We start from the raw sequence: 277,391 nt of genomic DNA on the forward strand, positions 1-277,391 counted from the left end.
GAGTGACTTTGGTATTGGTGCCACATTCTGTTAGGGCCTTGAGGGCCTTGTGTCTCTTTTCCTTTATCCTCATGGTCCTGGTGCATCGCCTACAGTGTCTTGCACATAATAGGCACTCATTAATTCATCTGTGAATAAAATAAAATCTTAAGGCTCACCCCCCACCGGCTGACTGAATGCACCCCCTCTTGGCCAAAGGAATATCCTAAAACTAAATTGCCTGCCAGGAGGAGGGAGGGCAGACATGCCTCATCATGCTCCCCTCCCTTCTTGGAGACATCTTTTGTAACCCATTAACAGGCCTAAAGGTATACAAGACAAACCTGTAGGTGCTCAATTTACACAACAAATATATGTCCATGGCTTATCTCTTTATCTCTGAAAACATCTTATGTTAAAACGTTCCAAGCCTTTAGACAAAACTTTATGTCTTTAACCAATTACAAGTCAAAGAATGTTTAAACCCACCTATAACCTGGAAGCCCCTCCCCCTTCGAGATGGCCCACCTTTTCTGGTCAAACCAATGTATGCCTCCCACGTATCCATTTATGACTTTACCTGTAACCCTTGTCTCTCTGAAATGTATACCAAACTGTAACTCAGCCACAGCGAGTCCACTTGCTCAAGGCTTCTTGAGCCTGGCCCAGGGTCATGGTCCTTAAATTTGGCTCAGAGTAAATCTCTTTAAAATGATTTTATAGAGTTTGGCCTTTTTTTCCGTTAACACATCAAATATCACTGAACACCCCACTATGTGTCGGGTATAACTGTGGGCACTGGAGAAAATGCAATGAACAAAACTCACAAAATCGCTCAGGTGGGGGGGCAAACTTTTAAGTATACATTATGTCTGCTTACATGCCCTGGAGAAAAATAAAGCAAGAACGGGGTAAAATGAGTGTTGGGTGAGGGGCATGGTGTTGCATTTTCACCTGGGGGCAGGCAGACGCCAATGAGGAGCTAATATTTGAGAACAGACTCGAAGAAAGTGAGGGTCTAAGATTCATGGAAATCTGGGGGAAGAACCTGGCAGGCAGCCGGAACGGCAAATGCAAGGGCCCTGGGGTCAGAACTGCCTTGGGGTGGCCGGAATGGCAAGAGCTGGAAGGGGAGAGCAGTCCCAAAAGGAAGCAGGGGCTGGGTCCCGCAGGGCTAGAGACCACTGTCGCTCTGGAACGTGCTTGCAGGTTTTGAGCAGAATAGTGGCCTGCTGTGACTTACTTTTATCAGGACCCCTCTGGCTGCTGTGTGGATGAAGAGGGAAGGGTGACAGCAGGGAGACCTCTTAGGAGGCTGTTGCAGTAATCCAGGGGAGCCACGATGGTGGCATGGGCCAGGGTGGGAGCAGAGAAAGGGTGACAAGATTGGATTCTTCTAGAGATGCCGACAGGATCTGCTGATGCATCGGACTAGAGCATGGGGGAAGGAGGTCAAGGGTGTCTCCGAGGTTTTGGCTTTCTCTCTCATCTGCTAGATTAAATCTGTCAATAACACCTTTCGTATCTTCTTGGCACTGTCTTCAGGCCATCATGAGCTTGCCAGTCCCACTTCTGCCCTCCAGACCATCTGTAACGGGAATTCCAGGCCTTCCATCCTCTTCCCACAGCCTCTCTCCAGCCTTCTTTCCCCTTCCTCCCTCCATGGGGCCTGGTCTCATCTCCCACACGCCTTTTTTATAGTCCTACTATGTGCGATGCACTGTCTGGTCCAGGGGCTCTGGCAGTGAACAGGGCAGTCCGCAGAGGAAGCTTCTGCTCGCATGGATCTTGTCTTCTAGTGGGAGAGACCGATGATACTTAAACTCATCAGCTGTGTAACTTCAAGCAACTTGCTTAACCTCTCTGTTTCAGTTGCCTCCATTTTAAAATGGTGATAAAAAGTTTCAACATTAACCAGCTGTGGTGGTGGCACCTATAGTCCCAGCTACTCGGGAGGCTGAGGCAGGAGGATCGTCTGAGCCCAGGAGGAAGAGGTTGCAGCAAGTTGTGATCACACCAGTGCACTCTAGCCCAGGCGACAGGGCAAGACCCTGACTCAAAAAAAAAAAAAAGTTTTGACATGAGAGTAGTTGTGAGGTTTAAATGATTTGATATTTGTAAAGCACTTAGAACTCGTAAAGAACAGTGCCTGACTACAGAGCAAGCACCACATGCATGTGTTGAAAATCAATGGAGAAATGATGCTAAGTGTCGAGTGCTACCGAAACAGAAGGCACGGAGGGCGCGCCTGGAGGCAGGGAAGGAGGGCGTGCCTGGAGGTGAGTGGTCAGAGAAGGCCTCAGGGATGGGGCTCCAGACAGGCCAACAGGTCTGAGGCTGAGATGAATTTGGGATTTTCAAGAAACCTAAAGAAGACTTTTCTATGCTCCAAGTGTCCTCATCTGTATGATGAGGCTCCGGGGACTTCCCGAGGTTACTATGCAGATTGAACAATATCACCTATCCAGGGTGGACTCCGGACTTGGCAGATCCAAATCTTATACAAATATGAAAGGTTGCTTTCAGGAAAGAAACATACAAATAAAAAATGGGGCTGGGCGCGGTGGCTCACGCCTGTAATCCTAGCACTCTGGGAGGCCGAGGCGGGTGGATCGCTCGAGGTCAGGAGTTCAAGACCAGCCTTGAGCGAGACCCCGTCTCTACTAAAAAAAAAAAAAAAAAAGAAAGAAATTATCTGGACAACTAAAAATATATATAGAAAAAATTAGCCGGGCATGGTGGTGCATGCTTGTAGTCCCAGCTACTCGGGAGGCTGAGGCAGGAGGATCGCTTAAGTCCAGGAGTTTGAGGTTGCTGTGAGCTAGGCTGATGCCACGGCACTCACTCTAGCCTGGGCAACAGAGTGAGACTCTGTCTCAAAAAAAAAAAAAAAGAAAGAAATGTGGGGCTTTGGAAGGGGTGCCAGTGGGAGGCCCTGAAGCTTAAGCTCCTGTAGTGTCACGGTAAAGCCACTTCTGAATACTCAGAGGTGTTAGCTCTTAGCTTCTCCTGGCCCCAGGTCAGCCAGCGCCCTCCTCCCAGGTCCCTGGAGCAGAGGAGCACCACCACCGGAGGCATCCTGGCCCACACAGCACATCACATCACAGCCCCCAGGGCTTCATGCAAGGTGGCTGCTCTCAGGGGTGGGGACCGGCATGGCGAGGGCTGTGTGGAGGCAACTGCGAGAAGGAGCCTGAGGGGTGAGGGTGGCCGTATCTGCAGAGTAGATTCTAACTCCAAAGATCTCTCAGTGTGGGGAAGAATAACAGCTGGAGCTCGGCTTAGCGAGGCAGTGGGGGTGAGGGAAGGGGTGTGGTCAGAATTCTGGGATCTGCGGAACCTGGAGCTTTTGTTTTTGTAAGAACTTTCACCACTGGAGTGGGGATTTAAGACAACCTGAGTCTCCTTCTCCCAGTGAGAGCAAAATTTCACTCTGGGTTCCGAGATACTCCTAAAGAATATTTTAATTTCACACTTAACTAAGTGATCCTAACCTCTAGCTCTTCTGCTGAGAGGGACGGTGGATCCTGGTCAGTGGGAAAGTGTGGGGAAATAAAGGACCTCAGTTCTGCTCAGTTCAGTGAAATTGTTAGAGCCAGGCACTGTGCCAGATGCTTCGAGGAATAAAATGATGGTAATCATTATCTAATAATTATTAATCAGAGAGCCCCAGAGCCCAGTCTGGGACCTCACTACCTCACTGTCCACACCCGCTCCCTGGTGATCTCAGCCAGGCCCCTGGCTATAAATACCATCTTGGCTGACTGCGGTAATTCCATCCTCAGCTCAGCTGTCACGCCCAGGTTCCAGACTTGTCTGTCCTGCTCCCTCCGCTTGGATGGCTAATGAACTTCCTATGTGTTCCAATCAGAGCTCCCAAGATTCTCCCCCAGCCTGCTCCACCCCCAAAACAAAACAAAAACACCTGTTCCTCCCTTGACTTCCCTCTCGCCAACGGCATCACTATTCTTCCAGTGGTTCGGGTTGAAAACTTTGGAAGTGTCCTTGACTCTTCTCTGCCCCACCCCACGTTCAGTCCATCAGCAAACTCTGCCAGCTGGATGCAGCCCCCTCTGGACCCTCCCAGCCACCCCCTACCTCTGACTGGGGGCAGGAAAGAGTGCTGGCTCTGGGAGCTGGTAGGTGTCCAAAGTCAGAGGGGACAATGTTGTAAGACATCTTGCAAGGGCCCCCCAGCCTGGGTGCCCAGGCCGTAGCCTACATGAGGTGTGGGGGTGGAGGAAGGGAGGAGAGCCTCTGTATTTCAGGGGACCACCGAGGTGGGGCCAGTGAGGGCCTCGCAGCAGCCATGGAAAATGGCACATCAGAGCTCTCCCCAAAGGTTAGGGCACCACATGCTCTCCCAGTTGGGGACTACCTGGATGCGGAAGGGGCCCCAGTTTTCTGGGGTAAATTTTCCTGAGAGCTGGGTAAGTTGGAGGCTTAGGGTCAGAATAAGTTGATCCCAAGGCAATAGTCCTCAACCAGGATGTCCCCAGGTGTCATTTGGCAATGCCTGGAGGCACTTTTGGTTGTCCCAACTGAGGTGGTGTGTGAATGAGCCGTAGCACCCAGGGATGCTGCTGAACATCCTAAAATGCACAGAACAGCCCCCCCACAATCATTTGGCCCCAAATGTCAATGGAGCTGAGGCTGAGAAGTGTAAGAAGTGACATTTCTTGCCTGAGCTTAGGGCTTGAGAGGGAAACCTGCTACATGACGAAATGACTTAAATCGACCACAGCATATAACATGACACCCACTGCCAAGAGAATAATGTCAAGGGTCACTGCAGGAAATGAAAGATGGTGCAAATTCATGGACACCCCTCTCCCATTGCACAGTGGGAGGTCCATGTCCCCCCCCACCCTTAAATTCCACGCACCTTGGGGCTACTTTGACCAATAGAATACAAAGGAAGTAGCACCTTGCCAGTTTCCAAGCTTTATAAAACTGCTTCCTGTCTTTGGGGACACTCTGTCCTCTCTCTTAAATTCCTGTGCTACCACATAAGAAGTCTGATCGCCCTGAGGCCACCATGGGGTGAGGAAGCCCAAGCTAGCCACTTGGCAAGCGACTGTCTTGGGCCCTCCAGCCTAGTCCAGCCTCCAGTAAATCCCGCTGAGTGACGCTAGCGAAGCCACATAGAGCAGAAGAATACCTAGTTGAGCCCTGACCAAATTTCTAGCCCATAAAATCAAGAGATGGAATTAAATGGCCATTGTTTCCGCCACAAAAGCAAGGTAGCTTGTTACACAGCAATAGGTAACCAGGAAAGTCACCCCTAAGGGCTTGAGAGACCCAGTGTCATGCGTGTTCCATCTACTCTTCTGCCCTCGATGTGATGCACAAGGCCCCTGCCTTGTCCCAGGCGTGCTGTCTCTAGTGGGCTCCAGCCCGGCCCTCCCCTTCTAGTCTCGCCCATCAGAGGGGTCTCTGACCAATCAGATCGCACTCACTCCCTTACAAGCCTACGGCCACCCCAGGGTATTAGCTTCAAATCCAAACACCAGGAACTCCACAGGCCTCCCTCAGGGGTTTCCTGCTCTCTGAACTCATTATCTTGCCAGCTCTTAGCACTCTCTCAAATGCCTTGTGTCCACCTGGTACGTGAGGGCAGGGACTTGTTTCATTCACTGCCATGTGCTGGACCCCAGCGTGGGGCCTGGCACGTGGGCCGTGCTTAGTGTTTGTTGAATGAGCAAATGGAACCGGTCGCCCTCTGCTGCCCTGGCAGTGCCTCAGCCTCTCCCAGAAGGTCCCTCTGACCTTCTCTCTGGGCCTCCTCACTCCCTGTTCTGCTTTTTCTTTTCTGTGCCAAATTGTTGGATACCCTCAGATCCAAATATCCCAACCCCACTGGCTCCTTTCCAGCATGTTTCTTGAGAAACAGCAAGTGGTGGGGAGCGAGTGGAGCATGCGTCCTCTCCTCCGCTGTTGGGGGGAAACACGCTGAGTAACAGCTTCTGAAAACACCAAAAGTGTTTCCATTCTTAGGAATTTATTCTGCAGGTGACCCCACCCTGGTGGCTCGGAACGTACACTGCAGCACTGTCTGGGACAGCAAAAGGAACAGCAACAACCTGCGAATCCAACCACGGAGGATGCTGGAAAACATGAAGCTGCCTCCTAGGATGGAGTATTAGTGAGAGTGAAACACCCAACATTTGGGTATATATCGGCACGCCCATGGGTTGTGTAGGATGAAGAGAGTTAGTGGTTGCGATACTGTGAGTCAATGAGAAATGTGTATTTGGGCTTCACCTCGGGTTCCTGGCCCGGAGCTCCTAAACCCCCTGTAATTCCTGAGTGATGGGGTGACAGGAGCATCCTTGTTATTCGTAACAGGCCTCTTTCCACCACACCTGAGTTCATGCTAATGCAGTGACTCCTGGAGGATGGGGCTGGTAGCCAGAGGAACCAACCCCGTGATTAGAGGGTTGGAACTTTCTTCCCCCTCCACATCCGGGGAGGGGGGGTGGAGATTGAGCTAATCACCAGTGGCCAGTGATTTCATCAATCAAGCCTATGCAATGAAGCTGCCATAGAACCCCTAAATGACAGGGTTCAGAGAGTTGCCGCACAGGTGAGAGCATGCAGGTGCTGGGCGGAGGCGCCCCAGAGAGGGCAGCCACACCTTGCCCACCTGTTCCACCTGGCTGTCCCTGAGTGGTGTCCTTTATAATCAACTGGTAATAGCAAATAAATTGTCTTCCTGAGTTCTTCAAGCCATTCTAGCAAATTATGGAAGAGGGGGTCATGGGAACCCCAGATTTGTAGCCAGTTTGTCAGAAGTATGGGGGGGCCAGGACTTGCTACTGGCGTCTGAAGTGGGGGCACTCCTGTGGGACCGAGCCTTTAACTTGTGGGATCTAATGCTAACTCCAGACCGATAGTATCAGAATGGAATTGAATTGTAGGACACCCAGATGGTGTTGGAGAATTGGTCGATGTGAGGAAAAAAAACCTACACATTTGGTGTCAGAAGTGCTGTGAGTAAAAAACAGATCCTAGTAGTTGAGGAACAGTGCGTATGGCCAAACACAATTTTTGTAAAAATAAAACGTGTGTATATCTTCATATATCATTATACATGCATGGAGAAAGTCTCCACAACTGCCTCTGCGGCCTGGGAGTAGGAGTGAGGCTGTATCTGTTTGCTAGGGCTGCCGTGACAATACCGCAAGCTGGGGGGCTTGAGCAACAGAAGTGTGTTTTCTCACAGTGCTGGAGGCTGGAAGCCCAAGATCAAGGTGTCGGCAGGTCTGGTTTCTCCTGAGGCTTCTCTCCTTGGCTCGCACACGGCCGTGTGTCCTCACGCGGCCTTTCCTCTGTGCTTGTGCACGCATGGTGTCTCTTCGTGTGTCCAAATTTGCTCTTCTTATAAGGACACCAGATTGGATTAGGGCCCACCCTATGGCCTTGTTTTACCTTAATTGCCTTTTATAGGCCCTGTCTCCAAATAGTCACATTCTGAACTACTGGGGGGTTAGGGTATTAACTTACAAATCTGGGGGACACAATTCAGGCCATAACAGGGGCTTTCACTTTTTACTTTATTTCTATGTTGTTAAAATTTGTTACAAGAAACATTACTTTTAAAGGTTTTTGTGCACTTCAAGCCAAATGTGCCCTGAGCATCCACCTCCTTCCCCGGGCTTCTCTGAAGTCAGAGGAGGGACAGCTAAAGCCCTCACCCAGCCAGCTCCAGGGATGCCACCCTCTGCCCACGAGGCCCTTCCCCCGGGGGAAGGCAGTGTGGGATAAGAACATTCAGCATCTGCCCGGCCCTCTCTGGATCACTGAGGCCTTTCTGACACCTGACATGGTCCCCAAACCACACTGTGAGGAATCAGATGGAGGGGTGTCCTCTGTGGTCCAAGCTCAGGTTTATAGCTACAAGCTCTGGACATTTAATACCTCGTAATCCATCCTTCCCTTACACACCTCTCAACATAATGACTGTACAATATGGCCAATGAAACAGATAGTAAAAAGAAATGTAGGCAGGTACTAAAGTGAAATATGAAGAGCACATTACAACCTGGATGGGGGTGGAATGCAAAATTGTCATCACACAGGAGGAAGCTAGGAGGACCGGGGATGGGGAGGGATGGAAGCTCATCTACCCAAATGGGGCAATACAAAGTAGAAGCATGGTAGGGTAAAAGCAAGGAGAGCTGCCACTCGAAAGACTCTCAAGAAACAGTGACTCACTGGGCTTTAAAATCAAGAGGAATAGCTTGGGGCTCCTACGGATATGGTAGAATTCTCCTGGGTCCTGCTCTGGTCCTAAATCTCAGACCAGCAGCAGGAAACCCCCAAGGGTACTGTGGTCCTGAATGTCACTGCAACTTCAGCCCTGCTGAGATGGTGCATCTGCTCCTCTGGGTGGCTTTGCAACCCTGAAAAGCAAGAGACAACCACGTGGAGCAGGGGCCTCAGCTGACAGCCAGCACCAAATGCCACTCATGTGCGTGGGGCCATCTTGGACCCCCCAGCCCAGTTGGGTTGTCAGACGACTGCAGCTGCAGGTGCAGGAGTGACCCAGGGGAGACCAGTGGATGAACCGACCCGCTCAACCCAGCCCAAACTGTTGACTTAGAGTCGCTGTCGTTTTAAGCCAGTAAATTTTCAGTGGCTTATTATAAAGCAATAGGTAACTGCACAGTCTAAGGAGGCCTAAGTTCAGAAATGGCATTTGAATATTTAAGAGAACTGATTTACCACATTTATAAATTTAATCTATTAGTATACAAGAGTTGCTTAAGTGATTAGGAAAAAATATGCCTGTTAGGTAAGTCTTTTTCATTGGGAATTTGAAGTGTTTGAGAGGATCAGCTATTTCGGCTCTATAAAATGTAGCTTAAAATCTATTAGAGAATTTAATTACCTAAGTTTGTAATTGGCATTCATTTTTAGAAGAATTTAATCTGTTGAACTTATGAGTTAATTAAATATTAATCAAAGAATAAGTGAAAGTACTTGTTCTTATTTTTATAAGAAATTAGTAGATTTATAAATAGAAAACTAGATTTACAAGTTGCACTTGGATATTTAAGAAAAACTAGTTCTTTTTTAATTTATAAGTTTAATAAATTCAGTATTAATTTAAACACAAGCAGCAGTAGGTAGCTTTTCTCTGCACAAAAGCCCTTCTCCGAGACATTAGAAATCCTCAACTGGCAACTCCCTATGCTACAGCCCCACTGGAAGACTCCACAGACCTCAACGCCTTTGCTTCTGTGGGTCTCTCTGTCTGGAACGTCCCCGGCACATACACACCTTCCGTACCTGGCAAAATTTTCCTTTTCCCAAAAGGTCAAGCTCAAATTCTGCGAAGACATTCTCCCTCACCCAGTCATCCTGTGCTTCCCTGCCTAGGACCACCCGTGCATGTAACCCAGGCCTCCATTAGGCCAGACCATGGAGGGCTATTAGCTGGGAACTTTGCTTTCCTGACCACCATGTGAAAACAGGGCGGGATCCCAGCAGAAAGAGAAGGGCCGGTATGCAGTGGGCATCTAGGCTGGAGGAGATGCCAGGGCATCCAGGGTGCCTCTGCAGCTTGGCCGTCCAGAACTTGGATTTCAGGCTGCGTGCAAGGTACCCTCCTGGTTGGGCACCAAGACTTTCTCTGGCTGGGGTCCTGCCTCTCCCCCATCCTCCTCCCTAGACCTTGCCATGAAGGGTGTAGTGGGCAGAATAATGGCCCTCCAAAGATGTCCATATCCTACTCTGGGAGCCTGTAAATATTTTACATTACATGGCAAAGGGGAACTAAGGTTGCCAATCAACTGACCTTAAATAGGGAGATTATCATGGACTATCTAGGTGAGCCCAGTGTAATCACAAGGGTTCTTGAAAATCGAGAGGGAAATGCCACTATGGAAGAATGCACAGTGAGATGCAACGTTGCTGGGTCTGAAGACAGAGGATGGGGCCATGAGCCCAGGAATGTGGGAGGCCTCTGGAAGCTGGAAAAGGCAACAAAACAGATTCTCCCCTAGAGCTTCGAGAAAGGAACACAGTCCCGATGACACCCTGATTTTAGCCCAGTGACACCCACATCCAGCTTCTGTCCTACAGAACTTTATGATACCGAATTTGTGGTATTTAAGCCACTGAATGTGTGGCAATATTACAGCAACAAAAGTAAATGAAATACAGGGTCACCCACATGTTCATTCCATGAGTCAGTGACATCTGCCCAGCTGCTCTCCAGACCACATATGGGAACCAAGCAGGCCCGGACCAAAGTTGGGTATCCGGCCCTCATGTGCTGGGTCAACCTTGGGCCAGTTCCGGCTGCTCATCTGTCCCATGGGGTCGTGCTGCCTCAAGAGGCTGTTGGGAGCCGAGGACATAAGAGGTTAATGGAGGCTGAGGGTACCTGTGCCTTGCAGATGTTCGCTGTTCTGGTGGTGGTAGGCAAGTCCCTTCTTGCACAGCTGGGTTATTGGAGAAGCCACAACTGGTGAGGTGACTTTGGGCCTGACTGCTGCACCCTGAACTGTGTCTCACTGACTATCTCTAGAGAGGATGCAGGCCTTGCTGGTGGTCCTTCCTGGTCCCCGGCTTCTTATCTCCCCCTTGCCCTCGCGCCCAGGGCTCATCACTGCCCACCTCACTGCCAATCCTCTCTTGGGCTGATCCCACCGCCACCATCTCGCAGAGCTATATGCATCCACACAGCAGGTCAGTGACCCTCCCACAGTCCTCCAGGGTTACTGCCACACTCAGACCCACAGGCCCGGGGCACAGCGGCAGCTTTGGGACCAGGCATGTCTGAGTGCTGTCTTCTTCCTAGTTTACAGTTCAAGAAGCTGGAGTCTCCAGGGGCCAGCGTATCCCAGCACAGCAAAGCTACTACTGAACCTTCTCTGGAACCCCTGGCTCGTTAATCCCAAGTATTGCAATATATTTATTATTATATTTATCAAATGTTATGAATAGTATAGAAAAATATAAACATATTCAAAAATCTGTCTTCATGGTCTTTGTAAAAAAAATAGGGAAAATATGAAGAAAAAAAAATCACCCTATTTCTTCCACCCAAGAATGCCACTTGAAACCCAAGTATTCTGCCTCCAAATCCCACTATTTATTTCTACACTTGCCTTGCTGTCCTGGATTCGGTTCTAGACGCGCCTTGCCCCCGGGGCTGTTATGAAGCAGCGGCTCAGACACCTGGGAGAAGAGGCCAAACCGGACTTACCCGTTTGCGACACCTGTCACCTCCCTCGGCCGGCCGACCCGACGCTCCCGGGGACCGCGAGTGGGATGGGGTGCTGAGGCGGCCCCCAGCTGACCCGAGGGGAGACAAGCCCGGCTTCCCCCGGCTCCAGAGCACTCGGCCCCGCGGGAGCCGCGTCTGGCTCTCCCAGTTCGGCGCAGCGGAGGGGCAGAGGGGGGCCGGAGCCGCGTGCAGGGCCCGGGGCTCCAGCCGGTGCGGGGAGTCGCGGCATCGCGGGCCAGGAAGTCGGAGGCGGCCACGGAAGAAGGGGCGGGAGCCCGGGCGGGGCGCGTACGTGTGTATACGAGTGCTTGGGCCGATCCAGTGGCCGGGACTACAAGTTCCAGGGTGCCCAGCGGCGCGTCCGGGTTTTCTGGCTGCGCCGCCGGCCCGCTCTGAGCAGGTCGCCACGGACTGGCACTCGCCACCCAGTCCCGGAGTAAATAAGGGAGTGACTCTCCCGAGCACCGTAAATAGAGTCCAAGTGGGCGGGGAGCCGCCCCGCGCCGCCCGCTCATGTCTCTGCAGAGCCGAGTGTCCGGCCGCCTGGCACAGCTGCGCGCGGCGGGGCGGCTGCTCGTCGCCCCGAGCCCCTGGCCCGGCTACTCGGCGGGCGCCACGCGGACCCGCAGCAGTGCGTGCGGCCCCCCGGTGCCCCTGGGCGCGTACGGCCCCCGCGCGCGGACCTCAGCGGGAGTTGGGGCTTGGGGGGCGGCGGCGGTGGGGCGGAGAGCTGGGGTGCGCACCTGGGCCCCCCTGGCCATGGCGGCGAAGGTGGACCTGAGCACCTCCACCGACTGGAAGGAGGCAAAATGTAAGTGTAAGCACGAGGGGCGCGAGGGGCGAGGGGCCCCAAGTAGGTCTTCCAGGCTGGGCAGCACCCCACGAGCAGCCTCTTCTACCTGAGAGACCTGGGCAAGTTGAGGCCCCATCTGCCCTGGGACGGACCCCACCTCCCATTCACAGTACCCCTCAGCCCCGTGTGCTCAACCCCACAAAACAATTCACCCTCGACCAGCTCCAGGTTTCCAGTCAGGGGCAGTGTGAGGAAGGTGGCCTTATCCCGCTGGAATGGGCCACAGGGCACCCCAGAGATCATCTGGGACCTACCACCTTACTCCACTGTGGAGGAGGGAAACTGAGGCCCAGTGCTGGAGCTGATTTCCCCAAGGTCACTCAGGGAGTTTATGGCAGAGTCCAGGTTAGGATCCTGAACTCCCCATGCTTTGCATAGCATGGTTTTCAAGTGGCAGAGTTTGGGGCAGAGGGGCTGGGAACAGGCTGAGGGAACAGCTCTGGGGCTGGCGTCCCACCTGGTGGGGTCAGATAGCCCCACAGAGTGGCCTCCCTGGGCAGGCCTGTTCCGCCGCTACCCCACTCCAAGCCTTCCTGGGCACGTGGTCTGGTGCCCTTTTGCCCTCATCGCTGGCCTCCTGCCACTTGTGAGCAGTCTCTGCCCCATTCCTGGAGACAGAGCTTAGAGGAGCTGGGGAACAGGGCAGAGATGGGGTGTTGTACCCATGACAACAGATGACACCCCCCAAGAATCAAGCTGCTTCCTCCCCTTGCCAGATGGGGCATGAGTCCTGGTAGGGCGTGAGGGAGGGAACCTGACCTGCTGAGCCCCAAATAGCCTTGTGTGGGGCCCAGCTGCTCCTGCCCTTCAGGGCCTGCCTCCTGGGCCCTCAGAGGCTTCCCGGCTGGATCCCCTTTCGAAAGGGCAGGGAAGGAGGCTCATTGGCTGGGCCAGGGCAGAGTGGGTGCGGCCTCGGGCCGACTTGCCAGCCTGGGCAGCGGTGGGTGTCGGCGGTAAAGTGAAGATGGCTGTCTCTGGGCAGCAGTAGAAATCAAAATAATTTACTCCTGTCATGAATCGAGTTGCACCAGAATCTAGAAGTGCAGGCAGAGAGCACCCGACTTTGCCCTGTGAGCAGCAAGTGGAGAACCTGTCACACCCTGGGGGTGGGGAGTGGCTGGCAGAGACCCCTGGCAGGGGGAGCCCCTCTCTCTTACCCCGCCCCACTCCAGCATCCCAGGAGGGTGGGAAAGAGCATGCTAGGGAGACAAGTGCCCAGGCGCCTGTTCTAGGGCTCCCCTGTTCCCTTGGTGTCCCTGAGAACAGCTAGACCTCATGAAGCTAATGGGGCAGGGGATTCCCAGGCTGCTGTGATGTCACTCACTGGGGTCGCCCTCTCTGCCCATTCATTCAGCAGATTTTTACTGAGCACTTTCTGTGTGGCGGGTGCCGTTGCAGTGCTGAGGTTTCAGCCATGAGTCTGACAGGCCGAGTTTACGATGTAGTAGGAGGAAGCACTAAAGAACGTGCCCAAGCAACTGAGACACTGCCCAGCAATGCCAGTGCTATGAAGAAACTGTGGCAGCTGGGGCTGTCTGAGCTGAGGAGGTGGCCTGAACTGAGACCCAAGGAGAAGGATCTAGCTGGAGAAGGGCATTCCAGGCCCGTTACTGAGTGAGAGCTGGCCAGGCCCAGGCTGTGGGGCCGCTCTGTGGGCTCTGCCACCGTCTCCACCGAGGCAGGAGATGCTAGCCCTCGGGAGTGAGACACAGAGGGCTTTGTATGTTTTAGTTATCCATTGCTGCCTAACGGGATACCCCAAACCCTAGTGGCTTAAAACAGCAACTATGTCTTATCTCGCAGTCTCTGAGGGTCAGGCATCTGGGAGTAGCTTAGTTGGGTGGTTCTGGCTCAGGGTGACCCATGGCGTTGTCTAGGGCTTGGTCAGGGCGTGGGATGGGCTTTGCAACGGCTGTTGGCGAGAGGCCTCATTTCTTTGCCATGGTGGCCTCACCACAGGGCTGCTTGAGTGTCCTCATGACATGGCAGCTGGCTTCCCCCAGAGCATGTGATCCAAGGGAGGGAGAATGAGGAGACCAAGACAGAAGTCACAGTGCCTTTTTCGTGACCGTCTTCAAAGTCCCACACCACCTCTTCCACTTTATTTTGGGGCTTAGAATGGAGTCAGGGGGTTTGGCCCACCCTCCAGGGGAGGGAAATTAGGCTCCACCTTTTGAAAGGAAGAATCTCAGAATTTGCAGGTGTGTTTTTAAAATCATCACACTAGGGGAGATCTGCTTCGGCTGGACTCTGCCTCTGCCTGGGGTCTGAGCCGTGGTCCTTGAAGACCCCTGCACTTTTGTTCGTTGCATTCAGATAGCACTTTGAGCAGAGTTAGCCTGTGTGGGGAAGCGCCTCAGGTGTTCAGCTCTCGAGTGTGCAGCGTATGCAGCCGTGCAGCCGCCACTCGGACCAATAGCTAGAACACTGCCGTCACTCCGGGACAGTACTGCCTGGAGCTAATCACTCTTCTACCTGCTCATGTTGTCTCCTCTTGAACTTCATATAATCAGAAGCATACAGTGTGTCTGGCTCCTTTTACTCATTATCTCTGCAATTTGTCCATGTTATTGGGTGTGGCAACAGTTTACTTTTTAAAATTGCTTGTATTCTAGCATATGAATGTACCACAGTTTGTTACCCTTCTGGTGGGCATTTGGGTTTCTTGTGAATAAAGCTGCTCTGGACATTTTTATACATGTCTTTGATGGAGATGTGTTCTCATTTCTCTCAGGGATATACCTAGATAGGCCTCCAAAGGCTTGTCTGCCTGAGATGATCCTCTCTTGAAGCCTGGCACACAGTAACCAAACTCACAAGGGACTGATGTATAGGTCAGCAGGGTGATGTGTAGTTCATGGTGGAGAAATATAATGGCAGTAGGTCTGAAAACTCAAGCATACCTGGGCAGGGCCTTCTCTCCCTGTGAAAGACAAATTGTAGTTTTTGGGTTGCCCAGAGCCTGTGTTCTTATCTGGGGGCTAGTTGGATGATTTTGGAAGCTAATCCCACTGCCCTGGGCAGGATGGGCAAGCTTCCTTGCTTGGGAAGGAGTCAGCCCATCCAGTATTTGCTCAGTATTTCAGTCTCTGTGCAGTGTTGAGTGCCTGCTCTGGGCCCCAGACCGCAGCCCAGCTTGTCCTTGGGACAGATAGCCAAGGCCAGCCTCACCCTGGGCGCTCCTGTCCTCTCCCTCCATGCTGTCTGCCCATTTTTGGGGACCTGTTCTTCTTCCAGGTAAGTGAATGCAGTCAGGCCGGACTTTCCCAGCTAGGAGATGTTCAGTCTTTTGGGGAGACTTCTGTAGAATCTGGCTTCAGTGGCCAGGGGTTAACTTCTCTAATTTAATTCCCTCAGTCCTACGGCACTTTATTGTGCCCCGGGTGGTGCCCTTTCATCAGAAGATTGTGGACACAGCCAAACTGTAAAGGCAGTTGGGCCTGAGGGACTTAAGGCCAAGCCCTTGGGGACATCTGGGGCTGTGTCACCACAGGAGGTGCCTGGCCCTGCATCCTTGTTCCAGCCCACACTGGGGCAGAGCTGTGCTAAAAAGAGCAGGGACATTGGTGTCATCAGACACAGGCAAGCTCCAGTGCTACTGCTTCCACACTCTCTGAGCCCCAGTTTCCTCATCTGTAAAATGGGATCCAAGATACCTGTTTGGAGGTTGTGCTGGAATCACACTAGAAACCATTTTGGGCCAGGTGCTGTGGCTCACGCCTGTAATCCTAGCACTTTGGGAGGCTGAGGCAGGAGGATTGCTTGAGCCCAGGAGTTTGAGACCAGACTGGGTAACATAGTGAGACCACATCTCTGCAAAAAATTGAAAAATTAGCTGGGTGTGGTGGTGTGCGCCTGTAGTTTCAGCTCAGGAGGCTGAGGCAGGAGGATTGCTTGAGCCCAGGAGTTAGAGGTTGCAGTGAGCTATGATGACACCACTGCACTCTGGACCAGGGAACAGAACGAGACCCTGTCTTAAAAAAAAAAAAAGATGAAAAAAGAAAGAAAGAATCCATTTTATATGCTATGGCCCAAAGAGGGTCCCAGTGGCCTCCTTCCCTTGTCACCCTAAAGCCTATCTCCTTTCTCTGCTGCATGCTGCCTGCGATGACACTGGACTCTTGTAGACTTGTTGGAAATGCCAGAGCCCCACCCCTGCGCATCCTGAGCCACCTTTCCTCTCCCTGGTGGTCTAGGACAGAGCTCCTGCACTCCAGCCTCAAATGCATCTGGGTAGGGGCACGGACTAAGTTCAGCCCCTGTGGGATTTCATCCAGAGTGAGAGATTTGTCTGATTTGACTGCTGAACTGGCAAATTTTCCAGGCATACCTGGGAATGGGGCAAGGGGGGCTCCTACCTGACTTCTGGGGACCCAGCCTTGGCACATCCCAGCGTGGACGGAAGCGAAGCCTAGGAGAGAAGCTCTGAGGTGCCTTGTGCCCTGTTTGTTCTCCCCATTGTTCGAGCCATGGGTTTTGACAATACCTGCTCTTGGGGGACTGTGAGCGCAGGTGATTAATGCCCCTGCCACCGAGTCTAAGCACTGCCATGTTCTGGGAGGCCAGCCTTCATCAGCCCTGCCCACCTGGCATTCTCCAAAGGAGGAGCCCCGCCTCGGCGCCCAGCCTGCCCTCACCTCTCTGAACACCGTCTTGCAAAGTGCCATAAAGACACTTCTTAAAACACATCATTGAATTCCCGTTCGCCTGCTGCACTTTATGGTCCTGGCGGAGCCTGCGTCCTCCTGCCCAGCTTTTGTGCCTGGGAGCTGCTGGAAGCTTTGTCTGGGGTCAGGCCTCTCCATCAAAATTTACTGCGAACACCTTTTTACAACGCTGTCTCACTGAGCTGTGAAATACTCTCGCTTCTTCAAATATGAAAGAAAATGAAAATGCATGTTTTATATCGTTTATAAAAAAAATAAAATTCACTTGTGCTTTAAGTCTGCATCTGTCCTCGGAGAAGGAGGTGGGACATGTTACAAATGCATGGGGTACATACACCCAGCTTAAGGTCCCTGCTGCTGCTTCCAGGGGTGAGGAGGGGCTGGGGCGAGGACGCTCGCTGGCAGAGGAAGCCGAGGCCATGGACATGGTATCCGGGTCCTCGGGGCTGGTGGCAAATCACAGTTGGCTTTTTCTTCCCCCATAAATCAGGAACCAGTGCAGTGTGTCGCTCTTCAGGGATGAGCCAGGCCACAACCTTGTTCTGGAGGTGTGCTTTTGGGCACCGAGGACTGGAAGGGACAGGCTGACAGATGTCCCCAAGGTCGGCGCCCAGCTGGCTGGTGGCAGAGCCAGGATGCTGTCTCTGGGAAGCAGAGCTGTCTTTTGGGCTTAGCCAGAGAGGGGGGCTGTGAGGGCTGTGGGTGGCTCAGACCAGGCCATGTTACTCGGGGGACAGTGCAGGAGTGAGGCCGGGGTTGGGTCCCACTGCTGATCCCTTTCACTTGCGTGTGACCAGGGGCAGGTTGCTCTGCCTCCTCTCTAAAACGAGGTGGTGGCATCTGCCAGATGATGTCTGCTAGGGAGCTGAGGTGTCCCTGGGCGCCCAGACTAGTTCCGTGGGGTGCTCCAGGCCTGTCCCGCTGGACAAACTCCGCTGTGTGAGGCTCCCGGGCTCAGTCCGGGCCCCGAGTTGTCCGTCCTCGTCACGGAAGGTGCCTCGGCTTTCTGGCCTCAGGACCAGCTGGCTGGGAGTGCCCACACGCAGGCATGCCAAGGCCTCAGAGCCGGGATGTCTCTGGTCACGATGACAAATACTGGGGACCCAAAGAATTTAAAAAGCTTCTCTACCTGCTGTGCCCCCAAGTTGGGGAAAAGAAGTTTCTCCTCCCTAATGGTGTTGTGTTTGCTTTGTTCTCTTTGGACCTTATTTTGCTCCCGGGAAGGGGTATGTCTGTCTGGTGTGCGGGTGGCACTTTACAGCTGATGGCCCTCACAGCCAGCCTGGGTGCTAGGGAATGCTTGCTGCCTGTTCCTATGAGCAAGCTGAGGCTCAGGAAGGGTGACTTGCCCAGGAGCATGATCCCGGGAGGTCACGAGCCCAAACCTAGGGGACCTGGAGCAGAAGAGAAATGAAACCGCAGGCACAGCCGCAGCCGCCTGGGGCTGGGCCAGGCTCCACGCAGCATCTCTGCGTTCCTCGGGTGGGGGACAGGTCCAGAAGGCTGGCGCGTTGTCCCCTCTGCTCTCCAGCCTAGCTGCTCCGGCTTTCCCTCATTTCTCCACCCAAATGCTCTCTCGTACCTCAGGGCCTTGGCACACTCTGTGCCCTCTGCCCGGAAGACTCTGTTCTCTTAGTGAACTCGCCCCCAGCCGTCAGTCTCAGCTCATTTATTTCTCGAGTCATCCCACAGCCGCCCATGAGTGCCACAGAGGCCACGTGCTGTGCGGGGGAGGAACGCAGTGTGATGATAACCCCCCACTGTGGGTCCCTGTGTGGAGTTTACAGGTTGAGATGGCCAAGGTCGGGAGAGGAACAAATGTAAACAATGGCAACTACATGTGTCCCTGCAGGAAGCATGGCGGTGGGGAGGAGGCTACTCTGGGTGCAGAGGAGGAAAGAGTGGTGGGGGCTAAGCACGTACAAAGGCCCTGAGGCAGGAAGCAGCCTGGCTGTTTGGGGAACTGAAAGGTGAGTGGCCCAGCGGGCATGGAGGGGGTGCAGTGTGGAAGATAGTGCAGACAGAGGTTAGGGAGTTAGCCAGAGAGAGGCAGGCAGCTGTTACACGGTCAGATCTGTAGGCCCTAGTAAGGACTTGGAGTTTGAATTGAGTCTTAAACAGGAGGGACAGCGTGTGATTTACATTCCTGGGATGCTTGGGCTGTCACTGGAGGGGCAGATGGGGGTGAGGTGGACACGGGGAGTCAGCTGGGAGTTGGGAGCCTCCAGAGGGGCCCAGGAAGCCATGAGGGAAGCTTGGTTTCTGGGGTGTCATGGTAATAAATCCAACACTGGGGTGGGACATGGAGAGGAAGAGGAAGGTAAGGGAAGGAGCCCTGGGAAAAATGAGGGGTGAAAAAACCACGTCTGGGGGAAGGAGTGATGGGCAGGCTTTGAGGGAGGAGAGTAGGCAGGGCTGTGGGCGGAGGCTCAGCAGGGACAGGAGGGGCTGGGCCTAGGGGAGGTGTAGGTTGAAGGAAGAGGCCAGTCAGCAAGGGGACCTCTTGTCACAGAGAGGACAGGAGGGGCCATGCATCAGGTATGGTGGGTGTGGTGACCTTGGCCTTGATCTTGGTAAGGGCCAGGGGCCAGACTGGGTGGGCTGAGGGGGGCACAGGAGGGAGGCAGTGGAGACTGGAGTGTAGACAGCAAAGGAGGGGTCAAAGAAATGAGGGGCATGGAATGTGGGGTCGAGAGAGGGAATTAGGACGTGAGAGGTAGTTTGAAGGCAGACAGGACGGCCTGGGGCAGGGGACCTGCAGCAGCAAGCCCTCTGCAAGGTGGGCCGGGCAGTGGCCTTGGCCGCAGGAAAGACCTTCATGCCCAGGGACCTGAGGGGGCGGTGATGGCAGGTGGTAGTGGGGGTGCCCAACCTGGTGGGGGAGGAGGTGACACAGATGGCTGCAGTTCCTCTGTGCAGCTGGAATGGGGGAGGTTGGGGAGAGGGAAGAAGGGAGAGGCCACTTCCAGAGCAGCAGCTGGAGCGACTGTGCAGATGGGGCTCCCATGGGGGAGACCGCCTTCTGCTTGCTGTCGGGATTTCCTCCAGGGATTTGTAGCCCCCGGGACAGAACCGAGAAATTGGGGTCACGTCCTTCTCTCAGAAGCTTTCTTGGCCTCCCCTCTTCTTGGTCAGGCCCCAGGACCCAACCTTGCCTTTCCCCGCCACAAGCTTGGTGCCGGTAGGTGCTCAGTACATATTTATTAGCTGACTGATCCGCGTTCAAGCTGCCCATGAGAGGCAGAGCCTGGGTCCAGCCGGCTCCCTGCACAGCCTGTTCTCTGCCCCCCGTAGTGGTACCCTCTGCAGGCGGCTGAGCCCTTTGCCGCTGCGCTGAGCCCCGTCCACTTCCTGTTTAACGCAGGAGGTGGCTTGCACACGCTCCTTTTACAGAAGACGACAGCGAGGCTCAGAGGCGCCCGCCCCACACGAAGAAAGGAGCCTTTGAGTGGGGCCCTCGGCCTGCTCATCCCAGCACTGAATGCCGGACCAGTAAATGTTTGTGGAAGGGGTGGGAAGTGGCTACCAGACAATGTGGCTCTGGCTTGAGCCACAGTTGACGCCACCCGAGGGTGTTCCTAGCCTCTTATAATGGTCTCACCTTAGTGCTGAGCATGGACTCTGAACTGGGCCCTTCTGTGAGTTATGTCCTCGGGGTACGATCACCGGTGCCACGAGTGGGCAGATGAGGAGACTAAGGCTTGGACTAAGTGACTTTGGCAGGGAAAAGGGCACTGGGGGGATCTGTCTCTGGAGTACCTGCCCCTCAGCCGTTTCCGTGGAAGCTTCTCTCTCACCGCCTCCTCTCGTTGGTCTCCCACCTCTACGTATTTCTGGACACTTTTTGAGTTCCTAGGTTGTGGCCTTTGCTGCTTGTTCCCCGCCCGCAGCGGTCAGTGGGGCTGCTCCCTCTGGGGAGTGTGTGGTCCAGGGGACAAGACCAGCCCGAGACCTGGGTGCGCAGGTGGCCGCGGGCCGGCAGGGGGCGGCCACGAGCCTCAAGCCTGGGCTGCAGCTGCTGGGGTGGGAACCTCTGAGAGGGGGCTCCAGGCTTCTCTGCCTGGTGTGGCCCCAAAGCGGGGGCCGGACCCCAGGGGCAGGCCCAGCGTCTGTGGCAGGTGGGGTGCTGACTGCCCACTTCCCCACTGTGTGACCCCTGCAGCCTCCCAACCTCCCCGAGCCCATATTTCCCCATCTGTAAAATGGGGACAATTCCAGCCACTCCTGTGGTCCCCCTGGCCAGGTGTCTGTCTGTGGGAGCTCTCAGCCACTGCTGGGGGTGTTGAGGACAGGCACCAGATCCGCTTGGTTCTGCAGCACTTTGAGGGCAGTCACCCACTGCCCACAGATAATGGCAGTGATGGTGTGACCGATTCATAAGGTACCACACTGATGGGCGATTGACCGGGCGTGGCTGACCTGCCCGGCCTTAGCATGTGGGAGTAAGCTTGGAATTACTCTGCAAGGGGCGTCTTCATCTCATGCTATACCCGAAGAAGTGAGGGACCCAGAGAGATGTGGACACAGCTAGGAAGTGGCAGGGCCGAATTCTGAACCCAGGTCTGCAGTGCATGCGTGAGTCCCTCAGCCTCCCTGGGCCTCAGTTTCCCCTCCTGAACAAAGAGAGAGGCGAGGTGTTCTAGGGGCGTCTCAGGCTCTACACTGAGGACGCGTGCCCCAGCACACTCCCCCGGGTGCCGTGGAAGGATGGCGGCGGGCTGGTTTGCAGCCTTGGACGGGGCAAGAGGCCCATGAGGAGGGGATTCCTGGGGGCGGGAGGGCCCCACCTCTCCCATCGCTGCCGGGCCTGACTGTCCTTCCTGCCCGCCCCACCTGCCTCCGCAGCTTTTCTGAAGGGCCTGAGTGACAAGCAGCGGGAGGAACATTACTTCTGCAAGGACTTTGTCAGGCTGAAGAAGATCCCCACGTGGAAGGAGACGGCAAAAGGTAGGCCCTGCTGGGGAAGCCGCCTGGCTGCCTGGGGGCGGCCCCTTCAGACCTGGCGCCTGGGAGGAGAAGAATCCAGTGGCGTTATTGAGCGCCTGCTGTGTGCGGGCACTGCATGTGTCACCTCATTTAATTATTAACATAGCCCAAGGCAAGTTCGATTTTTATCCCTATTATACTGTGAGGAAATGAGCCCTAGGCCAGCGAAGCCACCTGCCCATGATCACTGGTGGTTAGGAGCTGGGGGTTGACGCTGTGGGGCGCTTGCTTACAGCGAAGCATGCCGGTGAGCTCCCCGGCCCTGCCGATGGCAGGCTGGTAACCTGCAGCCCTGGGCAAATCACTTACCTGCCTAGGCCTCAGTTTCCACATCTGTGAAATGGGGATGGATGACATTCGTACTATACCTGCTCATAGCATCGTCGGGAAGATTCAAGGATATGATGTGTGGTGTTGGCACACAGTAGGTGCTTACTCAGTGTGGGCTCTCCTTATTGGGATCAGCAGTTGTCATGCTGCAGGCTGCCTGTGGAGGTGGAGGGAGGTTGATGGGGAAGGGCCTGGCCCCTGGGCATTGGCTGGATCACTCTGCCGTGGGGAGCCTCTCTGTGACACCCTGGGTCCCTGCTTGTTCCAGGGGTGGCCGTGAAGGTCGAGGAGCCCAAGTACAAGAAGGACAAGCACCTCAACGAGAAGATCTCCCTGTTCCGTGGCGACATCACTAAGCTGGAGGTGGATGCCATTGTCAACGCTGGTGAGTGGCTGGCCTGAGCCAGAGACCTGGGTGGCTCTGGGCTGCTGTGCCAGGCCTGGGTGGACGCCACCTGGCTCCAGCAAGGCTCGGGTTGCCGGGCAAGGATAGCCTGCTGGCGCCACGGGAGCCTAGCGCGTCGGCCACTCAGGCTCCTCTTCCCTTGAAACCCTGACCCGCTGTGTCGGGGGCGCCTCTCTCCGCCTTGCAGCTCTGAGACCCATTAGCGGCTGGGGAAGGGGGAGAGCACAGCTGGAACTGTGCCGGGCTGCCCTGCCAGGAAGGCGGAAGCCAGAATGGGGTGGTCCCCCCTTGGGGGCTGCAGACACCCCTGGCCACTGCTGTCTTTCCTCTGCTTTCTGCCTACCCGGGCCCGGCTCCCCTTCAAACCTGAGCAGGTGAGGGAGATTGCTGAGGCGAGGGTGGGGCACAGAGGTCCCCTGCAGCCCCCGGCAGCTCTCCAGCGCCTGGAAATGGGAGCTGCTCAGCTTCCTGTGCGCGCCTCTTGCTGGCTTGGCAGTTTCTTGTGATGAGTATGGGAGTCAGTCGGCTGCTGCTTCGGGGGAGGCAGGAAGGGGGCTGCCTCTCCTCCTGTACAGTGGTTGTCTGGCGGAGGTCAGAAGACTCGGGAGAGGACTTTGAAGTGCTTGGGAGTCAGTGCCAAGGGCCAGTTAAGTCCCGCAGGTGGTTTATGGAATGAGGTCACTGCTGAGTCCCAGCCCTTGTCTGCCTATTTGATCGTTTGCTCCCCAGGCGTCTGCACCAACGATCAGAGGAAGGGGGGCCTTTTTCTTAGACCCCAAAAGCACAGGGGGTAGACCCTCTTGTTTTGGGCTCCGGCCCACAGGGAAAACCCCACCGTGCTAGCATCCCGCAAACGGTGCGGGCCCAGGGCACCCCCAGGAGCTTCTCGAGTCTCCTCCATCTCCCCTTTGGGCTTGCAGTGATTGTGTCTGACGCTGGCGCTGCAGTGACTCCGGGACGTGGCGGTGCCAATGCTGTCAGCGTTTCCGTTGATCCATTAAGTGACTGGGCTGTCAGGATCTGGAGAGAGGTGGCCGCTCAGCCTGTCCTGGGCCTGCTTGTTTGTGGCCTGAATTGTGTTTCCTGCAGCAACATTGCTGTATGCATCTCCCAGCAGTGTTTGCAAAACTGGACAGTCACACAGCGGTGTGCTTCCCCCGATGTTGCCTGTCTCAGGTGCACAGGTGACACGTTACACGCAGGCAGCAGTTCCCAATTGGAGGGGCTGGCTGAGGGGAGGCAGAGGGAGTTTGGGTCACCTTTGGGTTTCTGCGGGTGGTTCTGGTATGTTTCTCTTAGGCCACTAGGCTGGGTGGGTGGCAGTGAGGTCTGCAGGCCCATCTGGGGAGACACAGGGCTAAGACAAGCCGCGTCTGGGTTGGCAGACATCACAGTGGCCCAGGGGAGAAGAGTGTTCTGCCTGTGCCCAGGAGGAGCTGGCCTGGAGCGGAAGGACGGAGCCCTGGGGCCGTGGCTGAGGGAGCAGTCGTGCATGCCCGTGGGGCTGCCCTGCCTGGGTGCCCCGGCCCTGCCAGTCACTGGCAAACACCCAGGCGGCGCCCAGGTGGCATCTTCTTGCTGAGCCGCAGAGTGGCCAGAGGGAAGTGGGGCATCTTATGAGCAGCTTCCAGCCCGGCTTGGTGGCTGGCTGCAATATGGGCCAGGAGGGAGGTGCAGGGACCCAGGTGGGGTGTCGGCGGGATGCAGATGGAGAGGGGCGGGGGCTCTGGAAGCTGCACTCTGGGCTGCAGGCATGATTAATGGCTCTTCCTAAGTGCCCCTGTGACTTGCCAGACTTTGAATGCAGCGGCTCTGTGAGCTCCTCACACTCTGAGAAGCACTTTAGCGCTTGATTCGTTTGACCGCACCGGGGCTGGGCAGCGTTTGCCAAGTTTCTCTGGGGATGCCCTCCTTGTACTTGCCTGGGCCTCTGTTTCCTCCTCTGCACAGTGGGGATGATGAACACCCACTGGTCGGGTTGTTGGGGGCCTTAGAACCCAAGGCCCAGGAAGTGAGAGTGAAGCTCACTCTCAGCGCCTGGCATGAGCCAAAGCTCGGCACCTGCCGCTGGCGCTGGTGCTAGAACTGCTGCCATCAGCGTCATTGTGAGCATCAACCCTGTCCCACAGATGCCAAGAGACATGGCACTTCCTGCAGGTGATCAGCTTTCGCCTTTCCCTGCTTGCCTCAGTTTACCCAACACCTTTTCGAGTGTTTTCCTAGGATCTCCTTTTTTTTTCTAGAAAGAATCTCACAGCCAGGAGGACCCAGAACCAGCCTGGAACCGTAGGGAATGGTTGAGGCAGGCCCTGGACACGAGGTTCCCACACACAGCCTGTGTCCCCTCCAGGCCCCCAGGCCTTTGCCAGGCCCCAGTACTCAAGGTTGGCCGTTGCCGGGGTCAGGCCTGGGAGTCCTCAGCGGCCTTGGCTCCCACCCCGGCCCGGCCACCCACCAGGGGGCAGCAGAGATCGCAGTTCGGGGGAGCCCATAAATCAGCCTGTTTATTAGCGGAATAAAAGTCGTCGGCAACGCGGGGCTTTTCGGGGCTGCATAAATCTGCGTCTGTGCCTCGTGAAACCCATATGTGCTTAATTCATATGTAAAGTTTCAAGCAGGAAGAGAATACGTGTCCATTAAATTCTATTTGACTTGATTATAATCATTAGCCGTGAATAATTGCTTCTCAGCGCCGACCGTGGAGCCGCCACAATAGGCAAAAGGAGAGAGCAATTATCTCGGGGTGGGAGTTTTTAAATTTATATTTTTGAAGCCAGGGGCAGTTTTCACCTCACGGGTGTTGGTGGCCCGTGGAGAGCCTTGAGGTGGGACTGGGCTGGGGGCCCAAGGGCTGGCTGCGGAGCTTCTAGATTTTGTGGGGGGGTCTCTTTGTCCCTGCTGCCAGATGGGGAGGGGCCGTCGCCTCCTGGGTGCAGGTCCAGCTGCTGGGACCGGGGAGGGGAAGGAGGTGGGGGCCTGGGAAGGGCCTGAGAGGGAAAGGGGTCAGGCCCCCCGGCCTCCGTGCTCCTCCTGTGTGATGTGGGGGTTGTGTGTGATGCGTGTTGTGTGGCATGTAGCGGGAGTGAGGTGGGGGCAGCGCTTGAGGTCACAGGGGCAGGACAAACCCCCACAACCGCCCCAGGCACAGTGCTGGCCTCCCAGGCCCTCCTGGCTCCGTCCCCGCGGGCTGCTGGCTGAGGCCACTTGCTCGGGCAGCGCCCGGGAGAGTCTCGGGCTTCTGCCATCTGTGCCGGCCTCGCTCCTGCCCATAGGGCATGCCGCATCCATCTTAATTAAATCGGGCTGCCGTGCTGGCGGGGTAAGGCAGGGAGCCCCTGCAGGCCCCCGTACTGGGGTAGGAGGTTCTTAGGGGCAGTGCCTGCCTCTCCAGCTTGGCCTGTGACCCCCAGGCTGTGCCTGGGGAGAGCTCCGGTCCAGGGGTCTCTCCAGAGTGCTTGTGTCTTCTCTTGGCCACAGGGGTGTGACCTTGACTGGGCCACCTCCATGCCCTTGAGTTTTCTAGTTCACCAGGCCTGTGCCTCTGGGCCCCTTGTCCTAGGCAGGAAATGTCCGGGCACAAAGAAAGACCCCCATTCTTGGCCGGCCCAGGGGCCCGGCCGCCCAGCTTTGGCCTTCAGGGATGGAGCCAAGATGAATGGCATGCTTTGTGCAGAGACAGACGGAACCTTTCACTTCAAAGCAATCCCAGGGCAGCACGGGAGGACCCGGAGCGGGTGGGTGTCCCAGTGTCCCCGCTGGCTGTGCTGTGGGCTCCATTTAAATGGCATCACCGTCAGCCTCACCCCAGGGGTGGTGTGAGGACGACATGAGTTTAGGTTGGTCCAGGACCTGGCGAGTAAAGAGCCCCCAGTAAATTATTATTGGAAGTCAGGACGATAGCAACTAAGTAGAATATAATGTGACAAAGCACTGGGAGCGAGGTCTGAACAAAGTGCCATGCGACGCCGCAGGGACCAATTAATTCTGCAAGGAGGTGGCGGGAGGCAAGCGGGTCGGGGAGGCCTTTGAGGAGCCGGGCGTGGGGCGGGGAGCGGGTGGGACGCCATGTTTCACAGCGACAAGCTGGCCTCGCAGGGAGATTTTTAAGCCGCTTATTTATTTAAAATAAGGCATGAAGTGGTTGGCACTCTGTTTCCTTGAGTCTTGGGGCTTTGATTTGTGAAAATCTGCCCGTCGCTTATCACCGCCCTCCTTGCGAGCACCGGCAGCCCCTGCACGGTCCGTTCTGCTCCCTGGAGGGCCCCGCGGAGCCTGGCCTGGCTGGCAGTGGCTGGGCCCCAGGCGGCCACCTGAGCGGCCACCCGCCCCTGCGCCCAGCTGCTGTCCCCAGGCGTCCGCTCGGAGTCATTGATTTAGAGACCGCCTTGATGGACTACCAAGCAGGGGGGCCCGGAGGGACGCGGACTGCCTTGTGGGAAGTGATCTGACGCTAAACTGTCGCCGTAAATCGCTTTATCTGTCACTTCAGGTTTAAATGTGTTTGCTGAGGCTTGCCGGCCCCGGGCAGCAGAAACCTCTCTGCAGTGGGCAGGGGCGGCAGCCTGGTGCGGCTGGGCTGCGGGCGCAGGGCCGGCGGAGCAGCAGGACTTTTCGGACGGGACCTGTTAGCAGCAAGGACAGGGACCATCTTGTCCTCCCTCCTCAGGGGAAGCCTAGCGTGGGTGAGGACAGCCACTTCCTCCGTGTCACTCTCATGCATGATTGTCTCAGAATCCCCGAGAGGCAGGCAGGACTATCACCCCATTTTAAGTGGTCACATTGAGGCTCAGCAAAAGAGAGAGAACGTGACCTGCCTCTGCCAGGGACTGAGGCAGAATTCAAACTCACGGCCTTCTGTTCATTCGGCAGATATATGTGGTAGACCTACAGTGTACCAGGCATTGGGGTGGGCCTGGGCTACAAAAGACACAATCTCTAATTCCAAAAGAGGGATGAGACGAGTGAACAGAAAAGGAAACCAAGTGTATGAGGCATGAGAGCCCAGACTGCAGGGGTGGGAGGCAGTCAGGAAGGCTGCCTGGAGGGGGAGTGCTCGTGTTGGGGGCTCTGAATCAGAAGTTGGGCAAGGGTAGGGGGAGAGAGGGAGAGCTCTGGCAGGAAAGGGTGAGGGGGGTGGGACAGTGTGGGGAGGCTCTGAGGGGTTTAGAATGAGCACGCTGGTCCTGAATTGGGAGTCTTGGTCTCAGGCTCCTGGGTGGAGAATGGGTGGGGGCAGGAAGCGCAAGATGGTAGAAATAGGGATGCTCAGAACTCGGGGGTCCCTCCAGGCATAGGCTGTGTTCCTACGCCGTGCTGCCTCTCCTGTCACGGCCTCTCCTGTCTTATTATATCAGCCTCACCGTGCCAATGCGGAGCTGAAACTCAGCGACGTGAAGCAATTTGCTTAAGGTCACACAGCTGAATGGTCGTAGGGCTGGGATGGGAGGTTGCCGGACTGCAGAGCCCCCAGGCGAGTGTGTGTGTGTGTGTGTGTGAGGGTGAGTGGGAATACCTCCTCTCTGTTCCCTTTTTTCTGGGTTCCCAGAGTGGGTATGTTGTCATCTGTCGTGGGGTCCAGGCAGCCCCCTCCCCATGTCACAAAGCCCAGGACACCGAGACACTGCCAGGACCTAGTTTCCACCACTGCAAGAGGAGGCGGCTCATCTCCACAAGGTCGAGCAGTGGTTACATAAATTCATAAATGATGGATCCCTCCTGAATTATTGAGATTCCCTCGTGGGCTTGTAGGCCTGGTCCAGTGAACCGCACAGTGGCCGGTGGGCGTGACTCTGGAAGGACCCTGGAAGGTCCTTCCGCCCCAAGGTCTTCTGCCAAGTCTCCTGTTGATTAGCCAGAGCCTTCCCGTCATTTCCACAGGGAATGGGAGGGTAGACTGTGGACCCAATAACCCTTTGTCCTGGGTTTCAATAGATGTTTGTTGAATGAATGAGTGAGCACATGCCCTTGAGAGTTGGTCTGACAGTGGGAGGGACTGCGTGAACTAGTGACCCCCCCATCCCCTCTGCCTTCCCCAGCCCAGTCCCCTATCCCACTCTCTGGGCTGGGGGGCAGATTCATTTTACAGATGAGGACAGTGGTGACATTTATGGGGTCCTCATGAGGGTCCTGGCTCTTTTCCAGGCTCTGGTGAGCTCAGTGTGACCCAGTGCCTGCCCTCAAGGCATTTACAGCCCTGTGGAGAAAGACAGGAGAGTATTCTAAGGCCAGAGAGGGCTGTGACCTGCTCAGGGTCACACAGCAGGAAAGGGGCAAAGCAGGGCTTCACACTCAGGCCCCTTAACTCCTGGCTCCGGCCCTCGCTCCTTGGCCCTCTTCTCCCTGACACAACAGACCCATGCTTAGACAACCTCTATCAGGGGTCTGCTGCCCACCCGTGGAGTGGCCACCCTGCCTGCCAGCCTGTGCTGAGTGGCCCAAGCATGTCCTGTCCAGCTGCTCCTGTCCTTGAGACCTCAGCACCCGCACCTGTGTGCCTGCCCGTGTCCCCGATGTGCTGGCTACCCAAGCACTGAGCTGAGGAGGCCGGAGCCTGTGGGAATGTGTGTGCTTTGAAATTAATGGGGACCATTAAATTGGCCAAGCATGAAAAGGGCTGGATCTGCAGCCCTTGGCTTGCTCTCCTGGATGAGCCGCCAGTGCCTTGGCAGAGGGCTGCGAGCTGGCTTCAGGACTCCCCGGGAGGCCATGGCTTGCCTGCCCGTTTAATGGATGGGCACTCTGTGTCCCCAGGAGGAAAGGGATCTGGCCCCAGCAGCATGTGGCAGCCATGGCACCCCATCTCCAGGGACTGGGGTCCCCTTTCCCTCCTCTCAACACCCAGCTCTGTGCAGACGACGATGTCTGCGGTGTGTGAAATTGAGCCTTCTCTCCAGACCCCTGGGGTGGGTTAAACACACTGCAGACCCCCGCCCTTGGGCTTCTTGGGCAAGTCTTGGTCTGGCCTGATGCCAGCTGGGGGTGGCCTCTAGGACTGTGGTCCCCATCCTGGGCTGCAGACTGGTACCAGTCCGTGGCTTGTTAGGAACCGGGCTGCACAGCGGGAGGTGAGCGGCGGATGAGCGAGCAAAGCTTCATCTGTCTTTACAGCCGCTCCCCATCGCTCACCATCCCCCCGCCCCATTCCGTGGAAAAATTGTCTTCCGTGAAACTGGTCCCTGGTGCCAAAACCGTTAGGGACTGCTGCCGTAGGACACAGCATGACCTAACAGAGAATCAGAGGATCCAGACCCCGTCTCCTCACCTCCCCACAGCCCCATGTGCTCTGGAGTCTCCATGGCAGGACACCTTGCAGTTGGGAGTTGGAGTCCTGGGTATGAGTCCCAGCTCCACTGCGGACCAGCTGCGTGACCTTGGGCAAGTCACGTAACCTGTCTGAGCCTGTTTTCTTGCCTGTAAAACAGGGAGAAGAGTGCACTAGGACCCACCCCCTTGAGGTGGGACTTTGAAAGGAGATAATTTGTATAAGATGCTCAGCACAATGTCTCGCATACAGTAAACCCTCAGGAAATGCCCGAAATGCCAGCTCTTGCTCTTGCTGCTGTTTCTCCGGGAGGGCTGCTCAGACCTGCTGACCAGGACACCCGATTGGCACCCAGAGCTTGGTTGGGCCGGGGACAGGGGCGTGGTGCCTTTGTCCCCTGGGCAGGCTGAGGGCACCTCCTTCCTGGTTTCCCAGTGGAGAGCTGAGTCACCTGCTGGAGCCAGCGTGGCTGAGGGGATGGGCCCGTCCTGACCGCCAGAGTCTTTTGGATTGGGGTTTCCTGCCCATGAGGGTTTGGGGCAGGCGGGCCGGGCATCTCATGCCACTGCCGGCAGGGCTGACCACGTCTACGCAGCCCTCTGTCGGGGAGGGGGGATGTTCCAGGGAAGCTGGGTGACTGAAGTGTCCCCGGCAGGGCTTGGCCAGCCCGTTGTTCCTCCCTCTGCTCAGGGTCTTCTTGGTATCAGAAGCTCACCTTTTGAGCTCCTTTATTTATTTTGTAAATTATTTGTCCTGACGCTTCCTGAGGCCCCAGTGGCAGCTGAGGTTCACATAGTTGCCGTCATAGTCCCCACCTCCCCGTCTCGATTTACCTGTCGAAAGGGTGCAGCTGTCCTGGGGGTGGTGGCCAGGCCCAGGCTGGGGTGGGGGCCACCCAGGGCTGTGGCGTGACCAGGCTCAGAGGCCTCGGAGGCTGGGGCTGGGGCTGTGGCTGACCACGAGACGGACTGGCTAAAATCTGGTTTTGCCACTAAGGCAAGCCTTTGTCTCTCGGCCTCAGTTTCCACATATGTGCCTCATGGGGGATTAACAGGAAAAAAGAGAATTCCTGCCTGGGATGCCCTGCACACTGGAGGGGTTTATAAATGGCAACTATTGTTGGCGAAGGCTCTCCCTTCACCACCCTGCTAGACCCAGAGCCCCTCAGGGCAGGGGTGGGGACTGACTCACTCCATCCCTGGACAGGGCCTGTCCTTGGTGGGGGCAGCCCGAGAGTTGCCTGCACAGCAGCTCCCCAGGAAGGACGTGACTGTTCGTGGCTGAGGACCCACCCTGGCAGGCATGGCTGTGCAGGGGAGGGGACACAGCTATTTATATCCCCATGGGGGATTCAGGGGATGGCAGCTCATGAGGACTGGAGGACTGAGGGCTTGTGGGCTGCAGACCCACGGGCAGACAGGTAGAGACAGGGCTGAGAGGTCGCCAGCCAGCCTTGTTCCACCATGACACGGGATTTGGCACCTTTGGTTCATTAAAACCCCATCAGCAGCTCCCACCTCCCAGTGGCAACAAGTGGTCCCCGTACAGCCATACCCATCTCCTCTCTGCCGCTGCTTCCTCCCCCTTTGGACGTCGTAATTGCCATAAAAACGGAGCCGAGCTGCGCGTAGCATGTGGGAAGAGCGGCCGGCTGTCAGCCATTCCTCTGCCAGCGGGGCCCGCGTCTGTTTTATTGCTGCCGCCCGGCTGTATTTCACGTACGGTTTAAACATCATCAAACGCCACGTCCCTTTTGAAAAGCAAGAGCTACCTTGCTGAGGGTGTTGAGGAGAAACAGGAACATTGAAATCTACGAAGCAAATGGCCCAGAATTGACATTTGCAACGGGAGCTTTGCAGCGTTGACTGTCAAAGGAGCTAAATCCTATCTGGCAGCCACGGGGAACCTTCCCGGTGAGGGTCACGGAAGTAGGGGGAAGGTGGGGCAGGTTTGGCAGGGAGGGGACCAGGCAGGGCCAGGGGAGGGGATTCTGTGGATCACCTGACTGCCTCTCAGTGCCTCCCTGGCCTCGGCCTCCACCCAGCCTCCTCTTCCTCCTAATAGGGAGGCAGGAGCCCCCCAGTGCAGAGTAGGGTGCTGGGGTCTGGAGCTCTGGGGTGGGATGGGGGCATGTCAGGGCACAGGTGGGACAGGGCTGGGTTCAAGTCCTGCTGTGGCAACTTACAAGCTCTTGTGACTTTGACCAAGATACACCTCTCCTCTGAGCCTGGGTTTCCTCATCTGTAAACCCAGGAGAGTGGGTCCCCTCCAGAGGTGGGTAACGATGCATGCAGATGCCTGACAGGTCGTGGGAACTCGATCAGTGATGACTGCTGTCACTGAGGAAGTGGGCATGTGAGCTGGAATTGGCTTTTATTTTTATTTATTCATTTTGAGACAGAGTCTGGCTCTAGTGCCTGGGCTAGAGTGCCATGGCGTCATCCTAGCTCACAGCAACCTCAAACTCCTGGGCTCAAGCAATCCTCCTGCCTCAGCCTCCCGAGTAGCTGGGACTACAGGCATGCGCCACCATGCCCGGCTAATTTTTACTATATATTTTTAGCTGTCCAGATCATTTCTTTCTATTTTTAGTAGAGACGGGGGTCTTGCTCTTGCTTAGGCTGGTCTCGAACTCCTGACCTCAAGTGATCCTCCTGCCTCAGCCTCCCAGAGTGCTAGGATTATAGGCGTGAGCTTCCGCGCCCGGCCTGGAATTGGTTTTTAAAATAATGTTTATCCTACCTATTTCCCCTGAAAAATAGGAATAGTGAAAATGGAACCATAAAAACAGGAACAAAAGGAACCAAATCACAAAGGGGTGCTGGCTTGGGCATCTCTTAAGAACGTGCCGTGTGCTGTTGGCCACACCTGGAGCCCTTTGGCCTGGATGTCCTTGGCACATGCTTTCCAACCTACCAGTCTCTTGCCTTGTTCCTGGTCATGGCCCTCTCTCAGCCCTAGCACCTGCCACTTGATGCTGGCATCTGGCCTAATGAGGGACCGCGGTTCATGCCTGACCTTGTAGTTTGTGCTCTCAGTGGCTGCTTGGAGCAGCTTGGCTCCTGGTATCCTACCCTGACCCTGGCCCAGAAGAAACTTTAAAACTAAGCTGAGCAAGTGTATTGCAACTGAATAAGAGATTCAGCTTTGAGCTTCCTAGCAGCCATTGCGAAATAGGAAATAGGATTTCAGGTTTCATAACTCCAAACCTGGAAGTCAATTTAAATTTCACCTTGATGCCCACTTTTCTTTCTACTCTCGGCCTTTTCCCTTCATTCTCACTGTCCAGTACCCTCACCAACTGTGCTTTATTTCCCCCACAGATGGTTTGTCCCTTGCACCAGAGTCCCTTCCAGACTCACTCCCGATGTGCACCTCCCCGCACATGGCTTTGCTCCCAGCTCGGAAGGCCCCCTCCAACTCCCATCTCTGCTCCTGGCGGCCGCCTGGCCCCTGGATCTCTTGCCTGGCCCAAGCCCTCTGGGTCTGCCACTGCCGTGTGTCTCAGATGAGCCTGTGACTAATAAGGTTGCCCCCGGGGGGCTGGCAAAATCTTTCCCTCTTTAATATCAGAGTTTAAAAATGTGTCACCATCGATTTGAAGAAAAGCCTTGTTCCTGCTGAGAAAAGCGGCCTGGAGATTCGTCTCGCCTTAGGAATCACACAGGCGGCTGCATAAATTCCAGCGCCAAGGAAAGCTCTCCGTGCAAATGCCAGCCTCAAGAGCCCCTCAGAGCCCTCCCTGCTGCTCTGCAGGCTGGGCCCCACGTCCCTGGCCCTCCTGTCCCCACAGAGGCTCTGGGAGGCCCCTGTGCAGGGCGGGGGGACATCCCTGGTTGGAAGATCGCCTCTTCTCTCCACTCTCCACCTTTTTGCAGTTGACCCAGAGGCTGGGCCCATGGCTAATTCCATGTCATGATGTGTTTTAATCCCAGAAGAGAAGGAGGATGAGTGACTTCTGGGCATGGGGCTCCTAGAAGCCGTCTGTCTGTGGGGGTCCCTCTAACCCCGGCTGTGGATCTACTGATTGCACAATGGATCTGCCCTGAAGGCAGGATTTTTAGGCCCTGGAGCCTTGTCTCCTGGCCTTGCTTCATCCCTACCTGGAGGGGGCCCCATCCCCTGCCTCCAGGCAGGCCTCCTCCCCTCTGGCTGGCGAGACCTGCCCCTGTGTCTCACCCTCGCCCTTGCGCTTGCCCTCGTGCCTGGCCAGGCTTCCTGCCCTGCAGCTGCAGCTTAGGTCCTGCTCTCTTCTGGCGCCTCCCCTAGCTTCGAGTAATCCCTCCCTTAGCTTCGAGTAATCGGAACAGTGACCTGCCAGGTGGCAGCTATTATTCTTACCTTCCAGATTGGGAAGCGGTGGCGGTGGCGTAGGGACCATAAGTGTTGTCTGGATCCAGATCTTTCCACTGTGTGCCATTGAACGAATTGGTCTGGAACTGGTTTTTAAAATAATGTTTATCCTACCTATTTCCGCTGAAAAATAGGGATAGTAAAAATGGAACCATAAAAACAGGAACAAAAAGAACGAAGCCACAAAGGGGTGCTGGCCTGGGCGTCTTGTTCACTGAATGAATGAAGGAAGGAATGAGGAGGGCACACGGTAACCTCTCGAGGTGCTGCTCTGGTTAGCAGGCTTGGTGACGGCCCAGGATGGCTGGGGGTGTTTGGAGAGCTTAGGGGAGAGCTGGGCTTACAGGTCCCCATCGCCCTCTGCCAGCAAGAGGTCGTGGTGGCCTTGGTGGCGGTGTCATTCACACTCCCTGGAGGGCTCGTCCAAGCGTGGGGAGGAGCAGGATGGTGGGCTTCGCTGCACAGGACGTCCACTGGGCCGTCCTCAGGGTGGGCTGTCTCCTGCTCTGGCCACAGCAGGGGTGACGTTGGCCTGCAGCAGGGCAGCAGCCTGCATCTGGGCCTGCTGAGAGCTTAGTGGGGGGTGGGGTGAGGGGGTGGGCCTGGGTGCCAGGGAGCCTTCCCTGGTTCTCGGGGAACCACAGAGCTGTGGGCAGGGGAGTCGGGGAAGAGGTTAAGCAGGCAGTTTGCAGTCTCTCCGGCTTCTGTGGGCCCTGGGAACATGTGCTGAGCGGCCATTTACCACCTGGCGCAGGGAAGGCTGCAGGCTGGCCCCGCGCCACGCCACCCCCAGCTGCAGGAGGGGCCCCAGGAGGACTCCTGGCAGCCATTACTCTGGCAAAGGAGGGGCTTTATTTTTCCTGTCTCCCTAAATGTTATTGCCTTTATCGGCTTTGGAAATCAGTTTTATGCGTTGTTTGTCCGCTGAACTATGGGAAACGCTGGATGGAGAATGAGCCTCAGGGATGGTTCTGGCCCTGAAAGGTCAAGGGGCCGAGGGGAAGAGGGCAGGGCTCAGGGGGGTCCTACAGGTTGGGGTTACTGTTTAGGGACTGTTGTGGCTGGAAGGGGGGACAGGGAAGGTGTATACCAAGACTGGAGGGTGGCAAGAATTCTAGGGAAGGGTCAGCCTGAGACTTCAGGACATGTACCTTCATCAGATGGTCCCCACAGGACTGGCCTGGGGTGGGGAGAGTCAGTCTGTCTTTCCCATGCCCAGCTATGCCAGCTGGCTCCCCTTGGGTGCCATTCAGGGCACCCGGCCAGCCACTGGCAGTGTAGACTTCTCAGTGTAAGTAAAAAATAAGCCCCCTGGGTTTTGCCAGCCGGGATGCAGGCCTGGCGGGGGCTCCCACCTGCAGAAGGGGCTTCGTCTTCTGGCAGAGTGGGCCCGTTGAGAGCCAGGCAGGGGGCAGAGACTGCGCAGGAGTGCCCAGAAACCCACACAAATCCTCCTCCCTTTGCAGGGACCGAGGATCCTCAAGGGAGGTTCCGAGGGCCCCCCCTCCAGGAGGAGGCTGCCTCTTTACTCCTCTCTTAATATGCGAAGAGCGCTTGCAAATCAATAAGAAAAATGGGCAAAAGATGTGGACAGGCAATTCCCGGTAGGAGAAAAACAAATGGCCAGTAAACAAGCGAAAAGATGCAGAACTTCACTAGTAATCAAGAAAAAGCTAATTGAAATAAGAGACATCATTCTTCACCCACCAGAGGGGTGGGAGCTGAAAGTATTGATGTGCACAGGTGTGGTGCAGCCATGGGAGGCCGGGCCCTTCCTTGGGTGCCTCCCCCCAGCATCTCACACCAAACTGGCACATAGCAGGTGCTTGGAAACACTTGCTTTGCACCAGAAAACAAATAGAACTCCTCTCTGCTTGCAGTCAGTCTCAGCGGGGCTGCCGCTGCCCCTGCCCCGACACCTGCCTGAGTTACCACGGGGGGGGGGGTTAAGCTCCCAGACTCGCCCCCACCCCCAGCGCCATCACCCTTGGGGTCCACACGCCTCCTTGCTGTGGCTGGGGTCTTCTCAGGCCTGGCTCTCGTTGGAGGGTGCTGCTTCCCACTTCTGGGTTTCAACTCTCTCTGCAATGTCGCTGCTGGTGTCAGGGCGCACTGCACAATGCTCCCCTGCCCCCTTCCAGCTTCCAACACCCCTGGAATCCTCAGTTTAGGGAAAGTCTTGCCCTAGTAGTAACCTCAGCTCTCTGGGCATCCTCATGGCCACCCACACCCCAACCCCAGAACCTCACCTGCCTTTTCTCGTGCGTTCTCTCTCCTGCCGTCTCCATTGCAGCCTGGCTACGTGACTTTGGGTTTTATAACTGCATGTTGTCTCTCACCTCCCGGCCTTTGCACGGCACTGCCACTGCCAGGAGCACACTTTCTTCTATTCTTGCTTTGGCTGACTCTGCTCATCCTCCGGGTCCTAGCCGAGAAGCCATCCCCTCCAGGAACCTCCCCTGCCCCGTTAGCGGTCACCCCTGTGGGCTCTGCAGCACAGCCGTTCCTCCAGCTTCCTGTTCATTCACACAGCAGGTGCTGGGTGCTGGGGCTGCAGGGGGAGCAAGGAAGATGTGGCCTGTGCAGCTGGGACACCCTAAGGTGCTATACAGTCACCTGTAATGACCTGACCCTGGGGGCAGAACAGTCCAGAGGGTCAGGGACAGGGAACCCGGTAGAGCATCTCAGACAGGAGTTCTGAGGCAGCCTGCCCTGGGGGTAGCTCAGCTTGCTGCACCTGGAGCAGAGAGGCCAGAAGGGAGGCTGGGGCCGGTGGCAGGGCCACTCCTATGGGGCCCGGATGCCTTCCTCTGCCTGCCCATGCAGCAGGCCTTATCTGTAGAGCCCAGTGTGGCCAGACCACAGTGGAGCTGCCTTTGATGAGGAGCTCAAGAGGGAGAGAGCACATGTCACACTTCAAACAGCTGCAGTCCTGGGGACTCTGGCTCTCTGAGTTCTTGAATCGTCTCCTGACCCCCATCCTGCCTGTGTCTGCCTGCGCAGAGCCGGCCGGCAGGAGAGCTCCAGCCTGGGGAGATGCCAGCCTGTCCCTGTCCTCCTGCTCCCAAGGTATAGCCTGTCCTGTCCTGTGCCCTCAGCCTCCAGCCAGCCTGCTCTTTCCAGCTCCCCGGGCTGTGGTGGGCACAACCTTCCTTCCTTCATTCAAAGGGTATGGAATGATTAAGACTCAGTCCCTGCTTCCAAACAGTGCTCACCATATAGTGGGGCAACAGGGTCACAGCACAGGTGCTGAGTGCACCCATGGGGGAGTCCAAGGTGCCGCGGGCTGGTCAGGGGAGGCTTCCTGCAGGAGGTCTTCCTGGAGAGGCCGGGGCTTTCTGGCATGCTGTTCCCTCTGGCTCACAGACCCTCAGCCAGGCCTCTTCTTCTTTCTTTTTTTTTGAGAGACTGGGTCTTGCTCTGTTGTCCAGGCTGGAGTACAGTGGTGTCATCATAGTTCACTGCAGCCTCGAACTCCTGGGCTCAAGCCATCCTCCCACCTCAGCCTCCCAAGCAGCTGGGACTACAGACATGTCCACCATGCCTGGCTAATTTTTTTTTTTTTGTGTAGATGAGGTCTTGCTGTGTTGCCCCGGCTGGTCTTGAACGCCTGGCCTCAAATGATCCTCCCACCTTGGCCTCCCACGGTGCTAGGATTACAGGTGTGAGCCATGGCGCCTGGCCCAGGCCTTTTCCTAAGGCCTCATGCAGCAGCAGGAGGAACCTGGACAGACCTGGTTCCAAAGCTATCCTGTGTCACCGTGGCCTCGGGCAGGCTGCTTGGGTCCTGGCCTTGGTTTGCTCATTTTAAAATGGGAATAAGAAACCCTGCCGTGCCCTTGCTGAGAAGATGGAACACAGTGACAGATGCCTGGTGCCTGGCACCACCAGGCCTGTGCTGCCATGCCTCTCACAGATGGACACCCCTTTAGGAAATCCCCCCTAATTATGAAGTTACAGATCTGGACGGTCGCGTGGGGAAGAAGCACATTCATTAGGAGACCCAGGCGCACAGCCCGGACTGTGCCAAGCGTCTCCCGCGCCAGCTTCCTGAGGACCGTGGGCTCGGTAGAGCACATCTCTGCATCTTCCTGGTGGCAGGTTCCATCTGCCAGACCCCGAGGAGCTGCCGGCTGGGGAGGGCCTGCGTGGGGGCCCGCCTGTCCCTGGCAGCAGCCCCTCAGCCCTTCACCCTAGGCTTGTAATCTCTGCTTTAAAGAGGACTCCAACCCCTTTCCCCTGCCCCCACCACACCCCCAGCAACTAATCTGCTCGCCAGGGCCCTGATCCAAGAGAAAGCTAATTAAAGAATTGCTGCTCTTGGCTCAGCCTGGACTTTGAAGATTCCCCTTGGTCTTCCCAGAGTATCTGAAAACAGGTGGAGGAAGGGGGTGTCAGATAAGCCCCCGGAGCCTCTATAATAGGCTTAATCCCCCCAAAGCCTGCAGGCATCAAACAGACCTCCGCCCGGCACCACTGCTGAGAAAGGGCTTGAGAGAGCCCGGAGGATGCAGGGCTGTTCCCAGCCCCGTGGGCCCTGGAACGCCAGCTCCCTTGTCTCTTGCTCTCTGAGAGTGGCGGCACCTTCCGTGTAATTCTCCAGAGCAGGGGGAGGTGTGGGGACCGGGCCCCCAGAAGCTCTGGCACGGGGTGGGGATACCAGAGCTCCCAGGGCTGCTGCGAAGGCTGGCGTGTAGCAGATGCTCAGTAAAGTGCCTCCCGCCCTGCGCACCCCTTCCCCCCAGCGCAGCCAATGCCTGCCTGCAGCTTTCTTTTCATCAACCACCCATAAATATGCATTCAACACTTACTGGTAGAACATCAGGTCCATGGGGCAGTGGTCTTTGGGGTCCTGTTTGCTGCTGTGTCCCCCATCTCAGCAGGGCCTGACACACAGTAGGTGCTTAATAAAGACTTGATTGCGTGATTGGCCGCCAGCTCCTGAGACGGGTAGTTTCTCTTCTCAAGAAGCACATGTCTCTGCTGCCTTCAGAAAACATCTCGAGAGTCTTTGTGAGCTCACGGGGCCCCCAGGTGCGGGTGGGGTGGGTTTTAGAGCCCCCCACTCTGAGCCTTGGCCAAGCCTGTGTAACCCTGGGAGAGTCGGGCGTCTGCTGCCGCTCTGGGCCCCGCCCGTGCCCCCTTCGGGCCTCGGCGCCCCCCAACCATGCCTGGGGCGGGGGGTAGGGAGTATTTAGACCCGCAGTTCCCCCGCCCAACTCCGGGGACCTCCTGGGGCACTTGCCTGCATCACAGAAATAAAAATGATAAAAAGCTGCCACTGGATTCTGGGTGGCAGTAAATTACTTAACACCTGAAACAGGTTGAAATGTGGCCACTGTGGTTTTAATAAGCCATCCCTGATGCAGCGCTTCCTCGCGGAGCCGGCCGGGTCTCTTCTCGAGGCATAATTTCATCGCGTCCCCGGCTTGGCAGCATTGCAAATAAGATTTTACTTCCCCTGTAAATCTCTGAGGGGGAGCACGGATTTCATTTGTGCTGTCAGTTAGCGCTGAGAGAGCCTACTTACTCGGCCGCAGGAGGAGAGGGTCCTGGAGGTGCTGGACGCAGTGGGCGGAGGGGAGGTGTCAGGGTCAGCGCTGGAAGGTGACGGAGGAGGGCGGGAGGCAGCGGGTGCGGCCTGGGAACACACTTTATTTGGGGTACTTGGGAGTGGATGAGCCTCTTCCAGACCCACTGAGGCAGAATTTCATGGCTGGGCAGCCTCGGATTCTCCCAGGAGCCTCCTAAGCAGGGTGCTAAGAATTGGCCACAGGACTTAGGGGTGGGGGGCTTGCGGTGTTAGACCCCTCCTGGGTTTGGACGCCTCTTCTCCAGGATGCGTGGTGAGGCCAGAGGCCTCTCCTGGGAAGTGGGAGCAGGACAAAGGAAGCTTCTGGAACCCAGCAGTAGCGAGGTAAGAGCAGGGTCGAGGTGCAGTGTAGAGGTGAAGTGTCACTCACTCTCTCCCCCATTTGATCTGGAACTTTTAGTCCTGAGTTTGACAAAACGGGTAAAGTCAGATGCGTGCAACAGGGGCCCTGTGCCCTGGGTGTCACCTGGCCACAGGGCAGCCATTCAGGGCTCTTACCCCACACCTGCTGTTGACCTCGTGATATGCAAATCCCGAGATTTGGGGGGAAGGAGAGGGCCCAAAGCAGCTTGGCTGGAGGAGGGCATGGCAGGGGCTGCAGCAGGTATGGGGTCCCAGGTTTACGGAGGGATCACCCCATCTCCTGACACCCACCTGAAGACAAGATAGGGAGATGGTAGGGCTCTTTAGGGCCAGCAGGTCCCCTCCACTGCCCAGTCCTCACACCCCCTTGAGGGACCGGCCAGCTTGCTTTCCTGTGAGGACGGGGGACTCACTGCCTCTCAGACCACACTCTCCTTTTCGGAATGGGTCGGTTGTGTTTGGAGGTTCTTCTTTCTGTTGGCCTGAGATACAGGTCTTGGTGATTCCGCCCTGTGGGGCCCAACCCTGGCTGGGCCTGCAACTCCCCTGGGGCACTTAGTAAAACTTAAGTCCCCCCCCCATGCCTAAGGCTCCAGCCAGCCTGAGACCCTTTCTAGCAGGCCTTAAAGTGCAGGCCAGGGACCCTGGGTGTGGTGGAGCGGCTTGGGGACAGGCCCAAGTACGGACGTACAGATGCCTCTCTGTGCCCGACCCGGGGGCACCTTGCTGCCCTGCTCTGGGGGTCCTGCTGAGACCCTGGGCCTCCTGGCAAGAACTGCAGGGCACCTCAGCACGCGGCCTTGTCCCTGGGGGCCGGGAAGGCCGGATAAATCCCACAGGGGGGTGTGTGCATGGGGGGCTTACACTGCCCGCCAGGCCCTCCACGCCGTCTCACAGAGGCTGCTGCGCACGGGAGCAGGGTTGACGCTGTCACAGTGGGCTGTACCTGTGTGCCCCGCCTGCCCCTCCCAACGGCAGCGGGGGATGGAGCCGTTTCCACACACACAGTGAGGCGGAAACTGAGTCACGCAGGCAGTCAGTGGCAGAGCCCGTGAGTCTAACACAGTTCCAAGGGACTCCAAGGCCCTGTGCGAGGAGCCCTCCAGGAGAGCAGTGGTGTTGAGCTCGTGGTTCCCAAAGGCATGTGAGCGCGAACCCTTTCTGGGTAGAACCTCTGTTAGCTCTAGGGGCTGAGGAACACAGTTTGGGAACACAGCCCTTCTGCCTTGGCTTAGAGGGCTCCCCAGGTGCCCCCTGAATTGTGGCACTGCCCCCCATGCGTGGAGGGCACGATTGTTGGAATTACTGAGACGCTGGGATCGCCAAGGGCTTTCTCGCTTGGGAAGTTGTCCTCATACTGCACATTGATCGGGTGACTGGTTGATTGATTTACTGTGTTTATTGACTCACTCTTCCCTCCCTCCTGTGGGGCCTCCTGTGTGCCAGGCTTGGGAACCTGGAGGGGGGAGGGTGAGCCCTGCCAGCCAGGGCCCGGCTGAGCCAGGTGCTGGGGCTGGTCACCTGTGCAGGTGGGAAGCGCCAGCAGAGATGTGGGGCCCGGACGGAGTGGGGGTCTTTCCTGAGGTAACACATGAGTTGAAACTTTAGGAGCCTTTATGGGGGAGGGCAGGTGGGCTCCCCTGACAGGCTGGCTGACTGTATTCTAGAAAGATCCCTTTGCAACCCCAGAGAACGGTCTCAGGTAAGAGGGTGGGGCAGCGCTCCTGAGCATTCACCGTGTTCTGGCCCCAGGGAGAGTGGGAAAACAGCCTCAGTCCTTTCCCTGGTGGTCGCCCCATGTGCTCCTCTTTGGAATGGTCCCTCTTGGCCGGCTCCTGCCCAGCAGGACGGAAGGTGAGGACTGGGAGCCAGAGCGCCCCTGCCACCCAGCCAGGGCCACCCACCACCAAGGCACGGCGAGAAATAACTGCGTCCTTGCGATATAAGGAAAAACTTGTTAACCTGTATCCAGACACGACATCAGATCTCAGGCAGAAGTAATGAGTTCTTATTTTATGTTAAATTTAGCAGAAACTGCTACTGTTCTCATGGAAAAATCTTTTTCCTTCCCGTCCCCTCACTTTGTGGTGTGAGTTAGGCAGATACGGCCTGGAGAGCCGTGAGTGCAGTGGGCACATCTAGGGGACGAGGGGCGTCTGGGGGATGAACCCAGGTGGGTGTTCACTGGGGCAGCGGAATAAGCAGGTGTCCCCAGGTATCCGTACAGTGCCACCCTTATCTGGGTGCCCACATGGTTGCTGGAGCCTCTTATGGGATAATCCGCAGCTGTTAATATGTGCGTCTCCACGGGCAGCTCGGAGTCTGCGTTCAGCTGTCGCTCCTCCGGCGTGGCTGGCTTAAAACACCTCTGGTGTCCGCCAACCCCAGGGCCCATGCGGTGGGAGCAGAGGTCCCTTCTTCCAGGAGCAGAATCATCATTTTGGTTCTGCCAGCGCCCCAGGGAACTTAATAACCCCAGACCCTCCATCCTGCCCGGCCACCCCCACAGCAGAGCCGACCCTCAGGGGCGAGGCCTGGGGAGGGAGGGTGGGTGGCTCAGACCCCTGGCACGTCGGGCAGCCACGCCGAGAGTCAGCAGCCGAGATGACTGTAAAAGTTAAATCTTTCTATTTATTTCAAGAAAGGACAAGGCAAGTGGACTTGGACATTTTATATGAAAACAGACAAACAGAAAATAGGACCAAGTAGTTAACCACATTCATCTCAACATTGAAGTTTCAAGGCACCTACAAGAAGGAGGCCAAAGGGCGGTTCGCAGTGCACTTTGGTTTGTGTTGTCGTCCTGGCGGTGGGTGTGTGTGTGTCTCGGTTTTCCAAAAACTCCTGCCCAGCAGTAAGGTTGGGAGTGAGGCAGGCAGGCGAGAGGCCAGGCGAGAGGCCAGGCTTGGCGGGGTCCCGGGGGCTGGGCCGGCTTGGCCAGCTGGTCTCCCGCAGAGGGCAGCAGCGGGAGCGTCCAGGCCCATCACCCAGACCCCGAGATCGCTTGGCCCTTCAGAGAAAGAGGAAAAAGACAAGGCGTGTGCAGCCGAGCAGCCCCAAGGGGCTGGTTCTGCAGGTGAGGAAGGCCTGGGGGTTGGGGGTGCCAGTGTGGGGGCCCCTCGGACAGTAGAAGGGACCTCAGTCACAGGACTCAGGAGAGACCAGGCCCCCCGCCTTGTGCCACTTGCTGGCGGGGCATCCCCCCTCGTATAGCAGAAGGACCCACCCCGTTTACTGGGGTCTGGCCAAGGGCCCCTCCCTGGCTGCCTCCCCCCACCGCAGACGGCTGGGAAGGGGTTCGATTGCTGCTCCAGGATACTTTGCCATGCTGGGTTAGCATCAGAAAAGGGAATGACTGTGGGTGGCTCTTCAGACATTTCACTCTGCGGTGTTTGTGTGTGTGGGGGGGTGGGCTCCTTTAGTTCACTTTCTACTCACTGTGCGCACCAGCCTTGTGGCTCCAGCCCACAGAATCCCACACGTGCGCCTGTCCCTGGCCAGCCTGTGTTTACAGCCCCGTAGCCTCCCCGGCCTTCGGCGCCACCTCTCCCCCTTCTCTTCCTCTCGGATGAGAGGCCTCAGATGCTGGGCCGTGTGGCCTCCTCCCCGGCTCTCAGCCTCTCCCCATGAGCTGGAAGGTACTGGGCTTCTCAGTGCAAAGATCTCCCAGGTGGGCTTCTCACCCAAGGCCGGGGCCCCTCCGCAGGTGGCTGTCCTGAGTTGGGGGAAAGAATCTAAGGCTAGTCACAGGTTTTATGTGTGTGTCTTCCCCCTGCGTACCCAGAACCTTTAGAAAACGGGACTAGGCCGAGGTGGGGGGGTCTCAGAACACGCTTCAAGCATGTCTTCCAGCAGCGCAGGTGAGCGACCCCGGGGGCCGTCCAGCTCTGGGGAGATGAGTGGGCGGCAGCCCTGTGTCTGCTGTGGCTTTGATTGTTGGTTCATGTTGTTTGTTCTTCTGTCTTGAGGACGGAGCTTCATGAGCTCCTTCACGTGGGGACTCAGGGTGCCGGGACTCTTGGTGGGAGCGGCAGGCGAGGCGGCAGGTGTCGCCTGGGATCCCGGGTTTCCCGCAGTGCCCCTGGGGGTCCTCCTCCAGTTCTCTGCCCTCTTGTCACCCACTCAAGGCCAGACTTGGAGAGAAGAAGCTGCGTCACCCACTGAGGTGGAGCCAGCTCCTAGATCTGAGACCCTCTCGGGCTCCCAGCTGGCAATTGGCGGAGCCAAGGCAGAGTGCAGCGAGGTGCTTCCGGGAGGAAGAGCTGCCGAGGTGATACCCTCTCTGTGCCAGGCCGCTGGCGGGGCAGGGTGGGGCGGGGCAGGACAAGAGAAGGCCATTCCCTGCCAGCACCTGTGCCTGGGCTGTTCACATGGAGTGGGCAGATGGCAAGTGGGGAGGACATGCAAGGGAGAGGTGGAGGCGGCCTCGTCCAGTTGTTGGTGAAGGAAGGATCACGTGCCCCTGTGTGCCAGGCGCTGTGCTGGGCCTCAGTGACCCCTGGGCATGGCAAGGCCCCAACTACGCAAGCCCCATGAAGGAGCTCAGGGACCTGGCATCTTACCCAAGTGACCATCCACCTTGATGACCATAAAAGAGACTTAGGGCTGGTGGCAACAAAAACCTTCTGCAAGGACTCTCTGTGCTCAGGCTTTTGGGCTTCCAGGTATGGTGAGGACAGGGGCCAGGGTACTGTGGTTGTCCTGATGGCCGCAGTGCCTGCCTTGGGGGCTGGCTTTGTTGGGATGTGGGCTGATCAGCCCACCAACAGGGCACCCTCCTGACATGAGCCGGGCATTTCAGGGACGAGGAAGGGGCAGTGACAGTGATCTCAAAGAGCCAGGCCCCTGTCAGGCTGTCCAGCGGCATGAGAAGCAGGAGCTGCCCCGGGCTGAAGAGTTGCCTGGTTGTGGCATCTGCAGGGGAGAATCGGAGAGAGGCCCCTGCGGCTCTGGGGTCTCTGGGCACACCTGCAGTCCCATTTGTGCTGAGAAAGCAGGCCTGACCCCCTTTTGGAATTTCCAAAACCAGAGAAAAACTACATATTAAAAATGCCAAGGGAGCGGGGAAAAGCAAGGGGGGGGGATGGAGAGCAAAGGGAATCTTTTTGTGAATTTTAAAAAGAAGCAAATGTGGGTATTTTGGGCAACTACTTGGAACATTTCAAAAGAAACAGCAAATGCTTAAAACCGCAGAGTGAAAAGGGCCCCAGGCACTGTCACCTGGCTGTGATGGATGGATCGCACATGGAGTGGCCGTGTGAGAACTTCCCGGGGCTGGGGTGGCCTGGGGTTGGGGGCTGCAGGGCCGGGAGGTGGCTTGCTGTCAGCCTCTCCCCCCAGCCCCAGGGTGGTGGTCCCTGTCCTTGCTTACTGCTGAGTTCAGACTCTGTACTTCCTTTCTCTGTGCTTCTTGGACGCTGACGACGGGAATTCTGCAGCCCCTCTGGTGGCACAAGCGGCTTTTTTTTTTTTTAAACAGACAGGGTTTCCCTCTGTCACCCAGAGTGCAGTGGCGTGATCACAGTTTACTGCACCCTCAAAATCCTGAGCTCAAACCATCCTCCTGCCTCAGCCTCCAGAGTTGCTGGGACTATGGGCACATGCCACCACGTCTGGCTAATTTTAGAGATCGGCTCTCTCTGTGTTGCCCAAGCTGGTCTCAAACTCCTGGCCTCAAGCAATCCTCCTGCCTCAGCCTCCTGAGTAGGTGGGACTACAGGTGCGAGCCTCGGCACGTGGCACAAGTGGCTATTTGATGGGGCTGGATGGCATGGCTGCAGGACAGCTCTGACTTGGGATTTTCAGGGGACACTGGTAATTTTGGGCAACACAGTGCACATCTCTTGATATCTGTTTCCTTACAGGGTCCTCGGGGTGATAAAGCAAGGATGGGAAAAAGGATCTTCTAGTTACAGAAACAGACCTTGGCAGGAAAACATCTGCAGCATCCCCATCTAGTGCTTAAATGCTCCTAGTGACAGAGAGCTCACTGCCTGTTTCCTTTACTGGCCCAGTTTCTCTTCCCTGACCTTCAGTCTTCCCTTTACAGTTGGACCCACTCCCCTGTCACTGTCCACAGAGAGTGCACTGGACACAGACCTACCAAAAACAGAAAGGACGTGGAAAAGCCCACGGCTCCAGAGTCCTTCTCTCCAGAGGCCTGAGCATGAGGGCCTTGGCTGGAGCCAGACCTGCTCTTCCACAGGGGGCCAAGCAGGGGCAGGCACCCCCACCTCATTCCCCACCCAGTCAGGCCCAGAAAGTCCCTGCCGTGCGGATGGCCACTTGGGGCGGGTTCCTAAACCATGAAAAATCCCTCTTTCCCTCACCTCCAACGAGTTTAATCTCTCCTAATCAATTTAGCAGACTCGCTTGGTTGTAAACGATAATGATTTGCATTTTGGAGCCTTTTCATCCCTCCTTAGGAAAAAAAAATGCCCCTTCTCTGCATTCAGGAAGGCCCGTGCACACAGGCTGTGAATTGCTTGTGAGCGCGCGCCCTGGCACCCACCCAGGGGCAGGCGGTGCCATCGCCACCTGTGCCGATCAAGTGTGAGGACACAAGGGTGCATGGACGCCCACAGCGACTCTGGTGGCTGGCCCCTGGGGGCACAGGCCACCGCACCCCTTCCCGCTGGGACCGCCAGGACCGCCGGGCTCTGCCTGTTGCCTCCCCAGCCCCGCGTTCCCCGTCTGGGCATCCACTATTCCTTGTTGTATTTCGCATGAGCACAAGGCTCAGAAGCCCCGTCCTCCTCTCTGGCACGTGTGGCAGGAAGCAGATTTCTCGGGTGGGTTGGCTTTGGGGCTTGAGCTGCCGTTGGAGGGGGCTGTCCTGAATGTGCCTCCGACTTTTGCTCCTGCCCCTCCGTTCCTCGATCTGGCTTCTGGGCCAGCCCCTCAGCCCCTGCAGGGGTCTCTCGCCTGCCTTGGACCAACTAGAACCTTCCAGAATCAGCAGAAGGGAGAGGCCCACCTGGCCTCTGGAGCATACAGCTTTCCTGAGTGACTCTAGACCCTGCCCCAGAGCACTGCCACTTTACGGAAGGGGAAACAGAGGCCGGGCACTCACCAGACACACTTTCCCTGCACCTCTCTGGAAACACCTCCCGACCCCCTCCTCAGCCCTCTTCCCATCTGGGCGGGAGCCCAGGGGAAGGAGGACAGCCCAGTACCTGCACGAGGGATAGGGATGGAGAAGAGGCTTTGGGAGAGGAAGATGGGGCCCCTCCCCTGCCAGCATCACCCTGAGCAGGGAAGGAGCCAGCGGTGTCCCAGTTCCTGCCTCCAGCCCAGCCCTGGGTGGAGAGGCCCCTCCCTCGGGCACCGAGCTAGCGTGGAGGTGGTCCAGGAAACCTGAGCCCGTTTGGAGGAGATGAAGCTTCTGCAGGAGGCCGCGGGAAGGGGAAGGAGAAAGGGAAGAAAAGAAGCTTTTGATGCACATCATGTCTGCAGAATTGAGTATGACTAATTAATAGATTTTATTCTTAGTAATCTCTTAAGCATTCCATACGTTGGGCCCCATGCCTGAGCTGAGCTTACAAGAGGCCTCATTCGCAAAATGCAAATGACTCGCCGCCCTGCCATCTTCTCTCCTTCCTTGCCTTTTCCTTCCTGTTTTTTGTAAGGGGAAATTTAAAGGAAAATTGCCATGTAATAGAAAAGAGATTCCAATCACTACATCTAATTACCATGAAAGGTACACCACTTAACCAAAGAAGTGTCGTGGGCCTTTTTTTTTTTCAACTTTAAACCTGCCTTAAATGCCACAAAATACACCCATCAACACCGAGGCCACTGAGGTGGTTCTGGCTGGTTAGAGGCTGTGAGGGTCAGCTTAGCAGCGAACTTTCCCTTAGAAGTGTCAACCTCGCACAGGACGGAGATTTGAGACAGGCACCGCATGCCATCCTAGGCCCCGTGTCCTCACGCACATCTAAGGGGCGGGAGGCCGGGTGCCTTGGACCATCTTCCATCTTGTGCTGGGAGGAAGGAGCTGGACTGGGAGGGGACCTGGCTTTAGGCCCCCCTCCCTGGCTTGGGGGGCCGTGACACAGCAGACATTTGGGGGCTTACTCTCAGGAAGGCCTCTGGGAAAGCACTGGGATGCGAAGGGCTAGAAAGGTGAGAAAGCCGTTCTCAGACCTGGGCCCAGGGCCCTGGCTGGGTGGAGCATCCACCTTTGTGGGCATCTAGAGCTCCACGGAGCAGGGGATGGCCTGGGCTCTCCAGTGAGATGGCTGAGCCCCATCAGTGCCAGAACCGGGAGCAGGAGACTAACGTGGTCCTCAGGCCCAGCATGCCCCTCCGGGCGGCTGGCAGGGCCCGGCCTGCTCTGTGCGGTGGGGGAGGAACATTCATGACCCAGGCCTGGCCTTGGAGAGCATGGCTAGGCTCGGGCTGGCTCTCAGCTCTGCTCTGCCTTCCTGCACTAGGTCCTCGGTGCACCTGCCCCACCCACGCCACGCCTTCCCGGGCAGCTCTCATGGTCTGGGCCACCTGCTGTCCCCAAATGTCTTCTTAGTGACCAAGGGCATGATCTGACCTCCTGCCTGGGGTGGGGAAAGGAGAGAGGAGGCCCTGGGTGAGGCAGGGATGGAGCTTGCTGGCAGCGCTATGCAGCTTCGGCTGCCAGGGATTGGGGAGCTGGCTCTTCCCAGCCATCCCAGGAGGGCCCCTCTGTTCCTTCCTCAGCTGCTAAGAAGGGGCTGTGTCTGGGGGGCTGCGTCCCACAGCGAGGTCCTGAAATTAAGGCTTGGGAAATTTTCTCTCTTTGACCTCATTGTGTGAAAATGATTCAGGCAGAGAAAGGGAAAAAAAGGCTGGTTTAGAATGAAACGTGTCCACACCCCTTGGCGGCTCCGTGGTTCTGGAGAGCGGGGACCCCGTTTGGTGGGACAGGCCCTTGGGCTGTGCTGCAGCCTTGTCTCTTTCCACTTCCCTGCTGCAGCCGTCGTCCAGCCCCACCTCCTTGCTAATGGGGCCACTCGGACCCTTTCATGTCACCACTGCCCAGCCTCCTCTTCTGCCTCTGCTTTTGTCCGGGTGGCGGAGGCCTTTTGAAAACACCACTGCTGGGGACAGAGCCCTCTCATCCTCCTGCCCTCAGACCAGCGGCTCCTCTCTGACGGCGCTTTTCCCCGGCGCAGGGCACGCGGCGCGTTGACAGACAGTGACCCGAGCTCCCCAAGTAGTGGGACCCAGGCCCCGTCGGAACCCCAGGCTCTGCTCTTCCCTTTCCAGATTCGCGGCTGTTATTTCATCATCGTTTTAATCTCATGGCCCACGACACTGCACTGTCGGTTGATAAATGACAGCGACATTGATTCCAGAGGGAGGAAATGAAACCTTAACTCTCCAAGGGCCGGGTCAGTGCCCTTCCGGAGGCCGGCGTTTTAGAAGGAGATCTGGTCCCTTCCTATCAAATGCAGAGTCCCAGGGGTAGGCACGGGGAGGGGTTGCTGTCACCCAGGGCTTTTCTGATAATTTTTGTGTCTTTTGGGGGGCTTTGTCTGAGCAGCCATGGAAACCAATAGGTTTAATCAGCTGATGTTAAAGAAAAAAACCCATTTCTGCACTAATTACGTGTCCCAGGAGGAAGCACATAGAACACAGGGAGTGCTCAGACGGTAGCTGTTAAGGTGATTGTGTCTGTGGGGGCAGAGCGGGGAGAGAGACGGGGTGCTGGCAGTTGAAGAAAGCTTTTCTGGTCAAGCTGAGATAGGACGGAACTGAAGGTGCCCCTTGCCCTGCCCCTCCCTAAGCCAGCGGTCTGGGACCCACATGCCTCAGCCTTTAGGAGCGGCAATGTCCCCCGGAGACTGGGTCTCCGCCCTTCACCTCACTCCCATGCCCAGCACCTTGTCTACTTACGCAATGATTTCCAGGAGAAAGCAATGTTTTTGCAATTCTATTGTCTCAGGAAATGGAAAGAACTGACCCAAGAAGTATGGTAAGGACCGAGTGTCGGCTCTGTCCACCCGTCTGTACTTAGAGACGCCACGCAGAGAGAGACAGGCAGACAGGTGCAGCTCCAGGTGGCGGGAAGGCTACAGCTTCCATCGCGGCTCCTACGGAGTACCTGCCCGGAACCGAGGAGGGTTCAGCACAGGGAGGAAAAGAGCTTGGTTTTTTTTTAATTGACTACACGATTGTTCAAAGAATGCAGTGAAAGACGCCATATTTCTGCAAATCTGTAAGGGAAATGGTACGGAACAAACCAGGGAAGAGATTTCAGGACAATATCTCCATAGCAAAAGATCTTTTCTTCCCCTCTCCTTTGTGAGGAGCCTGAAAACCCTCCATCACGGAGCTGGCGAGCGGCGGCGGGGGGAGGGCTGTGCGGGGGGCTTCGCGTGTCGGCAGCTTCTCCCTGACGGTTCTTTTGTGACGGCCCTGAACAGAGCATGAGGTGTACTCAGACGTTGTACAGGTAGTATCTTTCCAGTTCAGGAAAAAAAAAAAAAACCTTCCTGCCATATTATTTTTAGTTCTTCCCTCCCCAGCTGGCATCACTGGGGACAAATTATGTCTTCAACAGCATTGAATCTCCCTCCTTCCTGCCTTCTATTCTTTAAAAAAATTTTTTTTTCCACTGTTGTGTTCTACAAAATTGTCAACCCTCCCCAAATTTCGCTTTCTGCCGGGAAGGTCATCGGTGGAATTTCTTTTCCTTGCTCTCTGGGGTTGCAGCAGGCTGGGCAAAGCCACGTGGCCGCACCAGGACGGCTGGGGGCTGGGGTGGGGGCTGGGGTGGGGCCCAGCGCCATCACGTGTAGGAGTAGTCTATGTCCGGGATGCCACCATCCCGGTAGCCCCGCGTGGTGCCGTAGCCGATGGTGTGCGTGCCCTTGCAGAGGCTGCTGCCGTTGGAGGGGAAGATGGTGTGGACTACGTACTCCTCTTTGGCGCGGTACGGGTTGATGGGCAGCATCTGCAGCCCCGGGCCGCGGATTTCCAGGATAGAGTTATCCTTCTTGGTCCCCGACTCCATATAGTCGTCCTTTTTCCTGCTGCCCCGGTTGTAGGCCCTCTCCCCGGTCAGCAGCTCACCAGTCTGATGCACGTACCAGCAGATGGCCCCCAGGGCCAGGAAGAGAAAGACGAGAGCCACGGCGCCACCAATGATGCCCGCCAGGGGCAGGCCCGCCATGGGGCCGGCGTTCTGCTCCTGGTTGAGCATGGTGGTGGGGCCGTAGCTGTCGGCCGTCTCTGCCTTGGCACACACGGGTGTCTCGTCAGCCACGTAGGTGTTGCCGGTCTCCATGGTGACCATGCAGATGACATAGGTGGACTTGGGCTCCAGGGCCGTCAGCAGGTACTCCGTCTTGTCCCCCTGCACCAGGGTCTCTGTGATGGAGCCCACGGCCGGGCTGTGGCCCAGGCGCAGCCAGCTGAGCCGGAAGGAGGAGGCGGGGAGCGAGGCTTTCCACGTGATGCGGATGGAGTCTGCCGTCAGGGGCTTCACGTGGATGACCAGGGTCTTTGCGCCGTCACCTGTGGCCATGGGGTAGTCGATGTTGGAGTCGGGGAGGCGCAGCCCCGGCCTCTTGGCTTTGAGGGTGAACAGCGAGCCCTGGGGCGTGGTGGCAGAGGCGTGGTTGCTGGCCGTGGTCTTGGCGGCTGCTGCATTGGCCGCGCCACCCTGAGACCCTGTCTCAAAGCACTCGTCCATCTCGCTGGTGATGTCCTTGATGGCCATGCCCCGGACCTTCTCGGGGCCCTGGCACATGAGGCCCCGCACGTTGACCACGGCCGCCCGCGCCTTCACCCAGTCCCGCAGCCACATGAGGTTGCAGCCACAGAACCAGGGGTTGTTCCTGAGCAGCAGCTGGGCCAGGTTCCCCAGGTCGTCGAACAGGCCGCGGGGCAGTGTGGTTAGGTTGTTGTTGGACAGGTCCAGCCGTTCCAGCTCGCGCATCTTGGCCAGCGTGTTGTAGGGGATGTGGCTGATGGCGTTGTCCTGCAGGTAGAGCTTCTGCAGGTGGGCGCTGGGCAGGTTGAGGGGTGGGGCGGCCAGCGAGTTGCGCACCAGGGACAGCTCCGTGAGGTTCTGCAGGCGGCTGAAGGTGTCATCCGCGATGCGCTGGTTGGCCAGCAGGTTGCCGTCCAGCACCAGGCGCCGCAGGCTGTTGAGGCCCTTGAAGGCGTGCAGCGGGATGGTGGAGATGCGGTTGTCGTCCAGCCGTAGCTCCTCCAGCGTGTGGGGCAGCCCCGAGGGGATGCTGCTCAGGTGGTTCCGGCTCAGGAAGAGCAGCTTGAGCTGCTTGCTGTCGGCGAAGGCGTCCTCCTCGATGCTGACGGTGGACACGGAGTTGTCATCCAGGTGCAGCTTCTCCAGCAGCGGGATGCGGGCCAGCGAGTCCCTGGCGATGGTGCGCACGTTGTTGTCCTGCAGGTGCAGCTCCCGCAGGGAACGGGGCAGGTTGATGGGGAACTCATCCAGGTCGTTCTCGTACAGGTAGATGACCTGCACGTTGACCTTGGTCTTGAGGTCCTGGGGGATGCCCGCATTGTTGATCTGGTTGTTCTGCAGGTAGAGGGTGGTGGCATCGTCGGGGATGTCGGCGGGGATGGAGGTGAGCCCCCGGTCGTTGCAGTAGATGAAGCCGTTGTCGCAGCGGCACACGGAGGGGCAGGTGGTGCTGTCGATGACCTCCGTCAGGAAGGCGATGAGCCCATAGCAGAGGAACAGCCAGTCCCGCAGGTCCATGGTGGCTGTGGTCATCACAACGGTGGCCGTGACGGTGGCAGTGGGCGTGGTGGTGGCAATGGCAGTGGGGTGTGCCACCACCATGGTGGATGACACGGGGAGCCCGGCCCCACCAGACCTGGAGCCTCAACACCTGCAGGGAGCACAAGACAGGTGCAGTGAGAGTGGGCAGCCACGGCGGCCCGAGGAGCGGGTTGTGCACCCCCGGGCTGCTGCCTGGGGGGTACCCGACCGCAGCTGGGTCCTGCGGGGCGGGGGTGAGCTGCGAGGCATGGCCCTTTTCCTGCCAAGTTTATGCCACAGGTGATCTCTCCAGCTTAGGGTCTGACTCTAACGATGTCTGGCTGTTAATGAGACGGATGCTGCCTCGGCCCTCCTGGAATGCGATGGGAGCCTCGGGGGGGGTTAAGTTAGTGAGAGCCACGCTGCAGTTTTGCTTTCTTCTCTCCAGATTTCACACTAAGCCGCTCTTTATGGCCAATGCTAACCGTGCGCTCAGTGTTGATGGGATGGGTTTAGGGCGTGTTTTATGGACTCAGAGCCACCGCGTCCCACTGGCACGGGGAGCGCGCCGCGCTGTCTGGCTCGGACCCAGGGTTCGAGGGGAAAGCTTGTTTCTGGGAGGGCTGCGAGCTCAGAATGGGGGCGTCACCAGAGCCAGCGAGAAAGAAGCTGCCAGCGCTGTCGCTGGCGAGCAGCGGAGAGCACCGCGCTTCATTGTCTGGTGTTAAAACAACACGTCCTGTATGTCACTCGTACATTTTACAGACAGAAGAGTAAGGTGTCAACAGAGTCGCTTTCCCGTGTATTTACTGAAACCTCTTTTTATCAGAGGAGCCTCCCGAACTCTGTGTTCTGTAGGAAATTGTCCCACACCTTGCCCCCTTCTGAAATCATAAACTTTCAGCTATCGTAGGAAAAGAAAAGCTATCTGTTTTCTTGCATCTAAAAAAATGAGACAAATAAAAGGCGGGAGGTGTTCACGCTCTGAGGGAATTGTCTGCAAGGTGTAATTTCGTTTTTCACAAATGGAAAAATTGCAGCATGGATTTTTTCTTATATTATTTTCTCTTCATAGTGGTAAAAAATCAATTAAAGAGAAATTATCTTTCAACCTCAGTGGGAAAGGTGTCTTCATGCGGCTGGCAGACGTCTGGTGTAAACTCTGGATTCATGACAGCTTCTCAATGGTGGGACACAGTGGCCTCTCGGAGCCTGAGCCCCGGCCTGAGAGGGCAGCCCTGGTGTGTGGAGCAGAGCCGGCACCTGCTCAGTGGGTTGGGGACCTCACTCCTGCGCCCCAGGGACCCAGCCAGGCCAAACCTCTCTCTTCTCCATCCCTCTGACCCCAGGCTGCTCCTCTCAGGGAGCAAGATGGTCCTCACCCTTCAGGACTCAGCTCCGATGTCATCCCCCTGCACGTCCTCCTTATGCCCCCGATAGAGCTTCCCTCTGCTCTGCCCGTCCTCCCAGCCATGCGTCCATCCATCCGTCCGTCCACCCATCCAGCAGATCTTTACTGAGCATCTACTATGTGCGCCTGGCCATCACAGGCCAGAATCTCGGTCACCCCTAGGCTTGGGCTGCCTGGTGGCTAAACCACGTGGGCCGGGCCTGTGTGGGCCCGTGCGGCTTGGCATCAGAGACCGCGCAAGGACAGGACAGCCCCACCTCAGTGAGTGCCTCTGCTGTCACCCCTGCATGCTCACATTCCTTTGCACTTAGGGGCCTTCCCTCAGTCGGCCCAGCGGCCCCAGGGCCTTCCAGAGCTCCCACGTTGCCCACCCCACTCAGGGGCTGCAGGCAGCATGGAGCTCTGTCACGAGGTGGATCCAGGGCAGGTCAGGGGCCGGCCAAGGACACCCCAGCTGGATGCACGTGAGACTGGGGGGGAAGGTGCACAGGGCCTGCCCACAGAGCAGGAGGGAGGAAAGCGGGGACAGGGGAGCCCCGGCACTAAAGTAGGGAGCCAGCTTGAGCCCCTCACCGCAGCCCTGACTGGCCTGGGGACCCCTGCGTGCGTATTCCTCATTGCTTCCAGAGCTCAGCCCTGCCCAGGCTAGTGGTCGTGACACCACAGACCCTCAGCCCTCAGCCCCTCGGGATGGGACGTGGGGTTGGCCTTCACTCCCAGCTCTCTCCTTCGGCTGTGTCTTCATTTCCTTGGTGACTCCTACCTGAGGCTCTGCCCCACCCACCTCTGCACCCTGCTCTCCAGCCTCTCCCCTCGCAGTTCGCTGGCGAAATCCTCATGTCAGTCCCCCACCCACAGCCCTCCACTGACCACAGCAGCCAGGTATACCCCGCCCAGGCACCCCCAGGCCATTGCTATGTGCCGATCCCTCTGTCCCCAACACTCACCCTCAAAAGCACCTGCTTGCCCCTCCCCTCCTCCAGGTGAGGCCTTCCCTGGCCACCCCGTCAGAAATTAGAACCCTCAGAAAATGCCTCCCACCACTCTCTGCTAACCTGTAGTATCTACCACCAACTAACGGACCATATATTTTACTTTCTTGGTTCTCGTTGTCTGTGTCCCCACTAGAAGCTCTACAATGGCGGGGGGTTGTGTGTCTTACTCATTGGTGTGTCCCTCGGGGCCTAGCCCAGTGGTTGATACGTAGCAGATGTTTGATAACTATTTCAAAGGAGAAACTGTTATGGACCCATTCTGTGGATGAGGAAACTGAGGCACAGAGAGGTTCCCCTGGCAGGAGGTGGTGGAGTCTGGATTTGCCCCACGGCTATCCAGCTGCAGGACCTCAGTGCTTGACCACTGTGAGTCCCCAGCCCACCTGGGCCTGACCTGGGGCCGGGGCTGAGGGTTCTCAGACTTCACTGAGGTGCCCAGTGTCCCACAGGCCTCCTGCCTGCCTTGCCCAGGGCTGTTGGCAGAGTGGATGCCTTCGGAGAGCGGGATAAACCCAAGCGTTGGCCACACACACAGGTCCTCGGCCCCCACTTCGCAGCTGAACCCTGAGGCTCAGAGAGGTGAGGGGCTCGTCCAGGGTCACAGCCAGCCCAGCTTTCCAGCTGCTCATCTGTCCCTTCTGCACAGAACCAAGACCATGAAGTGGTGGCGCCTGGAGGTCCCGTCTCACGCTGCTCATAAGCAGAAAGGCAGGGCAGGTGCTGGTGACAGGGAGGCACAGGCCTGTCCAAAGACCACCTTGCCTCAGTCTCCAGGGTCCAGTCTGAGCCCAGGAGCACCCCTGCCCAGGCCCCCTGCATCTGGCCAGAGGACACATGCCCTCCCTGGTCTGCCAGCTTCTCAGACCTGGCACAAGGGACACGGGTGGCCTCTGCGCTCAGCCGTTCCGGGGCAGTGCCCTGAGCAGGGGGCAGACTTGTTAAGGCCAAAGCCAAGGCCAGCCACCACATTCTCTGGCGTGGACATCTGTTCCCAGCATCCGCTCAGCTCACGGCCACAGTCTTTAGCCTCCAGAGGCCCCTAGCATCATAATAGAGTCTAAATTGCACCTTTCAGAGATGCTTGATGGATAACCAAGAAGCGTCTGGGAGGCAGGGACCCAAGGCCTTTCCTGCGGGCCTCATCCATCTTGGCCAGAGGGCCTGGCAGCCCCTTCCCCAAGGCCACCCAAGGAACGCCGGCGGGACCGAGGTCGGGGGGAGGACAGAATGCCTCGCTGGAGGGGCCTTTAATTGCCTGGGTGCCTGGCTGCCATCTTATTCCCTTGTTGTGTGTTCGGTAGGTTATGTGGCCATCAAATTAAGCCTGGTAAATCGCCCATCTTTTACGGGATCACTTGTCGTCATCGCATGGATCCCTCAGACTCCAGCATGGTGTGATTTACGACCTACTGGCTCTGTGACTGACAGCAGGATCCTAGGCTGGCCACTGGGGGTGAGGGAGGGGAGCGGTGTGATGGCTCAGGCTGGAGGTATCCAGGATCCCCCTTAGTCGAGGGGGCCTAGGGCATTATTCTTGGCATTCACTCCATCAGTGGTTGACTTCTGCCACCTTCCAGGACGGAGGAGCCTGGGTTCAAGTCCTGCCTCTGCCACTTCCATGCTGTGTGATTTTGAGCAAGTTGCTTGCCCTCTCTGAGCTTCAGTTTCCTCATCATAATAGTAGCCCTTACGTGGGAACTTGGACCCCTCCTGAGTGCGTCTAGTTTAAAAGCTGCTAATGCTCTGACTGCCCCAGGCACAGAGACTAGCTTCAGTCTGCTCTCCTGGCCCCTTCCTCACTCCTCTGCTCCTGCCGTGCTCCTGGGTAGACTGACTTGCTATTAGCCTGTGATGCTTAGATGTCCCCCACCCCCACAGATTGTGCAGGCCAGCCCCCCTCCCCATAAGCTATGACAGTAGCACAGTCTCTACCCCTGGGCCATCAACACCAGCCCCCTCGCACCCGCCTTGTGGCCCCAGGGAGGGGAGAGGTGTGGGGAGGGGCCCACAGCCACCTATCACCTTGCCCCCCTGGAACCCTACATGCCACCGGTTCCTGAAGCCACTGCACCACCTGAGCTGCCTCTGGGGACAGCACACCCCCCACTCCTGCCTCACCAGGCCGGCTACTCCTCCTCCCTCAGGCCTCGGTATACTGAGGCTGTCGGCTCCGCTCCCAGACCTCCCGACTAGAAGCAGGAGGTGCTGAGGAACATCTGCAAACACCTGCCAGCTGGGTGGGCGTCTCCCTGTTGGGGACCCCTGGCCCCGGCGCTCTGCCCTGCTGTGTCCCCGAAATCCCACCAAGTTGGGGCTGGCTGAGGTCCAGGGCCCTCTGAGGGGTCCTCCCTGGGGAGTTGGAGTGAGGATGACATGCAGAGGACAGCTGTGGGACCCCAGGCCTGTCACAGGCCCTGGCACGCTGTGTGTGGGGGGTGGCATCCACTGTGCCGGGGGCACAGTTAAACATGAGCATGTTGGGCTGGGCAGGGGCGGGGGCACATTTCTGAAGGAAGCCAGGCTGGGCAGGAGCTGGGGGTTGCAGGCAGGAGAGGGAAGGCTGGGTGGGCCTCCCTGCCTCCTAGCCCCAGCTCTCCTCGTGTGCCAAGTGAAGTCAGCTCACGTGGGGACACCCTTATGCTGGGTGCCCCGGGGGCCAGGCAGTCTCAGCCCCTCACAAGAGTGAGGTGTGCGGGGCAGATTGTGACAGCAGCAGTTTGTCAGCCCCAGAAGGAGACCGCAGCCCCACAGGGAGTAGAAGCTGGTGGCTGGACCTGCCCCACCAGACAGGGAGTGCCACCAAGGCAGGGCAAACCTTTATTTAAATTAATGACAGACCCCACATTTCTGAGGGCTCAGCTACAAACAAGACAGAGAGAGGAGGGCCAAGAGGTGGGCCTCAACCTCCTGATGTTCAGGGAGGCCTGTGGAGACCTCCCCCTTCTCTCTCCTCCCTCCAGGAAGCCCCTCTCCTGCCTGGGCTCAGTCCAGCTGCTCAGCCTGCTGTGGGGTAGTCTCAGGTCTTCATCTGTAAAATGGGGCCATAAATGATCTGCTTCCCTGGTCTCTTCTGGTGATAAAATAAGGTTACTTTCAATGCTTAGCGGAATGGTATTCAGAGGGAAGCATTACTGCTATTAGCAATGGGCAGCAACTCCCTGAGGCCCAGCTGTGAACTGCAGGTGCAGAAGGGGAACTTGAGTCTTGGGTGTGGGTGTGGTTTTTCCAAACCCTAGTTCAGGCAGATGCCCCGGGGGCTGCAAGCCCACCACAGGCACCTCCTTTAGGCAGGGGCTGGATTCCATGACCCTCAAGGACCTTCCAACCCCAGCTTTGGTGGAGTGTGTGGGAGGGGGGTGTTGCCAGCCAGCCACACCCATCACCCAACCAACTTTGCTCCTGGATCTTGTCCACTGGTGTCATTTAGAACCTGTAATGCACAGAGGATGGGGGTGGGGATTCTTTTAAAACCTAAAGTTAATTATTTTTCTAATTTCATGCTGCATGCATTATGCATCAGCTGTTATCACTGGCAGTAATTGCAGACAGGTATGCAAATCCACTATAAATGCACCGTGAGTTCACCTAACTGCGTAGGCCGTCTGGGCGGTGCCGGTGCCAGGCGGCGGGATGTCCTGAACTTGAGAGAATATAAATCGCTTTAAAAAACAAGACTTTAAAATTGTGTCTTAGGAGGTTAATTATATTGATAACAGTGTTCGATATTAAACTGTTCAGGGCCAGGAGGGGGATGAAAGGAGACACGTGTAATTTTGTGCCTCTCTCTAGGTATTATTTAATAAGACGCTCCTGCACCTGGTATTTCTGTCTGTGTCCATTTTTAGTAAAGCTGCCTAGACTGAGAATTTAATTCCTTTTGGGAAGGAAAAAAGAAAGCGCAGTGAAATTCCAGAAGGAAGGAGACGGGCCTAAGGGCCTTTACTTTAGGGTGCTGGGGAAAAGAGAGAGAGTGACAGTCCCCAGAACAGGGCCCGGCTGTGGGGTCTGCACTGCTGGGCTCCTCAGTAGCCAGCGGGATCCACTGCAAGGGGCCGAGAGAGGAGCAGGTGGCCGGGAAAGGCTGGTGGTGGCGATCAATGCTCACTGATCGTACATCAAAGGCCTGGCGCTGGGCCTGGCAGGGGTGGCCCTTCAGGGCCGTGAGCGTCCCTGACAATCAGGGAGGCAGACCCTGCTGCCCGCGGGACCCCCATTTACCCATCACCAGCTTAGGGATTGCCTGACTTCTCCTGCTGGAATGTAAGCGCCTACGGTCGGGATATGGGTGGTCCTGTGCCTGGCACACAGGTGCTTAGTAAACACCTGTCAAACGTGTGAATGAATGAATGAGTGAATGAAGGTGCTACGAGGGAGGCCCCAGGATCTGAACCCAGGACTGAGCAGTGGGAGAGAAGAGGGTGGCTGGCCCTCCTTCAGCCCCACCCCAGGAGTCATAACGACCCAGGTGTCCGCACCACCACAGCCCAAAGCAGCAGAGGGACTGGTCTGGTTGTGCAGCAGCGGGTGGAGAAGCCAGATGCAACTCAGGCCTCAGACTCGCCGTCCGGTGCTCTTCCCCTGCCAGGTCTCTCACTGCCCCTCTCAGCTTCTCAGTGGGGCCTCCCCAGCCCCAGAGGGAGACTCATGGCTGTCCCGGCTTGTGCCCTGACACGGGGTGGCCGGCCTGGCACTGCCCAACTACAGGTCTGTCTTGCCCCTCCCCTCTCACCCCACAGATGCACACACGGGTGGAACCCGCCCCTCTGGGCCCTGGAATGGGGAGGTCAACGACCTCAGATTGTCTGCTTTTTACAGATGAGGGAAAACTGAGGTCCAGAGACTGGAAGAGACAGGTCCAGGCCAAAGACAGCCCTTGGCAGCCGAAGACCACCCTTCAGTGCCCACCTCCTGGGGCCTTGCCACCAAGCTCTCAAACACTTCCCAGGGGCTTGGCGTGGCAAAGATGATGGTGGACAGTGTCCCAAGTCAAGCAGGGTCTCAGGGGGGCTGCTGTCCCCCACCAGTAGGTCTGCAGCCCCGCTAGCCCTGTGGGGTCACGCCCGTGGGTGTCAGCACTAGCTGGCAGGGCCCAGGTCTGCTGTGTGCTGGGCCCTTCACAGAATCCTCCCTTTCCAGGGCCCACAGCCCTACGGTGGCGGCAACAGGGCCTGCGTCCCCAGTGCACACAGTGGAGGCACACTGGGCGGGGGGGAGGGATCTGTCAAGTCACAGGCTCACACCTGAGGGCCCGAGCCCAACCCAGACTGTCTGGCCCCACAGCTGTTTTTCCTTTTTGCAGGGAGCCTGCGCAGAGCCCGCCCGGCAGATTCTCCATAAGTACCTGGCGCAGCAGCTGTTCCCCTTCAGCTTGACTTGAGCCCAGAAATCACCCCCTAAGCCCTCCTAGGGCCTGGGAGGACAGTAGGGACAAGTGCTGGCAGAGGGGAAGGGCTGCTGGGGCCCAACTCGGGCTCAGGCGCGCTCGTGGTGCCTCCCGGCCCCGCTGCCGGGCTGGCTCGCCTTTATAATAAATAACGGCAAATAGCCCATCCGCAGGGCATCTTTCACGCCGGTGGCTAATAACACGGCTATTAATGCCCCCGCTGACGGCGTGCGTGCCGCGCCGCGCTGACGAATGTCCCGGGCCCTGGCGCAATCATAAATCAGCCCCTCTCCTGAGGAAGAGCGCGGGGAAGTGTCATTTTCCATCTTGGTAATGAATTGGGGCTTCCCTGCCCTGCCCGGGTGCCTGTTCCAGGTTGCAGGGATTCGTGTTCCTGGAGGCGGAGGCGGGGTGGAGGTGGGGCCTCCGGGAGGAGTAGGCCCCGCCCCCAACCTGGAGGGAGGCTTGGGGCCTGCTGTGTGACCTTGGGGCACTCACTGCCTGTTTCTGGGCTGCAGCTCATCCCTCTAACCAACAAAGGGGCTGAACTGGAAGCCGGAGCAGATGACGGCCAAGGGCCACCAGGTGCAGGACCTTGGGTGGTGGCTTTGGATCAACCCCTCCCTGGGTCCCCCTGGCAGAGCAGGGCAGGCCCGGATGGAAAGGACTGTGGACTCCCTCCAGTTTAAGGGCAGCAGGTGCCATGGCAAGTGGCCCAGGTCACCAAAGCTCCCACCCGCCCGCACCCCACCAGCCCCTTCCCCAGGCTCAGGCCTCACTGCTGCCCACCTTGGGTGGAACTCATAGCCCTGCAGTCCTGGCAGGGAGGGGCTCAAAACCAGGGGCCACTGCCTATGTGGGATCGGGCCCAGCAGCACCGGGCCACCAGCAGATGATCCTTATCCTGGCAAGCAGAAGCCACCAGTTGCATGAATTGTCTGTGTCGTGGGTGGGCTGGAGATGCAGACCAAGGGAGCTCCAAAATGCCCCAGCGCGTCCCAGCCTGGGAAGGGGATCTTTCTTTGGAGGTCAGGACCCAGCTGTCTCGTGTGCGATGCTCTCTCTGGGTGCAAGGAGCCCTGGCTGCCTTCCTGGCCACCCCAGAGCCCTTCCAAACCCGAGACCCTCAGCCTTACCTCCGCCGCTGCAGCCCTGGAGCCCGCTGGGTCTGACTGGGGTTGCCGCTCCAGAGGCCCCTGCCGAAGTTGCCCCTCAGGACGAGATGTGCCCAGGCTGCACTCACATTTCTGGCCTGAGGCCCTAGCAGGCCGCACACCACTCGGAGCACAGACCCCAGATGAGGGGTGGTGGGTGGTGCCGGGGCGCCGTGGGGCGCAGGGAGGAGATCCTGTGCTTTGGTCTCCTGGTTCAGACAAGGCTGCGAGTCCCAAGCAGCATCTTGGGCGCCTTGGGCCGCAGGTGCTGCTGGCGTCTTCCCCCAGAGTAAGGGGCGTGTGCGCCAGGTGCACAGGGGTGCCCCCTGCAGCCCTGGGACTTCTGAGGGCGGCCTGAGGGTGTTCCGACCCCCTGCTCCCTGGGCATGCCCTCCGGCCTGGTGCCCAGCCCAGGGAGGGTGGCCTCTGCTGCTTCTGCTTCTACGGCCCTCTTTCAACTCTTGCCCTTTTGTCTGTAGGCAGCCACCTCTTCTGAAAGGCCTCTGCCTGGCTTTTACCCCCTTTTTGTTTACCAAGGTTTTTTTTTTTTTTAATCCCTTTAAGTCACTTGGCAGAATGGGCTCGGTGCAGGGAGCGTTCTTGCGTGACAGAGCTGAGAAGGAGTCACTCTCCAAAGAATTGGTATTCCTGCCACTCAGGCTGTGTCTCCGGAGGGGAGGAGGGGTCCATTTCCCGCCGAGGAGTTCAGATGTTCACCATGGGGCTGGAGCCGCTGACATGTGCTGCTACACCGTCAGGCCCCACACGCTCCCCTTTGGGAAGATGCTTGAGGGGCCGGGGGCTCAGTCCTGCTTCGCTGCTCCTGTTTGTAGAGAAGCTTTTCTGGCTGTGGAGCTGGGGAGGATGGGCTGCTCCTGCTTCACTCCCTGGTCTTGTCTGTCCAAAAAGGAGCCGTTCTGCGTGCCCACTCCCTGCTGCTCACCTGCCGAAAACAATACGAGTGATTAAGCCCAAGGAAATTAGGAGCCACTCAGGGACCAGCATCCGTCAAGGCTGAAGCCCTTTCCTCCCATCCCTCTGGGTCCTGTTTTCTTGAATGCCACCTTCCCAGGAGCCACAGAGGGGGCTGGGACTATTCTCCCCCATCTCCTGCCTCTTTTCAAACCCAGACGCCAAACAGCCGGCCACACAGAGCGCTGCTCCTTGCAGCTACCTGGTTTCCTGGGGATGGGAGGGCTGGGAAGAGAAGGATGAAGTTTCCCAAGCTCCTGGCCATGCAGGGCCACCCGCCCAGCCCAGAGCTGGCTCTGTTTCCCCAGCACCTGCTCCTCTTGCTAAATGTCATTCAGAGGCTCCAACTGGGCCACCGTGGCCTGGGCTTCCAGAACAAGCACTGCTTTTCCCCGCCGTGGGAAGCAGGATCATCAGGGAACCAGGGAAGTTGGGCCTTCGTGTCCCTGGCCTCCTTCCTGCACCCACCCTGAGTCCTAGGCTGGGCTCATCCTCCACACCCCAGCCGCCCTCCCCTTCCTTAGAGACTTAGGGGGCAGGGCAGGCTGTTCCCAGAATCCAAAACAAACCCCGAGCCCTCCGCATCAGCTCTCATTAGCGTGGCGTGTGGAAGGCCCATGGTGCCCTGGTGTCCGTATTCCCCCTGCAGGAGCCCCTCTTTGGAAAAGCGCTTTCATTACACATCTGAGAGTGCCAGCTCTGGTTTGAAATCGGATCCAGATGGGCTCAGCTGCAACTGGGCACTTTCCTTTGTAGGGCTGAAGGTGGCTGATTTGAGAAGTGCTTGTTGTCTGGGGCCGTTACAAATAAAAACAAGGATATCTAAGGTGCATGTTTTAATAAGCCCAGCACCCAAACCGGGGGTGGCTGCCCGGGGGCTCCCGGCCTGGCAGGGAATGCACGAGGGAGGGGTGTGTGCTGGCCAGGATGGGGTTGACAGGGCAAAGCAGGGAAGAAGGTTGGAGAGCCAGGAAGCCCTACAGGACATCAGTTCTGACCGGCCAGGGCCTGGCCAATGCTCCTTGAAGGGGTGGGGCCGAACAGGAGGGAAGACGAGGACAGAGTCTCTGCGTGAGGGGTGACAGTGTGGGCTCCAGCACAGCCCTTATTGCTATTACCACCCCGCGTGATTTCATCCAATTATAAATTGTAATTTCTCTATGAAAGCGAGAGATGGAAAAAGTCCAATGAGGTCATCTGCCTCCCTGGCCAGGGCGAGGAAATCATTTTTCTACCACTGGGCGCAGGGGTGGGGGCGGCGGCGGCTGGGCCTCAGCATTTAGAGAGGATGGCGGCCGTGTCCCCGGAGCCCGGCAGCTCCAGCCAGCCATGGCCGCTGCCTCCTCACGGCAGAGAGAAACCACCCGAGTTCTGCCTTTGAAATTAAGAACCCGGGAAGAGGGCAGGTTCCTCCCACCCGCATGTCTGTCTCTGACCTTTCCCACAGCTCTCAGGATAAAGCCGATGTTCACCAGCGTGGTCTCCAAGGCCCCGTAAGGCCTGGCCCATGCCTGCCCCTACAGCCGTGTCTCCCACCGCTGCTCATTAAGGTCCTGAGCTGGCTCCAGCCTTCCCTGCGCTGTCCCCTCCTGTAAGAATCTGCTCACAGTCACCCCTCTCTTCCTGCAGCGGATGCCTCTCAGAGTGCGTGGTCCCACAGACCATGACGGCAATGACATAATATCAGGAAAGGAATTTTCTGGCTTTAAGAGAGGATCCGAGGCTGGATCCCCCAGTGCCCAGCTCAGTGCCTTGCACAGTCGGTGCTTAATAAATGCATCCTGTGAACCCCTCTCTCTGCTTCCTCATTTAGAAAACCAAGGGTCTGAGCAAGGTGCCATTAGCTTTGTACATCCTCGGTCTGCCTTCCCTGCTGTACCCCCTCCCCCTTCCCTGGGTCCTGCACAGCCTCCTGGGAACCCCGGTGCTGGGACAAGGGGCTCCTGGGCAGGCGTCCCTGCCGTGGGTGAGCAGTGCCTCTCGGGCGTCTGGGGTGTGGACTGGTTTTCCAAGTGAGCCTGGCTGGCAGTACTTGGGAGGTGTGAGCTCCCAGGCAGCGCTGTGGCTCTTCCCACGTGTGGGTGCATAATGATGATCATTAGTAGCCACCTGCATTCACTGAACCAAAAGAGGCCCGGGAATAAATATGTAAATGAGGCTGTCTGGCAAACTCCTCCCGCCAGAGCCACAGCGCCCCCAGTGGTCACGCTACTGGCTCGCGTGAGTGGAGACCACCCAGTGCAAAGTTAGTGGTTGCACTCAGACTTTGTAGACGTCAGTCAAGTTAACCAAGGACGAAAGGAATCTGGGGGGTCCCAGGGGATCAGTAACCAAGGGCCCCTCTTTAGGCCCTGGTGAGTCCCGGGCTCCGGGGACCCCATCAGAGGACAGCCTCTACTCACTCCTTGCCTCGGCCTTCCCTGTTCCCTCCCGTAGGCTTGGGGTCTGGTCTCTGTGTTCAGAACCAAAGAACCGTTTTGGGGTCAACATAATGAAAGCTTCCATTTGTAAGTACTTTGAGATGCTTATACAATTTTACTTTTGTTATAAACGACACCACAGCTGAATTAAATTTGAAAGGGGGAAAAGAAAGCCAAGGGCTCAATCCCACATCTCTGCACCTCCCTTTGCATTTGGGCTGGATCTGCCATACACACGTGCCGTTTACCGTGCACCTTATCCTTTTCCAGTAATTTCTGCTTTGCCATCTCCCCTGAGCCTGGGGCAACCAGCACGGCTGGCAGGGCAGGGAGGACCACCTCCATTGTGCAGACTGAGAAGAGCAAGAGGGACTTGTCCAAGGTCACAGATACAACCCGCAGAAGAGCCAGGGCCCCAAACGCCAGGCCGGTTTGCTTCTCCCTGCGCCACGCCAAGACTCAGTGCAGCAGAAACGCATGGTCCACGAAACACTGCACCAAGAGGCCCCTGGGTTCTACTGAGTTTCTCTCGTGTCCCCTTCCCTCCCTCCCTCCATCCACCCATCCTTCCCTCCCACCATTTCTCCATTCACCCATCCATCCCTCTCTCATCCCTCCTTCCATCCATCCATCCATCCCTTCATCCCTTCAACCTGCCAGCAAACATATCCTGAGCCCACTCATGCTCTGGGCACTGTTCAGGATATCGGGGATCCAAAGAGGAGCCCCCGTCCCCCAGGAGCTCGGAGGCCAGCGGGGAGGGCATGGGCATGCAGAGGCCACTGCGTGAGACGCAGGCAGGGCAGCAGGGGAGCCAGAGCCCCACCTTGCCCAGCCTGGGGGAGGGGGCAGATCACGGGCTTCCTGGGGAAGATGACACTGTGCTGTGTTTCTGGGGTCCTCCCATGTTGTGACAGTCACATGTGAGTTCAGTGGCAATCCAGAGTGGGGCAGGTACAGCGAGATTTCTCCCTTGACCACCCTCTGTCTTCCAGAGCCGCTGCCCACCTTGGGCCCCTCAGGGCTTCCACCCAAAGCGGGAGCGGCTCAGCTTTATAGCTCGCGGCTGCCTTGAACGTCGGTGCTCGCTGATATTAATTCCTATAGTAGCAATTAGCCCTCCTGTTTCATTTCAACCAATGGCTCTCAGGGACGGATTTTTATGTGTGTCTCATTAATCAGGTGCCTGGTGTGTGCTGCTGGAAACCCAGGTGGGCCTTATGGCTGGTGACTTAGCCAAGTGGCGTTTTAAATGAACACGCCCACCCCTCCCTGGGCAGAGCTGCCCTGTGGCAAAGAGGGCAGAGTTTAGATCCCTGTAAGGAGGTCAGAGCTGATACGAGCGAGGAGACCCGGGGTTTTCTTTCATTTTGGACTTCCAGGCTGAGGTCAGCATCTGAATCTCACCTTTTTAGATGAAAAGGCTCTTTGTGACTCAAACCTGGAGTCTGCTGCATGGCTGCTGACTTCCGCCCACCAGGACGGCCATCCGTAGGGCCTGTCCCTTTCTTTCTTATCGCAGGGAGTGGGTCACTCCTCGCTCGTGCCAGCACGGGCCTGGGGGCTGCCACAGCCACGTTCATTTCTCCTGCGGGCAGAGGGCTGGGGGCCGGGGCCACAGGGCAGGGAGAGCATTGCCGTGTGGGGGCCGGGACTGCTCCTGTAACAGGGTCAGCACAGTAGGGAGTGGGGCAGGAAGAACATTCCGGGTGCAGGGAACAGCATATGCAAAGGCCTGCAGGTGGGAGAGGCACGTACAGTGGGAAGAGCGGTGTCCCAAGCGCGGAGTTAGTGGCGGCAGTGATCTGAGCTGGAGCAGGGGCAGGAGCCTGACCTTGGGGGAGCTCTGAATGCCGTGCCGAGGGGCCTGGTTGAGGGCAGTGGGGACACAGGGTGCTCCGGCAAGGAGAAGCATGACCAGACTTACAATTTAGAAAGTGTACCTGGCCGCAGCATGGAGACCTGGAGGGTGCCAGGGTGCACAGGAGGGAACCAGTGAGAGGCTGGGATGGTGTCCTCCAAACAGGGGCAGGGCCTGGGCTGGGACAGTGAGCAGGGGGGTTGAGGGGAGGGGGCCGACTTGGGAGGCCACCCAGGCTCTACTCCCTGAAGACAGGCCCGGGGGCTAAGTGGGTCCATGCAGCCTTCTCCTCACTGGAGGGCAGCGGAGTGCTCCTGGGAGCACTACCTGGGCGCACAATGAAGGGCTGGCCTGCTGTGGGCTCCTGAGCCTGGCCCCAAGCTCTGGCCCGCAGCCCCCAGGCCTGCTGGAGCAGGGGCAGCAGGGAGGCCTCTGGAGGGGCGTCTCTGGAGGCTCCAGCTCCTCCCTCCTGCTCGTGAGACGGGCCCCACCCGCCCCCTTCTCACTCACTCCGGGGCCCCCAGGCTTGGCACCAGGCATGGCACCGTAGTGGGGTGAGAAGGGGCGGAGGCGAGAGAGCCTGCTTATGTGGTGCGAACCCTCTGAGCCTCCACTCTGCTAATTAAACCATTTCCTGACAAAACCCAGACTTTCAGCAATGGGTGTGCAAGCAAGTGTGCCAGCCAGTCCGTGGGTAGCTTCAGGAGCCCACGCCACCCAGCCAGCGGGTCTGGACCGCTGCCGGTGCCCAGCCTCGAAGACAGACCACTGGGGAAACAGTCCGGCAGCACCCAGAGCAGGGAAGCCTGGGGGCCCAAGGGGCCACTCCTCTGGGACGGTGTTCTGCGGGGAAACAACTCAGACTTCTACCATGGGACGTCTCTCCTTCCTTCATTCTTCCCTTCCTGCCTTCCTTCCCTCCCTTCTCGTGTGGGCAGCTCTGGGCAGACGTGGCTGGGAGTGGACTCCCGTGCCCTGGTGCTGAGCCAGGAGAGTGGCCCAGCAGGCCAGTCAGGCACAGACCACAGCCGCCGGCCCCCACTGGCCCCCGCCTGTCCCACCAGGCCCACAGACCCTCCCTGTGCTGTCTGGGGACTCTGGAGGCCGGATTCTGCTGGGTTCAGGGTGCTAGAGAGGTAGAGGGCTCCCAAGTCTGAAGGTGCTGCCCCCACAATGCAGCTGATCGACAGGGGGTACCTAGAAACAGCTGCCAGGTGGGCTATTGTCCCTGGGCAGGGGGCAGACGAGTGGGTAGGCGCCTGGAGAGGCCTCATCTGCCTGGAGTGCTCTTGTGCCTTTGAAATCTCCTCCGTGCAAGGGCAGGCGGGGACTCCCATGCCGAGGCACTGCGTGAGCGGTGACAGGGAGGGCCAGTGAGGACAGCTTGCCGAGGGACAGACAGCTGCTCCCAGCCTCTGGGGCTGCAGGTGGCAGTGTGCTTAGGAGGGGGTGGGGACTCTGCCCCCCTCCACAGGCCTGCCCTCTTGCCCTCAGGAGGGCACAGTGGCTGGAGCCTGCCCGTTCGCAGTGACTCTAGGCACAAAAGAGGGGACAGGAGTGGCCCCCTGCCTGCCGGCTCTTGGCTCTCAGGAAGGAGGCTGCCCTGCTGGCTGGCCCTACCCAGCAGGCCTTGCTGTAGCGGCCCCCTCGCCCTTGAGCGTCTGCGTCCAGCCCGGAGAAAGTCAGGGCGTGATGAGTCTGGTGCCACCAGCAAAGGCCGTAACATGGAAACCGACTTGTTTTTGCCGGCAGAACAGCAGCTGCTCAGTGCCCCCCACGGCCGCCATGCATCCCTCGGCTGGCCCCTCAGCCAGGGCATGTGGTGGGCCTGAGGCAGCCCTGGTCCCCTCCTGGCCGCCCTGGCTTGGGTGCTGTCACACGGGTCCCCGGGCAGCCGGGCTGTGGAATGGGCCCCCTGCTGTCTCCCCGCCGCAGCTCGAGTGGATGTGTGAGCAGCACTTTGCAGGCTGCAGAGCGATGTGGCTCACAGGCTCCTGGGGTCATGGGGGAGGGTGGCGGTCACAACTGGAGGGAGAAGGCCAAAGAGCTGTCAGGAACCCAGGCTCTGCCCAAGGGTGTCACTCCCGTCCCAGCTGCCCCCTCCCTGGACCCCTCCCCAGCCTCAGTGTCCTCCATCCAGGTCCCAACTCCTGACTTGGAGCCCTTCCTGTCCTACTTCAGGAGCCCCACGCTGGTGCTGGGGGGCCCGTGTGCACCCCTGGGGACCACCAGCACCTCCTCCAGTGGCTGCGTCCAGAAAGCCGGTCCTCCTTCTCAGACCTCCACCACTGACCGTGCTCAAAGCCACGAGCGGGGATTCCAGGCTGCGCGCCTGCCATGGTCCAAGTTACTCAGTGCCCCTAGAGGAAGCTGCCTTTCCTTCTAGAAGCGTCCACCGACAGCTTCAGGTCTCTCCTTCCCTCCTGCCAGCTGTGCCAGCCGCAAGCCCCAGGGACAGGCACCCTCTCACCGGGCCCCCCGGCCCCCCTGCTCTCCGGTTTCCCCGCACCAGCAGAAGCCTGTGCCAAGGGATTTTCGCGTCTGTGTTGGAAATCTCCCACCCTGCCCTGCTTCCCGTAAACACGGTCTCTGGCCGAGAGCAACGCTGTGCGCTCGGCCCGGGCGGCCAGACTTTGTTAATATTTACAGCGAGTGGCTCAGGAAGCTATTAGCTTCCTTTTCTTGTTGTTAATTGAAAGAGGAGAAAATGGTTGTAACACTTCAAAAGAACTTAAAGCACAGCCTGAGAGACCAGCTGAATTGGGAGGAAGGGGGGAAGAGAGAGAGAGAGAGACTATTTTAAATAAATAAAGCGAGCAAGCCACACCTCACACGAGGGTAGGATGTCGTTCCCATCTTTACAGACGCCTGGCTTTCCTCCGAGGTTTCCTTACTGCCTCTCATTGCGTATTTCCCCTTTCATTTGCGAGCCGCCTTAAGGAAAGCAGGGAGGAGAAAAAGGATTCGCAGCACACTTTTGTTAATAATGAGGCTCTTTGAAGCTGGGGGAAACGAGGCCCCTGGTACCTCTGCCCTTGGAGCACACAGGGCCCAGTCCGCCTGGCAGCGGCAGCCGCAGATTTCCCGACCCGTGGCCACCTCCCCTCCCAGGATGCAGGCCCGACAAGGGCATTCGGCTCAAGCCACTCCTGGGCGCCTGCCCTGGGTGTGACCCCTGGGAAATGCTTGGGCCTCAGTCCCCCTGAGGACCCCAGGGACGGCCAAGGATTCCGTGGTTGTATGTAGTAGGGGGTTGTGGGTAGGTACCAGGTCTGAATCCTGGTAGACAAGGCCCAGCATCGAGCAGCCTCTGGCCTCTGTGGGCTGTGAGCTGTTAAGGGCAAGGACTGTGCCAGCAGAAGTATAGCCAGGCACACGGAGCTAAGTGGTTCATGCAGACAATAATAATAATACTAACAACACAGCAGCCTCTGTGTACTGTGTCTGAAGCACGCACTATTCATCCATCACCTCACTGGCCCCCTGGGCTCTGTTATTACCACTTCAGTTTTCACCCGAGGAAACAGATTTTCAGGAGCCTACCCAAGGTCACACAGTGGGTCCACTGCGAGCCTGGGTGCCAGCTCACTCCTGTCTCCACTCTGTGTCCTCAAGGCCACACTGGCCTTTCCTATGTGGCTAGGGACTAAAGGTCTGTGCTCAGACGGCAGGAGGCTGCAGGCTGGAGCTCCCTCTGCAGGTTCACAGGCCACATCAGCATATTAAAGGCTCTGAGAAGTCCTGCAGCAGATACTAATTTGTTATAACAACAGTGCACTCCAGCGGTTACTCTGCCTTTGTTTTGGGTGACACCTGTTAACCCCCCGGGATTTGAGTCTTCTTCAAATCATTTTCCCAGTCTTTGGGAAGTGGCCGCTGTGTGCAGGTGACATGCAGTGGTGAGCACAGGCCTGTCCCTGCCCTCTGCCCCCCTGGCACCCAGCTCCTGCCCAGCACACAGTGGCACACAGATGAGGGCAGAATGAGAGCAAGAGTGGACAGGGCTGAGGATCAGGGCTGGGCCCACGTGTCCTGGGCAGATGTAGTCCAGGGTCTGAGCCAGCCCCTCCCTGCCTCCCCGCATCCTGGGTGCAGTGCTGGGGCCTCTGGCCACACCCAGCCTCAACCTCCCTGATGGCCTCTGGGCCCCTCAGAGGCCCCACCATGCTTCCCTTGGTAGGGTCAGAGACTTCTGCCCCACCCCAGGACCCCCACCAGGCCCGGCACCTCTTCCCTTCCCTGTGGCTCTGTGACTCTGCCCTTGACATTCTGAGCACATCTCCCCAGCCTGCCCGGAATACTAATTCTCCCTGGATGAAACCATCCGTGTTTAATTTTTTTAAGAGACAGTCAGAAGGACAAGACAAGAAAAGGGAGGCCTTAGTGGGTGGGAGTGGGAGCCCTCCGTGAGGCCCCGAGAATGTGCGGTGACACCAGCCACCCCTGGATGCAACAGTGACCCTAACATAGGCCACGGTCGGGGCCCAGGAAGGATGCTGGTGAATACACCAGGGCGTGCCACAGGTCCTGGCTTGGGAGGGTTGTTTTGGGGGCCCCGGCAGGGCACCTATTAAGAGTGGGCAGTCAGGCTACCTCTCCCCTACCCAGTGGTTGAAAATCAGGTTCTGCCCAGCTCCTGCCTGAAACGGAGCCTCAGGCCTCCCCTGAGGGAGGTGGGGTCACGTGGGGAGAGAAAAGGCAGCCCCACTGTCCCCGTGCAACCTGAGAGCCCAGAATGGGCTTGGTGTGGCCCCACTGCCCCGCAGAGAGGCCTTGGGGCACAGGGAGGGGCGGCCACAGGGTGATGGTGACACTGCGGCCACTCTGGGCCTCAGCTGCCTCTGCAGGGCGCTGGGGTCGTGGCCTGTCAGGAGGCTGTCACAGCAAGAGCAGGTGAGCCTCACCGGGAGGCAGCAGGAGGGTGGCCGACAGCCTGGCGTCGGTGGGGGCTGGGTCCCCGGTGCAACTTCAGTGGCTGCGTCACTTACTTGGGGCAAGTGTCGCTATGTCTCTGAACATCAGTCTCCTCATCTGTGAGATGGGGCTGATGGCAGGAGCGACATCCCAGGCCTGCAGGGAGGATTCGTGAGGTGCTGTGTGACGCCCCGAGGACCAGGCCTGGCTCAGCCTCCAGAGAGGTTAAGTGCCCTGCCCCGGGTCACACAGGGCAGAGCTGGGTCTGGACCCCAGCACCACCATCTCCTCATTCTTTCCATGGGGCAGGACCACCTACAACTGAGCACAGGGTCCCCCCCCTCCTGTCAGCCCTGTGCCCCGGCAGGGCTGGCAGCCTCCTTGGTGGCACTGGTCTCAGGGCCCAAGCATCCTCCCTTGCAGGCCCCTACTTTTGTGCCAGGCCCTGAGCCACCTTCTCTCAAGATGCCATCTCGCTCCCAGGAGCGGGGCTGGCCGGCGTGGCAGAGTTCCTCGCTCGGGGAACCTTCTCAGGTCAGAGGGCAGGCGGAGAGCCAGGTGGGCGTGGAGAGCGGCCGTGTGCCCTGCCTGTCAGGTGACCCTCTCCATGGCTTCAGCTGCTCTCTCTGGGTCTGTTCACCATGGCCCCAGCTCCACCCCCTCCCCGGCTGGTTTCCCTAAGCCCACCCATGACTCCGTGACGTCCCTTCCGCACACTCCGATGCCAAGTGATAGCCGAGCGGCTGGTCCACCGCCGAGAGCTGCCGCGAGCCGGGCGCTGTTCAAAGCCTCCTACGTCTGCACGGGCTCGTCTCATGCTCCTAGTGACCTGCTGGGGACTACTGTCCCCATTTCACAGCCCTGCAGGTGAGAGCAGTCACCCTTCTGCTGTCCTGGCCAGCAGGGAAGCTGAGGCAGGTGGCGACTGAGGGCCCGTCATGCGCTAGGCTGTGGCCTCCTCTGCGGGGTGCACCCCCCTCACATGCTGTCCCATAGGGGTGGTCATGCCTCCCTCTCACAGGCGAGGACCCCAAGGCTCCCAGACAGTCCTGCCCAAGGTCTCTCTGCCCCGAGGTCTGCACCGCGGCCGCCCTGGGCCCTGCCTGGCCGCTGAGCCTCCTGACGCAAGGCCCCATCTCCTGGCTACGGCTCCCCAGGGCGCCCGCCTGGTCCCTCCCCCGGGGAGGCAGCAACTTTTGCCAACACACTTGGAGGAGTCAGGCTGCTGTGAGTCCCCAGGTGACTCAACCTTATTTTTGCCGAGCACTTTCTGAGTACGGAGTCCCCGGGGCCCTGGGTGGAGGCAGGAGACGCACATGGGGTGAGTGACTATGGGAAAAGCCGGAGGAGGCCGGGAGGGGCAGATGGTGACGGGCCGCCTGTCTGGCCAGCTGCTCCCCTGCCCTCGCCCACTCGGGGCCCCACCACTGGGGTGTTCCACACCACAGCCCCTCTCAGGGCCAGCCCGGGCGGGTGACCTCAGGCCAGCCCTGCAGGGCCCCTCAAACAGCTGAGGAGGCCTGGACTCCCCTCCTGACACAGCCCGAGCCGCTCCTGCCTCTCCCTTGCCCAGAAATGAGGGGCTAAGCCCTTGCCCACCCTCCCTCCTTCATCTTCCAAAACAGCCCCTAGGCAAGTGGTCAGTGGACACCATAGTGCAGAGAAAGTAGCCTTGGGCCAGCTGCCCAGCCTCCAGCCTGTCCTGGGTGGATGGGGCAGGGGACCCTGCAGAGGGCCAGGCCGAGCATGTGGCTTCATGGGGCACAGACATCAAACAGATAATCACATGTGGACACCGGACCCGTGGCCGCATGCCTTGCAGGGGCGGCTGGGTGGGCCGGTGGGCCGGGCCGACCTTGCAGATGAGGCTGTGAGGAGTGGGCTACGGGACGCTGCACCAGCTGCGGCCATTTCCTGCCAGTCCCTGCCTCCTGCGCCAGAGCTCTAGGGAGCGCCGGAGACTGGGGGCTATGGCTAACCCTGCTTCCTTGGGGGAGGCAGATGCACTCTGGGGTCCCCTCCTTTGGCCCAGGCCCTGTTTGTCCTGGCCAGGAGCCCTTGGGAGAACGAGGGGCTCGGGTTGGGGGCTGGCCTGTGGCCAGGGCTGGGCGGGACCCACAGCCCAGGCTGTGGAGCAGGGGTCGGGAGTAGAGGGAGGTCTGGGTGGCCCTGCCCGGGCAGCAGGCAGCGGCACCCCTGTCCCAGGCTTATTTCCCTCCTCACCTCCTGGGCCCCCAGGGGAGCAGGAGGGCAGGACCCGCACAGGTGTGCTTCTGCCAGACCCGCAAATCATTTATTTTAATGCCTTTGTGGCTCACATTTGGGTGTGGATAAAATACAGCCCTGCATCGTTCACTGGTGGGGATGTTAACTGTGTGCCATGGGGGGAGGATAAACACCCATTTTGGGGGTATAGAGCACTGTGGCCGCCCGAGGCTGCTGACAGCCGCAAAAGACCACCGGCCCCCACCCGACGGCAGGGCTGAGGGTCGTGGAGGGCGCAGAGCAGGTGTGGGGCAGCCAGGCGCCCCGAGTGAGATATGGGAGAGTGGGGTGCTGTCACCCTGCAGCCTGAGGGGGAGGGGGCACGGCAAAGGCTTCTCTGGTTTTCTTCTTTGCGCCCTAATCCCCAAGAGGAGTGGACAGTGAGGGGGAGGAGCCGGGGGCTCCCTTCTGCCTCCAGCCCAGGGTGGGTGGGGGCTGCGGAAAGGGCTCCGTCCTGCTCCACCACGGCTGTGGGGTGATCCGGGCATGGTGTGTCCTCTGTCCTGCAGGCATGGTGCTCTTCCCTCCTCAGTCCCTTCCTCCCTCCCTCCCTTCTCTTCCTCCCTTTCTTCCCTAAACGTGCATTAAACACAAACAGCATGGGTAGGAGCTGGGGGGGGGGGTGAGGCTGCAGGGAAAGGAAAAAGTACCCCCCAGCAGCAGGTGCAAAGGCCCTGGGGCAGGAGGAGAGCGGCGGGAAGGGTCTGCACTTTATCCTGAGGGCAGGGGCAGGGGGGGGCGCCCACTGGGAGAGCAGGGAAGGAGGGACAGGTTTGGAGGTAGGGAGGGGAGGTCGCCGTAGGGAATGTTCTATCCTCAGAGCTGGGGGGTGCTCACAAGGGCACAATACTCGGATGTAAAATTCCCGCGGCTGTACACTTCAGGTTGTGTGGCTGGCTGTGTGCACCTCACAACTCCATAAAACGGCAAATAAACAAACAAACAAAGGCAGCCTCCCCCTGGCCGGGCAGGGTGGGGCTCTCGCCTGAGCCCCTCCTTCGCCACTCAGTCCTGGCCTCCCTCGGAGTGGCTGTGTGTGTGCCTGGCCCCGTGCAGCCGCCCGCAGACTCAGCTCGTCCCCACAGCGCACACCCTGTGTGCCCCAGAGCTCCAGAGCAGCCGCTCCCCCCACCCTCCCTCCCCTGCTCCTCCCCACGTGGCTGCAAGGCCACCCACTCTCTGCTGGGGGCAGAGGCTGTGGGCAGGGAGAGGCACCAGAGCCACCTCTTCTGTTAAGCCCCCTCTGCACAGCTGAGAAACTGAGGCCCGGAGAAGTTAAGAAGCTGGCCTAAGCCGGCTTCACCGGGAGGAGGCAGAGCTGTGATTTGAACCCAGAACTTTCCAACAGCAGAGCCCACTAGGGCCCCACTGAGACCCTGCCCAGGCCTTCAGGGACCCCAACTGACAACACTGAGCTTTTGCCTGGGACATCCAGGCTGGGCCCTTTGCCAGCCCTACTGGTGGGCAGGCTATGGGCCCCTCCTTGCCTGGGCCTGTCTATGGGTGACTGTCCCCAGACCCCAAGGCAGGCAGTCCCGGCCACTCTGCAGCCACATGGGGCAGAGGGACAAGGCTGTCCCTGTGCCGGCCCATGCTGTGGCTTGTGGTAGACCCAGCAGCCAGCAGGGGATGGACTTAGTGGAAGATTTATGAGCTGGGTTAAAATTTAATTTCGGTGGAAAATCCCGTCCAGCCGTGCCGGCTGCCCTAGACAAATGGCCTGGTCCCGGCAGCCCGGGTTGGGCCTGGCCCGAGTGCCAGCCTACCCGCCTACCCCTCCGCCCCGCGCCCCCACCGGAAGGCAGGCCGCCACCGCAGCAGAGAAATCACAGCATGAATCCGATTTGGGCGGGAGCAGCGGCCCTGAGCCTTGTTTGCACTTCAGCGCAAAATTGAACAGGACAGCCGGCTTTGGGCAGCTGCCGCCGTGGTGCCCAGGGACAGCGCTGCTCTCCAGAGGAGCCCCGCTAAGCTCACCAGCCCCCCTCACTGGGGACAGGCACCCCACCTGTCACTCAGACATGCCCCTCCCGGCTGCCCTCTGCCCTCAGGCCCCATATTCTGCCCAGCATCCCCAATCCTCCCTGGGGCCCCACTGCCTGGGCACGAATCCCACTGACATGTTGGCGGATCTTGTGTGAAAGACTAAACCCCTCTAAGCCTCAGTTTCCTCATCTGTAAAATGGAAACAATAATAAGACCCATTGTTATTAGATGACATAATGATGCAAAGAAGTAGAACTGTGCCTGCACGTGGCCCCCCAGACGGACGCAAACCCCTCACTGTCAGACAGCAGCACGAGGCCAAGGGCGGGCTCTCTGACCCACACGCATCCAGGGACTCCCCAATAGTCCTATGGTCTTGCTGCCCACCTGGGCCAGGGCATCGCCTCTTGGACCTTGGGGGAATGGCTCTCGGTTCCCTAGTCTGGGGCTGGTGAGGAGGCACAGTGGTGGGGTGCCCGAGGCATGGGTGTGGGGGCCCGGGCCGAGCTGTGGCAGCACAGGTACGTGGACAGAGCCACCCGGTGCTCAACCTGCTCCCTCCCGGCAGGTCCCCACCTGAATTGCCCCATCACTCTTCTCACCCTGCTGCCCATCGCTGGGTCCCTTCTAGGTGCTTTCCCAAGCAGGACTGTCCACCCACTTTACAGGTAAGGAAAGTGAGGCTCAGAGAGGTGAAGAAACTACCAAGGCCTGAACAGCATGACCCTGTCCAGCCCCCTTGGCCCCAGAGCCCAGAGCCCTCCTACCACCCTGTGCCTTCTCTGCCGGGTCTGAGGAGGGGCGGGAAGTGCACGTGGGCGGAGCCCGTGCCTGGGGGCCCCTCGAGGCTGGGGGCTTCCACACGTGCACACACACACTCTCCTGCTGCAGCTGGCAGGGAACCAGGCCCAGAAATAGCCGTGTCACCTTCGGAGGCTGAGTCCCTGTCGCTGCCCTAGGCCTGGGAGGAGGCTGAGAGGAGAGGAGGCAGCACAACTCCCGGACTGTAGAAGGCACATGTGCCCACGCACACGCACAGGTACACCCGCACACACACCTGTGCACACGCACACGCACACGCACAGGCCCGTATGCAGGTAGGGGAGGACACGATGTCTTGGCCTCACCACCGGCTCCACGTTCTGAGGGACCAGTGAAAGCTGGGCCTGGCCCTGGCACCTGTTCCCATTGTGTAAATGAGACTCTCCAGACCAGCTGCAGCAGGGCCAGGGCTGGCCTGCACTGAAGGGTGGGCGGTCACCAGCTCCGGCCAGCACTGGACCTCAGCGGGGTCCGCGCGCCCACACGGCTGCTCACGCTCACCCAGTGCTCTCCCCTCCCGTGTCCATTGCTCTACCCAGGTGAACCCCTGCTGGCTCACCCTTGACCTTGGGAGTCGGGGCTGGGGCACCCCAGGACCCCCCCCCACACACACACAGCAGGCCTAGAACCAGTCCTGTCCTTGCGGCGTCCCATTCCTGCCCTGAGACTGGTCCAGCTCTGACCCCGTGTCACACCCGCTGCAGCCTCTCCTGGCTCACTCACACACTTATCTATTCCCAGCTCGTGCTCCAAAGGATTTGTGCGGCTTACGGAAACACAACATAATCCCGGAGGATCAAGAGGAGGGAGCAGGGCGGGGAAACCCAGGTGTCCTAAGCAGACGAGCTGGGGTTCCGTCACTCACTTGCTCATTCATTCATTCATCTTCTGCCTGCGGAGTGCCTTCACCTTGCTGAGCCTCAGTTTCCTCACCTGTAAAATGGGCACGGTGATACCCACCTTGTGGGTTGTTAATGTGACAAAATGAGAAAATGCCAGGAAAGACAGAGCCGGTGCTTGGCAGGCAGCAGGTGGAGACAGCACATGGTGGCTTGTGATGGGGACAGGAGACAGGGAAAGAAGTCCGTGGCCAGGGCAGGGATGCACAAGGGTGGAAGAGAGGGGTGGCACGAGGTGGACCCGGCACAGCGCTGCCTACCTCTGCCTCCTGGAGCCTTCCAGGTCATGGCAAAATCTGAGCTGAGGGAAACGGGTCTGGGGGCAGGTGAGCTTCAGGGGTCTCAACCGTCTCAAATGCCAAGGTCCAGATATGCCCCCAGATTCTGCTCAGAGGGGACCCCATGGGTGACACCCCAACACTCCACCTTCCCCGTGTGGGGCCCAGGAGCCTGCAGGGCAGAGAAGGGCAGAGGTCTGGAGTCCCAGGCTGGGGAGCCCCACCCTCCCACCTGATGCCTACACACAGAGTGGGGTCTCAGCCCCCCTGAGCCTCAGGCCCCTGAGCCTTACCTTGTATCTGAACCCCACTTCTGCCTGGAGCTCTGCCTGCTGTGGCCACCACTGTTCAGCCTCCAGCCTTGCTTCACCCCCCAGGCCCAGCTCCTGGCCCTCAGTCGCTGGAGCCAGCCCCCAGCTGCCCCCAAGCCCCCCACCTGCCTGCCCTGAGCCCACATGGCCTGGCTGCTGGGGATCCCTCCCCGCCTTCCCCTGCTGGCTTCCTCCCAGCCACCAGTGGCTCCAGCCAGGCTCCTGACCCCCCCAACCCTGCCTTCCGTGGCCCCCCGGAATCATCCTCCACCCAGTGTCCCCCTGGCTGCCAGAAGGACCAGGGAGCTGAGCAGAGCCCCACCTGTTCTTGCCCACGGCCCCTCTGCCCCCGCCGGACACTGTGGCTCACACATTTTTCAATCCTGCCGTGCGAGCCTGGTGCCCACCCTGTAAACAGCCAGTTTATTGACACAGGTGCGGGACTGCAGGTGCATTTAGAGCACCCCAGGTGGAACGGGACTCAGGAGAGCCAGGGGAGTCCAGGGGGTGCAGAATACAGCCAACCCCCCGGCTCCACAACCCTGTGGCCCCCGGAACCGTGGCCTCAGTCTTCGTGGCTGTGAACTGGGGAGAATGGACCTGTCCCCCTCCCTGGCTGCTCAGGGTGAGGGACGGGTCGGGGAGGCACAGCCCTGTCTGGGACCTTGAGGTTGGGGTACTGTGTGTGTGGCCAAGCCCTCAGTAGAGACAGGCTTTGGCCACACCCTCAGCTGCTCGGTTCCAGTAGAGAAGCATTTGTGGGGCGCTGACTGAACACTAGACACGGTCTACACCCTGCATGGTTCCTGCCACCACACACTCTCCCTCCTTGGCCTGTGCCCGCAGTCACTAGCCTGATGACATCCATGTCATGTGCGGTTTGGGGGTTATGCCAATGCTCACACGTACCAGGCAAAGCCCCTCGGAGGCCAGGGCCTGTCCTGGGCCGTTGCTGACACTGTGCCAGCCCCTATTCGAGGGTCCTGGCTGGGACAGGCTCTCGGATCACAGTGCTGATGTCCCTGACTGTGGACACTCTGGACACCTCAGGATACACTAATTCATGGTAACTGATTTAAAAATAATTAAGATGTGTAATCCTTTGAGGGGAAGATGGCAGAGGGTCCCCTCATTAAATAGATTTAAATAATATCACATTATTCTGACCCTGTGGGGACTTCAGGAGAGTTGGGATCCCCTCAAGCTCTCCCCGTAGCCTGAGTCCTCGGTGCCAGAAGCAGCACCTGCGGGCTGCCTGGTGTGGCCGCCTGGACGGTCACTCGAGGCACCTTCTCCTGTCACTCTAACCCCGGCGACACTGCAGGTCCTCTGAGCACCCGGGGATCCCCTGGAGGCTGCCCGCCCACTGCACTTCTCTGCTTCCTATTGCCCAGTCCCAGCTCTGAGGGGTCCTCAGTTGTCTGGGTCCGTGCAGTGGACATGCGGAGGAGGGCAGCCCCCCAGGGACCACGGGGGACGGGATGTGGGAAGGGGCAGCATTTCTGCATCATCCATGGAACCCTCCTGTGTGGGACGCCTACTAGGCACGCGGCGCTGCCCAGGGTGTCTTCTTTTCAACCTCACGTCCTCGCTTTGACTCACGTGCTTATTTTTGTCCCCATTTTGCAGATGACAAGCCTGAGGTTCCTTTTTGAGGTGGGGCAAATGTTCTGGAATTAGACAGGAGCCATGGTTGCACAACCTTATGAACACACACGAAAACACTGACTTCTACACTTTGAGGGGGTGAACTTTATGGTATGTGAATTATATCTGTTTTTAAAAATGAATTTGAAGTAAGGAAAAAACTCCCAAGCTCAAAGAAGGGAAGGAACTCACTCGAGGTCCCAAGTGAGCAAGTAACACAGTTGAGACTTCAAGCCAAGTCACTTTAACGCTTCCTGTGATACAACCCTGCACCCCTCATTGATGACAGAAGACAAGCTTCCACCCCGGTCCTGCCCCGCCTTCACTGGCTTCTGACTGCACCGTCATTGGGCCCACGGGGTCCTCAGGCCTGGCCAGGGGACCCTCCTCACCTCCACTTCACGTTCCCCTAAGGGCACATTACGCCCCTGCACCCACTGCCTGTCCCAGCCCCACCCACTGCACCTGGCCCTTTCCTCCAGGGCTCTCGGCTCCGGACGCTTTGAGTCAGGTCCGCCAGGGCCTCTGGGCCGAGACTCTGCCAGCCCATCTCCCACCCTCGGCCCCTCCATCTCTCTGTACCAGCCTTGCTGGACTGTCCTCTGTTCCTATGACAGCCGCAATCTCTCTTGTCACCTCCCAGCCTTTGCACTTGCTGGTCCCTCTGCTTGGGACGTGGTTCTCATGCCTACCCCACCGCCCAGCCTGGCTGGATCTAGCTCGTTCCTCAGATCTCCTCTCCTAGCTAGCCCCTTCCCTCCTGTGACCTCTTGCTCCAAACCTGCCTCCCCTTCAACCGCAGCCTCCCGGAGGGCAGACCCCATCAGCCAGAGGCACCCCCAGCTCCAGCACACAGCAAAGGTGGGGGAGCCCGGGGTCCCTCGAGGGCCTCCTGCTGAGCTGGAGCAGGTGCCCTGGACCCCTCCTCCCTCACCCCACACACAGCCGTCACCAAGCCCACCTTTCAGAATCAAGGAATCCATCTGCCGCCGCCCCTACCTATGCGAAGCGCTCTTGCTTGGGGACAGCAACGCCTGCCTCCCCACCGCCCCTGGTCTGTCCACACCACGACGGCCCAGCAAGCCTCTGGGAGCCTAAATCCCATCACAGCTCCCCCCAGGGACAAAGTCCACAGGCCCCTGCCCGCTGCCACACCACCCTCCAACACACTGGCTTCCTTCCCTTCATGTTCTGGAACCTGCCAAATGCCCACTCTGAACTCTGGCTGCTTTCTCTGCCGGGACCACCTCCACGGCCAGCCCCTTGTCTCGCAGGGGCCTCGGCTCCAATGCCACCTCCTCAGAGAGGCCTTCCTCCCTGCAGTCACCTCCACCTGGAATGGCCTTTCAGATTTCCCCGTGGCCCGTCTCCCCAGCTTGGGGCACCTCCCTGTGGGCAGAGCTGCTCCCCCCCACAGCTGGGACAGCTCAAAGCTCGGTGCTGGGCGCGTATGTGTAGGGTGAACCACGAGGATGGCTTCCCTGCCAGCAGCAGCCATGGTCACCTCAGGAGGGACCACTCAGGAGTGGCCCCTGCTGTGGGACCCCATGGGGCACAGGGCACGCTCCTGCTGCTGCCCACCCAGACAGCTCCCCTCCAGGGCATCCCTCCGAGGCTGCAAGGGGACACCGGGGCGGAATAACCAGATTAGCCTAAGCGGCTCCTCTTGTTTCCTGGCGTAATTGGATTGAGGCCATGTTTCGGTGCAGCTGCATTTAATATTGTAATTCTGCAGCCGCCCGGCCCCCTGAGAGCGCGAGGAAGGAAAGCAGCCGGGCTGGGCGGAGAGCTAGGCCTCAGCGGGCTCCAGGCTGGAGAAGAGGCCGGAGCAGGATCTCCCGCCTCAGACCCCTGCCCAGAGCAAACCTGCCCACCCTGCTTCTGGAGGGCAGCGTCCTTCTGGGTGTGGGCACAGCCTGTTCTTTCTGCATCTCTGGGCTGGGCGCAAAGAGGGTTGAGGGTAGGGGAGGGAAGGGAGCGCCGTCTCTAGCACGCGCTTGGCAGGCCCAGCCGGCAGGTGTGCAGAGAGGGGGGCAGGCTGTTCACAGAGCCGCACCTCCCAGCACCCTGATGCCCTGGCCTGGGGCCTGAGCAGAGCCCCTGGACACCAGCTGAGGAAGGAGCCAGGGAAAGGAGGCCCATCCAGGCTCGGCCGGCTTCAGGCCACAGTCCCCAGAGGGTCTAAACATATATGCAGTTGCCTCCATTCTGAGGGCCCCGGGCTCCTGAAGCCCACCCATCGCTGCAGGCGGCCTCCTCAGGCTCCTGGGCACCCAGGGGCGCAGCCGCAGGCAGGGACTCCCCCTCGGCAATGTGGTGACGGGTGGTGACACCCACCTGTGCTTGAAAGTGAGCGCCTCCAGAGACCAAGCGGGAAAGGTGGGTGGGCTTCGGGAATTCACAGGGGCCTGTGGGTGTCTGTGTGCAGGGGTGAGGGAGCCCCACCCCTCTGCCCAGCCGTGTCTCCACAAATGCCCATCGGCACCTGGATCCAGGGGCCAGGCTGATGGGTCTTTACAATCCAAGAAGCTGGGGGGTGGGTAAAAATCCAAGAATGGGGGCACAGCTGGGGAGGGACAGAGGACAGGGCAGCTCTGTGACAGGGGTCTCTGATTCCCAGACATCCCTCCCCGAGGCATGGCCCCTGAGAGATGGAGCCGCCCTCCTTGACCCGCCGGATGCAAACATTTCCCACTGCCCGGCGGGGCACCTGTTGGGCAGATGCATCACTCGGCTGTGTGGCTGGTGCCTGCCCAGGCAGCTCCTCCTGGAGGCTCAGACCAGCTCTGAAGCCCTCAGGTGCAGAGCAGCTCTCCCCCCATCCCTGAGACGGGGTTCAGGCCTACCCGGGTCTGGGGGGTCACCCCGGCATCTAGAGCACTGGGCTGGGGTCTGTGGATCCCCACCCACCCTATCCCCCTCCCTCACTCCCACCCGCTTGCTTGCGTGGCTCCAGGGCCTGCGACAGCTCCCATCCATCACTCAGCCCTATTTTTAGGAGGTGGTAACCCAGCTGTGAAAATTCACTCCAAAGCGATCCCTTCCACATGAAGCAGTCTTAGCCCCAAGCCCATGAGCGAGGAGGGAGCCTGGGAAGGTGGGGGATGGGGGAGTGTCACCAGGCCTGGTCCCCGGCAGCTCTCTGAGTAGGAGGGGTGGGAGTCCAGAGCCCGTGTCCTGCCTTAGCTCTGCCAGTAACAAGCCCCTGCCTGCCCTGGGCCTCAGTTTCCCCAGCTGTAAAGGAGGCTGCCATCTCATGTCACAACCTCGTTCTCATCTGGGGGGGGCCTTTCCACCTCCTTCTTGTAGGGTTGCCAGATAAAATACAGGAACCCACCTAAATATGTATTTCAGACAAACAACAAAAATGTTTAGTATAAGTATGTCCCAAATATTGCATGAGACATATTTATATTACAAAAACTATTGGTTATTTATGTGAAATTCAAATTTAATTGGGCACCGGTATTTTTATTTGCTAAATCTGGCAACTCTACTTCCTGGAAGCAAATCTCTCTCAGCCACCCTCCCTCAATGGGTCCAGCAGCTGGAGGGGGTGTGGCCAGCAAGTATTTGCTCCATCCTGGCCACACTGCCCCACCCCCACCCCCAGGGCAGCTGTCACTCTGTGCTGTGGTGCCACAGACCACCCACAGTCATCCCAGTGTTTGCCTGGGTCAGACCTCCAGCTCCTGAAGACAGGGAGGGCCAGCCTCTTCCTGGACCGTGTGACCTTAGGCATTTCACCTCCCCATCTGTGCCTCAGCTTCCCCCTCCGGAAAATGGGCATAATAATAGTGCCACCAGATAAGGCTGTTGTGAGGATTCCATGAGCTGATACTGGCTGAGAGCTTAGAGAGGTCAGCAGCCTCCAGACCCCAGTGCTAGCACAGGGCCCAATACAGATGAGACTCCATTCATTCATTCATTCATTCAGCTGGTACATATGCCAAGTACTGCTCTGGGCACCTGAGGGCCTCCAGACCTGAAGTCAGGTGCAGTGAGCAGAATCTTTTGACCCAGGAGGTGGAGGGTCCTGGGAGCACCTGGCAAGGGTCAGAGGGTCTTGCTGAGGAAGGAGGACCCTGCAGGATGAGATGAAGGGGGCAGGGAGCACAGGTGTGGCTCACTCAAGGAGCAAGGAACTGGGGAGGAGGGACGGGAGCTGGGAAGGCTGAAGGTCAGGGCAGGGGCAGGTGACTGGCAGGGTCAGACAGTTTTGGGGAGATGTCTCTGGCTGCAGGCTGGACCAGCCAGGAGGCCGAGTGTGGGAAGGAGGGAGGGATGGAGAGGGCAACATAGGGTGGGGCTCTGGGCTGGTCCCTCCAGCTTCCCTCCACCCCAGCCTGTGGCATCCCAGGAACTCAGGGCCAAATTTGGGGTCTTCTTTCTCCCTCCTCAGAGCTGTGTGGGTTGTCACTCCGTATCAGGATGGAATGGGACAAGAATCCAGCCACCAAGGGGAGCAGATCAGCAGGCCAGATACTCCATCTACCTCCACTTGTACGCTCAGTTTGAGCCTGTCTAGGACTCTGCCCACCGACTAGCTGGGTGGCTTTGGACAAATTACTTAGCCTTCCTGAGCTTCAGTTTCCCCCACCTGTAAAATGGGAATACTCACGAATCATGATGAGGATCAAAAGGAATGAAGGGATGTAAAGTGTCAAGCTCGGGGTGGTGCCCAGGGAACGGTTTGGACCTGGGAGGGCCAGTTCTGTCTCAATTGGGTGATGAGGGGTCACCTGGAGGGAGGGCCCAAGAGCCAGCCAGGAAGGTCTAGACATGGCCCGGGATTCCTGAGAGGGTGGGGCCAGCGTGTGTCCATCGGGCTGGTCCGGGCTATTGGCCTCAAAGCCTCACAAGCTGCCTGTGGGGTCAGCCTCACCTCCTACTTTCCTCGGGTGGAAGAAAGAGGCCCAGAGAGGAAAAGGTGCTTCCTGGGGCCACAGTGGAGCACAGGCCGGCTCCTGTCCCCACACCCTCCCTCTGTCCCACAGGAGGTTAGCGTGGGGTCTTGGACCCCTGGACCTCCCTTTACAGCCCTGGGGAGAGGGATGCAGTGGTCAGGAGCCTGACTGACATGGTGGGAAGTGACCCTGTGGCCCCTGGGTGGCATCTCCCTGGCCGTGCAGGAGGCTCCCTGATGGAAAGGGAGGCGTTCAGGATCCCAGAGTGAGGCCAGAGGTCACCAGGGAGGCCACAGCCTTCCCCACCCCAAGCCCAGGAGCGTGGGAGTAACACCATTCAATGACCTGCTTGTTGCAAGAGAAGCACGGAGCCTGGGCACCCCCGGGCCTCTGGGGCAGCAGCTCAGGGGCCCATGGGTAGTCTGATGACGTCTGGCTCCTGAGAGAAAGGGGGGGCACAACTACATGGACACTCTGGAAGAGCACAGTCCCTCCCCCCGCCCCCGCCACTGAAGAGACCCCAGTTCAACAATGGGAAAAGGGCTTCAAGGGAGGGTCTGTGGAGAGGGAAGCTGTGGGCACAGAGGTGCCGTCAGTATTGCTTCTCCACCCTTTATTTGCTGTGTGACCTTGGGCAAAAACTCAACCTCTCTGAACTCCTTTCCTCATCTATAACTGAGGGTCACGTGGGGTCCTGCCAGGGGACCGCCTTGCTGGGGCTCAGCACAGGAAGCTGCTGTTATGAACCTCAGAGAGGAGAGGGCAGGGCTCAGCATTCTCCCAGAGCTGGGGCCTTGAAGGATGCATAGGAGTTCAGCAGGTGGAAAAGGTGAGAGAACCTTCCTCATAAGCCTCACATCCTGGCAGAGATCGGAGAGAACTCCATGAATGAAATTCTGGGGCCTTGAGGAAACCCTTCCTTTGTCTGTGCCTCAGTTTCCCTTTTCCCCATCATAAAAGAACCATTGCCCTGAGCCAGCTTCATGTCTAGTTGTGACATTCTAAGCGACTCTTCCTTTGTGGGAGAGGAAGGGCCAGATTGGAGAGGGGGTGGGTATTCTCCCACCCACATCCCTCTGGCTGGCCGGCTGCCCTGGGCAGACATGCCGGGAGCTCCGAAGGCTGCTCAGACGCCCCTCCCTGGGCCTCCAAGGCCTCCCCGGGTGGTCAGAGCCCGGCTTCCCTCCAAGGTGGCCAGGCCAGACCCAGGTCCCCAGCTGTGGCTCTGGCCCTGCAAGGATCCGGGGGCTGCGGGCCTCCCCTCCCCAGCACAGGGTTGGACTCGGCTGCTGGGTTTCTCCTCGGGAAGCTGCAGTGTTTACCCTGCCGAGGCCCAGCTTTTACTCCCTGAGAAGTGTGTTTAGGAGGCGAGAACCCACGCACGCACACGCTCTCGCACACCATCTGATGCGCCAGACCGCACAGGCTTCCGGCCCAGCCGTAGATGTGTATCCCTGTCGCCCGCTCTGGCCCGCACCTCCTCTACCTGGGCCAGGGCCCGGTGGCCTCAGCACGGCAGGCGACTGGCATTAATGCTGAATTATCAAGTTAATTAATAAGTGCCACATAGGACCTCCGTTAATCCTTCCGAAAACCTCCCAGTTCCATTCTGTCCCTCTAAAGGATGCCCAAACTGAGCCTCTGGGGGTTTCAGTAATCCAGCCTGAGCAGAAGCCAGAACGTAGCAGGACCGCTGGGACCCCAAGTGTGGCCTGGGCTGCCTCAGAGAGGAGAGGAGATGGGTGTGGGACAGTGGGGATCCGCAGAGACCACAGGACAATGGCTGGGTGGCAGCCAATGGATTACAGCTAGATCCATCAGCACATAGCAGGTGCTCAAGAAGTGTCTGGGAATACTCAGATGGCGGGATGGGGGTAAACCGGGGCAGGAGCAGGCAGTCCTGGAGGTCTGTGCCTGGTGGCCTGTGGCCCCTTCCCCAGGCTCCCTGCATGTGGCTGGGCACCCTGGAGCAGGCAAAAGTGGCTCTGAGAAGGCCAGGCGTGGTGGTGGCTCACGCCTGTAATCCTAGCACTCTGGGAGGCCAAGGCGGGAGGATCACTCGAGGTCAGGAGTTCGAGACCAACCTGAGCAAGAGCGAGACCCCCGACTCTACTAAAAATAGAAAGAAATGATCTGGACAGCTAAAAATATATATAGAAAAAAATTAGCCGGGCATGGTGGCGCATGCCTGTAGTCCCAGCTACTTGGGAGGCTGAGGCAGGAGGATCGCTTGAGCCCAGGAGTTTGAGGTTGCTGTGAGCTAGGCTGACGCCACGGGACTCTAGCCTGGGCAACAGAGCGAGGCTCTGTCTCAAAAAAAAAAAACAAAAAAAAGTGGCTCTGAGCCATCAGGAGTGGGGCCCACAGCTCTGCATCTGGCCGACTGTGGGCAGGTCTCAACCCCTCTCGGGGCCACGGGACCCTTCATAAAATGGGGCAGTCAGAGCAGATTGGAAGTCTCCACTCTGGAGAAGGTCAGCTTGAGGATCTAACGTTTGTTCGAGAAAGCAATGCCCCCACACCAACACAGTTTGCCTGGGAGTCTTGGGGTTCACGGGCCCTCAGAAGCTCAGATTAGGGACCGCCGAGCCTCACACAGGGTGAAGCTGCAACACAAAGCAAGGAAGACATGAACCCCCAATTTTAAGAGCAGTTACTTCTCAGTGTGCTGCTGGTGCTTTACAGATCTCACCTGATCCTCAGAGCAGCCCTATCAGCAGGGCCTGGGGGTGAGGGAGCTGTGCTGTCCCCACTTTGTAGTGTGGAGACCAAGGCTGGCAGGTGAAGTGCATGCCCAGGGCCACACAGCACGGTTGCATCTCAGCTGGTATTTTAACCTGACTGTAACCAGGGGGCTTAATTTGCATGGCCGGTTCATGGGTGTTTGGTTTATATGCCTCATATAGAGCTTACAGAATGCCTCATATGGTTTTTCCCATCTATCTAATGTTACGTAATTATTTTAATTTTTTTTTTAAACGAGCTGGATCAGCTGACCTTCTAATTTTGGCTTCTGGGATTCCTGTACTGGCTTCCACAGCCTCCACCGGAGGCAGCCCCCAGAGGGCCCGCGCCGATGCACCCACAGGCTGCTATTCCTTGGCCTGACTCCCAGGGGCCGCACCCCCACAGCGACCTGGGAGCAGGTGCAGGTGGGTGAGGAGGAAGCAGCCCCTGCACCCCTGGCCCCATTTGCCCCCAGGCCCAGCCGCAGCCCCTGCTCTCTCCCCGCCTGGCTGCCAGCCGGGGCAGGGCCAAGCGGTTATGAGTTCAGCAGGCGATTCGATTCGGGCTCACATCATCTTGTCTGCCGGGAGGATTTAGTGCACGCGGCGGTCAATAGTGCGTTTGTTTTGCTATCGACCTGCTGGAGCAGCTCAGGAGCCCACGTCCCCCTCGGCAGCTCTGACCTCTTCTGGCTGCGGAGCCTGGACCTGGAAACGCCACTGGGAAGACTGTGGGGCTCTCTGAGTCCCCTCCCAGGCCTCTTGCCTCCACCAGCCCCTGTCCACAGCCTGGCCTGGGTGAGTTTCAATGCAGGGCCCCCTAAAGATACGTGCCTCCCCCCAGGGTCTTTAGGTAGAATGGGGCAGGCCAGCCTCCTGCCGTACCTGACTCTGGGCCTCCTGCTTGATAAAGGGCCCTGGTCTCATGGAGACCCCATAGCCACCTGGCTGGGGGCTCTGTGCTCCCACACACAACACAACCGTGGCCAAGAGCAGGCCCCGGTCTGGGGTGGGCCCCAGGTTTTCCCTGGCCCGGTCAGGAACGGGGACTCTCCCCTTTGCCTCAGCCCAGCCCCAGCACTGGGCACAGCAGGTTAAGGGGGAAGGTAGACACGGCCCATCCATGATTCTCATTCACGCTTTCGACGGACATTGCCAGAGAGCTGCTCTGTGCAGGGCCCTAGAGATGAGACCGCGGGACTAGGGTGCCAGCTGGAATCCGGGAGCAGCCCAGCACCCCACGTGGCCTGCACTGTAGGAAAAGGTAAGGGTTCCCTGAGAAAGGGGGATCTATGGAACAGGCCACTGAGGGGCTAGGAGGGCTACTTCCAGCTGGGGGCACCAGGGGAGCCTTGGAGGAGGTCTTTTTTGAGGGGCTCTGAGGAGTGAGTAGAATTTTGACAAGGAAGGCAAAAAGGCACCCCAGGTGGAGGGACTGCAGGGGCAAAGGCCTGGTGTCCCAAATGGGCACAGGGGACAATAAAGAGATGAGTGTGGCTGGTCTGGGAACCGAGACAGTCTGAGAACCGTATGGACTGTCCCTCTGGAGCCTGGAGTGAAGACAGTCCCTTCTCGATCTGCTTAACCAACCCCTGGGGGATGGGGACCCATGGGCACCCCATTCCCCACCTGTCCTGGGGAACCCCCACCTCACTCCTCCTTCCTTTCTCCCCCCTCCCCAAAATGAGAAAGAGAAAAAAAAAAACTATTATTGTTCACGCCTCATCTCCCACCAAAGTTATTAAATTTCATTCCACGAACAAATAAATCCATTTTTATTGCGGCGGGAGGAGCGGGCAGCGGTTTTGCTGTTTTACCTTTTTTATTTTTCAAAGTCCTGTTAAATCTGCCCCGATCGGCGGGGAGGCCCCCACGGCCCCAGCAGCCTGCGTTAGTTATGGCGTTTTCTCCTCCTCGGTGGCGGAGGCCCCGGGGGAGCCAGGCAGGCTCTCGGATCTCCAGCTTGCCTGCAAGGTTTGCTTGGCATTTTATAGTTTTCCAAACACTTTCCGCACATCCCCTTCCTGAGGCCAGCCGTGTGGCCCCGCTGGGGAGGTGCTGCCGGGCTCCATTATGGGAGAGGAAACTCAACCTCAGAAAGGCCAGGAGGATCCGGATTTAGTCACAGCTCTGTGGGCCGAGGGAACCCGAGGAGGGGCCTCCAATTCCTTCCCCGAGGCTGGACGTGGCCTGGCCTCCAAGGACTGGGGAGACGGGTAGGGCTCCGATCAGCGATCTCAGACGCTTCACTGGGTGCAGCAGGGATTCGACTCCCATCTTTGTCACCCAATCAGCTGTGTGATCCTGAGCACGCGACCTGGCTTCCCGGGGCCTCAGTTTCTGAATCTGTGTAAGGGATATTATAGTAATAGCAATAGCATCTCCTGCAGGCTGCCATGAGGACTGGAAGCTGCGGGGAGTGCTTAGCACAGAGCCTGGTACTTGCTGAAGCCCTGAGTGCCCCCGCTTCCTGGCCCCTCCTCTGGTACCCTGCAGACAGACATTGAACCCCCTGGGGAAGGGTTTCGGGGTCAGAGTAACATTTGCCTTCACAGCTGAGGTCTGGGATGGGCGCCCAAGATAAATCCTCCTCAGTTATTTTTTCTCACTAAACCATTTGCTAAAGACTTAATGACTGTCAGTAAGAAGCCTGTTGCGTCCACAGCCGGCAGCTTGCGGAGGTTTCCCGGCGAAGCATTTAAGTGATGCAGCTGCCCAGACCAGGCCTGGGGGTGTCGCCACAGCCCCCCATGAAAGCACAGCTCTGTGTGTGGCCCTGCAGGGAGGCTGCAGAGGGGACTGCCTCCCCCACGCTCAGGGTGGGTCAGGCCATTTCAGGGCGTAGCAAGCAGCCCAGCCCCCTTCACAAATGGCCCCACATCTGGGGAAACAGCTTGGGCAGGGAAAGCCCCACCCCACCGAGGCTTCCTGTGGCCCTGCTCACCCCTCCCTCACCCAGGGCCACGGCCTAAAGCGGGAAGAGAAGGGCCAGGAACTTCTTATCAGAGAGTGGGCTCAAAGACCCCCAGGTGTCTGAGGCCAGATTGTGGGAGGGGTCTGGCTCCTCGGGCTTTGGACCAGAGAGAGACCCGATTCCCTCCTCAGGAGGCCCAGTTCCCCCCAGGTGCCGACAGCTGACAGCCTGCGTCTCAGCCAGGCCTGGCAGCACCTTCCCCGGCAGGTTCAGAGCTGTCTCCGGTGTCAGATGGGATTGTGGTTCCAGGTGAAGACGTCCACCGCCGCCCCCCCAACCCCTGCGCAGCCGCCTTCCTGCTCGGCCTTCCTCCCCAGCCCCTCGGCCCTTGGGGTGGTCAGTCTCCTGCCCTCATGCTTCCTCACCCCTCCCAGCCTCGGCTCCCTGGGGACTCCCTCTTCTTTCCTCTCCCCGGCTGATTAGTGAGTGGCACTATCTGCAAAGGCAGCTCTAGATAATGTTCCCAGCGGCTGTCTGTTGGCACCTGAGGCCACTCCAGTGGCAGGGGGTGGGAAGGTCACAGGGGTGTTCATCTCCCGCCAAGCCCTTACCCTTCTGAGAACCTCCCAGGAAGCCGAGGCTGACCCTGGCCAAGGTGGGAGGGCTGCTGGGGGCCAGGCCCGTTTGGATTCAGAGTCCTTTATCTGGGCACCCAGGCTGGCAGCCAGCCCAGCCTCAGTTTCCCTGCCCTCAGCTGGGAGAGACACAGAGAAGTGAGATCAGCACCCCTGCCACAGGCTGGAGGAGGTGGAGGTGCATGGAGCCGACCCCTTCTGCTGGTGCCTCCCTGGGCTCAGTTTACTTGTCAATCGAATGGGAATGTGCAGACAGATGCCGTAAGATCCATTCTGCAGTAAATGTATGCAATTAACCATCATTGTCCTAGGAACTCATGCTGTGCCAGCCCTTAACCTGCCCAATGTCCTTTATTTTTTGATGCCAGCCGGTGAGGCAAACGCAGTGGGCCCCCAATTTTACAACTACCAGGGCATGCTGGTAGCTGGCCCCAGGCAGGGAACTAGCCAGGCACGGCCGGTAGGTGTGAGTGTCCCCAGAGGTGGAAGGATGGGACCGGCAGATGCAGGGTGGGGTTGGGGTAGCCTCACCACCAGCTCCCCGATGCCTGGGACTGAAGGGGTTTCTGGCACTGCCTGGAGGTGCCACGTCACCTGAACAGAAGGCAGAGCCATTGCCAACACTCCCCAAGCGTGACTTCTGCCAATTCCAACGCTGTATCTCAACGCCATTAATTTACATTTTGATTCAACTTTCTTAATTTTACTTCAACTTCACATGACTCCAGTTCGAGAATCATTTTAATGTATTTATCTGTGAGGCAATTTGTTAAATAACCCCCAAGACTCGGTGGTTTTCCGTTCTGAGCTTTTATTGCAAGGCTGTTTTAAATTAAATTAGTTGTCAGGGTCCCTGAGTGCATTGTAACGGGGATGAGTTCACCGCCAGCCCACTCGTAAAAGCGAGCGAACCGCTGGCTAAATGGACGGGAGCAGGAAGTGGGCCGATCAGCTCCTCCCCGACACCCTGGGTGGTTTGGGGAGTGTGGGGGTGGCACAGCCACCCGGGATTCAGGGAAAACAGATCTGGGGCCACCCCCAGTTTGAAGACTGGGGTGGGGATCTGCACTGCCTCCTGAGGGGCAAGTCTGAGGCCCTCCAGGTAGCTGCCGCTCTGAGGGCCCCAGGTGTCCTGTGTGCACAGGAGGGGCCAAGGACATGTTTGTCACTCACCTAGGGACAACAGGGAAGAAAGCCTGGGTCCTGGACTCTGCTCTGGGTCCCTGAGCCCCAGGAAGAATCACTGAGGAGTTGGGGAGGTGAGGTCTGTCCCCCTGTCCCCTCCAGTCTGTTATCTGAGCCGGGAATCTGTGTTGGCTGTCACCTGGGCCGGGGGCATGATTTGTGAGCCGAAAGGCGCAGGTATTGAATCCATATTTCATTTTCACGTCAGCAGCTGCTATTTTGCCCGATAATGGATCCTCCCCACCAACATCCTCCGGGAGAGACCGAGCAGTGGGGAGGAGGCTGTGTCCTGTTAAAATGACACCTCCTCCCACCTGTGCAGTGCGGGCAGAATGGATGCCACCGGGCAAGGCCCCTCCCCACCACACCTGACCGCCATCTCCTTGGAGATGCAGTTCCTACAGGTGGGTGTGCTGGCCTCCCACCCCGCCAGCCCTACTGCTTGGCCCCCACTGCAGGGAACTGCGAACGCTTCCATTCTGCCAGGCCTCGATTTAGCTGCGCTTCAAGCTTCCTGCTCCCTGGGAAGCTGCCAGCCCCTGGCAAATGGACCAGAGCACTAGACATTGGGAGTCACTGGACACCCCGTGCGATCTCCCTCTCCCCAGTGTGAGGAGGGAGCTCTGGATGTCGCGGGCCCTAGAGGGACCTCTTCAGTGCATTGTAGGGATACAGGCTCCGGAGTTACATCCTGGGCCCAAATCCTGGCTCTGCCACTTTCTAGCTGTGTGACCTTGGGATATGCTTTACAGTCTGTGCCTCAAGTTGCCCCTCTGTAAAATGGGCTTCTCACTGGGTCCTTGTTAGGATTAAGTGGGCCAGGGTGCTCAGAAGTGCCTGGAAGGGAGAAAGTAAGCCTCATGCTGGGGGCTCCCGTCGAGTTCCCACCTTGGATGTGAACATCTCATAAGGACAGTGATGTTTTAAATACCTCTTTAAGGCCACTTGGCAAGCTCCTATTCATCCATCAAGACCCGCTGAACGGTCACTTCCCCTGAAAGCCTTCCTGTGGTGGGATCAGTTGTGCTTTTCTCTGAGTCCCCAGCCCCCTTTGCGCTGGGGTGGGGGGTTGCTGTGTCCTTCTCCCACCTGGCTGGCTGTGCGTCCAGGGACGGTGGACTCTCTCTCTCTTTTTCATCTTCTAAGCCTCTGTAACTCAGGGCAAGCACACACCCTGCCTTGCCCACTGGGGCCTCAGTAAATGTTCACTTTTGGAGGGGAAGAAGGGAGGGAGGGAACTCTTCGGAAATGGCAAATCTGACCATGTCAGGACCTGGCTTTTACCCTCCCCGCCAAGGCCCCGGCTGCCCTCAGAACAAAGCCCAGCCCACACCCTGCCCAGACCTGCCCGCCGGCCCACCTCACCCTCCTGTCACTCAACACCACTCCTTTCCGGGCCTGCCTGGCCCCAGGCCCATTTCCTGAAACACTGTCCTGCACTCATTTCCGTGGCCACTTCCACCTGACCTCCAGGCCCATGTGCATCCTGTTCCCCTGCGGGAACGCTTCCCAAGGCCCCAAGTGTGGTTCAGGTGCCTGTCCTGGGCCCCAGCCCTGCCTGGCTCCTTCACACAGCCCCCGACCCCAGCGCAGGCACTGCCCATGTCTGGCTCATCCCCCCACTAGCCTGTGCTCTGGAGGGGAGGGGCAGAACCTGCGTCTGTCTTGGTCACTGTCGTGGCCGTCCTGCCTGTCCCCCTGACTGGCAAGTCATAGATGAGCTCCGGAAGCACTCAGCCAATGAATGAACAAATGAATGATCAAGGTCCCTGTGAAATTCTAGGTTTTTGGCCACCGAGCACTCAAAGTGTTGGCTGGCAGCCCCCCTTCTGCCAGCCTTTGCCGGGTGGTGGTCTAGCCCTGGCTGCCAGGGGGGAGGGGAGGGGAGAACTCAAAGAAGGTGCCCCTCCCTCAGGCTTGGTACCATTTAACGTCTTGCCAGAGGCCCCGCACTCTGCATCCTGCTCTAATGTTGTCAGAACATGCTCTGGGTTTTAATAGGGCCAGAGAGGCAAAGCCAGCTCCACGTCAGCAGGCAGGGCTCAGGCGAGGGCCATGCCACGCACATTCGCACCGCACTCTGCACGCCCAGCCACGGCAGCGCCGGAGGGACCCCAGCACTGAGCCTGCCCTGTTATCTGGGCCTCACAGGGCTTCCCTCTGCCGAGACACTACCCCCGCCCCCGCCCCTCCCCCTGGAGCCTCACCCCATCCTCAGCATCAGCGGGCTGCACACAGAGACTGTGATGTGTCCCCAGCTCCAGGCTGTGCAGTTTGGGATTTTTTCCCCCTTCACTGATGTTTTATTCATGTAAAACCCAGCCTACATCTGTCCTCAGACAGAGAGAAGATGCAGAGAGAGAGGGAGAGACAGAGGGGCTTGGAGAGAGAGGGGGACTCAGAGAAAGAGACCTCGGGTTTGTGTGGGTGTCGCTGTTCAAAGCCACATACCCTAGAAAGATACAGCGAAGATGCGCTCTTCTCCCCGCCACTGCCTGACAACAAGAGGAGCCGTCATTCGGATGCGATTCATTGTCACCTCTTAGTCTATCACTGGTTCCTTTCAAACCTCTCCACAGCTCACTGGGGAGGGCCTGGATCATCCCCACTCCGCCACCCTCTCTGGGGCCGGGGAGGAAGCGGGAGGCATTGTCTGTGCTAATTGCATTGTTAGACCGAAGGTGCTCGTGTTCGGCTGTCTAATTTAGGGCCTTTATTAAACATGATTGCTGGCTGACAGCCAGGCAAGGACCAGCGAGGCTGCTCATGTGGGGGGGGGGGGGGACAGGTTTCAGCACACCCTGAGGGGTGTCCCCTGCCACCAACCCTGCCCCCCACCTCTGGCCCCTCCAGCACACACAGCCATGCACCCACACCCCGCTCTCGCAGAGGCAATTCCATTCCCACACAAGCTGGCAGGGGGGCCAGGCAAGAAGCTGCAGTGACAGTTGCTGGGCTGTAGCGGAGGCTTCTGGGGCACCTGGGACTTGGCCTAGACGCCCTCCCCCACCCCTTGACGAACTCCTATTCATCCCTCAAGAAAAGCACAATGTCATCTCCCCTGGGAGTCTTCCTCTTCTTCCTCCTTCACCCTCTGGGCTCCCCTGGCATCTGGCATAGGTCTCTGCACCTCCCTGAATCTGGAAATCCCCAGGGTGCTTTACAACTATTAACTCATTTAGCCAATATTAACCCTAGCAGGACCACACTGGTATTACTCTCCATATTGTTCAGATGAGGAAACCAAGGCACAGAGAGGTTAAGCGATCAGCCCCAGGGCACACAGAGCTATAGTTCACTGGCTCCTGCATCTGTGCCTTTGACCACTCCATGGTGGCCTCTCCACTACCCACGTTCCTCCCATTCGTATGGAGACTGAATTAGAGTGATGGAGCCCTCACATCAAACTGTCACTGGGCAAGGTGCTTTCCTGAAAGTTCTTGCTCTTAATCCCTCACAGCTGGGAGATTGGCCAAGCACCCTGTGCCCCAGCAGCTGTGTCCCAGTCCTAGGCCAGGCCACAGCACAGGAGTGGCTTGGGCTATTGTAGGGAACCAAGGATCAGGCAGAGCACAGAGCTGGGAAGGGTGGGCCTGGAAGGCGGCCCTGGGAGGTGGAGGTGCCCCTGCTGCGCTCTGGCCCAGGCCTACTGCTTGGGGCCACCATCACCCCAAAACCAGACACACCAGCCCTCCCTGGCCTGGTTTTAGGGTGGCCATCCGGGCCTCAGCCTAGGTCAGGGACTGGCACACTGAGAGCCTTTAGCACTCTGGCTTCCCTGAGAAGCCTCACTGCAGGGGGGGATGCGGAGCCCAGCCTGTCTCCTTGGTGCCGGTTCCCAGCTCCTGGAGCAGAGCCTGCACGCAGTGGGGTTCGGGGAATGCTGACCGAGCTTGTAACAAGAATCTCACACTCACCCCAACTTGGGTGCCAGAGTGTAGGAGGAAGCTGGGCTGAACTAGCTGAAATCTGTGACGTTTCACAGCCCTGTGTGAGTGAACTTGCCCCGCTGGTCCCAAGATGTGGACGGGGGGGCTTGGCAGACATAAGACCTCCGGTTTGGGAGGACCTCTGGGTGCGCCAGAACTGCTGACTCCCTCTGGGAGGCAAGCAAGACTTACCACTTGTGCGTTGATTCATGGCCCTCACGTTTATTAAGCACTTACAGTGTGCAGGGCACAGGGGCTGCTCAAAGAAGCAAAGGGGAGGTACAGCTCTCATAGTGTGGCCAGATCAGACCCCATGTAAGAAGACAACTGTGGTGCCCAGCCAGGGGAATCCAGGGGGTCCAGGAAGGCATCATGGAGGAGAGAGGACATCCTCCAGGTAGATAAGGGGCAAAGGCATTCCAGGCCAGGCTTGGACAAAGTCTCAGGGCAGCATCTGTTCAGAAAAGTAGGCAACGGAAGCAAGCGGAAGTGTGTGGGGGTACAGGGGTGGGAGTCTGGCCAACTTCGAGAGTGTCTCATTTACTCCTCTAAAACTTAAAGTTGGAACTTGATGCTCCCAAAAGTGCCCTGGCTGCCTAACTTGGGGCCAGAGAGAGGTGTTTTAAAATGCAGATTCTGCACTCCAATTACACCCAGCAAGTGGGGGATGGTGTCCATGACCCTGCTCTATAACCCAATCCAGTAAGTCGCTGTGGTGCCCAGGACCCTGCACTGTGAACAAGGCCCGGGTGATCACAGTGTGGAGCTGCTCAGGGGCTGCCTTGGGGCACTGCTGGGTCAGAGGCAGGTGACATGGAAAGCCCATGCCGTCGAGCACAGGAGCGACCACCAAAGCCCCGGAAGGCTGGACGGGGGTCCGAGCGGGCCAGGCCCACTCCTGTCCCCTAGCAGAGGGCCCTCGCCTCCAGGCTGGGGGCCGGGGGCGGAGGCGCAGCGTGAAGGAAGGGCAGACGGCGGCAAAGTCAGCGCGCGGAGCATCCATCTGCCCTGACAGCCAGCAATTACACCGCGTGATCGCCAGATTACTCCAAATGCATTTATTACAGGGGTTAGAAGCGGGGGACTTATTTACTGGCAAATCCATACTCATTACAAGACTCAGCCTAGCCTAGACTGAAAACAGCTCAACTGAAACAAATAATTACCAAAGTCCTTACAGCGCGAGGCTCTCAGGTGGTTGGGGGTGGGGAGGAGAGACGCCAAGCCCTTCCCATGGAGGAAAGGGAAGAGGCGGCCGCGGCGGAGGATGCCGGTCGGGGAGGGCAGACGCCGCCAGCCCGCCCAGGCCGCGGTGCGCATGCCCGCCCAGCTCATGAATATGCAAACGAGACGCGCGGGGCGGGGCCCATACGTCGGGACCCGGGAGGGAGGCAAGGGGAAGGGACGACCTGGCACGACTGGGGCACCCTCATTTTTCGGGGAAAACACACTGGTCTCGGCACAGAGCACAGCCCTCAGTTTGCTGAATGAATGAATGAACGAATGAATTAAGTACAGTGAGGCCCAGACAGGCCTTGCCCCAGGTCACGCAGCCTGAGGGAGAGAACCCGGTTTCCCCAGTTCCCCTCCGAGGACTGGGGCATGGAAGGCGGCTGCCCAGCGTCTCCGGAGCCGGGGTCTTCCCCAGGCGCCGCTCGCAGTACACAAAGCTCTGACCTTGGAGCCACAGAGCCGCGGGTGTCTGTGAGGATGTGGACTTGGGGGAGGCGGGCAGCACCGACGGCGTCAAATGCGTCCGCATTTGTTTGGTTCCAGAAACAAATCAACTCGAGGCCTCTCTAGCACTGGCAAAAACCTTGGAGTTCTCCTGGACTTTGGCCCACCCCCCATTTTACAGACGAAGAAACTGAGGCCCAGACAGGGACAGGGCCGGCCTGGGTCGGCCTGCAGGCGCATGGGGAGCCCCCACACTGCTCCCGCCACTCTGGGGCCCCCGGGCAGCGATCGATGCCCGCGTGGGAAGCTGTCAGGCCGATTGAAATGTGGGCCCGGCCTCTCTGCCCGCTGGGCAGATGCTGGCACCGCCGCCCGCGCCTTAAATATTCATTTACTTGACAGAACACTAATTAAACAAAGTAAGGTGCATTATTACTTGATTAAATTTTTTATTGGCAGCTTAATTGGTCTGTTAGTTGCCCCTTCGGGAGTTGTTCGCCCGTTCCCCCCTGCCGAGTGGGAGGGGGCCCCTTGCAGTCCGCTTGCCCTTCCCGCCTTTCCCGCCCCGCCTTTCTCGCCCCCGCCGCTGCCCCCACCCCCAGCGCCCAAGGGCTGCCCTGGAGGCCCCGGTCACCAGCACACTTTGCCCTTGGGGACTTCCCACTGCCTCCCCTGCTGGATCAGTAGCACCCACTCAGCGCCTAGGGGCGGGCCTCTCGGGGTCACACCGCCCCCCCCAACTCTTCAAAGTGAGTATCTGAGACACTGAAGAGGGAATAGACCCAGACTTGGAGGGCGAGGCCTGGGTTTGACTCTGCTGAGAGTGGTTGAGTGATCTGCCCCTCCTGGGCCAGGTCCTTGAATTCTCTGTTTGCACCACTGCAAGGTTGGGGCCCTTCTCGCCCATGGTCCATCCCAGATTCCAGGCCCCCTTTGACCCCTAGGGAGGCACAGACACTTCCCTGCCCACAGACTCTGTGTTAATGGTTCCCTGAATAAGGATGGAAGTTCCTTGCAGGCAGGGATGGCTGCAGGAACCGCCGAACACATAGGCGCCCAGGATGGCCCCTCAGAATGGGTGAGCCCACCCTTCACTATCCAGCCTCTTTCCTGGGGGCCACCTCCTACCATCCACCCTATAGGTAGCAGGACAGCCTGCTCAGCCGCCCGCCTCTTGGGATGGACATGCAACACCGTCCAGGTCGGTGGCTGGACACATCCACCCTCTGTGGAGCTGGAACCTGCAAGACCCCTGTTCATGGGGCGGCACCTCTTACCTGCTTCTTCCATGTAACCTTCGTGCAAGAGGAGCCTGGAGCCAGCCTGCCCCTTTCAGGCAGGCCATTCCTCCCCCTCTCCCCCAAGTCTGTCCTCTGGGGGAGTCGCAGAAAAGGAGAAGGGCCAGGGGCCATTCCCTCCTTTCAACACTGGTTAAACCCCTGTGAGCCTCAGTTTTCCCCAGTGCAAAATGGGTGCCCGTTCTCATTCTGTCCAAGAAGTGGAATTTGAGTGTCAGGCGCTAGAGCAGGAGTGTGTCCTCTGCACTGGACTATCCCAGTGGTCAGACGTCTCATCCCGCCAGTCCTGACACCCACAGTGTGAGGTCCTGCCTCCATCACCCGTTTACAGATGAGGCAGCAAGTCCCAAGGGCTCAGGCCTGCTGGTGGCAAAGCTCTGCCAGGGGAGGGGCACACGGAGGAGGGCAGCAGGAGGCAGGCAAGGCCGGGAAAGCCACGGTAAGACCCAGAGTGGGCATCAGCTGGTTCTGTTCATAGCCCACTCGCCAGCTCAGCCCATTAGCACACAGTGAACCTGTCTGTGGGGTGGAGGTGGGGAGGAAAATGGGGCCTTCCCAGGGTGGCCTGGGTCTATGTGTCACTCAACCCCCACCTCGGGCTGTGCCCAGTGTGGCCCAGGCCAGAGGATGGGACCTCCCCCCCCACCCACCCCCGCCGTCATCGCTGGTCCTACCCCTGCCCCCACCCAGCTGCCTTCTCCACGCCCTCCCGTCCTCCAGAGAGGATCCAGGCCCCGGCCGATGACAGAGAAATTGTCTAGCCACCCCAGAAGCCGCCTCTGGCGAGCAGGAGGCGAGGTAATTGGCATCGCCGGCCAAGGAGCAGGAAATGAGCAGCCGCAGCCGGCGTGGAGCGGGAAGCTGTTCAGTGTCATGGGCCTTATCTGGGAACAGGCTGCCCAATTACAGGGCTGGGCCCGCTGCACCCGGCAGCTGCCTGCCCCTCTGCACCCCTCCCCAGTGTCCTCACAGCATCTCCAGGCCTGGCCTCATACCCACTGGGTCCACCCAGGTGTGCAGTGCAGGTGCCCCCTTGTCAGGGTTGGCGTACAGAGGAGCCCTCCTCACCTGCAGGTGGCTGTCCAGGCCCGAGCCTTACTTGGGCTGCCTCTTCTCCTACCCTAACCCTAACCCTAACCCTTCAGGCAGTGAGGCACACACAGTAGAGCCCACAATGGTCCCCAACTGCCCCCTCTCAAGGGTCCCTGGGGGCAGGAGCAGGTTACCCTGCTCAGAGGCCCCAACCCTCTCTACCAGCAGCAGAAAGAAAGGATTAACTATTTCGTGGGTGGACAACACTCCCTTGTCTGTCTCAGACATGCAGTCACCGGGGGCTGCGATAATGGGTTTGCAATTGTACACAACGCAGCCCAGTGTCGCAAGATTGCACTGTGCGTTATTAGGTGGCCCACAGATGGAGGGACAGCTGTCCCAGGAGGCTGAGCTGAGGATGGGGCTGGGCTACCCTTCCAGACAGGAGGCGGGAGGCAACAGGAAGCACTGCCGTGGGAGCCACAGCCCAGGGGTGTTGTGGCATGGTGGAAGGAGAACTGGCTTTGGAGTTGGACCCACCTGAGTTCAGATCCTCTGACTTTACCAGTTCACACCGTTTCCACATCTGTACGGTGGGGGGGCCACTGCCGGCTTACAGGGCTGTGGTGAGAATTAACTGGGCTCATGAACGTGCACAGCACTGAGCACAGAGTAAGTGCTCAACAAATGACCGTCCCTCTCCTCCTCCTGGGCCTCATCAGGTACCCCTGCGTGGGAACGTCTCCCTCAGGTCTGCGGACTGACAGAGAGGAAGAGCAGAGTCCTGGGGACCCTGCAGCCCCTTCTCCTGACCTTGACCTCCATGGGGTCACCAGCAGCTGGCCTGGGGATGTCTCATCTGTAAAAAGGGCCGTGATGGCCTGTTGGGCCTGAGAGCACTGGGGCCTCCATGCCAGGCCCCTCGCTGGCTGGGCTTCCCCAGGGCAAGGACTGGGTCTGGCTCCTCTCTGTCCTTGGAACTGGCATGAGCCTGGCACCGTGTGGGTCGCTAAAGCCACAAGACTTTAACTGTGGCTCAGTAGGTGAAACTGCCCACCAAGTGGGAGCTGAGCATGCACAGGGCAGACAAGGGGTCTCCCCATGCCTCTAGCCTGAGCAGAGGGACCCCCACCTCCTCTCATTCTGCAAGGGGGAACTGGCAGTGGGCCGCCACCCCCCAAGTTCAGCCCACAGCCAAACTTGCCCCAGAGACCTCACCTTGGCCTTTTCTCCTGGCCTTATAAGCTAGGGGCTGGCTGCGCCCCTGAGTGGTACAGGGGCCGCCCAGGGCCACCAAGCGCTAAGGGAGCCAGGTGAGCTCACAAGAAGCCGTATGTAGTGATAACTGGTGCGGTGCACACTGGCCTGCAGGGAGGCCCAGCGGCCTGGGTGGCCAGGGCAGGCTTCTTGGGGAGCGGGTGTGACACTGGAACAGAAGCTAAAAGGACAGGTTTGGGCTGGGCAGGGATGCTGGGGGGAAAGTGGGGGCTGTCCTGGGGCCTTGAGTCTGGGGGTATAAACAAGATTTATAAGATAAGATGGGGGTCTTGCCAGGGGGAGGGACAGGCCCTCCTAGTGGGGGGCCCTTTACTTCAGCTCAGGGTTCATACTACCCCACCCCACCCCACGGAGACCCCAGGATTGGCCTCACACCCCCGCTGGTTCTCAGCTGTCCCGTGAGTAGCCCCTCTCACCCGTGACCGTTTGGCCCTGTGTCTCCATCACAGCCAGCCCTGGCTGCGGCCACCCGGACTCAGGACTTGCCACCCTGGCCCCAGGCTTCTCGGGTGTGAGGTTTGTGCTGGGGCGGGGGGCTTGCTGCCCACCTGGCCCCCGGCTGTTGCCTGCAGATGGAGACCTGGGCTCCGTCTCTCCGTCCGTCTGTCTGCTCTCTAGTAGAGCCTCCTGTTCCCGCAGCTGCTCCCCCTCCTCCCCACCAGCAGCTTGGTTTGGGCTGTGGGTGTGAATTTCCACAAGCAGGGGGGACCTGTTCCTTCTGGCACTGAAGCAGAGCCTGGGGTGCGGGGAGCAGGAGGCGGCGGGGCGAGGGCTGCGGCGGGGACCCTGGAGCCGGGCTGAGGTCCAGCTCCCTCAGCTCCTCCTGGGAAGCCAAACAGGGAAAGCATCCAGCACATTTGCCTGGACGGCCCAGAAAACTAGGAGCAAGTGGACTGGGGTCCCAACTGCCTTGGCTCCACATTGCTGGGGGGCATAGACTCCTGAGCTTCCTTTCCTCGTCCTCCTGTCTTAATACATTCCCCTGCCAACCCTGGCCCACCTCGAGGACACACTGTGTTCCCCTTCTATGGATGGGAGGCCCAAGGCCTGACAGTGTGTCCCCACAGGAGCTCCCCGAGTGCTCACTCAGCTGCCGACAGGAGCCAGAGTGGCCTCTGTCCCCACCCTGCTGTGCTCCGTCTGCTCCAGTAGCCCTGGAGGGACAGTACCACACCCGAGAGCCATGGGCCTGGCCTGTGCGGAGAACTACACCGAGAAGGAGGCTGAGCCTCACCGGTGTCCTCTGTGCGAAGGGGGAAACTGAGGCAGTGCAGAGGAGTGGGGAATCCACCTGGCAGTCCATCCCACAGTGCATCATCCGTCTACCTGTCCATCCATCCCTCCATCCGTCGATATTTACTGTCTAACATGCAGGCCCGGGGACCCTGCCCCTGCAGAGCTCAGTGTCTCATGGAGGGACAGACCGGGGACAGATAATGTCATGTTGTGCCCAGTGCTCAGAAAGGACACTGGTGAGAGGTTCCCCAGCTCCCCTTTGGCCCTAGTGGGAGCCACACAGGATGGGGACAGGCAAAACCCTGAGCCCTGGAGCTGCCCACACCCCAGCCACCGGCTCTTCCTGTGCAAAGCACCCGTCCCCTGTGGTTCCTGCGAATGAAGGGCAAATCCACCCACCCAGAAACAGGGCTGCTTCCAGCTGGTATTTAAAGATGCGTCTCTGAGTACAACGATGGCGATGGCATTTGTTCCTGCCTCCCGCCCACCCCACAGCATCTCTCTCTAGGTAAATCAGAGGCAAAGCTACCGGCTGCCCCTCACCCCTGCTCCCGCCCCCAAGCAGCACCTCATCCAGGTGGGCTCCATGCCAGACCTTGTGCTGGGCATGGCAGATTTGGGGACAACGAAGGCCCAGGGCCGCTCCCAGGACATATAGGTTGGCAGCGATGAGGGTCAACTTCTGGACCAGGCTGGGGGAAACAGGGAAGATTCCTGGAAGAAGGGCTGTCAGCATGAGAACAAAAGGAAAAGGCCAGTGGAAGCCAGTCCACAGTGGGCTGGGGCAGGGCAAGTGGGAGAGTCGGGAACCAGTCTGAGAAATTCCGCAGTGAAGGCAAAATGGACAGAGAGGTTGGGGGTATTTTTAATGGGAGACACTAGAATGCCCTTAAAAGCTGGCTGGAAAGTACCACCCCAGGAGGGGTGGCCACCCAGGGAGACAGGATGAGTGACAAGGGAGGCCCCATGGAGGCAGGAAGGGGCTGGCCAGGTAGGTACAGGCAGGAGCAAGAAAGCCTGTCAGTTTGGCAGCAAAACAGGGGAATTCCATCTTCTCTGAGAGGTGAGGTTCTCTCTCTCTCCAGGAAGCACTTCACCCTGTAAAAGATGAGGAAACTGAGGCCTGGGAACCACGGCTTGCCCCGGCACGCGGGCCAGCCCGGAGCCTGCTGGCTGGCTGCCAGCCTGCACCTTCACAGGCGCCTCCGGGCACAGGAGATGAAAGGGGTGAGGACTGCCGAGGGCATCTTCCAGGGAGCCTAGCGCCCACTTTGTTGATATTTACTGGAAACACCACCCTGGATTATGGAGCAGTGCGTTTTCCGAAGAGCTCGAAGCGGATCAGGCCTGCTGCCGAGAGCACTCAGTCTCCTGGGGAAGGAGCCCCGTCCTTCCTTTGCAAACTTGTTAATAACCCCGTTGTCAGGTGGTTCCTCCTCTGTCTAACCTAAATCTCCCATTGTGGCTTGAGCCAACTGTCTCTGCTGTGGCTGAGCCGGTCCTGGAGCAGCTGTGATGGGGGGCAGGGGAGCGCCTCCTTCTGCCCTGGCTCTCCCTCCCTGCCCTAGTGCTGCAGGGCACCCTGCTCCTGCTTGGTGGGAGGACCCAGGGGCTCCTCGTCCCCATCCGCAGGCCTCCTGCCCCCAGGGCCAGGGCCTCCCTTTCTGAACCAGGCTGGAGACAGGAGTCAGCAGTATCTCAGGATCCCAGGGTGGGCGCAGCCCGGTGCCCGGTGGATAGGAGCCGCTCCACACACAGGGATGTGATGGGGACGCCGACTCCGGGCCAGCAGAGGTGGTGGGCGGGAGGGCATGGAAGGAACACTGGGAACATGGCCTTGCATCTCAGCCCTGCCGCTAGCTCCTGGGTGACCTTGAGCAGACCCTTCCCCATCTGCAGGCAGGCGAGGGGCTCTGGATGCTCTCCACAGGGCTCTGCCCCTGCTGGGCCAGAAGGAGCCAGGGCCCTTCCAGCAGCCCCAGAGAGGAGGGCAAGAGGAGAAAGCAGGGGCTCCAGCTCCCCACACCCCTTCCCCCAGGCAGTTGCACCTGCTGAGGATCCCACAGAGCCAACTGTCCCTTGGTGCCTGGGGTGGGGTCCAGCATCCCTCCTACTTCCTACTCCAGTTCTGGCCTGGCTATGCTGAGGCGTCTGAGTCCAGGGTTATCCCAGTAGCCTGAGACCAGCCTCGCCTCCCTCACCCAGGCCTGGGTTCCTGGCCACACTCCCGTGAGGGACAGACATCCCTGGCCCAGCCTGACTCCGTGCCTCAGCACCGCTGGAGGGAGGCCCCTAAATCCAGACCTGCGGGAAAGTGTGGGCTGCGACAGCCCCCGTTTACAGAGCCTGGCCTGGTTAATCTGCTTCATTAAAGGCACTAATTAATTAGCTTAATTAAAAGGGTAACCTCGAAGCCAGCAGAACTACCTCCTAACGAGGCACAAGGTGTACTGAGGCAGCCCACGAGCCAAAGAGGGGGCATCTCTCCCACCCCTGCTCCTCAGTACGCCCGCCCCAGGGCCCCAGCCCAGCCTCAGCCCTCGGCGTCTGCCTCGGGCCACATCAGTCTCGTGACCGCCGACCCTCTGCTGGCCCCACACACCCCTGGGCAGGCCTAGCATGCTGGTGGGAGTCAGAAGCCCACATGCACCAGCTGCAGCGTGCCGCTCGGCTGCAGCTAAGAGCCTGGAATGGATGCGGCCATAATTAGGCCTGAGCACAGGCAGGTTGCAGCCAATCAAGGCTAACAGGCCAGGAGGGAGGGATGGCCGCCATGGGAGGCTGAGCCTGTCCGGCAGGGAGCTGGGTGGAGCAGTGGTGGGCTCTAGCACAGAGGGGGCCTCTAGCACAGACACTGCTGGCATGGTGGCAGGACCCTACCTGGATAAGGGGCCCCCTGGACCACCAGCTTCCATCACCATGAGACTCTGGGGCCCGGAGAACTGGGCTCATATCCCAACTCCAGCCCTCACTGCTGGGAGGTTGTGTCAGGTTACTTTGCCTCTCTAAGTCCCAGGTCCTCAGTTGCAAAACACCTGCCAGGAGCGCCTGGCAGGGTCCCCTTCCAGGGAGGCCCTCCCAGGCTCAGCAGGAGACCATGCTGGGGTTGATTAGCCATGTCTGCCATGGACAGTGTGTGAGGAGTGGTGGCTCATGTGCCACTCTGATCCTGGCCATCTTGCCAACCCTCCGAAGAGGCTAAGTCTGCGTGAGAACAGTGAAAACCTTCCCGCAGTCACGGAGATAATTCTCACAGCTCGCATCTGTACAAGGCCTCACTGCTCAAAAAGGATTTTTTCCAGACAACGCTCATATGAGTTTCCCACTACCCTTCAAGATTTCTAATAGAACTGAGGCTCTGAGGCGGCTTGTCTGGAGCCATCTTCTGGCCCCGAGGCCACTCTTTCTCACTGGAGGGAAGAGGGCAGGGGCTTCCTCCAAGGGATTCGCTCTGGTGCAAGGACCCTGCCCTCCTCCTCCTCCACAGGCCGCTGCAGATACCAGCCAAGTTCACGAGCAGCCCCACTTCTGACCAGGACCCCCTCTCGTCTGAGCAGGAATGGCATGAACGTGTAACACAGTGCCCAGGGACCAAGTGGCCTTGGAATAGTCACCACCTCTCTTGCAGTCCCCCAGAGAGGAAAGACAGGACCTCAGGATGGGTTGGGAACAGCCCCCAATATCCAGAGGAGGCCATTTAGGCCCTGACGTCCCTGAGGGGTGGACAGGCAATGAGGCCAGTGGCCGTGGGCACTCTGTCCATGGCTGCAGAGTGCAGAAGTCTCCTGAGAGTGGCAGGGACCAGGCCTTGGGGCAGTCTGAGGCCCACTGTGGGGGGAGGAGCTTGGGGGCCAGGAGCCAAGTGTGCACACGGCCTCCTGCTCACCACCCTCTCCCTCGCTGAAGTCGCCGAGTCAGACCTAGACAGATTCAGTCTCTGCGCAAACAGCTGTTAGCCTGCTTGGCCGACAGCTCTGCTGCCACCCAGGAGCCAGGAGCGAGGCTGCGACGAGGGTGCCCCTGCCCTGTAATGATAAGCACCAGCCCTGGGGAGTGTGGGGCTGCCATGTGGCTGTCACCACCGAGCATCAGGCCAAGCCACCAGAGTCCCCACTGCCTCTCCAGCTCTTGGACACATGGGCCCACCCTGCCATGTCAGCATCCATAGGGCTGCCATTGCTGGGGTCTGCCCAGAGCTGCTTCCCCAGAGGGACCAACCTCTCCCCTCCCCTGACTGGGCACCTACACAGGTGAGGCTCCTGCCCACATCATCATGGCATCCATGGCCCCATGTTACAGATGAGGAAACTGAGGCCTAGAGAGTTAGCTAGGCAAGTGGTCAGGGGGACTTGCAGCCAGAGCTCTGGGGGTTGCACCCACAGGACAGCATCCCCTCCCCCAGGTGAGCAGAGCACGGTACTTGGTCCCAACCCTCAGGATGCTGACTGTCCCCTGGGCAAGGCTGGGCGAGGAGGATTTAGGAGTGGGGGCTCCGGGGACAGGCTCAGCCACCTACAATGAGGTGGCCTTGGAGGTTCAAGGAAGGCAAGGCTGTGGGTGCAGGAGGCCCCACCCAGACCACAGGGCCTGGTTCTCAGGGCCCTCAGGGTCCCGTGTGAGTCAGAACCTGCCTGGACCCCCCACTCTGCAGACTAAGCTTCAGCCCCACCTCGCTCCTTGCCCGCATAGACGTGTGTGGTGTACCCTGCGCCACGTGAGCCTGCCTGTCTCTCCCCCATTAGAATCCTCCAGACAGGGCAGGGCCTGAACCAGCTGGAACCCAGCACAGCGCAGGCACAGAAAGTGCTCAGAAAACGCCCGCTGGCTGGGTGACGTTCACTGCCGTGCAGCCCTCACCGTGTGCCAGGCTTGTCCACAGCCCTGTGAGGGAGGACTGCCTCACCAGGTGACCCATGGGGACTGCAGCACAGAGAGGGTACGAATGCAGAGGTGCCCATGGCCACATGGCCAAGCAGGAGCAGAGCCGGGACCAGAACCTGGCATCTGGCTCATTGCCACTGTCACACCGAGGGCTGGATAAGGGACTGACCATAGGACAGCAAACACACCCAGGTGTCCAGCTGCCCCCAGGCGGCCTGTGCACTTCCAGAGGGGCCGGTGGGAAGAGCACTAGACTCGGAGTCAACCTCTGGGCCCAAACCCTGGCTGTATGTCTCTGGGTCTGAGGTCCCTCCCATGGGACTGGGTCATCAGCCCTTCCCGCCTCTCCAGGCTGGTGTCCAGGGTCAGAGTTGTCGGGGTTGAGGAAGGGGCTGGAGTTTGCACCTGGCTTCCCTGTGGGGCGTAAGGGCCAAGGCCTGGTTTCCCAGCCTCTGGAGAGAGCCAAGGGAAGAGCAGGCTACCGCCCTCATCATCATTTTGCCAGGCCACTTATTATTAATAATATCAATAGCATTAATTATTTACAATCCAGCATCCAGGCCGGGGCTGGCTGTGAACGATCCCCAGGCTCTGACAGAGGCGTGGCCTCCTCCCCAGGGTCTCAGGTCTCGGGTCTCGGGTCTCGGTCTGGGACAGAACCTTTCAAGGACAGAGCTGGGGGTGGGGAGGGGGCGTAGCTCAGCCAGGCCCGGCCAGGCAGTGAGGGAGTCTGCAGAAGGCTCCACCTGGGCCCCACACAGGCTCGGCGCCCACCACACAGATGGAAACCGAGCCGTCTGCCCCGCAGGTCACTGAACCGTGTGTCTGCAGCCCAGCCCCGTCCCGCCTGCAGCAGGCACCTCCGACTCTGGCTCAACAGGCCGTGTGGACCAGAGGCCAGCAGGTCCTGCAGTGGGCGGGGCAGTGACAGAACAGCTGAGCTGGGACAAGACTGCTCAGGCCGTCTGACCCTGGCGGTGTGGCCTGGGGGATGGTGCCTCAGTTTCCTCATCCCTCCCCCATAAGGCTGCTGTGAGGACGAAATGAGTTATGCGGGTAAATGCTCAGGACAGGGCCTGGGCGCGGTCAGTGCTCGGAGGGCCTGCTGTCCTCTCCCCCCACCTCTGCTGCTGGGACAGCCGTGTGGCGTCGCTGTGAACCACACAGCCTCTAGGGAACGGCAGGCCATGGTCAGTCCCCAGGCTATGGGGATCCTGGGCCAGTCCCTTTCCACCCCTCTCTGTGCCTCAGTTTCCCTGACTACACAGTGGGGTGTAACAAACACAAGGGCTCTGAGGGGCCTTCCAAGAGCAGGACTATCCGGTGGGGTGGCTCAGCCCTGAAACCCCCCAGTCTCTTCTTGGGCCCCATCACTTTTCCTCCACCACCCCCACCCCAGCCGCACCCACAAAGTGCAGGCAACAGCCCACCCACCCTGCAGCGTAGCTCGGTCTGCCCATCACCCACACTCGGGGCAGGAGGCACGAGCACCTGGTCCATCTCTCTGAGCGTCAGTTTCCTTGGCTCTAAGATGGGGTGATGGGGACTCCCTCACATGGGACCTCAGTGAGGGTCAAGTGAGCTGGTGGGGAGCCCTGTGGGGACAGGGCCGGGGGGGGGGCTCTGTTCCGCACACAGGGTGGCCCTGGTGCCTGGCAGGGATAGAGTAGCTGGGGCTTAGAACGGGCTGACCCCGCTCTGCCCTTACAGTTATGTGAATTCCCTAACCTCCCAGAGCCTCAGTTTCCTCATCTCTAAAATGGGGCAAATAACTACACAACTTGTAGCGCTGCTTTGAGGAATCGATGAGATGACATGTGATATGCCTGTCAGCAGACAAGCAGCAAGAATTCCACAAACAGCTGCTGCTGTTGTTACCATTATTACTATTATTACTAACCCTCCAGCATGGCTCTGCACCCCCTCAGCCTGAGTCGGGCTGGGGCCAGCCCCCCGCCCCCGCATGGCCAGATCTGGGAGCCGGAGGGGTTCCTGGGTCCCTGGCAACCAGAGCCCACAACACAGCCCACACCCGTCTCAGGCCAACAGGGGGTCCAGGGCAGCCCCTCCCTGGGAGGCCCCCAGCCTCCTGCAGACAAGGGCCTCTGTCCTGCTGACCCCAGGTCAGGGCAGGGGCAGTGCACTGGCACAAAGGCCGGGCTCTGTCTGTGCCTCCCGTGGGGGCAGCTGTCCACGGCGGGTCCTCCTGCCACAATGAGGTCTTTGAGCAGCTGCCGGCGGGAGCTGAGCTCTCCTTGAAGGCCCCCGGCTTGCACAAACCCTGTCTGTCTGTGAGGCCACGGGGCCGGGAAGGCAGCTGTCATGGGGGCAGGGCCCACACCTCCCAGCCGCCTCTCACCCGAGGAAGCCCCCAGCCAGGGCAGGCGGCAAGCCTGAGAGCCAGGCTGGGCCCTGAGCGGGCAGGGCCTGCCAGCGTCCCCAGTGAGAAGTGGCAGCTCCAGGCCAGCACACAGGGCACCGGGAAAGCCCCCATCCCCCCTCTTGGGGTCTCTGGAAGTTGCTGGGGTTGGGGCTCTGCCTCCCTGCTTCCCTCCCCCTTGGCCTCAGTTTCCTCATCTGTGAAAGGCAGCCTCTAGGTACATCTAGACCACTGGAAAGAGGAAGTGAGACCCACATTTAACATCCTACGTGACACCAGGCAGGTGGTGAGGGCTCCGTGGATGCCAGGCTGGGCACGACCAGCTCCACGACTCCTGGGAATGAAATGGAAGGGGACAGGGTCCCCATGGCAGGGATCCAGCTTCATCCCCTTCAGCCTCTGATTGCTGGGTGACCTTGGCCCAGGGACTGACCTTCCCTGAATGTCAGAGATCCCCTTCATAAAGTGGGCTGACGCCGCCCAATCCTGGGTCGTGTACAAAGAAGCCATTTATCGGCGCTGCGGGCTCGGAAACCTCAGTCAGAGGAACTGAGCAATCTCAGACTCCACAGTTAGGCAGCTCCTCACGGGGCCTGGGAGGGAAGGGGCAGCCACACAGGTGGGTGGAGATGGCGCACGTGTCAGCTGCAGCCGCCTGCTCTTCGTACGTGAGGGAGCATTTGGCCAGTGTCAGGGAGTGAGGGCGGCCTTCCAGGCACAGGGAACAGCACAGTCGAAGGCTTGGAGGCGTGAGCTGTGTCCCCCGCGTGCCTGAGGCAGGAGGGGTTGGAGCTGAGGCTGGTGCGCCAGCCGGGGCCAAGCTGGGAAGCTCTGAAACGCCAGGCCAAGGGCTTTGGACTCGATTTTTCAGGAATTCGGGAGCCGCTGATGGTCTCAGAGTTAGTGAGTGACTTGATTATATTCAAATGCTTTACAAGTGGCAGGGAGGGAGGCATCTGGGCTGGAGGCCGGGGACAGGCAGGTCGGGGACAGGCAGGTCGGGGAAGGCACCGCGTTACATCCATGTCTTTTGCCGCTGCAGTGAAAGACCGCAGCAGTTGGGACTGTGTGTGAAGGGGACTAGGGCCAGAGCAGAGCCCGGGGTCCCAGTCCCAGGGCCGGCACTGTCTGGGGCTGCCCTGGCATTTGGGGTGTCGGGGGGGGTGCGCCCAGGGGTAGGGGTGAGGCCCAGCTCCTTCCCACCCCAGCTTCACCCTAGCACGGGGGATAGTTCAGGAACCCATAGCCAGCCTGGCTGCACCCACCTTTGTGCAAATGAGGCCACCTCTCTGAGCCTCTGGTTCCTCATCTGTAAACGGGTAACGATGCCTGTGCCCCCGGGCGCCGCTGTGACAACTAAATCTGATACTAGAAGGCTCCGCAGGAGGTGACTCCTGTTCTTCTTCCCGGGCTTCCTCAATTGGGAAGAGAGGGGCTGGCGCCAAGGGGCAGCCGGGCTGCTCCAGGGCACCCGGGCTCAAGAGGGCCAGGTCTCTGTGGGAGCCCACCAGAGTAGCCAAGCCAAGAGAAGCTGGGGTTCACATCCGTCTCTTGCTGCTTAGAGTCTGCGTGACCTTGAGGCCTGTGCCTCAGTTTCCTCGCATGTAAAAAGGGAATAATCACAGTCTCGCTGCATACTTGTGTGGCTCAGATGAGCTGCAGTACTGTAGGCGGCACGCCTAGCACACGGCAGGCCCACGGAGAGCGCTCAGCAATGTTAGCTGGTGTCACTGCTGTTGCTACTATCGCTGTGGTTCTGAATCCCTTCCCAGCCCCCAGACAGCTGAGGCCTCTTCCGGTTTTTTGGCATCCAAGGTGCAGTGACTTGTGCAGCCACACAGCTGGCCAGCTGCAGGGATGTGGGCCCCTCCCGGACACCCCAGGAGCAATCTCTCAGGTCTGCACTTCCCCCACACCCAGGCAGGCTGGGGCTGCCACGGCAGAGCCAGAACCGGGGCGGCAGCTCCCGCCCACCCAGTCTGAGCCTCCAGGCAGGGCTGAGTGGCGCTCCTGGGAGTCCCCCACGCCCAGAGCTGAGGGGCCTCTGACCCCCAGAGCCTCCGATCTCCCCTGGCCACGGCCACCCCTGCTGCACCCTGAGCAGAGCCTTGCTACCCCCACCTCCTGAATGGGGTCCCAAAAGTGGCCTAGAGGCTGGGGTGGGGGTGGCACACCCCTGATTCACGCTGCCCCCCGGCAGGGCCTGTGCTGCAGAAAACCGGCTGAGTAAATAATGACATTTCTCCCTCTCTCCTGCGCTCTTCGCCCCTTTCCCTTCCACAAATAAATTATCAACATGCCCAGGTCCCGGTGGAGCGGAGCATATCGTGGGGAACAATGAAAAAGCTTTTAATAGGATTCCAGGAGCTGCAGCCACTGCTCGCGGGCCCTAATGGAGATTGCTCCGTGACCGCAGGCCGCCAGCGCCCTCCCGGGCCCCTCGCCTGCCACCCGCCCAGCTCCTCCAGAGGGCACCGCAAGCAGCGAGGCCCAGCTGGGCCACCTGCTGACGTCATGGGGCCAGTGTCTGGGCTGGAGAGAAGCGCTCGGCAGAGGGAGAGGCACATGCCACCCACTGCACAGACCAGCCCCCCCCCCACAGGCCAGACCCAGCACACCGCATGCCTCCACTGAGGCTGTTCCCCTCCAGGCGCGATGTCCTTCTGCTGGCTCCCCTGGACCAAAAGGCTCAAATGGCACCTCTTCTGGGAGGCCTTCCCTGATTCCTCCCCCATACTCCTGTTAAATGACATCACCTGCTGTCAATGCCAGCACCGCACCCAGCACGCAGTGGGGCCTCAGGAAATGAGGGCAGAATCTGGGGGCAGGGAGGAGGCACGAGGCTCTCAGACCAGGAGAGACAGGTCCCCAGCTCGGGGAGGGGTGTGGCCAAGGGGGAAGCAGGACAGAGGCCAAAGCTCAAGCGCTGGTGACCCCAGGCTATTACCTGCTGTCTCTGTGCCTCGGTTTCCCATCTGCTTCTGTAAAGGACCCAAATGGCCTGGGACTGAGTACACCTCAATGAACGTGGCTTCCCTTCCTCCGTGTGACCTTGGGCAAGTCACTTCACCACTCGGTGCCTCAGCTTATCCCAGGATATTATTATCCTGGGGTAGGATGGGATAATAATAGTGCCTACCGCAGACCTGCCAACCAGCAGGCACGCGGTAAGTACAACGTAAGTAGCAGCTGCTGCCGCGTTCATGACCGTCAGGCGTTGGTGGGTGGATGTTAAGGGCATGTGCTTTAAGATGCCATGTCCTGGCTCTGTGACCTTGGTCCAGTCACTTTGTCTGAGCCTCAGTTTTCTCTTCTGTAAAATGGGGCTGTTGTGAAGCCTTAACTGAGATTCTGCATAGTCCTTAACATGAAACAAGCAGGGTATACAATAAGCACTCAACAATGGCAGCTGCAGTGGCCTCTCTGCCGCCCTCAGGAGCTGCGACCCTGTGACGGAAGGAATCGAGTCACGCATCCCCGTGCCCTGCTTCTATCCTGAGGCTTGGTGCACTGGAGGTATCCAATAGACTCCCAGTAGGGTCCCACCTGACCCCATCCCAGGGAACCCATCCTGGGCAGAGGTGACATTCGACACTCTCCTTTAACCCAATTTGGCCCCTAATCCTCTCTCTCACCTGCCACCCCCTAACCCTTGCTTCTTTCTGGAACTCTCAGGGGCTCAGTGCTCCCCCCATCGCACCCAGAGTTACCCACAGCCCAACTTGCCCCTTCAGTGCAACTGAGCAACAAGAGCCCCCACCCCATCCGTTCCACCTGCGACCTGCGCGGGCCCCAGACCTCAAGGGCTCAGCAAATACCCCAGGAGCCTGCCTGCCAAGGAGGGCGGGCTTCTGAGGGAGGGAGGCCCCAGGCAGGCCTCGGTGGAGCCCCAGGGCTGGGTCAGGACCCCAGCCCGTGTCTGGAGGAGTCTGCTTATCTGAGTGCAGTAACTACTGGTCCCTACAAAGCCCTTCCACAACTGCCGCCGCAGTCTCAGTCCGTGTGCATTGCTGTAAGGGAAACACCTGAGGCTGGGTAATTAACAAAGAAAAGTATGTGTGCTAGTCCGGGCTGCCCCTGCCCGCACGGCTCTCGAGAAGCAGCTCTGCGGCGTCCCATCTCACAGGTGTAGCTCAGAAGCCCCCGGAAGCAGGGGTGTGGCACTTCCCAGCCCCTCTTGCTACCCCAAACGTGGGGGCTCCCAGAGCTATGGTGCTGCTGGGCCCTTAGGGGCCTGTCGTCCAACCCCTTGTCTGGTACTAGTGGGGAAACTGAGGCACAGAGAGGCCCTCTGTGACTGGTGGGTAGGGGAGTGTTTATAGTCTGTCTCCCTGGGACAGGTGGGCGGTCTGTGGGGGGTGCAGCCTCAGTGAGGAGGGGAAGGGCTTCCAAGACCCCCCACACCTGCCATCCCAGGGGCCCTCTCTTTCCTGTGGACCACCTGGGTCTCTCTGTTTGACCCAGGACCCAGGGTGCTGTGTCCCTCAGGGAGCACCTCAGATAATCGGACAATCTGATGGCCAAGCAGGTGGCCCCACCCAGTACCCACCTGGCTCCCTCCCTGGGGTCAGAGGTTGGGCTGCAGGGCTGACAATCATAGGGCCCCCTCAGAAGGAGCGGGGCCTGGGGAAGGGACTATTGCTCCCACTTCTCATTCCTTTGCACCCAAGCCCTCCCCAGAGAGGGGCCCAGGGACAGCACCTGTGTGGGGGCAGGACAGGCAGGGGGCAGCCACTCAAGCCCCTTCTTAGCTGCAGCTTCTGGTGTTGGGTTGGGGCGTGGGCTTCATTCAGCTCGGAGCCTGGCTGTGGCTGGCTCGGGGAGGGCAGGGTAGGAGGCGGGTTAGGTGCGAGCCGCTGTGTGCAGGAGTGTGTATGTGAAGGCATGTGCGAGCATGCAAGAGATGTGAGCACCATGCACCTCTGTCTCCCCTCCTGACCTGGCCCTGCTGGGATGGGGCTGCCACTGACTCATCTGTGGCCAGCTCCATGCCTGGCCCACGGTGGGCTGCTGCCCAGAGAGAATGAGTGAGCAAGGGAGCCCCCTAGTCCCCTTGCTGAACCCAGGGTCCCCACCCAGGGCAGGGGTCCAGTGGCCCTAGGCTGACCAAATCCCACCCTGTGCTTTAACTGGACTGGGCACCCTCAGGCTCGTGGCTAAACTCCATGACCCTCTGTGACTTGCTGCACCCCCAGGCAGGACCCTCGCCCACCAGCAGCCCCTCTAGTCTGACCACAGAGAGTGGATTTTAAATTAGGGTCATTCCAGAAAACCTAGTAGGCAGCTTCTGGGCAGTGCCCATGGAAAACCTGGCTCTCTGTGTTTGACCCAGGACCCAGGGGGCTGTGTCCCACGAGGGGCAGCTCAGTCTAGTGGATTTCATTCCCAGGAGTTGCGATAGCAGGTTGGACCCTCCACAGCCACCCACACCGGCTCCTGAGGTGGCCGTTCAGTCACCATTCACTCATCTGTGCAGTCAGTCACTTGCCGTACACTGAACTCTGCCGAGTGCCAGGCCCTGGGCTGCAACACTGAGGCCTGGCACGGGGCAGGGGCCACAGACACATCTCTGCCCTCAGCCACCCAACCTCACTCTGGGCCTCCGACCCCCTCGTCCCCAGCCCTGCCACCACTCAGGACCAGCCAGGCGTCCCTCCGCGGACTCCCAGAGCAGCCCTGGGTGCCCTCCACAACCCACTGAGCTCTCCTTGCCCTGCAGCCCTTGGCAGACCGTCCCCGGAAAAGCCCATCCTGATGCCGGCACCCGGTGGCATTTTGAGGACGTTTTCCCGAGCAGCATTTCCCAGGCGTCGCGGCGGGTGGGGGGTTAGAGGGTTAGGGGGGCACTGGGGGATGGTGCGGCAGGAGCAATTTGCTGCCGCAGATAAATGCCGGCTCCTCTCGGAAGGCTACCCCCTTTCTTTTCTCTCTTCCTCTCTTGCTCGCTCGCGTTTTTTTTTGTTTTTTTTTTTTTTTACAGTTTGCTAAATCTGTTGTAATCTGGTGCCAACGATTAATTCAGGCAGAAGGAGGGAAAGGGGAGTGAAAAAATACTGCCAGAGAGCTGCTTCTCAAGAGCTGTGCGGGCAGGAGTCGCCAGGGCTAGTGCCTCGACACCCAGTTCTAATCCCACTTTTAATTAAGCACAAGCCATCCCAAAAGAGCCCGGCCGCTGCCTCCCCGCCAGCGAGGCGGAGAGCCCTGGCACCCAGGGGACACCCCTCCCAGCATGCCTGCACACCTGGGGCCTGGCCGGGCCACCGGATGCCTGGGTTCTGCGCTCTGCCAGGGAGGCAGTGTCCCCTAGTGGTTAGCTGAGCCCCATACAGCTGGTCCTCCTGCCTCCAGGAGACCCGCCTTGCTCCCTCCTCCCTCTGCCTGCAGCCCAGCCCCCCATGCCCACCCCTGCCGGAAAACATTCGGGGCTGCAGGAGGGGCTCTGAGGAATCCCCTCTTCACTAGCAGCCCTGTCCATACCAGGGCCACTGGGGCCCATAAACAAGCCCAAACATGTCCCTCACAGCCCATCAGACACTGGGGCAACCAGTCCACACAGGTGAACACACAGCTCTCAGGACCAGGGGACCTGGTACCCTGGGCCTGGGAAGGCCACACTTCCAGGGGCCCACCCAGAAGGACGGGCAGACAGTCCTCAAAGCAGGCCCGGGAGTGGGACAGCCGGGAGTCCTGAGAGAGATGGAAATGGACAGTCCCACACGGACCCAGGGAGCGGAGCCCACCAGCTCCAAACAGGCCCCTGTCCGGGAGCTGCAGGTGTCTCCTGCCCAGGGGTCTGCATGAAGCCCCGGCTGTCCATCCTGTCCCTCCCCCTTGCTGGCTCTGGCCCCCCCTTCACATCTTGGCTCAAGCACTCTCTTACTTGTGAAACCCCCCACCCTGGACCCCCGGCCCCCAGCAGGCTCCTCTGTCACCCAACCTTACCTGGTGGACTTCCGGCCTTCAGAGCCAAGGCTTCATGGTGGGAGGGGTGGATCTGATTAATGTCTGACCCCACACCTGACTGCACGCTCCCTGGGGGCAGGATGTCGGTACTTGTATTCCCTGCTCTGTCCCAGAGCCCAGCCCCGGTACTTGTATTCCCTGCTCTGTCCCAGAGCCCAGCCCCGTGCCTGGCAATTACCGATGCCCAAAACTATCTTGTGAATGAATGAATGAGCAAGAAAGGAGGGAAGAAGTAAGGGAGGGGAAGACAGAAGAGACAAGGAGCCAGGTGTGCAGGCAGGTGCCTTGTGGGCGCCCCCCAGTATCTATGGCTTCAGCCCCAGCCCCCATCCATCTTCCCCGGGCCCCCTCGTCCACCCTTACTGCCCACCGGCTCTTTGGGGTGGGGAGGCAGCACACACAAGCCCACCCCATGTTGGGAGTTTAAAGCCCAGGGCTGCCTCAAACCCAGAAAACAACTTCCACAAATTGCGTTGAAACCCCAAAATCCTGACATCATCTGCAGAGCCACTGACCCCGGGGAGCGGCTGGGCTCTGGGGACCTTGGGCAGGCAGCAAACAGGCATCCACCGCTGCACAGGCAAACACAGGCCTGCACAGACACGGCCTCTCTGTGGAATCCTCCCAGCTCCAGCTGCTGCCGGGGAACGGGACGCCAGGCAGACTGTGGGGGAGGGGGCAAGGCAGGGGTGCTGTCCCTTCTCCTGTCTCCTCCTAGCCATCTAGTCTGCCCCCACCCCAGCCCTGGTCTTCTAGGGTGACTGCCCCATGACAGAGGACAGAATGCAGCTGCCTTGTGGTCTGGCCAGAGTCAGAGCAGGCCTGCTGAAACTTTGTCGTGGGGAGAACACATAGGCTCTGGGGAGGGGACTCCCCACTGCAAACTCACTCAGAGGCTGTGCACCAGGGCCTGAGCCTCCACAGCCATGGCACTCTCCCCTTCAGCCTCACCCCTGCTGCTCTTGGGCATTCCCGGGTCACTGGGGGCCAGGTGCTGGCACTGATGCCCGCCCACCGCGAGCAGGGGAATGAGATCTCACCAGGGAAAGAGCTTTGGCGGCTGGGGGTGGGGGGCCTAGTCCTTCCTGCTACTGCAAGGCCTGAAGAGGCTGAAAGCCCTTGGCCCAGAGTGAACCAGGGGTGGGGACCAAGAGGGGGCCTACATTGCTAGGAGTGAACTCTGTGCTAGAAACTTCTTCTGCCTCATCCCATAGTGGGTACCCCCAAGGTGGGTACTATTACCCCACCTTACAAATGAGGAAACTGAGGCCCAACGAGCTTGGGTCCCTGCTGAAGGTCTGCAGGCCGGGCAGAGAAATCCTCCCCAGGAACCACAAGTCCTTAGGACCCTGGGGTGGCATCCCAGTGTCCCAGGAACACAATCAACACGGATAAGGAGGTGGTTGACGTCATTTCCAGACCCTGGAGCAGAAGGGCAGCCCAGCCAGACCCCCACACAGCCCCACACAGCCCCATCTCTGAGAGGAAACAGGCCGTTTCCAGCCCTGACTCTGGGGCAGCCTAGTTGGCTGGTCCCTGACTCTCAAGTGACATGCAGCTGGCCATCCACACTGCAGGGCCGGGCCTTCACCTGCTCACCACCTACCCCACGAGGCCAGGGCCTGCCAAGCACCCCCCGCCCAGCGCATGCTCCCTGCCTCTGCCCCACCTGACCGAGCAGAGGGGGCTGTGCCCAGCTGGCCCCAGGGGTCTCATCCATCCCTGCACCAGAGCAGCCTCTCCTTGACAACTGCCACCGCACGGGCCTCCCCAGGCAGTCAGCTGGCTCCACACCTGCCTCATGGTCCCTCAACACCCGCAGTGTCAGGGCCGCCTGGAGCTCCGTCCGTCTCTCAGCTAACTTTGCAGTGAGTGCAGACTCCACCTGCCCGTCTTTTTTGTCCACCACCCTTCCCTGCTCACCCACACTCAGAGCACCCACCCATCCTCACAGGGCAGGACATCCGCTGTATCCCCTGTGCAAGCAAGGAAAAGCAGGTCCCCAGGGGGAGGCCACAAGCCCAGGGTCACGCAGCGGTCTACACAGAGCTGCGTCTCGTGGGCCAACGCCCTCTCTGTACAGCCCTGGCAGCAGGCGACACGTGGGATGGCAGCACCCCCTCCCCAGCACCTCCTTAGAAACGAGCTGGGTGGGTCTCCCAGGGGCTTCCATGGGAGGCCTCAGAGGTGGGGGAGGCGGTGCTGAGGGCCGAGCAAGGATGAAGTCCAGCGACAGCACGCTGGCTGGGGCGGATCTGACCCCCACCCTCCAGAGTCTCCTCGAGTACCCTCAGCCCTTGAGGGCCCCTTCAGCCTAGGAGCAGGACCACCCATGATGGCATCAAATAGGTCTTAGAAAGCAGTCCCTCCCCCAGCTCAGGCTCGGAGGTGGGCACAATCAACCCCATTTTACCAACAAGAGAAACTGAGGCACAGAGAGGTGGACAGACTTGCAACCAGTAAGTGGCAGAGCGTGGACACACAGAGACCCAGGTTGAGGTGAAGTCGCAGCAGGCCACGGCTGCCTCGGGCGAGGGGGCTGCAGAGCCTGGCCTGCCTGGCGTGAACTCCATGCTGGTGGGCTTCTTACTGGAGGGTGTCCTGTCGCTGTGGTTGCATGAGAACGTGGGGCGAGGGCACACACGTAGCACCCCCGCACACACGCACACAAACACGCACCCCCAACCACCCTGTCTCCTGCTCTCACATCTGCCCATGGCTGACCCTTTGGCCAGATGCGGCAGCCCCTCAGCTCTTCCTGCCCCTCAAACCTACCAGGGCCCCCTCGCTGCTGGCCCATCTGGGCAGTGTCCCCTCCCAGGCACTGGCCCTGGCGGCTCAGGCCATTTCCATTTTAAACCTTCTGAGGAAGCCCTGAACAGTCGCCCACGGAGTCGGCACCAGCTGACAGGTGATGTCTGCGCCTCTCCTGGGGCTGGCAGCAAGAGCTGCGGTAGCTTTCAACTCCACAAACGCGAGCGGCACCTCCCCCATGGCCACCGGCGGTGAGGGGGTGCCCCGACCCACAGCCCTCCATAGTGGCATCCTGGGTGCTGCAGAGCTGTGTCCCCCACACTGACAGCCTCTTTCCAACTCCTGAGCCACCTGGGAAGGGGGATATGGAGGGTCTGGTCTGCTGGTCTCCATCCAAACCAGGAGGGCAGGGGACACAGTGGGGCAGGGCTGGGCCCAGTCGCCCCCTCACCTGGGTCCCCAGCCTTCGCTTTATTTATTCACATCAGAGCTCTGATTTGGGCCTCAAGGGCCTGGCACACCCCAGCTGGGCTGTATTCTTTCAAAACCACACACCCCAGAGAGCCTCGAAGCCCTCCCGGGGCCACCGGGAAGCCTGGGGGAGCTCCCTGATGTCACTGCTCCACAACTTTCTCCTCCTCGGAGAGCTCTGATCAGCCGCGGCTCCCTGCAGCTGGGCAACAACACTCCCCAGCCTTCCGCCCCTGGGCCTCCCGTCCCCGCAAGGAGGGGCGTGCGCGCCTGGTCTTGAAGGCTTGGGGGGCCCCCGCTGGCCCCCGCCCTGGGCCCAGTGGTCCCACCGGTCTAGCCACCAGGTGCACGGCCCCAGCCCCCCGCCCGGCACAGGACTGACAGTCCACGGCGCGCTCAGGGAGGGAAGTTGGAAGCTGCTTATGCCCCCCTTGAAGTCGTTTTAAAAATAAAACCTCGCTCCAACCGTGACTCACGCGGCTGATGGGGACGGGAGCGCGGCGCCGAGGCCGGCCGGCTGCCCCTGGCCGCGCGCCCCTAGCTCGCCCGTTTCCGGGTGCGGGTTGGTAGCTGGGACCGACCTACCCACCCTGGCGCCCCCCGCGGGCCCGGCCACCTCCCTGGGGGCGCCGCAAGGGCTTGGGGCTCCAGCCCGAGCCCCCGCCCTTTCCAGCCTCTGCTCGGGAGAGCAGAGCCGCTGGCCGCGCACCCCGCGCCTCCCCGCGGCGGGGCCAGCGCCACTGGCGCTCCGCTCTTGACTCGGGGGCCCCCACCCCAAATCCCAAAGGCTGCGCGTCCAGTCCCGAGCGAGCCGGGCAAAGCCAGGCAGCCCGATCCCGCTGCGCCTCGGTGCCACCGCGGCCCCACGGCCCCCGCCCCGCCGGCTCCGGCACCCCGTCCCGGACGCGCGGACCCCGACCCCCGCCCCGTGCAGCCTGCCTTACCTGCGCAGCGGCCGAGGAGGCGGGTCTCCTCGGGAAACTTTGCGGCGACGGCTGAAGCCTCAGGGGTTATTCCAAGGAGCGGGCGGGAACCCGAGCCGGAGGGCGCCCAGGGGGGGCCGGGAGAGGAGCCCCTGGCGCGCGGCGGAGCACAGTGGCGGGCCCGGGGCGGGGGGCGCGCGGCGGCGCATCTGCCCGGCCGAACCGCGGGAGGAGTGCGCGGGGTGCGCCCGGCGGCGGGGTGCGTGTGCCCGGGTGGGTGCGCTCGGCGAGGCGAGGGCCAGCAGCAGTGGCCGCGCGAGCGGCGGCGGAGAGCGGGCGCGGGGAACCAGGCTGTGCGGCCGCCTCTCCCCTCGCGCGGCGGCGGCGGCGGCGGCGGGGGCCGTGCGTGCAGGCGCGGAGCGGAGAGGGAGGGGAGGAGAAGGGGGAGGCAGCGGGCGGGGACGAGGCGGTGCGGGCGGGGGCGCCGCGCTGCGCACTGGCCGGCGGGACCCGGCGCGGGAGGCTGCGCCGCCGCGCGGGGACTATGGCCCAGCCCCGGAGGAGCGGCCTCCGCGTCCCCCTCCCCCGCCCTCGGCTAAAATGGCTGGGGGGAGGGCGGGTTGGGGAGCCGGCCCCCCTGGGGAGATTGGGGGAGGGAGGCTCCCAAAGCCAGCCTCCGGTGCGGGGGCGGAGGAGAGAGAGAGGGGTTCTCGCTCACGCGCCTCCCCCTACCCCCTCCTCTTTGCACCCACTCATTCATCCATCCTTCCAACCACCCATTCATTCATTCATCGGTCCACTACCTCATGCATTCATTCACAAACAGGTACCCACCGCCTACTCCACGTGCCAAGGTAACCCCTTCCTCCCTGCCTGGCGCCCGTTCCCCACGTAGACCCCCTGTAAACACCTGGGCTGTCCCGGAGCAGTGCCCCACCCAGCTGCCTAAGTGGGTCTGATCCCAGCCCTTCCTCTGCCCTTAGCTGACTGTGACCTTGGGCAAATTATTACACTTGACCTCTCCAAGCCTCGGTGTCCTCGACTGTGAAACAGGAGCATTAACAACCTAGCTCCAAGGGTTATTACGAGGGTGCAAGGAGGCCTTGAATGGGAGGGTAGCTAGGCGAGTGCCTGGCTCGCATTAAAGACTGGGAGAACGTCTGCACCTGTTGTGTGGGGTCTGGGTGGGGACCCGGGTTAGATCAGACAGCCTCCTCTTAGCCCAGAAGTCCTCTTGCTCTTGGCATCTCTGGGACACTAAGGACCTCGCACATCTGCCCAGTCTCACCTGACCTGGTCAGACCTTGTCACCTTGTCAATGGCTCTGAGTTCCTCTGCCTAGAACCCCCATCAGGGCCCCACTGCTCCCAGGTTTGCCCCCAGACTCCCCACAACCTGGCTGGGCCCCCTCTCCACAGCCCCATCTTGATGCCTCTCATCCCTGGTCTCAACTCCAGGCCTGTGTCTAAGCCCTTCCAAGGGGCCCAGCACATCCTGCCTTTTGCTGTCCTTCGAGGCCTGGCCAGGCCACCTTCCCTCGGGGATGCCCTCCTCACAGACCCCCTGAGGGAGGGTCAGCCCCAGGGACTGCAGCCCCTCCTCACCTCCTGCCTGTCTGCTGTGAGCACTCTTCTCCCTGCCCCTCCCGCCCCTCCCTCCTCACCTCTCCCTCTGATCCCTACTTAACTTCCTTCCTTCTCCCAGTTTCTACACCATTCACCAAACAGCTATTTTTTCCTCCCAATTTTTATTTATTGCCTAAACAGTATACCAACAATAAAAGAAAGAAACATCACCCACAATGCCACAGCCCTGTGGCGTCAACAGCTTCCGTTCCTCTGCTCCCTTCCAGGCTTGGCCGTGCAGAGACGGCTGTAATTTTTACAGAGCTTTGGTTTCCATTCTGCCGCCCCAGACCCAGCAGATGGACATGGGGGCCCTGGGGGCTCCAGCATTCCTCCATCACGGCACTTCTCCTGTGGCTCAGGAATTATGTAGGTGTCTTCTTCCTCTTCTGAACTGAACCCCTTAAAGACAGACCTCTTTCCATCCCTGCCACCTCCACGCCAAGGACGGGGCTGACACAGAGTGGGCACTCAGCGCCTCGTAGTGGAGTGGATGGTACGGATATAGCTCTATTTGACGTGTTTCACTGAAATATCAACATATCATCTTCATGCCAGATACAGTGGCTCACACCTGTAATCCCAGCACTTTGGGAAGCTGAGGTGGGAGGATCACTGGAGCCCAGGAATTTGAGACCAACCTGGGCAACATGGCAAGACCCCATCTCCACACAAAAAAATTTTTTAAATTAGCCAGGCATAGTGGTACACACCTGTAGTCCCAGCTACTCAGGAGGCTGTGGTGAGAGGATCACTTGAGTCCAGGAGTTCAAAGTTGCAGTGAGCTATGATCACACCACTGTACTCCAGCCTAAGTGACAAAGCAAGATGCTGTCTCTTAAAAAAAATCATCTTCATAATTGTGGTTTTCACGGCTGCGTGATATTCCATGGAGCTGATGGTGTAACTCACTCAGCCATGCCTGGTGGCTGCACACAGTTCAGGGACGACTGATGGAAGTCCACTGTGTGCCACATGCTATTCGGGGCACCAGGGACCAGGAGTGAATCAGGGCCTGCTGAACTTCGCCCTGGCAAAGCTGGAAATCGGGCAGGGGGCTGGGCACCTAGTCAGTTATGGCTTAGCAGGATCTTGCTGAGACAGGCATTGCCACATGACCCCGAGACGCAGGGGCCAAGTCTTGCGACATCCAGGATGCTTCCACAGGGAAGTGGCTCTTGAGCTGGGACTTGGAGGGTCGGGAGGAATGTTCTGGGCAGACCGCAGGAAAAGGTCATTCTGTTCATGGATGCTGCGATGTGAAGGAGCCTGGGCTTTAGTGATGAGGAATTCTTGGTCAGAGTCAGGGGCCACAGTGGAAGATGAGGGGGCTGATGTGTCAGCTAGGCCAGGTGTGCAGGGTCTTGGACTCCCCACCTGGGGAGTCTGGACTTGACCTTGGGAGGAGTAGGGCACTAGCAAGGGAGTATAATTCCAGGAAGGGGACAGTCTGCTATGAGATTCAGAAAGTTCTCTTGTTCAGTCAACAAACTCTCACTGAGTCCCTGGGTGCTGTGGGCTCCGTGAGGACACAGTGGTGAAGGTGGTGGGGCCCTGGCCCAGAAGGTCTGAGCCAGTCTTGCGAGCTGGGCACTCGTGGTGGATGCTCTCAGCAATGAGGTCAGCACAAGTCACCCAGCAACGATTTGTGGCTTCAACCTTGAGCTCGCCAAGCCCCAGTTCCCCAGCTCCCCGGGCAGTAGTAACACACGCAAGCGTCCAGCAGCCCAGTGCGGCAGGCCCCACTACTGGGCAGCCAAGGTCACCCTGGCCCTGCCCACAGCATCCTTCCTCCCCCGCCACCACCTACCCTCTCTGGAATCCCTAGATGGGCAGCCTTGCCACTTACCAGCTGGCGACCCTGGGCACTATCCCAGCCTGCTGCACCTCAGTTTTCTTAATGGGGCCATCACAGACCTCCTAGGGATAGTGTGACCCTCTGATGAGGTCCCAAGAGGAAAATGCTTTACATACTGTGAAGTGCTCTGACAATGCAAGTCACCGTTATTAGACTGTGGTCAACCAAGGTTATGCCACCCTTGGTCTCACATGAGACTGTTCTAGGCTGGGGGCGGGGGGAGGAGGTGACCTGACTCAAAGGAGGGACAGGGTCTTCCCCACTAGATGGTCAGTGGGCATCACCAGGGACCCCTTAGCCCCAGGCGCTGTGCTGGGCATCCAGGCAGGAAGCCATCCTGGGGCAGTGCTTGGGGGTCAGCACCCAGGCAAGGACAGACAGCAAATGCTCAAGGACACGACCTTGAGCCCAGCCTTCTGCACAGGCCCCACCTAGAGCCAGAGGGCCTCCTAACGGACTTCTCGTGCCCGCCTCTGGGCCCTCAGTCTTGAAGGTCACTGCCCTCCAAGATCCCCTGGGTCCCAGAGAGTCAGGGTCACTGAATACCTGGCCCATCCAGTTCCCAGGTAATGCCCCGATGCTCTCTCTCTGGGGTGTTCACGGGAACTCATGGACATGTGGCCTGTGGGTAGGCTGGCTGGCACTCCAGCCCTCGCCAGAAAGTTCCAGCAGCTTCTCTCATCTGAGCCCTAACTCCACGGTGCTGCTCCTCCCACTCCATGCGCTGAACTTTCCTGCCAACACCGCACAGGGGTTTGAGGCTTCTCCCCTGTGAGCGCAAGGTCGGGGTGTAGGAGTGGCCAGGTGGACCACAGCACAGCCAGAGTTTCAGGCAGGGCCGGAGAGCAGGGCCCCCAGGCCGGGAGCAAGGTCCCAGAGAGGGTGCTCCAAGGACAGGGCGCAGCAGGGACAAAGCCAGGTAGGATGAAGTCAGCAACTCCTGAGGGTGGGCGCTGGGAGCAGACTGGGGCCCAAGGATGGGTCAGGGCAGGTGGCTGGCCCCCACAAGGTGAGCCGCCCTGAAACAAGGGTCTTGCTTCTGCCCACCTGCTCACGCGGGCCAGGGCTTGGCCGTGCTGTCCTCAGGGAAGCCTCCCTCCCCCACCTTTCCAGTCAGGTCACCTGTGGCTCTCTCAGCTCCCTCAGCTTCTCTTTGGTAGCACTTAGCTCCATTTGCGATTACCTATATTTATGTGACCGTTTGTCATCTGCTGGACAACAGGTCAACATCTCTGAGATGAGGGTGTGGCCGGTAACTGCAGGCGGAGTGTCTTCTTCCTTGGTAGGACATAAAACAGCGGCGTGACTTAGAGGCAGTGGAGTCTGCTCGCAGCGATGTGTGTTTTGTTAGCATCCATCTCTTCGCCAGACTGTGAGCACCTCGAGGGCACAGCCAGAGCCTGATTTGGTTCCTGTGTCAGCGTCTGCTACTGCGTCCCCAGCACCTGTAGCGCGTGGGGAGGGCACAGTCAGGCGCTGATGAATGAAGGAGCCAGCATCAGGCTGAAAGAGCCCTTCAAGGCAAAAATGACAGAGCTGTCCCAAGGCCAACCATGATTCATACAATTGGGAACTGCCCTGAGATGATGCTCCAGGGGCTCAGGGGGCCAGACACACCTCAGCTACTGGGGAGTGGGCAGGGTGGAGTCTGGGGAGGTGTGCGTATGGGGCAGGGGGTGATGGGGACGCAAGGAGGGAGATCAGGATGAAGCGGCTGCCCCTGGGTGGGTGGGGAGACTGAGGCAGGACCGCACCACCCCTGAGGGGCAGCGGTTCCACCTGTCAGCCAGTCACCCCCCAGCCCGAGTAGGACCGACCAAGGCTGCTGGTGCCCAGGCTTCTCTGATGGCCCCTCCTTCCCCTTGGGAGCCTCCTCTTCTCCCTGACAATGACATCACCTCCCCTGCCCCCCATCTCTTGCAGACACCCAGGGCCGCCGCCTCTCCCTCCCTCCTCACCCCTGCCCAGCTGTTATTCCCAGCAGAGGGCATGCTTTTCACGGTGATTTAAGCATTCCAACTCCAGCCATCATTCACCTGTTACACACACCCCAAGTTCAGGCAGGAGATGTGAGTTGTGTCCTGAGGGACAGTCCCCGTGGAGGGACCAGCCCATGCCAAGGCACACAGGGCTGGGTGGTGGGCACGGGGCTGCGGAGACAGGAGCAGAGGTGAGGCGAGAAGTGCAGGCCTGCGGGGGAAGGGCCTTCAGAGGGCAGCGGCAGGTGCAAGGGCTGGAGCCTGGAACAGTGAGGAAGGGGCTGCCCTTGGGACTGGGAGGTGGGGCCTGACCCAAAGAGAGGGCGCAGCCCCCAGAAGGTGGGGGCCAGAGTGGGGAAAGGGCGGGTGAGGCCAGGGTGCCTGGGATACAGAGTTTTGCCCTATGTTGGGACTGGCTTCCAGTGACCCGCCCCCCCTCACTGTGCCTCTTCTGACCCCAACAGACCCCTTTTCGGCGGTTCAGACCTCTGCAGCCCTCCTCACCCCCTCCTCCTGCGCTCTGCCCGGTCTGAGCTGGTTCACTGCCTCGGCCCCCCCAGGACCCAGGGGCTCTTTAGGCCAGATGCCTGCACTCCCGCGCTTAGCTCGGCCAGCCAGAGCAGGTCCCAGCCTTGCCAGGGACCAGGTGCCTCCTGGGCCTTGCCCTCGGGTACTTTCTGTCCCCTAGCAGACTCTAACACCTTTGGGCAGCTGAAGCCATGAAGATGGTGCCCTGGGTTGGGGGTGTGGGGATATGGGAGCTTGAGGAGGGGGTGTCCTGAGCCCAGGGTCTCCTTCCCGGAGTCTTGGGGTTGCACAGCTGGGCGGACGAAACAGATGGCATCTCCTGGGACCCTTCACCTGCCCTCACCTGCCCAGCCTAGGTGCTCCAGGGCACAGGGAGTAAGCAGAAAGGGTGCCCTAAGCCCAGGTCCCCCTCCCTGATTCCTTGGGGGCAGAACTGGGGTCCACGGCTGGGGTTGGGTGGGGCCCCTCAAAGCCCCTCACCTGCCTACCTGCGGGGCCCAGCTGCCCCTGGCAGCCAGGCCTGGTAGGGTCGAAGCTAAGAACGCAGCTGAGGCTGGGCACTGCAGGGGAGGAGGGGGAGGGGAAGAGGGTGAGCGCCAGCAGGGGGGTGGGGCAAGATGGGGTTGCCCAGCAACCACCACGCTGCCAGCCTAGGAGGGATTCTTAAAGAGCCAAGCAGAAAGGCTGGTTCTCAGAGGGGCTGAGGCAGGGCCTTGCATACCAATGGCTACCACGCCTCCTCCTTCTCCTCCTCATCCTCCCCCTCCTCCCCCCTCCTCCCACTTCCCTCCTCCCCCCTCCTCCCACTTCCCTCCTCCCTCCTCCTTCCTCTCCCCTCCTCCTATTTCAGAGGAGTGGCACCCAGGCTGGTAGGGCAGGAGAACAGAGAAGCGGGCACCCAGGCCAGGGGGGACTCTGAGGTAGGCAGGGAAAGGACCAGGTTGGGGTCCTCTCATGTCCCCTCAGGACTAGGCCTGGGAGGGGTAGCACGGCCGCCCTGAGGCCTGCAGGGCAGGGGCACCCTCGGTCGGGTCCACACCCTCAGTGCAGGCCCCAGAGCCTGGGACAGGAGGGAACTGGGATGCCTCATCCGCACCCCGCCCAGCCCACCCCACATGCCTCCCGGGCACCCCCGCTGAGGGAGCACCAGGCTTAGAGTCTGACACAACTGCCTCTTCCTGGTTGAGCCACCTTGAACGCGCCATCTCCCCAGCCTCATGTCCTGGGGGTCCTGGACCGCCTTCGAGCGCCCAGCCACTGGCTGCACAGAGGAGGCAGGCACCTGACAGGTAGAGGAAGTTCTTCTTGGTGTCTAACTTAAATTCCCTGTGCAGCAAGTGGTTGCCGCCTTTCTTCTGTCCTTACTGAGAAGGGAACGTCTTTGATCGCCATGCAGCACCTCATATTCCAAAAGCAACAATGGGTGAGAATTTAGCTGTGCCATCTTCTTCCGGTTTCTTTCCTTCTAGGGCCTCAGTTTCCCATATTGGGGGCATGTAGCTGGATCAAGGGTGCCTTGCCGGGGGTCCAGAGAGGATCCCCTGGGTGTCCGGCCTCCCACTGAAACTGTGGGCAGTGTTCTGTGCATATGGACGGTGTCTGGGGAAGTGGTCAATGCTGTCAGGGGGCACAGGGCGGCTGTCCCCCTCGAGGTTAAGACCTGGGGTTTCAGCATGGGCTGGACACAGGGGAGCCCCTCCCAGCTTCCTGCAGAGGGTGGTGGAAGGTAGTGGGGGGCCAGAGACCCACCGTTCCCCCATATACGCTGACTGGATTGAGCCACTTTTAGAAGCCAGTCCCATCCCAGATCCTATCCTATCTCCCATGGTCCTCTGACGGCCCGTGAGCTCAGCAATGCCTCTTCTCCCAGCACCCCCAAGCTATCCTCAGCCACCACCGTCCCCCAGCCCTGCCTCCAGGCCCACCCCTTCAATCCGCCCTGCCTGGGTTCTGCAGAGGGTCTTTCTGAAGTGAGGCGCAAGCCCAGCCCCGCTGCTCCCAGCTCCAGCACCTGCCATGACTCCCCATGGCCATGGGAGAGGGATCAGGGAGGGCACATGGGCCTGGCTAGCCTATTTACCCTCAGCTCAGCCACACTCCTGTCTGTGGAGCCCGTTCCTCATAGCCCACCCTCCCTGACGCACGAGCTCATCCTCACCTCCTCTCTGGCCCCTCCGGACACCCAGACTTCTGTTGAATGAATGGGTGGAGCTAAGAGCAGCCCTTGGCCCCGCTGGCCTTTAGGATCCAGGAATGAACAAAGCAGATGAGGCTGCCCTGCTGGTGACAAGGCAGCAAACAAATGAGAGGGCGAGATCAATATGGGGCCACGGTGTGGGCTGCAAAAGACATAAACAGGGTGACAAGAGGAACGGGGCAGAAGGCACTTTAACTGGGTGGTCAGGGGGGGCCCCTTGGAGGAGGGCACACTTACATTGAGGCCTGAAGGAGAAGAAGGAGCCAGCTTGGAAAGGGCTGGAGGAAGAGGGCACCAGGCAGGGGAGCCCCAGATGCAAAGGCCCTGGGGCACAAAAGAGCCAGACTTGTTGGAGGAAGAGGAGGGAGACCAGGAAACTGGGGGGAGGGGCGTGTGGAATAAGGCCTTGTGCTCATGGAGGGGACATGGATCTTATTCTAAGTATAATAGGAAGCTATTTGAGAGTTTCAAGCAGGGAAGTGACATGATCTAATTTATATTTTAAAACGATCATCTGAACAACCACTTTGGAGAGCAATTTGGCAGTAACTAGTAAAGTTAAAGATATGCATGTACCACAGCCCGGCAGTCCTGCTCCCTGAGTGTGGACCCAAGAGAAATTCTGGCACATGTGCACACGGAGTGTGTGAAGATGCGACTGCCGCCGTGTCTGCGAGAGACCCAACCGGGCACACTTGACTGCTGGTCAGCGGGAGGCCGGGTGGCCGGGCGTGGGGCAGCCTCTCTAACCAAATCTCTCTAGCATCGCAGTGAGTGTAACCGCAAATCCCAGGAGCTCCAGTTTGTACAAAACTCAAACCTAAGGATTATCTTTTTGAGGAGCAAACATAGTAAAACTCTAAAGAAAATACATGCCAAGCTCAGGGTAGTGGGCACCTCTGCAGGGGAGGGGCATATGCATGTCTGAAATAAAGAGAAAAGGGTCACCAGGTGCTGGGAGAGGATGGCGCAGTGGGTGGGGAGCAGCTGGGGAGCGGCCAGGTTGGAGGTGACAGCAGCAGCCTGGCCAGTGAGGATTCAGAGAGTCAGGGATGGAGCCCGGGCCTCTCACTGCCGAGCCGGCGCTTGCTCTCCTTGCTCCTGCAAACCCTTGGCGTGTTTTCTACTCAAATAGTTCCGGGTTTTCTCCTTTCAGAAGAAAGCTGAAGTGCAGAGAGGCAGGGGCTGCCGGGGGTCACCCAGCAAGCTGGGGGCAGACTAACCCGTGGCCCTCCCTTGGGGGCGGTCAGGCCTGGCCAGTTGGGGCTAAGCAGAGGGGTCAAGGCTGCCTTGGGGACCCACTCACCACTCACCACCGACTGAGGGGTCCACAGCCACCCGCAGTGTCTCCCCATCTTCCCTGGTGCCCTCCGCTTGCCCACTCACCAGCGCTCCCTAGAGCCCTGCCCCTCGCTTGTGCACAGAGGGACACTAGCATGGGCTGGCTGGGGCCCAAGCCATATCCTGGTAATTGAGTTTCGGGGATGCTCATGGTTATGCTAATGGCGGGACGCTGAGTGCCTGCCCCAAGGCGGGTAGGCGCCCAGGGGGAGGGGAGGCCCGGCAGCAGCGGGGGTCCCACCGCGTGGCGGCACTCTGGATTCTCTTGGAGGTCAGACTGCTTCATTCAACCCCAGCTCCCCCTGCGGTGTGACCTTGGGCAAGTCACTTGACCTCTCTGAACCTCTATTTCCTCATCAGTAAGGTGGGAAAAATAATAGGGAGTGAAATGAGCTCTTGCAGGGGGAGTGAAATGAAAGAATCCACTGGAAACTTGGCCTAGCGCCTGACACAGAGAATTCGCTTGATAAATATGTTATTAACTACTTTTTGTCTTCGTTTAAAGTCTGAAAAGTCCTGCAGGGAAATGTGAACGGGGCTAGCTGAACCTGCTCGATGAACTAGCGGCTGACTCACTTTTTTCTTGCTTTTAGTATATGCATATTATTCAATTTGGGGGAATGAACATGAATTTCTTGCTGAACAAAATACTGTTAACTAAAAAAAGAAAAATTAATGAAGTTTATACTTTGGAAAAAGGAGAGCTTTATTTCTCATAAAGCCTGTTGGACAGCCACTCCAAAGCAGGGCCCGGCCAGAAGCCAAGCACGCGCTCCAAAAGGACAGACAAAAGGAATAAGATTTGCTACTGTGCAGGGTGGTCATATACATATTCAACAAGCTATAGGAGGAGTCATGAATATTTATGAAAAGGGAAAGCATGAGCGTTTGCAGTTGTGCCATATCTCTCCATCCCGTCGCGGCTGGGAATCAGTTTTAAGGTGTTTCTGGGCTTCCTTGGCCGAGAGGGATCCGTTCAGTTAGCAGAGAACTTAGGATTTCATTTTTAGTTTGCAGTACAGATGAGTGGAAGGTGCCTGTGGACATGACTTGGAGAGTGGGCGTTGAGGGGACCTCCATGTGGCCAGGGGCTTGGGGTCCAGCTTGGGGGCAGCTGGCTAGGAGGCTGGGTCTCCAGGGGCCCCAGGCAGCCCAGCAGGGGCAGAGCCCAAGGAACCAAGGCAGGACGAGGAAGGCAAGGAAGAGGATGAGGCCCGCCGCAGAGGGGTGGATGTGGAGGAATGGGCAAGGGGCGCTGGTGGGGAGGAGGAGACAGGCAACCCCCAGCCGGGTGCAACTCGCAGCAGATAAGGGCCATCCCCATCCCCGATTCCCGGCTGGTTACAGAGCAGATGTGGTGAGGGGCTCAGCCCTGGAGGCAAACAAGCCCAGTCTGGCAGAGCATAGGCTTAGTGGGTTCCTGGCTCTAAAGTCAGACCTCTCTCCACCACCCTAACCATGTGGCCCGTCCCAGCGAGGTTCCCTGCGGCTCTCCCTAGGAGGCTGGTGAAGGAGCCTCCATCTGCAGAAGCTGCTGCTGCTGTTACAGTTGTTATTAAGCCAACCTGCCTCGCTGTCCACCTTCTCCCCGACTGACCAGGGAGCGCTGCGACCCTCTGCGCCAGGCACCCCCAGCTCCCAACCATGGCCACAGTGAAGCCCTAGAGGCCGTAGCAGTTTATGGGCATTTTTAACCTTGTCATCTATGCCTCACAAGGGCCTCAGCTAAATGACCTCCCGCCTCACAGGGACAAGGTCCCGGGAGGGGGAGCAACCGGTCCAAGATCACAGACGGGGTTTCCCGACCAGGGCTGGCAAAGAGTAAGGATGTTGGCTCCACCTGCTAAGGCCTGTGGCCTTGGGCAAGTCACTTCTCCTCTCCGGGCCTCAGTTTCCCCATCTGTAAATGGGGCAGGGCAGGGTGTACGTGTACGTGTTAAGATGATAGCCTAAGGTCCCAGGAGGAGGCTTGCTGGGGACACACTTGGTGCCAGTACATGTAAGCCCCATCCCCCGTGAGGCCCCTGCTGCCCCCCAAGCTGGAAGCCTCACTTCCCACCAGGGCTGCCCCAGCTCGGAGGACAGTGACCTTGGCCTGCGGGGGACAGAGCTTATCAAACACAGCAACTGCTCCCGCAGCGTGAGATACCTTTGAAGTCTCTTGTTTTATCTCTGAAATTCAGCACATCTCACATTTATTCCGTCTGTGGAGCGTTTCTCATCTAAAACGTGTTTTAAACGACTGGCCCTCAAGTAACATGGACACCTACCGCCAGCCGCGGGAAATGGGGGGGCCACTGTGTTGCTTTTCCAAGAACAAAACCTGCTCCCTTAAGCCCTCCGGTGGGGTGGGGCTGCCAGTAGGGCAGTCGGCAGTCACAGAGCCCCAGTCACAGAGCCCCTGTGCGGGCGGGCTCTGGGCTGATGAGGGGCCTAGCGCTGAGCTAGGGGAGGAGGGACAGGAGGGAAGGGGGCCGCCACAGTCTGGTAAGGGCAGGGCGGAGGGAGGACCCCAGAGGCAGGGACCACCCGGGCAGCACAGGAGCTGGCAGGCCCCGCCCGCTCAGCCTCAGCCACCCAGCTGCCTCAGGGCCCTGGCACGGCCACCCAGGACCACTCTCTTCCCTTTCCTTCCTTACAACCTCTGGCGATAGCAGGAGTTCTAGTTCAAGCTTATTCTTGTTCTGTTGTTCCTGAGTGTTCCCAGCGCCTGGCACACTGTGGGGCTGGAGGCATGTTTGCCACACGGGAGAAAGCTGAGCTCTGGTGTCACGAGGGGGCAGAGGGGACAGCAGACCAGGCCCAGCGGTGGGGGACTGAGGGCAGCGGCCCCCAGCTCCCCGAGGCCCGGCGTGAGGCCAGGGAGGGGTGTGTGGAGCAGCGGGCAGGGGGCTGTGGGGGCCGTAGCTCTGGGAACACACAGACCGGCTGTGCCTCCCTCAAAGTCACCGCTGTGCCCGCCTGCCCGGCCTCTCCCTGGCCCAGGAACCTGCTCAGCGCTTTCCTCGGGTCGCCGCGTCTCCTCTGGCAGCCCAGCTCCCGCACAGCGCCCCTCACCTCCCTCCGCCTCGGGTGGAGGATTTAGTGCCTGCCAGGGAAAAGCAGAGGCAGCCCCTACTCCTGGGGGGGTGCATGGCTTGGGCCTCCTGCCCTGCACAGCGCCCCCCTCAGGTCCTGCCTCCCCAGGGACCCCAGCCCTGGCCCTGCGGGTGGGCTCCTCTGCAGGGCCCGGTGGTAGCGAGCCGGCCATGGCAGCCAGGCAGACCCGGCCCCGGGTGGCCTAGCTGAGTGACTCCGGCACGGTCCGTAATCCGGTAATCCTCTGGGTTCCTTCAGCAAATCTTTGGGGGGCACCTGCTGTGCACCAGGCTCTGTGCTGGGAGCCGGGGAAGAAGCGTGGGTGACTCACGGAGACAGGTGTGTGTGTGTGGACAGGGGCATCAGGTAGGCACTTACCTGGGGGGGAAGACTCTGGAGGCAGTGTGATTCATGGCCCCCCAGGGGCCAGCGCTAGACTGAGTAGGTCTCTTCCAGGCGGAGGCACCAGTCCGACCGTGCAAAGGCCCTGGGGTGGAGGGCGGTGGGGCAGGTTTGCTAGGGCCTGGGGCATGCTGGGGCGGGCTCTTCATCGGGGAGCAGAGGGGAGCTCTCGTTCCTTATTAAGGCTCACAAGGTGCCCCCCAGCCAGGCTCCCCACTGGGAGGGTTTGAACAGGGTAGAATGGGAGAGGCTCAGTTTGCGCTGTGGGAAGATCCTCTGGGACACGCCCTCTGGGAAACGGGTTTGTGGCAGTGTCTCCCCACTGACCTGCCGGCCTGGGCCCAGGCGTCCTGCCCTTCCTCCGTCAAAAACATCAAAATTTGTATTTTATGACTGTGTCAGCATTAAGACAAATATATTTCTATTATATATTGAAACATGTTCTTCAACCTAAAAGTTCGTTTTTTTCCTTCTGATTTTAAAAGATATCACATTTTTGTGGGCCCCACAAACTGTCACAGGCCTGGGGCACGCGCCTACTATGCCCCGAGGGTCGTGGGCCCTGCCTGGGCCATCAGAGGTGGGGGCTGAGGTGTCGCCTGGTGGGGGAATGGTAGGGGCACAGCCAGAAGAGGACAAGGGGGGGGCGTCCCCAGCCTCTCCACTTGCCGTTCTCCCTCCTCCCTGGGGCAGACTCGGGCAGGGACAGCCCCAGGGGCTCCCGTCCGTCCCGTGCCCAGGCTGTGTCCTCCCTGAGCGCCTTTCCTTCTTATCCCTCCAGCCTGGGCTCACCCGCTGCCTCCTCCGTGAAGCCTCCCAGTCTCCTATCACCAGTCACCAGGCCCTGGGTTTCCTCCTGCCACGCACTGCCCATGCTCCCTTGCCACCCTCCCACCCCTGCCGGCCCTGGAAGCGCCCAAGGCCCTGCCCAGGCCCCTGTGTTGTTTCCCCCCGCCCAGCGCAGCCCCAGCACCCAGTTGGCGCTCAATTAAAACCTTCTGTGTAGCGTGGGGGGGGGTGGGTGCCACCTTTGCCCAGGGCCTCCTCTGACCTATAGTAGCAGTTTCTGGGCAGTGGCCACTTGCCAGCCCCTAACTAGGCCGGCAGTGGGGGCACAAACTGGGGAGCAACTCCGCCTGGCCCACGGGGATGGCAATGGCTGGGCAGAGGTGGCCCGGGCAGGGTGTGCTGTGCTGGAGACGGCCCCTGGGCCCCATGGCTGCTGTCAGGGGATAGAGGACTTGGCAGCGGCTGGCACTGAGGGGTGCCACCTCAAGGTCACAGGCGCAGCACTGGGCTCGGAGCCAGTTAATCGACTCCAGCAGAGCATGGCACAGGCACGCCCACGGGCAGGGGGTCGCAGCAGGCTGGGCCACCTCAACCTGCTGACAAGGGACTCTGAGAGCAGGCTGTGGACAGGCACCCCCTCAGCCCCCAAGGTGTGCAGGCCTGGAACCTGCACCCCCACCCAGGGCCACAGCAAGCCTTGGCCCCTGCCCCAAGCCCCAAGCCAGGCCTGGACCCCTCACTCAGCAGCCCATGGAGTTCAAAGACCCCTGTCTGCTGGGGGCAGGTCTGGGTCCCTTGAGTGGGCCCAGGTCACGAGTCCAAGTCCAGTGCTTGTCCCCCACTTCGGCCGCTCCCCTATCACCACGCCCTCAGCAAGAAAGCAGGAACCTTTTGAGACAGGGTCGTGTGGAGTCAACAAAAGGGGCTCTGCCGACCACCCTCCTGGGATCAGGCTCCATTCCAGTCTCCCAGACACTTCATGAACCTCAGTTTCCTCATCTGGAAAATGGGCCGATGACCACTTGTGTCATGACCAGAGCCTCAAACAAACTCAGGGGAGCATGGTGGGGTGGTAGGAGGAGGGGCTGGAGGCTCAGGCCGAGTGTGAGGGGTGGGGGAGGTGGGAAGAGCCAGTCACGGCCTTGAAGTGGGGGTGCAGGGCCCTGGCCTGAGGAGTGCAAGCTGGAGCTGCCCTGCTTGTGGCTGTGCCCCCAGGGACTGCCTGTGGATGCCTGTTGGCACTGCTGCCCCTCGGTTGTTTTTCCAGGCCATTCCCCTTGGACAGCCTGGCCCAGCTGTGGGGACCTCAGAGGCAGCTTCGTGGAGGCACCGTGTGGCCAGGCCCGTGGGGCGAGGGCTGGACAGGGGCCCAGGGAAGGGAGGAGCTGAGGACCTGGGTCCAGGCCGGCTGCCCTCCCCTGGAGCCCCCACCCATGGGACTGCCAGGCACGGTGGGCTGGGTGGGGAGGACACAGCAGATGACCTCCCAGGACACCCGCTGAGGGTGGGGATAGGCGTGACCAGGTCCTCTTGCAGCCCAGGTCAGCCCCAGCGCTGGGCCTCACCTGCCCTTCCCACCTGTGGCAGATCACGCCACCGGGCCGGGCCTCCCCAGCTCCACCCACTGAGCTCCTCCCTGTGCCCGGGGCCCCCTCCCTCCCCGTGTGGACTTTGGGCCAGTTCACCCACACACCTCGCCCGGGCAGGGCCACACACGGGGGGATTTTGGGTGCCAGGCGGGTGGGGGTTCATATGACCTTCTGGCTGGGGCCTGCAGAAAGGCAGGTCAGCGTCCCCTCCCCGCTTGCCCCTTCAAGGCTCACTGCCAACCTGTTTGGCACTGTGCCCTCTTTGGGCAGGAGCCAGCTCATTTTTGGCCAGTGTTAATTAAGAGAGAGAGGTGATGCGGAGAGGTGGGGAGGGCCATGGAGGGCAGCTTTCGACAGCGACAGCCGCCAGGACTGCCCGGGGGCCCGAGGTGGCCTGGAGCCAGACCCACCGACCTGAGATGCCCCCTCCTCTCCTGCGGGCTCCTGGCAGGGCTGTCCCAGCGCTTCACCTCTGCAGCCACACCTGCCTGGGCAGGGACCAGGGTCCAGGCTGCGTCTGAGAGGGCCTACTGTGTGCTCTGCCCTCACTGGAGGAGGCAGGCCCCAGCCCTGGCCAAGGGAGGAGCCTCCTCTGACAGTCCCTCTGGCAGTCCACCTTGAGGTCTGCCTGCTTTGTGGCTTGGCTTTGGAGTCAAATGGACCCAGTTCCAATCCTCCCACCACCACTATGTGACTCAACCTCCCTGAGCCTCAGTTTCCTCCTCTGTAAAATGGGAACAAGAGCACCTCCCCTGTGGCCTGGTTATGGTAATGAGTGGGATTGTTTCTGCGAGCCGCTGGCCTGTGCCTGGGACGCGGTCCCGAGTCAGTGGAAATGTGTGTTCCTGGGGCAGAGGCCTCGTCTGGAGTTGTGGGTGCCGGGCCCTCGGTGCCTGCCTGGGCGCCCACCGGGGTGCAGCTCCCCCCAACTCCCACAGCCTCGCCCACTGCTCACCGCCTCCCCTGCCGCGCTCCCCGCGGCCCCCACCCCTGCTCTGGGAGCCCCGGCCGCTCCTCGGCGCTCCATCTTAATTAGCTGCTTGTATTAATCTTGCAAGTAACGTGGCAACTTGCAGCCCTGGGTTTTCAGGCTGTGGAATTAATTATTCCCCAGGCGAAGAGCTGTCAGCTCTGGGAGACCAGCTACTCGGAGCCCGACACCACTTAGCAGCGTCCACCGCGTCCGCGCAGCACTGGGCCCTGCGGCCTGGCCACCCTGACACGGCCCCCACTGCTGGCCGGAGCTCTGCCCGGGCCCCCCGGCCCTGTGCAGAAAGGGCTGCAACGTGCTCTGGAAGGTGGGGCAGGGGGCGAGCTGTGGCAGGAGCCCTGGGGCTGGGCATGCTGCCCCCGCTTGCCCGGGCAGCGCCGGCCCGGGAGTACACCTGCCCGACTCGCCCAGCGCATTCCCTGATGAGCAGGGCAGTGGTCGCAGACACAGCCTGTGTGGCCAGAAGCAGGAGCCGGTGCTGGGGGTGGCGCTGACCTGCACAGCCCTGGCCTTCCCGCAGAGCGGGGCTGCCAGCCTCACTGTGGCCCCACGTCAGCGCCTGGGGAGGCAGGAGGGGGCAGCCAGCCAGGCAGAGCGACAGGGACGGGGCTGCTCAGGAGAGTGGCCGCCACAGTGGCTGTCCCTCCAGCTCTGCCTGGTGGTGCCACCTCCAATCCAGGCAGGGGGTGGGGACCTGGGCCCTTCCCGTGGCCAGGCCTAGAGCTGAGGGTCCCTCTCCCTTGACCTTCACGCCAACCCCGTGAGGTGGGGCTATTACCCCATTGATACATGGGGAAACTGAGGCATGGGGCCAAGTGGCCCAGTCACCCCTCTGCTGAACTGGCTTTGGTTCTGTCACATGGCACACCTTGCCACTCTGGTGCCCCCCCACCCCCAGCTGGGTTCGGGCTCTCCAGCCTCCTGCTCCGTCCCTGAGCAGCACTGACAGCGGGTGCAGTGGTACAGTTTGCTTCCTGGTGGCTTCAAGTCTGTGTCCCCGAGGACAGGGACCAGGCTGCGCTGTCCCCACCGAGGGGCCTTAGGAGATGCCCTGGGGTGAAACGAATGAAGGGACATGTGGCACAGGCCATCCTCCATCCCGAATCCCATGCAGCTTTCCTGCGACCCTCCCCTGCCACCCTCCAGATGGGGGGAGCCTCGGTGGGAGAGGACTTGCGGACCCTCCTCCACCACTGGCATCATCCACCCCCCGGGGCTGGGGAGACCCCACTGCCAGCCCACCCATATCCCACCTCTCCCTCCACGCAGCGCCCGCCCACTGACCTGCCCGTCTCTCTCTCTCTTGCAGCCAACAGTTCCCTGCTCGGAGGCGGCGGGGGTGAGTGGACCTTCCTGTCTGGCTGAGGGGTGGGGTGGGTGGTGACGTCTCTCCGCTCGTCTCTCATGCCCCGCGGCCCTTCTTTCCTGCCGCCCTTGGCGCCCTTGGCCCGGTCCGCCCTCACCGTAGCCACAGCCACCGTAGCCAGGGCTGCAGACCCAGAGGCAGGCCCGCTCCTCCCTGGGTGACCCGGGCAAGCCCCCCACCTCTCTGGATGCGCCTCCTGGTCTGTAATTGGGGCGGGGGGCAAGGGAGGTGGGAAGAGCCCAGCCTTGCCCTGACACCCGAGTGACCTTGGGAAGCCCTGTCCCCCTTGGCCTGGGCTTCCCCACCCGAGCTGGTAAAAATGTCTTCTCTGCCCGGCCCTGGCTCCTCGCAGGGTGTGTCAGAAAGGCCGGGAGAGCTGCCCGCCGCTGGCCCCGGGAACGTTCTGTGCTCACTGTTGACAGCCACCAGGAAGCGGGGGTCCGTGGGCCAGGCGGGCAGGAGGTCAGAGGTCAGGGTGGGCTGCCAGGGTGCGGGCCCGTGTCAGCAGGTGGAGGGGGCGTCCCTGTGTCCCCAGCGCCTGCCCAGCCCCCGGCCCACAGGGGCGGCCGCTGCTGTCTGCGCGGGCGGCAGGATGATTGGTGAGCCGGGGGCCAGGGGTTAATGCGCTGTAGGATAAATCCCGGACCGTGTTTACGGCAGCGGTGGCGGGGCCCAGGCCAGGTTTTAAAAGGGGGAAAAATAAAAGGGGCGTGAAGGTCAGGAATAAATAAGAGCCGCGTTAAGAGCTGTCGGTGACCAGCCAGGATGCAGGGTGGGGGGTCTGTTTGTGCCTGGAGATATTTCCCTCCTACCCGTTCTCCTCTAGCTGTCCCCGTGGAGGTCACAGCTGCCCGGAGGCCTCGTGGCATGAGGGGCTGCACGAGGGACTGTGGGCCCCAGACAGGCCACCTAGGACCCTCTGCCAAAGCCCATCCTTTTGGAGGACGTGGGCCTGAGCGATCTGACTGCTGCCCTGCTCCACCCACAGCACCCGCCTCCACTCATCTGTCACCCAGCAGAGCTGGTGCTGGGACAGACACTGCTGGGCTCAGACCGGCCTGTCCCCTGAGCTCACGGAGCCAATGAGAGCGCCCACCACGACCGGTTCGGCTGTGCTGTGCGGGTGGGGGTGGGCTGGGGCACAGGCACCGTGGGCGCTTAGGCAGCAGGAAGGCTTTTGGAAGGAGGTGGCACCTCCGCTGGGACCCAGGGATGGGCAGGAGTGAGCCCGGTGAAGAGTGTGGGAAGGGTGTCCCAGGCACAGGGAACAGCATAGGCAGAAGCCTGGAAGTGCAGGAAAGGGCGTTCGGGAGGCTCCGAAGATGAGAACGGAAGACACGGCGGCCTCGGAGACCATGCGGGGAGCTGGATCTTTAGCCATTCAGTTCAGGAAGGTACAGGATCAACAAAAAATAAAGAAAAAGAAAAAAGGGAAGATACAGGATCAAGGATGTGTGGGGATGCCGGGTGCCGTGGTGCACACCTGTAGTCCAAACAACTAGGGAGGCTGAGGCAGGAGGATCCATTGCAAAGCCCAGGAGTTCGAGGCTGCAGCGAGCTATGATCCTGCCACTGCACTCCAGCCTGAGTGACAGGATGAGACCAAGATCCTGTCTCTTTTAAAAAAAAGGTGTAGGCCTTTCATCCTAAATCAACTTGTGGGGCCTGTTCTGCTCAAAACCCTGCCAGGGCTCTCATCTCACCCAGAGCCAAGGCCACGGTCCTGACCATGGCCCACAGGGTCCCAAACCACCACTCAGGCTCACCTTCACACTGCCACCCTCCCCACTCCACTGCAGTCACCCCAGCCTCCCCGAACAGGCCAAGCCCGCTCCTGCCCCAGGGCCTTTGCACTGGCTGCTCCTCCAGATGTCCACGTGGGCACTCCCTTCACCTCTTACAAGCCTTACCAAATGCCCTCTCTGGGCAGGGCCCACCTTGAGCCCTAATTGAAATGGCAGCTGCCTACCTTGCCCTACCTGGCACCCCCTGGACCCTCCCCCTGCTCTGGTTTCTATTTTTCTTAGAGCACATGTGTCCCCCTAACACGCTGCATAATTCACTTTTTTATTATGTTCCATGACTTCTCCCCCCTGAAAATGAAAGACTGTATCTTGAGCACCCAGAACTGGGTCTGGCACATATAGTAGGTGCTCGATAAACGTTTGTTGAATGAATGAATGAACTGCAGGTAAAGGTAAAGACAGCCCTACACATTAAGCGAAGGACTTACCCCAAAGACAACAGGCAAAAACCGTGGACAATTAAGGCAGATCAAGGAGTGGCTAATAGATGGCCTAGTGACCTCACTCAGGGAAGTCAAGGGGCACTTGCCCTGGCCAGACTTGGGGGACAAGACTTTGTGGGGCACAGTGGGGGAGGTCCCTCTAGGCTTTGGGGATGAGGGGAGGCTGGAACAGGCCTCTCGCACAGCCTGACTGACGCAGAGATGGATGGGGCGGCGCGACCCCAGAGGAAGTGAGCCCGGAGTCCAGCCTTTTAACGCCGGCCGAGATTTATGGAGCCGCTGCAAGGGCTCGCTGGGGCTGTCATTCTGCTAATGTGATTGGAACAAGGTGGAGGTGGCAGGGAGGGGACCATGGTAGGGACCAGCACCCGCCTGGGGCTGGGATGGAGCTGGCCCAGGCCCTGGATGTCCTCTGTCCTCCACCATCCCCGTCCACCCAGCCCCAACCCCCACCCTGCAGAAGGCGGGGTCCCCACTAACTCTGCATAGATGGACCCTGTCCTCCCATGGGCTCCTCCCCTGCAGGAGTTTTGGCCTCTAGCCCTCACTCTCCCATCCACCCCCCCACCTACCCTCCTGCCCACTCACCCATCACCCCCATCCACGCACTGAACGCCCCATGCTGTCCTGCCACCCAGCTGCGCTGGTTAAAGGGCCGCAGCACCCGCCTGGCACCCCTGGCTCCCTTGCTCAACTCTTTCCCACAGCCTTTTATGCCACTTGCATTTATGTTTCTTCTTCATTGCCTGTCCCCGCCCTCAGAATGTGTGCTGGGGGACAGGGCTCTGGGGGACTCAAGCCCCTACCTAGGACAGCCCCACTCTGTGGTGGAGAGCTTAGTCACGCCCTTGGCAGGCCAGGCCCTGCCTGGGAGCAGGGATGCAGCACCTGGGCTCCCTACTCCCACCCCCCAGCTGCCTGTCTCACCGGGGAGCTGTGGGTGGTGCCCGTGAGCTCCCGAAGAGGGTCCTGGGCCCAGCCTGTGGGGCTTTGGTGCCATCAGTGAGGTGATTCAGGGCAGGAGAGGGCTGCGGCCCCTGGGGGCAGGGAAGGGAGTCTGCAAGGCACCTCCAACCTCAGTGGGAGGCCCCAGGAGCTGCTGGGGGCTAAAGGGACTTAGCCTGGAAGGTACAGGACTTCCGGGCCTGCCTCACTCTGGGGCTGCACCCCCCGCCAGGCCCTGAGGCCAAGCTGGGTGGCGCTGGCAACACAGTGAGTCTTGGGGAAGCCCCTCTGCCCTCCTGCTCCCCATTCCTTCCTGGGGCTCCCTCTGAGTTGGGGGTGCTGTGCCAAATGCTGGGACTCAGGACTTGGCTCTGCCCTCAAGGAGACATGGTTTGGTCTGCAAGGTCCCAGCAGAGGGAGCATTTGACTTGGGCTCTGAAGGCTGAATAGGAGTTCAACAGGTACAGCAGGATAGAGAGACCCCCCCCTAAGGAAAGGGTCCTGTCTGCTGTGGGAGGTTTGATGGGCCTGGGGCCTGGGAGAGCCACCAGCCTCCCCACCAGACCCACTCCTCTCTCCCACCCCCCTCCTGGAAAGCTTTTACTGGCTCAATAAAAAAAAATTTTAAAACACTCTCCTATTGTATGGTAAGAAGGGAGGCAGGTCCTAAATCAGGAAGGAATCGACAGTGCCCTGACGCGCGTCTCTCCTGTTTATTAGGACTGAAATGTTTACTCGGCGATAAGGAGCCAGCTTTCTCGGGGAGATTTGTGCGCTCTTTTTCAATTACCCCTCGTCTTTCTCTGCCACTTTTGCACTAAAGGGATAATAAATGTATCGGAGCGTTTCAATTATTCATCTAAATCATGACTGCGCCTGCCACGGCCAAGCTTTAGTGACAGATTAATTCAGGGCCGCCTTCCTCTGCCTGCGTGGCCGCCATCTCTGCTGTGGCCTGGCCAGTGCCCGGAGGGCCAGCTCCAGGGCTCCAGGGGTGGGTGGGATGGGGTCAGGCAGTTACCCAGCAGGTGGGCAGGGCAGGATGGAACCTTCTCCCTCCCCACCCCGCCTGGGGCCTTCTGGAGCTCAGCACACCCCACCCAAACCTGCAGGAGCCAGCGCGTGCCTGGGAGGGTGCAGCCACCCTGCACTCCCGCCATTCAGCTCTGCACCGTGCTGCACCCTACGGCAGCACACCCGGTCACAGGCGCCTCACACCCAAGAGAAGCCGGGGCTTTTTCCTGGCACTGGGCCTTTGCACATGCTGCCCTGTGCCTGAGAGCTCCTCCGCCCTCCTGCCACACCTTCCCACATCAGGGCAGCCTCCCTGACACTCCCCGCCAGGTGCCCGGCACTGTCCTGACTCTGGGATATGGCAGCCCCCGCCCGCCCTGGGCTGGCATCGCGCCACTCTTGGGAATCAGAGTCCTGTGTGTGCGGTTGTTCAAGCACTGCCAGTCTCCCTGTCACACTCCCCCAGGGCCGTGCGCAGGCAGACAGGAGGTGTCCGTGGATGGCTGTGCCCAGGCGCGGCCCCAGGGGCCTGTGCGTGGTGTGGGTGCAGCTCCTCTCCCAGGCGCACAGGGGGCCTCTCTCCACGGGTGGGGGGGAACCTGCCACCCTGGGGTCCACCCTGTCCCCTCCTCACACTCCAGCCGCGACCCTCTCCTCTGTGTCCCTCCTTCCTTCTCCCTCGGGTCTTTCTCTTGCCGGCTCCCTCTCCCTTTCTGTCCACGCTCTCCCTCCATTTCTCATTCTTTCCTCTTTATCTTCTTCTCGCCGCCGTCCCCCTCTCTGTCTCTCCCGCGGGCCCCTCTGCTTACGGGCAGGCGGCCTGGAGGATCAGCCGGGCCTCTCGGCATTCAGACCTCGCCTTCCGCTGCCATGGCCCCGCTCAGCCGTCTCCCATCGCCCTGCTGAGCCGCGACTGCCTCGGCGGCCGCTGGGGAAAGGCTCGGCGGGGCTGCTCGGGTTAGCGCGGCCCGCGTGGCCCTGGCTGGGCTGGGCTCAGCCCACGCCCCGCTCGGGCGCCGGCTCCGGGCTGGTCGTGCGGGACGCTCTGACCTAGAGTTGCCTGGCACAGCGTAGGGGTGGGGGCCACGCTTCCGCGTGGAAGGGAAGCCATGCCAGGAAGAGGGGACAGCAAAGGGCCCCAGAGGCCACCCCCTTATGTCCCTCCCCAGCTCAGAACTTCCCACTGGGCTGGAATCAATCCCAGCTTCCTCCCTGCCTCCCACCGGTCCTGCCGCCCTCCCTCCCCCCACCTCCAGACTCACCTGGCTGCCGCCTCACCTGGCGGGTCCTGCTCCTGCCCCGGCCTCTGCCCTGGCTGAGCCCTCTGGCCTGCACCTCTCCTCCAACATCTTCTTCCCAAAGCCAGTTCTTTCCCATCACTCAGGGCTCTGCTCAAATGCTACCTCCTCAGAGGGGCCTCTCAACTGCTAAGTGGTGCCCCCCCCCAGTCAAGCTCCATTTTCTCCTCCCATTTCTCCACTGCTGTGATGTTAGAGCCCCGTGTCCCCCACTGGAAATCCAGGCCCTCCCATGGGGCTGGCAGGTGGCACCCCCATTTGTTGAATGGCACGCGGTTTGTGCCAGGCGGGAGGGCGCAGGAGGCCGGAGGGAGCCCAGAGGTCCCCTGCATCCTGTGTTGCATTGAGGAGTTTATTCCATGGGAGGTTCTGTGAGCAGGGCGTGACGTGCCCTTCCCCAAGGAAAGGCCACTGGGCCTTCCTGACACTTCTGCCTGGCCCCAGTTGGTGATGAGGATGGTGTTAATGGCAGCCAGATGTGTTCTGAGGGTCACTCTGTGGCTGGCTGGCTGCACCTCCCCCTAAGGGATCTCCGTGCCCTCACCTCAGCACGTGGGACCCGCCTTCAGCACCTCCATTGTGCAAATGAAGAAACTGAGGCACCAAGCCCCCAGAGCTGAACCTTGCTCCCCCCCTACCCTGGGTAAGAGCAATGGTGGGACTCAGCCCCCAGGTGCGGACTGCCCCATGGCCCCAGTGAAGGCTGGGCCGGCCTGTGGGGCTAATGCTCCACCCCCAGTAGGCAAGATGCCACCTAGCCCCTGCATGCAGCTGCCACAAGGATTTTTAATAACGGGAGTGATTTTTGCATGATGAATGAGGCACTGCCGTTGTGTACATAATGAAGCCCTAATGTTTTCAAATCCCCATTTAAGGAGCTGATCTCACCCTGTAATGAATTTCAGATCACATCTTGGAGCTGTCGTCCATCCATCTTCTCCTTGGGGCACCCACCCGCCTTGGCACTGATAGGGTGGGGCCTGGTGAGGGTGGGCTCTGCATCTCCCCGGGGCTGAGCCCAAGCCTAGCACAGAGCCACGGCTGGCTTGGGTTTGTTGATTGAATGAGTGACCAGAGGCACAGGCGGTTCTGACAATGGGGGGTACCGCTCAGGGTCTTGGCCTAGGAGGTGAATGGAGGCCAGAGGTAGAGGGCGTGGGGTGGGCCAGGGTACAAGGGTACAAGGGCCTTGGGTGGGCCAGTTACCCAGGCTTCATGGCTGCACCTGCCCTCTGCAGGGGTGGGGGCCTGGGGTGCAGCAGCTCGGGCATCTGCCCCTGGTGCAGCTGATACCCTCTCAGGGGCTCAGTTTTCCCATCTGCGCGGGGGGCCTGGCCCTGCTCAGGCCAGGCATTGGGCGTTTCTGTAGCCCTCCTTCCGAGAGGGAAACCAGGACAGGACCTGAGGTGCCTGAGGTCTGGGTGGCAGCTGCTGGCTGCACCAGGTGTGGCTGCTGTGAGCTCTCCCAGGAGGTCCCTGCCCCTGTCCAGGTGCAGAGTGGCCCCCAGGCTCTGACCCCTGCGCCTTCCTGGGCTGAGAGCCACACCCCTCCCCAGCCCCCAGCTCTGGCCTCTGCCTTCCCCAGGCCCTCACCAGCCCCTCCTGCCCTCTTTCTCAGGGAGACCCCCGGCGTGGGCCCCAGTCCCAGGGAACAGAGGCCCTGAAAGCATGACAGGGCACAGGAGTCTTGCCTGTGGCCTTGGTGACTGAGCCTCAGTCCCCCATCTGTAAAGAGGGGGTGACAATGTGATAGAGTGCAAGGTGCAAGGCGCTTTGGTGCATCTCTTACTGAATGCCCACGCCCAGCAAGGAGGGAGGCGCTTTTACAGATGAGGAAACTGAGGCAGAGCCAGGTGAAGGTGACCCAGCAAGTGGGTGGAAGAGCTGGGGGCAGAGACGTGGGTCTGAGTAGCTCCTGGGCCAGGGCAGGGGCTGCGTGACTGGAAGTCCTGCCCCTGCACAGCTCCAGGGGCTCACTTCAGAGGCCTGGGGTTGAGCAGGGAGGCAGGAGGCCCGGCCCCTGGGAGGCAGGCCGGAGACCAGCCCAGCCCCTCACCACCTGGCCCGGCCCGGCCCCCTTCTCGTTCACTGGTCTGCCGCAGGGCTCACGGGGCCAGGAATGTTGGGGCAGGGGGGAGGGCTGCCCAGGTAAGGCCTCGCAGCCCCTACTTTGCTGTGTGACTCTGAGGAAGTGGCTTTGCCTCCTGAGCCCTAGTCACTACTTGTATAAAATGGGGGTTAGTAATGTGGGTCTTAGTTTCTGCCTCCTCTACCTGAGAGACCTTGGACAAGTTGCTTAATCCCCAGCCTTCAGTCTGCCCCCACTGCCCGCCCCGCCACCTCCCGGCATCTCTCAGTGCTCCCTGCAACTCTCTTGAGGCTCAGAGAGATCAAGTGACTTGCCCAAAGCCACCAGCAATCTTGTGGCCAGGAATTCTGGGAAGAGAAACCCCAGAAGGCCATGCACAGGGGCTGGCCCCACAGGATGGTGGAGGCGGAGGGGGGTAGTGGAAAGAGGGGAGAGGCCCCTGTCCTCTGGCAGGGGCACAGAGGCCCCCCTGGTCCCCCAGGCCACAGGCCTCCTCGTGTTCCTGTAAATAATTAATTGGCCCCGGCTTGCTTGTTTGTTTAGCATGAGGAATGCTCCCCCACTGAGACGCATTTATTGCTGAATAAATTTAAATATCTAATCTTCCCTTCATGAATATTACAGCACCCTAAATAGCGGCCAAGGCATCCTAAGTGCCTTGGTGGATGGCTTCCACCTCTGCCAGCTCCGGCCCCTGCCCGCCCCCTCCCCAGCCTCCCCCGCCCCGATGGGCTCGCGTGCCCAGGCCGCCTGCGGTCTTCCTGTCCTGGAAAGAGCTGCAGGGCAGCGTGCACACAGCCACCACGGCAGGGTCTCCCAAGTGGGTGGTGCCTGGGACCGGGGCAGAGGGCCAGGGGCTGGTCAGAGGCCAGGGCTGAGGCAGAGAGAGGTCTCCAAGGGCTCCGGGCAAGGGCAGACAGGGCCCCCGACCGAAGGCAGCAGCATCCGAGGAGTGGCCTGGGGACACGGCTCATGGAGGAGGAAGAGCTCAGGGAGGCTGGAGAAGGGGGGTTTCTCTGTGGGGGCCAGAGGAGTTGCTAGTCAGCCACGTGGGGGCAGCTGAACAGTCCAGAAAGACAGGTGGCCTCCGACCACTCAGCAAGGAGAGGTCCCCAAAGCAGTCCTTCTGTTGGGAGGGGCACGTGTTGATGTGGGAGGGGGCAGCAGGTTCAGACAAGCCTTCCCAAAGGGCTAAGATGAGGAGGGCTGAACACCAGCCAGACAGCTGAGGGTGGGTAGAGGGACAGAGAGGCCCTTTTAAGGTCCCAGAGGGAGTACAGCCACTGAGCCCGGGAACCCAACCTTCCAGCTCTGTGACTTGGGCAATTTCCCTCTCTATGTTCCAGTTTCTTCTTCTACAAGCCAAGAAAAATGACAGCACTTCCAGGGTGGCTCATTCAGGTGGGAATGGATAGGAGGGACATTTCCCTGGGATGGGACCCCAGGAATCTGCCTCATCCTCCAAATGTCCAGGACTCAGGTTGGCCCAAGGTCTGAGCCAAGGGGGCTGTGTGTGGCAGAGGGGCCCTTGGGGCCTATGGCTGAGGACAGCAGGGTGAGGGTTCCGCTCTGCACTGGGGCCGGGGAGGGGGAGAGCAAGAAGTTTGGTGTATGGACAGGGAAGGGGGTGGGCAAGAAGGGCCAGGCTGGGCTTTGGCTCATTGCAGGGGAGGGCGGGGCAGGGGGTGCCCAGGGCCTGTCCCTCATCTGTGCTTTGAGGGAACATCTCCCCTGGGCACCTGCAGAGCAGTCAGATGGCCCTGGCCCTGTTCTGGAAACTGCTGGGGAGGGGGGTGTCCAGCCCAAGGCCTCTGCCAGCAATTCCAACCCCTTCCGCCTCCCTCATGCCCCCAGGTCAGCCCCAAAGGCCTGGCTGCGGGCCTGTCCACTTCCGCAGGAAACATTAAACCCCTGAAGCACAGACCTCGCTGAGCTCCACTTCCGCACGGCTCCCGCCGCAGCCAAGGTCGCCTACAGGGCGTTAGCACCCAGAGAGGGCAGGCAGCCGGGGGCCCAGTGGCTGGGGGCGCTGGGGCAGGGCGGGAGGCTCCCAGGAGAGCTGTCCTGTGCTCACCCCCATACACTATGAACACCCTTTACACACTGACCTCCCGGCACAGGTGTACACATCCCCCAAACGTGCCTGTCACACCGTCATTAATAATGGTAACACACACCTCCACTTATGCCAAGTACTGGTTTAAGCATATTATAAGGATTAACTCGATTAATCCTTCCAACAGCTCTTACAAGGTGACTACGACTATTATCCCATTCTACAGATGGGCAACTGAGGCCCAGAGAGGTTAAGTGATAGGCCCTGGATCACATGTGTGTGGGCAGAGCTGGGGTTTGAACTCAGGCGGCCCAGCTCCTCAGTCCCTGCCGTTGCACACTGCGCTGGGTGCTTCCACGGCACCCGCACCCAGAAGAGACGCTGCGCCGTGAGCCCCAGGTCGAACACCACCTGGGCGCCCTGCCTTCATGCCACTCTCAGCCTCCTCTCTGTGGCTGCAGCTGCCTTTATCCCTGCACAGGAGAGGAGGGGCAGGAAGGACCCAGCCCTGGGCCACTCTCAGGACTCCCCCAACCCCTCTGCCCACCCACCCCACCCCACCCCCAGGACGCCCTGGGAAATTGCCTGCTGCCAGCTCCAAGTGAAGTTGAAAAATTAGGTTTAATTGGGCCCCACAGGGCATAAGAAAAAAAGCAGAATAAAGATGGGGAGTGGTCCAACTGGTGTCCCTGAACCTGTGTCAAGACATTGGAGGGAGGAGAAGGAGAAAGGGCCTTGGTTTGTGCATCTGTAAAATGGGGAAATGACGGTCCTTTCCTCATGCCGGGCATTGTGATGCCAGGAAGCTTTCCAGATAAGACAGTGGACGCTAAGAGAGGGGAAAGGACAAAGTTCCGCAGCCAATGAGGGATGAGCCAGCACCTGGCTGTGGGCGAGGTCAGGCTGCGGGAGCCCAAGATGTTTATCTGGGCCGGGGTCCCCAGGGTCCCTCCCAAGGCCCTGGAGCTGCCCTCAGATAAACAAGCCCGGGCTCAGCTGCAATTAAGCCGGATGCGCTAACGAGGCGGCTCATTAACTTTGCGCCCTGAGACACCGAAAGGCCGGGTCCAGCTCGCGCTGTGGGGCCCGGAAGGGGCTGGAAGACTCGGTTCCGCCCCGGATCGAAGCTGCCATCTGTATCTAGGTGGCCTCTACTTGCTCCTCTGTGAAGTGGGCCCTAGAGTTTGCGGCGGCCCCGTGGGGCGGGCCTAGGGCGCGGACGGACGCTGAGGCCCAGGCGGAGGCGGCGACTGCCCGCGGGCCCGATGGCGCGTAGGGGACCTAGCTGGAGGCGGGGGCGGGGTGCGGGCTTCGCGGTCGCCCGGGCCGGGGCCGCGGTTCCTGCCCTGGCGGACGGACCCCGCCTCCCGGGGCCCGGAGCAGCAGGGCGGGCTGGGCGCGCCCCCTGCCGGCCGTCCCGCTTCCCGCCAGGGTAGGGCCCGGCTGCGACCCTCCTCTGCGCCTCAGTTTCCCCAGATAGGAAACAAACTCCGGGCGGGGGTGATGGGAGCGGCCACAGGCCGCGGGGGGAAAGGCGCGGTGGCTGGTCCTAGCACAGCCAAGGGGGCTTCTTGAGATTGGGAGTGCTCAGCCATGGGCCTCAGCCTGTTCTGTAAGGCGGGATCAGTCGGGCCTGACCCCTCAGGGACGCAGGGAGCCCCACGGCTCACCCCCGTCCCCCGCAGTGGACGGCTGCATTCACCGGGCCGCCGGACCCCTGCTCACCGACGAGTGCCGGACCCTGCAGAGCTGCGAGACCGGCAAGGCCAAGATCACCGGCGGCTATAAGCTGCCAGCCAAATGTGAGTCCCCGACACCCCCGCAGCCGTGGGGCGCATTCAGGACACCTCTAGTTGGGGCATTGGGGGTGCGGCCCCCACAGAGTTGCTTGAAGCCTCCTCAGGGGGCATTTCTTAACCTTAAGTGCCAGGACCTGGAGCCCCCTCGCACACACCCAAAGCGGATGGGGGCGGGCCGCCGAGGCTGGGGAGGGCCCTACGCGAGGCGAGGAGCCCAGGGAGCGCCCCCGCTCCCAGCCTGCGGGGAGGGGCGCCGAACGCAGCCTGCGTGCAGCCAGCTGTGGGCATGCGGGCCGGTGTGCGCGGGTGGAGGTCACACCTGGTGCCCACATGGGTGGGTCCTTCCTCGGGGGAACCTCAGAACTTGGGGGGAGAAGGCGGTTTCCTGCTCTTCCAGCCCAGACCGGCCCGGAGAGACCGCGTAGAGACCCAAGCCGGTCTGACCCCGTTGCCACCCCGCAGACGTCATTCACACGGTGGGGCCCATCGCCCATGGAGAGCCCAGCGCCAGCCAGGCTGCTGAGCTCCGCAGCTGCTACCAGAGCAGCCTCGACCTGCTGCTGGAGCACCGGCTCCGCTCGGCGGTGAGGGGCGCCGGGGGAGGTGGGGGACGGCCCCTGGGAGGAGGCGGGTGGGAGGCGGGGCGCAGTGACGATGTCCCAAATTCCCTTCACCCCCCACCCCTGCCCTAGGCGTTCCCCTGCATCTCCACCGGCGTGTTTGGTGAGTAGGGGTATAGAAGAGGACCAAGAGCCAGGGGCGGGCAGTGGGGTACCAGGCCGAGAGGGGCCAAAGCCCGGGACTCCATCGCTCACTCCCGCCCCGCCCCCAGGCTACCCCAGTGAGGCGGCGGCCGAGGTTGTACTGGCCACGCTGCGCGAGTGGCTGGAGCAGCACAAGGACAAGGTGGGGCCTGGGCCCGGTCAAGGTTGGGGTCCGAATCCTGGTTTGGCTGCCCGGCTGCTCAGCCATGCCCGGGGAGCAAGGGTGCGGAGCGTAGGCCCCTCCTTCCCTGCTTCTGCGCAAGGGCGCTGAGCGGTGGGGAGAAGCGAGTGAGGGGACACAGGGGGAGACAGGTGCGAACCTGCAGGGGCGGGGTGTGGAGGCTGCGGCCCAGGCTGAGCAGTCCCCTGCGCAGGTGGATCGGCTGATCATCTGCGTGTTCCTCGAGAAGGACGAGAACATCTACCGTCACCTGCTCCCCCACTACTTCCCCGTGGGTACGTGACGGCGCTCCCCCACAGGCACGCCCCTCCGCCAGCCCCTGCCCCAGCCCCCCTCCTCCCTGGGCCAGGCTCTCACTGTCCTCTGCCTTCCAGCCTGAGGCTCCCGCAGCCCACCCTGACCAGGACTGGTAAGCAGGGCCTGGCCCGTGGAGTGGCTGCGCTAGACTAACCCCCACTAACACACCCGCTCACCCCCACGCAGGGCAAGGGAAGCCAGGGAGGCAGCCTGGGAGGGTTGGGGGACCCCACAGCAACCTCTGATCTCCACTCTCTGCCCTCAGACCCGCCTGCGGGACCTCGCTCCCAGCTCTGAGAGGTTGCCAAAGCCTGCAGCTCGGCCTGGGTCTGGCCAATCCTGGCCACTCCGTCCTTTCCCACAGCGCCCTGCCCCCCAGGAGCCTAATAAAGATCACTTTGCGGCAGCTCCTACTGTCTGAGCTCTGACTGGCTTGGGCCTGGGCTGAGGGAGGCAGCTCAGAGGTGTGTTGGTTGGAGCCCTGGACAGGTGCTCTGGCTGAAAGGGGCTGGCAAGAGCTCTTGGTGAGCAGGCGGGTGGAGGCACGGGCCAGACGGCAGAGGCAGCAGCGGCACTTCCATTTATTGAGGGCTGCCCCAAGGAGCTCACAGCCTGGGGGCTGAGACCCTGCATATGCTGGGGGGAAGAAAAGAGGTGAAGGCAGAAAGGCAGGCAATGCAGAGACACCATAGCCCAAGCAAAGGGGGTGCAAAGCAGGCACAGGCAGGGGGCTAGGGGTGGGCAAGACTGGGGACCTGCAAGCCCTGCCTGGATAGGCCTGAGGACGACCACAGGTTTGAAGGCTACCCCACCAGGTTGGCACCACCTGGGGGTGCATGGTGGGTGCCCCAGCTCCTCTACCTGCCCTGAGCCAGGCCCTAGCATCATATGGACTCCATGCAGACCCCTGGGTGGAGGGCAAGAAGCTGGGGTCTGGGGTCCTGGCCAGGACAGCACAGAAGGCAGGCCTATAAGGGAACAGCTGGAAGGGTGGGTAGCCCTGGGACCCTAGGCAAGTCCCCAAGCAACTTCCACGATCCCATGGAATCCCCTGGGCCAGCTAAAGAGGGAAGGGGGAGGCCTTAAAGAAAGAAAGCACAACTCCAAGGAACCAGGAGGGGTCCCCAAGAGGCCTGGACCCCTCAAAACTCCTGGTGGGGAAGCTTGGGGACGGACAGGTGAAAGGCTGGGGGACCCACCTGGGGGCAGGGGAACAGCCAGACACAGAGCAGCCAGGCGGGCAGGTAGCAGCAGAGCAGGGACACGCACACACGCGGCTCACCACCAGCATCCCCTTTAATAAAACACGGGAGGTCGTGTGACAGGAGGAAGGGGGTGAAATATAACCATTTACAACCACAAAAAACCTCTGTACATGTCTAGCGCCTGGCAGAGGGGAGGGCAGGCAGGGCAGCGGCAGGCCGGGCCGGCCCTACTTGTAGAGGATGTCGTAGTGTCCAGGCCGGTAGAGAAGGTAGACCTTGGGCTCCGAGCCCTCGGGGAAGACGTGCGGGTTGGTGGTGCCGCCCTCACCACGGTCCATGTACTCCACCTGGATGGACACGCTGAGGGCCTGGGCCAGCGCGATGATGTGGATGTGGTCGCTCTCCTTGCACATGGGCTCCACCTCCTGCGGCACAGGCGCAGGTCAGGCTGGGCCTCAGTGCCCCTCCCAGGCCGCACTGAGCCCCGCTGCACCCCCAGCCCCAGAGCTCACCACCCTGAGGCAAGAGGAAAAAAAGGGAGCACCCAAGGCAGAGACGCGGGGAGGGGTGGCACCTGCTGGCAGAACTCCTTGACAGTCCGTCCACCCTCGATGAAGTGCTCAAAGAACTTGCTCTCCCGCTGCAGGTAGCCTGAGGTGAGCAGCCGCAGGTAGACCACAAGGTAGTCTGAGGTGCTCTGGTCGTTGAAGGAGGCCAGCAGGTCGGCTACTGAGGTCTGCTTCTCCACCTGCTCGATCAGGTCCATGAACTGCGCCCGAGGAGGGACAGGGGCGAGATGAGAGAGGAGAAGGGTCAACCCCACCACAGCCAGGCGAACCACCCTCCACCCCGGCTGAGCCGACAGGGGCGTTAGGGCTCACCGTGTTATGGAAATCCTCAATTGTGAACTCAGTGAAGCCCTGGGACACCAGATCCTCTTTGCTCTTGGCAGACACAGCCTTGAACCTGTGGGGGACAGGGCAGGAGAGGCCCAGCATGGGCTCCTGGGCAGCGGAGCAGGGGCCCAGAGAGGCCAGCCCAGGGGCAAGGACGCAGCCACCACGGCCCACCTCAGACAAGGCCAGCTCCCTCCTCAGCTCAGACGGAAGCCCCAAGCAGGAGCGCAGCCTGTCTGGCCTGAGGTGGAACTGTGCCTCCTCTCCTCCCAGAGAGGAGGGTGCCCTCGCCCATGTCCCGAGGTGCCCGCCAGCCTGCCCTCCTCACCGCTGTAACTCCTTGCTGTCATCCAGCAGCGCCTCCAAGTGGGAGAACCCAAAAGCTCGATAGAAGCAGTTGCCGTCGGGCCTGGTCTTGCGGATGTACGAGTACTTTTTGTGGAGGTCCTGCAGAGGGGCGGCACCGGCCCGCCCGTCAACACGCGCCCAGCCAGGGCTGGCATGTGCCCCCACAACGGTCACCCCACAGCAGGTAGCAGCTGAGCTCCGAGCTCCTGCCCCCCTGGCTCCTAACTCCAGGCTGCTGAATGCGGCACCGAGTCACTCAGTGCCCACTGCCTGAAGTGCCCCAGAAAACCTCAGGAAGCTGTGCACTTAGTGCAAACTGTCTGCAGGGGTCCCCAGAGTGCTGCTGGGCCTACAGGGCTGTTTGTTTATAAAACAGGTGAGTGAATCCGTCCTTGACCAAGGCAGCTTTTCCAGTCTTTCAACCCAAGAGAACTTCAAGGCAAGCGAGCAAGTTGGGGCAGGGCTGCGGTGCCGGCTCCACACCTCAGCCAGGCGTCTGGGGCCCCCACTGCACAGCCCAGCCCAGCCCCGACCAAGAAGAGTTCTCCCATTCCAGGCCTTTGCCTGCAGCTCTCCCTCCTCCCCTACACCCCGCCCTGCCCACTCACAGGTACATCTCCATGCAATCTTTTCTGGTTTCCCCCAACACAAAGTGGAGTGTCTTCAGTCTACTGCACCTCCCACACAAGCATGCCTCCTTCCCCTGGCCTGGGCTCCCACCCTCCCCCAGCCAGTGACCTTGTGTCCTCTTCCACTGAGACTTCCTCAACCCCCACCAGCACATCCACCCTCGGCCTTGTCTCCAAATCCTCAGAGGATCTGTCCCAGCTGCCACCCAAGCTGCCCCTCCACTCTGCACTGGTCCAGCCTGTCCCTTCCCTCGGGCTCAAGGACACGGGTCCAGTAAACACGCCCCTCTTCTCGCATCCATTCTCTCCCTCCTGCTTTGGACCCATTGCCACACACACATACAGCGGGTTCTTGCTCTAAAACTAAAAAGTCACTGACTTCACATTGCTTTCTGGCTACACCTCCCCCAGTTTCTTTGCTCTCCTTTATAGCAAAACTCCTCAAAGTTGTCTGCCCTCACTGTGTCCACTTCTCCTCTCCCACAGGAGGCTTGTGCTCTAGCCAAGGTCACAAATGCCCTCCTCGATTGCAGGGACAAAGCCCTCAGCGGCAGGTTCACCACTGGCCATGCCGCCACCCCTTGTCTTCACCCTACCTCCGGGGCTGCCACCAAACCATACAGTCCCCTTTCTCACGATCCTGTGTGTCACCTGCCAGAGGACAGTCATGACCCACAACCATGCACAGTGCCTGCCATGTGCCGTGCTCAGGCCTGGGACAGCTTCCACTTTTAAACTGTACTTGCTCTCTCGCGGACACCAGTCTTGAGGATTTAAACAGCCCCAGATGGAAATCTCAGCCCACAACTGATTTCAATCCTCACGTCCCCCTCCCCCACACCTCTGAGCGGTCCCACAGGCACCTCGGCCTAGCACTGCTGACCTGCCAGCCCCTGCTCCTCCCCCAGGCTCCCTTTCCACCTCAGTCACCCACAGCACCGGCCCTTCTGCCCTTCATGCCCAGAGCCTTCTGGCCGCTGCCGACTTCTATCCCTCACCACGTCCTGGCCAACTGAGGGTCCTTTCAGCTCTACCTTCCACACACCCAGTATGACGCTTCCCACCCCACCCCTCCACCACCAGGTGCCAGTCACTCCCACCCTCGCGGGTTTTACTACAAACACCTCCTGGCACGTCTCCCTGCTCCCTTGCCTCTTCCAGTCCATGAGACTCAGGTGCCACCTTCTCAGTGGGCTCTGCCAACCACCCAGTTTACAATGGCAAGCCCTCCTGCTCCCAATCTCCTTTTCCTTATTTTTCTCCACAGCACCTACCACCTCTGACACACCACACATCCTAGCACCCTCGTTGCTGGGTCTGTCTGTCTACCCTGACCTGACAGCTTCATGGGGGCTGGAGTTTAGTGGTTTTAGTCATCACTCCATCTTCAGTACCGAAAACAACACCTAGAGCACAGTACGTGCTCAATACATGTTAAGCCAATAGGACACCACGAGTACGAAGAGCCCGAACCATGCTGCTACTAGAACAGCCACTCTGAGCACTACTCTGTGCCAGGCACTATGCTAAGGAGCCCAGCTGACAGAAGAGCAAAGTCTGCACCCAGGTCTGCCTGGGCTTTGCTGTCACAGCCCTGTCCCTGCCCAGGGAGAAAAGGTGGGCTTGGACACAGCACACAGAATGGGGGTGTCGGGGCACAAGGGCAGATCCCTGCAGACAGCATGCTCTAGACCTTCGCACATCCACCGGCTGAATGATTCAAGGAGAACCTGAGGCCCCACTCTTTCAGTTTTACCCGGGTGGTCTAACATGACAGGTAGGCCTTGAAATGAGGGCCCCACTCCACCAACCCGCCACATGGGGAGAGCAGAACCTACTGCTTACTAAGCCCAGCACCTGCCCTGTGAGGTAAAAGACATCTCTACCCAGAGATGAGAAAACAAAGGTGGCTCCAAGAAGTTCAGGGCATTGCCGAAGATCACAAAGCTGGAAGTGAAGCCAGGACTTGAACCCAGGTCTGTCGGACTGCAGAGCCAGTGCCTTCATCTCTCCACAGGCCTCTTGAGATCACAAACATCCCGGCAAGGGCTTTGAGTGGATCACAGATCACACACAGCTGGATCTGGCCTGCAGGTGTGTTGTTTGGCCGACACATCTTAAATTTGCATTAGCTGCCAACTGTTATAGGTCAGGAGATCTGGTTACTTCTGGCTTCTCTTGGAAAAACACATCTGGCAACAATGGAGTGACAGGTATGGACGCTCCCGTTTGCCCCAGGGGCCTTCACTCCCTACTACTGTCTGCCTGACACTGAGCTATGGTGTCCTCCTCATTCACCACCTGGCCACCTTCAATCGCCTGGGTTACCTGCCTGGCTACTCAATGGCCCCTCCTCCAGGTGTAAGGTTCTAAGCCTCTCTGTACTTTGGAGAGGAGGGTGGGAAAAGTAACATTTACTAAACCCCCACACTGTGCACTGGATAATGTTTATCTGCACCTATTGTCACATTTCAAAGTCCCCAGCTCATAGTCTTAGAAAGCGGGTGGTGAAGCACTTGTCTCAATTCATGTGAGGCAGCAGGGCCCTGCACAGAGGTCAGTGGCCCTTATCCCACGCTGCCTGCCTCTCCACAGAGATGCAGGAGGCAGGCTGCGGGACACGCCCTTGCAGCAACCCTCCTGCCCCACCCAGCACCAGCCTGGTCAGCCCACGTGAGCACTGAAGTCATCAGCTCCTGCCCAACCTACACCTGGCCTCACACAAGTATCACCTCCCTCAGTCTCCCAACTGCCCCATGGGCAGATGCTTTCATTATCCCTGTTTCACAGATAAAGACACTCATGGCTCAGAGACACTGAGGGACCTTCCAAGGATACAGCTACTCAGTGGCAGAGTCTAGATTTGAATTGAGGTCCGAGTCCAGAGCCTGTACACTTCAACCAGCAACGAGGTGTCCCCCAACACCTATCCTCTCAGAGGACAGGCCCAGCAAGCAGCAGGTCTGAAGCAGGCACCCTCCTGCCCCCACCTCCTAGATTCTTCCTGGCCCCTCAGGCCAGGCTCCTACCTTGATCTTCTGTTGGTAGATGTTATCATCCTCAGCATACTCCTTGTACAGGACAGAGAGCTCCAGCCGCTCTGACACCAGCGGGTTTTGCACAGCAATCTGCAGGAGGCAGAAGCCCATCATGCTCTGGCAGGGAGATGGAGCAACCCACACCTAACAGCCAGAACACCTACAAAATGGGTGCTGGCCTGATCACTCTGGCACAGTGACCTCCATAAAGGCATCCAATACCTAGCACAGCCTGGGGAGAAGTGGCCTTCCAAAGCAGAGATAGAGTATAGGCCTCAGGCCCAGCCTAGGAATCTCCAACTGCCTCCCCTACCCTCTCCAGCCTCTCACCTCTTGCTGAATTCGGTCTTGCTGAGCCATGATGGCTTCATCATAAGCCAGACAGTTGACACCTGAGAAAAGGAAAAAAAGCCAAGCATTACAGTGCATCTCGGCCATCTCCACTGCAGGCAGCTGGGCCAGGACAAGAGCAGCCCAGGAGCAGGAGGGCAGGCTTAAAATCTGGAAGCACTTTTCTTACATCCTGCTTCCTTCCAACTGTGTAATTGTGGCAAAGTCCCTTCCCCTTCTTAGCTTTTATTTCTTTATCCTTAAAATGAGGGGTAGAGGGAATCACCCCCAAATGCACTCACTCTTCCAGCTCTGACACTCCATTCTCTTCCTTCCTACTTTCCAACATCACTTCCCAGCAGCCTGGGAATGCTCTAGGGCCAGGCAGGTCTCTTGGGGAAAGTAAGATGAGGCAGCAGAGTTCTGGGCTTGAGGGAAGCTCTCTGGGAGTCTGCACTTTACTTGATCACCCCCTTCATCCTCCTGCTGTCCTAGGTATTGTTAGGGTTGCCCATTTTACAACTAACAAAACAAGTGCAGAGGTGAAGTCATCTGCCCAAGGTCACAACTAGTAAAGACCTGTGGCCAGATCCAGGTTTGTCTAATTCCACTCTGAACTCTTCACCACAATACCTATCCTCTGCTACCTCACTGAGGAGACCTTTACTCAACTGTGAAATGGCGTTAATACCACTACTTTCCTTAGAGGTATACCATTAAATGCTCTAGAATCATCAGTGAGCCTGGCAGGTCCATTCTGCGGTCCCCACTAAGAGCAGCCATTGGTGAGGAGCCAGAAGACCTGAATTCTAGTCCAGGCTCTTTCTTACATGATCTTGAACAAGTCTCTTCTTGGGGCCTGGGTTTCCCAGTTCTCATTACTTCAAGTGTGCAGTGAGAATGGGGTCTGTGTGTGGAATGACTTTTAACGTCAACCCTTTTGGGCTTGGCCATTCTGGATTCTCAGCTGGGTGTTGAGCCATCCCCTACGCTGCTCTGAGTGGGGGCGTCCCTCCCACTCAGGTGACCTACTCTGTCCCCAGGGCCCAACTCAGAAATGGGAAAGGAGAGGGTGGGACCATTTTTGAAAGACCCATCTCAGAGGACTAAGAAAACAATGCCTAGGCGGGCGGAAAGGGGCTGCAAAGCCAGAAGAGGGGGCTCTATCAGAAAAGAAGGCCGCAGCCGTCAGGGGCAGACACCGGCAGCCCCTTACAACCCAGGGCTGCCGCGACATCCCGAACAGCCTATGCGGTCCTTTGTGCTATGCAAGCTGGTGTAACTCGACGCGGTCCGGGCACGGGCTGCTCTGGACAACGCAGACGGTTTGGCCCCGGTTTAGGCCTCCGCCTGACTGCAAAGACCCGGCCGGGAGGGCTCGGTCCCCGGCAGCCGGGTGCTGACGGGCTGGGCGGAGGGCGGGGCGGCCCAGGCCCCGCCTCAGGCGCGCGCGAGGGGGAAGGGCCGTAGGCCAAGGTGGACCTCCGCCCTCCCGCCGGGCCGGGGGTCGAGGCTGCGGCCGCTACTTCCATTGTGAGGGGGAGGGGAGGCGGCGGAGGTGGGGGAAGGGGCCGTCCACGCGTTTCGCCCCGGCCGCCACGCCTCCCCGACCTCCTTGGGAACAGCTGGCCCAGCATCGCCCCCGCTAGCCAGGCCGGGCGTAATTCCCTCCGTCTGTACCTTCGGAGTCGCTGCCTAGCGGCTCCTGCTTCTGCTGCTGGGGTTCCTCAGCCGCCATCTTTAAACAGCGCCGCACTGCCAACCGCTTCCGGGTTACCAGTTGCCCTCCTCCCGGAAGTGAGCCACTCCTCGTGGCCCCCCCTCGGCAACACCCCTGGCAACGGGATCCCCTCAGGCGTTGTCAACTAGTGGGCTTTTAGGCCTACGGCGGCCGCAGGCCTCTGCCCGCACCTCTACCCCGCACTCTGGCTCGGCTCCGTCTTCCCGGTCTCCCAGAGTTCCCGGTGGTGACTGAAAAGCCTCGTGGAGCCCATTTCGTTTTCTCATCACTGGAGTTTGAAACGCGCATTGCGTTATTGAAATAAGCAGGAAGACGAAATTAAAATCGCCTAAGGCAACATTCCTAATGCGGGCTCCAGCACGTAGCAGGCGATTGTAGCTGCAGTGCTGAGCAGCTTCTCGTGGAGGAGACGGGACGTCATGCCAACGTCGCGATGCCCCCGCAGACCCCGACAGCACCGCCCCTTCCCACTGAGCCTGGCCTTCCGGGTCTGGTGACCAGCTTCCAGCAGAGAACACGGCCTTCAGTGTCAAGGCCAAAGCCTTGGAACCTAACTTTGGGCTCCGTGTCCTTCTACTGGCTGTGACAAAGCAGAGTCTTTATAAAAGCTAGGACTTAATAGAAAAGGAAAACATAAGTGGTTGCCAGGGGTTGAGGGGGGCTGGAGGGAAGTGGGTGTGGCCATAAAAAGGAAAGGGAAGGATCCTTGTGGAAATACAAATGTTCCACATCTTGACTGTGTCAATATCAGTATCCTGGTGTGTGCTTTGCTATAGGTTTGCAAGGAAACTGAGTAAAGGAGACACGGAGGCCGTCCGTGGTGGCTGACACCTGTAATCCCAGCACTTTGGGAGGCCAAGGCGGGAGGATCGCTTGAGGCCAGGAGTATGAGGTTGCAGTGAGCTATGATGATGCCACTGCACTCTATCCCCAAAGACAGAGCAAGACCCTGCCTCAAAAAAAACGAAAAAAAAATACGCAAGCTCGCTCTTTTCTTTAAATTGCCAGTGAATTACCTAAGAGTAAAAAGTTTTAAAAAGTGGCAAGTTTATTCATCTATAAGATGGGGAAAAATAAAAATAAACATAAAAAATGGCAAGGCTATAGATGCTGAAGATGCTGCCATTTAAGAGAAGTTATAGTCTGGAGCTCTGGTTCCCAACTTCTCACTATCAAGGGCCCTTTTTATGACAGTTCTTTTGCACTCAAGGAGGCTGTGCCTCAGTCCCAGTCAGATTCCTTGGTTTGTGAAAGGACAGCAGTGGAATATGACTGAATGTTTTCATTAGTTCACACCAGCCCTAGAGCAGGTGTCACTGGTGCCTGGGCTCCCCACACACAGCCCACCTTGGCCTTCTCATAGCAAGCCTACGAATGCCACACCTGCATCCCAGCAACATTACAAACTACTATTTATTGAGTCATTGGACCTTTGGAGTGGCTTCCAAACTCAGAAAACAAAAGGCCCACCCTATCTGGACCCTATGCCTATCAAACTGTTCATTCCTTTTCCCAATTTTAACCATGAAAGCCCTAACTGCCAATCAGGTCTGCAATCAACAGGAGAGAACTCGCCTTAGCAAACAAAGAGCAAAGATGGTTGATGACAAAAAGCTGCTCTGGAGAGTGAAAAAGGTTCATTGCTGGATTGCACCAGACTGCCAACACCAAGTAAATGCCTCCCTCCCACCCAAGGGTCTGGGGCTTGAAGAACAGACCTGAACCCTCAATGTACAAGGGGCCTGTAGATGAGGGTGCTCTCTCCTATCTACTGCCCAGCTTTGTCACAACCAGAAGGACATGGAGCTTCTTGTCAGACAGAATGGGAATGGCCAGAAGGAAGCTTTGCTCTTAATTTAGCCCCAGGATGGCCAACTTTTGCCCAGTTCTTTTCAGTGACAATTTGGTTGTTAATAACTGTTCTCTTATCCCCATTCCATCTGTCCTGTTACTTTTATCGTTTTAGGATTTTGATTCTCTAGCCTGAAGCATCTAAAACCCACCTGCAGCTTGCCAGGAGTCCCTGGCTGCTGAGGGCCTGTAATGAAAGAGGCAGCACGGGTGCTTGGGTTCAGGCTGCTGCATGTTGGGACAGTCACAAAGGTGACAGGCAGCAGCCATAGTACCAACATGGCATAGATGCCTCCTCACACACTGCCCTGCCAGACTGGAGCATGTCCATGGATTCTGGCAGGTGGAGGAAGAGGAGGAGACCCCATACTGGGACCCAGGGACTGTGAAACCTCAGCCACAGAGGAAGAATTTACATAACAGCCCAGAGACCCTAAGGGGCCACATGGCTGCCGGGGCCACATGGCTTCCAGGCCCACCCAACCTCTTCTGCCTCTCGGGGAAGGGGGCCAGGCTGGGTGGACCAAGACAACAGAGACATGGCATAGGCCCTGGGACAGCCAAAATCCTCACAGGAAGGCATGGGCAGCTGAAAGCCTCAAATGGTGGGCCAAAGATGGGAACTAGGTGACCATTCCTGGGGCAGGCTTGGGAGTCACGCAGCTGCCCAGATGGCAGTAAGGGCATGCCCGGCCACAGAATGAACCTCCGGCGCTGCCACTGCACTGCACCCATGATGGTCCACAGGCAGCAGCCCTGAAATCATGGTCTAGGGAGGCTTTGACAGCTGCAGAGGCTGGGCTCATGACGCTGAGCAGGATCTGGACTTCAGGGCTGTCAGCTGGGTTGAATCACCTACAGGGGTCAGGCCACCTAAGGCAGAAAGCAAGCAGAGGAGGAAAGGCAGAGGCGAAAAAGGGAGAGCCCCCCCCCCCCCAACAAAGTCACACCACCTACACTCCTTGCTGGGGTACTCACCATCCTGTAAATGCCTTATTTTCGGTCCACTTTATGTCTGCGGAGGGTCCGACCAACTGGTGCCAGCCCCTCCCGGGAGAGCCTCTCAGCACCAGGAAGAAGCATTGCTTCCCTTACCACTGCCATAACAAATCACAAACCCAGTGGCTTAAAACAACACAAATTTATTATCTTACAGTTCAGGAGGTCAGAGTCTGGGTGTCACCAGACTAAAATCAAGGCTTCAGCAGGCTGCATTCCTTTCCGAAGGGTCTAAGGGAGAATCTGCTTCCTCCTCAGCTAGGTTGACAGAATTCAGTTCCTTGCAGCTGTAGGATTGCAGTTCCTTCTTGCTGGCTGTTAACTGAGCGCTGTCCCCAGTTCCTAGATGCCACTGCATTCCTTGGCTCATGGCCCATGTCCTACATCCTCAAAGCCCGCAGCGGCAAGCCAAGTCTTTCTCAGGTTGGGACGGGTGATTACACTGGGCCCACTCAGATAATCCAGGATAATTTCCCATTTCAAAGTCCTTAACCTTAATTTTATCTGCAAAGTCCGCTTTACCATGTAAGATATACACATTCCAGGGAGTAGGGCACAGACATCTTTGGGGGGCCATTATTCTGCCTGCCACATCATCTTCATTTCACAGCCCTGAAAACTGAGGCTCAGCGAGACTAGATGACTTGCCAAAGGCCATACAGTAAATGGCTGAGCCAGGCCTCAAGCCCAAGCGTCCCAACCCCCAGTCCACTGTTCCAGACATAGCATCTGCCGTGAGTGCAGCCTTCCCCTCCTGGCATGCCTGCCAGGCACAGACCCCATAGACATGGGCACAGGAAATGCATTCAGAGTCCAAAGAGCCTTGCTTTCTCCATGGGGAATTGCTCCAGTGCCCCTGACTTGGTTGGGGTGAGGGAAGGCCAGTGAAAGGTGATCAGATTTCAGGCCTAGTGGCCATACTGAGAACCAAAGAATTTGGGGTTCAAACACAACATGTCACTCGAACTCTAAACTCTCCTGCCCACCCCCAAGTACATCTACCCCCTACAACCCCCACATATGCTGCAGGACCTGGCAGGCTGTGGGACAAAAGGGGCTGGAGGAGCTGTTGGGCTTGCTAAGGGCTTTGTCAGACCAGGGCCCTAAATGACTTGACTGTAGCCACTGGCTTCCCACTGGTGGGAGCAGTGGCCCAAGACACAGAACTCTGGGCTGGAGCAGACTCCCTGGGGTGGGGGACCATTACCCACCCCTTTGAGCTCCAGGGGCTCAAAAATGGGAGATGCCCAATCAAATGCTTGGCAAGCAGTGGGGCTGCCATAGAAACTTAAGACAACTTTCCTTGTCTGATGACTTTTTTGTCCTCACTGTGTGGCAACCCCATGGCTATGAGGCCAATGCCTCATCTGTGCCCTCAGCCCAAGGAAAGCAGAACTTAGCCAACCAAGGGCCAAGCAGCTTGGTCAGAGTGGCCCAGGTACCCACTCCACTCCGCTCACTGCAGGCTGTGCACCTTCCCCCAGGGAAGGCCAGGACACAGGCCTGGGAGGAAGGGCAGTAGGCAGTCAAGCCACCACTACCCCCAGGGCCAATGTGAACAGGAAAGTGTCCCAGAGTGAGGCATGGAACAAGGGGTGACCCTGTTGTGTGGGAGGAGATGGCCAGGAGGCCCCTCCACCCAGACAAGGAGCTTCTTAGGTACCTGTAGGTGGCAGGTGGATTCCCCTAGCTCAGCAACCTAGCTTGGTTCAGGCCAGCCCTTCACATCCAACATGGGCTCTCCCCTTCCCCAGCTGACATTCTAACCTGTGCACACCTCACAGCATCCTAGACCCCACTCTGGGCAACAGGCTAAGGCAGCTTCTTTCTTCCCAGCCCTCCAACAAGGCTCCGTCCTTTTAGCCTCAGACACAACGGCCAGTTTGTGTGGAAGGAAATGAGCCATCTAGGAGACAGAAAACCACTTCCTACTTGCTCCTCAGGGAAGCAGCAGCCACGGCAGGAGTTGAACTTGCTAGGGTGTCCAGGCGCTGGGTCCCTGGGCATCACTGGACACCACACTAAAGGGCCAGGAAAGACTAGACGAAGGCAGGAGAGCAGGAGCTACATTCAGCTCTGTCAACAGAAACCAGAAAAAAAGAGCCAGCAGAAAAGGATCTGAGAAGACATGGGTTCCGACACCCAGGGCCTAAGGCCAACCACCCCCGGCAGCTCTCACCTCACATCTTGGCCCACCGCTCTGGCCCCAGGCATCCTGGCAGCCTCACGCCATAGGGGACACTGAACCTGCATCTATTCAGAAATCAACCAAGTCACAAAGATGCAAAGGAGATGCAGAGGAGAGGCAAAGCCATGTCTTCCTCCAGGGATGGGGCCCTGCAGAGCTGAGTGTTCCTTCCGGACATCGGCAGTCAGGATTCCAGCTTGGCGTGCAGTGTTTCACAAGACACCTCCAGCCCCTCAGACACCACCGGAATCACCGAGGAAGGGCCCGTGCAGGGAGAGTAGTGGCAGATTCCCCATGTCAAGAGGAGGGAAAAGGGAAGCAGAGAGAATAAGGAGGACCTGTTAGTCTGCAAGCATGTATAGAGAGAGCACAGCAAGGAAAGGGGCCCTGGAGTTGACATTAAAAAAAGCAACAAAGGCCAGGTGTGGTGGCTCACACCTGTAATCCCAGCACTTTGGGAGGCCCTAGGTGGGAGGATCTTTTAAGGCCAGGAGAGGCAGTCCTGTAGTCTCAGCTACGCAGAAGGATCACTTGAGTTCAGGAGTTTGAGGTTGCAACAAGCTATGATCACAACAGCCAGGGTGACAGAGACCCTGTCTCTCAAGAAAAAAAAAGCAAGATACTACAAAGCGTCCCACCCTCAACTAAGAAGGGCACCTGGAGCTAAGAAATGGCTGGAGCCCATGGAGGAGGAGGAGGAACAGGGAAGGCTGGACCCAACAAGACAAACGCACACAGGCACACAGCCATTGAACTTGGCCCAAAAAAGGGAGCTGGGGTGGGGGATGAGCAAGAAAGCCTGCTCAGTGACAACAGGATTTGTTTTCCCAAGAAGCCAGACGCCATTTAAATGCAGAAAAGCACACACAACCCACCACAGGGCAGCCAGCCAGGCACTCCTCTCCACACCCCACCCAGCACCAACTCAGCTCAAGTGTGGAGGCAGGAGCCAGGCAAGAGTGAAGGCACCACTTCTGAAGTAAGGTTTAAATAGACTTTATTGTTACAAGGGGACCCCACTGAGCAGGGCCAATATCTGTGGTCCCAGGACGTCACATGGAGATATCAAGAGGTCATTATTGCAGAAGAGGTAAGTGGAATTGAACAATATGATCCAGGGGAAGCTGGCCAGGAATGCAGGAGGCATGATCAGGATGGGCCGGCGGGGGTGGTCAGTCACAGTGAGGGAGAGGACAGCCCCCTTCACTCCCCCTTCTTGTAGGTCTCCAAGTGTGACAGGACCCAGCCCGACGGCAGGAGGAAACACACGAAGCAGGAGGTGAGCCCAATGGCGACATCCTACACAGAGCACAAGAAAGAAGGAATTCCCATAGTAAGGATTCCCCTAGGCTCTCCAATGTCCTAGCAGTTCCCAGGCGGCTGAAAGCCCTCCTCAGGGAGCCAAGACTCAGAGGCAGGTGGAAGGTGCAACATCTCCACGTTTAAGAAAACCAAGCCATGGGGAGGGGAAGTAGCAGAGCCAAGGCCCTTTACCCTTAAGGCAGAGTCAGTTATGAGGAGGGGGCTCTGTGGGGGGAAGGAGGTGCAGGCTGGGTTAGGACCCAGGGAGAAGTCCACCAGGTGATTAAGTCAAGGGACAGGAATGAGTATTTAAACCTGTTTTAAAGCTGGTCTGTCGAGACCCAGGAAATCTGCATAGGCCAATACTCTAAAACTATACTTTTCCTTCCTTGCCTTAAAACCCTCTCCCTTCCCACCTCCTCTCCAGGACTGTTATTCGACCTTTGAGGGATAGACTCTTACAGCCACTACCAGCTTCCTGATAGTAGTTAAGATCATAGAACAGCTTGGAGTCAGTCTTGAGTTCAAATTCCTTTGTCACTTAAGGTGTGACTTTGACAAGTCAACACGTTGCTCCTAAGTTTCAGTACCCTCAACCTCGAAATGGAGATAATTGTCCTTTCTTCTTAGGGACACTGGGAGGACTGCATGTGCGGCACAACAGTCTTAGCTCAGTGCCTGGCACACAGAAGGCACTCGGCGGACGCCCTAGAGTCGCAATTATCACCATTATTTCCTCAGTTTCAGGGCTCTCCTGGCTTTGCTCCTAACTCAAGGCCCACCAACCTGGATTCCGAAGACTTGCATTCACGGCCCACTGCCGCTACAGAGGCAGATGTATAAAAGCTCTAAACAGGTGAAGGCTGTCTTAAATAGCTAAACATCCCCACACTGCCAGGAAATCCAGGGACCTGCTAAGGTCCTCTTGCCTCCCTTCCTAATAGTAATTAATAATAAATAGCGGTGACAACCATTATCGTTGCTGACAGTCGTCAAGCACCCCCCCCCCAACAAACCGATGAATAAACGGGCTCAGAGAGGGCTAAGGAAGGCTGCACAGCGCGTAAGCGACAGGACTGGGACTGACAGGGTCTGACCCGAGATTCTGGGGCTCTGTGGAAAGACCTAACGCTGACTGAGCGCCGACTGCTGCCCGGGCACTGTGCCCTCCAGACACGCCCAAACCAGCACTGCTGCTCCCCACTGCGCCGCGGGCCGCGAGGTGCAGGCCACCCTGGGCCGCATTAGTGTGCGCGCCCGACGAGGCCGGCACGAACCCGCCGTGGGACGCAGGGTCCGGCCTCCGGCACCGCCTGTGCTCTTCCCGGCCCGCTCCTCACCATGGTCCCAAGCTTCTCCCGCGGTGGCTTCGAATGGACCTGGGCGCGCAGCACCGGGAGCCGCCGGGCCGAGCCCGTCAGGCCCCGCAGCAGCAGCGGCGTCAGGACGGACATAACTGCGCCAAGCAGACCACAGACGGCGTCCAGCAGGAGCCCAAGGTCAGGAAGTCAAAATGGCTGCGCCGGCGGGAAGTTCCGGAGCCGGGGAAGCCGGGAAACGGCGCCCCGGAAGCCCCCCGGAAATGATGCAAGGATCCGCCTCCCGCCCGCCCTGCGCAGCTTTCGGCGCGTTCCTTGAAGCAGCCAATCGACGCCGTCCTTCCGCGATGGGCGGAGCACGAGGGGGCGTTCCCGTCGGCTGTGTCCCGCTTCCAGGGCGGCCTTAGTGAGTGACATCTACGGGCACCCAGTCACGTAAAAGAGAAGCCTAAACTGCGTTCTTGACTCCTCCCTCCATTCATACTCTTAAATCTCTCTCTATGCAGCAGTTCCCTGCTCTCCGCCAGGCGTCCGTCGTTTCTGCCCCCAGACTCCCCTCGCTTACTATTACCCTTTTCAATTTCAGTCTCCTCGCCGGCGTGGCCAACTTCCCTCTCTCCCTCCCTCATTCCTTCATCTCCGTCTCTACCTCCCTCCCTTCTTTTGTTAAATGTAAATCTGGTGACCAAGTCATACACTTTCAGTGGCTCCCCATTGCTTTCTTTCTTTCTTTTTTGAAACCCCTGCACGATTAACCCCATTGCTTTCTAGACGAAATCCCTGTTCCTGGATGTCACTCACTTCTCCATATTCCACACCCTGGTCCTTGTGTCTGGTCCCTACCCCCAAGCCTATTGCCTCTTTGCATTTTAGGTTCTAAGTAGAACACTTTTTCAATTCCTCCTTAGCCTTCCTTTTTCACCATGCCAACTCCTGCTTCCTGGCCTCCACTTAATGATACATCCTACTTGATTCAACAAATATTTATTAGCCCCTACTGTGTGTCAGGAACTGTTCTAGACACCAGTACAAACAAGGCAAAGTCTCTCTTGTCACAGAACTGACATTCCTGAGGGAAGAGACAGACAATAAACAACCACTTAATGAGAAGCTATCGTAAGTGCCATGGTGAAAATAAAACCTTGATGTGCTAGGAAGTGACTTGGGGTGGCACTACCTCAGGAAGCCTTCGCTGTCTACCCCTGCCTGGGCCTCCTCTGTGCCAGCAACACCTGTGATCCTGAGGCTGGGGACCACCTGAGGGCACAGCCGGTGTTGGTTTACCACTGTCTTACATCAGTAAACTCAGAATGTTTATGAACTGCAAGAGGATGAACAGTATTCAAGAGGTAGAAGGTAAACCAGGAAAGGGGGTGCAGGGCCAAGCCACTGAGCCAGGCCTTAATTGTACAATCTCATTCCATCTTCATAACGTCATGAAGGAGGTGCTATTATTATTTCAAATTTTTTACAAATGAGGAAATAGGCCTGGAGAGCTAGGTGACCTGCTCAAGATCACCAGCTACAAGCCTGCCTAGCCAGGATTCCAGGGCAGGTCCGTCTGCTCCAAAACCCATGCTTTTAACTGCCATACAAGCTGCTGCAGAGAGGGAGAGTTTCTAGAAGTTCCTGTTTTGACACTGAGGTCAATAGTATCAAGGGCTGTGGCAGAGGGTGAGGAGTCCCACAAAAGATGAGATTCAAAGGGTCATATAGCATCCTGAGCTACAGAAAGGAATAGGGGCTTAGGGATTCTGGGGAGTTATGGTAGGGTGAAGGGAGGAAATGCATGATGAATAAAGGTTGTCTTGTTACACAGATAAAAAGTCTCGGGTAATAAAAGTGGTCTGGAGCAGCCCTCTTCCTGATACAGATACTTTTACTAATGTAGATTTCCTTTATAAATGTAAATTACAAAACGACAGCTTTTCAGAGCTACCCATGTCTGCAGTTTCTCAGAATAACCAGCTCAAAATATGCCAGAGAAATATATTTTGAAGTGTAGGTTCTGGGCTCCTACTGTCATATTTTGGGGTGGTGTTTCCTGAGCCCCAACACAGGCAAGAGGCCTGGAAATATTTAGGAAGGGACAGGCTTTTCTGGCATTACCCAGCTTACTTGGGGAACCAAACTTTCAGAAAAGGAGCAGAAGTGTGTGCTCTGTTCCAGGGCTTTCTTCAAGCCCCTGTGACGTGGTTTCTCTCAGAACTCCCAGCAGAGAGGAAAGAGAGGCTGGCAGGCAGGTTCGGTGACACAGCTGAGTCCGCTAAGTGCCAGGGAGGGCGTACACCTAGGTCTGTCTGTTGGATCAATACCAATGTCTCAGCAGGGCGCGGTGGCTCACGCCTGTAATCCTAGCACTCTGGGAGGCCGAGGCGGGTGGATCGCTCGAGGTCAGGAGTTCGAGACCAACCTGAGCAAGAGCTAGACCTCGTCTCTACTAAAAATAGCATGAAAATTATATGGACAACTAAAAATATATACAGAAAAAATTAGCTGGGCATGGTGACTCATGCCTGTAGTCCCAGCTACTTGGGAGGCTGAGGCAGGAGGATCACTTAAGCCCAGGAGTTTGAGGTTGCTGTGAGCTAGGTTGACGCCACGGCACTCACTCTAGCCTGGGCAACAGGGCGAGACTCTGTCTCAAAAAAAATAAAATAAAATAAATAATACCAATGTCTCTGCTCTTTCCCCTTCCCCCCAGCTGCTCACCCCTCCCCCAAAACCAGGGTCAGCCCTTCAATAAGAAAGCAGTGAAACCATGTGGTGCATTTATACAATGGAGCAATGAAAATGAACAAACTATAGCTACAGCATGGATGGATCCTACAAACACAATCTTGAGAGGAAGAGGCCAGACATAAAAGAGCACAGGCTGTGTGGTCTTAGTATATGAAGAACAGCAGCAAGCAGGTCTAAGCCATGGGGTGGTAGTCAGGTGGGGGAAGAAAGGAGAGGCGTGATGGGCATCTGGCTGCTGGTCACCCAGTGTTCACCGTGCAATGAGTCCACTGACAGTAGTTATTTGTGTACTATTCTGTATGTCTGTTACATTCCAATTAAAAAACTGTTTTTAAAGTAGACAAGAGCCAGGCATGGTAGTGTGAGACTGTAGTCCCAATTACCAGGGAAGCTGAGGCAGAAGGAGGATCACTTGAGCCCAGAAGCTCTAGGCTGCAGTGAGCTATAATGGCGCCACTGCACTGAAGCCTGGCAGAGTAAGAACCTGTCTCTGAAAAAAAAAAAAAAAAAAAAAGACAAGAAGCCCCAGGGAAAACATAATGTGCAATATGATCTTGTTTTACTAAAACAAAGAAAAAATGGAGACATAGATATGCATATAAAAGTCTGGAAGGACACACACAAATTGTGGAAAATGCTCCTCTATTTTTTTTTTTTTAACCCTCTAAATGTTCTCCAGGATGGTGTTGTCTAGACAGTGGTGGGAAAACAGGTGATTTTTGGTGTTTTACTGCTGCATTTGTCCACATTGGACATGTCTTATGGCATTAAAATAAGCAAGAAGGGAGGCTCATTGGTCCAATGAGGGAGGTTTGCCCATGTGGTGACAGACTTTCTGTGAGACAGAGACCTTGGACTAGGGTCCCCTCTAAGTCCCTGGGCAATTGCTGTGCTGCCTGCAAGGATGGTGAGCTCAGTCCCTCACCCTGGCACTGCCCACCATGCTCAGATTGCTGAGTCTCTCCCTGCCAATGGGTGAGGCTTAAAGGTTCCAGCCTGGGTCCTCTTTCTGATCCAAGGGCCTGCACTGTTCCCTCCAGAATGGGGCAGATTCCAAGCCTTGGGGATCCCTTCCTCTGACACTAGCTTCACAAACCAGGTCCCCAGTCCCTGAAGGCCATATTAGGTGCCCCATCTCCAGACTCTACTGGGCTATACATGGGCTGGACAAACACTGAGTGTCTTCAGCCCCAGGCCTGGCACCTCTCTGGGAAAGGCTCTGGCCCAACAGCTACTCTGGCCCATGTCCCAATATGGAGCTTGTGAGGCCTAGGGAGGGAGCTGCATCCTGGTCCTTGGTGGGGGGCCACCAGATATAAATCCTTCAGCTGTCCTCCACTGCCCACTTTCTGGAGTTTGCCACCTCCCAAAGCACCTGACGCGGAGCTGGTAAGAACCTGAGCTTCAGGTGCCCAACTTCCCACTTGGCCTGATCTCTCCTCCTGGCCTGTTGAATGGGTGTTGGGCAAGTAAGGAACTAGGCTGGTCTCCACGGCTTTCCCTGAGGGCGGCTGGGGCCTCTCCATACGCCTGTGGGAGAATGACTCCCTGGGCTGGGGGTAGCAGCAGGAGACCTTGGCAGAGTCTCAGGAAGTGCCCAGTGCCCAGAGGAGGAGGTGCAGGTCTAACACTGATTTGCTGGGTAACCTCGAGAATGTCCCTCTCCCTACCAGAGCTTTAGCTTCCCCATGTGCAAAATGGGGGCATTAATGAAAAGTCCACCAGAAGAAAAAGGGAGGGCCAGCCTCACAGGAAGAAAAGGGCTGGTTTGGGAAACCTAAGCAGGCCAGGGTCAGGGCAGAAAGGGGGCGGGGACAGAGACGCAGGGCCCTGGAGGGGTGTTTCCTCTTCCTGGGGCACAGCTGTTCAGGGGGCAGGCTCAGTCACAGCTGTCAGGGGTGGAGCGACATGAGGGGGGCTGTTGGTGCAGGGGGCGGGGCAGGTACAGCTGTCCTGGCCCAGGCGTCCCTGAGAACTGGCAGTTGCGGGAAGGAATGGTGGGGGCTGAGGCTGGGGACACCCACTGGGAGCCAGGTGGTGGTTAACCCCTTCCGGAATGCAGCCCACAGCCAGTGGCCATGTGTGATGAGGACATAACCACACTTCTGTGGGACAGGGGCTCCAGCTTGGTGAAGGTTGGCTTTGCCAGCAACCACACACCAAGGCCGTCTTTCCCTCCGTCGTGGGCCAGCCCCTAGCCTCACCCTGCCAGCCTGTGATCTCATATCCAGATTCCTCTGCCTTCTGAGCCCCCAGCTTGGACACACAGCTGTAATCCCTGGGGACCTCTCTCCACCTCTGGACTACTGACCAGCCTAGGATGGGTCCCTCCTCCTTTTCATTGTTTCCTGACACCCCTTCTACTGCCAGGAGGGCCCTAACACCCTGCAACCAAGCACCCTATCCCTGGGCCCCTACGCCCTTCCAGCCTCATACCCCACCTTTCCCAACTCCTTGGATCCAACACTCAGGACGTAAGGCAACCACACGAGCACTCCCCCACAACTCCCAAGTCCAAAGCCCCTGTGTAGCCCATCTGCCAGGCATCATGCTAGTCACGAGGGACAGCAACACTCACAACATGCCCAAGTGCAAGGGCTATGTGCTGCCCCATGCCATCCAGGCCTGGACCAGGCAGGTTGAGACCTCACTACCTCATGAAGACCTTCACTGCACATGGCTACGCCTTTGTCACCACTAGTGACGGGGTGGGGGAGGCCAGAGAGGGCCCCTAGTGTATAAGTCACCTCCTTGGCCCCACTCTTTGCAACAACACACTCCTGTGCCAGAGCAGGACCCCACAGAGGTACAGGGCCTAGTGCTGTGACCCTGTTAGTCCACAGCCAGGAGAGCTGGACCCAACCCCCAGGGCACCTGCAGCCAGCACCAACTCTGCTCCTGACTCCTGCACCCTTCCCCAAATTAAATAGCCCCCACCCCTTTGAGGGTCCTGGTCCTTCTTCACCCAGTCCCATTCCTCAGTGCCTCTTCCTCCACTGAGTTGGCCTGCATGAAGCACCAGGGCCACGTGGTGTGACCGCAGCCCCAGCAGGGACAGCCCTTCCCCTGCCATTCTGTAGCAAATGCTCATCTTTATGTAATTAAGACCCCACTGCAGATATTCCTAAAGCCCCAATACAACTTTACAGTTCACCTTGTTCACTTCAGCATGGGCAGAATTCAGAAATGTAGTTGGACTTCACAGAAACCAACATCCTGTCCAGGCACCATCTCTCACCCTGGCATTGCAGATTGGATATCATTGCCCTGGCCCCGGCCCTGTGAAAAGCAAGGGGGTAGCGGGGTGGGGCCCCTGGGGCAGGTGGCTCTTCCTCAGGAAGGAGAAATCAGGCTTCACAGCCTCTGTGGAGGAGGGCAGCCTGGGAGGGCAGGGACTTTGGAGTTTTTTCACTCTGGGACTCTCAATTTCTTTTTTTTTAAGAGATGGGGTTTTGCTCTGTTGCCCAGGCTGGAACACAGTGGCATGATCACTACTCACTGCAGCCTCAAACTCCTGGGCTCAAGCGATCCTCCCACCTCAGCCTCCCAAAAATTAATAGATGGGACTACAGGTGTGTGCGCAACCACACCTGGCTCAATTTCAGCTTAGAGTAATGCCACTGCCCATGGAACAGGGTTGTTGTAAGGATTAAATGAGAGAATATGAGTAAAACGCTCCACAGTACGCAGCACAGCAAGCACTAAGTATGAGCTCACCAAATGTTTCCCTCCCCCTCGGATCCCAGCAACACTGCGACTGCAGCAGCTGTAGTCTGCCAGGCTCCTCAGCTCCACCTCTCCCTCTGCCCCAGCCTGCACTCAGAGGCACAGGACAGACTCTGTTGCACTTGGGGAAGGAGTGTTCTAGCAAGAACCAAGAAAACCTGCCCCTAATTTGAACTACCTTCAAAGCCTGGCAGCAGAAACTGCCTGGTGACCAGTGTCCCTCCCACTGGGGAAATCCAGTCCTTCTCAAACCAGCTCCGGCCCTAAAAGACCACTCACCCTGCGGCTGCGCCTCGGGCTCCATCTGCTCGACAAAGGTGTGCCAGGTCAGCAAGTACCACCTGAGCAAGGTAGCTTGCATGCAGCTGGAGGCAGGGGTAGAGGCAGCCCCCTGGAGTCACTGCAGACAGCCACTGCAGAGGACCCCGAGGGTCCCTGGCCACTCAGGAAGGTGGCAGAGGTGGGTGCAGACTTCAGCCCTCCTGGCACTCAGCCAGCAGTGATGCAGGCAGGGCCCCACACCCTGCCACTGTGGCCATTCCAAGAAATTTCTGCCTAGGGTAAAACGCAGCCTTCAAGGAACAAAGAACTTGAGGGGCAAATTTTTGTCACATGAGAAATTCACGGTGTGATTATCCCAGCAAATTGCTCTCTTCCTTCCCAAGGGTTGTGATACCTTTCTTTGGGCCTCAAAAGTAACACCTGCCCACCAGGCACAGGCCACAACCTGCTATAGCTGGGACCCACCCCTCCTTCTCCAGATCATTGCTCTGCCTGAACACAAACACTCCGTGTGGACCAGGGGCTCCCTCTCCACCTTCTAGCAGATGTGGATCACCAAGCAGAAGTGTGGCAAGGGTGGCCCCTCCACTGTCCACAGGAAGTGCGTCTGAGCTCCAGCCCCCTGGCCCACTTCCTGTCTTTCCTCCCAGCTCCCTGTGGGCTGGGGACTGGCAGGAGCCCTGCCTGGGGAACAGGCTGCATAGCTCCATCTGTCACACTAGGAGTCAGAGCCTCCCCCAGCTCTTAACTTTCCTGCCCTGTCAGGCCTGATGTGAGTTACCCTTCCTTGGAGCCTTTGTCTTCTCTTTTGTGAGTGGAGGGAAGATGGGGGGAGTCTTTTTAAGAAACAAAAGAATATTCCGAGTAACTCAACAAAGTGAAAGAGAGGAAAGAAACTCTCATCTTTTCAACTCCCACACACAAGCACTGGAATTTGTTTGGCCACAGATGTCAAATGTCACAATGCCCAGCTTGGGACTCTCTCCAGGATGTGAAGCAGGCACCCCTCAGAACACCTCTGACCTCCACCCAGAACTTCTGTGAAATGGCAAAAACATATACATTTGGTCACTGTTCCCACCTCTGGCTGCTTGCCCTGGACACACTGAGGTTTTCTCAGACCCGAGGCCTCTTCCCTGGACAAGGCATGGGGCCATCACAGCTATGTGCCTCCCAGGGTTTACACCCAACACTGGCACCGTCTCAGGGTCCGGGGATTCCTGAGCCCACGCTGCCCATTGCACCCCAGCGTTAGGAAGCCAACCCAGGCTGAACAAAGTGTCTTTTATTTGTGACATACAAATCCAACCAATGCAAAAAGAGATCACTTTTTCCCTTTGATTCCAGTGATAACAAATTGCTAAAGAAAAAAATACATATATCAAGAAGGAGTTTATATTTGAAATTCCCTCTAAAAAGACCAGAAAAGGTTAAAAAGAACCATACACATGTGTCCTATACACATTTGACGCCAACCGAAATAACCTGAAATAGGATGAATACAACTAAAACTTTTAAAATCTTACAAAATATCTTAACATGTCCCAAACAAAAAACAACAGACAAAAAGGCCTGCTATGCTTCTCAAAACCAAGACCTAGGACAAGTGGAGAAAGACTGATGTTTTAGAGATTAACGGGCTCGACACCAACAACAGAGTGATCTGCTGGTCTCAGACACCTCTCCTGCCCCAGCCCAGACCTCCTGAGCAGCTCTTGGGGGTGTGGCCTGCGGAGGCTGGGGTGAGCAGGGCATGCACCGAGTGCCTGTCTACCAATAGGCTTGGTGCCAGGTGTCCAATCACCGGAAAGAGAAAACATACACTGAACTCACCTTACATGGGATTTACACTGGGGCCTCCTCTTGGTCCCCTTAAGTGGGAGGTATCAGAAATCCATGATCTAAGACAATAAATATTTATCATTCTGCGTCCTTTGAGAGACAGGGATCAGAGGAAAACCTCTTCCTAAACATGCTTCTGTCATTTCATGATTCTTAGGAGAGTCTACCAATCCCCTCCCAGCAAGTTCAACTCTCACCTGGGGTGAAACCCCCTGGGAGCCAGCAGAGTAGGGCAAAGGTAGACATTCCAGTGTAAAGCTGCGAGGCCCTATCCAAGGAGCACCCAGTCCCACTGCTGGTGAGGTCAAAAGCAGGGCAGAGTGCTCAGCAAAGGGCCAGGCTGGGCAGGGGAGGCCCAGCACGCACAGGCCCCTGCACAAGCAGGAATCCAGGTGAGAAGCAAGGACCACTCTGGGGAGATCGGCCAGGACAGACTGCATGAGCTGGGCAGAGGGCAGGATGTGAGCAGACACTAAGGTCAGAGGGACTGATAGACTTCCATGAGAGCAACTTCACAAAGACTAGAACCTTCATGACACTCCCTAAAGCAGAGCTCAGGGATGCCCAAGGGGAGGTGTTAGGTGCTTTTTCCTTGATAAGGATTTGGTTTGTCTTCCCTGGAACAGGAACAGGGCCTAGAGATGAGGATGACTATAGGTTCTAAGCCTGCATCCTATCCCTTAAGAGAGGAGGAAGGCCTTCTCCTCCCCCTGCTCCCACAGGGTGACACCAGAGACAGAAAAGCAGCTGTTTTGGCCACTGAGAGGCATTCCTGTTGTAGCCTGAGCTATGGCTCGCCTGGGCCAGGCAGTGGCACTAGTGCCTCACTGAGGCAGCGAGGGGCGAGGCTGGGGAGTGCAGGCAGAGAGGCCTGCTGCTGGCTGGGGGCTCTCTGAAGAGGGAGGGTGGCGGTGGGGAGGGATGCCCCACCTTCAGAGAACTATCAGCACCAAGAGATGGGAGGAAACGGCATTAACTACACCAGGAATGAGGGGTCCTTCTGGGGGAAGATGAGGGGCTCCCTGATGTTACTCCCCCCTTGAGACTAAGAACAGAGGTATCTAGGGTAGAGGCGAGAGACAGGGGAAAAAGAGTGGTGAGGGGCAAGAGAGAGGAACAAGCAAAACCCCTGGCTTTCTTCTATGGATGAAAAGCTCAAGTCACTGCCGTGAGATTAAGAGCTTAAGCTTAGAATGCAGCAAAATCCAGGAGCCCAGAGAAGCCATCATGCCCACAGCAGTCCCAACACAGCACCTTGTTCCTGGTCCTCTCAGCCTCTCTCTCACTGACACTGATAGAGAGAGAGGCCGCCTTCCTCCCAGCGTCGGCTGGTCCCAAGACAACTTCACTCCATGGATCCATTAAAACAGCTAGGAAGAGCTTTCCTTGCTTCCTTGTATCTTGGCTCAAAAGATCTTCCCACAGTCTCCATCAGAGCGTTCCATCCACGAAAGCATGAGCCTCTCTGAAGCCTCTCTCTATGTCCAGATCCTACACTGGGTCCATTCCTCTTTGTGGACAAGCAGACCCAGGACTCCAGGACTTTCATAAAGGTGGGCATGAGCATTCCATTTGTCCAGGTGTATTGTGGGGGGAGCTGTCGAGAATCCAGCTGCAGAGAAGTGGGGGAACCAAACAAAGAGGAAGCCACTGTGTGCGGATGAGTGTTATGGCTGGGCCTCCGCCAGCTCTTCCCTCTCCACTCCCTCCTGGCACTCTGGTCTTCTAGGAGAGAGGAGGAGGGGTAGTTTGGACCTCCACCCCACGGTTCTGTGCTCTCAGGGTACAGCCTGGCATGTGCCGGGCTGAGGAGGCACCAGCTCTGAGGGCACCTGGCAAGCGGCATGAGACCAGGGAAGAGGATAGGCCTTAGGAGACATCATTGTGACTTGCAAGTGGCTCTGGGAGTTCAGTGGCAGCAGCCACCACAGTGTCCGCCTGCATGGGAGTGCTGGCTGTCCCCAAACTTGGTCCTCCGGCTCAGGATCTCATAGGAGCAATCCTCTCCACAGCAACCAGACATGCTAGGGGAAGAGTCGTCAATTTCAAATCTGCAAGGCAGGCAGGAGAAAAGGGTTGGTTGTAGACAGCTGAATGCCTTCCTCCCTGACCTGAGAACTTTTCCACCAGCCACACTAATGAGGCTCCTCGGATGAGGGCACAGGAGAGGGGCAGGGGACCAAGCCAGACAGCACTGCCACACCATCTCACCAATCTTGAGCCCCCACAGACCAATGGGCTGGCAGCACAGCATCAGGATGAGTGGGGGCCAGGACCTGGACAATGGCACTGGGCAGGCACCTCCTACCACCCAGAAGGACCACACCAAGGCCGAGCTCCTTACTGCAGCGCTTCTCTGAAGAACTGGTAGGCGCCATGATTGTGTTTAAATACCGTTAACATAACCTTCTTCATCTGTGTGCTAGAAGAAAGTAGAGCAAGCACCTTTTAGAAAGAGAAACAGAGATTAAAGCCATGCTTCCTCTCTCTCCTGTCTCTGCCTGCTATTTCCTTTCACCCTAAGAAGTGATCCTAGGCCGGGCGCAGTGGTTCGTGCCTGTAATCCCAGCACTCTGGGAGGCCGAGGCGGGTGGATCGCTCGAGGTCAGGAGTTCGAGACCAGCAAGAGCGAGACCCTGTCTCTACTAAAAATAGAAAGAAATTATCTGGCCAACTAAAATATATATAGAAAAAAAATTAGCCGGGCATGGTGGCACATGCCTGTAGTCCCAGCTACTCGGGAGGCTGAGGCAGTAGGATCGCTTATGCCTAGGAGTTTGAGGTTGCTGTGAGCTAGGCTGACGCCACGGCACTCACCCTAGCTCGGGCAACAAAGCGAGACTCTGTCTCAAAAAAAAAAAAAAAGAAAAAAGAAGTGATCCTAGATGGGCATGGTGGCTCACACCTGTAATCCCAGCACTTTGGGAGGCCAAGACAAGAGGATCGCTTGAGGCTAGGAGTTCAAGACCAGCCTGGGCAAGAGTAAGACCCCATCTCTACTAAAAATTAAATAAAGAAAAAAAGAAAAGAAATTAGCCAGGTGTGGTGGCATGCACTTGTAGTCCCAGCTACTCAGGAGGCTGAGGGAGGAGGATCACTTGAGCCCAGAAGTTCAAGGCTTCAGTGAGCTATGATCACACCACTGCCCTCCAGCCTGATGACAGAGCAAGACCCTGTCTCTAAAAAAAAAGAAAAAGAAGTCTTCCTGAGTCCCACCTCTAGCCTCCAGAGGTCTGGGGCCCCCACCTGACTGGCTTCTTCCAGAGCGGGGATCTTTCTCACTTCCTCTCTGTAGTCCCATTCCTTAGGTACAGAACTTGGCACACATCAGGCACTCAAAAGATGCTTGCTGCGCTGAGCTGACTGTATAAACACAGTCACAGCAAGGCAGGGAGCATCTCCTGACAGCATCTTACTCCCAAAACATTCCTGAGCCTTATCCTCCAAGGAGGCTTGAAGAATAGTGGATGCCTCAGTGACAGCTCCTTCTAAATGAAGGACTCGCAGGGCCTTTACCTATTGGCCATGAGCTGCAGGATCTGTATGAGGAACTTCCCCAGGCCTTTCCGCCGCACCTTGCTTTCCAGCTGAACTTCGTAGCTGGGTGAGAAAAGCAGAGAGGTGAGCGTGCAGGATGGGACATGAAGAGATTACAAGGTCTGTTGGAGGAGCTTGCAGCCCCTGGCAGCTCACAGACCGACAGGCCCAGTGGGCTTTGCCACCTGGATGGAGTGCCCAGAGGATCACCAGGGTCTCCCGACCGCACCACCCCACCCAAGCCGGGGCTCCTACCAGTACAGGACTTCATCCCCGCACTCCACATCAAACCGGAAGTGAGAAAAGGCAACGGGGACAGAACTATTTTCCCAAGCAATGAGGTACCAGGCTCGGTCATCTGTCATTTCCTCTCGTTTCTCTCGGTCCTTCCAGCCCCACTCACTCTGCTCATACCTGGGGAATTTGGGGGCAGTCAGGACAGGGAAGTGTGGAAGAGAAAAGCCAACTGGGGAATGTCGGCCATGCTTACATGGTTTGCATATTTGTTTTGGTCAGGTCGAAGGCCCAATCCACAGTGGCTGGCTCTAGTCCAGACACTCGCTTACATTCAATGGAGACATTCAACCTGAGAAGAGGACAAAGGAGTTGTTAGGAGCTGGTTGTAGGTTCAGAGCTCCTGCCAGGGCACTGCTGTTCCTCCCTGAAATTGTAGCAGGGAGGCACGCCTAGTCTCAGTCACTTTCTGGCAAAAAGCCAACCCTGCCCCTTCCCCAACATGACTGGGAAAGGTGGCTATGCAGGAACCGAACCTTTCAGGCTGAGATTAACCCCGTCACCACCCAGCCCATCACCCTAACCACAAGACCCGTTTCCTGCCTCCCTGCACCATCCTTACCAGCCAAAGCACTTCGTAAATTTCTTGTCCCTCTCTGCTACCTCTTTGCTCTTTTCCTAACCTCTTGGTCTCTTCTGTACTTTGTTATAAACATTGTTTTTCTGCTTAGTTCCTGCTTTTAGGCATTTTTCCTGTTGCTTTGTGAACTGACATCTCACTGGGCTTCCACCTGACCTCTCCTTTCTGCCTTCAGAACTGCTGGGGGACCTCAGGCCCTTCAAGAAGACTATGGCTCAGCCAGCCAGGTGGCTCACGCTGTAATCCTAGCACTCTGAGAGGCTAAGGAGGGAGGGTTGCTTGAGGTTAGGAGTTCAAGACCAGCCTGAGCAAGAGTGATACCCTGTCTCTATTAAAAATAGGAAAAATTAGCCGGTCAACTAAAAATAGAAACAAAAAATTAGCCAAGCATGGTGGCGAGCGCCTGTAGTCCCAGCTACTTGGGAGGCTGAGGCAGGAGGATTGCTTGAGCCCAGGAGTTTAAGGTTGCTGTGAGCTAGGCTGATGCTGCGGCACTCTACCCAGGGTGACTGAGGGAGACTCTGTCTCAAAAAAAAAAAAAAAAAAAAAAAAAGACAGTGGCTCTACACACTGACACTGATAATCAGTGTAAAAAGAAAAAAAAGAAGACGACTATGGCTCAACAACCCCCTGCCAGGAGTCCCGCCTGCCTCTGCCTCTGCCTCTGCCTCTGTAGCAGGTATTCTTGGCTGATCAGACAGGGTAGAGCAGGAGCCAACCCAACGCTGTTTTCCTAGACTAACGAATGCTGTAGGCATGAAGGTATCCATTTCTAAATGAAACTTAAGCAAAATACAGTCAAACTCCTTGGCCAGTGAAATGACATTCTCTAAGTAGTACCACATCCTGAAAGGACAGAAACAAGCAAACTCTAAGCCTTTAAGGAGCTCCCACATCAGTATCTTTCAGTGGCTTTTGACACAACCCTTAGAGGGTGTTCCCACTGGAATCCACCATCACCTCTGCTGACTGGCACATCACATGAGCAGCATACATGCCCAGTCTCGTAAATTCAGAACTTCCTGCCCTTAACCCCAAAGTCTTCCTGTCTTCTCAAGTACCAACAAGGTAGCAGACCCAAACACAGCACTGCATCTGTCTTAACTACAAAATGTCCAAAGTCTGTCTGCAGGTATAAATTCTACATTCACCTTTAATTTAAGTATGTGAAAGTAGGATCGCAGCCACAAGGATCACACAAAATTCAAGGCACAAAAGGAGCCCAGAGTTGGCTGGCAATGCCTGCTTCAGAGCTATTCCTTATTTCTGGAAGTCAGCAGGAATGTGGACTGTGGAAACGCTAAGAGATATCACAGTAAAGGATCTGTAAACTACCTTGAAGGACTTCCCAGAAGTTGAATGACAAAGCTGCCAGAGGAACTGTAATGCATCTGATCAAACAGGAAGAATCAATAAGTGTGATGCTACAAAATTCAAATGCATCTATGAAAGGCAAATGGAGAGTTACCTGCTTCATAATTCAAGTATCTGTATTTGTCTATTTTGTTCATTAAAATACTCATACCAGCTGCCACTTACTGAGCTAGATATATTCTCTTTCCTCCTTAAAAAAACGTTGCAAGTTTGGCAGCATCATCCTCCTTGACAGGTAAGAAAATCAGGCTTGAGGAGTATGAGTGACTTGTCCAGCTAAAGTTAATAAGAGGCCCAGCTACAATTCAACCCACACCTCTTAGACACCATAACCCCTGTTTTTCCGAAAGCCAAGGTGTTACATTATAGAAGCATGACTCGTGAACAGCATCTCAGGTAAGACAGATTATGCTTATTTTATAAACCAAAAGGACAAACAACGGGGAGGAGTCCTGTAATCCTGATCCTACAGTAAACTGGATCAGTGTAATAACAGCTAACACCTAGCTTTTAGTACACTCCAGGAACTAACACTCTATATCTAATCCTTCTGAAAACTCCATGAGGAAAGTACTATTAGACTCATTTCTTTTTTCTTTTTCTTTCTTTATTTATTTTTTTTGAGACAGAGTCTCACTCTGTTGCCCAGGCTAGAGTGCCACGGCATCAGCCTAGCTCATAGGAACCTCACACTCTTGGGCTCAAGCGATCCTCCTGCCTCAGCCTCCCGAGTAGCTGGGACTACAGGCATGCACCACCATGCCCAGCTAATTTTTTCTATATATATATTTTTAGTTGTCCATATAATTTCTTTCTATTTTTAGTAGAGATGGGGTCTCACTCTTGCTCACGCTGGTCTTGAACTCCTGAGCTCAAACAATCCATCTACCTTGGCCTCCCAGAGTGCTAGGATTACAGGCATGAGCCACCACGCCTGGCCTATTAGACCCATTTCTGATTAGAAAATTGAGGGACAGAGAGGTTAAATAATTTGTCCAGGGTCAAACAGCCAATAAGTGACTTTTAGCAATTATACTATATACTCAGGGCAAGAGCACTGGATTGGAATTAAAAGTCCCCTCAGCTGTCAGGGGTAAACTCTGTAAACACAGAAACCTTCTTTGACTTCTCTGAGCCTCAGTTTCCCACGTATAAAATGAAGATGTTAGCCTAGACAATTTTCCAAATTTATTTCAGCTCAATGATTCTTTGCACAGAGAGAGCAAGTCCTAAAGAGACATGTGAGATTCAGTGAAATCTTTGCTCATTTACAGATTCCTCTGTCATCCTAACAGTGGGATTTTATATCAATAGAGGGCACTAGCCAGTTTCTGCTTTTTCATAATAATGAAGAAGAATGGGAAAGTTTGGGTCTGAGGAAGCCTTCTCTGGAGAGGTGACGTCCTGAAGACATTCAAGAAGACAACAGCTAGGAACACTAAACACAACTCACCCATTTCGATCATATTTCTTGAACACTGGGAAAGCCTCTAGAGGGTCTCCAAGCTGTGGAGGGAAAGAAAAGAGAATAGCACAGACACGTGTGGTGGAGGTGCAGGCCCTGCCCAGAGCCCTGTTTTCTGGGAGTGTGACACTGTGAGGACCCACATTAGGAGGTCAGCTCTGGCCCTAGGAGCAGCCTCACAGAGCCCACCATCAGCCTCAGCTCTGAAGTCACTATGTAGGAGGATGGCTTTGGTAAGAAAGTCAAGAGATTTAAGTTCAGTGTCATTTGACAAGGTATGAGGACACTTTACTGGCCTATGGGCATAATACCTGCTCACAGCACAGCCAACACAAAGGAGAGGCCGTGTGATCTGCTCTCCCACCTCTGAGAAGCAGGCCCCAACTGACCTCACCTGGCCAAAACCCCAAATGGAAAATCATATCCCTGAGCCACATCCCTATAAATGTGGAGTGTTGACTATGAGTGGGCTAAAAGAATGACCAAAAAATGGGATATGAAATGGGGGCAGGAAGGATGATCAGAATTCCCACTTCAGTTGGAAAGCCACAAACTACCAGGCTGTTCCTGGCCTGGTCCATCTGGTGTTCAGATCCACAGCTACTCCTGCCCTGACTGCGGCCCCTGGAAGACCAGGCCACTGCATCCCCTCAGCCCCCCACAGCCTTCAGTGCCTCATGTGCAGTTAAGAAATGTTTGAAGAAATCAATGAGAAAAGAGTATACTACATTTCATCAAGAAGTTTCTTCCCTAGAATGCAAACTCCTAACAAAAATTTCTCCAGACCCTCTTCCCCACACACAGAGAAGCAGCCACTTCCACTGGGATCCACATTTCCCTGAACACCTGGGCCAAGTGCTGACACCTCCTCCCAACTCTCACAGCCCAGTCAGAGGTGCCGGGGCTCATTCCCAGGCCCTGCAAGGAGGCAGAGGCTGCGTGCGCAGGTATATCACAATGACACCACAGGGTGGCGCCAAGAGAAGCCAATCTAAAAACCAAGCTGCAATCCCAAGATTTCAGGGACTGGGAAGGAGAGGAGAGTCACCCTGTTGGCGGCATCCACTTTGGCACAAACGGCATCCATGGCTGCTCGCTCCTCCAACCGCTTCTGCTTCTTCTCCTTGGCTTTGCTCGACTTTCTCTGCAACAGGGAAAAGCAACGTAGGCTGAAGGGCTGTAGCCAACCAAAGACTTCACTTTGCCTTTGAGGAACAAAAAGGTCCCTGCATCCACAGGCCACACACTTGTAGGTAACATCGCTTCATAGTGGTGAGTCCCTAGGAGCGTCACTAGACTTCTCAGCTTCCTTTCAGGAAGAGTACTGACCCTCCTGAGCACGGGTCACTATGGGGACCCAGTGAGAAAGCTGATAACACCTGCAGCAGAGCTGGCCCTCAGCAGGCACCCAGTAAATATTCACTCATCTGTTCCCTCCTAAGGAGGGAACACCCAATTTTAGGCACATTTAGGACAGCTTTCAGAGAGGAGATAGCATATGAGGTTGCTGCTGATGGCTGATTCTAAGTTTATTTAATAAAGTTTTTTCAGGGTCTCCCAGCTTCGGGAAATAAAAATCTGGTCAGAGGCAGTTCCTATGGGAGCTGGGTCCCATTTCAGGCTGGGGCCATGGTGCTCTGGCTTAAGGATACAGAGCCATTCACCAGAAGCTCGGCTCAGTCAAGGCCAATGAGTGGCAGGCACACCATGAACCTAGCAACAAGGGCAGAGTGCAGAGCCCCAAGGGGTTCACCTCGGGACAGAGTTGTCCCTGACACATGGCCAGCAAGACCAAGTTGCAAGCACACAGGCAAGGGGAGGAGCAAACGGAGGCTTCTCCTTGCACAGAGGGGCAAATGGCACATCGCCCACGGCTGCACCTAGATAAGATCCTGTTTTGAGGCAGATGTGGGGTTCTCTCAGGCCTAATGGGACCTCTCTCTCTCCCTCTAACACAGGGAATAGCCAGGCTCTAGAGTCTGACCGACCTCGTCCAAAGCCTCTCCTGCTCTCCACTCCCTGCAGTCCTAGGACAGGATACAGCCTTTTCTCTGAGCCTCCTCCCCTGGTCTGCTGAGTGAGGCTCTTAAAACCTCCCTGAAGGTATCAAACCCATGAGGGTTAATCTGGCATGTGCTCTATAAATGATAGCTCTCATTCTTACTCCCAAGGAGGACCAGAGAGCACAGGCATGTAGAGGTGCACCCACACACCCGGAGTTCCTGGAAGGCACCCCAAAGGCCCTGGTTAGCTGGCTCTGCTTCTTACCAACAGCACAGCCTCTTCTGACCCCTACCCTCCCTTTCCCTGAGCTCTCTGGAAAGAGGTTTGACAACCCCTAATTATATCCTAGCCCTGACACTGGCTGGCTCCAGGAAAGGGCACTCAGAGAGATTAACATTCTATGTGAGTTGAAAAACCAGCTACTGGGAAAGTTTCTCTGGATAAATTCTGCCCTTGATTTTCCAAGGAATACCACTGCTCACCTACTTCAAGCAACCAGGAGGCATAAGAGTTCAGATACCAGGAACTCACAGGGATTGCTGATAGGTACAAATCCTACCAACACCAGCTATTAACTATCTTCTGACTAAGCACTGTGCAGGGAGCCAGGCTAGATCACACCTCTTACCTCCTAGAGGAAGAAACAGAAAGAGAATAAATAGGCAGTCCGTATAAGGCTGGAATCTCGGGACAGAACTACCAGCTCTCTACCATGGAGAAGTTTTAGCATCTCCATCTTTTTCTCCAGGAATTTGGGTTTCAAGACAACATTGAGATACTCCAAGCTTGCAAAGTACTTTCACAAACATTATGCATGTCAATTCCCAGGACAGAAACCATCACCTCCCTCTATATCTGAGGAAACTGAGGCTCGAAGGGATGATGTGACTCGTTCAGAGTTCCCCAGAGAGTAAGCGACAGAGGGAAGACTCAATCCCAGGGGTTAGGCCACACAGATCCAGTGTTTGTTCCACCAGCCCTGCTGTCTCCCACTGGGAGAGCTACTTTCAGCGTAGTGGACTTCCACTCAGTCATCAACAAAGACCTTCTCATGCCTGCCAACATAAGGCCTAAGACCTCAGAAACCCTCAGGCAGTCACTTAGCAACTCATTTCTCATTGTCCATCTTTCTTGGTAACAGTTTGCCAACTGTGCCACCCCAGGCCCTACCTATCCCTGCCCCAAGGCAGAGGTGAGGAAAAGAGAAACCTCACATGGAAGGTCTCCAGGGCTGCACAGTGAGGCAGAAAGATCATGAGCTTTAGCATTAACTGGACTGGGCCAATGCTCCTCCTGCCAGCATGACTTGCGAAAGCAACTCCATCTCCAGGACCATGGGGACACAAACGCTGGCCTTACGGAAGACCTGTAAGGACAGTCAGAAGCTAGCACACCTCCACAGCAGATGTACGGCCCCTTCCTCCATCCTGCATGCTCGCTCTCTTACCACAACACAGAGCTGAAGGATCAGAGGCTCTGTAAGGCAAGTGTAATGCCCAGGACTCAGAAAGCAATGAAACCTGGATTCCCTCCATAGACTCTCATTTCTAAGCAAGAGAAGTAATTCCAAAGCACAAGCAGCAGGAAGGCCGGCCTGGGCCTCCAGGAGATCTATGAGCTCATTCATGCAGAACTGGCAAACCAGGCAATCCTCTGAGTGGGGCCTGGAGCTGTCATGGCCTGAGACTGAGATAAGGAAAGAGCCCCTTTAAGCGCTTCCCTGCCTACCCACAGGGCATGAGGGAGGCTGCTGCAGCAGACTGGGCCAAACAGGCAGAGGCTCGCCCCTGAACTAGGAAAAGTGGTCTCCCCCTGTTCCAATTAGCTTTGCTCCTGCCTTGTCAGGGTAAGGCTGTCCTACAGGGACATAAGAAAATACTCCTAATTAAAATGGGAAATATGCACAGTGAATGGTAAGCTCATTGTTGTTAAGTGTCTTTCCTTAGATAGATAGATAGATAGATAGATAGATGCATGCATGGGATTTCAAGTCAAGAGACCTGGATTTGATATTTGATTCTTAGCTTTTCCTTTTAATAGCTGTGTGACTTTAAACTTTAGGCAAGTTACTTAATCTCTTTTCAGCAAATTGCTCAATTTCTCTGAACCTCAGTTTCCTTATCCATAAAATGGGGCTAACAATGCCCACATCAACATCATAGTATTATGAGAACAAAATGACAGTGTCCTGGATATAAAAATTCTTTACAGTAACAACTTCTGTTTACAAAGATTCTGCTTGTGCTTTAGCAAAGATGATCTATTTTAATCTTTACAATTCAGCAAGGTACAAGTGCCTACTTCTTTGATGAGAAATCTGAGGCACAGAGAGTTTCACTTTTAGGGTCACAGAGCCAGGGAGTAGGGTTCACACTCTCTCTCCATTCCTACCAGACCATGAGGCACAGTTTATATTTGCTTTATTTGCCAATGTATATCCAGTACTCAAACAGCAGGTACTCAGTTCATATTTGTTAAATGAATCATCCAAGATTCAAATCCAGGTTTGAACCCTAAAGTCCATGCTCCTACTACATGGCAATTACATCTATAATGGCACTTTTTGTTATAAAGTGCTATACAGATGTTTTCATATGCAGCTATGAAAATCCTCTCCTCATCATTCCCATCAAAGTAGTAACTCCACATGCAGTTCCATGACTGCTAGGGGTCCCAAAGAAAAGTGAAAAAAACATGTGGGGTGGGGTGGGGAGGAGACACCTTCTAGAAAAGGAATTTGGTATCTCTTAGATTTTCAGTGTCAGTACCTCCAACCCACATGGTAGCCAGGATCTGAAAAGACCTTCTGTTTTTGGTGAAGAGAACGAGAGATCTAAATTCTAATTCCTGAAAGTCTACACATGTGTGGCAGCTAGGGTGAAAGAACTTTGAAGATAAGGTGCTCCGTCTGAGGCCATGCTGTCAAATGGAGCACGGAGACAGAGAGTGACCACTAGGAATGATGACTTCCTGACACCAAGGTGGGGCATCCCCAGCTCCCACTGATGAGCAATGAGGGTGATGAGAGGGCTCCAGCTGTTTCAGGGAGGAGAATTTAAGTGTCTCTGTTGCTATTTTATGCCAGAATAGACTTAGTAGGGACTGTTCTGAGAAGCATATCTGTGAAGTATGAGTAATAAGATTGGGGCCTTAAAGGAAGCAAGGATCATAGCATCTCTGGGGCCTGCTACTTTAACTCACTCAACGAGGAAGTGCGGAACCAGAATGGCATGTTATGCTTCTTGTTTTCTGTTCAGTCTGTACTGGCTGATTCTGGTAGACAGTTACTAAGCCATACAGGTTTCATTTAGTTTCAGCAACAGCAGGGTCTGGGACCGTTTCACCAAAATCTGGGTTAAATATGCCTAAGGTCTCTATACTTCATTTTCTATATATGAAGTACACACTACCCAGAATTCTTTATTAAAATAATGGCTATTCAACCCCCCACTGCTAAATTTGACTGGCTAAAAAATAAATAAATAAAAATAAAATGATGACTGTTTGTTTTGACACAGATTAGACAACTATTTTTGTCTTCTAACTTGATTTGTTCAGTCAATAAACATTTGAGTGAGAGAAAAAAATCTAGGTTAATAACAGTAGTGACAAACCCAATGGGTTAAAAATAGCACAAATCTATTTTAGATCACTAAAGTGAAGGCTGAGAATACAGGCAAAAATAACAGCCACTACTTATGAGGCAGCTCCTTGGCTATTTACATCCATTATCTCATTTAATCTTCACTGCTACCCTAAGGGGTAGGTATTAGCATCCCCACGGTGAGGAAATTCAAAGACACAAAGGCGAAATCACGGGAACAATATTATGCTGTTAGCCCGCAAAGATGGGGCCGGCACCGAGGTATCTCTGGCTCCAAAGTCAGGGTTCCCTAAAGGTGGTGGAAATTCCATGTAAATAGTAATATAGCCAGTAAACGGAGGGCCAGTTACCTTTTTAGGAGGATAACTGATACTGTTCTAATTGGGACTTAGCAAGGTGAACTCACAGAAACACGCAAATAACTTCTGCCCAAGCCGGTATGCCAGGAAAGGGCACTAAAACGCGCCTCCAGGCTGCCGGCAAAGCACAGGTGGTCAATATCCATCCGCAGCTGCGGCCATCACCAGTGGTTCCCCCATCTGCCGGGCTCACCTGCGCAGCTCTGCGCTTGCAAGGCCACCTGCACTACTAAGTCTACTGACCACCCACGTCGTATAACCACTTCATCGCAACCGGGAGGCCGTGAAGGCAGGTCTCGGTGGGAAGGGAGGAGTGTTCATCAGGAGCAGGAGGAACCGGGGAAGAGGTTTCCAAAGAGTGTTGGGGGAACCCGCTCTGCTGCAACTCGAGTAGCGGGAAGCGCAGCGGACTGGGATCCGGGAGACCGGAGTGGGGTCTGGAGCCCCAGTCAGGCCAGTGTGACCTTGGCTGGGCGCCTTCTTTCCTCTGGCCCTCCGTTCCCTCCAAGCCAGGGTGGGCTTCGGTTGTGGAAAGCCGCGGAGCTGGTGACAGCCGGGTGATGGGTGGCGCAGGGGGCGGGGGACTAACCTCAGGGGCCGCGCGGGGGGTGGTTGGGGGGGCCAGTAACCGGTCAGCCAGGCAGGAAGAGGCGGGCGCGACGCGAGCGGCGGGGGGCACCGAGGGGGTGCAGCCCCAGAGAAGGGTGCTCCCCATTCCCTGGCTAGGCCGACCAGGGGGACCCCGAGATGGGGGAGTCAGGTCATGTGGGGGCTGGGGGTCACGTGAGGCCGGAGGGGTCGGGGTCACGTGAAAAGGGGTTTAAGGAACAATGGGGGCGAAGGGGGCGACGGTAGCGAGGAGCACCCCTGGACCTCCCGTCTCCTCTCCCTGCCTCACTCACCCCCATGGCGGCAGCGGCGGCGGCGACTCGCAGCTCCTCCTTCACACACTTGCCGACAGGGAGGCGGCAACAGCAGCCGCTGCAGCGACGGCAGAGGCAAAGCGGCGGGCCCAGCACCGCGCATGCGCCTCGCGGGCACCGCGCCGGCGCAGAACGGGGGGCTGGCGAGCGGCAGAAGGCGCGCAGGTGGAGCGCGGCGAGGCGGGCCGAGGGTCTCGCACCAGAAAGAGGCGGGAGGCGCGGAGGAGCGTCGCGCTGGGAGTGACGTCTCCGCGCCGGGCCCGCCCCCTCGCCGGGCTGTGTCTGTAGCTATGGCAACAGCCACGCGGGACCTGGATGCGCGCCCCACCAAGCCCCGCGCGCCGCTGGGCAGCCGGGTGGGTGGCAGGGCGGTCCCCGCGCTCCGCGGCTCCCCCGCCGGCAGGGACAGCCACCTGCACAGAGGACCGATTGCGTCACGACCTTGGAACACCAGCCCCTCCCGAGCCTGCGGGCACAGCGGAAGTCTTTGGAAACGTTCCCACCCTGTAGATCCTGACTCTTGAAATTCCTTTTCAACTAGAGTCCTGTTATTCATTCATCCATCTTCTAACCATTCATTCACCCTCCATTCATTCGCTTTCTCAGTAAACACCTACGCCGTGCTGAGCCCAGGGTTGGGGAGGGCACGGGGCGGAGGAAGATGCCAGTTCACGGTTTAGAGGGTGGGCAGGCATGTAACCACTGCTAAAGAGTGAATGGTGCTGTTAAGATGAGACATCAGGCACCCAGACAGTATTAATTTCAGTCTGTCCCAACAGGCCAGAGTGTAACCCCACATAACCCACACCGCAATCCCCTGGCGAGTTTGTGCGCTGTGCAGACCCCCAGACCTCCCCCAGAATCTCCAGCGGTGGAGCTAGAGTCTTCACTCCGAAGTGCTCCCCACAAAAATTAGAGAACTGATGCCCCAGACGTAAGCTTTGTAGACTTATTCAGGTTTTGCTCATTATTCCATCTGTAGTGCTCAGTACAGTGGTGGCCCCAGCAACATTTACTGAGTGCCGTATGCTAGGCACTGTTCCAAGCAGCAAAGAAAACAATAACAAACAGAAAAGGCACTGTTCTTGTATCCTAGAAGGAGGAGGCAGAAAATAAACTAAGTGAATAAGTAGTATACATAGTATGTTAGTGATATATGTTCTGTGAAGGAAAACAAAGTGGGGAAAGATGATAGGAGAGGTCAGGATTTGTAGTTTTAACTAGGATGCTCAGGGCAGGCAAACGGAGTGATACTTGAGTCAAGATCTGAAGAAGGCCAGGCTCAGTGGCTCATGCCTGTAATCCTAGCACTCAGGGAGGCCGAGGCGGGTGGATCGTTTGAACTCAGGAGTTCGAGACCAGCCTGAGCAAGAGCGGGGAGTCCCCGTCTCTACTAAAAAAATAGAAAGCAATTAGCTGGATAACTAAAAATATATAGAAAAATTAGCTGGGCATGGTGGCACATGCCTGTAGTCCCAGCTACCCAGGCTGAGGCAGAAGGATTGCTTGAGCCCAGGAATTTGAGGTTGCTGTGAGCTAGGCTGCCGCCACGGCACTCTAGCCTGGGCAACAGAGTGAGATTCTGTGTCAAAAAATAAACAAACAAAAAAAGATCTGAAGGAGCAAGTCATGAGGATGTTGGTGAAGGGCATTCTGGGCAGGTGCAAGCGAGGTACAGCAAGGGCAAAACCCCCACACAGGAGCGTGACTGGACTGTTTGAGGAATTGCAAGAAGTGCAGTGTGGCTGGAGTAGAGTGGACCAGGAGGAGAATAGTAGGAAGTGAAATCAGACAGGTAAGAGGAGGATCATTTAGGTCTTGTGGGTTTTGAAAGACTTTGGGACTGAGAGCAAGTTGGACACCACTGCAGAGTTTGAGTGGAGGAACAGTAGGGCTGGCTTCTAGGTTGAGATGACTGTAGGGGCAAGGTCAAAGGAAGGGCCATACAGAGGCCACTGCTATAGGCGAAGCAAGGGATGAATCCTCCACCGCTGGATAGCGGTGGAGGTGGGAGCAGGTGCCAGGATCCGATGCATATAGAAGGTAGAGCCAACGGCACTTGCTGGTGGACCGGATACAGAGTGTGAGGGAAAGAGGAGAAGAGTCAACATGTCTTCAAGGTTTTTAGCTTGAGCTACTGGAAAAATGGAATGACTTCAATTGAGATGTGGATTGTGACTCTGGAAGGAGAAGGTTGGGACGTGGGGATGGGGAAGATTGGGAATTCTGTCTTGGCCATGTCAAGTTCTTGTGGAAATGTGGAGTAGTCGAAGTCTGGAGTTTCGGAAAGAGGTCCGGGCTGGAGATACAAACTTCAGCAGTCAGCGTGGGGATGGTATTACATTTAAAGCTATGAGACTAGATGAGACCATGGAGGGAATGTAGGTAGATGAGAATCAATGAATCCCCAGCCTGCACGTCCTATTCTGCAGTCAGAAAATCTGTTTTGGTTGCTGGCACTCCGGGGACCAGGAGATAAGGGCAAGAGGTGGGTATCCAAGGTAAGAGGAGGGGACTTCTGAGCTTGCTTTTGAAGGAGGAGGAAGAGGCAAGATTTCAACAGGCAGAACAGTATTTGCAGAGCCAGGGAAGTGTGACAGAGTGGGGTAAGGGGGGGAATGAGACTCAACCCCTACCCCAGGGCAGTCCCCTTGCTGTTCTGGCTTTTCTTGTCTCCTTACCCACATTGAACTTCACAGTCAGCTGTTTCAGTGCACAGATGACTGCCACCATAATCCCCTGGTGCCCTGCCCCTTCTGCCACTCCCCACTCTTGGGTTCACCCTCCCCCAGGCTGCTGGAATTTGCTGGACACCAGACAAGGCCTGGGAGGTGAGCCCAGTAGTCCCTTGGAAAGGTGACATCATCCATGCCTCCCAAGAGGCCTTTGAAGGCCAATGCCCTTATTCCTGCCCCGAAGCAGCATTCTACTCCCTGGGGGCTGCCCCAGTTATGGGCTTCCTTGGTCTTGTGGGGTGGTAGACAGAACCTGCTTTGGAGTCAGACCAGTCTGGGCTTAAACCTCCTCTCTGCTACTTACTGACTTTGTGGCTTTAGGCAAAGTGCCTAACATCTCTAAGAGTCATTTTCCTTATTTGTAAAGCGAGACCACCAATAGCAATCATCTTCATCAGAAGCGTCTTCTTCCAAGGGTAGCTGTGAGGATTAAATGAGATGGGATCTGAGACACCTGGCAAGGCTTGGGGTAGGAAAGAAACCCCCTCCCCCGGTACAAAAATATATCTCCCCTCTCTTCCACCCCTCCCTCCCTTCCTGCCAAACGTCTGCCCACACTGAGCAGGCTTTCTGCACTGCCTCATGTCTACTCCCTTCAGCCCCAACACAGGGGGCTGAGATCCCCTTCTCCATCCTCCTCTCTGACCTCTCTGGACAGTCTGGACAGGGACAGTCTCCCCTGTCCCCCAGGCCCTTGAGTTCCCGGGGCTTCTCCTCCCTCCTCCTCCCTGGCCTCCTCTTCCTGCCCTGTCCTCTGACATAGCTACTCCCCCAACCACTGTGCTTTGCACTCTTCTCACTCTACAGCCCTCAAGTGCTCCCAAATGTTCATTGCTTCCCTCACTTGGCCAAGGCATGGGTGGCTGCCATGTGCCATGTGCTCCGTGTTGTCTTCTGTGCGGAGGAACAGGCTGGGGAGACAACTCCTGCCTGGGAGGGAGGGCACAGTTGGGGAGGCAGCCAGCACACTGTGATCAGTGGGCAGATGAGAGCCCCTGGCTTCCCCCAAAGAATCTGACATTAGCAGACCCTCCTCCCTGGCCATCCAGGGCCAGGCTCACCCCTTGGGGTTCCTCCCAGTCATGATCTCTCCTCCCCTAGCCTTGCCTCAACTCTGCTTCTCACCAGCTCCTGCCCGCCCTCAGACCTCCCTTCCAAACTCAAAAGCTTTTGGAAAAGCCACCCACCCTGTCTCTAGCTCCTGGCTTCCGTTCCTGCCCCACCTACACCTCCCTCCCTGAGCCTCCAGCAGTTTTGATAACTCTTGACTATGCTTCTCTGTGTCAATCCTCATCTTTCTGGAACTCCCAGCAGTATCTGGCCCTCTATTCACTCCTTCCTTGAAACGGTGTTCTTTCCTTGGCTCCTGTGACACCACACACCTGTTTTTCTAAAATGCATATCTGCTTGGTCCGTGGTTAGAAATTCCCTAAGGGGCAGCATGTTCGGCCCTTGCTGGCCTGGCCAGGGCATCTGGCTCCACATGCCACCTTCTGCTCCTGAACCCTTGCCCTTCTCCTCCGAGGCCAGGCTCTCGCTGGACTCTGGCCCACGCTGCCCCACTGCCTGCAGCCCTGTTTCTGCTCCGTGGCCTCCTCACCCTTCAGGTCCCACTTTCTGGGGTCTCCCAATGCCCTTGCCATCACCCCAATGAGACTGTAGGCTCCCTGCAGTTGGAGACTGTGTCTCTCTCTTCCGCTATGTTAGGGTTGCATCTAACCTATAAATGATTTGAAACCCGCCCCCCCCCGCCCCCCGCTTGCCTTCTATTCCAGGTTATCTGTCCCTGCAGACTTGCCACCGAGCCCAGTGTGCTGCTTTCATCAGGGGCTGATACCTTCACTGTGGTTCTCGTCTTAGGCCAGGTGGGCACCCAGGGGCCATGACCTCAGGTCCCGAGCCCAGTTCTGCCAGTGAAGAAACTCCGCACACCCTTCTGTTGTTGTTCAGCCAACAGGTATTTCTGAATGCCCTGCTGCATGAAGGGTGCAGTGTCAGGGAAAAGGCATGGCAGTGAGGGGCAGGGTTGCCTTTCTACCCAACGGCCATGCGTCCCACTTCCTTGCTGACGTCTATGGTTTGAATGTGTCCCCTCCAAAATTCAGGTGCCGCCAATGTGATAGTATTAAGAGGCAGGGCCTTTAAGAGGTGCTTAGGCCATGAGGGCTCCTCCCTTGTGAGTGGGACTCGGTGTCCTAATAAAGGGGTTTGACGGAGGGAGTCCACCCTCTCTTGCTTTTCTGCCTGCTGCCATGGTATGACACAGCAGGGAGGCCCACACCACATGCCGGTGCCTTGACCTTGGACTTCCCAGCTTCCAGAACTGTGATATAGTAAATTTCTATTCTTTGTAAATTAGGTAGTCTCAGGTGTTCTGTTATGGCAGCACAGATATGCTAAGACATTGGCAGAACCCCACCCATGCTCAGGTGACAGGCGGAAGTCACAGCACGTGTGCTGGAGCACAGACTTTGTCAGTCCAATCCAAGCAGGGAAGTCCTATTGCCCTTGGCCAGAGATTAGTTCAAGGGGCATGGGCCTGCTCAGGGATTCCTGGGAAAGGTTGTTCTCCCTGATAAAAAGAGAGATGCCAAGGAGAAAGCCTCTGCCCCTTGCCTCTCCCCTCCCACTCTGGAAATTGTCCTCTAAGGATGGGATGCTCAGAGCAGCTGCAGCCATCTAGTGACCATGAGGGCAAATCCTCCATGTGGAAGGGGCAATGCTGAGAGAGGGGAAGCGCCTAAGACCTCGACAGCCACTGAGCCTCTGTCAGTGGTGACACTGACCTCCACATTTCTTAGGCAAGTTCGTTAAATTCCTGCTTTGCACAAACCATCGTGGAGTGGCTGTTCCTCTACTTGTGGCCACATACATCTTACATGAAAAAGAGTGAACACAAGGATACGAAAAATAGGGCTCTGGCATCAGCCAGCTTGGGAACGGCTTCCAGCTCTACCACCTTCGAGCCGTGGGATCTTGGGCGGGTACCTTCTGAAGCCTCAGCTTCTCACCTGTAAAATGGGGCTACTGTGGGGGGAAAATGAGATAGCTCAGGGAAGACATTTTTCATACCGTGGTTGGTATTTATAAGCATTCAGTTCATTTGTTTTATTCACCCACTAATTTATTCAACAATAGTAATTGAGCACCTACTATATACTCATACTAATCAGGGTCTGGGAATGTAGCTGTGAACAACGAATAAGCACTCGAAGTTGGCTCTTTTTTCTATTATTATCGTAAGTCTTTGTCTTCAAGGAGCTCCTGATATGTTGGTAAAATTAAGGACAGGTTTGGCAGAAGTGATCTCAGACCTAGCAGTGTAGGTATCTGGAGTGAGAGGGGCCGGGGGCGGTTAAGGAGCGGAGGGGCAGTTAGGAAGGGCTTCCCTGGGGAGGTGGTGCTTGGGAGATCTGAGACTCATCCTCTCAGCAGGCATTTGGTGACACCTCCTATGTGCCAGCTGCTGTGGAACTGTGAAGGGAGCTGGGGTAATACATGTCCCACCCTCCCTGAGCGGACAGCCTCCCCGAGGGTACAGCCAGGTAAAGATGTAGGTGGTTCCACTAGTTTGTGATCAGTGTTGAGATAGGGAAGGGGCAGATGTCCTGGACAAGGTGATATCTGAGCTCCATTTTGAAAGGTAAATAAGAATTAGCCTGCACTAAAGGGAGCTGCGTTCCAGGTACTGCACGTGTAGAGACTTGGAGACAAGAGAGGACTCAGAGTCCTGGAGACTGCGGGTTGCTGAGTATGGCTAAAGCATGCCTTCAAGTGGGTGGTGTTGAGAGAAGTACTGTTTCTGAGGCTGTAGTTGCAAGTGACAGAAAATGGAAACCAGCCAGGCTCAAACAATAAGGAAATGTATTGACTTATGTGACTAAAAAGTTCCGGGTTTCAGTGGCTTAAGGTGAGGTTGGTCCAGTGGCTCGGTGGTGTCACCGAGAAACCAGGTTTCCACCATCTCCCGGTGGTGCCCTCAGGGTGCTGGCTTTTCCCGAAGAGCAAAGATGACAGCCAGCTCTCCTGGGCTTGGCTTCCTGGAATTTGTCCCATATTTGTCACAGGCTGATTGGACCAGCTTAGGTCTCAAGTCCACGTCTCAACAGTCATGGTATCCTGGGCCTTGGGAAAGGCTGGCATTGGGGTGGGATCAACCCCACAGCACCACATGGATCCCCAAACAAAAAAGGGGAAAGGGATGTCAGGGGACCAGAGTTTGAAGGAGATAAGTCATGCTAAGGAGTTTGAACTTAATCCAAGGATAATGAGAAGCAGAGGATTGATTGGCTTGATCAGATTGGGTTTTAGAAAGATCACCCTGGCTGTTGAGTAAAGATCAGATTAGGGACTGGGCAAGGGGGTGCATGCCTGTGGTCCCAGCTACTCGGGAGGCTGAGGTGGGAGAATTGCTTGAGCCCAGGAGTGTGAGGTTGCAGCAAGCTGTGATGACACCACTGCACTCTCCCTGGGCAACAGAGAGAGACCCAGTCTCAAAAAAAAAAAAAAAGAGAGAGAGAGAAAAAGAAAAGAACAGATTAGAGGAGGGTAAGAGAGGAGTTGGGAGACTCTTTCAGTAATGGGATGAGGTCCAGGGAGGGCTAGTCACAGAAATTGGATACTGGCTGGGCGTGGTGGCTCACGCCTGTAATCCTAGCACTCTGGGAGGCCGAGGCAGGTGGATTGTTTGAGCTCAGGAGTTCGAGACCAGCCTGAGCAAGAGCGAGACCCCGTCTCTACTAAAAATAGAAAGAAATGATCTGGACAGCTAAAAATATATATAGAAAAAATTAGCCGGGCATGGTGGTACATGCCTGTAGTCCCAGCTACTCGGGAGGCTGAGGCAGGAGGATCGCTTGAGCCCAGGAGTTTGAGGTTGCTATGAGCTAGGCTGACGCCACAGCACTCTGGCCTGGGCGACAGAGTAAGACTGTCTCAAAAAAAAAAAAGAAAAGAAAAGAAAAAGAAATTAGATACTGATGGGTCTGCAAGTAAAGTGGAGGGAGGAGTGGAGAGCAACTACAGTTCCATCTTTGGGTTCTGCTGGGAAGGGAAATAGGCAGACCGGGCACGTGGTGTGAAGTTTCTGAGCTCAGTTTGGACAAGCCTGAGCCAGCAAGTGAAGCTGAGACCAGAAGGCAGTTGGTTGGATATGGGGGTCCGGAGCCAGGGGCCAGGGTCTGGGCTGGGGATGGAGGTGGAGTGTCCGCAGCCCAGGGTTTGATATCAGAGCTTGGGGAGCTGAGGGACTGATCAGAGTCGGAAGGACCAACATGAAGGACTTGAAGGCCAGCCAGGAGGGGCACCGGGGGCAGCTACCTCCAGGGCAGGAGGTGCCCCTCTCTGTCTAGCCCTGCCCACAGGTGGAGTGAGACCATACCTGCCAGAGGCCCTTTGTGTTCAGAGATGACAAAGTCACTGGTGTTCTTGGAGGAACAGTTTCTGTGGCCTGACGGAGGCAGGGGGTTGGGAGGGAGTGGGAGGTGAGGACGAGCCTAGAGGGGTGTGAATAACTCCTTTAAGAAGCACAGTTAAAATAAAAGGCGGAAGGAGCTTTAGCTGAAAGGGGTAACTAAGGTGAACATGGGGCAGAGGGAGGAGGGGGGTGTATTTGGGGTGGGATGAGGGCACCTGTTTTGGGATGCATGGACTTAGCAGGTTTGTGTGATGAGGGAAAGACACAACCATGAGGAAGGAGAGGAAGATGAAAACCAAGGCACTGGGGGAGGATGTGGAGCCTGGGAGTGAGCTTGGCCTCGAAGGGGGAAGGGACAGCTACACTGGAGGGACAGAGAAGGAGGAGGGGCCAGCCACAGAGGGTGTTCCTCCCAGATGGCCCCCCGATTCTCTCTGCAGGTGGGAGGCAAGGTCATGTGCTAAGAGGCATGTGTGGGATGGGTGTGGAGGAAGACTATGGAGGTGGCAGGTGGGGAGAGCAGTGAGCGGAGGGAGCCCTGGATGTGCCCTGGCAGAGCAGAGCTCACTTGCAGAGCCCAGCAGCCCTGAGGGAGGGCTGGATGTGGAATATGCATAAGGGTGGGCCAGGCCAGGGTTTGTAGGGTGGGTGGGGCACTCTGGGGGACCAGGTGGGGCTCAGCGGAAGGGTGAGCAGACCTGTTTGGCTGGATCAGACACAGGCCAGAAGGCCCTTGAGTACTTGGCAATAGGGAACTGTGGAAAGTTATTGAGCAGGAAGGGGACATGATCAAAGCAATATTTAAGAATTTGTATCCAGGCTGGGTGTGGTGGCTCATGCCTGTGATCCCAGCACTTTGGGAGGCTGAGGTGGGAGGATGGCTTGAAGCCAGGAGTTTGAGACCAGTCTGGGCAATATAGCAAGACCCATCTCTACAAAAAAATTATCTGTGGCATGAGGACGGCTTGAGCCCAGGAGTTTGAGGTTGCGGTGAGCTATGATGATGCCACTGCAGTCTAGCCTGGGTAGCAACAGAGCATGACCCTGCCTCAGGAAAAAAAAATGTATCCAGCTATGTGTGCACAGTGGACTAGAGGGGTCAGACTGAAGGCAAGACTCTGGAGCCATTGACAAACCTAGTCCATTTTGTGTTGCTGTAACAGAATGCCTGAAACTGGGTAGCTTATACACAATAGAAGTTTACTTGGCTCACAGTTCTAGAGGCTGGAAAGTCCAAGAGCATGGTGCTGGCATCAGGTGAGGGCCTTATTTCTGGGTCCTTCTGGCCAGAAGGCAAAAGGGCAAGAGAAAGTGCACTTGGGAACAAGAAGGAGAGAAATGGGAAGGGGGCCAAATTCATTGTTTATCTGGAACCCACTTTTGAGATAATGGCATTAGTGTATTCCTGAGGGCAGAGGCTCATAACCTAATCACCTCTTAGAGTTCCCACCTCTCAACACTATTGCATTGGGCATTAAGTTTCCAACACATGAACTTTGGGGGACACATTCCAATTATAAAAGGGAGGATGTCAAGTGTCTGATGTCATGGAGGAGAAACTTCTTGCTCCAGAGGTCAGACCCAGGAGCCCAAGGTGGACATGGCCTTTAGCTTGTCCATGGGCATGAGCTGTCTCATAGAGCAGTGAACCATGGGCCAAGAGGGCCCTTCTGGGGTGCTCAGGAGGGGACCCCTGCTTCAGAAGGAAACCAGCGTTGATTGCTGTTCTTACTACATTCCATCCAAGATGTGCTTGGATCCTCCTCACAAATGATAAGGTCAGGATTGTCACTCCCTTTTAGAGATAGTGGGACTGAGGGTCACCGAAGGCCACACAGCATGCAAGAAGCAGAGCCAGCCTCACCCTAGTCTGAGATCCTGCGGCTTCCCTCGGGGCCTCTGCTCCCCTGACTGCTCTGGGAGGTTGCTGGTGGCTGTGGGGAAGGACTCGGGGATAGATCTAAGGCTCAGTGACTGCAATGGCTCTGGGGGGACTGTGATCCAGGCACTTGCCCCAGGAGCATGGGCTCCTCAGAGTGCCAGGCTCAACCTCCGGGGAGGACGTTTGTGCCAGACTGAGGTGGGGCCCCCTTGGTCCATGCTGTCACCGCCAGAGGGCGCAGCTGTTGCCCAGGTGAGGGCAAGGGGAGGCCCCTTCCCAGCTTCCGGAGAAACCCGGCAGCTCCTGGTCTGGAAGCTGCCCCCTTCTGGAGTCGGGGAGCCCCGCCAGTCGCATTCCTGTCTTTCTCAACTGAGGTCTTGTTGACCCTTCCTCCCAGGTTCCTGCTCTGCTCAGGGAGTCAAATTTCCTTGGTGTGGGTGTCAGGAAGCCTGGGATCTCCTTACTGACCTCACCCTGGTCCTGCTCTGTCCTGCCCCCAAGCCACTCCCAGATGTGCCTGCCTTGCCCCCATTAGCCCTCCTCACAGGACCTCGGTGGGAGGTGGTCCATGGGTGCTTGGATTGCCACCTTTGTCTCCTTCTCTCAGCCTCCGCACAACCCTGGGGGGACGGCTGGGGAGGGGCGTGTAAGCCAGCCCAGGGGATCACAACAGGGCCCAGAGTTGGGGAGGGCAGCACCCTGGGTCACACAGCCTGCAGGGTTAGGACAGTGGGCATGTGGGGAGGAGGGACCAAGTTCCTGTCTGGGCAGGACGGAGAGGGTGGGGACCCAGGAAGCAGCTCCCATGCTCCTGGCACTCTGTAACCCACCTCCCCCTAGGCTCCCAGTCCACGAAAGCACCTCCTCCAAGAGCCCCCAGTTGCTCAGCCAGGTTTCTGCTCAGATCCTGCCACCGGCCCTCCCCCACCCCAGGGCCCGCCCTCCTGCCTGCCTCCCTCCCCAAGTTTAGCCCCTTGGCCGTGGCCACTGAGGGCCTGGCCAGGGTCCCAGGCACCACACCACAGCAGCCGGCCTTGCAGGGCCAGAGCTTGGGACAGTCCCAGTCTGTCTGGCAGGGCTGGCAGGCTTGGATTGGCTGGAGCCGCCCCCGCCTTTGGGAGGAGGGAGCCGAGAGGGGAGGCCGGTGGCTTACCCAAGGTCACCCTTCTCTTCTTTCCCAGCATCCCTGTTCAAACTTTGTCCCCTCCGCCTCACCTTGAGGAGGGAGGAGGCCAGATGCCCAGTAGGGGAGCACAAAGGAGCCTGGGGAGGAGAAGGGCTCTCTGGGCTCTCAACATTTATTCATTCAACACTTTCTGAGTGCCTAGTGTATGCAGGGCCCTGAGAACACAGCAGTGAACACAATCCCTGCCCTTATGGGGCTCACAGCCCAGCAGGGAGACAGGCAAGAAAAATAGCCACACAGATCACGTAAACTTTTGTCCCTAAGCTGCGTGGCAAAGGCACCAAGTGGGATTTGGCTTGTCCAGAGTGGGCTTCCCTGGGGATGTCAGGGATGAGGAGACTTTTCTGGCCTTGGCAAGCGAGGCCGGCTTCAGGCAGAACCCTGTGTGGGGGCCAAGAAAGCCTCAGTTTCCTCATCTGGAAAAAGGCAGGAAGCGATTGTGCCGTGATCACGGCTTGCTGCAAACGGCCTGCAGCCCTCTGAGAACACGCTGTCGTCCTCCCTGTGGAAGGATGAGTAGGCGCTCCTCTGCGCAAATGGTGGGGAGGGCATTCCCGGAGCTCAGCAGCTCTCGCCAAGCTCTGAGGTGGCCTCAAGCAGGTGAGGGACCCCAGTTCTGGGGCCGCCCTGTGTGCTGAGAGCTTCCAGGGCCCTTGGGCTGCCTCAGGCTGGAGGCAAGGAGGGGCTGGTCCCTGGGCTGTCTTTCCTCTCTCCCTCCCACAGCCCCTGTTCCTGGCCACGTGGCACCTCTGCACCCCAGGCCTGGGGGAGGATGATTCCTGACCTGGGAGCTTGGGCAGCCCAGGAAAGGTGGGTGGGATTTTGCATATGGCTGAGCCCGGTCCTGTGGTGCAGCCCTGCCCCGCAGCCCCAGGGCGGCAGGGAGGGGGTGCTGTCTCTTTAAGAGCCTTCAGGCTGCTGGGAGCAGATGGCCAGGCCGGCCCGGGCCCCTTGTCCTTTGTGTGGCTTCTCACAAAAGAGGGGGCCAGCTGGGGAGGGGGCACTGCAGCAGGTGGGAGGGGTGGGGCCTTGCCCCTCCCCCTCCTAGCCCTACACCCTTGCCCCTTGAGGAGGAGGTTGCTCACTAGGAATGCACCTCCTCTCCGGGCACTGTGGCCCCACACTCACCCCCAAACTCCTAGGATACCCCCCCATGTCATCTCCTGCCTCCTAGGCAGAAGCCTTACCACGCCAGGGCCTAGGGACCTCCCCCTAAGGAATAAACCTCCCTTCCCTGCCCCCACCTCCAGGGCAGACTTCCTTTGGCCCTGAGTGCCTGGCTCTAGATAGAAATGAATTAGGTTTTTACTTGGGGGGCTTGGTGCTGGGGCAGGAGGGAAGCTAGTGGCTGGGGATCCTTGTTAGAGAGACTGGGGGTACCTGGGGCAGCCCTGGAGGAGGGAGGCAAGAAATCAGCCTGGTGCTGAAGCCTGGGGCTGAGGGTGAGGAGGCTGGGCCCTGGACCCCAGTGTGGGAAGGGGGGGGTGCGCGCGCGCGCGCGCATGGGGCACCCAACTGAGGTCCTGCCTAATGGGGGACACCAGGCAAGATGGAAGCCACCAGGATGGAGAGGGTGGTGTGCAGCAACAGTTGCCTGCCAGGCAGGAGGGGCAGAAGTGAGAGCCTCCCCAAAGCGTGGAGGTGCTGGGGGCAGGGATGGCACCCTGTCACTCAGAGCAGGCCAGCCTGGGAAGACTCCTTTCACCTTGGCGCAGACCTCCTTAGCTCAGACCAGTCTTGGGTCCATTCATTCTTCTTCTTTGTCCAGACCTCCCCACCCTGGGGCTTGGTGCCCAATTCATGATTTAAGAGGAGGAAAAAGGCCCCGTAGCCCTGGCCCGAGGTGTGGAGGGCAACGTGGCTGCTGGCTGAGTGGCCCCAAGTGGCCCGACAGCGCAGCAGCCGGGTGTGGTCAGGCCTGGCTTTGCGCGGCCGCCCGCAGGAGCCCCCAGGAACAGGCGGCCCCAGCCGGGTCGTGGCCCGACCGCAGGACCCTGGCCGCGCGGCCGCAGGCAGAGAGTGGGGGCGGGGACCCCTGGCTGGGCCCTGGGCTGCTTCTAAATTTAGAAATCTGATTACAGAGTGGCCGTGGAAGGGAAGGGAGAGGAGGGCGCAAGTGCAGGCTCAGCTCGGTCTGGGCACAGCGGGGTGTGCCCGGGTGGAGGTGTGTCCAGGAGTCTGGGGCTCCGGGTGGGAGGGGCGGCGGGCGGGGGCTCTGGCTTGTGTGCGCGGCAGCACGTGCCCCGGGCGGCGGGGACCGGCACCGGCGCGGCTCGCAGGCTCGGAGCCGCCGCCGGTGTGTGCGCTGGCTCTTTGTGTGCCTGGCAGGGTGGCTGGGTCTGGCTTTGAAAGTCTCTGCCCACCCCCTCCCCCATCTCCGTCTGTGCCGCTCTACCCGCTTCCCTGTCTGTCACTCTGCCCGTGCTTGTCCGGGGGGAGGGGGATGCAGCTTCCAGCTGGGGTGACAGTGAACCCTGTGGGGAGGAGACCCAGCTCCTCCCTCCGCTGCAGTCCAGACCTTCCCCCTATACTCCCACTACCCATCCCTCAGCCCTTGCTGCCACTGTTTTAGGGTGCAGACTGCAGCAGTTAAAGGGAGTTGAGGTGACCCCTGGAGACCCACAGATCCACCAGAAGCCAGGTTCTTGGCCGGGTAGCTCTTGCAGGAATTCACTCCTCGCCTGTCCGGCCTCCCATCCGTTCTGGCCCCCAAGGGCGCATGAAGGGGGGTCCCCCCTGCGGAAGGGGGGGCGGGGAGTTCCTTGGCAGGAAGGGAAATGGAAGGAAAAGCTGGGCTCCACCCGGGCGGGCGGGCAGGCGGCCTCAGGGCCCCCGGGGCAGGCGGCAGTAACCGGAGCCCACTAGTGTGTGAGGCTGCTGTGCGCGTGGGTGGGGCTGACCCCCGGCTACTCCTGGGGGACAGTAGGGTTCCCCCAGGGGCAAGTCTGGGAGCCCAGGGACGCGAGGGGGGCCCCGCAGAGGGACGCGCTCCCCACCCAGGTCCTGATCCCACCCCCTGGAGGTCTAGCCCCGGCCCCCAGGCCCCGCCCCCCGGCCCTCCCTCCCACCCCAGGGCCAGATGTTCAGCTGGCGGAGGCATCGGCTGGGGGAGGGGTGCTGAGGCCGCAGCCGGCACTACTTCCCTGCCAGCAGCTTCATTGTGTGCGCGAGGAGCGAGCGGCGGCGGAGAGCGGGCGAGCGAGCGGCAGCCCGAGCGCGGCGGGGAGAGCGAGCGCTTCAGGGAGGGTGCGAGGCGGCACCCGCGGCTGCGCTCCGCCCGCCTCCCGGCAACTCTGCCCCGCGCCGCGCGCTGTGCGCGCCGTCCCGCCGCCGCTGCCGGGGCCCCGCCGGCTGCCGTCGCGGGCAGGGGTCTGTCTGGGACAGGTCCCCACCTGGAGCCTGGGGCATCCCTGGCGCAGTCGAGAGGCGCGGAGCCCGCGGGGAGCGCAAATTGTGTTGCAGGGCCCGCCCGCTGAACGGCGTGGGCAGGCGGGCGGCGGGGTTCCGGGGCGCCCCGAGGGCAAGGCGCCCCGACTTATCCCGGGGAGCTCCAGCCCCGAGGGGCGTACAGAACGAGCGTGCCTCAGCCGCACCGGACCTTGCGCTCATCCCCCGCGTACCCCACTTCTGCACAAACTTTTCTGACGCCCTCGCCCGTGGGGGTCGCGAAGAGCGCTGGGGCTGCCCGCCGGCTCCCGCCCCGCCGGACCCCAGCCACGCTGACCTCCTGCCTCTCGTAACCTCAGTGGCGACCTCTCCAGGCCGGGCCGGGCGCGGCACTCGAGGCGAGCGCGGCAACCACAGTCGCTCTCCGAAGGCTCCCGCGGCCCCTGGGGCAGCAGGGCGGGGTAATGCCCTCCGTGATGGAGAAGCCGAGCGCGGGCTCCGGGATCCTGTCCCGCAGCCGGGCCAAGACGGTGCCCAACGGTGGACAGCCCCACTCGGAGGATGACAGCAGCGAGGAGGAGCACTCACACGGTGAGCCAGGCGGCCTAGGGTTAAAGGCGCGCTGGCCCAAGGGGGGGGCGCGGGGTGCGGCGGGAGGGGGAAGAGTTGCAGTCCACGGGCCTGTTACACTGATGCTTCCTGCCTCTCCTGGATTGGAGCCTCTGCCTTGCTTCTACCCCAAGCCCTGGGTGCCGGCACCGAGAGTCTGGAGGCTGGGCCCCTCGGTGCGGCGGATGCGGTCCTGCCCGTCCCCGCCCTGCCCTCAGTCCCTCAGGGAACCAGGCATCCCTCCCTTGCAGAGATTGGGTCCTGCATACCTTGCCACCTTGCAGGGGACTGAGGTCTGGCTGGGGCAGGGGCTGGAGAGACACCTCCACACCCAGCTGTGAGGCTCATGTGGGGAGGAGCCTTGGGTGCCCCGCAGGGCTGTGGTCCAGGTCTAGGGGCTGCCCTCCAACCCTCCAGTCCCCAGCCAGAACAAAGCGCTCTGTTTGGCTTGGACTCTGAAACTGTCCCCGTCGCTACCCTCCACCCCCAGTGGCCATGACTAGGCAGGGTCTCTTCCAGTTTTTCTGTGGCTGAGGGTAACAGGGGTGAGGGGGAAGCTTAGAGAAAAGTGAGCCTCCTGGAAGATGGGGGCCCTGGGTGGTCAGGAAGGAGAACTCCAGGCCAGCCACCTCCCCCGCATCCTCTCTTCCTCCCTCCCTGAAGTGATCACTGCCTTCCCCTGGCTCCACAGACAGCATGATCCGCGTTGGAACCAATTACCAGGCCGTAATTCCGGAGTGCAAGCCTGGTGAGTGGCAGGACAGGCTGCGACGGGGGAGGCCCGTGGCTTGGCCTTCAGCCCCACCTGGGGGGCCCTCGGCTGGCTCCCACTGGCAGGCAGGCAGCAGTGGGTGGCCCCATGGCATGGTTAGTTTTCCTGCCCTGCCTTCCTGTCTGGTTCTCTGCCCCTCCTTCCCTTCTGGGTCTCACCTTCCAGGCCCACTCCGCTGCCCTCTGGCCCTGGCTAGCTGGGGCCAGGAGGCTGGTCTGAGCGTCTCCCCTCTGCTCCTCTGCCTTTCAGAGAGCCCCGCACGCTACAGCAACAAGGAGCTGAAGGGGATGCTAGTGTGGTCGCCCAACCACTGTGTGTCAGATGCCAAGCGTGAGTGGGGCAGGACCCTGGTTCATATTCATCTGTGGGAGGTGGGGTCTTGGGTTCGTCCATCCCACCCCCAGGCCAGCTCTTCCTGGAGGGGGGCTAGAGGCTGAGGTGTGCAGGTTCAGCCCTGCCCTGGGGCTAGGGTTTGGGGCCTAGCCCCTGGGGGTACCCCTTTCTGAACAGGTCTGGGTTAGAAGCTGACACCCCCTCCAAGACCCTGCCCCTCCCACCCCTGCAGTTGACAAGTACATTGCGATGGCCAAGGAGAAGCATGGCTACAACATCGAGCAGGTGAGCCTTTGCCCTGCAGGGATTTGGGAGTGCGGACGGGACAGTGCTGGGGGCAGTTGAGCCTGAGTTGCTCCTTATCCTGAGCCAGGCGCTGGGCATGCTCCTGTGGCACAAGCACGATGTGGAGAAGTCACTGGCTGACCTGGCCAACTTTACCCCGTTCCCTGATGAGTGGACAGTGGAGGACAAGGTGCTGTTTGAACAGGCCTTTGGCTTCCACGGCAAGTGCTTCCAGCGGATCCAGCAGATGGTAAAGCCCTTCTACCTGCCCAGTGCTCCTCAGCTCCTTCTTCCTGAGGAGCTTACCTGGGGCCCAGGGTCTTGGGTGGGCCCCAACCTCTGGCCTTGCCTCCTCCAGCTGCCCGACAAACTGATTCCCAGCCTGGTGAAATATTACTACTCTTGGAAGAAGACCCGCACTCGAACTAGCGTGATGGACAGACAGGCACGGCGGCTGGGGGGCCGCAAGGACAAAGAAGACAGGTGGGGGCACGGGCCGGCACCAGGTGGGGGCAGGCAGAGTCCTGGCCCCTGCCTCATTCCCTCCCTGGCCCCTGTGTCAGCAGTGATGAGCTTGAAGAAGGACGAGGAGCTGTGAGTGAGGGAGAGCCCGATGCTGGAGACCCCAAGCGGGAGGTGAGCTCCCAGAGTTGGTGCGGCCCTGCCTGCCTGCTGCCTCTCCTCCAGCTCTGCACCAACCATGCCCTCCTCTTCCCCTGGCAGCCTCTGCCCTCTCGGCCCCTGAATGCGCGCCCAGGCCCCGGGAAGAAGGAGGTCCAGGTGTCTCAGTACCGCCACCACCCCTTGCGAACCCGGCGTCGCCCACCCAAGGGCATGTACCTGAGCCCTGAGGGCCTAACTGCAGTGTCAGGAAGCCCGGACCTGGCCAACCTTACACTCCGAGGTCTGGATTCCCAGCTCATCTCCCTCAAGCGCCAGGTGGGGGCTGAGAATTGAAGGGGCCATTCAAAGGGGGCAGTTGGTACCTGGGAACTAAACTTTGGGGGCAGCTGAGGTGTAAGGGAGAGGGTGCAGGTGCCAGGCCTGTCTCTGCCCTGTCCTCAGGACCCTAGCTAATGTGGCATTCTTTTCTGGGGCTTCTTTTTTTTTTTTTGAGACAGAGTCTCACTCTGTTGCCCGGGCTAGAGTGCCGTGGCGTCAGCCTGGCTCACAGCAACCTCAAACTCCTGGGCTCAAGCGATCCTCCTGCCTCAGCCTCCCGAGTAGCTGGGACTACAGGCGTGCGCCACCATGCCCAGCTAATTTTTTCTATATATATTTTTAGTTGTCCAGCTAATTTCTATTTTTAGTAGTGATTGGGTCTCACTCTTGCTCAGGCTGGTCTCGAACTCCTGAGCTCAAACAATCTGCCCGCCTTGGCCTCCCAGAGTGCTAGGATTACAGATGTAAGCCACCGTGCCCGGCCTCTGGGCCTCCTTAAAGAACTGGTCTGGGCCAGGCACAGTGGCTCATGCTTGTAATCCCAGCACTTTGGGAGGCTGAGGCAGGAGGATCGACTGAGGGCTGGAGTTTAGTGAGAACCTGTTTCTATAAAACACAAACAAACACAAACTGCAAAAAAAGAGAGAACCCCAGCATTCTCCCTGACTGAGTAGTTGTGAGGGGGCGGAATGAGATGGTGGGTGGCAGAGAGCTTTGCCAGGGCAGTGGGGCTGGTCTGTGCAGAAATAGGGCCCTGCAAGGGTATGGCGGCCTGCCTGCGAGGGAGAGTCTCATGTGCCTCCATTTCCTGGCCCTCCCAGGTGCAGAGCATGAAGCAGACCAACAGCAGCCTGCGCCAAGCCCTGGAGGGCGGCATTGACCCACTCCGCCCCCCCGAGGTGAGGCTCTTCAAGCGTGGGTACAGAAAAGGGTTCTCTCTGGAGGCAGAGCAGAAAGGGTTCTGCTGGAGGGCTAGGGCTTCCATTCCCACATTTTTGAGCCTAAGGGATACATGCCTTGCTTTCCAGGCCAATACCAAGTTCAACTCCCGCTGGACCACAGATGAGCAGCTTTTGGCTGTCCAAGGTGGGTTAGGCCATGGGGAGAAGAGAACCCCAGGAATTGATCTCCCCACCTGCCAGGCAGCTGAGGGCAGAGAGGAAGGATTAGGGAAATAACTAGTTCTAAGGGGTATTCACACTGTGCTGCCCTTTTGGCCCTTGCAGCCATCCGTAGGTATGGCAAAGACTTTGGGGCTATTGCAGAGGTGATTGGGAACAAGACTCTGACCCAGGTGAAGACCTTCTTTGTGAGCTACCGTCGCCGCTTCAATCTGGAGGAGGTGTTGCAGGAATGGGAGGCCGAGCAGGATGGGGCCCCTGGAGCCCCCGTCCCCATGGAGGAAGCTAGGAGAGGGGCTCCCTTGCCAGCCCCGGCCCTAGAGGAAGACGATGAGGTGAGAAGGGAGGAGAGGAGAGGCACCCCCTTGGTCCTTAGACTGGGCTGAGGGTGGTGAAGAGTCTGGCCTCTTACCACTTCTCTCTCCCCTCAGGTCCAGATTACATCTGTCTCAACATCTGTGCCCAGATCAGTGCCCCCTGCACCACCCCCCCCTCCACCTCCTACCTCGCTGTCCCAGCCACCCCCGCTGCTGAGGCCACCTCTGCCCACAGCTCCCACTCTGCTTCGCCAGCCACCCCCACTACAGCAGGGCCGCTTCCTCCAGCCTCGGCTGGCCCCCAACCAGCCCCCACCGCCTCTCATCCGCCCTGCTCTGGCTGCCTCCCGCCACGGTGCCCGTCCTGGCCCTCAGCCCCCACCCACCCTGATTGGAGCCTCTCTGGAACCTCCAGCACCCTCACTCTGAGCCCTGAGGTCCCCCACCAACCAGAGGCTCCAGAACCCCTTTGCTGGACATCCCAGGCATCTCTGGTGTCTCTGAGGATAGAGGGGACTGAGGGCTCTTGCCAGGTCTTTCAAAGACCGAGAGCTGCCGACTGGCACAGCCTGGACCTGTGGGTTCTGCATGTGTTTCTGGCAGCCGAGCCGTCTCCCTCCAGCCAGGGGCTGGGCTCAGGGGCCTTCTGGGCTGGCCCGAGGGTACTTTCTGCTTCCTGGCTGGGACTGGAATGGCTGCCTCCTGGTCTGGTGGGGCTTGGCCCATGGGCCCTGCCCTGTGTGTACGGGGTAGTGACCTTAGTGTGGGGGTGGGGGAGAAGACAGTTTGGTGTGTTGGCTGTTCTCATTCCTCTTTCCCTTCTTTTAGCAATAAGTCTGGGGTGAGGTAGGGAGGGGGGCAGGATCGGGGTAGGTGGGCCTCACAGCCCCAGAGGCTGGAAGGTAAGCTCTGTTTCAGGGGCCGGTGGGAAATGCCGAGGAGCTCTGAGGGAACCCACCATGCCCACCTCCTAAAGGCTTGGAGAGAGGGGGGTTGGGAACTTATGCAGCAGACGTGGATTTATTTTTCAACATTTTTAAAAAATAAAAAATAAAACCTTCCAAGTTTACAGAGTCCTCTTTCCCTTTTGGTATGAGGGCCCTGGGCTTTACTTCCATTCTGTGCCTGGAGGGTGGTAGAGAGCTGGGCCCACCCAGCGGCGGCCTCTCCCTCAGGCCCCAGACAGGAATCAGCTCTCCTACAAGGCAGGTGGGCTGGGCCACATCTCGCCCACAGGGGACTGGGTCCCTGCCTGGCTGGGAGAAGAAACAGGAGCAGGCAGCTCAGATTCCAAACATTCTCTTTATTACGTGTTTGATCCAGAGGAGAAACTAAGTGCAGGGCGGGAGAGGAGGGGGCTAGGCAGGGAGGGGCCACCTTGCCTGGGTGCCCCCAGCCCCCACCCCCTTCGGGAGCCAAGCCATGCCCTCCCGGCCCCCTCAGAGCACCCGGGCTGTTCCCTAGGGCAGGAGGGGGGGAGGGAGGAAGGGAGCCCTTGGTCTGAGCCGCATAGGAGTGTGGGGCAGGAGGGCTGAGGTTGGCGAGGCCCCTTCCTGGGACCCAAGGGCTCGCCTAGTCGCTGACCCTGGCCTGGGAGTGGGGTGATGAATAAGGGTGGAGTCATCATAAATCAAAAAAAAAAATAAAATAATAAAATAAAAAATAAAACCCATCACAAAAAAATGTACAACTCAGGTGAGGGTAGGGGCAGCCTCTGTGTAGGACTCCCTCCCCCAATTACTCAAGAACAGAAATAGCAGAGAAATAAATTAAGGGATGCAGTGGCCGCCACCAGCCAAGCGCCCACAACCACCCACTCCCACGCTGGCCAAGAGGTTAGCAAGCTGGGAGTCACTTGGCCTGTCTGTCCCCACCCCATGGAGGCAGATGCTCCCGGCCCTTCTGCCAGGCGGCCCAAGGCCCTGGGCAGTGTCTCCTGAGAGGAGGGGCGACAGTGTCAGGAAGAAAAGGCAAGGCTGAGAGATGAGTGGTGAGGGAAGTCACTGCTATGGAGCGAGCTGGTGCCCAGATTAATGCCAATGAAGGGGAAGCCGTGGGGGAGAGGAGCAGCGAGGGGGGCTGTGCTTTCAGACAAAGGCTCTCCCATAACGGAGAATGCCCAGCGCCCCTGCTCTGGAGACTAGCAGCCCAAGCGGCCCCCTGGGGGCCGAGGAGCCAATCTGCCCTGCAGTCCCCTCCCCTCTCCCAGCCCTGGGATCATCCCCTCCTACCCAGGAGGGGTGGGAGAAGATGGCACAGACTTTTGAGGAGGAGAACAAATGTCCCCACAGCAGCTTGTGGAAGGAAATGCCCGGCTCTGGGGAAGGAGGGGGCAGAGGGCACAGCGTGGAGGGAGGCCAGAGCCTCTGCCTGCCCTCTCCGCCTCAGCAGCCCCAGAGCAGCCACCAGCCCCACCAAGGGCTGCGCAGCACCCCACCCCCCACCCCGCGCCCTGCGCCCCATGCCCAGGCCTCCAGCCAGGGGCCTGAGGTCAGGGGAAGGCCACCTCTGGTGGTTCGCTTGGAGGGGAAGGAGGGGAGGAGAGGGGAGAAGCCCAAAGTGGGCCTGGCGGAGGGCCTGACAGGGAACTCCACCACTCTTGCCTGAGAGTGTTCCAGCCCTGAGCCACCCTCCCGGGAAACCCCACAGATCCAGTCTTGACTGTCCCAATGGGGCAGGGAGGAAAGGTGGCCGCTGGGATTTTTTTTTTCTTTTTTCTTTTTGGTAATAAAAAATTTCTTGGTTTAGGCGAAATACTCTGTGCAACCGCAGTACCGAGGGGGAGCCCTGCCCCCCCATCCACCCTCCCCTTCCTTTGCCTCCTGTGGGGGAGAGAGGGGAAGGGGGAATTTCTGGGCAGGGGTGAATGTGGGGGGAGGACCATCTCCCATCCCCCACAAACATGGAAGAAAAAACAGAAGGGCCAGGGAGGGGAGAAGTGCCAGCAGGGGAGACACACCAATCCATCGCTGCAGTCTCACCCAGGTGGGACAGAGCGGCCGGCCCCAGCAGCCAAGTCCAGCTGGCCCGCCTCTGCCGCCCCCGCTCCTGGCAGCCTGTTAAAGCTTCAGCTCGTTGGCTATTTTGGAGGCAATGTTTTTGAAGGCCATGGAGGTGCCCGATATCCGCTTAAACCGAACCCCGTTGAGAGACAGCCTCGGCAGTTTGCACACCTCCATCTCCCACTGCACGAAGTCCTCGTGGCCCGGCGTGCCGTGCATGCACAGCAGCATGTACTTCTCGTGCAGCTCGCTCTGGCAGCTGTTCGCGTCCAGCACCTTGCGGATCTCCCGCATCATCTCATTGGGCTCCATGGAGCTCGTGGTCTTCATACTCCACGTGAAGCGGAGCGAGCGTGGCTTGGCCTCCCGAAACTCTTCCTTTTCTTTGTCGTTGCCTCCGCCACCCACCACATGAGGTCTGTGGAGAGGGCAGGGATGGCGTCAGGCGAGGGGCTGAGGCACCCCACCCCGGGAGAGCCACCCTGGCAGACAGCCCCTGAGACCAGAGAGGAGAGCAGGAGGAGCACAGGAGCAACAAGGCTGGCGAGACCCTGGCCTGGGTGGGCAGAGGGAGGCGAGGGGGTGGCAGTCCTCCCGACCCGCCGTCTGTCAGGATGGAGAAGGGCAGAGCAGCCAGCCCCAGGGTGGGGGTGACAGCTCCATGCTGCTACAGGTTCTTTTCTTTGAAGAGGGAGGGTCAGGGAAGAATGGGTGCACTCAACAGCACTGGGCACAGGCTGTCTCTCCACAAAGCGGAGGCTGAAAGGTCAGGTAGTCAAGGCATAAGAGTCTGTAGCTCCAACTGCCCAACCCAGGGTTTCGACTTCCAAAATATACCAGATCTGAGAAGGGCCCAGAACTACTGCAGTTGGGTTTGGGAAGGGAAGGCCCCAGAGGGTGGGGACAGGGCAGAAACACCAGAGGAAGAGCCAAGTGGCAGAAGGAAGAGAGGAGCAGGAGGCTTGTGGCAAGCCCGGTGGCCCGGGCAGGGCCAGTGCTGGCTCCAGCCCTCTCACCTGAGCGTCTCCACTCGGTCTTTGCTTTCAGGTTCATTCAGGTTCCTCAAAAAACAGAGCGAGGGAGAGTTTAGTGCTGGGATCTCTCTCCTTCCACCGCCACAGACCCAGGTGAGAGTGGGTCTGGGGAGATGCCACCAGTGGGTGGGCAGGACCCAAGCCCAAGGTCATGTGCCCATCACCTGGCAGGCCAACATGGCTCTGCAGCACCTCACACTGGCAGCTGGATCGTCCTTCCCAACAGGGAGCCCAGCAAGTGAGGCCTGACCCTCCCCACACTCCCAGGTCTGTGTTGGGGAGATGGAGCAGAGGCTTCGGCAGGCAGGGGATGGCTGTGCACGCGCTGGTAGCAAGCACATGGCCCCGCACGAGGCAGCTTCCCCCACCAGCCCACAGCCAGGGCTCTTGCTCTGTTCTGGGGGATGGGGGCTGTGAGTAGGTCTTCTGTACCAATGCACCAGGCTCTCAGGACTGTAGTCCTGTTGGAGGGAAGGGGCTGTAATGCTTGGATCTCTGTGGAAGAAGGGGATGGGGGCATGTAGAGGCCTCTCCCAGGCGGCTCAAAGTGCCAAGGCCTAGATCTGCATGGTAGGCACCTGGAGACAGGTTCTGCTGAGTGGAAAAGGCTGCCTCCTCCGACCTTTTGTAATGCCCCTACCTGCTGGCTTGCCAGGCCATCTGCTCGTACAGGAGGGAGGATGGAGGGTGGGGCGGGGCAGACACCTTGGGAGAGTGGGTGGGGAAGAGGTCTGGCCCTGCTGAGCGGCTTCTCCAGCTCCTGGCTGGAAGATGGGTGCCTGGAGCCGGGAAATTGGGGACTGTAGGGGAGGGGGATCTGAGAGGAGTGAGAGAGCAGCAGCAGCACATGGAAAGGAACACAAAGACACAACAGACACATGGGTGCAAACAAGCACACTACGAGCAGGGAGCCCGGCTGTGCGAGGAGGGAGCCCTCCCTGCGCTCTCCACGCCCCCACTGGGGCCTCCTGAGGCAGCAGCCAGCCATGCAGTGAAGAGCTGGGTGGGAGGAGGAGAGCATGGGGAAAGCCTGAAGACCCTGTCTGGACAGTTCCTCCATCAGTGCGGGGCCTGGGCCGACAGCCCTGGGGCACTAGTGCTCCCAACCTGGCCCTTGTTCTTCAGCTTGGTATCTGGCCCACCCAAGCCTGCAGAGAGGATGAGGATGAGGCCAGGTATGAAGGAGCCAGGATGTGGCCCAGGAAGGGAGATGCCTGAGTGAGGGTGCAGATCTCCCGGTGTTTCGCCAGGGCCTGGGTAGATCGGTCCCTGTGCTAGAATAGGGCATATCTGGAGAAAACAGCCCAGAGGAGAGGAGGCTTGGTTCATCCTGATGTGCTGGTGGCAGGGGTGCTGGGCTGGGGATGGAAGTGGGCCTGGTTCTGCAGGAGCTGCCAGAAGGGGGTGCTGTGCCCCATTTGTGAGGCAAAGGCTCCTTGGGCCTGGAGGAGTCAGACTGACACCTTGGGACTCTGGTGTCCCTGTAGTAGCTCCAAAGCCCTGCTATCCCATAGGCCACGGGGAAGAAGAGATCACACAGCCCTGAAATTCAGGAAGCCCAGGAAGGAGACCCCCAAATGAGATACCATCCCAGATGCCCTTTTAAGCCCAGTGGAGCCTCTTCATAGCGCATGCACATGACAGGGGAAAGGGCCAGAAAAGAAACCCAATGCTTGGGACCAAAACCTGGGGTGGGTGAGAGGAGACAATCTTAAAGGGAGAATTCCCTGAGAAGGTCTCCCCTTGCTTGAGGACAGGCATAACTGTGGGCCCAAGGAAGACCCCTCATTTTCAAAGCCATTTGCCCTTAGTGGGCCACGTGTTCCCGAGCCCTGCCTGTGTGTACGGGGCAGGGAGGGCAGGCTTTGTGCTGGAGCCCACTCAGAAGCAGGGGTCATCCCTTTAAGATGGCAGAGAGAGGAGGGCCACGCAGACTTGGTTAGCAGATGGGGGACGGAGCAAGAGCCAGAAAAGGAGAGTTAGTGATGGAGGCAGGACACAGGACACAGACACGCACACACACACAGCGGGCTCAACGCCTACCTTCTGGCAAACCTGAAAGACAGATTTCTAAAAAAACAAACAAAAAAAGACAAAATAAAAAAAGAAATAAAAAAAAAACCCAACAAGACGGTATGTGGATAAGCAGGTGGGGAGTGGGCTTTACAGCTTCAGGGGTCACCCCATTTTTGGAAGAGCCGCTCAGCGAGACTAGAGTCCCAGACTTCCAGACCTGCTCCCACCCTCTCTGCAGCCCTCACACCTGCACTTGGGGGCTGGCACGGGGCCGTGGCTTTTGCCTCCTCCAGCGGAGTGGAGTGAAGTGCAGGAGGGCAGGTGAGCCTGCACTCTCCAAGCCCCTGCTGCTTCATGAGCTGCTGCTCCAAGGGGGCGGGGAATGGGTGGGATGGGGATGGGGAGCATCCCAAGAGGCCAGATGGCTGGATGCACCTCAAGCTGTTCCTCTGTGGGGGTGTGAGAATCCCATGAAGAGATCCCCACTCTGGGTCTAACACAGAAAGGCATCAGAGCATCCGTGGCAAGGGAGCAGGCTGCCGTGGGCCCTCGCCAGCTATTTCACGTAAGGCTTCGACCTGGGCACCCCCCAGTGGAAGAACGTGGCTGCAGAGAGGGGAGTGGCTGCATCCAGACGGAACCAACTGGTTGGGGGACAGGCGGTCAGAGGGGCAAGACACAGACCAGGAAAAAATTTTCCTTGCCGGCCCAGCCTGGCTCACACCTCATGACTTTGCAGCTGCGTCACCAAATATAAGTTTCCATGGGAACCCAGGAGAGAAGAGGGGGGCTTTTATTTTAGCATCTGAGTTCACACTCTCCTAGAGAGGAGGCGGGATCGGCCATCTGCTTGGGGCCAGAGACTGAGGGGTGCCTGTGAGGAGTGAGGAGGCCTACAGGGGCGGTGGGGGGGAGCCTGGGCACACAGGTGCTGACAAAGACCCAATTTCTCAGGATTCCTGAGGCCTATTCTATCCCTAGGACCCAGCCCCGGTTCTGGGTGTCCCTATCCCTCCCACCCACCAGGCAAGTAGGAAGGCCTGGCCTGAGCCTCTCTGCCACCCTAAGTTCCCTGGCTCACCTGCGTACAAACTTGGAGGTGAACTTGCTGAAGATGCTCCCAGAGGCCCCCCGCCGGCCCTGGCTGTGGCCAGAGGGAGAGGCTGGGGTCACACCGTAGGGCAAATTCTGCTGGTCCCGCACCTGTCGGAGCTGCCCAGCATGGAAGGTGCTTCGACTGGACACACCCCGGGGGAAATTAGTTCGTTCTGGGGCTCCACCACTGCTGCTGATGTTGTGGGCGGAGGGGGAGGCGACAGGGACACGCTGGGGGGCTGTGCTGTGGGAAAAGAAGTGGGAGTGAGGGGAACGTGTCAGGCACAGGAAAGCTATTAACACTGGGCACCAGGAGCACCTTGTGGTAGGGACAGGGAGGGGCAATGCTAGGGCAGAGGCAGCCATCACGAGGACACAGAAGGAAGGGTGTGACCACTGAGGACAGCGGCAAGGAGAAAGTCTCGTGGAGTGGAAGGAGATGGTTTGGGGAGGGAGGGAGGCAAGGAAGGACTGGTGTGTGGAGAGCAGTACAGGCTGGAGAGAGCGGGCTCCCTGGGAGCCAGCAACTGGGCCCTCAAGGGGACAACGGGGACCAACCCTCGAGGACTGAGTCCCTGTGATGCTGACCATCCCCGGGACCCTAAGGAAACCCACGAAGGTTCAGAGCAAAAAGGGTCTCCCTTTGGAGCCTCAGGACAGCTTCCTGCACACCGGTTCTGAGAGGGAGAACTAGAGGAAAAGAGGGGCATTAATGTTCTTTTTTGTTCCCTCCACTTCCTGACTACAGGTGACAGAGCCATTCCTTGTGGCTAAGATGACAAGAACAGAGCAGGACCCCCAGGTGGAAAGAAGAAATCGCTGGGGGAGGGGGAGGGCAGGCCGAGGGCAGCGGGTGCACAGCTGCCCCAGCACACTTGCCTGGGCCGCGGCACCTCACAGTTACTGTCCGTGGGGGGCAGCCCAGAGGCCTTGTTGGGGTGCACGGAGGCCGACATGGATTTCTGGTGCTGGCGGGGCCGGGCCGCAGAGACTGCGGCGGAAGCAGAAGCCGTGGAGGCCCGGGACCCTGGCATGGTTAGGCTAGGAGACAAAAGCAGCGGAGAGGCCTGGGTTAGGGTGGGTGAGGGCTGGAGGCCCGGGTTAGGAAGCAAGGGCAGAGGGAAGGCCAGAGCCAGCAGCGTCAGCAGTGGTGGATGCGAGTCGGGCAGGGGAAGGCAGGGCTGGGAAGTGGAGGGAGGAGTGAGGAAGCAGTGAGGTGGGTCACAGCCTGGGAAGAGGAAACCAGAATCGAAGGAAAGCTGACAGGAGGCCACTGCCTCCGGGCTGCATTGGTCTCCTAGGAATTCTAAGAACAAGGAAGTTTCTTCTGCAGAAAGACAAGGGTATTGCTAAGAGGAAACTTTCATGAAGCCTGGAAGAGGTGGAGCCAGGAACACAACATGCCAAGAGATACTGACAGTCAAGGCTGGGGAGCTTTGCTCTCGTGAGCACAGCTGGAGCCACCCTCAGTGTGTGTACCCCTCAGATGGGCATCTCTTGGTTCTGCCCTGAGTTGGGGCCTTCAAAACAAGGCCTTTGGCACTGATGCCTGGAGAAGGGCAGCTGCCATGCCCTGGCTGCCCTCAAGAAGCAAGCAGGCAGCTGAGACAGTCACAGAGAGCCCCTCACTCGGCAAACTGCAAGCAGCAGTCAAAAGAGGATGGGAAGGAGGAGATGGCGTGGAATAGGGGTGGGAAAGGTGGAAAGCTGGACCGGACAGAGCCAGGACGGAACTCCAGGGAGCAGGGAGCAATGTGCTGGTGGGGACAGGAGACAGTGCTGCTGACAGACATCACCCCAGAGAGGTGACTCCTGGGGAGCGTGGCAGGCAGTCCCAGGCCACTCACCTGTCTTTGCCATTCTGAATGGAGGCCTGGCCGAGGCTGGCCCTCTCCAAAAGAGGGGAATTCCTGCTTCGATTTGTGCTTGTGGAGAGGACGCTGTTCTGTGGAATAAAGGGCAAGAGCTGGATCAGAAAACCAAAGTGTTCTACAGTTAGGTGCTCTCCCCAGGTTCATGGAACAGGCTTCCCCCCAACCCACCACCTCAAGCAGACAGGGGTAGGTTAATGCTGCGGCCCCCAACCCCGGGGCCGTGGACTAGTACTGGTCAGCGGCCTGTTAGGAACTGGGCTGCACAGCAGGTGGTGAGCGGGGAGTCGGGGGTGGGGTGAGCAAGTGCTGCTTCATCTGTATTTACAGCCGCTCCCCATTGCTCACATCACTGCATAAGCTCCACCTCCTGCCAGATCAGCAGCAGCGTTAGATTCTCACAGGAGCACGAACCCTACTGTAAACTGTGCATGTGAGGGATCTACATTGCTCTCCTTATGAGAATCTAATGCCTGATGATGTGAGGTGGAGCTGAGGTGGTGATGCTAGCACTGGGGAGCAGCTGCAAATACACATTGTTATTAGCAGGGAGGTCTGACTGCACAATAAATGTAATGCACTTGAATCATCCTGAAACCATCCCTCCTCCCGACCCTGTGGAAAAATTGTCTTTCATGAAACTGGTCCCTGGTGCCCAAAAGGTTGGGGACTGCTGGGTTAAAGAAAGGATTTTGCTTTCAGTCCTGGGGGTTAGGCTGTCTACAGTTCAGGGAACAGGGTTAGGATTAAGAGAAGAGCTGCCTGGAGAGGGCAGGCCCCACTGCAAAAAGGAGGGAGAGCAGCGGACGGGGATGTGGCTCACCGTGGAGGGGGTGGGGGTGGTCTTCTTCCTCTCCATGCCGGGCAGGGGGCTGGCAGGCACCTTGGCTGTACTGCTGGCCTTCCGTCCTGACTCCCGGTCCTCCTCAGGCCGCTTATTTTCTGCATTGTTACTCTGTGTCTTCTTAGAGTAGGAATTGGAGGTGGGAATGGCAGGACCAGCTACTGGGCCAGAGGGATGGTGGGAATGGGTAAGGCCAAGGGCTCCGCTGAGTGCCCACCCCACACACGGCACTCGCCTACAATCTAGCTGGCAACCCAACAAACCCCATTTAACAGAAGATGAGGGAAGGTAAGCGACCTGCCCACAGCCATGCCACTGAAAAGTGGCTGAACCAGGACTGAAACTCAGCTGTATCACTCAAAGCAATCCAGAGAACCTATGACCTCTCTGGAGAGGGGTGAGCCCTCGACATGCAATTCCCAAAAACATTTACCCTGGTCACTGAAGCGTCGCTGCTTGGGGTTGGCCGAGACGCTGCGCTGTACCTTGTGGGATGGGGATGGGGCACTGCTATTGGTCAGATCAGCTGAAGGCCGGGGCTTCAAGGTGATGGTGTCACCTTCCAGCTGCAAGAACAGAAAACACAGTTTCAAGGGAGGGCAGAAGTCACACAGAGATCCCCACGGATGGACACACTTACATATACCACCCTGCCCTGACACGCACACTCCCCAGGATCACACGAGACATCTACCCACGAGGCCAATACACACCTAAATGTAGTCCCCCTTCACCCTGAAGACATACATGTCTTGACACAAGACATTGACAAACAGCCAAATATGCCTCCCAAAAGGACACCCTGCCCTTACAGAGGGATACTCAGGCCCACACACCCAGATACACACTACATACATGAACATATGTTCAGACTCAGAACCCACCCCCGTCAACACAGAGTAATATGGGCCCACCCTAAGTGTCACCAGACATCTCTTGCACAGGCTAAGGTGAGAACCAAGAGAGGACAGTCACCACCTCTGGGTGGAGCGGTGGCGGGGAGCGGAGAGGCTGTGAGTTCATGTGGGGATACACAGATGGTGAACAAAACTCAAATGGGCAGAAGAATAATCACAAAGCCTCCAGATCCACAGATGGGAGGATGGACATACATGTACACGGATACATATACCCAGGTAGAAGTAACACATACACTTAAGCTCCCTGTAAGACACAGAGACACCCCTCAACACACAAACCCAGAAATGTACACTTCCAGATACAGAGAGAGACATAAAGATGACATGAGATCAACACAGAACTGCCAGCTGGACTACCTAGACCGATCTAATCAACACAGACTGAGCCAGATTAACTCACCTGTATCAACACCCAGACCCAGTCCCAGACCCCACCAGCTTTCTTATTCATTCACTGATGGAGACCAGTGAACAGGCCAGAGGACCTTAGACACCAAAGCTGAGGCTTAAAATTGGTTAGCAGAGAGCATGCCTACTTAGAGATGAGCTTCTGCCCCCAGCACGTGCTAGAAGCATGGGGTGCTGCTAACAGCGAGGCTGGCCAGGTCAGGGAATGGAGCAGGGAGCACACACCTCAGAGCTCTTGTAGCCCAGGAGCAGGTAGGTGGCCATCACCTCGTTGTACCTCTGGCCCACCAGCGAATCCTGGATCTCTTCCCGTGTGTAACCCATGGACACCATCAACTCTGCACAGGGAGGACATATGTTGAAGACTAGTCTTGACTCCCAGGCAGGCTCAATCTCATGGCCCAGCACAGCCTCACCTGTCCGCCGGGGGTCCTTGTAGTCAGGGAGTGGCTCCACATAAGGCTTTAGTTCATCATCTTCATGACCCACATTCATCCATCGATCTTTCATGATTTGCTGGGGAGCACAGGGAAGGGAAAAGGGCAGAGGGGGAGGAAACTCAGCTTGGAGGTTTCTGTGGGGCCCCCAGGACCTTCAGTTAGCTGGGCTGTAGGCTGCTCACCTCTAAAGTGCCTCTCTTGCTGGGATTAAGAATGAGAAACTTCTTAAGCAGGTTTTCACAGTCCGTGGACATGTAGAATGGAATACGGTACTTTCCCCTCAGTACCCGCTCCCGAAGCTCCTGTAGGAGGATCCAGGGTTAGAAAATTTAAATCACCCTGAGGCCAAGGAAATAAACCTAACATCCTAAGACTGGCCAAGCAGACATAAATGAAATATATGAAATATGGTACAAGGCAGACAGCCCAGGACAAGACGAGACACTTCACCAGAAAGGCAGTGAGGCCAAATACCCTTGACCCTACAACTTGACCAGTCTGAGGCATTGGTGGGGGGTGGTGAACACATACACACATGCACTTTCTCCCAACTCTCCAGAAAGGAACTGAGGTCACTCATTCCCAGGGATGGAAGGTCTTTCACCTGCGGCCACTTCAGCACGCCCTGCTTTTATGCTCTGGCTTGGGACAAAATGTAGGCAGGTGGTAAAGGCAGGAGCTCAGGGCTAAGACAGAGGCCAAGAGGGCTAATGAGAAGTAATAAAAATGATCTAGGCCTGCGCTTCACTCCACCTTGAGGTTCTGTCCATCAAAAGGCAGGGATCCGCTGACCAGTGTATAGAGGATAACTCCTAGGCTCCAAACATCCACCTCGGGGCCATCGTATTTTTTGCCCTGGAAGAGTTCTGGGGCAGCATAAGGGGGACTGCCACAGAAGGTGTCCAGCTTGTTCCCAAAGGTGAACTCGTTGCTGAAGCCAAAGTCTGCAATCTTGATGTTCATGTCAGCATCCAAGAGCAGGTTTTCAGCCTGGGAGGTAAGATGGAAAATGTCAGGGAACCAAGTGGACCATAGTAAGGCACTGGGCAGGAAGGAGCTGAGGGGAACGGGAGAACAAATGGGAAGTCATCTTCAGTCCTGGAACTTTCTCCACTCTTCAGAAGAGGGCTTTAATCAGGACGAATAGGCTGGGCAGGAGGGAGGCAGACACAGGAAGGCTGGGGTCTGCCACCCAGTGAGTGTGCAAAGCTTCAGCATCAGGCCCAAGTTAATCGCGGTCATGTCTGTGAGGACTGTGGCCAAGAGACTTATCAGCATCCTCAAACTCAAATCTCTCAGTGACAGAGATGGCGTATGCATGCATGCCTGCAAAGCAGCTGTGATACAGCTGTGGAACAGTCAACACTCTTCCCTCCATCAGCTGCCAGGCTGCCTGAAGCACCAGGAAAGTCCAGAGTGCTCCTGTCCCACCTGGCAGCACCAAAAGGTGATGTGTTAAGAGGTAAAATGGCAGAGACCTCCTGCCTGCTGGCTGGAATGGGATCCTAGGTTCAGCCACAAGGCCTATATCAGAAGCAGCCCTAAGGGCTTCCGGTTCATCTAAAAAAAATTGAAAGGCTGGCATTTCCTCGAACACTCAGGGCCTGACAGTTACCAATGGTTATGTCATGGAGAAGGGAGGAGGAACAACCCAGCCCCCACTCAAAGGCATGGGAGATAAGAGTGTCCCTTACCTTTAAGTCTCTATGAACAATAAACTTCTGGTGACAGTACTGCACAGCAGACACTATCTGAAAGGAAGGAAGAAGGGTTAGCCCAGGGCACCTGAGAGTGGGCCAAAGGGGCTGGCGGAGCAGTAATTCCGTGATCTAGTTCTAAGCTGCCACATAGATAAGCAAAGCCCAAAGTACTCTCCAAAGGCCACTTACAGACGGGTGGCTCCTCCTTGCATGCCAATCCCAAAAGGCAGAAGTCAGGCCCAGACCCCATGGAGGGAGTCACACCCACCTGGCGGAATTTGGCTCGAGCCTCTTTTTCTTTCATCCTGCCATGAGCCACTAGGTAATCAAACACTTCTCCTGCAAGAGACAGGGCGGGGTCTTGGTCACAGCTGGGGCTGGGAGAAGTGGGGCATAATGGGAAGGGCCAATCCCACACCTACCGCCACTAGCGTATTCCATGACAAGGTAAAGTGTTTTCTCAGTCTCGATCACTTCAAATAACTTAACTACAAGAGAAAAGGCCAAGCCTTGAGTCAGAGAAGTAGTGGGGTCACATACTGAGCCCCAACATGTCCGGAGACATCCTAGGGACGAAAGTCCTCCTGCCGCTTTCACATTTTTCCCTCCCAAGGAGAAGTTCCTCTCATACCAGCTAAACTGCTAAGGACAGCCCAGTGCGCCAGAGGCAGAGCTGGATTTTGAGCTGAGCTTCCCCAGGGGCATCCTTGACTTCCTAGAAGACTCCAGACTCCAGAAGGCAATGTGCCTCAGGGAGAAGGACTACATGGTGCAAAGTGGAGCCTTGTTGTGGGGGAAGAAGAAAGGAATGACAACTAGTTCTCACCTATGTTGGGATGATTCAAAACCTTCATTATTCTTACTTCACGGAACAGCTGGAAAATAAAATACCATGGGTCATGCTTGTTCAACTTGCTCCCCCCTCAGGTCCTTCCAAACAAAGCCCCTGCTAGGATTCTTCTTCCAGAAAAATAAAAACAAAACAAAACAAAAACAAAACCAGGCAGCAAAAAGAAATAGGGCAGGTGTCCAGCTCATCCACGGCCCTGCCATGGCTGAGAAGCAGGGGAGCTGGAGGAGAGCCAGGCTCCACCCCAGCCTTGGCATCTGGAAGAGCCAGCCATGCCCTCTGCTGTGTCTACCAAAACCTACCCCAAAACAGCATTCAGGTTTGGGTTGGGTGCCTCTGCAGGAGGGACTATGCGCCCATGTACATGAATATTCAAGACCTCAGCGGTTGCTTTAGTTCAGTGACAAAACGCCCTAGCTTGGTCTGTGTGTAGGAGTGGTGCAGTTCTGAAGGGGGACCCCATCATTTGCTGATTTACAGAAGTCAGAGGGCTCTGCACTAGGGATAGGCCTTTTCCTCCTGGGCCTCCAGTGTGGTGACAGAAGAAGCCACTGCTATATATAGTTGATGCCAATTTTAATCAAATCCACCTCCACACACTCACGCTCTCTTTGTGAAACAAAATCAGGGGCTCCAAACCATACATTTCCATAAAGAAAGATGACAGAAATGAACTCCTTCCCCTCTGCGGGGGCCAGAGAACGGGAGGTAGGGGTTTTGTAACTTCCAGGCCTCACCACTTGCACAAAGAACAGAGGTGTTGGTGGTTGTTTTTTGGGGGGCAGAGCCTTAATTCAGGATATAGTTTATGGAATAAAGTGAATACATTTTTTTTTTCTATAATGATGTCCCAGAGTTCTCATGAGCTGGAAAGGAAAAGAACAGGTTTTCCAATCTTCAGAAACCCAGCTCTGACCTTACCACCTCTGTTAGGGCCCAGGTTCTTCTTGCTTTCTTCTCTGTCCCAACAGTTATTCTGGATGAAGAGGCAAAAAGTTCCAGACACCACCTCAGGGGCAATAATGAGGAGCAGCAGTGAAATGGGGCCCAGAGGCAGCTGCCAGGGACCTTCCCCTAAGGGTGCCCACTTGGCCTGGAAGTGGCATTCTCCTGGGAGAGCTTGGAGTTTTCTGGGCTCATCTGGAACCCCGAGGGGGCTGGTTTCTTCAATGTTAGTCCCTTAGGGGTCATTGCTGGGATTAAATTTAAACAGAATGATTTGGCCGGGATCAGACTGGCCTTGGTAACAAAGTGTGTTAAAAAGCTTTTAAAATGGCTGCATTTGTCTGATGCTGGTGCCTTCTAGACAGTCAGGAAGAAGTAGGGAGAAAAACAGGTAGGGAGTAAGATGGCTTGGTAGACTCTGGCGATTATTATGGAGCTAGACTGCTCCAAAGGCCGAAAGGCCCGCCCCATGCTGACCTCTCCTTCTGTGGGGTTGGAGCTAGCACGTCAAGAGCAGCCCTCTTTCCCTTCCTCCTGGAAAGCTCTGACAGGGACGCCCTGGTGATGACAGCAATGTTTCTGCTGAACCAAAGAACCCTTGAGAGGATCTCAGGGGGAACAAAGATAAGGAAATACCTTGGTTCTGATTGTTAGCATGTCAGGGAAAATCAACCCATCTACTCCGATTCCATGAGTACCTCCCTCAGTAAGAATCCCTAGTCCTAAGCCTTGCAGTATGACTGTATCTGACTCTGTCAGCATGGAGCCACGCCCTCCCCGACTCAACTACCACAATGTACTATGAAAACAAAAATTCAATTTGCCAAAAGATGAAAAGAACTAGGCCTTTGTCTGAATATTTGAGCAAGGGTCAGATGGACTATGAGGGCATGAAGGAAATTTGACCTGAACAGGGGCAGCTTTTTGGGAGCCAGAGAGGAGCCTTCCTCTTTCCCTAACTGCTGGAGCCCAGGATGAGGACAGTAGGCAAAGCGTTTCCAGTTTCACAATCACCAACCACCGGCAAATTGTCCCCTTTCTGCAAATAAAAACTTTCCCTTTCCTTTCTCATGCCTACCAGCCTTTCATAGTTTCTTGGGCTGACAAACTATTGTGTTCCTACCTGGGGAGTTCCTCCTACCACCTAAGTAAGACCTTAGCTTCCCACTGTTAAACAAGGAGGAAAGGAAAATTTCAACCTCATCTAGCAAAAACCATGTGTATCTTCGTGACCTCTAGCCAAGGGGAGCCTAGAAGTGAGAAGGATAACTGGAGTACCTGTCATTAATCTGCACACATGTCAGAGAACTAGAACTGGAGTTCAGTTTCTAAGAACTCCAGTCTCCCAATACTTATTCTCTAAAATGTAGCTAGCACAGAACCAGTGGCAGTTTCCCTGCCTCCTCTTACCCCTGTACTTCTAGAGCCACTCCTTTGGATCATTCCAGATCTTGGAGAAGCTGCTTGTGTTTCTAGTAATGGCTACAGACATGTGTTTTTGCATAGGGCTGGCCACAAGCCAGAAGATAACAAGATGCAGGAAGTGGGTCAGACAGGTAGACCAAGCGGCTGGGAATGGGCAGAAAGACTTCAGAAGAGCCAGTGTCTGTGGCCAGGAAGCCCACCCAGGAGTCGTCACCACAGGGAATCCAACCAAAGCCCTCAAGGTTGCAGAACCATGGGAAGGGGTGGTGCAGACAGTGGAAAGGCCAGGGATTTTAAACTAGGAATTCAAGAGAAGGTCCAAATGGGGTCAATAGATCACTGACCCCTGAAAAGAGGTATAGAAAGGGACAGGACGTGCTGGTATGCTTACTTTCTGAAGGCTGGAGGAGTTCAGTTGAGTCTTGTCAATGATCTTCACAGCTACCTGAACATGAGACAAAAAAGCCCAAGATCACCTCTTTGGCCAGGCTGCACCCAGGATTGGAATCCAATCCTCCTTTGCATTTCCTACTCCTTTTCATCCCACTGCTCTTAGCACCCCTACATGCTCAGATCTCTTCTCTGCCTGCTACACAAGAGGTTAGCTGCAATAGTAATCCCACCACTACCTGCTGGAGTGTCGACAGGGTTGGGAGGTGCTGCCATGTCCCTAGCCCCAGCGCTCACCTCTTTCCCAGTCAGGATGTGCCGGGCTAACTTCACCTTGGCAAAGTTGCCCTTGCCAATGGTCTTGAGGAGCCGGTAGTTGCCAATATGGGGCTGCTCATCAGCAGAAGTGGCTGAGTTGCGGCCCCGCAGCATGTTGGATTTACTGCTGGGCTTGGAATCAAGGTGTCCCAAGGTGGGCTGTAGGTGGAAACAGACACACCTTTACATGCTGCCCTTCCAGTTCCCTAAACCCTTGCCCTCAGCTCTCTGCAGAAAATGTATGAGGCTGGTGGTGCAGGAGCAGGCTCCAGGGGGCTGATAGGCAAGTGAAGAATCATAAGGCAGGAGAAGAAGAGGAAAAGGGCATGAAATGACAGGCAGTCTTCACTCCAAAAGAGCACAGCATAAGTTGAGGTCCAGTGCCAAAATCCTGCAGGCATCAGAGCCTAAGAGCAGAGCTGTTCCATCAATAGCTCCCCCATCCACCACTAGCAATGCAATAGCTCCTCTACCACAGGTGGAAGATCCAGGCCCCTACTGCCGTCCTTGTTGCCTGTCCACACTACAAGAAGGCTACATCTCAGAGTTGCAAGAGCAACATGGTTAGAACCACCTCAAAGCCCTCATCTCCACCCAACATTTTACATGAACCTTTATTATTTGTCACTTTACATTTATTTTTTGTCTATCCCAATGAGACGGGAAGCCCATGAAGGCATGCATATAACCTTTATTCAGACACATCCCAGCACCTAGACAGACTGGCTTGTGTCCTCTGTTCAACAAATACTTGTACTATGAATGAACTGGACCACTGGGTCTGAGCAAGGCAGCAATCTGCCCTGCTCTGCCCTCCTTAGATACCCTAGAGCGCAAATAAGGGTATGAGGAAGTAGCTACAATAATCGGCACTGAACAGGAATGTGAACATAATATAGGTGGAGTATCCCTTATCCGAAATGCTTGGGATCAGAAGTGTTCCGGATTTGGAAATATTGGCATATACATAATGAAATATTTCAGGAAGGGGACCGAAATAAAAACATGAAATTCATTTGTTTCATACACACCTTTTTTATACACATAAGCTAGAGGTAATTTTATATAATATTTTTAACAATTTTGTGCATGAAACAAAGTTTTGACTGCCTTTGTCCCATGAAGTCTGGTGTGGAATTTTCCACTTGTGGCATCACGTTGGTGCTCAAAAAGTTCTGGATTTTGGAGCATTTTAGATTTCAGATTTTCAGATAAGGGATACTTAGCATATACAAAGAGGTTATGGTCTGGACAAAGATGTATGTCTACGTGAAGACTCATACATTCCTCAAAGTGCTAAACACAGAGTGACTATGTGAGCCAGCAATTCCACTCCTAGGTACATATCCAAGGGAAAGGAAAACTCGTCCACACAAAAACTTGTACGCCAATGTTCATAGTAGCATGATCCATAATAGCCAAAGAGTGGAAACAACTGAAATGTCCATCAACTGATGAACGGATAAACCAGTGGGGTATCCACATAGTGGAATATTAGTTGGCAATAAAAAGAAATGAAGTATTGACATATGCTACGACGCGGAAGAACCTTGAAAATATATTAAGTAAACAAAGCCAGTCACAAAGGACCACATACTTGTATGATTCCATTTATATGAAATGCCCAGAACAGGCAACTCTATAGAGACAGGAAGTAGATTAGCTGACTGCCTAGGGCTGAGAGGGTGGGGGTAAGGATTTGAGGGTGACAACTAAGGGGTATGGGTTTTCTTTCTAGGGTAATGAAAATGTTCTAAAATTGATTGTGGTGATGGATACGTAACTGTGTGAATTTACTAAAAGCTACTCAATTTATACTTTAAACGGGTGGATTATATTGTATGGTATGTGAATTATCTCTCAATAAAACTGTCAAGAGAAAGTCTGCTCTAACTCCTTTATAGAGTCCTGATTTGCCTCTCTCAAAGAACACCTGACACCACTGCTCCAGCACCGTGTGACAAAGCTGTGGCCAGACCCTCATCTCAGAACCATCCAGAGCTGCCTTGGAAACCCAAGGAGAGAGTTTGGAGGGTAGCAGGGTGACTAGGAGTGTGAGTCAAATCCTTCCTTTCATGGCCCCTGTTGGCTGTAAGTGAAGCCCTCAAAACCACAGAGAAAAAGAATGACTTGCTACTACCCAAGGAACTGTCCAGGGTTCCTTGGCAAGAAGCTTGCTTGCGTGCTCACTCGGCAGCACACATACTAAAATAGGAACCATACAGAGAAGATTAGCATGGCCCTTGCTCAGAGATGACATGAAAATTCATGAAGTGTTCCATATAAAAATAAATAAATAAGAAGCTTGCTTGCTTCACTAGATGTTTTTCAGGCAGAAACAACAGCAGCAGCAACAAGTAAGTACAGTATCCTGATTCTGACTTTTCCCCTTCCTCGTGTCAACGCAGGTCCTCTGCATAGGAGCTACAGGCTGTTTTTTGGTGAGCTGCTTGACTTAGATCCCAGAAGCACATGGGGTTGGACGTCAGAGAAAGAAAGATCCCATGCATCTGGCAGACTCTGAAGGGGAAGGCTCCTGATATCCCAGAAAAGTCCCTTTGACCACCTGTGCCCTTCAAGGAACATTATCTCTTCTACACATCCTCAGCAACTTTCACTTCCCCATGAAGCCTCCAGACCTTACGTCTGCCCACTGCAGCCCACAGAGCTCTCTGGACCTGTTCTCCGCACACCCTGCAGCTCACTTAAGCCTCGCTGGTCCTCAAACAGCATTTGCTAAACAAGTAGACTTTGGAACACAGGCTTTTTCCTCTCCCATAGGAACTCTAGGGTTCACATCCCTTGGAGAGAAGAACATTTCTGGGCCCTGCTGGTACCTGATTGGATCAGTCACCTGAAGGGCACCCTGAGCCTCGCGCAGTGGGGTCTTGAAGGCCTGGCTTCCATGGCTGACTTCTCAGCCCCTTCTGCCCTGAAAGTGCTGCTAGACTGCCTCCCACCCTGCCAGCCTGCCTAAGGGGCTATGAACAGGGAAAACCTTCTTCTGCCCCAACTCCCACGAGAGGAAGACGGGTGGGAAAGTTTCCTTGGCAACCTCTAATTCACCTTCTAAGTTTCTTGTCACTCCCCTCTTCTCTGAGGATACAAGCCAAAGGCAGCAAGAGTTTGACAGTCTCCAAGTCCTCAAAATCGAAAATAGGGACTCAGCGTCTACCTGTAGATTTGGGCCCTTTGCCCCTCTGAAGCCTAATCTGGGCATCCCATGCCCATCTTGAGCTCTGCTCTACCTATCTGTCTTGGTGGCCCCAGGGGCTGGTCTGTGTGGCACAGCAGGACAGCATTCCCTGCCTGGCTTGGATGCATGCTGGACTTCAAGGAGCATCAACAACCGACAACCACAAGTGGGACTCTGCCATTCACTCTCTTCCTTTCTGGTTAAAATTTAGAGTATAGATGCCAGAGACAAACCCTAACCTGCAACTTACTCAACACATATTAACTTTATTATTAGCAACATCATCTTAAGAGGGAGGAGAGATTATTACAAAGGGGGAAGGAGAACCACCTGAAAGATGACCCATGTGACACATCTGTGCCACACAGTAGTCTTGTGGGCACTGAGGAGCTCCACAGTCCAGCAGAGCTAGGTTCAAGTCCTGGCTTCCCCACCCACTAGCTTCAGTTTCCTGACCTGCAAAGTAGCAATAAATATTCCCTACTTCACACAGGTATATGAAAGAACACATGTAAAATGCTTTATCCAATGCTCAATAAAGAGCAACCATTATGTTCCCAAATACTACTGTGTGAGAAGCCAGAAGCCTTGTCAACAACCTGCTGCATCTATGTCGAGCCCCACTATGTTGGCTGTAGTCCAGCTGGAGGCCGAAAAGAGATGCTGGGGCCTTCTCCACTGGAGAGGGGTCCAGGTCGAGTGTCCACTGCCCTCTAGACCTGGTGAAATGCTGCCAGTACCTCCAGCCTTCACAAGACGAAAGATTGGGAGCCAGGACCTCAGACAAGGCGGCTGTGAAGGGCTGGCCCCAAGTGGGGTACCCAGGACAGTGAAATGGAGGAGGTTTTTCTTGTTCAGGACTCAGAGAAGCAGGGAGCACTGTCATTTGCTCTTTGATCATCTGCTCCAAAAGTCACCAATTTTCTTTCTGGGACTGAACCACTCAATTCTCAGGACTCAAAGAGCTCAGTCCTTCCCTTACCCCCATCCCACTGGGTCTGATGTTTCCCACACAAGGGAGGCGGGACGGGGCAAGGAGGAGCGCCACTGGAAGCAAGCAGAGAAAGGGAATACTGAAAGGAGAGAGTCCCCAGTAGAAAATGCCTCCTGGGCCAAGGCCCCAAGTGAGTCAACTTCTTCACCTGACTGCTTCCCTGAAGGATGAAAAGGAGGTAAGAGGAGGTAAGACGGGTGGCTATCATGGAGAGAGTTTTCCTTCCACAGTTCTGGCCAGGCCCATCCATCTTGGCCCCGGGTCTCACCAACAGGGTGGTGAGCTATGGACCAGGCCGCCCTGCCAGGTCAATAGGACCTGGCAAAAATCATGCCCTCTCCTCTATCCTCCCTGCTCACGGTAAGATGTGGAACACCAGGATTCCCAAAGCTCTAGCAGGGCCCAAAGGACTGAGAAACTCTGTTCAAAGTAGCCCCCATGGCTCTCAAGCAGCCATGAAAGAATAAAGCAGTCACCCTGTAAGGAAAGCAAGTTACTAAGCAGGTCTGATTCAGAGGTAGGGCTGAAACAGCTTTGGGGTCCAGGGTCACGAGGGGGGAGACAAGGCAGGACATGGAGGATAAAAGAAAAACAAAGTTTTATATCCACTGGGTCTGCCAGGGCCCTTCAGCCTGGGATCTCAGAACTTGGCCTAGGCGTGTTGCCAGGTGCGCCCGGAAGACTGCCTCCACCCTGAGAGGCCCAAAGCTGACTCAGGTAGGCAGGGCCCCCTGCCCTAATGCTGGAGGCTCCTACCAACAGTTCTCCCCAAGAGAAACTCCTGCTTTGGGGCTCTGCATTCAGGGCTGGCCTTGTGTCCTGAGGCTTCCCCGGGGGCTGAGAAGGGGCTGAGCCAGGAGGGGTGACAGGCAGGTACTCCCTGGCCAGTAAGCAGGCACAGTGGAGTGAGGGAAGAAAAGCGTCCCTGGCACTAGCCCTGGGTGATGGCCCCAGATCCCAGGCTCCCCCCACAGTAGCGCAGGCTCTCTCTGCTCACAGCTGCCTCCCCTGACCAGTCCTCCTGCTTGTTGAGCCTGCCGACTCGGCCCGGGGATACTCTTCCCTCCCTAGTCAATGCCTCTTCCACATCTGGACACCCTTCCCGAGGATTTACTACACTGTGCTGGTCCCTGGCTCCATTCAGCGACTCTTTAAAGATCCCATGTTTGAGGTGGGAGGGAGGAGAGAGGAGAGGGCACTCCCAGAGTAAAGAAGGGGACAACATACCCAGCTGGAGAAAGGGGCACGGACTACCAGCGACTTCCATTCAGCAGAGCCCACGGCAGAACCTGTCGGGCTGCGAGGGCAAAGTACAGAGGCCGGGAAGAGCCAGGCCCAGGGCGGGGGCTGCGCCTCAGCCAGCCAGCCACCCTTACTCAGCCGGAGCAGGCGACACCTTCCACCACCTCCTCAGTGAAAAGTAGCGAAGCAGCCAGGCCGAGCGGTTCCTGCCTGGGAACCTGGGCTATGTTGCAACCGAAACCACCACTAGCAGAAGGGAGACCGGGTTTGGCAAGGAGAGCAACAGGGACAAAGCCCTGCGGCTTCTCGAGGGCCAAGGCCTGGTGGTCAGGAAGTGCGCACAGTTCCAGGACACCACACCAGAAGCAAGGTGGGAGGAGAAGGGCAGGAGGGGAATGGGGCAGGAAGGGAGACAGAGAGAGAAAGAGGCGGGTTTAGATCAACTTCCTTCTCCCCTCCCCCTCCCCCTCTCCCCGGAAGTGGGCTGCCCCACCCTCCCCAAGGTGCTTTGCTGGGTAACAGCTGGCAAGAGGGTGAGGAGACTCACTCCAGCCTGGCTGTCATAAAGCCCCATCTCACCTGCAGCAGGTGGGACCTAGGTAGGGGCAGATCACTCTAACAAGGCCTCAAATAGGGCTGAGGAGGTATATGTGTGACTCAGATGTGCTGACCCAGAGTGGCAGCCCTGCCAAAGACCAGCAAACCACCCCCTCAGTAACAAAGGGGGGAGGGGGTGAGCAGAAACCAGCAAGCTGACAGTGGCAGATGGACCTCCTACTTCCTAAAAAAGCAGCACTTAACCTTAGGAAAATGTGCATTCTATTTAGACACAAAACATTTTGGACAACATTTCAGGGAGTTCAGGACCCTGTGAAGTCTCCTAGAGGTCTAGAGGCCTAAAGAGCCTTTATCACTGGTAAAGAGTGAGTTGTTTAATCCTAGATTTTGTTCAAAGGCTGAGGAACAATCCAAATGTCCCTTCCAGCACTGCTTCTGGAAGTTTATCCTAGATTCCCACTCACCTCCAAGTCTTCAGCCACCACCACTGCCCTTGCCTCCAAAACAACACGGCTGTCTCTAGGAACTCCAAGGGCCTGGGATTCCTCATTCCTTCTTCCTACAAAGCCTCCACTATCTGAGCACATGGGGAGGACAGGGCAAGTTGGCTGTCTCTTGTCGAGAGAAAACTGTCCTTCCAGACCACTGACCCCTGTCTGTGTCCTGGCCACAGCCCTTCTTGTGACTCTCAGCTCTATTTCTCATTCATTCCACAACTCTAGGCTAGAAGCTTTCCCATTTAGCAACTCTGAAAAACTCATGTTGGCAGACGACAAAGTCCTCTCTAGGGAAGGGCAGAGCTTCCCCTGTGTCCTCACAGCGCCTAAGCACATACCCTGGGAGACCACGCCACTCGGGCGCAGCCAAGCAATGCCTGCCTTATGTGTGAGCCCTGGGCAACAGTCAACATTTCTGAGACTACTGGATATCCAGCACTTAATGCTTTGTTTTCTCCATACACAGACCTATGGGGCAGGTAGTGTCCCCATTTACCAATGAGAAATTGGCACTGAAAGTTTTCGAGACTTGCCCACGGTCCCACAGCCTCTCACTGCAGAGCTGGCCCTGGAGCCAGCGCTTTCACGCCCTCTCCGCACTCTGCTCCTCCTGATGGTCAGGCTCCCCGTCCAGTTTCTCAGCAACCTTCTGGTGCCTGATCTGCTTTCATTTCTCCCAAAAAGAAGATACGCCCTGGGCTCTCTCTCCCTCTATAGGCGAGGAGGGAGAAGAGATGAAGATTCTGGAAGGAAGACTGAGCCTAGGACAACAGTGTTGGATTCAGGCCAGCAGTAGAGTGCTGTTGTAAAGGCCTACCCAGGTGGTCCCACAGCAATCCCTCCTTCTCCCACCCCTCCCCAAAGGGGCCCTGATCTCAGCAGAAGAGGTCATGGTTTATTCTGGGTCCTGGACTCAGGCTTGGCTGGGACCACCTGTCCCTTCACTAACTGGCAGACTCAGAAGCTAGAGCAGGCTCAGACAGTTCATTTTTCCAGTCCCCAGGGTTTTGCAGTGTGACAGAAGGATTATTTCCTCAATCCTATTTGTGGGAGACAGTAAGGGGTTTTGTAAACTGAGGAAGTACCAAGCACTGACCTCAAACAGAAAGGCTGGGGACAGGGTAGGACTTGATAAAAAGTCACATGGCTGTGGCAAGTCCCTAGTTTTTAAACCCTTCCTCCTTCACTGCTTCTGGGAACCTTCTTTGCATCCTTTGATCCTGAGCAACTGTCACTGTCACCTGCCAAGAGTCAATAAACCATAGGAGCCTTCAGGGTAGGAGAGAACTTGTAAAACTGTGGTAAGCACTTGCCAGTGTGGAGGCTGGATGCCCCCACCCCCAAAATTAACTGTGATGGCCTCAACCTGGGGAGCACCCACGTTCCCTTAACATCCGGTGGCAGAGAAAGTTGGGCTGTCAAAGGGCTGCTCTCTTTTTCCAGCCAGAGTAGGAGCCTCCCTGGCAAAAGACACCAGCAGAGTGTGCAACTTAAGCACAAAGCCCAAAACAAGGGGGTTTGCTGCCCGTTAGCTCTCTAAGCTACAACCCTCACCCCAAGTCAGGGACATCAGTACTGCAGCATGGGCTGCAAAGGGAGCCCGCAGGCCTCAGAGCTACCTGAGCAGAAGCCAGAGCCTACCCGGGAACTAGCAGCCAAGAACTGACATGGAGTGAGAGATGAGAACAGGGAGCCACTCCAGCTCACTCCCCTTCATGCCTGGAGGCCACGTGCAGTGAGTGTGACCCACATCTCCTGTCTTCAGAGCCACCTGAAATGCTGGGCTCCTCTTGAAACATAGCAGATTCTATCAAGTAACCAGGGCTTCAGAGGCTTCCAGCATCCTTTATCCCTGACAACTGCTCACTGGGGTCTGGTCTCTAAATGTCCAGCTACTATTGCCCCAGCAAACTTCTGTAAAGCACCTACCTTTGGAACCTTGGCTCCAGTTGCAAAGTTTGGTGAGATGTGCTTCCTGCCTTCTAGCAACCTACAAGAGGGAAGCTGTACAGAAAACCTACTATAGTCTCTCTGCTACTTTTGCTACTTATTAGCTGACTGAACATTAGCAAGATTATGTGACTTCTCTAAACCTTAGTTTTCTCATTTGGAACATGAGGATGCTAGCTGTACCCATTTCATAGGATGACAGCAAAGATTAAATGAGAAAATCCACATCAGTGTTTGCCCTAGTACCTGGTGCTCAGTGATGCTTTGAAGATGTTTTCTAGTATCTCTCTTTACTTTTGAATAAGAATCTGTATTTCTCATCTCAAAGAGTTCTCTGGGCCCTGGAAGAACTATAATCTCTAAGAATTTGACTGCAAGTACCAGATAGCTAAACTGATTCCCACCACCCTAGTAGTCCTTCTATCACAAAGTCAAATTTCTGCTATGGCTGGGCTGTCAGACAAAGAGGACCCTCTTTTCTAACATAAAACCATCCTGCCAAGAGGAGTCGGTGAATGAGAAGCAGGCATACCTCTGCCCTCTGTGTAGCCCAAAGGAGGGCGAAAGTGGTCCTGCTGGGCTCTTCCCTTCCTTATCAGTTCCTTAATTCTGTCCTCCCAGAAAGGGTCCAAGAAACAGCTGACATGCCAGTACCACATGGTGCCAAGGGCTGGGGGAAGCTCACACTGCCAGCCTCATACTTCATGCGGTTCCTCCCGTACCAGTGGGTTATTGTAACCATGGAGACCAACAAGTTCCTCCATATCACAGGAGAGCCAGCCTGCCAGCAGCCCAGGGCTCTGGGGGATGGGGGTGGTGGGGTAGGCAGAAGGCAGCCTGCAGGATAAAGGTTTGGCTCACTTTACAGAGGACTGTGTGGAGTTGATGGATACTAATCAGTGCAACTAAGGTGCCTGGGCCACCTCCTAACCTCATTTTCTTTACCTAGTAGTTTATATTTTTAGCACATTCTCTGGACTCTGGGCTGCTATACCCAGCTCCACTGCTGTGCACTGGGAAGCTGTGTATGGTACTACCGTGCCTGCGGTGACATCACAGCTCCACCACTCTTGCTGCCATGTAGGGAATGGGTCAGAGCTGTGGTATGAAGAGCTACCCAGATCCACACACACTAAAAGGAAGCGCTCCACCTATCATATATGCCTTCTTGTGACCCAGGTGAGTAAACCTTCTTATCCCTTGTTTATCCCAAATCCAGACACCATCTTAGCTGGGAGTGCTTGCTCCCTTCTCTGGACTCACACTGTATCTGTACTGTTCATTTCTTTTCTTTTTCTTAATTTTATTTATTTAGAGACAGGGTCTAGCTCAGTCACCAAGGCTGGAATGCAGTGGTGCAATTATAGCTCACTGAAGCTTTGAACTCCTGAACTCAAGTGCTGCTCCCACTTCAGCCTCCCTAGTAGCTGGGACTACAGGTGTGCACCACCATGCCCAGCTAATTTTTCTCATTTTTTTAAGAGATAGCGTCTTGCTATGTTGCCGAGGATGGTCTTAAACTCCTGGCCTCAAGTGATCTTCCTGCCTCCGCCTCGGAAAGTGCTGGGACTACAGGCATGAGCCACCGTGCCCAGCCCTACTATTTCCTACTGTTTATTCATCTTTGTGTCCTCATACCTTAACTCCCTCATGCTCTGAGATGTCAGAGACAGTGTCTTGCTCCCCTTCATATGCCCTCAATGCCTAACAGTGCCCGCACCTAGCTGGCCCATGTGTAAGTACTTAATGGCATAAGGGAGGTATAACTTTTTGATCCTTAAAGTAAGGATCCCAGGAGGTAAGACAAGGGCAGTGGAAGGGAGATCAAAACCTTTTGCCACGAGACCCATTTCCCCTCTTTCAAGGCACTTGGTGTCCTTGAAATTGGTTGTTACTGTCTGTGTTTACCACTAGACTACACGACAAAGGGAGAGATTTTGGTCTGTCTTATTCGTGGCCCAGAACAATGCCTAGCACAGTATTCAATAAGTACTGAATGAATAAATGTGTACAAATAAATAACTAAGAAAATGTGCTGAGGCATCTTCGTGAGAGTCTCTGGGACCCACAACTGATACAGTGTGCTCTGCGGACAACATCCATGTGGACAGGGAGTCACAAAATCCCTTCTCTCCCAAGCATGGCTGGAAGATAGTCACCAAAGTGAAATGGGAAACAGGCTCAGAACACAGGCACACCCAGGGCCCACCAGGACTCACCCCACTTGCTCCCTCCTGCTTCCCCTGAATCAAGCCTAAGTCTTCCTTTCATCCCAGAAGGAGAACCCTCTCCTCTGAACTCCCCTCAGCCCATGACAACCACCTGGCCCTCCCACTTAAGACAGTTCTCTCCGCCCCCCTACATTCAGTCCCTCCACTGCTCTGCTATCAAAACCATCACATCCTTCTGTGACAATGCATGCAACCTGAGCTGTTCTAAGAGCAACCGATTGGGGATGTGACAGTGACTAAAAATCTAGGAGACATTTATTTACTGTTTGCCACACTGAGAGTTCTGCTTTAATATTTCTTGCTTGAACCAATGTAGTGACTGTAAGGCCCTGTCAACCCTAGGGTGCCAAAAAAATCCCACAAAAACCTCACCCATACATACCTGCCTTCTGTCCTTGTGCACAAATCAGCATTCCCACCCTGCCCCCCATCCTCCCCAAACTGCCTCCTGTTACAGAAAAGCAAGGGAACTAAAAACGGCAGCTGGGGAGCTCAGTTGACTCACCCGGCATAATCATCTCCTCCCAGAATCTCCCATCTTCTCCTGGGGTTTTTGCCAACACAAAGTAAAAAAGAAGCATGAGATCTTAAAACAAAACAAAACAAAACAAAACAAAAAAACTCTCTCAGCATTTATGCAACAGCCTTTCTACCTGAGTACAAATTTAACCCTTCGTTTCTGCCCTTTCCAGTGTAGTTTCCTTAAAATGCCTTTAAGGGATCTGTGTCACTGAGGAGCAGATTCAGCCCTGGGCTGGGAAACAGGCCTTCCGGGTCCCATCCAGTTCCAGCTCTACTGCTGGAAGGTGCTGAACAAGATGTGCCTCTTTCCACTGCACCTTCCTCTGGAAGTGGAACAAATACTGCCTTTCTACTCCTCCAGTTTCAAAGAGGGAGTTGAAGGAGGAGAAAACACTGGGTCAGAAAAAACACTGGGACAAAGTTTGCTGCCCCAGAAGTCACCATGGCCAGAGGTCAGAGCATAGGAGAAATTACTCAAGGCCATCACTGCCACCCTTGCCTCAGAACTGTCCCTGCCAGGCCAGACTGCAACGTGGCTGCTCCACTTAAGTGACCACTAAAAATCCAACTGGTTGCTCTTTTAGAAGCAAATCCTCGCTGGGCTGCACCTGCTGACAGATAGGCAGAGGTGCTATCTTCCTCCTACCTCATATCTTTAAAAACCCTAGCCGGAGAGGGCACCTGAGTCATGGAATGGGGAAGGCACCCTGTTTCGGGGGCTACCAAACTACAGATCAGATCTGCTGAAATGCAGAACCCAGACAAACCTGTTTTGAGTGTAGCTCCCCAGGAATCTTTCTGGGTAGGAAGAGGGGGGTGGTGATTCTTTTTTGTCTTTGTCATTTGGCACCTAGAAGGACAACTTACTTGTGTGATAGTGCTATGACTACAAAGTAATGAGACACTTACACAAGCAAATGAAAAGCTGTTGCAGTGTATTAGTCAAGAAACCCCCAACTTGGTTGGGTGCAGTGGCTCACACCTGTAATCCTAGCACTTTGGGAGGCCAAGGCAGGAGGACTGCTTGAGCTTGGGAGTTCAAGACCAGCCAGACCAAGAACAAGACTCCATCTCTACAAAAAATAGAAAAATTAGCCGGGCATCATGGTATGCAACTGTAGTCCCAGCTACTCGGGAGGCTGAGACAGGATTGCTTGAGCTCACGAGTTTGAGGTTGCAGTGAGCTATGATGACGCCACTGCACTCTACCTGGGGCAACAGAGTGAGACTCTGTTTTAAAAAACAAAAGAAACCCCCAACTTATCAAAGGTTCTGTTCTGTTGTGAGAAGGAATTATTTTTCCATAGAAACCTGTTACAAGTGGTGGTTGTGTTCTCAAGACAGCCCATGAGGGCCCACCATTGTATCTTAAGTAGTATATGAACCATACTTGAGTTGAACCATAGTCCAGAACAGGAAAATGAACCTAGAGTTCCAACTTAGGACCTAGGAACAGATCTTTGCTCTTCCAGCACCATGGGCAGCAGGCACTGGGGCTCCCTAACCTTCAAGCTCTGGGTGAGGGCTTGAAACAGGGACTTGAACAAGAGGGCTTCAAAGCATATGTGGTGGCTGGAGCTTAAGGTTGGGGAGGAGAGGAGATAAGAACCCCGATGGAGATGAGGATTGAGGCTGAAGGAAAGGAGTTTTGAGTGAGTACTGCCTTACTGGAGAGAAGGGCTAATTAAAGAAGACCACGTAGGAAAACTCCCAACTAGAGAGAAAAGGGAACCTGCAACAGTACCCTGACATACCACGGCAAATGCTCTTTAGAACCATCTCCCCTACTAGGCAATTGAAGCAGGGGGTGTGCCTCACAGCTACCTTACTGGGCTTGCTGCTGCTACTGCAGTCTCAACCCTGGGCCAAGGGCAGAGACTGCTGGATCCTGTTACCAAGTGGCTATGGCCTGGGAAGGCGCCTTGGCTAGCTTGCCAGATAAATAGAGGAGGGTTCATTTGTCAGCAGTTAGGTGAAGGCTGGAACGCACAAGCTTTACAGTGAAATCGAGTATACGTCAGCTTATGGCTGTAGGCCTAGGGTGCCCCTTGAAGCCAAACACTGTTTTCCATTTACTGATAGCAATGACAACTTGCTCCAGGGGCCCTACCTGTTTATACCTTCAGCCTAGAAGCAGAGAGTATGGCAAACCAAATTACAGCCACTTTCCATTACAAGTGCCTTTTATCGTTAATTCATCTTTTCAGAGTCCTAGGAAGTGAGTCTGATTGTACTGGTTTCCAAGAGAAGAGAATGGTCCAGAAAAGGGCCGGCTTAGCCCTGGCCAAGACAGCAGGGAAAGCTGAGCTCTGAGATTTCTAATCTCTGTGATGTGAACCTGGGTACAGCCTTCTTCAGTATAGATTAGCTCATGTGCTGGTGGAAGCCCTCAGGAACCAGAGCCACCAATTAACAGGTGGTGTTGGGAGGAAGGGGGCCGCGTTCAGGCATTGTTAGATGTACTATTACACAGACTGCTGGTTATTTTGAAGGAGGCAAGCAGCCAAGTCAGTAGTTCTCCACCTCTGAATTCACTCAGAGGGCAGAGAAGAAAGGACGGCTACAAGGGCAGTATAGAGCCCCCCCCACCACAAACCCTGAAGTGTAGCTCTAATTGCAATAGGCATGGTGGCGTAAGTTCAGACCTGAAGAAGAAACCCACCCAGGACACCTGCAATCAGAAGAATTTTGCTGGGCAGCTGCAGGCCATTGCCACCCATTCCACTGCTCCACCTAGTCCATGCTAACCACCCAGGACAAAGAAACCTACAGACACAAAAGGGTCTCTGTCTAAAGTCTTGAAAACAGAAGGTGTAAAATCAGAAATTACCAAATATCTGATACTGTCCAAAGCATTTAGAACAATGCCTGGCGATGTGCTAGTTATTATTAGTATAAATCCATATGCTTTCCCAACTTATTCTGTAGGCTGCCAGAAGATATAGCTCAAACTTCTTTACCCAAAGCTCACCACAAACGTTCTGCAACTCCAAAAAGAGATGGATCTTTTCAAACTGGCCTAGGAGAGCGCTGCAGTCAAAAGTCATCGACATGCATGGCTTGGACTTGGGTTTCTTACAGCGCCAGGAAAGGCTCCAGCTGCTCAATCATTTCACCCCTTCCATAAAAGGCTGCCCAACTCTCCCCTGATAGAAAGCACTTTAAACATACACATCCCACCCTAGATGTACGGACCTGGAAACTGCACATCGATACTCATAATGGGAAATGTGACTAGTGTTTCTCATATACACGGGTGTGTCATGTGGCCAGAGTAAATACATTCTCACACACAGCACTTACTGATGCTGGGCACTGCCTCTTCAGCGGCGAGACAAGGGAAACCCACCCACATATAAAAGGCGGGGGGTGATGGTGGTGGTGGTGAGAGCTTAGCAGCACTTCCAGCTCCTGAGTGTCTCTGCCCTGGGACTCGGCAGCCTTTGTGGCAGCCAGGCCCCCATCACCAGCTGTCCTTCACACAGCATAACAGGATCACTGTTTGGGAAGATGGGATTTTTGGTGTTGGGTTTTCTATTCCATGAACCAGCATGCATCTGTCTCAGGGGCAGTTTCCTCAAACAGCTGCATGTCCTGGGCCCCTGCAGACAGGATTTGAGATACAAAAGAAAGAGAAATGAGGCTGGGCGCAGTGGCTCACGCATGTAATCCTAGCACTCTGGGAGGCCGAGGCGGGTGGATCACTTGAAGTCAGGAGTTCGAGACCAGCCTGAGCGAGACCCCGTCTCTACTAAAAATAGAAATAAATTATCTGGACAACTAAAAATATATATAGAAAAAATTAGCCGGGCATGGTGGCGCATGCCTGTAGTCCCAGCTACTCGGGAGGCTGAAGCAGTAGGATCGCTTGAGCCTAGAAGTTTGAGGTTGCTGTGAGCTAGGCTGACACCACGGCACCCACTCTAGCCTGGGCAACAAAGTGAGACTCTGTCTCAAAAAAAAAAAAAAAAAAGAAAGAGAAATGAGATGCCAGAACTAGGAATTCAAGGGTAAAAAAAGCAAGAAGGAATGAAACTGTTTGCCATCTTCTCACAGCTGAAAGCCCTACGCTACGGGAGATGACTTCTCCCACCTGGTCTTAAGAAACCATACACACTCCCATTTATCTTCCTTGGCAAACCAGGCTTACTCCTGGCGTCTCCACCCTTCACCCTGACAGCTCTACCACGTCAAGTGACTGTGGTATCTAACCCTGATGCTGGTTACCCCATGAAGAGATAACCAAGGTCATGTGAGCTGGGCCGACACGTTCTGCTGCACTTGTTTATAGGCAAGAGGATTAAAACAACCTGTCAGGGGAGGAGGGGGGCAAACTCTGTGCACAGGGCAAGCTCTGGGAACACAGCATAGAGGCCTCCAGCCAAGAAATCTTTTGCTCAAATATAAAGCAGAAATCTCTCACCAAACACCAAACCAGCTAACTATGTCAAATACCACTTATGATCAAGTGACCTTGAGGCACTGCTCAATTTTTCCAATGTTCTTTGTATGAAAGGCTAATGTTTGGTGGTTTGAGGGGCTTGGGGTGGAGGGAAAACAAGGGAGATGAGCAACATAGGGTCCCTAAAGAGTCCCAAATTAATACCCAAGCGAAGACTTTCAGGCCTGCTACAAAATACATGTAGGGCTTAAAAAAGAGGGGATATCTTAAGGGTGCATGTAGATAAAGCATTCAGTTCTCAGATGCCTAAAATCCCGACCAGAAGTCAAAATGCCAAAACAGAACTTCCTGTGACCACTTTTTGCCCTAATCAATGTCAGAATTGGGAGGGAAAAAAATACCATCTTTAGGTTTAACTCTAGGGCAGAGGGGATTAGGCAGCAAGGAGTCTGGAGACCAGGACAGGGTCATCCTCTCTAACCAGTATATCAACCTGATAATGACAGTCACTAGCCACAGGACACAGGAAAGAAGAGGGGAAGGCGGTCAGCACCTGAGCCCTTGGCTCCATGCAGTCTACACTGTGGAAACTACATGGCTATGCTGCAGAAGCTGGCCCCTGGCTCTGTGAAATTAGACTCTTGATCCCCTGCTCCCCTGCAAAACCATTTGTCACAGCCCCTAATAGTCCCTAAGTAACCAATCCTCCCCATTCAGCAAGCTAGGCTGCTACTGGCTGGTCCACCTTAGGCATTCAAGCCTTAGCAACAAGAAGATGCTTCCATTTGGCTGGGGTGTTCCTGTGGCTGGCGGCAGATGTTGGCAGAAGGCTACCGTGGTACCCCTTTTCTCTAGCTAGCCAAAGAGGGAATGTGAAGCAAATTCTGGCAACATGTGCTCCCACCCCAACATCCCCTTTCTGGCAAAGGAGCAGCCACCACTTTCCTAACCTTCCACTCACCGTCTTGTTGAGGCCAAGGAAGGTGTACCCATCCTAAGAAAACTGAACGTAGTAAGTTAGAAACAAAAGAACCCAGCTTAGGAACAAAAGAACCTCGCTTTGGGAAAAGAAGGGATATTGTCCTGCAAGGGATTCCAAGAATAAACTCCCCAAACCACCCACCCAGCTCTTCTGAAGAGCAGGGGTGTTGAGAAGCATCTTCCATTTCCTAAAACATTCGAGAACAGGGTAGCCTTGGGCAGATGTCTGCTGGGGCACCAACTCCCCTAAGGAGCCCTGGTTTCCACTAACAGCAGAATGAGTGCACACCTGCCAGAGAAGGCCAGCTCGAGATGGTAAAGTGCTCCAGAGTTCACACTCACCCTTCCATGAATATTCCTCCAGACCGCTGCTGTCATGCAGAGCTGGGAGGTGGGTTGAGTCCTGCTCTGAGCTGGTCACTCCAGTTTGCCTAGCAGCCTTGGGGTGGGGGGAGGAGGAGGAGGAGGAAGGGAGATTATGATTCTCTATTTTCAAGCCCCGCCCTTAAAACCAGGGAGGGAAGCAGCTGGGTTCCCGTTGCAGGAGCTCCAATCTCTGGGCACTACAGAGGCAAGCAGCTGCCTAAGGAGAACTCTGGGGAACCCGTACGTACATCAAACAAGCTGGGGAAAGGAGGGAGAACCAACCAGGGTAGAAGTGGGTCGGTCTCCTGCCGAGAACTCTGAATGGTACTCCTATCAGAACTAGAAAGTAACAGGAGGTGGGCAGGTTTATGGTCTCTGGGAAAAGGCAGGACGGAAAACAGCAAAAGCTGGACTAGCATGGGAGCAAAACTCACTCCCTAGCAGGAGAAGGACAGCCTATGTAGTCAGAAGTGGAACGCTGTCCCAGTACACCTTCCCCGGGCGACAGTCATAGTCTAACCCCAGGTCAATTTTCACATGCACCCTGCAGTGCAAAGCACAGTCATTTCTACAACCCTGTATGTTAAGGACTGCCACTCCAAGCACTTGTGCCACTGATGGCCAATGACAGCAGGGAAGGGGGACGCTCATTGGCTGTGTTGTGCAATCTAGTCTGTGGCCAAGGGCAGAGCAGAAGCCAAAGATGATGGACCCTCCCACAGGGGAGACAGCTCCTCCCTTTCCAGAGCAGAGCCCACGGCTGCCACACAGAGGTGCTGTTTAGCGACAGAAATATTTGTCAGAAGTGGCAGGATGGATGGCCACTAGGTACTTCCTTTTCTTAGCAATTGCTACTCTCAGCCTCCACAGGCTGCCTCTGAAAAGCCTGCAGAACCTCTAGTGGCAGCAGTGGTCTGAGTCACTCTCCTAAGAGAAAAGGGAAAGCAGTCCTGACTCCGCGGCCTGAAGAAGCCCTATAGTGTCCTCAGCCAGCCCTGCTGTGAAGCGAAAGTCAGAGTCCCCTAAAAGGACTGAAACCTTGGGCAGCCTTCTCTCCACCCACACCTACACACAGAAAGACCAGTCCCTCTTACTCTGCAATATGGCACATGGCGGTGGGAGCACCACAGTCATCTCAGCAGGGCACCCAGCACTGAGAACAGGAAGTGATGGCTTCATACGCAAAGCACTCCTTCAAAAAACAACTCACTCTACACACACACACACACACACACACACACACATCTGTGTATAGGTGCCTCTATATGTACATGTCAAATTGATATCCAGGCTAGACCAACATGGCTTCTGGATTTTTTCCTACAGCTGCATCATGAGCTGGCTGGCTCCCTTTCCCTGCCTGCAGTTCCAACCTCATCCTCTTCCCTTCCTGGAGTCTTACTCTGGGCTCTAGCCACTTGTCTTCAGTCTTCAAAGGTAGAATGTTCTCTCAGACCTCCAGGTCTTTGCTACAGCCTACCACCACCTGCAATGATTTCCCTCCATCGACTGCTCCCATTTCTCTTCCTGGTGAGCCTCAGCTCAGGTATCACCTTCTCAAGGAAGTTTTCCCTGCTCTATCATTTCACTTCACAGGGGCACTCCAGGCGTTCCCCAGCTCAGGCCTTCTTGCACTAGGACTTCACTGCTTGCTGAATGGCCTGTCTCCTTCACAACTCTTGGTGGCTGTCTTGTTCACTATTTCCCAAGACTGAGAGCAGCCTAAGGGAAATTGCCAAGACTAAGTCACTTCTGGGTCCTCAGTGCCAGGCATAGTTCCTGGCACCTAACGGGATCTCTGGAAATGCTTTCCTAACTCATAATGGGGAGTCACAGGATGAGGGTCTTCTTTTTTTTTTTTTTTGAAGTGATCACTCACTCAACAAACAGCTCTTCGCACTACTCTGCTCCATGCGACCCCTTCAACCTGGGTCAGGGCTAGAATGCTGGTGGCCACTGCTTCAAATGTGTTCCCTGGGGCCTCTGGCACCTCTAGAGACGCAGTCTCTGGCAAGATGTCAGAGCTCATCTCCGGTGTGTAGAGCCGGGGCCTGCTGCCCTTCCACTTGTCCTTTCCCAGCTTGCCCTCTGCCATGAGGGCTGCACACAGCCCCTACACGGTCCTGGTAAGAGCAGGATTGCCTCTGAAGTGGAGGCAATGGGGCTATGGTGCCAAGGGCCCCTGGAGAGATCTATTCCAGACCCAGCTCTGCCCAGACAAGTTACGTAACCTTGAGCTAGTCATTCGCTCTGTTGGGACCTTTGTTTCCATGCTTGTAAAATGAGGGGCCGGAGATGACCTCCTGAGGGTCTGTCCTGTGTGGATGTGAGAACCCTCAGGGCCTCTGTGTTACAAGGTTTCCAGCCCTGTCCCTGAGACCGCAGCAGGAAGTAGGTATGGTCTGCACGTCCTGAAGACCACTTCCTGACCTTGGCTTATGTCAAGTCAACCTGCCTAAAAGTTTGGCTCTATAAGTAACCTCATCTAACATGCCTCAGACACCAGGCTCACACACTGGAAAATCTCTTCAACCTAAGGCTGAAAAAATTAAAGGTAACCCAGGTGACAACTCCAGAAATTAAGGTACTAAACAGAAGCACGCCTTAGAAATATGACAGCCTTAAACTAGATTTGCCCTAGAGAAGGATCCTCTCCCTCCCTAGACTTCATTTACCCACAATTTACAAGTTCCTCACCCCTCCCAGACTTTCCTCATACCATAAATGTGGCCACAAGGTGCAGGGAAAGGCCGTGGCACTGTCTATTTCCAGCAGGCCCCCAGGTTCTGCAGCCTTAGCTCGAGCAGCTCTGAGCAGGCACAGTCCCTGTTAGCATACCTAGTGCCTACCACCTGCCCCCACCTGCATTGTGACTCCCATAGCAGCTCGGCTAGTCCAGGGGCTCCTGGGTAGGGAGCTGCCCGCCTGCTGGCCTGCCATGAGCACGTAATCCTCGAGGAGAAATTGACTTGGCAAAGCTCAGCAGGCAGCAGTTTCAGTCTCACTGCCCAGAGTGGGGGGCAGGTAAAAGCAGACCAGTCTAACAGGTCCTTATTTCCACCACCCTGCACAGCTGGTCCCTTCTTCACCAGTTCAAAAACAGGAGATTTAACAGTCAGATGGAGCTTTCACATCATGTGTCACAAAGACCAAGGAATCGAGAAGAAAGGAGAAAGTGGTCATCTTTCTTACTCTTGTCCTACCCACAGTGGTCCTGGAAAACATGGTCCCTAGTCCCTTTACAGCTCTTGGGTCAATTCAGAAAAGCAACTGATCTTCTCTGAAGTGCTCAAAGAAAAATCTGGGTCCTCGCCATGGCCAGGCGCTGGGTTGGTGTGAAATGAGTTCTTCCTATGCCATGCTCCTGAGCTTTTATTCCACTATAAATAACTTCAGCCTTCTGACACAGAACACATGATCTCTCCAACTCCAGACAAAATCCCCAACACTCAGTGTACCTCTGTTCACCCATCAAAAAAGAGGGAAGGATAAGGCTGATTTAACCAGAAGCAACAACACGGGCAGATGTGCTGAGTGCAAGGGGCGAGAACAGAACTTAGCAAACCCAGGAGGGCTTGGCTTTCTGGCTCTGGTCCCTACTTGGGGGAGCCAGTTTCCTCAGCAGCACGTTCTCTCCCTGTGGTTTCCTCTCAGTTCTTAACACAATCTAGCAATAGTGTAAACCTTCAGCTTCATCCTCTCAGTCTGAAAAAGTAGTTCTTTTGAGTCATTATTGCACCTAATTAAGATACCGATTAAGACTTGTGACTTATATGGCCAAAGAACTGGATAGAGACAGATGTCTAATTTGCAAATCAATATGGACACACTTCTCTAAGGTAGTTGTAATGGAGAATACCCATGTTACAATTTTTACTTTTTTTTTTTTTTTTTACAAATAATTCATTGAGAGCCAACCATGTGCAAAGCACTCTAATAGGAAAGGATACAGAAAAGGATAAAATATAGCCCAGCCTTCAAAGGAAGTGACAATCTAGTAGGAGAGATGCACACAAATTGCACAATCCAGTGTGGGGCAAAAATCCAAGAAATGAAGTTAAGGTCAGCCTATTTCCCCCCAATTTACTAGTGGCTTTTGTTACTTTTCAGAGATCCCAGGTGTCACTTCTAGCTAGCACCATGAGTTCCAGCTCCCAAGATCTGTCTAAACCCTGAGGTGTCCATGAATGGGGATACCTGCCCACGGAAGTGACCACAGTTAGCATCATGCAGTGCTGGGATAAGAGGAGCCGACTTAGGGACACTCACTGAGAGTCAATCATTCAGCCTTTCTCACCTTTCATCCCCAGCTAGAGACTAGAGACAGGCCCAATATACAAGCAAAAATGATATGAGAAGAGCTTAAAAAACAGTCAAAAATGTTGCTCAGGACTCTCAGTAATGGAAATGAAGGTGGAAAAAGCCCCTTGCAATAGGAAAAGAGGGTTATCTTGGGGAAGATTTGGAAAGGATTCCTGAAGTTCTGCATCCAGAACCCCCATATCCTAATTAATGCTGGTTATGACTAGGAAGGCATGTTTACATTAATATATTTTTCCTTTATTTTCCAATTGTTGGCTGCAAGCTTGGTCTCCTTAATTCCCATTCAACCAGCGCTATATCTCAGTTCACATGGATACCAGTTTTTCAACCATACCCTTATCTATTGGGCTCCCAGAGGCTTCAGAACTCTTCAAGAAGATAGTAAGGAAGAACGAATACTCATTCCTGATAGTGCTTGGCAAGAAACAGAATTCCGTAGACAAACAGAAGATTCTATGCCATCTAAAAAAAGGTAAGTCAGTTAACTCCAGGCCTGGGGATAAAGAATAAGGCTCCAGTCTTTTGTTGGGGGAAAGACACAATTCTGAAGGTGGTGTTCCTATCTTAAAAAATGGGAAAAGCTGGTGAGAGTCTTGGTCCAAATCACCTCAAAAGAAAATCACTTCCTGGAATTAAAAAAAAAAAAAAAAAGCAGGTGAGAGGGAATGGGAACCGGGTAAAAGCTTTTCCTACATATTACATGCGGATTAGCTATATGAGACTCTTCTGGAATGATTTACCATGAAGAATTTTATAATGTGAGCATTCTGAATGTGAAACTGGGAGTTCAGCACCTAAACATTTATTACTGAGAAAAACCCTCACACCACAATCATAATGAAGGTTTAACATCAGTGTATGACATTTTGTCATTAAGGGATAGGTCCTAACAGTCTGGATTTGGCAGCCTGCCCTATCGGCTGTTTCACAAGCAGTTTCTGTGGTTTCAAGAAAGGCAGGGTGTTTGCTTTTAAACACTGTCTTAAAAATATATTTCAGAATAGGGTCCATTCCAAGACAGAAGGAGGGAATGAAAACCAAACCAAATAAAGGAATCTGGTGCTACCAAACAGAAAGGGAGGCAATAGGGTAGGGAGAGACATTATTCACCACCTGCACCAAACAGCAAGACAAGCCAACTTAGTATCTCTTACTACCAAGTTAGAAAACTAGAACACGGAAGTGGCACTAAAGACATGAGATTAATAAAGGAAAATCCCTATGCAGATCTTCATCTCTCCAAAACCAATTTACCTGGGCCAAATCTATTTGTTTATTTGAAAAAACAAACTAAACCAAACCATCCCAACAGTTCCACCTCAATGCAAAGGACTGTCATCTAATCAATTAGCAACCACACCTCTGACAGCATGATGCCAGTAATTAAAGTAGAGAGTTCTCTCCCTGGGAATACAAGTACAGAAGGGCAGAGCCCCTATGGACCTAACCCATTATGACAGCCTTTTCATTAGCAAGGAAAACACTGCCATGCACTCTCCAAGGAAGCCGTGGCCCGCATCACTAAAGAACACCTGTGTGTGAACAGCAGCTGCCTCTCTTGATAAAAGTATGTTGGAGATGGGGTGCAGAGAGGGAGAGAACCTAGACTCATAAAAAAGCCAACAAGTTGTGTTTCTCAAAATAATTTACGTGAACCCTGGGTTTGAAAGTAATTTAGAAATGGCACATAACTGTGATTATGAAGGAGTGAATCAGCTCTGAATTCAAACACAAACAACCTATAAGCAAACTCTCTCTTTTTCTTTGCTAGGGCAGCCAAGAGGGGCACAAGTGGCTAAGTGATGACTGAATCAAGGGCAGCAGCTCACCCCTTTACCCTCACCCCATGCTGGTATCTTAAAATAAAAGAAAAGGCACCATGGCCAAGGTTAGACAAACAAATAAATCAAACCATACACTCAAGTTTAATTCCATAGAGGGCAGACAGCTACCACTCCAAAAAGGAAACAACTGCAGATATGTAGGACATCTAGATATCTGGTCCCCATGGCTAGCCACACGCATAGCTACGGGGACCAGCTTTAGGAGAGATGTGAACCAAAGGACAGACCAAGCAAATGCAAACAGGAAGCAGTGGCATATTACACAAGCAATGGGATAAAGAGACACACAGCAGCATGGCCAGAGTTCAGCTCCCTGGATTGAACTGGCAAGTCCCAAATGCACACAGAGGCCTGGCAGTACCAGCTACGGTGCTCAGAGCTCTTGGCAGTCAAGGCTAAGAGCAAGTGGCTCTGTGGGGCTGCGTGTGGAAGCAGCACACAGAGGGTTTTAAGGAGAGAACTTGAGTTTATTTCATAAGGACAAAATATACACAGTTAAGATCCCCGCACAAAAGCTTCTTTTCCTTCCTTTCTACCTATACCCTAAAAGAAAAAAAAGGGGGCTTCTTTTTCTTTTTGGGGGGTGGGGTTGCTTACAAAAAGAGTTCTAGAATCCCAACATTTCATGGTTGCCACAGAGAACAGTCAAAGATAGAAATCCAAAATGTCCTATGCTGTGAGGTACTTACTTGTTGGTTACCAACTTTAGGTCTCAGGATTTTAGTTTTTTTTTTTCTTTCCTTCTATTTTATTTTATTTTATTTTTATTTTTTTACTAATCTAACTGGGCAGAAGGGCTTTGGTTTTTCTAAAGGGGTTCTTGAAATCCCAGAAAATGGGAAGAGGTAGAGACGGGAATAAGAAGCCAGGATTAAGTAAGCGGTTTTGTTTTTGTTCTTGTTTTGAGACAGAGTCTTGCTCTGTCACCCCAGCTAGAGTGCAGTGGCATGATCATAGCTCACTGCAACCTCAAACTCCAGGGCTCAAGCAATCCTCCTGCCTCAGCCTCCTGAGTACTTGGGACTACAGACACACACCACCATGCCTAGCTGAGACGGGGTCTTGCTCTTGCTGAGCTCTTGCTCAGACTGGTCTCAAACTCCTGAACTCAGGCGATCCTCCCGCCTCAGCCTCCTAGAGTGCTAGGATTACAGGCGTGAGGCACCCTGCCTGGCCTAAATAAGGCTTTAAAAAGTTTCCTGTAAGTCTTGTATGGAGCACACAATAGCAGGGTGGTAAGCCCAGAGAGCTGCACCCACTGCATCCACACCACTTCTGCCATGTTTATAATAGGTCATAGAGCTGCGGTCCCCAACCCCTGGGCCTCCCACTACCGGTCCTCAGCCTGGAATCACCACCTGAGACCACCCCCCCACCTGTCCATGGAAAAATTGTCTTCCATGAAACCCGTCTTTGGTGCCAAAAAGGCCGAGGACCACTGCCATAGAGGACAGAAAGAAACAACTGGGGACAGAGGAGGCCATATACCACTCAAAATCCAATCTGGGAGACGTTTTTTTTGCCCCACATTGACTGGGAGCTAATCCTAAGGGAACTCTCTTCTACTGCCTGGACACAGCTGGAGCCAGGGCTGAAGGACTCTCCACAGCCAAGAAAGGATAGTTCTGACAATGACACACTCCAGACCACCTGGGTTTGTAGTCTTAAACAAGTTATTCAGCATTTCTGTGCCTCTGTTTCCTCATCTGCAAAAAAATAAGACCTACTATCTCATAGAGTAACTGAGTTAATGAATGTAAAACAGCTAAACAAGTGCCTGAGACAGAGTATGCGTTCAGTAAATGTTGTCTATAACATCTATGGCTAAAGCTACACGGCCTCAGAGGCAAGCCCTGTGATGTGAGGGCAATGGATGGGGGCACTGTCTACCCTTCAAGTCCGTCCTCAGTCCATTCCCTTTAAGACTGAATTTCTCGGCCAGGCATGGTGGCTCACACCTGTAATCCTAGCACTCTGGGAGGCCGAGGCAGGCAGATCGTGTGAACTCAGGAGTTCAAGACCAGCCTGAGCAAGAGTGAGACTCCCGTCTCTACTGAAAAAAACAGAAAGCAATTAGCTGGACAACTAAAAATATATAGAAAAAATTAGCCAGGCATGGTGGCACATGCCTGTAGTCCCAGCTACTCGGGAGGCTGAGGCAGGAGGATCGCTTGAGCCCAGGAGTTTGAGGCTGCTGTGAGCTAGGCTGATGCCACAGCACTCTAGCCTGGGCAACAGAGACTCTGTCTCAAAAAAAAAAAAAAAAAAAAAGACAGTTTCTCAAAGACCCGGACCAGAGTGATGCACTTAGAGGGCCATCCAGGAGGTGCCGTTACTGAGCTGTTGCCTCAGCTATAAGAGTTAACAAACCTTTGAAAGCAAAATTCTTTGTCTTCCATACAGATCAGTGGCCAAAGAAGAGAAAAAAAGCACATCAAGTTCAATTCTGGAATTGAAAAGAAAGCCACACATAAATCTGAAAAGAAATATGCTTTATGTAAAACGCAGGATTACGGGACTCGTTGAGTGATGGGAAGTACAGCTATAACCCTGCAAGTGTGCATGTAGACTCAAATTGATACACGTTAAGCACCTGATTAAATAGTTTTGTTAAAAAAAAGTAATTCCAATGAGATGTGATTCTAAGCAAATGACATGAATTTTAAGAGATTTGCTTAAAGCTGGTCAAAGCAACTGTTAAAGGAGGCCCAAGATCTACTACTTGTAGTACTAAGGGAGGTTTTTTTAACAGCTAAAGGTGCTATGGAAATTGGAGGATGAGTATATGCAAAAGAACACGGTTGAGAATTACAGGGTAGTTTAGAAATTATGTATCTACTACAATTTTGCCTGTCTCTTAAAGATTCATCAAGGGAAGACGAAGTTGACACCCTGTTAAACAACCAGATATGTCTACCTCTTACAGGACAAAATAAAGTGTACCTACATAAGACTGGGAGTTGGCAGGCATGTTCCACTAAGAAACAAGGACCAAAAAGAGTAAAGCACAAAAGAAAAAGAAACAAAGTATGTCAGCTCTGTAGCCACCCAGGGAACAGACTGTGGAGTGTTTCGGTCTTAGTGACTGCAGCCTACCAGCCTTCAGCTATTGTAGGCACCAAGGTTCTTCAAGGATAGAAGCTTATGCAAGCTTTGCAATTTTCAAATTTGGAATTGACCAATAGCCAACATATCAGCTTAAAAAAATACCTACTGTCATAATAAAATCCAAGTAAGCCAAATGATCTTTTTAATGGAATAAAAAAAAAAAGCCAAGGCTATGTATTCAAAGGAGGAAACATGCCAACTTTGGTCAAAGTCCCTTGGGTGACTGAGAACCAGCTTCCTCAGCCACATCAACTGCAAACCAAAGCAGCAAGTGCCTTCCTGAAGTCTAGCCAGGACTCTGGGAATTGCAAAACAGAGACTCATTATGAGGTCCTAGAAAGTAACCAACCAATCAAGGACAGGGATGATCAACTCTGTATTTGTCTACAAAAGTGGTTCTCATAGTTGGTCTGGAAACTCTTACTGATGATGACAAATAGCTTTATTCATATGGGCTATAGCTGTTGATATTTATTGTATTAAAACTAAATCTGAGAAAATGTTAAACTATTAACTCATAAAATATCACTAAACCCATTATGTTTTTTAATAAAAAATAACTATATTTTCCAACAATCAACTATATATACATATCATCATAGTAAAATCCAAGTAGACTAACCAACCTTGAAAATGGAATTAAACCTACAACATAGATGAATCTTAAAAACATTATGCTATGTGAAATGAGCCAGACACAGGACAAATATTGTATGATTCCACTTATATGAGATATTTAGAATAGGCAAATTCATAGACACAAAGAGAAGAATTAGAAGTTATCAGGGGTTAGGGGGAGAAGAGAATGGGAAGTTACTGTTTAATTGGTACAGTTTCTACTGAGATGATGAAAAAGTTCTGGAAAAGCACGTTAGCGGAAAAACTGATGAAATTTGAGTAAGTTCCGTACTTTGGTTAATCATATACCAAGATTAGTTCTTAGTTTTGATACATGTTCTACGGTTATATAAAATGTTAACAAAAGGGGAAGCTGGATAAATAATGTATAGGAACTTTTTGGAATGTGTTTTACAACTCTTATAAATTTAAGATTATCTCAAAATTAAAAAAAAAATTAACCATTAAGCCAGGACTAAACAGGGACTGAAAATTGCAAAACAGAAGTTTCTCGTATCAAGTTATCAAGAAGCCAACCAATCAAGCCAGGGAGAATCAACCCAAGTTTTGTCTACAACTGTGATTCTTACTTTTTGGTGTCAAGACCCTTTGTAATCTTAAAAATAAACTCCCAAAAAGCTTTTGCCTATATGGATTAAATCTCTCAATATTTACTATATTAGAAATTGAAATGAGAAAAAATGTCTATCAATTAATTTAAAAGAACATTAATAAACTCATTACATGTAAACACAAATGACTTATTTTTAATAAAAAGTTCTTCTATTTTCTGAACCACAACTAACTATATACCAAACGAACTCCACCTCACAAACTGATTTCATAATGCAACCAAAACACAACAGCAGTCCAAAAGAACAAAAAATACTAATAAATTAAACAAAAAGAGTATAAAAAACTAAAAAATAGGAAAAAATTATAAAAGTAAAAAATTTTAAATGAAAACAAAAAAGGAGAAAGATTTAAGAGATAAAGAAAAAAGAAAAAGAATAAATGAACTTTAAAACAATTTTTAAAAATATTTTTTAAAAAGTCAACAAAATCCACGGGGCCAATGCCATGTGTATCATAAGAAAGAAATCAGCCAACTTTGGTCAAAGTCCTTCATGTCACAGAGAACTAACTTCCAGAGCCACAAGGACTGCAAACCAAAAATTGAGTGCCTTCCTGAGGGCTGGGCAGGGATTATACGGGGCTGGGAAATGCAAAACAAGGGCAGCTTATGAAGTCACAGCAAGTAACCAAACAATCAAGACTGGGGACAAGCAACCCAGTTTTGTCTACAACAGTTTTATCACCTTTGGTGTCAAGAATTCTTCTGTTGTTGTTGAGACAGAGTCTCTGTCACCTGGTCTAGAGTGCTGTGGAACCAGCCTAGCTCACAGCAACCTCAAATTCCTGAGCTCAAGTGATCCTCCTGCCTCAGCCTCCTGAGTAGCTGGGACTACAGGCACACACCATCAAACCTGGCTAATTTTTTCTATTTTTAGTAGAGATGGGGTCTTGCTCTTGCTCTTGCTCAGGCTGGTCTTGAACTCCTGACCTCAAGGGATCCTCCTGTCTTGGCCTACCAGAGTACTAGTATTACAGGCCTGAGCCACCAAGCCTGCCTCAAGAACACTTTACATGCTTAAAAAATTATTGATGACTGCAAAGATCTTTTGTTTAAGTGGGTTACAGCTATCCATACCTACCTTATTAGAAATCGAAACTGATAATTTTTTAAATATCAGTTCAGTCAAAATAACAATAAATCCATGACATGTTTATACAAATAACCTATTTTTTAATGAAAAACAGTATTTTCCAAAACAAAATAAAATTTCACGACAAGAGTTGCATTATTTTATGTTCTTGCACATCTCTTTAATGTCTGGCTTAATGGAAGACAGCTGACTTCTCATCTGCTTCTGTGTTCAATGTGTTTTGATGTTATTTCGATTAAAATATATGAAGAAAATCTCATTTCACAGAGACATGTAGCTGGAAAATGGAGTTTAATAGCCTTTCAGATACTGAGGATCTTCTTCTTTGATACTAGATCAAAACTCAACAAGCGGTAGTTTTTAAAGGCTAGCTGCAATACGGATTCTGAAATTTTATCAATGAACCTTTTGTATACTTTTACATTAAAATCCACTGGTTATCTTGGCTTTGAATGGCTCTTTTACCCAGTGGCAATCTGGAAAATACATGTTACCTGAATAATGCAGAATTTCCAAATACTGACATTTTGCCCAATATTAAATATTCACATTCATTAATTTCACCACCAAGCTTATTGGAAAAGTCTTTAACACATACGAGTTTTCCAAAATTCTAACTTTTGCTTGAAAACTTGAATTTTACCACTAGTGACAGTGATAGGCTCACTTTGTTCATATTCAAGAAAATCTCCACTAAATACTCAAGCATGAACAACTATAGTTTGTCCATCAGTTGTCCCTTCAAACAAAAACGGTAACCCCTACAACTGGTTCAGCTCCATCACACACGTGCTTTCCTTAAGACCACTGTCCCACTACGGTATACAGCAGCAATGCTTCATGGATGCTTTGCATTTCATCACTTGGAATAGTAAAGAGACCTTTATTAGAGGGTTGAGACTTAATAAAAATTAATAATTTTTAGTCTTCCATCCAGGACATTCTTAAGTGAAAATGGCTTTTTTTTCCTCCCCCCCCCCCCCCCGGCTTTTTTTCCCCCCAAAGAAAACCACAACAATGACCACTGGTAGAATCTGGTGCCACTACCTTTGTCCATGTTATGGTGCCAGCAGTTTTCTCTGCCATTGTTTCTGCACCAACAGTACAAATGGAAATGAAGTTGTTCCAGGATAAACCATGAGATTCAAAAAGTTATTCAACCCTTTGAATATTTATCGTCACTTGTGTCTGTTGCTGAGCATTCACATAAAAGAAATTATTCTTTGGAGAGAGTTGGTGCTGATACAGCATGTAGAGCCACATTTATAGATCTGCTCATTTGTAAGGTGAAAGTAAAATTCTGTAAACAAGATATTAACTTGGTCTTCAGGTGTGCAGCTAAATATTTAGTTCAGTGAGTCCCAGTAACATTTGAAGTGGCATTGCCCTGACTTTTCATCCAGTGGGCATTCAGGAATGTCAGCTGTTCAACACTTAATAGTCTCTCTCAGCTATTGTGTAGGCTTCTCCAGCCAAAGCGATGTGCTAACTTACCCTGTACAAGGCTTCAGTGAATTTTTAGGTTCTAGTTTGAAAAGCTGGAACAAATTTTGGCTTTTAAAGAGCTCATAGTACATACACTTAAAATATTCAATTCCTTTTGTTTTAAATTCTGAATGACTGGATGTTGAAAGAATGCCGCAACTTAACTGGTACCATAATACTATATGAAAATGCTCTGTTGCATAAGACACAATAAGGTACATTATGAACACCTATAAAGCTGAAAAGATAACTTTCATTATAATTTTGTTTCTTTTCTTTTTTTCAATGCTTATTTGCATTTATGCCCAGTTTCTTTGGCACAGAGTCCACCTGTTGATGTATCCTGTTTACTGGCTTTAAACACAGAAGGTGCGGTTATGGGTTGAAAAAGCAAGTCTTCCAACAATCTCCCTTTTTGAATCCATCCTTAAATATAAGGGAAATATTATAAATTTCCTTCTATTTTAGAGTAAAATAAAATTAAGTGCTTAAATAAGTTGTAAGTAACATTTTAAAAATTAGAAGTTTTCCCAAAAGTTTTTAACAAGTATATTTTATAAGCTGTGCTTACTTCTTGCTGTGTTTCCTCAAAGGTACCAGGAAAATGCTGAGATTTCAAAATAATGACTTATTACGCAATAATGAGATTAACAGAAAAATTATAGCAGTTATAACCAAAGAGAGCTGGTAAGAGCACAGTAGCAGTACTGGGAACAGACTGCGCTCATCATTGGAAACTTCTATATTTTTACCTTAAAGTACTACCTTAAAAATTCTAGGAAACACAATAATACAGAATCACACATTTCATTAGCCAGAAAGTGATGATGTCACCACACATCATTTAGCCTCCGGAAAATGCAACTGTGTATACATACCGGTGAGGGAATGAAAGTGAAAAAGGTAAATACTATGTTAATGTCACAATGGAAATAATTGTGACTTTATGCATCACCTCAAAGAGTCTGAGCAACCCACAGGGTCCCCAGATCACATTTAGAACCAAATTCAATACCACACTGTCCAAAATTAACAAGTGCCTCCCCAGATCTCTCCCAAAACAGAGTCTAGACTTACACAGTCTTCCTAGTAAGTCAGAGGAAACAGCCCAGAACTAGCTTAGAGCCTGTCACCACGGAAACCAAGATGCAGTCCCTAGTAAGTTGTCAGGTCTCCAAGCCTGGCTTTCCTGAGGAAGGTGGCTCCAGAGACATTTAAAGAACTCATTTTCTAATCCTTAACTTTATAGAAATCAGAGGAATGGGAGAAAGAAAGGACTAGGTGGTCTGGGATGCTATACATGAAGGAGATCTCAGACTATCAAAATTCCTCTCCTGAGCCATGCCACAAAGAGGCACAGAAACAGGAAAGGGAGAGTGGAACAAGTAGATGAAAACCCACCACGGACGAACGGGAACATGGACATGATAATGAAGGGAGTGCAAAGAAGCCAAACAGAAAAAAAAGGAAGTGAGACAAGGCAGCAGAGGGGTCAAAAGGAAGAGGAAAATATGGTGAAAGAAATAGTCCCGGATGAGTTCTGAGGAGACACTGTTACCTTCCCCCAGCTACAGTTGCTACACGAAGCATCTTACTTGTTCTGACAAGGTGTTCAGGCTCCAGAAATGGCAAGGAAATGAAGACAAACAAGGAACCAATAGAGCTCAACATCTGAGCCCAAGATTCAAAGTCCACAAATTCACAGGCGCAGCTCAGAAATGGCTGCATCCCTTCAGGTCTCTCAAAGGGGAGGCTAACAAGAACCTGCCCTGAAGGCCACTCTGCTAGGGAAAAAGGAACCTACAATCATGCTGCTAAGTTCCCATGGGGTCTTTAAGAGCAACAGGGAGCTTTCTCCTGGGGCCACAGGGTCAACACTGCACTTTTTAAAGAAAGAGATATGATGAAAGGAATCCCTGCACTTGGTGGGACCCTGTAACAGAAGAACCCTACTGCTTTCCCTCTATCACCTAGACCCCAATGCTCAAAAAACCGAAGCTCTAGTGACTTTGGATTTGGCCTTCCAGCCAGTGATGAGGATACACATCCACCACCACCACCACCACCATTTACAACAGAGAAATACAGGCAGGCAGTGGATGGGGGTTTTTTTGGGTTTTTTCCCCCCTCTAATCAATAAAACCACCTAATATTGATGCCTTATAAAAAATGAACTTTTTTTTACAGTGCTCTCAAAAGTACATGAACCTCTTCAGCATTCTATTTTCTCTCAGATAGTTGATTGGCAAAAAAGCAAACTAATAAAAATAAACAAATTTTTTAAAAAGATATGTTAGAAAAAGCACGTATGGGAACCCAATAGCTAGAAGAGGCAGGGAGAACAAGATTCTTTCAACTGATTACAGAGAAATTCCAACGTGCATCCCTCATACTGACCTAGAGCTGTGTGGTGCTCAGAGAAAATTCACTAAGTTGTTCAACTGGAACAATAATGACAACGAATATTCTGCTGTGTCAGGTGCTAGTCTAAGAACTTTATATTCTTAATTTAATTCTCAATTCTTTATATTATATTAACTCTTTTAATGCTTACAACAACTATACCTGTAAGACAGGTACTATTCTTACCCCCACTGTACAGATAAGCAAACAGGAGCAGAAGGATTAAGGAAGCTAAGGCCATAGTAGAGGCTGATGCTGGATTCCAATCTAGGGAATCAGGCTGCAAAATCTGCTCTTAACACATAAAATGCTTGAGTTGTATTTAACTCAAGCTAGTTTTGAGCCCGGGGCCTCGTGAAACATATATAACTCACATGTCTCTTTATCTTTCATTTTTCTGTTTATGTTTACATTTAAATTACACTTAAGCCTGACAAGTCAAGAAATAGTTTACCCTTACGAACAATTTTTCAAGTTTTCACATTACTTTTTACATTACTAATTGTCAAGTTTTTATATTACGTTTTTATTGAAAAAAAACAGAAAACAATAAAAAATAAATTTTTCATTAAATTACAAAATTTTGTTTTTGAAGTTTTTATTCCATTATCATAATAAAACACTATGGCCCCAAGGAAAAAAATTATTTTTCTAGTGTGGCAGTCAACCACAGCAGAACCACTTATTGGAAGTTAAAAAGTGCTGGCCTCTCCTCTCTCCTCTGCCAGAAGCCAACTCAATCAGTTTGCAGTGCTAGACCAAGGTGGCCTAAGCGGCCCCACTTCCTATGACTGGAGACCCAGTAATTCAAACTCCCATGGGCAAAAAGACAAAGCAACGAGGCACAAGTGCCTCTACCACTACATGCAAAGACAGCCCAATGACAGCCATCTGTGGAGGGGAGGAGGGAAGTTTGGGGTAAACTAAGGTCTAAAGAAGGTGGAGGAAAAAGGGAACCACCCTACATATGGGATATCAGTAACCGAAACAATCCCCAAAGCAAAATGGTGCTCGGGAGAAGGTCATTGTAGTAGCAACAGGTGCAGCCAGCACCTAAGGGCAAGGACACAGGCTAGAGCTCTGTCTGCAGTAGTTTCACTCACTACTTACCAAACTTTCATACTCGGGAATTTTCTGCTTAGTGGGGAGACTGAGAAAACAATCCTGCTCCATTAGCAGCACTGATGGTCACATGAGTCTCAGAATCTGGCTAAGTCTTATTCCCTGAGAAAAACTCCCCACTGCTGTTTTAGGAAGTGCCAGCACATGTGGTGCCTGATAGCTCCTGCCTTTCCCACAGGTTGTCTCCCATGCCTGATGTACCTGTAAGCTGCCAAAGATCAAAAACTATTCCTTCTCTCTTTTCTTTCCCAGCAGGCCTGGACAGACAGTTCCACTGCACAGACCCAAAAGGTCTGGGGTCTCACTGAATTTAGCACTCAGATCACAGCAGTCAGGAATCCCAATTCCCTTCCAGATCCACAAATAGGGAGCCAACAGCAGACCCAGTCCCCTCCTCCTGGCCAGGCTGAGGGCCTTTTGCCAAGCAGTGAATTTGCAAGGGGGCTCAAGAAAAGCAGCCGTGTCTTAGAGCTTCCAGTGAAAGGTGCATAAAACAAAGTTGCCTTGAAGTTCAGCATAGAGTGTAGAGAAAGTCTCCTCCCTTGAGTGCGGGCCCAGCTCAGAGATCCATTCAGTGTTTGGGGAGGAGGAGGGGGTTGTTTACAGCCGGCTTCCAAAACTCACGCCTGAAGGAGCACAGACCCAGAGCAGGCAGACCTTTGAATTGCCAACTTCCCAAAGAGCACACGGGAAAATAGGCCGAGGCTGCTCAAAACCAGCTTGACTGGTTCTACAGAGAAGCCCCTGGTCTGCTCCGCCTTCCTTATGTTAAAAAGAAAAAGGCCAAAAAGGTGGCTCAGAGCCAGTAATTGCACACACCCCTCCTCTCTGTCTCCCCAGCACCAACTATCCCTGGGGATCACCTTGCCACCAATATTAGTGTCCATCTCACCCTCTCTCCTAACAAATCATGTGTGATCATACAGCTTTATATGCCTAAAATTAATGATTTGGCATACAAGAGGAAATACATTTATTTTTGCCCTTTTTGCCATTTACTAATGAGAAATGTAAGGAAAAACTGGAAGTAGGTGGAAATAAGTACCAATCCAAAGACAGACATCTGTGGAAAGAACTCCCCCCAGGGACCAAGAAACTTCAAACATTCTAGACAAAAACAGATATGCAGATAAAAGGATCTAGCCTATTTATACCCCCCAAAGGAGGAGCTGGTCTAGAGGGCAAGAGTAGGAAACGGCATGCCTCCTCTGAGATAACTGGAAACCAAGAGGCCAGATTCTGTCTTGGTGTTTCAGAATCAGCTATACCATCTCAGTCTAAAAGATTAGCAATGATCTTCAGTGGCCTACACCAAAAAGGCTGTGAAGGGGCAGTACCATTCTGCTTGGAGACTTAACCTGCCTCTTCCCATGCCAGCAGTAAGACAGGGTGACTTTCTTCCCCACAGGATTTGTAAAGGCTTATTCTTCCGTTTTTTGAGACAGAAGGGGAAAAATGCACAGATAACACTTCACTGACTCACTCATGTTTGACGAAGGCTGGGAGAAAGCCCGGAGAACTCGAGCTTCAAGTGCAAAACATACCAATACTGGAATCTCCCATCAAAAGAACGAAACTCAGCCACCTATAGGGCTTGTCATTTTGCTGAACTTCCACTGATGAAGGAAGAGCCAGATTTAAACTCCACCCACCCCTTCTACATCCCTCTCAATTTTTGCTTTGATGGGAAAGTGGTAAACCTGGCGGCACCACCATAGCTAAAAGAGAATCAAATCCTTTCCATACCTCCTGTCAAAGCAGAGGCCTAGTAGTATCCCCAGTCCACAGCTTAACCAAGCAGAGGGAATTGGGATGGTGCTGGTTACTGCAGGAAAGCCTCATCAGGCAGACTCAGGAAAGGAAGATGACCACCTTCCTCACCCTTTCCATCTGCTGGGGTTACTTCAACCCAATCCATTAATGGGCTTCAAAGTGCTGCTGGGGGAGTCCATTTAGCAGAGATGCTATCATGGGGCCGGCCAAAGGTGGCACCCAGCCCCCGCCCCACTTATCCATAATGGGCCACAAAGTCTGAGGCTTGGCTGCACTCGACATAAAATATTCATTCAAGTCAACATAATACATATGTAGGAACATCATAGAAGCTCCTGGGAGAAAAGAAATGCCAGCCAGGTGGCTAAGTGCTCAATGGGAAAGTGTTCACGAAGGCCTGGGTTAGTCCTGGTCAAATACCCACTGAGAATTGGGTTGTTCTGTCCAAAGGAGAAACAATCTAATCTAACTTGCAAGAGATCTAAACATGTAAACCTCTCAGGCAAACAAATTCGCTATCTTTTCCTAACTCATAGGCATCAATTCTGTTAAGACATTTATGCTAAAAAAAAAAAAAATCTTTGGCCCAATCTTTGGTCACAGTCTGAAAGATTCAGTTATCCCTGTGGAAACTTGATTTTAATCTGAAGCAGGCCAAGTTTTAATGACTGCCTTTTATCCATCTGTTTAGCTACTTCCTGAAGTCCACAAATTGGAGAGAAATTATTGCAATTTAGTATGTGCAGTTACTTTTACCAGGTTCAAAGGTTATGATACGGCAAGTCTATGAATTTCAGGGACCCCTAAAGCCCTTGCTCTAACAGCATCTCATTCCTGATCACTAGGGCCAAGCATAAAGTGAGACCCCTGACCAGAGGCACTACCACCAAGGAGCCCCTGGCCATAATCAAAGGACAGAGTCAGAGTTAGGACCCAGGGCACAGTGCTGCACAGCTCACGGAATTGTGGAGTGACATGCTAGCTAACCAAGCCAATCTACCAGGAGGACATTAAAAGCAAAGAAACATTTAGCCAGAGTCAACACTGGGATCCAATGAATATGTGTGTTTGGAGTGGCGCAGCTGTTCTTTACAGGATTCTATAACTTGAATTTGTTCTTTTCACCAAGACTTCCAAATTCCTCTTCCTAGAACTGAGAGAATAAACAATGCCACGCACTCCCTAGAAGACTGACAGCAGCCCCCTCCCTTGACTACTGCAGCAGCAAGGGTGGGGGGAGATAGTGAGAGGCTTCTATTCTCTCTCAGAAGCCCTCTCTCGTAGTTTCTAAGGCCCAGAGGTACAGCAGGTCCCAAGCCATGTAGCCCCTCCCCCAGGTGTTACAGAAAGCTCTAGCAGGTGAACTCTGGAAGTTGGACCCTTCACACTTGCTTGTTACCGCTGCTGCTGGCTGGAAGACAAACAGTCATCTTGCTGATTGCTTTCATGACTGCCAAGCCTCCAGGCCAGCAGAGCCATTTGGAAAAGAAGCAAACAGAAACTCAGCTCACAGACTGAGAATCCCCAAAACTACCAGCCCCAGGTCAGAACCCTCTGCAAAAGGAAGACGTCTATGGCTGTGAAAAAGCACATCTGGAACCAGGTGTCGCAAAAAACATCTTAAAGACAGGGACTGACTTTTTTTTTATCTCCTACTTTCACTGTGAGAAGCAGAGTTGACAGCAAACAGCCAATCTCCCTGCAACACAAGGTTTATTTTTATGCTTCCACATTTTCTGTCTGTGTCTATGTGTTTCAGATGTGATCAAAGAGCTCCTGGAAACAGCTTCTCATCAGCCACATTTTTAAAGAAGGAGGGAGAGGAAGAGCAAGAAAGGAGACTGGAGACAACCAGCAGTGTTTGTTTACCTATTTTCTCGTGAAACCAGTTTAAATAATTGAAATCTAAATAAGGTGATACAGGACCCTTGGGTGGAGGGAATCAGCCCAACCAAATCCCTTGATTTTTATTTCAGAACATTAAGACTACTGCAATGATTGAGCTTCCACAACTACTTTAGCTGGAATCCCAGCAGGACCAAGAAGAGATTTCTTACTTTCACTTGGTGGCATGATCTATTCCAAAGGAGGCCAATCCTGACATCCTGGCCTTGTGACCAGAGGAGCTGCTGCTTGTCTTTTTTCTTGTTTTAAAGAACATAGGCACCTGCTTGGAATAGGTGTATGCAGGGTTTTTTAAAGTTCCTGCTTTTACTGGGATGAGACTTAATATAAGTCGATAGTGTGACTGGCCACCCTGAGAACAACAGTAGAAGATATGAAGTAGCTCAGGGGAACCTAAGTCCATAAAGAGCAAAAACAAGATGAGTAATCATAACAGGAACAGGATGATAATGTATGCAGCTACTGCTCTGGACAAAGTTATCAAAGAGTAGCTTACATTCCACAATGGTCACTGATTACTGCTGCCATGAAATCAGTGGATGTCCCTACTATACGCTTAGCAGTACGCCAGGCAAGTAAGGAAGAAAGGAAATAAATGCACACATCATAAAAAAAAGACCATGGTAATAATACATTTACATTTAGTAAACAGCACAAAGAAACCACATTGAGGCAGTCTGTTACTCTACTTGGCTGAACACAATGCCCCCCCAGGCCTCACTGAGAGAGTAGGCACTCCATCGCCACTCCCCAAATGCCTGAGGACGCCAGTCAGTCACTTGGCCTCCTCCTAGCAGCTCATAATCAACAGTCTGGGAAAGTTCTCTGGTTCAGCAGGGTTTACCTGCTAAAACAAAGGTTGTAAGAGGAAAAGAGATGGAATAAACAATCTCAAGAAGGCCTAGAGAAAGTAGTTCCCAGGAAGGAGAGAGAAACAGCTGGCAAGTGAGGGAGAGAAAGACTGTGGGACACAACCATGCTCCTCTGTCTCCAAAGACCTCTGTCCCATGCGGAACCAGCTGCCAAATCCAATGATGAAACGGAAATCAACCATCCCTCCCTCTCAACCCCCATTTCATCCCCAGAAGCAAATAATCCATCAGTAACAAAAGGGTCAACCCAGCAGGACAAAACCTCTGTCCAGAACTCCTACTGAGTTCTTAACTGGCCAGGTGAAAAGGTGTGGGGGGGGGCGGGGGCAGTAACAAAATAGAAAAATGCAGTAAATGAAAGGTGGAGGTAAAATTTTTCAGAAAAGGATGGTAACATGCAAGAGAATATAACAGTAGCTAGAGCTACAAAGACAGAAGGGAACTAGAGGGAAACAAAGGATGTAATGAGGGAAAAGAATGCAAAAGCACAGCAGCCCCAGGGCAGAAGAGCTCCTTTTTCAAGTCAAGCTTTTTTGGCCTAGTAAAGTTCTCCACCAAGAAAGATGACAGGCAGGGGACTCTCCACAGAGCAGTCAGCAGGGGACACTGGAGATGGTGAAAGAAAGGGGAGGAGTGGAAAGTGGACGCCTGTTAGCTCAGAGGTGAGATGACACAGAAAAAGCTAAGGCTTGGGTGACAAATGAAAGCACTGATTGCCAGCATGAGAGGGAGCAGGTAGGGTCTGAGGCTGAGGTATAGCTCAAGAAACTAGCATGCAAAAGGCCTAGACTTCCCGGGAATTACAAAGACTAGCCAACAGGAAGGGAACAGACAGGAGCATAGGGCAGGGATAAGCACAACGATGTGAAGAAGGCAGGAGACTAACAGGGAGACGAAAGACAACACTGATTAAGCAGCATAGTAAGGAAGATGGGGTGAGGGTGGAGAAACAGGAAGGCAACAAGCAAGGAGGAAGATACTATGAGAAAGGACAGAGGTGGGAGTGGACAGATACAAAAGGCAACATGGTTTGTGTTGCAGTGTAAGAAGACAGAAAGGCAAAAACTGTGATGCAGTGAGACCCGGGAAAGGACTGAGCAACAGGTTGTGTTAATACACTGGGGGCTGAGTGTCTTTTCACTGGGAGGAAGAGCCCAGGGAGCAGGCTCGTAGAACAGCACAGCGACAAACAGGAGGTCCAGGAACTTAAAAGCCAAACACCAGGGGAAAGAGAACAAGAAGGACCCAAAGACTCTGAAGGGAGTGATGACTGAAACCCCAAAGGCAACTTGTGGGAAAACTGTGCGCATGACAGCTGTATGTGAAACACGGAAGCGACAAATGCCAGCGCCAGGAACCAGGGAGCTCCTGGAGAAAAGAAGGGAAAGTGATGAGCAAAGAGTAGGCGAACGATTTGCAAAGGTGATGAGGGTGGAGCTGGTGGGTTGCAAGCAAGAGGGAGAGTACAATTTGGAAAAGGAAGAAGCAGGATAGAAAAAGCTGGGGAACTGAAAGGGACAGGGATCGAGAACACACTGCGGGGCAAGCACCCTAAGGGTGATAACCAGGGACTGGGAAAACCGGTGCGGCCGGAGGGGAAGCGAGGCAAGAGAGATGGAGGGAGAGGTGGACAACGATCTGTGGCAAATCGCGGGTGCTTGCTGTTCGAGGAGCGGGAGGGTGGCTGCTTTAAGCGTGGGTGGAGAAAGACCAGAAAGGCCCCTAAGAGAAAAAGGGAAGAGAAGGGGAAGCTGGGGAGGTGACACGGAAGAGCGCAGGAGAGCGGTGAAGGGAGAGAGAGGTTGGCAGAAAGACAAGTGTGCAGCTTGGAGGCAGGACAAGGTGGGTCCCAGGTCAGGACTCGGAAGGGGGATGTGCGGGGCCGGAGACGAGAGCCGGATGACAGGGCAGCCGAGGCTTGCAGGATGGCAGCAGGGGCACGAGGAGAGCGGAGGAGGGAGGAGACTCCTCAAGGTGCAGGGGCCCAGCCAGAGAATTCGGGGAGCCCTCGGGGCTCCTTACCTGCTCCGTGTCCCTTTCGTTCAGCGTGGGTAGGGGGGTCCGGGCGCTGGACATGGCGCCGGTATCTCAGGGGAGGGAACCGAGAAGCTTGGAGGAAGGGAGGGAAGGGAAGGCGCGGAGCCCGGCCGGGCGGGGCTTCTCACAGCAGGAGCACCCGCCGCATGGGCCCCGGCCGGGGGTGCGGGGAGGCCGGGCAGCCGCTCACGCCAGCCCGGGGATGCGCCGCTCGGGCTAGGCCGCGCCGGCTCCGAGCGGCTCCGGACCGCACCCCCCCGACCCCCGGCTGGGCTGTGCCGCCTTTCAGCCGGGCCGCGCCGCTCCGCCTACTCTCTGCCGCCGCAGCCGGCCGCCTGCCTCGCTCCTCCCCTGCCCTCAGCGGCACTGCTCCGCGCCCGGCACACAGGCAGCCGCCGCCGGACCTGCTGCTCCCAACATGGCCGCCACCACCGCCGGCCCTCGGCTCTTTCCGCCGGCAGCAGCCGGAAACATCCGAAGCGGCTAGAAACGGGAGGGGGCCGCGCCTTCTTCTCCCGGCCACCGACTACGGGTGAATTCCGGAAACAGCCGAAGAAGGTAACCCCCGGGGACGCGCGCGCCTCCTCGATTCCGAAGACGAAGCTTCGGTTCTGTTTACGGAAATCCACGAAGCAACTCCGAGTACCCCAGAGCCATCCAGCCACGCCCACCGGGCTCCCCCGCCCACTTCAATATGGTTTTCGGCAGTTTCCGGAAACACCCGAAGCGGCTCCGCGTGCTGAGCGGGCCACGCCCCCGTCCCGCCGCGCAGCCCAGGGCGGTCGTCGGCCATTTCCGGCAACACCCGAGGCCCAACGAGCTCTCGGTCATTTCACCGGGTGGTTCTCAAAGTCTGAGTGTTTTCGTTTCTTTCTGTCAGTTTTTGGGTATTTTCAAACCTTGAACAGGAAGCGTGGGTCACCTGTGCGTGTTTATGATTTGACTAAATAGAAAATAAGACTGTTAGCTGTTCCTGCGATTGGCATACTTTGGTTCTAAAGCAACTTCCTGTGTGCGTTTCTGTTGGTTTGTCGGTCAGCTCATAAAATCCATCTTCTTTTTATCATCTAGCCTATCAACATGTGTGTCACCTGTCAAATGCAGCGTCAGTCTGTCTACTATTCACCTGCCATCATGTGTCTCTTGGCTTTTATTTATCTATCCATACATCCGCACCTAGATGCGGGGCTGGGCAGGGCCCGGGCAGGCACCGCACGGCTGCGGGAGGGTCCAGGGTCCTGCATTCCAGCACCAGCTCTGCAGAGTGAAAATGCTGTGTGATCTTGGAAAAAATCACAGAACATCTCTGAGTTTAGGCTCCTCTTGACTATCTTGAAAGAATCTATGCCTTTGTTCCAGCGTTGACATTCAAAATAACATCTTTGAGTTCCAGTTACCTTTTTATTTTTTCTTTCTTTCTCTCTTTCTCCCTCCCTGTCTCTCTCTTTCCCCCTTTTTCTCTTTCTTTCTTTCCAGGGTCTTGCTCTGTTGAGCTCACTGCATCCTCAAACTCCTGGGCTCAAGCGATCCTCCTGCCTCAGCCTCCCAAGTAGCTGGGACTGCAGGTGTGTGCCACCATACCTGGCTAATTTTTAAAAAACTTTTTGTAGAGACGTCTCACTCTTGCTCAGGCTGGTCTCAAACTCCTGGCCTCAAGCAATTCTCCTAATTTATAGGCATGAGCCACCACTCCCAGCCCTGAGTTGCCTTTCAAAATACCTGTACAAGGTAAGGAAGGAGGGACTTTCTCATATTAATTCACATTTCAGTTATTCCTTCTAAGACAAAGAAACTCATGGAAAAGAAAAGAGGAACTCTTTGAAATGAAGATTCCTCAGGATGGCACAAAGAATGGGCATCTGGAGAAGTTTCTTTTCTTTCCTACTGTGGGCCTCATTTTCCTCTTTAATAAAGCAAGGTCATTAAATTCATGAGCTCCAAGGGCCTTCTGAGCTTTGGGGAGTCCCTGACTCTAACAGGAAGTCCATATGGCAACCCAAGTCCACTCCTCACTTCCCCCTAGACTGTCTCACCAGGAAGAAGCAGTAGCCTGGGCTGATTTCTCCAGCTCCAAGCTGTCCCCACCCAAGGTACCCCAGACATGTTGGAATTTGCCTCCCTGGTTCAACAGTATCTTAAGGTGGGCAGGAGCCAGAGGCCCACAGGAACCAGAGACCAGGCTCAGACAACAGGTCTCCAAAGGCACAGGAGCAGAGAGCCCCCAGGGGTTATGGGAAAAAGTGTTGGTTGGACTTCTGACACTTGACTTCCAACTCTCAGCTATAGCATCTTGAGTCACCCTTGATGACGTCAATCAGAGAAATAGGTAGCTGAACAGATGCAATTAAAGGGGTATAAAAGTACTTCCTAAGGCAACAGGTACCATCTTCAGTCAGTAAATCCATGGATTCTAGGACACCTCCCCATACCCCACCTCAGCTGCATTTAGGCACCCAACCATGGAGGAAGATGTTGGTGAAGGCACACGGAAGAAGGGCAGGGGAAAAGAGAGGAAGAGGGCAGAGTACACTCTACTCCCTTACCCCAGATTCGACCCGAAAATTCGTGAGAATAATCTGCCCTCTGGTGGCCAAAGAGAGACACATTGCTGATTCCTGTGCCAGGTGTCACCTCTACGGCCAGGGTTGGCCAAGCAGGGAAAAGAAAGAAGGGGTTGGAGGAGCAAAGGAAGGAGCATTCAGAGGTCTCTCCCTGGCCCAGGCTCTCATTTAAGTAGGCTCCACCTCCTCTGTGCTTCTCTCTCTAGCTCTAACTTCTGCTTCACCACTGCCCTCTGCCCCTCAGCCCCCACCTCTACCCCACCTATCCCCTCCTCTTCATCACTAGCTGTGCACAAGGCTGCTCAACAAGTCTCCCTCCCTGGACTCTCTCCAACACACCACACCAGACACGCCAGAATAATCTTCCTAAAGTCCAGTTCTGAGCACAGTGGCTCCCGCCTATAGTCCCAGCACTTTGGGAGGCCAAGGTGGGAGGATTGCTTAAGCCCAGGAGTGCAAGGTTACAGTGAGCTGTGATCATGCCACTGCACTATAGCCCCGGTGACAGAGGGAGACCTTGTCTCTATAACAAATGAATACATGAAATGAAGTCCAGCTCCAGTGGCATTTTTGCTCTTCTAGAAGGCTATCACCAGCTCCGCAGTGGGCTACAGGCAGGGCGGGCTTCATGAGCATATTGCCTGTGCAGTCACACAGAGCCCTGTGCTCAGAAGGGCCTTGAGTTTGGTTTAATGCTCTGCTGTCATTGTCTTGAAATTTTTTTTACCAAGGGGGCCCTGCATTTTCATTTTGCACTGTGCCCCACAAATTATGTAGCCAGTTCTGGCTGTAGGAAAAGCCTTTAGCCTGCATTCAAAGCTTTGCTCAATCTGGCCTCAAGTTACCTTGCCAATATCCTCTCTATCACTGGTTGACACCTCTCCCTAACTACTACCCCACCACCAACCTCTCTCACTTCCATGCCTTGTTCAAGCTGATCAATGATTGCCCGACACCTGCCTCAGCTTCTAAACCCACTTCAAGATCCAGTTCAAAGGTCACTTACTCAAATCCATGAACCCTCCTAGTTTTCCTCAAAGATTAATTATTGCTACACATTTCCCCCTCCCTAAATTTGCAAATTGATTGATTCATTCAACAAACCTCTATTGAGCACCCACTATATTCAAGGCATTGTCCTAGGCTCCTCCGGTATATCAGTGAACAAAATAGACAAAGATCTCTACCCTTTCTTCTGCCAGCTCAGCAAAAAAAAAAAAAAAAAAAGCTCTCTCCCCTTGGGGAGCTTACTTACTTTTCAACTGGGGAAAGACAGACAACAAACAAAATAGTACGTATTAAGTGCTGTGGAAAAAACATAGAGCAAGCTGAGGGCATCAGGATTGCAGGCATGGGGGGTAAAAGACAAGTAGCAGTATGGAGGGGGGTCAGTGACGGCCTCGCTGAGAAGGTGACACTTGAGTGAAGAGTTGAAGGAGGTGAGGGAGTGAGCTCTGTGGATATCTGAGGGAAGAACATTCCAGGTAGAGGGTACAGCCAGTGCAAAGGGCCTGAGGCAGGATGAACAAGGCGGCCAGTGAGACTGGGGCAGAGTGAGCAGGGAGGTGAGTGGTGCTGGGGAGTCAGGCCTGCTGGGCTACTGTCTCTCTCGGCTTTCCCTCCAAGTGAGATGAGTCGCTGCTGGAGTGACATGATCTGCCTGGCTGCCTGGGCGAGAAGAGAGTGAAGGGGGCAGGACGGAAGCAGAACCTGGAGACCAGCAGGGAGGCTTTTGGAGCAATTGACATGAGAGAGGACAGTGGCGTGGAGCCAGGCAGCAGCAGTGGAAGTAGTGAGAAGTGATCAGATTTGGGATTTCTTCAAAAAGTAGAGCTGACAGCCTTTCTTGATGAATTGGTTGGGGTTATGTGAGAGAGAGGAGTTAAGGAGGATTCCAGGCTTTCCGACCTAAACAACTGAAAACAAAACAAACACAGAAGTCAAAGCATCCGTCACAGGCCCCAGACCAGGTAGAAACTAACCGATAGTTAGAACCAGTCCTCCAGGGCAGCTGTGAGGCCCCTAGAATCCGAGAGAGTTTTGGGATTCCCAGCTCAGGCAGGCACAGGAGCCTTCAGGTGGCTCTCCCCCAGCACCTAGCACCCAGGACAGTGGGGTGGGGAGGAAAGGAGCCCAGAGGAGGCAAAGGTGCTGGAGTAGAAGACATCCTTATTCTCACCCCTCCGACATGTGGCAGCTCTTCATCCTCTCTCTCCGCCTAAGCAGTGGAGCCAGAGCGCATGCTCATCCCGGGCAGGCCACACCGACCCGGAGCCGCCCTCTCATCAAGAGGCAGGTGCCTGGAGTGAGGCAAGACCTGCTCATGCCCTCTGACTTGCCAGAGATCTTCCATCTCACTCAGCTCTGCCTTTTTTGTTTTCTTCTTTCTTTTTAGAAATGGGGTCTCGCTCTGTCGCCCAGGCTAGAGTGCAGCCCTGGAGTGCAGTGGCAATTCACAGGAGCGCTCATAGCTCACTGCAGCTTCAAACCCCTGTCCTCAAGCAATCCACCAGCATCAACCTTCGCAGTAGCTGGGACTGCAGGCGCGCCACTGTACCCAGCTTACCCTATTTGTCTGAGCATCTCTGAATTTCCATCACACACTTTATTAACGCTGACATATAACACATTGAATTTAAGACATTTCAGAGGAGTTAGAATGTGAAACAATGTGCATCTTAGAATTAATGGAACAGACATATGTTTACTGTCAGTACTTCCTGCCCCAACCATCACTGGGATGTAAGCTACACCGGGGCAGGAGCTCCTAGTCTCTTTCCCCTTTCTAGCTTTTTGTTAACGTGTCTTGATAGCTGTGTACTATGTGGACATTATCACATTTAATTCTCAAACAATGAGCAAGAGGCATTGTTATTTCTCCCAGTTTACTACTAAGGAAATCGGAGCTTAGGGAAGCTCGGTGCCTTGCCAGTGGAGTAAGAACAGGGAATCAGTGTTGGGCTTTCCAGCCCATGAGAGTCAGGGGAGTGCAGGGCAGTGGGTGAACACACAGCTCTTCTCCTTAGTAACTGTGTGCTCTCAGGCGAGCCCCTTAACCTCTCTCTGCCTAAGTTTTACCATCTGTTAAATGGGGACAATAATAGAACCTACCTCATAGGGCTGATTCATGAGGATACAGTGAGTTAATATCTGAGACACGCTTAGGTAGAGCCTGGGACAGGGCCACCGTTTTGTGTAGGCTGCTGTTATTATTGGGTGTGCTCTAGCCAAGTCTCTCTGTTACCCTTTATGTCTCCCTGTTATATCCTCCCCACTCCCCAGAAGAACAACATTGGATCAGAAGTAAGAGAACCAATGCCAGCGCTGTCACTGATGGGTCATATGAAGCTTAGGTAACTCCCTTGCCCTCTTAGGGCCTCAGCTTCCTTTTCAGTACAGTGAGCAGGAGCTGGACTCTTTGCCCTCTATGGGGTCTTCCGTCTCCAAAACCCTAACCCAGCAACGTCACCCCTCTGCCCCTTCCTCGCACCATGCCTGTAATGCAGGAGGCGGGGTCCCTGCCAGTCTCCCTCAGGCTACGCCTGCAGTGCAGCAGGAAGCTCCAGCCGCCCACGGAGGCCACTGCATACCCACCTGGGGGCACAGGTGGGAAGGGCATCAGGCACTTCAGGGTCTGTTCTCCTGGGAGGAGGTGCCCATTGGACCAACCCACACTCCCACTGTTGGTCATGACCATGGTCAAGGTTCTCCTGTTGCCACCACTGAGAAGACTGGACATCTTGGATGAGAGCCTGGCTGTCAAATTGGCAGGGGCCCTGTGAGAATCAGAGGCGGAAACAAGTGGGCAGTTTTTAATGCAGCTCATAGAGGGCATCAAACGTGGATGACCAGGGGCCTGAGGGAGCACGAGGACTAGAGGGAACAGCAAGGAAGGCTTCTTGGAGGAGGTGGTGCTGAGCCTGATCCCAAGGGTGAGCGAAGGGCTGCAAGGAAAGCTGGCAGAGGTGGGAGCAGCCTGTGCAGGCAAGAAGGAGACCAGTCCTCAAGGAGTTCTCACCCAGAGGGGACATCAGATGGGCCAACAGTGGCTTCAGACTTGGAGCTGGCAAAGGGGAGGCTGTGCCAGCTGGTATCCCAGGCTCTGACTGGCTTCCTGGAGGAGGCAGGGGGCAGATGGGGCAATGGTTCACCAGTGCACCTAGATGATGTCCCCACGTACGCAGAGCTATGCAGTCACACCTGGAGCAGGCAGGCAGGGTGTCTGTGGAGGAACACGCCAGCTCTCCACCTGCCATCCTCCCCAGGGAGGACAGTGCCTCAGGCCCCAGCCTGAAGGAGAGCAGGGGCATGCTCTGGTTCATGGCATTGTCCTGCTTTCTTGCCCCCCCAACAATGCCTAGCACAGAGCAGGTGTCTGTGAATCCCTGGGGAACCAAAGCTTTGGCACTCCCTGTCTCCTCTGTCCAGAGTGCCCTTTCCCTATTTAATTGCATGACACTTTATGACTCTTTCATTCCCTTCATTGAGGTCTCTGCTTAAGTGTCTCCTCCTGGAAAAGCCCTCTCCAGCCCCCACCTTGAAATTACCTCCCTCGACGAATGGACACACTAAGTGAAAACATGGATCCGGCAAACAGCCAAACCAGAAGGGAGGAAATTTTGTCCACAGCACAAACCACTGTATTTGTAAAAATAAATATAATGATAATATAATAAAATAAAAAGGAAATAAAAGAAGGGAAAAAAGAGGAAAGAAAAGCTGTTGGGAACTGAAACACGTCAACCAAATGCAATATGTGGACCTGACTTGGATCCAGATTCAAACCAGCCAGGTGTAAGAAGCTGTTTTGCAAGAGCGTTCTGGAGCTCAGTTGCACGACAGTGTGAGAGGAGTTAACTCGCCCTACTGCACTGCTCAGGAATGCTTACGGGGGCAAACTTTATGTTATGTGTATTTTACCACAGTTAAAGAATTTTGAAAAGATATTCATGGACCAATTGGGGAATGTGCACACTGGTTATGAGATCATACTAAGAAATCATTAATTTTTTTTCAAATGAAACCCATTGATAATTTTTTGAAGTATTGTGATATGTTTTACCAAAAAGAGCCTGAATCTCTTGGAGATACAAAGAGAAGTATTTACAGATGAAATGATTTTAATATAATGTCTCGGGTTTGTTTTAAAATAATCCAGAAGGGCCAGGCTCACACCTACAATCTCAGCACTTCGGGAGACTAGGGCGGGAGCCTCGCATGAGGCCAGAAGTTCGAGACCAGCCTAAGCAACATAGAGAGACCTCATTTCTACAAAATATATTAAAAAATTAGCCAGGTGAGGTGGTGCATGCCTGTACTCGGAGGCTGAGATGGGAGGATCACTTGAGCCCAGGAGTTCCAGTCTGCAGTGAGCTGTGATCACACCACTGTACTCCAGCCGGGAGGACACAGCAAGACTCTGTCTCTTAAAATAGTAATAAAATAATAATTAGGAAGGGAGACAGATATGGGGAGATAGAGATAAACCAAATTGGCCACCTTTGTGGAAGCTGTGTCATGGATAAATGGGGGTTCATTGTGCCATTCTCTCTTCCTATCTTCTTTTGGGTGTGTTTGAAACTGTCCATGATTTAAAAAAAGAAAAGAAAAGAAAAGAAAAAAGAAAAAATAGCACCCATCCATGGTGCTCAGTTTTTCCTCCCGGCACTTCTCCCTGTCAGACACACTGAGGATCTCCTTGTTTCCCATCCGTCTCCCCCCGGGAATGGGAGCCCCGCGGGGGCGGGCTGGGTTCACCTTGCACGTGCGGTATTCTCAACACCTGGAATGTCACCGTCACTCAGGCATCACTCCCCGGGGTCTGTGGGGCACTTACCTCACATTCAGCTCCCAGGCTGAAGCCAGGGCTGTGGGGCCGCTTGAGACTGAGCTGTGAACTGCTTTCCTGGGATGGCTGTTTCTGTCACAGACTGGACCTTAGAGGGCCGTGGGGGGGTCCCCGGCCCTGCATCAGAAGCAAACCGCTCACCCAGGAAGATGTGGGTGCCATGGTGGGCAAGAGGAGAGACTCGCTCCAGGCCAGCATCTGGGACAGGAGAGCCCCCCATGTCCTGCCCCCTACAGTGCCCAAGCTCGTGTGGACATCATTGTACCAGTCACACTGCCTCTGTAGCCTCCAAATACTGAGACAAAGCCTGAGCCAGAATCAGAGGTCACAGAGTGAGGCCCAGAAACCACCTCTGGAGAAAGGGGCTGGTGAGGAGTGGGACTCCCTCACATTGGTTCCCAGCTATTGTCACCTGGGACAGGTGAGATGAACAACCTTCCACGTCTGCGGTGAGCCCCTCCAGTCGGCACTGCCAGGCACGGGGCGTGATCCCAGCAGGTGCCAAGCCCCGGGTGCCAGGCGCACCCTGTGCAGTAGACAACAGCTCGTGCTCCACAGTCAGACAGACCCGGGCCCTGGCCCGGGCTCTGCTCCTTTGCTAGCTCTGGAATGGCAGGTAAGTCACCGTATTCATCTCACTGTGCCTCAGTTTCCTCACCCTTATAACAGGCACAGTGTGGTGTGACCCACGACAAAACCAGGATGTTCTGTCTACACCCCAGAGTTCCTGACGTAGTGCCTGCCCATGGGGTCCTCCATCAATGTTTGTGGGATCCAAGCCCTGCAGGGTGGGGCCTGGGCAGACCTGAGCCATTGACTTTGGTGTGGGGAGGGCCACAAAGCCTGCTCTTCTTCCTTCTTTAGAGAGAGACTGGCGCTTTTGTCCTCAGAATGAGGGTCTTCCCTCTAAGGGAGGAAGGGACTGACCAGATTTGGTGGCGTGAAGGCTCTGGGCTGAGACCCCTGGTTCTGGGGAGGTGGGAACAGACACCTGGCTGCTATAGAGCCCCTGACCTGCCTCTGGCACAAGTGGCAGCCCCTCCCTGCTGTGCTGCCCCTGGGAGGCCAGCAGGGTGGCACTTTCCCAGACTCCAGTGGAGGGCAGACATGGAGAGGCTGCCAGCCCATCAGAGACCCTCTCCCACCCTAGCCCCTCTTCTTCCACCGTACCTCAGGGGTGTGCATGACTGTACAGTTTACAAAGGGCCCCAAACGCATTGAGTGTCACTTGAAGCACCCAGCAGCCCAGCTGTGTGTGGGGTGGGGTGGGGGGTGACTACTACGTTTTATGCAGAGAAACGGGAAGCTCAGATTGGAGAAGCATCTGTTCAGCAGCCGCAGAGCTGGACCTGACCAGTTGCACAATGTGGGCGCTGCAGAGGGGCCCCCGTCAACGTCCCACTCCCAGCCACTCTCCTACACACTGGTTTCTCTTCCAAGGGGACAGGGGCGACTTCTTCCTGTGTCTCAGACTAGCTTTGCCCACAGGAGAGAGAGGGTTACCAGAATTGTGATATAGTAAGAAATATATATTGGGTCCTCATCTTGGTTCCTGGCACAGAATTTAACCCCCTGTAATTTCCTGAGCGATGGGGTGAGAGGAGCGTCCTTGTTGTTGGTAATGTGCCCCTTTCCACCACACCTGAGTTCGGGGGATGGGGCTGACCACGTGATTCGGGGGTTGGAACTTGCAGCCCCACCCCCTGACCTCTGGGGAGGGGTAAGATTTGAGCCAGTGGCCAGTGACATAATCTAATCTATCACGCCTAACGAAGCCTCCATAAAACTCTAAACGAGGTGCGGGGAGGTGCGGGGAGCCTCCGGGTCAGTGCCTGCATGGCATGCTAGGAGGGTGACACATCGTAATGCCATTAAGGCAGAAACTCCTGTGTTCAGGATGTCCGAACCTTGCCTCGTGTAGTCATCTGACTGTTACTCTATCATCCTTTATAATAGACCAGTTCACGTCAGTAAACGTTTCCCTGACGTCTGTTGGCCATTACAGCAAATTATCAAACATGAGGAGGAGGTTGTGGGAACCCCCAATTTTGGGCTGGTCGGAAGTATAGGCAGCAACCTGGGCATCTAAAGTGGGGCCAGTTTTGTGGGATTGAGCCCTTAACCTGTGGGGTCTGCACTGACTCCAGGCCACTAGTGTCAGAACTGAATTAGAGGACGCCCATTTGGTGTCTGGTTGGTGTGGGAACCCCCGTCCCTGACATTTGCTGTCACAAGTGTTGTGGGTGTAGAAAAAGTTTTTCTTTTTCAGGTATCCCCCCCTCTGGGATTCCAATGAAGGCAGCTGGGAGGGGCGGGAGG

General features: G+C 56.1%; 8 protein-coding genes, 1 long non-coding RNA gene and 1 other non-coding gene across 27 annotated transcripts; 3 read left to right on the forward strand and 7 right to left on the reverse strand.

The window, feature by feature from the left end:
* Window positions 1–8,317: 8,317 nt before the first annotated feature.
* LOC123642163 lies at window positions 8,318–11,733 on the reverse strand. Its single transcript, XM_045557070.1, has 3 exons — window positions 11,198–11,733; window positions 10,160–10,326; window positions 8,318–8,384 (listed from the first exon to the last, which is right to left on the reverse strand). The coding sequence occupies exons 1-2, from the start codon at window positions 11,731–11,733 to the stop codon at window positions 10,176–10,178; spliced, it is 687 nt and encodes a 228-aa protein (XP_045413026.1). The 3' UTR covers window positions 8,318–8,384; window positions 10,160–10,175.
* Window positions 11,574–152,092, forward strand: MACROD1 (mono-ADP ribosylhydrolase 1). Of its 2 annotated transcripts, XM_045556231.1 has the most exons (11): window positions 11,574–12,029; window positions 21,584–21,685; window positions 22,323–22,439; window positions 138,939–138,968; window positions 150,331–150,447; window positions 150,907–151,028; window positions 151,137–151,167; window positions 151,277–151,350; window positions 151,583–151,664; window positions 151,764–151,798; window positions 151,952–152,092. In XM_045556231.1, exons 1-10 carry the CDS (start codon window positions 11,732–11,734, stop codon window positions 151,766–151,768), a joined length of 978 nt encoding a protein of 325 aa, XP_045412187.1. In that variant the 5' UTR covers window positions 11,574–11,731; the 3' UTR covers window positions 151,769–151,798; window positions 151,952–152,092. The 2 variants fall into 2 exon arrangements, with proteins under 2 accessions (XP_045412187.1, XP_045412188.1); XM_045556232.1 differs by lacking the exon at window positions 138,939–138,968.
* On the reverse strand, window positions 49,763–52,871 carry FLRT1 (fibronectin leucine rich transmembrane protein 1). Its single transcript, XM_045556230.1, has one exon. It carries the CDS (start codon window positions 52,824–52,826, stop codon window positions 50,799–50,801), a length of 2,028 nt encoding a protein of 675 aa, XP_045412186.1. The 5' UTR covers window positions 52,827–52,871; the 3' UTR covers window positions 49,763–50,798.
* Window positions 103,724–121,362, reverse strand: LOC123641446. Its single transcript, XR_006736296.1, has 2 exons — window positions 121,274–121,362; window positions 103,724–103,978 (listed from the first exon to the last, which is right to left on the reverse strand). It is a non-coding gene; the product is annotated as an uncharacterized LOC123641446 (long non-coding RNA).
* Window positions 152,093–152,964: 872 nt separating the features above from the next.
* OTUB1 (OTU deubiquitinase, ubiquitin aldehyde binding 1) lies at window positions 152,965–159,961 on the reverse strand. Its single transcript, XM_045556233.1, has 7 exons — window positions 159,813–159,961; window positions 158,133–158,194; window positions 157,794–157,892; window positions 154,116–154,234; window positions 153,773–153,857; window positions 153,466–153,660; window positions 152,965–153,316 (listed from the first exon to the last, which is right to left on the reverse strand). The coding sequence occupies exons 1-7, from the start codon at window positions 159,868–159,870 to the stop codon at window positions 153,119–153,121; spliced, it is 816 nt and encodes a 271-aa protein (XP_045412189.1). The 5' UTR covers window positions 159,871–159,961; the 3' UTR covers window positions 152,965–153,118.
* A 5,930-nt stretch (window positions 159,962–165,891) lies between these two features.
* Window positions 165,892–167,759, reverse strand: LOC123641447 (cytochrome c oxidase subunit 8A, mitochondrial). The gene is made up of 2 exons (XM_045556234.1): window positions 167,554–167,759; window positions 165,892–166,210 (listed from the first exon to the last, which is right to left on the reverse strand). The coding sequence occupies exons 1-2, from the start codon at window positions 167,665–167,667 to the stop codon at window positions 166,115–166,117; spliced, it is 210 nt and encodes a 69-aa protein (XP_045412190.1). The 5' UTR covers window positions 167,668–167,759; the 3' UTR covers window positions 165,892–166,114.
* Window positions 167,760–175,558: 7,799 nt separating this feature from the next.
* NAA40 (N-alpha-acetyltransferase 40, NatD catalytic subunit) lies at window positions 175,559–190,436 on the reverse strand. 2 transcript variants are annotated; one of them, XM_045556235.1, is made up of 8 exons: window positions 190,244–190,398; window positions 184,423–184,518; window positions 183,363–183,415; window positions 180,152–180,247; window positions 179,917–180,075; window positions 179,641–179,724; window positions 178,469–178,546; window positions 175,559–178,175 (listed from the first exon to the last, which is right to left on the reverse strand). In XM_045556235.1, exons 1-8 carry the CDS (start codon window positions 190,247–190,249, stop codon window positions 178,034–178,036), a joined length of 714 nt encoding a protein of 237 aa, XP_045412191.1. In that variant the 5' UTR covers window positions 190,250–190,398; the 3' UTR covers window positions 175,559–178,033. The 2 variants fall into 2 exon arrangements, with proteins under 2 accessions (XP_045412191.1, XP_045412192.1); XM_045556236.1 differs by lacking the exon at window positions 184,423–184,518 and having other exon boundaries at window positions 190,244–190,436.
* A 14,181-nt stretch (window positions 190,437–204,617) lies between these two features.
* Window positions 204,618–210,318, forward strand: RCOR2 (REST corepressor 2). 5 transcript variants are annotated; one of them, XM_045556240.1, is made up of 12 exons: window positions 204,618–205,461; window positions 206,171–206,227; window positions 206,501–206,581; window positions 206,817–206,869; window positions 206,958–207,119; window positions 207,228–207,352; window positions 207,436–207,505; window positions 207,593–207,808; window positions 208,633–208,710; window positions 208,840–208,897; window positions 209,038–209,267; window positions 209,364–210,318. In XM_045556240.1, the coding sequence occupies exons 1-12, from the start codon at window positions 205,335–205,337 to the stop codon at window positions 209,676–209,678; spliced, it is 1,572 nt and encodes a 523-aa protein (XP_045412196.1). In that variant the 5' UTR covers window positions 204,618–205,334; the 3' UTR covers window positions 209,679–210,318. The 5 variants fall into 5 exon arrangements, with proteins under 5 accessions (XP_045412196.1, XP_045412195.1, XP_045412193.1 ...); XM_045556239.1 differs by having other exon boundaries at window positions 204,898–205,461; window positions 207,433–207,505; XM_045556237.1 differs by lacking the exon at window positions 209,038–209,267 and having other exon boundaries at window positions 204,898–205,461; window positions 207,433–207,505.
* Window positions 210,319–210,532: 214 nt separating this feature from the next.
* Window positions 210,533–267,275, reverse strand: MARK2 (microtubule affinity regulating kinase 2). 12 transcript variants are annotated; one of them, XM_045556243.1, is made up of 19 exons: window positions 266,649–267,263; window positions 226,487–226,666; window positions 226,191–226,244; window positions 223,406–223,454; window positions 223,002–223,067; window positions 222,848–222,918; window positions 222,574–222,630; window positions 221,633–221,869; window positions 221,062–221,181; window positions 220,856–220,955; window positions 220,665–220,777; window positions 219,545–219,677; window positions 219,091–219,269; window positions 218,244–218,341; window positions 217,276–217,437; window positions 216,383–216,640; window positions 215,329–215,355; window positions 213,268–213,312; window positions 210,533–212,669 (listed from the first exon to the last, which is right to left on the reverse strand). In XM_045556243.1, exons 1-19 carry the CDS (start codon window positions 266,700–266,702, stop codon window positions 212,309–212,311), a joined length of 2,364 nt encoding a protein of 787 aa, XP_045412199.1. In that variant the 5' UTR covers window positions 266,703–267,263; the 3' UTR covers window positions 210,533–212,308. The 12 variants fall into 12 exon arrangements, with proteins under 12 accessions (XP_045412199.1, XP_045412198.1, XP_045412210.1 ...); XM_045556242.1 differs by having other exon boundaries at window positions 219,091–219,272; XM_045556254.1 differs by lacking the exon at window positions 266,649–267,263 and adding an exon at window positions 241,001–241,139 and having other exon boundaries at window positions 219,091–219,272.
* LOC123643070 lies at window positions 228,690–228,795 on the forward strand. Its single transcript, XR_006736644.1, has one exon. It is a non-coding gene; the product is annotated as a U6 spliceosomal RNA (small nuclear RNA).
* Window positions 267,276–277,391: the final 10,116 nt, after the last annotated feature.

The sequence above is a fragment of the Lemur catta genome, chromosome 7, assembly GCF_020740605.2.
Source record: "Lemur catta isolate mLemCat1 chromosome 7, mLemCat1.pri, whole genome shotgun sequence".
Classification (NCBI taxonomy): domain Eukaryota; kingdom Metazoa; phylum Chordata; class Mammalia; order Primates; family Lemuridae; genus Lemur; species Lemur catta.

What these genes read in the sequence shown, in the direction of transcription:
- MACROD1 (XM_045556231.1), top strand. Translation starts at nt 11,732, where the DNA reads ATGTCTCTGCAGAGCCGAGTGTCCGGCCGCCTGGCACAGCTGCGCGCG. An exon ending in GGATGCCATTGTCAACGCTG is followed by an intron (nt 22,440 to 138,938) that starts GTGAGTGGCTGG and finishes TCTCTCTTGCAG; the next exon opens with CCAACAGTTCCCTGCTCGGA. An exon ending in CATCTCCACCGGCGTGTTTG is followed by an intron (nt 151,168 to 151,276) that starts GTGAGTAGGGGT and finishes CCCCGCCCCCAG; the next exon opens with GCTACCCCAGTGAGGCGGCG.
- LOC123642163 (XM_045557070.1), bottom strand. Translation starts at nt 11,733, where the DNA reads ATGAGCGGGCGGCGCGGGGCGGCTCCCCGCCCACTTGGACTCTATTTA. An exon ending in GTGACAGGTGTCGCAAACGG is followed by an intron (nt 10,327 to 11,197) that starts GTAAGTCCGGTT and finishes GGCTCCCAACAG; the next exon opens with CCTCTTGAGGCAGCACGACC.
- FLRT1 (XM_045556230.1), bottom strand. Translation starts at nt 52,826, where the DNA reads ATGGTGGTGGCACACCCCACTGCCATTGCCACCACCACGCCCACTGCC.
- OTUB1 (XM_045556233.1), bottom strand. Translation starts at nt 159,870, where the DNA reads ATGGCGGCTGAGGAACCCCAGCAGCAGAAGCAGGAGCCGCTAGGCAGC. An exon ending in TTGAGGATTTCCATAACACG is followed by an intron (nt 153,661 to 153,772) that starts GTGAGCCCTAAC and finishes CCTCGGGCGCAG; the next exon opens with TTCATGGACCTGATCGAGCA. An exon ending in TCAAGGAGTTCTGCCAGCAG is followed by an intron (nt 153,317 to 153,465) that starts GTGCCACCCCTC and finishes CCTGTGCCGCAG; the next exon opens with GAGGTGGAGCCCATGTGCAA.
- LOC123641447 (XM_045556234.1), bottom strand. Translation starts at nt 167,667, where the DNA reads ATGTCCGTCCTGACGCCGCTGCTGCTGCGGGGCCTGACGGGCTCGGCC. An exon ending in GGGAGAAGCTTGGGACCATG is followed by an intron (nt 166,211 to 167,553) that starts GTGAGGAGCGGG and finishes TGCTCTGTGTAG; the next exon opens with GATGTCGCCATTGGGCTCAC.
- NAA40 (XM_045556235.1), bottom strand. An exon ending in AAGTGGATGCCGCCAACAGG is followed by an intron (nt 183,416 to 184,422) that starts GTGACTCTCCTC and finishes TTCCCTCCACAG; the next exon opens with CTTGGAGACCCTCTAGAGGC. An exon ending in AAGAAATATGATCGAAATGG is followed by an intron (nt 180,248 to 183,362) that starts GTGAGTTGTGTT and finishes TCCTCTTCTCAG; the next exon opens with GTTGAATGTCTCCATTGAAT.
- RCOR2 (XM_045556237.1), top strand. Translation starts at nt 205,335, where the DNA reads ATGCCCTCCGTGATGGAGAAGCCGAGCGCGGGCTCCGGGATCCTGTCC. An exon ending in CTGGAGACCCCAAGCGGGAG is followed by an intron (nt 207,506 to 207,592) that starts GTGAGCTCCCAG and finishes TTCCCCTGGCAG; the next exon opens with CCTCTGCCCTCTCGGCCCCT. An exon ending in ACCCACTCCGCCCCCCCGAG is followed by an intron (nt 208,711 to 208,839) that starts GTGAGGCTCTTC and finishes CTTGCTTTCCAG; the next exon opens with GCCAATACCAAGTTCAACTC.
- MARK2 (XM_045556242.1), bottom strand. Translation starts at nt 266,702, where the DNA reads ATGTCCAGCGCCCGGACCCCCCTACCCACGCTGAACGAAAGGGACACG. An exon ending in ACATCCTGACTGGGAAAGAG is followed by an intron (nt 226,245 to 226,486) that starts GTGAGCGCTGGG and finishes TCTCATGTTCAG; the next exon opens with GTAGCTGTGAAGATCATTGA. An exon ending in TCTTTCAGGTTTGCCAGAAG is followed by an intron (nt 213,313 to 215,328) that starts GTAGGCGTTGAG and finishes CTGTTTTTTGAG; the next exon opens with GAACCTGAATGAACCTGAAA.